The 288,358-nt window shown below is 33.9% G+C and overlaps 11 protein-coding genes and 3 long non-coding RNA genes across 28 annotated transcripts; 8 read left to right on the forward strand and 6 right to left on the reverse strand.

Moving 5' to 3' along the window:
• Positions 1–542: 542 nt before the first annotated feature.
• On the forward strand, positions 543–14,487 carry LOC115450858 (proton-coupled folate transporter). The gene is made up of 9 exons (XM_030178981.2): positions 543–925; positions 2,487–2,681; positions 5,930–6,104; positions 6,628–6,813; positions 9,225–9,515; positions 10,409–10,563; positions 10,925–11,093; positions 11,726–11,885; positions 13,819–14,487. Exons 1-9 carry the CDS (start codon positions 896–898, stop codon positions 13,895–13,897), a joined length of 1,440 nt encoding a protein of 479 aa, XP_030034841.1. The 5' UTR covers positions 543–895; the 3' UTR covers positions 13,898–14,487.
• Positions 14,404–20,724, reverse strand: LOC115450857 (putative serine protease K12H4.7). Of its 2 annotated transcripts, none has more exons than XM_030178979.2 (9): positions 20,325–20,724; positions 19,952–20,139; positions 19,497–19,732; positions 17,782–17,917; positions 17,396–17,543; positions 16,568–16,727; positions 16,335–16,467; positions 15,705–15,874; positions 14,404–15,020 (listed from the first exon to the last, which is right to left on the reverse strand). In XM_030178979.2, the coding sequence occupies exons 1-9, from the start codon at positions 20,517–20,519 to the stop codon at positions 14,911–14,913; spliced, it is 1,476 nt and encodes a 491-aa protein (XP_030034839.1). In that variant the 5' UTR covers positions 20,520–20,724; the 3' UTR covers positions 14,404–14,910. The 2 variants fall into 2 exon arrangements, with proteins under 2 accessions (XP_030034839.1, XP_030034840.1); XM_030178980.2 differs by having other exon boundaries at positions 20,435–20,679.
• A 1,168-nt stretch (positions 20,725–21,892) lies between these two features.
• On the forward strand, positions 21,893–40,568 carry LOC115450854 (probable citrate synthase 2, mitochondrial). Its single transcript, XM_030178975.1, has 9 exons — positions 21,893–21,937; positions 30,104–30,265; positions 31,401–31,630; positions 32,363–32,519; positions 32,655–32,854; positions 35,986–36,118; positions 38,042–38,187; positions 38,413–38,575; positions 39,284–40,568. Exons 1-9 carry the CDS (start codon positions 21,893–21,895, stop codon positions 39,443–39,445), a joined length of 1,398 nt encoding a protein of 465 aa, XP_030034835.1. The 3' UTR covers positions 39,446–40,568.
• A 354-nt stretch (positions 40,569–40,922) lies between these two features.
• LOC115450853 (RUS family member 1) lies at positions 40,923–45,483 on the reverse strand. Its single transcript, XM_030178974.2, has 10 exons — positions 45,206–45,483; positions 45,002–45,113; positions 44,770–44,931; positions 44,133–44,271; positions 43,475–43,632; positions 42,811–42,952; positions 42,486–42,694; positions 42,155–42,411; positions 41,880–42,081; positions 40,923–41,453 (listed from the first exon to the last, which is right to left on the reverse strand). The coding sequence occupies exons 2-10, from the start codon at positions 45,084–45,086 to the stop codon at positions 41,206–41,208; spliced, it is 1,602 nt and encodes a 533-aa protein (XP_030034834.1). The 5' UTR covers positions 45,087–45,113; positions 45,206–45,483; the 3' UTR covers positions 40,923–41,205.
• Positions 45,484–46,049: 566 nt separating this feature from the next.
• On the forward strand, positions 46,050–60,105 carry LOC115450860 (peptidoglycan-recognition protein LC). Of its 2 annotated transcripts, XM_037443960.1 has the most exons (6): positions 46,050–46,751; positions 46,987–47,142; positions 49,898–50,041; positions 50,420–50,571; positions 53,304–53,755; positions 55,064–60,105. In XM_037443960.1, the coding sequence occupies exons 1-5, from the start codon at positions 46,346–46,348 to the stop codon at positions 53,712–53,714; spliced, it is 1,269 nt and encodes a 422-aa protein (XP_037299857.1). In that variant the 5' UTR covers positions 46,050–46,345; the 3' UTR covers positions 53,715–53,755; positions 55,064–60,105. The 2 variants fall into 2 exon arrangements, with proteins under 2 accessions (XP_037299857.1, XP_030034845.2); XM_030178985.2 differs by lacking the exon at positions 49,898–50,041.
• A 3,255-nt stretch (positions 60,106–63,360) lies between these two features.
• On the forward strand, positions 63,361–85,253 carry LOC115450856 (sodium channel protein Nach). Its single transcript, XM_037444149.1, has 8 exons — positions 63,361–63,463; positions 69,764–69,951; positions 79,912–80,076; positions 81,942–82,053; positions 82,131–82,184; positions 83,623–83,764; positions 84,054–84,160; positions 84,745–85,253. The coding sequence occupies exons 1-8, from the start codon at positions 63,361–63,363 to the stop codon at positions 84,984–84,986; spliced, it is 1,113 nt and encodes a 370-aa protein (XP_037300046.1). The 3' UTR covers positions 84,987–85,253.
• A 9,627-nt stretch (positions 85,254–94,880) lies between these two features.
• LOC115450859 (sodium/potassium/calcium exchanger 4) lies at positions 94,881–120,661 on the forward strand. The gene is made up of 10 exons (XM_030178982.2): positions 94,881–95,030; positions 99,289–99,416; positions 99,684–99,899; positions 100,532–100,668; positions 102,050–102,220; positions 102,320–102,545; positions 102,629–102,751; positions 105,220–105,441; positions 106,453–106,554; positions 114,400–120,661. Exons 2-10 carry the CDS (start codon positions 99,329–99,331, stop codon positions 114,738–114,740), a joined length of 1,626 nt encoding a protein of 541 aa, XP_030034842.1. The 5' UTR covers positions 94,881–95,030; positions 99,289–99,328; the 3' UTR covers positions 114,741–120,661.
• Positions 120,662–127,702: 7,041 nt separating this feature from the next.
• On the reverse strand, positions 127,703–151,511 carry LOC115450855 (calcitonin gene-related peptide type 1 receptor). Its single transcript, XM_030178977.2, has 12 exons — positions 151,379–151,511; positions 150,738–150,870; positions 149,601–149,691; positions 148,770–148,861; positions 146,860–146,986; positions 142,915–143,016; positions 137,938–138,056; positions 134,564–134,637; positions 133,721–133,827; positions 133,253–133,360; positions 129,149–129,257; positions 127,703–128,436 (listed from the first exon to the last, which is right to left on the reverse strand). The coding sequence occupies exons 1-12, from the start codon at positions 151,509–151,511 to the stop codon at positions 128,387–128,389; spliced, it is 1,245 nt and encodes a 414-aa protein (XP_030034837.1). The 3' UTR covers positions 127,703–128,386.
• Positions 151,512–173,246: 21,735 nt separating this feature from the next.
• On the forward strand, positions 173,247–211,986 carry LOC115450862 (EF-hand calcium-binding domain-containing protein 1). 9 transcript variants are annotated; one of them, XM_037443848.1, is made up of 8 exons: positions 173,501–173,589; positions 173,756–173,808; positions 175,018–175,075; positions 175,555–175,607; positions 181,800–181,869; positions 183,927–184,107; positions 185,459–185,569; positions 211,731–211,986. In XM_037443848.1, the coding sequence occupies exons 4-8, from the start codon at positions 175,604–175,606 to the stop codon at positions 211,914–211,916; spliced, it is 552 nt and encodes a 183-aa protein (XP_037299745.1). In that variant the 5' UTR covers positions 173,501–173,589; positions 173,756–173,808; positions 175,018–175,075; positions 175,555–175,603; the 3' UTR covers positions 211,917–211,986. The 9 variants fall into 9 exon arrangements, with proteins under 9 accessions (XP_037299742.1, XP_037299743.1, XP_037299745.1 ...); XM_037443850.1 differs by lacking the exon at positions 173,756–173,808 and adding an exon at positions 176,342–176,474; XM_037443847.1 differs by lacking the exon at positions 173,756–173,808.
• On the forward strand, positions 190,296–192,080 carry LOC119190826. Its single transcript, XR_005113166.1, has 2 exons — positions 190,296–190,928; positions 191,020–192,080. It is a non-coding gene; the product is annotated as an uncharacterized LOC119190826 (long non-coding RNA).
• LOC119188544 lies at positions 191,952–196,536 on the reverse strand. 5 transcript variants are annotated; one of them, XM_037443854.1, is made up of 4 exons: positions 193,610–194,237; positions 193,365–193,523; positions 193,085–193,208; positions 191,952–192,728 (listed from the first exon to the last, which is right to left on the reverse strand). In XM_037443854.1, exons 1-4 carry the CDS (start codon positions 193,648–193,650, stop codon positions 192,600–192,602), a joined length of 453 nt encoding a protein of 150 aa, XP_037299751.1. In that variant the 5' UTR covers positions 193,651–194,237; the 3' UTR covers positions 191,952–192,599. The 5 variants fall into 5 exon arrangements, 2 of the variants coding, with proteins under 2 accessions (XP_037299751.1, XP_037299752.1); XR_005113165.1 differs by having other exon boundaries at positions 192,233–192,728; positions 193,285–193,523; positions 193,610–193,889; XM_037443855.1 differs by having other exon boundaries at positions 192,233–192,728; positions 192,967–193,208; positions 193,610–193,882.
• On the forward strand, positions 195,383–196,814 carry LOC119190828. The gene is made up of 2 exons (XR_005113168.1): positions 195,383–196,089; positions 196,529–196,814. It is a non-coding gene; the product is annotated as an uncharacterized LOC119190828 (long non-coding RNA).
• On the reverse strand, positions 196,934–197,875 carry LOC119190827. Its single transcript, XR_005113167.1, has 2 exons — positions 197,630–197,875; positions 196,934–197,180 (listed from the first exon to the last, which is right to left on the reverse strand). It is a non-coding gene; the product is annotated as an uncharacterized LOC119190827 (long non-coding RNA).
• A 57,886-nt stretch (positions 211,987–269,872) lies between the features above and the next one.
• On the reverse strand, positions 269,873–270,307 carry LOC115444921. Its single transcript, XM_030170914.2, has one exon. The coding sequence runs from the start codon at positions 270,305–270,307 to the stop codon at positions 269,873–269,875; it is 435 nt and encodes a 144-aa protein (XP_030026774.2).
• Between the last annotated feature and the right edge of the window lie 18,051 nt (positions 270,308–288,358).

A 288,358-nucleotide genomic window follows, 5' to 3' on the forward strand; every position in this document is an offset into this window, starting at 1 on the left:
TTTCATATTAACTCGGGTTCATAAAGTATATTTTTTGAATTTGTCACCATCTTTTCTGTGCCACGATTCGTTAGCGACACTCCCCTAGTGATACAAACTTAAAACTGTTCATTATTACATCTACTTAGTTTGATAAATGAATAAATAACAAATGTCTTCGTGTAAGCTTAAATAATGTAGGTGATAATAATATATGTTTACAGAAATTTTATATCCTTAGAAAAGATCAAACATTCGCAGGATAAGGTCGGACTTCGTACTAATAACGCTTCTAAATCAATAGAGTAAGGTCCACAAAATCAAGTAATTATCCCGATTTTCTGAAAATTCTATATGTCCTAACCTCATAAGTTATATTTTTGTAAGTGAAGGCAAAAACTGAATTCAAAACTGCAATTTTTGACCCCAAAACACTGCAACAATATTCTAAATTGCAGCCTAACTATTTTTATTATGTTTATGTGTCAAGTCTCCCCAGTTTACTCTTGATACGAGATAACATTCTTAATTTTATCAAAACAACAAGTGATGATCAGGCACATTTATAAAGAACACGACAGAAAACGTTAGACATTGAAAGTTTATATTTCATTCGGAGCAAAAGTATGGACTGTCACGGTTAACACTAAAGCATAGATTATACAGTAGTTAAAAAAATAACAAAATCCATAAAGAATTCTAGGTTAGGGCGGATGTAAATATTCAACGATGGCCTACTCTAGTTTATCGGTCTCTGCGGCCGACCGCCAGTAAGCGGGGTAATGTTAGGTGCTTAGTTTTTTTAGTAGGTAAATCCACATTTTGGTAATGAGTCGAGGGAAAAATTGTAATAAATAAAATAATTTAATTTTTGATGCTGCTATTTTCTTGTAAATGAAGTTTGTGTACAATAATCATGTCGATGAGTCCAGATGAAACTTATATGGTGAGTTTTGTGCACGTTATTATAACTTCAGAACAATTTTACAAAATGATCAGCGTAGTATGTGTGTTTCTTAAATAAACGTAGTGAGAAATTAAACGTTTCACTCATGATATTTTGTAATTGCTATAATAACATCATATTATTAGCACACTTATACAGCAAGGTAGATTGCATGTATGACTGACCAGAATTCTAATATTCTGGTTAAGATGAGACAGTTTATGTAAACAAGAATTGTTTAATTTCCTTCCAGTGCAATGAATATTCAAAACGTAATTATAAATTATAATATTATACTTTACAACACGAGTGTAAACTTTGGTTATGTTTACATGAGTTAAACATGAGTTTCTAGTATTTATTTTACGGTACTTAAATTAATTTTGTACTGTTGTATATCTAATTTCATAAATGCCTTAAATATCATTTTAACATGCAAGAAATAACTTCTTATCTTGACTGTTTGCATAAGAAATATGTAAAAAAAATAAAATAATGATTAAATAAACTGCAGTAGTTAACACTGTCAACTTATCAGAGAACATTTTTAAAGTGGTAGTGTGAGATGCAATATATTTAATTAGTTGAACCACATCATGTCCTACCTTCACAATATTTCTTATTGATATAGGTAATTATTGTTAAATTAGTGAAATAATTACATTAAAAAATCACAGTAGAAAGTATTATGAGCAATATAACTTTTTCAATAAAATAAAATATAAGGATTTATGTAATTGCATTTTTAATTTTGTCTATTGAGCTTTGCTTTATGCCTGGGATTGAGAATCATAATATAATAATTATCAAATAAATTATTACATTTAACACTTCAAGAGAATAACATTGTCTTGTTTCATTGTATTGATTAAATTTGTATATTGATTATAAATTAGATTTTTATCTGATGATTCCATACTATTAACCTAGGATTGCAGTATTAACATTTTTGAGTATGTTAATACTGCAATCGTCCGTTAATATTTACTTCTTTGTATTAATTTGAAAAAAAAAACTTAAACTATTGATAAGATGCAAAAAACACATATAAACCATAATAATTAACTCACACACACCAACACACTGATATTCCTTTTCTTAAATAAGTAAAGTGACATAATGCAATAAAATGTGGGATGACCTTGTTACTTAAATATTGATTTGTTTTTCATAATTCAGAATCAAACTATGATATCAGTTGATTTTAAAATGAGAACTCTACATCCTTATCAAACTTGAAACATATATGGGTATTATCAAAACTTCATACTTTAAATAAATATTGTATTATTAAAAATAATTACAATTTGGACTCTCTTGGATTGCTAATTATATACCGTTAACTTGGGAAGTAAATAAGTATTATTCTTTATACTTATCCTTCATACAATATGTTAAATTCTATTTCACAAATAGGGGTGTTAAAAAGACTAAATAAGAAATCAAAGGCTGAAAAAAATAAATGATCAATTATATATTTAGACTTAACTTAATGTAGCTAATAATATTTATTGCTTAAATAGTGAAATATAAATATTAATAAAATATATTTATCTTTCAGTATGATAAGAAACGACCATGGTACAAATATATAACTGTGGAGCCTTCTATGTTCTTCTACATGATGGCATATATGATAACAAATGTAATTGAACAAACATTTTATGTATATCAAACTTGTAGAGTGAACCATGGCCACAGTTCTGAAATATGTTACAACATCAGTGATTATAAGGAAATCAATCAAGAAGTACAGGTAAATGAAACATTTATCCTTTCTCAAGCACTAGACTACCAAAAGTATGTTATAGAGATTTTTTTTAATTCAAAGATTTCATATTACACGGTGGTGAAGAAATATCAAGTTTGTATTATTAACACAGTGATGTCAAGCATGTTATCCTCATCCTATAGGGAAAACCATAGTTGGTACCATTATCACAAAAATCTTAAATCATTAATTATTTTTAAATAAATAATCTCAAGATACAATAATAACCACAATTTGTTTTAATTTTTTTTTTTCCTGGGGTAATCATTAAAGCTTACTTATTAAATGCAGATAATATGATAACTAGATAATGAAGCTTGAAGAACAATGTGAATAGCATTACATTGTTCCATTGTTTAATGTGTAAATATACTTTGACAATATCAATTACTGTTCACAAAAGTAACACAACTATACATTGTCTGAAGAGTGCCATCATGTTATACATACAAGTTGTATGTCTCAAAAATATTAAATAATTTGTTATTTCTTTCACAATGGTGGTGCAAGTTAGCTCTTAAGTATCAGTCTGTGGTAGGGTTAAAATAAACCGTATGCGTGAGATTGTCGGATTTTTGCATAACCGATGCTTCAAGGAGCTAGAGCACCATCGCCATATTGCTTGATAGTAAAAGAGATCCTTGGATGTACCTTAATATAATAAAAATATTTAATATACATATATAATTTAAGTTAATTTGCGATGTTCACAGAAATCCCTTTAACAAATGTTAAGAAAATCTACAAGCAAGCACATAGTGCCATGCAGGTTTTTTGAATAAATGATGGATCCGCAGCAAAAGCGTAGGGGAATCTGATAAAGCAGATTGCAGAAATGCACAAACCAAACGGTGTCTAAAATGCAAGAAAAGGACGTATATAAAAACGTTGTATCAAAAATGGGTAAATAAAAATGTTTGTAAAGTAACACATTAAATATTGAAAAACAGGGGTAATCACAATCGGGTACCTATTAAAAACGTAATTAAACGGCCGCAGGGCTGAAACAATAACACTAAGTTAGCAATTGTGATAGATGCGCGAAACAAAATTTTGAGAATTCGAAATGTAAAAATACATAGTTATACGAACCCGAGGCTGTCGGCCGTTTATTTCAAAATCGCCAATCCATCAAATTAAATCCTCTGAATTTAGGATCTCAGCAACTAACTGCAAGGAGAACAAATACCGTAATAGGGTACCGGACTCATTTTTGATCTTTACTATTATCAAATATTTACATAATATAAATAATAACACGGAAATTATTAAAATCTGGTAAAAAATCAACAAGTTATAAGTCTTTGAATTTCGGTGGAAGGGGTATTTAACAAGAAACAGAAAAGAGACGAAATACCCAAATGTGACGTCATAGGGAAATACGACGCATGCGAAAGAAAGAGATGAAGCGATATTCCCACATCGCGCCCTCTTCTGCACATTACAATATTTAAAATATGAATTATTCGCTCATTCTTTAACCAATTTTTATGCAGTTTTCACAGGAGTGCTTCTTTTTCGTATTATTAACCATTACATATAGAATAATGTACAAAATCAAGCGTAGGCCGGTCCCCTATTGCACAAACGCGTGTTCACATAACCAACGTTATTTTCAAAATTTTAGAAAACAATTCACTCACCAAAATAATACGGCCACCCTATAAAGGGGTTTGTTTGTTATACATTTTTATGGCATTTTAAGCTAATATTTATAAAAAATCGGGTCTGATGAATTAAGATTTAAACAAGCTCATTGTTGCTTTCGAGCCAAGGGAAGGAAAGTGTCGTTTCAAAAGTAATCCTGCCGAACTGTCATTCGACATTCGAAATCGGCAAAATTGAACAATAAATTAGTATAATCTATAGTAACATAAATCATATGTTACATTACTCAAGTGAACAAGGCAGGAAATAACACTATTCTAGTGTCAAATTGCAAAAACATGATCTACATATCACCACCAGAATCACGGTCTGTCTACTGTCATATTGAGCGCGCTTTCCTCAAATCACTCCATGAAGATGTTTGCTATCACTGGAGCTATGGCAGACCCCCTCGCTACTCCATCCATCTGCTCGTAGTATTCGCAATGTCAATCGAAGAAACTGCTCTTCAGACAATACTCTATGGTACTCATGTACCTACACTACTGTGTAACATGCAGGGTTACCTACGTTACTACGTAGGTAACCCTGCATGATTAATCAAGTCTTCTATTATATGAAGTGTGTCCTCTACCGGTATATTTGTAAACAACGAAGTAACTTCGAAACTGAACCATTTGTTCTTCATCGGCTAGTCTTACATTATCTAACTGTTGGATAAAGTGCGTCGAATCTTTATGTAACTGTTTTTCTAGTGGGAAGTTAAAGTATATCCGACGTACACGTGAAAGTCTTGTAAGTATGCGAGCCTTGATTATAGGTCTCAAGGGTCAGTTGGATTTGTAGATTTTGGGGAAACCATAGATTTTTGGAGAGGTGGGATTTTGCGGATGAAGGCATCTTCTTAGTGCGACATCCGAGCTTGAAAATACCAATTTATCTAAACCGGAAGTCACACGAGCGGCGGGGTTGTAATTAACCCTTTTATAAATATATTCATCCCTTTCCAGCCCTGTGAGCTTCCCTTCATGTGCCGCTGTGTCCTCTATGACAGTAGCGTGGTCCGCAGGTAACTTTTATTATATTGCGTCTGTCATTAACGCGATGATAAATATTGACAATTAATTTTATTATACCGACTAATAACCATTTACACTCGTTAATAATTTAATTGTAGACATGATCCTATTTATTTATCTATATCAAATCTTCTATACTTTATAAGACGATTACAAGCTTTTGCCCAGGGCTCCGTCCGCGTGATAAAGGTTTTCCGGGCTAAAGTTTTCTATTATAAAAGTCACGCTACATATTTTCCCGGGATAGAAATTTGTCAATCTTCTTCCCAGGGTCTCAAACTATCATCATACCAAATTTCATCTAAATCCGTTGGGTACTTTTTGAGTTTAACGTACCACATAGGCAGACAGATGCAGCGGAAGACTTTGTTTTCAGCCACCAGATTACACCGGCCAGTCGCACTAGATGAACACCATTTAATTCTACAACCAAATTGTCAGTACTGACAGACATGCTGTGGCAATTTTAGCATCATGTGTACGGACGTTCTTCACACATCATCAACTTATATCACCAATTTATTGTCACTGATACTTTATTAACAGGCCACAGTATCTACATTCCATCAGTGGAACGGCATAGCGAGTCACGTGGTGCCACTTCTCCTTGCATTTTTCCTGGGCTCTTATAGCGATAAACGAGGTCGAAAGTTTATATTGCTTGCGGGCCTTATTGGCAAACTTTATTTCTCGGTGATGATTACTGTTAATACTATGAATGGTAAGGGTCATTTTATGCTATGAATTGTATTTTATATCACATATTGCTCGAAAAGTAGAAAGTTATGACGAATGATATGTATTCAAATTACTTTTAACAAGTAGTAAGTCTTTCGCTTGGGGCTCTGGTGGGTGTAATTTAAACTCGTGAATTCCTATGAGCCTTGATGTACTGGTTACCAGCACGCGCGGAGTATATTATATTAATATAATTCGTAAAAAATAGTCTCATACAAATATTAAATTCGATAATAGTCTTAAATTTCTTCTCATTATGGTATGTGATGTTGTTTGAAATTTAAATCAGGTTTAAGGATCTTTCATAACAATTGCAGGCTTTGTTTACCATCATGCCTTTTTTATTTCTCTCCACTGTCTTGTAACGATACTTAATCATGAAGGGAGCCGAATACGTTCAACAGAGAACATCCAAAGGCTGAAGAAGGAGAATAATAATTTATTGATTCAATGCGCAATTGATTTTAATAATTCGATAGTACGTATTATGTTATATTCTGTTTTAGAATGGCCAGTGGAGTATGTGATATACACAGCGGTGTTGCCCAGCGCTCTCACCGGCTCCGATTTGGCAATATTCGCCGGTTGTTTCGCCTACATAGCGGATGTTTCTTCTGTTAAAAACAGAACTCTTAGAGTCGGCATCCTTGATGTAGTGTACCTTAGTACCATGCCCTTAGGCGTTGCTATTGGTAAGTGTGTTGTATGTATTAGTAGCGTAATATAATTGTCCCAAACTCTTTGAATGCTACGATGTTAATCACGTTACCACGCTCTTCGGCTCTTGTAATATCTACCTCTGATATCTAAAAACAATAACTATGATGATTGTTTTTGCTTAAATTGGGAAAATCTATAATTTACAATTGATTATTATTTAAACTGATAAATAATTCGTTGTTCAGTATCGTACTTTTTCTATTACCTTAATATGTTGCTTTTACGAAGCTTGGAATCTTGGCATAACTCCTGCAGTAAGTACTTATCCTAAACAAACGAATGTCTTGGTGCATTAGTTTTCTTTCAGGAAATTTGTTGGACTTATTTTACATAAAAAAATGTATGAAGTAGTATTGTAGGTGTAAATTTTGTTATTGGTCCTTTGTTACCTAAATTAAATCAACAAATTAAAAAAAAATGTATATATTTTCTGTCGATATTAATTATCCCCCGGTCTGGTCGGTTCGCTCTGTCAAAATTTCCAAGCTTGCGGAAAAGTGATACGGTATCACTTTTGTTCTTTTGTATTGGTTTTGTTATACTTGTAAAGAGTACTTTATCTATGACACCGTAAGTAGGTACATAACACCGCTGTGCGAAATTATGCTGCTGAGTGCGCTTTATTTTTATACCAAAAGCGATACGCGCTGCTTCGCCCGCGTGTACGTCCTTTCCCGCAACATAAATCTCTAAAACACTGTTGGGATCTATAGTGCAATCTGTACGATTTGCCATCTACTTAAAAATCAGACAAAATATTCAAAATATTTCTCACATGAGCGAATTGAGGTGATAAAATTAGGCGATATATGTATGCGGGTATAAAAAATTGGTTATCTATGTGTCAAATTTCATCCAAATCCGTTAAGCCGTTTCTGAAATATTCATTTTTATAATAATAGTAAGATGAGATAAAATGCTTACATCTTATCTGCTGCGGAAAGTTAAAAGTTTGACGCGTGAAACCTTAGATGTTCATCTACTGGTCAAAGTACAATTATAATCCATTTATCAGATTTTCAACAAAATTTTAAAGATCTTGATAACTTATAATATGGGTAAAATATGGCACGACATACAAATTCCCCACAAACACACACAGATATATTTAAACAGTTTAAAATGCGAAATTTGCAATATAAGAGCGAATCAGAGTTTGTGTTTAAAGGGAAAATGACAACTGTTTTTCTTGTAATTGTTGGTAACTGTTCGTGAATACATACGATTGCTTAATATAGTAATCATTTGCGTCAGATACTGCTCAAAGATATAGCTCCGCGTAAAAGCATTATATTTTTTTTTTCATATAGGTAGTGATATGTGGCCTTTATAAATATTTGAAAATTATTTATGATTTTAAGTTATAACTTATGACGGCCTCTTTGGTATAGATATAGTAGTACATAATACAGCTAGCGAATTGTGGTAACACCTACCCTCTACTAAAAAAGGACGTAATGCTTCCTATGTACGTACAAATAAAATTAGACCTCTTGCTTATTTCGCGTACGAATGTTGATATCAATAGATAAATCGCAAGTATTTACGAGTACCATTACGCCAAAGATTCCTACTCAGAAAAGTAAAACTTGGCATCACATGACGTTTCCCGGAATTTATTTTAACGTAAAACTATACTTTTTCATTTTATTTAATAATTATAATAGACACTTTTAATTCTGGTCCATGTAATTTTACGTATTATAAATTTTTATTTTATATTTTTTAATGTGTTTTTACGAAATACGAACATAACTCTACCACGATAAACGTCAATATACTGTAACAGCGTATTATATTAGGCCTTAGCGACAGGAAAAGCCGCGTAGCCTGGCACATATGTATAATTGGAAGACGCGAATGCGAATTTTGTGGGTGTCATTTTAGCCACATCCTTATTACCTTGAGATGAGTGTAGTAAATATTTACCCTGACAAAGGCGTCAGCGAAAGAAAAAATGTAAAGAACAATGCCAGTCCTATTCTAAATCGCACTTCTCAATGCCTTGCACGTTCTTCACACAGATCTGGATATATTTTATAACAAACCTTGTCATATTGACAATAGTATTAGGTTATTTTTAGAAACGCTTTAAAATGTTCCTTAGTGAGTTAAGTATTGGAAATAATTTTAGTTATTGTGTTACTAGTTTGAATTTTATTTTATTGTTATTGCTGTCTTAATATTGTTAAATTTAGAGTTAGATTATATTGTTAGATGAAGTGTTTTGGCCAAGTGCTGTAAACTTTCATTCAATTTATAAATAAATATATACGCCTACTTCGAAATTACCTAAATTTATTCCAATTAGCTGATGATGCTATTGTATTATATCGGCAATGGTTAGGAAAGTTTTAATAAACTGTCTTATTTTGTATTCCAGGAAATGTATTATACACCAAGGTGTTAAATAGGTCATTTACGGCCATGTTTACTATCAATACAACCTTGATGGTTTTGGCCACGTTACACGCGCTGCTGTTTTTGGAATGGCAAACAAGACCCGAGCAGAAATCGCTGAAAGAAGCCGGCGTGAAAAATCCGATCACGGACTTTTTCGACATAAACAACATCTTTAAAACAGTGAAAACTTTAACGAAAAGGAGATCAAATAACCGAAGACTATTTTTATGGTTCCTATTGATGTCTATGGCGTTTTATACTTTCCAAAGAGGTAATTATATTGATTATGTTGGTATAAATATTATACATAAATGATAATTGCGAAACTAGTCCTTATGACGATTACGCAAGGAATTTGCCGCTATGAAGATACCTAGGGCGTGGTACTGATATCACTGCCCTCGATATCATTATACCTACCTGATTCTAATAATTTGATGCACCATAGTGAAGTTGTAATAAGACGTCATTTAGAAGAAAGTATATATTAATTTAAACAGTATAACGTATACTGTTTAAAATAATATATACTTTCTTTTTGTCTTCATGGCGTTTGAGTAAATAATAGCGTTGTAAGATAGTATCACTCTACTATTGTAGGTTTTTTTATTTCGGGTCATCTCATAAAATAATCAGTCGTATTGTGATACTGTACATGTACTCTGATATTGTATTATAATAATGTTGAAGTGTTATTTTATCTCAATTGTATCACCAAAACTGTGCCGTATAAAGATGTAATCTAACAAAACAATTTTCACCCGAAATCATATTATACAATGTCGCCTTTTAGACAATAAAAAAAAAAAAAAACTTTATTGTGATTTCGTAATAATAAAGCGATTAGAGAATCAAAACATGCAAAACTGCAAAAATATAAATGACACCAATACCCAGTACTGCTATTGTCACGCAAGCGATAATTATTAAGAAATAAGACCCGGTGATAACAATGCCGGTATCACGTGATATACGCACTCAATACGTTGACAAATCGGTTTTAAGTTAGAATAATGCTTTTCAATGAAACAATTCCACTACCAACCAATATTAAGAATCGTCTAAAATACATTTTTATCCAAAAAGTTTGTGTTATTCTTGTACGTAATGAATGAGCATTAAAAAACAGTAATGTATGGCGGTTTAACATATTTTTATTTGCAGACGAACGTCCCGTTATGTATTTGTACACGTCGTCGGTGTTCCAATGGGATGCGACGACGTTCAGTAACTTTCGCACATATCTAAGCACGCTATACGTGCTGGCTATGCTGGTGGGCATCCCTCTCATGACGAAAATTATTCAAATTAGAGACACGGTCAGTAACTGGATTATTAGAAATGAGCTTTGTAATTAATTGTCATTATTTTAACGTTTTGTTATCGTCTGTCTCCGTGGCGTTATTACATTGCGACATGATCTCTGCGCTGAGGTCTTGGGTTAAATACCCATTTTGAGGAAGGTTATATTGGATGTTTCTAGAAATGTGCTCCCGTAAATAGCAAAAGACTGTATCTATATTATATGTGCCTTACCTAGCTAGTGAAAGGCGTGATGTTATTCACATCGTTTCGATGTTGTATACATTAAAATTTATATTAAATAATATATTTTGCTCTTATCAAACTTTTGATAGTAAAATTTACAGTAATGTTGCGCATGTACGTTTGATGTTTTAGCTGATAATGATGCTGGGCGCTACGTCACATATAATCGGCCATGTCATATATGCGCATGTGAGGTTCGACAAGATGATGTATTTAGGGGCTACGGCGGCGGCGCTGGGTCCTTGCGTAGCTCCCTTAATCCGTTCCATGACTTCGAAAATACTGCCAGCCGATGAAAGAGGTACACATATATACATTTTATTTATGCACCTATTGCATGAAATTTTGCAATTCGGCCATTTGATATGGATTTATTTACAACATTATTTAATGTACCATTGCACACACACCGTCACCTTTGTGTAGGAAATACTCTCTGAAAGTAATGATTAGATTCTAAAAATCCGTTTGCTAATACCCTTTCACATTCGTATCGTATTCATAAAAAATATTGGAAATAATATTTGTAAGTACTAGGAAAGCAAGTAGGTATATCTATAATATAAAATTAACTAGCTCGGCCGGTATAGTAACAATTTCCAAAAAAACTGAAGAAGCACTTAATTTTTATTTAAAATATCTCATCCCAAACTCCATCCAGGCACTTTATCTCACAAATTCCCTTACAATTGTCGGTGTTAGCTTACAAGGCATAATAAGTAACCATTATATTGTAAATGCAAAAGTAACCCTGTCTCTGATGCTTTCACGATTCCAATACACAAACTTTGATACGGAGGATGGCTGAACAGGGAAAAGGGACATAAGCAAATTTCACAAACCAAATCCCACTCCGGCGAAGCTGCGAGCAAAAGCTAGTAAAGTACCCAGCACCCAGGTAATCTATTAACTCAAATACATACTTGTGTTAAGGAGTGGCGTACGCGTTCCTGTCGGTGATGGAGAATGCAGTGGGTCTATTCGCTTCGGTGGTGTACGCGCAGGTATACAAGGCCACGCTCGGCACAGACCACATGAATGCTATCTTCTATTTCACTATATCTACGCAAGTCGCCGTGTTCATGTGTGCCTTGTGAGTATAACGCTTGTACTATAGGTACAGTTTTGTATTTCTACTAAAAGCGTGCTGTCGCTCTGAAATGCAGATTTTAGAATGTGGCGTAGCTTTGTGTGTTTGGGCAAAGCTAGCCATCTCCCCAGACGACACTTCAATATGGGCAATGAATGTGGTATTGTTTTTTTAAATATAAACATTTTTAACATCAAATATTCATAACAAATTCATTGAAATTTTAGGAATTAAATAATTGTGAAAATGGGGCGGCAAATTTTTAGTTGGTCCCGGCTGGTAAAAGCACAGTTTGCGCCACTAATTTAAGTTTCAGGTGTTGCTTCCTATTATGAGTACATTATTTCTGGTTAGTTTACGAGGTTTGCTCCAGCCAGTAATTTATGTTGACATGGCACGTTTATTATATAAGGCAGAAAAAGCTCGGCGATAGGCAAAGTAAATGACCAAGCACCTGTACCTATCTATTCGGGGGCTTACCCCGCCAGCAATACCTTATGTAATAGACATAAAAATAGTTAATTGTTCGGGTGATAGTAGTTTTAACGCACTCGTCTTTTTTTCCTGTTATAATATATTTTACACGTTTTAGTTTATTCAGCATTGACGCTCGTGTTTTTCAATCGAAATTTAGTTCAACTAAAAAATATAACAAATATACTTTGTTGAAATCCGTCTTAACGATTTAGAACGTAGACTGGGCCAAATATTTAGAGACATACATATATAAATGTATACTTAAAACCATAGCCATCCGTGAGCAGTTGCAGTACAGCAGCAGAACACAGCAGGGGAAATTAATAGTTTATGAATATTTCGCAAAACTTCAAACTTTCTCGGGGGTATTATAAACACCTAAGCATCAAGATACTTAATATTTTTGTAGCTCAGTAGCTGTATCTCATTTGCAATAAGTTTGATTTAGTTACCTACTACTAGAATTTTATATCTACGTACTTTTGACATGTTGATTAGATTATATCAGTTGTAGACGAAATGTTAGGCATCATTGTGATGTGTTGAGTGTGATTAGATCTCATGTATATAGATCAAAGATATTACTTGTAGCTCTTAAGATTCTAAGAACAATATTTCAAAAGTAATCTTAGTTTATTGCGACATAATATCGTAAAACAATAATAGGTATTTTTCAATAAATAAATGTATCTAATTCACATTTCTTTTTCTATCATTAGTACAAATATTATGAGCTTATAGTTCTTATGATTATCTATTGAATAAGCAGAGTTCATACTAAATTAAAATTAGAAAGATTTACGTTAAAATATTAGTCTGTTACAATATGCGAATTGCACTGTAACTTTTATTTTCTGAAACTACATTATTAGTTAGCTAATAATGCAAAAGTCAAAGGGCTCTTAAAAATGACTAAATTCTTAATCATGGAATGTAATGAATTGTTAGCGAATTTTTTTCCTGGGGTGAAGGTCCAGTGTCCATCTGCTCCAGTGGTAATTAGTCTCAGTTAGATCGTAACAGCAATTAACACTACGCTAACTCAATAATGTCAACTTTACAGGAGAGATGTTTAAAAAAAAATAAGTATTATAATACTAGCGCTTTCTTAATGATTCGTTTTGTGTAATTCAAAATTCTTAATTTTTTATAAAAAAAGTAAATACCATATAAATTAATGGTAAATTTATATTTTGTGAGCTCATAAAAGCAATGATAATTTTTTTTTCATTAAACCGGAAATTTTAGAAAATGTCATCTAAGCGTTGTTGTAATTATTGATGTTAGCGAGTTTATTTTACGCGAGCCATAGAAATATTAGATAACATACAATGAATTTAGACACGACTGCTAATTTACTATTTATTTATCACATATTTGTGTCTCTGGATATGAGTGCTAGATACCACTATTTCAATTATATTTTTTAGTCAATGTTTTAACTCATGATTAATTCCAGTGTAATGGAACTCATGCTTAAGGGGCGGAAACTGGAATCAATCACAACACAGGAACAATCAGAAAAAGAAATATCTTGATTTAACCTTATATTGGTTTATTAATATAAGGTTGTACCTCCATGAGCAGCTTTCAAAAAACAGAATGGAATCGAATAATAGTTTAAGGTGCCTTTCCTATTTCAATTGTGATATTTTAGTAATTTTTTTATTTTAAATATTCTAAAAAAAGTTGTTATGAAGCATTAAATCTCGAATGGTTAGTGTTTCTTACTGAAGATTATAAGCATGTTCTTTATTTTATTTTAACTTGCCCAAACATAATTTAAAAATTCTAACAAATATGCATATGTTTTTAGGGATGTAAACTATAATTCTTAAAATAAATTATTTTATTTTTGTCCAAAATTGAAAAATTTGGATATATTGCTAGAATTTATTTATGAAAAGTTTGTAAGGCAACATTAGGGTGCTAAATCTAGCATCAGCTATTCTCCTGTTAAACTTAATTCCTGTAAGTATTATGTATTGTTTTTATTTCAAAGCAAATGTGATCATACTTTATATGAAATAAGTGATATACAATATTGTTGAAAATGATTTAATGTTAAGTTTTGACAATGTAAAACAGTTTTTAGTATTCAATAAACTCCACTATAATATTACCGTTACATTGGTATAATTTTCTTTTCACATTAAATCACAATAAACTATTACGATATCTAATTAAATAAAAAAAACTAATTACAATATAATACACATTAAGGAATCTGTTAGAACAAAATGCTTACATTATCATACCTCCTTTAATAATCTGAATAAGAAAATAAGGATGCCTACATAATATTACATGCATATAAAGATAATCCAATCACAGAATACGAAACAACACTATGTAAAAGTGTCTTTATTATTTTTCTATTTATATGTTCTGCCATATACTGTGTTGAATATAATTCCACATATGGATTTCATCAAATGAAAATTTGACTATTATAACACTATATTTTTGCATCTTATAATTTCAGTAGAGATTCTTAGTAAATAAATCGGATTTATATAACCGCAGAAGAAATTACGACTTGTAGCAGTAATTACTGCTTCAGCCATTTGGTAAGGAGTTCGTCGATTTTTAAACGAGCTTCCACTAAGTCGATCGAATCTTTTTCACTTGGTGGATACATGTTGGCACAGTGGGCAGTTCCTGAAAATACACACAAAATACATACTAGGTCTACAGAAATAATCTTGTTTACCATCGGCCAGTCAGTACAGATAATAAATCGACATCGCCACACTTAAAGTATGAATGCAAACGTATTTATTTGGTGTAATTTTGTAATCAAAACTTTTTATACTGTATCATATACATCACAAAGTTACAAGGACTATTAACAAATTCTATAATATCGCTTTATGTTCTGGAGCTGGCTGATGATAATATAAAATCTCTATTATAATGATAACATAAAGTATAGTGTTTTGCAGGTCGATCTCTGTTGTGAAAAAGAATGATTTTAAGTATTTTGCATCGTCAAATCATGATATGTTATATTGTTTCTACACAAGGCCAGTGTTAATGTTTTATGAACACTTTGAATTACCTGTCAGGTGTCCAAATAACAGCATATTGCACAACTTATAAATTCATAACATACCAGTAAAAAATATTCCATCATAAATCACTTCACTGAACTATTAAATGTTATAAATTTACATAACAATGTTTTAACTTCAATAAATAATTGTGACTTCTATGTATACATTTTTTTATAAAGTTAACATAAATGCCGCTATTAAAGCAGTTCGACCCACTACTGCGCATACTATTTGGCTGTATTTTAACATATTTCAAGTAACAAGAATCCAGTCTAGTGAGACAACTAACCACGTATGAAGATAGCAGGAGCGTCGTTATTCGTGCTATTAGTGATCCCGAGCGCATGCCAGGGGTCCACCGACCCGTGCACGAACACCACCCTCGACACGGATATATCTAGCGCGCCGTAGTCACTGTTGGTCCACATAGCAGACCTTTGGATGAAATCAGCTCCGTACCTGACAAATTTCAATACTATAATGTCTCTTAATATAGTTAATTAAGTATATAAATGTAAAGCTTACAGTATACTACATTTTGCTCGGAGGTTTAACCGTGTGAGCTATCCAGTAAAAGTTTCGCCATATGCTTTACCGAGATGAAAAGCAGTCTATGGTCTTCTCAAGGTCTCAGTGTGTCTCAATACCAAATTTCATCGACATCAGTTTGGTAGTCTAAGTTTATCGCGTTTAGACAGACGCGCGGATGGGGAATTTAGATATATATTATGTAGTTATTTAATGTCTAGAGATTTATTACTTATTATGTCAAATTACAACCTCATAAGAGATAAATACTCGTATGTCTTTTTAATCACTTATTACAGATGTGATAAAATGTTAATAATATATTTCATTTTATCTATTTTGCACCTGAAATTATAATGCTATAATAGTCTATAATAATGAATTAGATTACTTTTTGCCAAAAATATCCTGGCATTGTTGTATAAAGAACTCAAGTTTAAAGTTGTCCCCAAACACTTCTGTCGCCCCTGACGAAGTCTGGTAAAAACCAAATTCTGTGCACGTCTGGTACATCCACTGACGACCTACAAATTCATATACAGCGTAAGAACGTACAAAATACATATTTTTATATATCTTACGTATATGAAGTTAGTATAATGTCTTAATTTTGAGGGTACCCACCTCCTTCTGATCCCCATGTCATATTTCGGAGATCTTTAATCATATTATCATAAGAGTAATCCAAGCATGTTTGGTTAGATTTTTCTAATATGATGGAATTAAAAACCGCTAACTTTTTATACGCGGGCACATCTCCTTTTGCAGTTAACATGTCACAAACCTGTGGAACATGAAAACAATAACATACAAATATTATAATGATTATATGAGGAAACACTGTATTTACACAACAATATGAAATAATAAAATGTGTATTATACGGAAGCATAATACCATCAATTTACGTATTAAGGAATGTTGGTTTTTAGATGCCACACATGTTTTTGCGTTATTTTTTTTATTTTAGATGAAGACTTATATTGAGCTCACGTGTATTATGAAGTGGAACGAGAAACATCGCTCTGCATCCGCTAGATCGACTGACTTATTCATCTGACACCGGCAAATCGACCAAACAATAAATCAAAACTCGTGGTCGAGTGCTTTGTAGGCACTGGCGGTATATTTGCATATTTGCTGGTGGTAGAGTTTATTATATATCCAGGATAGCGACCAACGCACCCAAGGTGTTAAAACCCTTCATAGTGTCCCACGTGTATCACGTTCCGACTGTCGAGCAGTAATCATATCTCGTCAGAAGCCGTTGTATTGGACTCCACTCTATTTACCATTAGGTGCAGGAGGGCCGCTTTGCCATGCCCATAAAAAAGAACACATTAACTATTGATTCATATATTAGTATACTAATTTGTTTTGTGTTTCAATATTTTGTTTTGACAGAAAGCAAATTTGATAACAAATTATAATAATAAGAATAAAAAATCTTACAGTATTTATTGTTAGATTCGTGTATTTTTTGTTGGCACTTAATCTGTTGTCTTCATTGTACTGCACTACATCAGCAAAATCATCAGCAATTGAGTTGTAGAAATTTTTCATGTCTTTGCTTGATGCTATATTAAATTTTTTACAGACCCTAAAGATAATATAAAATACAATGTTAGGTGAGTTTTAGGCCATTAGGTAAGCATAACTAATCCTGTAGGTATTAAGAACCCTCCGCTATTCTATAAAATAAAGACATAATAATTAGGTTTCAATAAAATTTTACCTACAATAAACATTCTTTAACTATAGACTTAGTACCAGATTAGTTTCAACTACCTCTCATATGCCAGTAATTTCTGACTTACTACTTATTTTAATACACTTACTTAAATTCCTTTTCAATGATTTCAGGTTTACTTTTGATCAACTCATCAATTTGCTTATGAGCTTCTTTTAGTACTAAGACACAATCTTCACTGGAAGTCTTTTCACGCAATGCATTAACCACTACTTGAAAATATTCTGAAAATTATATTAAATTGTAAATGTTTACTGTAACAAGTAAAACAATCAGAATATAAGCTGACTATATGGCTAATAACAATATTTTCTCAATATTCAATTTCTTATCAATATGAAATCTTCACAGATTATTTTATCAGGTACAATCATTAAATTAATTATAATTATTATTAGGTAAGTATAAATTTATATGAAATATCTGGTCCTAATTTAGTAGTTAGTAATGAGTATAAACCACGACAAAGAAAAGAGTGGAAATAGCATGTCACCAATTTACTAAGAAATCCTGTGTCACCGAATTTACTCATTCACATACCATCATCCCTTAATTGTTTGCCCAAATAAGCAATCGCGATAATACTTATAAAACAAAAACTTACATAACTGCTTGAATTTATTTATGATTTTTTAATTTTACTTTGATGTAATACTGCTACACCATGGTGTTTTTCATTTAATTTTCTAATAAGAGCTCTATGTTTATTATTTTAAAAGCATACAATAAGTTACTCAAACCATAGAAGTAAAATAAATAATAGATTACAGTAATTTTAATTTTACACACCCTAATGCCGTTACTACTACTCTAAAAGAATTATTTGTCACAGTGGCAACATCATACTTTGAGTCAGATATACACTTATGCCAACACCATATTCACAAATTCTATTTATTAACATATTGTCAAAAAGTGAATGACTAAATGCTTATTTATTTAATCTTACCAATATTATAAAAGGTGAGTGCAAAAATATATGTAAGTATGTAGCAAATAAAAAACATGCCCTGAATTAACAAATAGTTTCTTCTGGTAGCTTGCTACATTATTTTTGCAATCCAACATTGCACAATAGGGCATTTTAATAATTTTAAATATTTATGCCTTACAAAAAAGCGGCGAAAGCCTAGTTGGTTGTAGAATGGACTTTTGAGTCAAATGTCCGTAGGTTCGAATCCCAAGGGCACACAACTGACTTCTAAAAAATGATGTGTGTATTCTTTGTGAATTATCGCTTGCTTTAATGATGAAGGAAAACATTGTGAGGAAACCTGTTAACCTGAGAAATTCTCTATAGGAAGTTTCGAGGGTGTAGACTTATCCGTGTTGGGCCAGTGTCTCTAAGGCCTAAGCCCTCTCAGTAGTACAGGAGGCCTGTGCCCAACAGTGGGACAGGCTAGTATACAGGGCTGATATTATATTATATATTAATATTATGTTTTGCAACTGAGCCTTGTCAAACTGTGTGTAAGTACTACAGTACACACTTGAGGGATTAGGTTACACTCACTTACTCCTTCCACTCATTTCTTTGTTTCATAATGTAAACAATAAGTTTACTGCAACTTATCAGGAATCAATATTTGTGTCATAAGTGGGTCACATTTAGTATCTAATTTGAATTCAAATATTATTTTTAAAACAAAAGTGTATTGAAAAATCAAATATTTATAACAAGTACCAAATTCTTAGCACCCATTGACTCATTTAAATGAATATTTCCTTAAATGATCCTTGTAGTCCTTACTGCAAATAGAAATAAACATTCCTACCTATTAAAGATGAAAAAATATAAAATACCTGAAAAGTCAACTTTGGCTAACAATGGGCCACTAGATGATACAGCTGCATACACGAGATGTGGATATTTAAGTCGTAGCCAAGCAGCAAGCGAACCTGGGTATGAACCACCAAAAGCTATCCATTTTACATCTTTGTTCAGCTTATATTTAATGTTCATGGCATTAATGAAGTTAGCCAAGTCAGCAAGCGCCTGATAAGACGATAAGTACTGTAAGTTCTTGACACTCAGGTCACTGGAACAGATAACTTGCTGTTACACAGGGCACAAAGATTATTTAGATTGGTTTTGTGCTATTATATAAAGAAAATTATATTAGAAGGAAATCCATTTGAATGATCAAAATAAAATTTTCCCATTTTGGATAACTGAGATAATTTGTTGTTATTTTTAATGTAACTTATAAAAGTAACAATGACAATAGCTTGCAAATAGAAATAAATAGTTATCTTACTTGACAGGATGACTTTCCCCATAATAACGGTGCTCTAGATTAATACAAAGTGCCTTATGTTTCTTAGCATATAGTATCCAGGTGCCTTTTACCATCCAACGTGGATCTGCTGGGCCTTCACCTCCAATCATCAAAAAGACAGGTCCCGGATTATCAAAATCGTAGAAAGTATCATTGACGAAATAACGCTGTAATTAACATAATGCTAACATGAGCACAATACTATATTTTTATAACGATTTCTGTATTAAAATTTCAAAAAAAAATGTTGAAGGTAATCTCTATATAAAAATATCAAACCAATTCCATAAATCACTTTACACTTCATTATCTCCTAGCATGATAGTATATAACAATCTATGGAAACTCTCACTTGTTTCCATGTTCTTAAATCTGATGAAGTGGAGTGATCCAGTTTTTGTATAAACCACTGAGCTGGCGGCAAGTTTTCATTTTTGTAATCTCCCGGCGCACCTAGATTACCTCCTTTACGACGGCCGAGGTGAAAGTTCTTTCCGCCGGAGACCGTGGTTATCAAAGGAATTATTATCAATATTAATAATTGCATTATGAATAACTGTTAAGAGATAATTCAATCACAATCCAAAGCTATGTTAACTTATTCAATACATTACAATAATTATAGAAACACACTATCCAATAAAAGTTGAAGTTGAAAATAGAGTAAATAAGATCAAATAAACATTGACAATTATAACCAGCAGAGACCAATAAACTAGACCAATAAACTAGAATTATGACAATGACAACCAGTGTTGCCAGATGCATGGTAGATCAACTCGGCAAAAAATCGTCACCAATCGTCAGCATCAAGTCCCCAATAGTATAAAAAGTTGAAAGAACAAAAAAAATATATGCAAATACACAAATAATACAAAATGCTTGCTTTATACTTGTTTGATGCAAAAAGCAATATGTAGGCTGGTTGAAGTAGCTGTTCCTTTTTAAGTATCGTGACACATTTTCGTTTAATTAAAAAATCTGTTCAAATCACAACGATTCTTGGGAAATTTTCTCTCCAAAAAGGTCGTTAACGCGACCCTTTCGAAACAGGCTAAATGGCAACTGGTACGTTCATAACATTCAGTGCCAATTCCCTTCAAGGTAAACTACTTCTTCTTTCCTTAGGTTCATTATTCCATCGCTATACTATACCCGTGACTTCGCCATTGTCAAATAATTTTGATTTTATAGCATAACTTTAGACTATTTCAAGGTAACCCAAAAACCGCCTAATCTGACAACACCGACGGCAAAATATATTTTTATTATCGTGGCTCCGGATACTAGTCTATTGAGCTCAATAGCCTCCACTCCCCAGCAGTGCTTCTAGACGCCAGTTTGGTAATAATTCCACAGGCCGAGTTTAAATATCCATTTCTTAGTTTATAATCAGAAAGCACGCTCCGTTTCCCGTACAAAATGGTGTTACCTCATAGACATTCATTTTTTTCTATTGAAATATTATACGTGCAACTCAATTTAATTTATAATATTACAGATTCCTTTATTAATTTAGGTCGAGATTATTATTTGAAATTGCATAAAGAATTCTGTAACGGAATTGATAAACTGAAAAACGAATGCTAGCAATGCCTTGCAAATTTTTTTGAATTGTTGCCATTTTGAGCTCGACGTTATAAAGAATGTTATATCAAATCGGTTATATACATGAGAAGCTACTGGTAATAATATTCCTTCCAATAGGAATTTTCAAAGGTCTTTAAGGGATTTTTCTTATAAAACTTAGGGTAAAACCAAAGTCGTACGTGGAAACACTGGTCGTGCCGTGTGTGTGCTCCAAGTCCTGTGAGTCGTCAAGTCAGCCAACATTGCCAATTTTCCACTTGCGAATGCGATCGATCGCGAGCAAGGTGTGGTGTAGTTGTGTGCGGTAGTTGGCGCTCGGTGGGTTCAAAAATGGCTCTGTTCAGGATCACGTCTGTAAAATTAGCTGAAGTACAGGTAATTATTCAAACTTTCTTTTATAGTCTATTTATATATACAACTTTATGAAGATTCTCCTACAGGAATATTTTTGGTGCATCATTTTATAACCTTGTTATCCACATTTTTAGTTCGAAGTTATGTAATATGAATAAAAACTATTTTAGGTTTTATTATAGCGTTTTGTCATGCAAGAAGATTAAAAATTATATTAACAATACAATTTTAAAAGCATCTTTTAAATTGTTCGTTACTTTTGTTTAAAAAGCCCGGTAATTTTGGTACAGGTATACATTGCTGCCATAATAGACAACTTCATTGTCTAGCCGGATTAACATATTTTTTTTGTAAATTTGTCAAAGCCCACGTGATTTTACGTGTGAAAACTTTGTTACTAGATATATAATTTAGTTTTTGTGCCTTTTTCGTTCGTCGTATTCAATCAAATATTATGTATTTAAACATAATTGAATGGTATTTTATGTTCTTATTTCGCGGCATTTTTAATTGGAGAATTATGAAAAATACAGAATGTAAATTTTTTTGAAAAAAGAATCACAGAAATTAAGATCTAAATTTTTTTTCTGAAATATTGCCTGACAAATACATACATATTTTAAATAAATTTCGTTAATATAATAAGATAGCAGCCATTTCAAATGCAATTTTAGAAATAGTTGTACTTACCTACTTCTAACTTCATATTATGTTATTTTATATTATCACAAATATGAAGTCAAAAGTAACATAACTATTGGTAATAACTAATTACTTAACATGTTAAAGTTCATGGCATATGTTATGACAATCTTGCTGTAGTGTTTTATTTACATAGTAATTTAAATTTGAACTTGTGCAGAATTTTGTAATAAAATTATTAAAAATGGTATTTTAATACAGTTATACTAACTTAATGTTCTGTTACTACATATATAGTAATGGTGCTGACATCACACAAACTAGGTGAGATCTGACAAATTTAGAACTGAAATGAAAAAAAAAACATGAACCTTGTAACTAAAGGGACATCATTTTTTTGTTACTATGGGGTGTGCAGGTTTATTTCCAGAATGTGGTTAACTCAATCTTGCTTGATAAATGATATCGGAAATGTAAAATTAAATATACTTAATATACAGAAATATGGAGAAAAACATGTTTGAATTATTTATAGGAATTGTAAGTATGTAATGTGAAGTAATTTTTTTTAACTAATTTGGATATGGTTAGTAAAAAGGATCCAAACCATATTTCTTTTTATTAGATGATCTTGTATCTTGATGTACTTTTTTGTCAACTGACTGGTTTGTATAGTGTATTTTGGTCTGTTAATTGATTAATTTATTACAATAATCAGTCCCAATATCATAATATTAATATTATTATTAATCATAACTCTGATATAAAATATATTATTATGAATAACTTAATACTATTGTCAGTGTAAACTTACTTCTGTAATCAGATTTTGAAATTATACTTTGCATTAATGGGAAACAATCTGTGTATTAGTATAAAAAGCGATAAGTATCCCAGCTCTCAGGAATTAGGCAAGATTGTAACCAGAATAGTACTTGTTAATAAAGAAGTCATGATTATATATATTTTTTAAAGGTTTAACAAATCTTTTGTAGTATTCTCAATATATTTTGTTGCTAATTTAATAACTATACTATTAGTAGGTAGTTATGAATAATTCCAAAGGATCCATCGTTATACAACTCTAAGCATCTGCTCTGAATTGAAATGCTGACACATTGTCTGTCTCAACTCTGAATTCATAGAATTAGCTCACATATTGTATTAAAGGTAATTGTTTATTTCATTGCTGTAATGTCTAATTATTTATTAAGTATTCAAATTTGGTCTTTGCAATGGCGCATGTCGTTTTGTTTTAATTCTACAGAGTAGAAGTTTGTCTAGGTATATAAAGCACAAATGCTTATTTTAATAATAAATAACAATTTTAACATCGAAAAATATATTTTTGATTGAGATATTTATAATTTAAAGACTTGTTTGCAAAATTAAAATACCTAGAAATTTTTCAAATCTGAAATATTCTGTTGAATTACTGTTTGCCATAATTATAATATAATCTTAATTTATATTTAATAAAATTTATATTTGCAATTTATCATCTCTATACCACCTTTTTATCAATAAAATATGATACTGTTTTTGCTCCTATTCATTACGCAATACGCATGTGCCATAAAATTTATAATAGATTGAATATTTCTGCAGATAAATATAACAAAATGTTAGTTGTGTCTCATCTTATTTTTTTTATTGTCTTAATTAATTCATTCTATATATATATTATACGATACAATTAATGTGCTAAGACAATCAGAAGAAGACTGACATTTTTTTAACAATTATACATATTTGCCTTAACTGCAGGGGTTAAGGATTAAAATATTGAGTATAAAAATCACCATAAGACAATAATCTTTTATATTAATAGTCCCAAGTCAATCACACATAGTGTGATTAACCTTAGAAGACTTCTGTTATTTAAATACACATAATATGCTTTTCATCAGTCATTTGGACTTATACTTATTGAATTCCTTGAATGTACTTATTATGCTTCTTTTTATGTGAGTCAGTAATTTAAATAAATATGGATCAAAAATCAACCAAAGGTGATATTAAAAAAAAATAATTAATGGTCAACAACCAGTCATGTATCCAATTTTAAATAAGATTATTAGTGAAGAGCGGAAATCCTAGAATGGAGTGGTAAAACATAATGATTTGGGTAAAAATATTTTATTTTTAAGTAAAACTTGTACTTTGAGAAAGTAATAGAAAAATAAATATAAATTTGTAAGTATGGCGAAAGTATCAAACAGAAACCTTAAAGAATGGCTTTTTATTAGTCGATATGACTAACATGTAAGTATGTGTTGCTACCCAGATTTCTGTAGATTCGTTAATCTATCTCATTAAATCTTCACCTCTCACCACTAACGGAGAAGACACGAGAAACTAAAGCTACATAAGGAGATGAAAAAATGTGTGCCGTGTTAGTCAAAATGACTACCAAGTATCCCTGTAGGGTAAAAGAAGTCGATATTGCTTAATCTGTTTGTAATACCATGTCATGTGATTACCGTGCGGCAGTGGCTATACCAATGGCCTTGACAAATCTATGTCAGTGTCACGCACGGTGGATGGCGCTTGGCGTGATAACCGGTGCCAGCGCAGCTTGAGCTTCTGCGGGGTGCATTGTTGGTCACGTGTACACGCGAGCTGAGTGTCCGATACATCTTAAAGTTACTTCAGTGTTGTTGCTAATTGCCACCACATTCGGTCATTTAGCTCTTTATAGCTTAGGTATATATTTCTATATCATAACAATATAAATAAGTAATTAGATGCATTCATAAAATTTAAACGAGGTTTTTAAATTGAACGTAAAAATCACATAAATATAGTAATTAGGTATTTACATTAATAGTTTAATAGTGTACGACTTAACTTAATTTTATTAAGTCTGTTTACAGTTTACACCTTGTTTACAGTTTGCGGATAGCACAAAGTAATTAGTATCTATGTGTATCGGTATAGCCCCACAGCCTACTCCATACGTACGTTGCCTTCCAGATTCTACTAACATATTTTGATCAGATTTATTTAATTAGGTATTTTGCCCTAAAGGCAAATACGTTACTCTGCCCCTATGTTTCTTCTTCGACATAGCCATAATAATTTTACAAAAAGGTTCTTTTATCTTTTAACCTTGATGTTGCAGCGGCGCGGTGGTACAAAAACAACGCTTTTTTCTTACTAGTAATCGCATGATTGTGATCAGGCGTGACTTGGCAAAACGGAGCCACAAACATTATAGCGGGTTTTTTCCGTAAAAAATAGCAAAACAAAGATTTTCTTTTCCTATAACGAATTGTAACTAATATAATCCCGGAAAAGCAAGTAGGTACAGCTTGAAAATTAATTCGTCTATGCATCTTATAATGAGATACATAGACGGAAAAAGTAGAGATTATTTATCATGGTACTTATCAATAACATTATTTTATCAGTAAAATACTGTAACTAAGGAATGACATCGATGACATTCACGATGCGTGTCCTCTGCAATGCTCCCACTCTAAAGATAACACAGGTCAACCGACACTCGTCGGGCACACGCCCAAATGTATTCGCTCTGTAATACTACAGGAGTTGAAAAATTACAAAACAATTATTTTACCCGTTCTTAACAATAAACTGTTGAAAAAAATACATAAGTACTTACTTATTCAAAAATAATGGAGTTCTGGTTTGTGACGTAAATGGTCAGGGTCGCCAGCCTCGTCCGGCTATGGCTTCTAATAGTTACTAGGCACTTGCTCGTATTTACACACCTGTTCATAGCGATACTTATGATTTACTCATTCAGAACTCTTCAGATGAATTGGCTTAAAAAATAAAGCAATCAGATTTCACTAATTTTAAATATGATAACGATTTGCTCTTCTTAAATTTTCTTAAAAGATGTAAATGTTAGAAACCGGTTATAACGACGTATCGGTTATAAGACTAAATAGAAATAGATGTAAGTATAGAAAAGAGTATCAGACATAGAGCTCAAATTAGGTGGTCTCTTCAATGTCGATATTCGGTTTTCACTGTTCTTAATATTAAAATCATTTTTTTTTCTTTGTAGGTGCAATCACCTAGACTAATAGCATTATCAAGAACCCGAAAACCTCAAAATAGTTAGGTATCCCATTTACTACAGAAATTATTAAAGTAATGTATGTTTACATACATGATGTAAACGTAACCGTAACTCCCGCAAGTAGAGAATAAATGCATGCAGGCGTATTACGACGCCCCATTACCAGAAATAGTGGCCGTACGAGAGCGAGCGTGACGTCTGTAAATGGGCACTTTAACATACCGAAAACAACATTGCCCTCAACCGCAAGCTCTCAGTAAATTGTGGTGAAACAATCTCTATGATGTTGTGTTTTGTGGTGTCAGTAAACTACAGGAGGTAATCATTAAAATCGTCATTTTACTCCTAAAAGAATCTAGGTGTGTTGCTAACGCACCCTCGGTGCTTTGGCATTATCGGTGTCCATCGATCGCATGACGCGTAGCATAACATGACCCCATTGATCAGTTTTTCGACTTCTTTATTACAGTACGGCCGCCTTGAAGTTTATAACGGGTGGAGTAAAAGCCTTTGTTTCTGGAGTCAAGAGGGTGACGAGTTTTGTGTCTAACTTCAAACCGGTCATAACTTAGCGGTCCTACTCTGTAGGTACGATATGAAGGCACGCCGGGCGACTAATAATGTTTTTTATAATCCTGGAAGTTATGCTCAAATTATATAAAAACCAAAAAGTGTTATCTATACTTATAATAAATCCGTAGAGAGGTCAATTCTGTACATGAAATATATTTCTAAAATATCTAAACTATCAGGGGGTGATTATTATGCAATAAATTAAACATCTTGTTCCGTTATAAATAAAACATAGCTGTTGGGACCTATACACAGTTATTACTTATTCTGATGGGTTGAACTGGATAATAATGTTATTATTGAATACAATGTTTTGATACAGAAACTTAACAATTATTGAATAATTCCGTCATATATACGTTTAATATAAAGTTAATGTGCAAATGGAGAGCTCATCTGAGTGTGCTGTTAACTTGCATATGCGTGATTATGTATAATAGTTTATCTTAACATTTCTTTCTAGAATTACGTTAATCTGTGCCCTTTTGACGTAGTTTAGATGTTTTCGCTTCCATGTTTATTACCGAAGCGGAAATATTCAGTACTTTGTTCCTTTTACACGCAAGTAGTCACGGAATTAATTAAAAATTCCCATTGTACAAACGGGGATTTACGTAAAAGGTGAGTCATGTATGTCGTAGATACCAACACTGGCGTATGGACGTAGCCGGTAAAATATTTTCTCAACTCGCAAGTTTTACAATAAATATTCTAGAACAGTTAATTGAGCGAAACATGTGTAGTGACACGAATGGCTATAACACACATTTTTATTATTACGTTTTCTGATTATTGGGACTTCGCAATAAAAACTATGTATTACGGAATTGTAAGACATGAAGATGAGTGTAGACACTTAACAGTTTTATTCAGTAAATAGTTTAAAAGACCCGTCCCGGCATAAAAGCCTTACTATAATAATAAGTACTTTTACAGTATAAAAGTAGACATGGTCATGGTCTATTAGCAGATCAAATTTCATCCGACTCTGCGATTCATACGAATCCTGCTTTTACTCTCACTGAATGAATATTAGGAAGATGAGATGATAATAAAACAGTGCAATACATAAACAGGACAAAAACTTGAATTTCGTTACTGCGATGGTAGTTTTATTATGATACAATTTTTAATCATATTTATTGAATCCAAAAAAGCATACTTATACATTGTAAATTGCAAATAATATCAATATCAGAATAAAATACTAAGTTAAATAAGTAGAACTTATTGTACAAAAAAGGTAAATTTTTCCTCCCGCAGTTTGGTGAAAAAGTATGTTTATAAATTACAAGGAAACTCGTGATTTTACCGCGTACTTTACATAATTATAGCTGTGACCTTAATTCTAATGGCCTTTGATGGCAAAGAATCGCGTCCTCGCTTGAGGATAAGGACAACACCAGGACCAGCACAGTTTCAAATACAAGTTTTGTTGCTTCAGCCTTTTATTTTACTATAATATGTAGAACCACTCGTAACTCGTAAGATAATTAAAAAACAATGTTTTAGTAATAACTTGGCATTAAGGCATAACAGGCAAGTTAGTTTGATAAGATAGTATTAACGCATTCTTAATTAAGTACTTAATACTTACAAAAAATACTTTTGTTCCAGTAGGAAAGTTCAATTTAAAACGTATTATTTTATGCTAGTAGAACTAATGACACGTAATAATCATTAATTGAATAACGCATACATCAGGTTATTAATATCTATCACAGTAACATAAATACAGTAACAATTCCATTGATGATTTTTACCACAACACATAACAGTTATCATTACAATAAGTTGTTAATAGGTATATTAAAACTCGTGTTCTTTTCGCTCAATAATTAAATGATTTAATGAGTTTTGGGTACAATAAAAATCAATCAATTACATTTTAATAACTTTGTAACAATTTGTTGGCGGCTAGCACAGATATGTACATAGAGTATAAAATGGTAGGTACCTACATATTAGAATCTTCAATAAAAACTTCCATATGCTTAAAACACTGTACGTGTTAATTTCCACACATTTACTATCACCTGATTAGGTACATTTACGTTTCACACATAATCTGGGGCAATATGTTTTCAAAAAGCTGATAGGATGATATAATACACATACCACTATCGGGTATTTACAGTGATGACGTAGGCATCTGACTAATGGAACAGTAAGCCGCATATCTTAGCTATAATATGTAATCATGTACCAAAATTTCATTATTGTGGATATTTAACTTCTTAAAGCGTAATAACTTATAATATATTGAACCCAAAAAATGGGATGCCAGATAGTACAATGTAATATTTGAAACTATTTAAAGTAGTTTGATAATACAAAGCCACATCTGGCATCACATTATTACGAAAGTCACAGGTCCACCTGAAGACATTCCGTGTATGAAACATTATCCTGCAACACAAACCAATCCATTGTATTGGAGTCGCGCAGTACTGCACCCCGTAATAATGCACGGTTTGTCTTAATTATAATTCGCTATAATAATATTAGTTCTTGAAAAAAATCTTGAATATGTACCTATTGTTTGCGTTGAACGTAATTATAATAAACATTACAGACTAATAATATGAATATGTTCATAAATAATACATGTTATACGTATTTGAAACACATATAATATATATACCTATATTTTTTTAAACAAACCAAACTCTCCAGCTCTATTTATTAGAGGAGATTAAAATAAGACCCAGTTATCTTGTATTGATGGTTTAATTTAAAACTGTGCGCCCTTTCCGTTGAATGTGGTTGTTTGTTCGACACAAGTACATACGCGTATTATGTATTGACTTTGATTAGTATTCAAATAAAACAATCACAAAAGCAAGGAGTCAAAGTTAGCTGTCCTATATTATTTTATCAATGCATAGTCCTAATGGCCTGTTTTTTCCTTTGTTTAGAAATTATGTCCGGCGACAACGATTTTATTGAGAAATTTGAGTGCGGAACAAACCAATTTGAAGAGTGTGCTTCAAGAAAAGATCCCCAAGGAACAAGAAAAAATCCGTGAATTCCGCAAAAAGCATGGCTCGACCAAAGTGGGAGAGGTTACCGTCGACATGGTGAGTGGCTCTTTCTTTAAATTTTATTCACTTCGCTTCGTAATTTATACGAAAAAACATTAATATTTCAATATTTGTGTCTTCTAGAATTGAATTGTAACATTTTTTATATCGATTATATGTTTAACCATCAATATACATATTATATTTTTTTAATGTACAAGCGGGGCTTTAGGCTAGAGCTGTGTTCGCTATCCGCAGATGAGAACGTGTTGACCTTGATCTTTGTTCCGAAATTCAATTATGTTTTAATCACATATTGTGCTCTCCATAGTGATATTATTCATTATAAAATAGGGCCTTAGCTTGTTAAACTCCATTCAATTGCTGCATCTTCAAAATAAATAATCACGTTTCGTAATGGGAAATAGTAAATGGAAAACGTTGTTTTTGTTGGATGATGTACTAAGACATGATTGCAAATATATTGCTGTACATTTCTTACACCTTCGCTGCGAAATACATTTATTACAGGCAATTTATTTACACAGGTGATTTTTTCAAGTCTGCTAGTATTGTTAAACCTCGCTATTAACCAAAGTGATTTTCTCGACTACAATTTTATATCGTCTGTAAAGGTTAGTTAGGACCACGCGAGTATTTAAATTTTTACTCAAGTAGGAAGTAGTAATTTTGGTAACTACTAAACTTGTCTGAACACTGAAAATTTAGTCAAATACTGAGCAATAAAAATATTGCTTTTAAAAATACATTACCAAAATGTCCCTGTAGCGTAGAGTTCAATAAACTCAACTTTATGATATCGTGCCGCGTGTTGTTTATACGGCTATACCGACAAATATATCTGTATGCTTGCATTTTAATTCATTCGTATCAATAACCTTTTGTTATGGTTTTAAACACGCATACTTACTATATCTATAATTATATGGTTACTATAAGTTATACCAGTCATACGTGTTCTCGTAGTACCAGGGACGAAAAAATTTTTTTAACAAATAATTTACAATTTAAATATATATATTATTTATTTTTAATTCATATATTATTTTTAAGTAACGAAGAAGCGATTTGTTAAAATACATATCAATAATGTATCAGTTACGTCGATTATTTTTATAGACTAATGTGTCGTAAATATCGGCTACATTGAAAGCATAATATTTTTGTACAGATGTACGGTGGCATGCGTGGCATTAAGGGCCTAGTATGGGAAACGTCTGTGTTGGATGCCGACGAGGGTATCCGATTCCGTGGCTTGTCTATCCCCGAGTGCCAGAAACAACTCCCCAAAGCCAAGGGCGGAGAGGAGCCCCTCCCTGAGGGTCTGTTTTGGCTCCTTGTCACGGGAGATATTCCTACCGATGCTCAAGTCAAAGCCGTTTCAAAAGAATGGGCTCAGAGGTAAGAAACATTATATTTGTTATATGTTGCATTCATTGAAAACACATTAATCTGTATGAGATGATATGTTTATATAAAAAGGAAACAGAACAAGTGCTCACGTGTATAAATAATTTAATGGAGGGCAACACGAGTTACATGGCGTGCGACTGGCGAGTAATCGTTTAAAGCGATGTTAAATGACTCGTTTTAGCTATACGCCTATTATTTTGTAATGAATAAAATATTTTAATGAGGCTGTATAATATTCTTAAGTGATTTGGAAACGTAAATCCACGCGTGATACAATTAGTTTATTGTACCTACTTATAATATAACGCATGTTACGGGAAATTACTAAGCTCCAGATGGTTAATTTCAGATGGTCTCGGAAATTATTTCCAACTACTCGGCATAAGAATAACTAAGCAACCTAGATAGAATAAAGATGGCCAAGCCTATCGATCGTTGTGACCCGTTAGCATAAATAAATAGGTCGGTGAGGAGGCGCGAGTGGGAGGGTATCGCAACTTTCAGTAATTGTTTCGTGGTATTAGGTAACAGGGCTGAAGCAATCGCCGTATTAATGATAAAGGTCCCTTAAACCTACAAAACTATAAGGGCCTTGCCCGTACGCTGAATTTCGTGGGTGTCGAAAAGTTCGTAAAGCTGAAAGGATTTCATCAAATGATATAGGGCTCCTATAGGGCAAAGAACACTACTAGGTAGTGAGGATGAATGTTCTATTTGCAGAGCCGAGCTGCCCGCTCACGTGGTGACAATGTTGAACAATATGCCGAGCAAGTTGCACCCCATGTCACAATTCTCGGCCGCCGTCACCGCCCTCAACAGCGAGTCCCAGTTCGCACAGGCTTACTCTGAGGGAGTACACAAATCCAAATATTGGGAGGTGAGCTGGCTGCAATTTTTATTTTTTGTAAAGCTTTACAGGATCAATAATGAATTTATTATATTCATAAATATTGTAATATTGCTCTTTTTATCCTGTTAACGTTCAATATTGTAGTAAACAATTGTTCTGTAGTACGTGTACGAAGACACAATGAACCTTATCGCCAAACTGCCGGTGATCGCGGCGACCATCTACCGCAACACGTACCGCGACGGCAAAGGCATCGGCGCCATCGACGACAACAAGGACTGGTCCGCCAACTACTGCACGATGTTGGGATACGACAACCCCCAGTTCACGGAACTCATGCGACTTTACCTCACCATCCACAGGTAAGCGTCATTCGTCACAGACTTCGTACAACAAAATTCTTCATTTGTCACGTTTGTAGAATGTTAAGTATATCATTATCAGGTAAGTTTGTAGCGGATAGTATCGGATGTATTTATGCAAAATGCAGTCAACCCACAAGACGGTAGTTTCAAGGTAATTCCCCATAGGAAGGTTTCTTTTATTAAAGATTTTTGTTATTATAAATTTATATACTTGAATCATTTTTAAAAATAATATGCAAAATGTTATTCAACATCGTGCTACATATTTTGCTTCCATAGGCACCAAAGTTGTAAATTTGTTTTCAGTTTCCATATCGACGTTCAATTAGTATCTGCATCAAATTACCGAATAATAACACCGGTGCTTACTAATAATGCTGGAGAATCTCTTCTTGACGTATACTTTATTTTGATTTTATCTTTAATCGTTTGGTATTTAAATTTTGTTGAGCTCATCAGTTTATCCTCGATAAGAGTTGTATTTGGTTAAAATTATATTGTATTGCTTGTGTAAGAACCTAGCTGGTTCATTTTACCATTTTGAATGGTCCTGTGTCGCATTACTCTAAAAACAATACAATTTAAAACATTCAAATATGTACGTAAATACGTCTTGCATTTGTATTGTCTTTCTGTTTCGTACAAGATTGTTAATTAGACCATGGTTAAACGAAACTAGTAATACAATCAGTTCTGAGATGCGCTGAAAGTAATTGTCTTTGCGAATCCGTATTGTCTGTGTGATTGAACTAGTGGGAAGCTGACAAAGGGATATTAGTTGCTGGTTAAACATCATTGTTACTGACGTTCATATTATCATTCTGCTGTTTGCGATTGCTTCATTGTTCTACTAGCAACGCACTCGTGTGGTTGCCGGGGTCTTGGTTCGATTCCTAGAGCCAATAAAACTTTTGTGAGACTTACATTTTGAATAAACACAAATATCGCCAGGTTCGCTACCTATCACGTCATAGGACGGAAATAAGACTAGCACGCCGTGCCTTTTATTCGGCGATAAAAATAATGGATGTTGAGAGCTATAGTCATGATAACCACGTACAAACACATTGAAGCGTTGCGAATGTATGTCTGAATGAACACATATTCATGTCATTGCTGAATGCGAATCATATTATACGTATTGCATGTTTGCTTAGTTTGTGAGCTCTCTCGTCTCGTCTTGTCAACGTTGTTATGTTGGTCTGTACTATATTACTTCTTACAAATCTAGGCTTTAAATAATCCATATAAGTTTCTTGCAGTACTATCATATATGCATAAAATACTTCCTTTATCCACTAAGTATTACTCATTGTTGAACTTTAACCAATACCTAATCACATTACTTGTAGATTAGGTACATTAATGTGTATTTCTTATCATTTTTTATACTTTAACGCACTCTGCATAAGCAACAACTTCTTTTTGCAATTTATGTCAGCCTACAGACTTATGCAGTGGGAATATCTCGCTGTTACTCTCACACGCATACGCTATAACGTTAGTGACGTCACACCCCATTGCACATTATTTCCATAGCTTGAGTGTTACCATATTTCTCTTTTTAATTCCATTTATAAGACTAAAAAAACAATGATTTTTGTTTGTTACATTTTGAGTTAAAACAAACTAGCTAATATATATAATTTATAAAATAAATTTGAATATTATAATCAAACTTTATTATCCAACGAATGAACCCTGGTAGCATATCTGTATACAATGATTCAAATATGGCGTATGCAGAACGAACGAAATTTGACGCAGGATATTCCATTTTTAACTTTAAAGAAACCAAGTGCAAAATTGGACCGGTTGTGTGCGTTTATTGGTCTATATTTGTTTGCTCAGCGAAATGAACACTTGTTAAACTAACATTTTTCATATCATACTGCGCGTTTGTACTACCCACGCGCATTACGTAATGAATAACGTGGTAAAGATGTGACCAATTTTATCATTACCCACACCGTTTACATGAATTGCTGAACTAATAAATTGTGAAATAAGTTCATGCACAATATCATGTGCTAATAATAACTAAAAGTATTTGCTTTAATGAATAGATACAAATATCGTGTGTGACAGTCACTTAAGTAATTGTTTCTAATCAATAAGTTCGTGTATGAATTGCGTGGAATTTTTGTAATAGCGCACGGCACGCAGTCGCGTTTGTTGCTAATACATCTGTCCTCCGTCAGTTATGTAACATATTATCTTAACACTCGCGAATGATATGCCTGTACCACTAACTAAAATGTGTTATCATGTATACACTTTATCAAGTTTGTAATCTTGGAAATGAAGCTACGATTGTATCGACAAGTGGAGGTGATATACAATCTATGAGATAACGTCAATTTTATGTAATATGATCTCTATTGTTTACGACTTGATGCCACGTAAATAGATTATCCACCAAGTTACCGACAATTACGGCGTAGCATATTTGACCTTATCGGCTCTGAACAACTAAGGATCCGGTTCACTACGGTTTAAGGATTTTTGTTCGTACAAAGTTGATTAATGCGGCACTTAATATGTATATCGACATTTCGTTCCATTTGCTGTTCCAAAGATTACACGTAGAACCTCATGAAATATTTATTTTTAATTTACACTGTGTAAACCGATGACGTACTTTGGAAGGTATGCGGTGTTAAATGCTGTGTATTCATTCTCTCGTCACACTGTACGTTACTATTCATTTATTATTTACTGATAAACGGAGGTGATAATCGCTAAGCATTCGTTTTCTCAACAAAGTAGCATAAAAAATTAAAGAAGACGAAATATGTCTTCTTCTGTGTTGTAAGCATTATTAGTATGCACACCGTCTTGCCTTCAACAACATAATAAAACTATTAATCGTAATACTCATCGTTGTTTAATTCCTAGTTTATGATTCTTTGTGTAATTTTAATGCTTTATAAATGTTCATTACCACTCTAACTTTGAATACTACTTTTAAGAATCACAATCGACGACAATGGTTTCATACATGAAACAATATTCTAATTTATTTTATAGCATAAATCTGAAATACCATATATTGTAAATGTTGAGTGCAATTCGCTCGGTGGAAACCACGAACAGTTTGATGAGTATTGCATTGTGATTGTCCGCAGTGACCACGAGGGCGGCAACGTTTCTGCTCACACAACGCATTTGGTGGGATCCGCCCTCAGCGACCCGTACTTGTCCTTCGCCGCCGGCCTCAACGGTCTTGCTGGACCTCTGCACGGCCTGGCCAACCAGGAGGTAAGATTTATTTACATATACATCTATATAATTTTTATGAATAGCGAAAAGAGTACACATTAGTAGGGTATTTGACTCATTTTTGTTTTTCACAAAAAGCCATATTATTCTTACATTTTTCTGTTCCATAATATAGAGTAATGTACAAAATCAAACATAAGAAAATACGCTATTGCGCCTTTGCTTACATCTTCGGGGCGAAAAGGTCTGTGTGTGTGCGTGTGCTTTCATTCGGTTGTAATGCGATTTCGTCCATGTTGCAGCCATATACCAAGCGTCGCTTTCGAAATTTTCTCCATCCAGAATACTAAAAAAACATTCTTTTAATCTCATTTGTATTCAATGTTAGCAAAAGCGTTAACATTTCATTTTATAAAAACTCAGTAGGTACAAGATTTTAAAATTATTTTGATGGTTTAATACTGTTTAAGGAAATATATTAATATTTAATAACCACTATTTCCTGCCCGGCCTCGGTGTGAGGTCAATGTATACACCACGCTATACTAACGACCACGGTTTTGGTCGAATAAAGGCACCGCGGATGACGTCATGCATACAGAAATACGTCTGTATTAACATTATTTGGTTATTATGTTTCTCGTGTACTTACGCATGAACATAAATGTTTTCATAAATACAAACTGCAAAAATATTACGGTATTAGATAAATATGTATAAACCAGTGAAATACACATAGTTAATCCAAATTTTCATTTTATTAATATATCTGAAAAAGAGATGAGCTATTTTATGCCAAATTTATTGGTGGTAACTCTCTCATATGTGAGGGTTCGCCTGAGTAGGTACCATCTCAATGTCTATTTCTGCCGCCAAGCAGCAGTGTGGAGTCACTGTTGTGTTCCTGTTTGAAGAACATTTTAGCCAGTGTGACTACTGCACATAATAAGATTTAACGTCTCATGGCACAGGATGGCGAGCGCAGTGGAATAATAAACAATACTTTGTTATTCAAGGTGTTGCATTTTTCTACTATTTATGGCTGGTCGTATCGCTTACCATCAAGCGAACGGAAAGATCGTTTCGTCATTCAAAGTAATAAAAAAAGATCGAAAGTTAATAAAAGTGCGTATTTTAAATTCTATTGATGAAAAGAAAATATATAAATTCACGCATTTTCATTGACCTACATCGTGATGTAGGTGAAAACTGCAAGTATAACAAACCGACAATGGGTGATTGACGGTGCACAATAACTTGGCCAGATTATGCCAACTGAACACTTTCAACGTGTTATGTATACATGAACGCTCAACATAATACATAGGTAAAGTCTTTTATGGTGTGGAGAAATTAGGCTTACCTAATAATAATGTTAATTTGGGTGTTTGATGATATGGAAAATGTAAAAAAGACTACTTCAATCTTATTGTATAAATGTAAGGTCTAAAAACACAAAATTTATTATATTGACATAGTAACAATACGAAGTATCTTATACGTAATATTGTTGTCTCTTCCCTCATGTTACATTGGCAACGATTCATCAATGTCATGCGGATATATCTAACAAAAAATCCAAAATCCGTCATCCATCACAAAATGATAACTAAAAGATCTTCCATTTTACTTTATCTCTTAACAAAGATGTTATAAACTCAGATGACGTAAAGTTCGTATCTATGCACACAATGTTTAAAACCAACTCCAAATAAATATAGGAGAAATTTTTGTTGCTTCCCGAATAGGTAAAAACGAAAGTTAGGCTTTGAATGGACTACCTGTACAGAAAAGGTGGCACTGGCCTTATATATATATGTATATAAATTAAGTTTATATACTAGTTAGTAGGTCATTTAAACAACAGATTTTAACATGTGAAATGCTATTGTTTGAGGAAACGTATATGATTTTTCGGTATTTATTTACGAATAACATTTTTTTTTCATTTTTTAAACCTAGGTGCTTATCTGGCTAGAGAAGCTCCGCAAGCAGGTCGGCGACAACTTCACCGAGGAACAGTTGAAAGAATTCATCTGGAAGACCCTCAAGTCTGGACAGGTGGTGCCTGGTTACGGACACGCCGTACTGAGAAAGACTGACCCCAGGTGAAACGATTAAAAACTTCTACAATGACGAAGTTATTACTATGATGAACGATTTCATTGAAATTTTTAAAAACGTACAATCAAAGAAAATTTATGTTTAAAATATCACATGACATCAAAATATTAAATAATATCGTAAAAAGTGGATTGCTATAGTAAGCTACTTGGAGTTGATTACTGATCTATCTTTAGTTGTGTATATTTGCTCATGTTGGTTATGTTTAGGTACACATGCCAACGTGAGTTCGCCTTAAAGCACTTGCCCAACGACCCGCTGTTCAAGCTGGTCGCCGCCGTGTACAAGGTGGTGCCCCCGATCCTCACCGAGCTCGGCAAGGTCAAGAACCCGTGGCCCAATGTAGATTCCCACTCTGGCGTTCTCTTGCAGGTAAATATTAAAAAATTAAGTTCAACGTGCTTGCTTTCTTATTATGTTTGTCATAAAACGTCGGAGTTATAGTTATAGTCGTAGTAAATCATTTAAATCGGTGCACAATAAAAAATGCAATTTTTTTATTCTGCCGACGTAATTGTATTGTCCTGCCGGGGATAATCGTGTTTGCCAATTTGTCTACCTGGATGTTACTTTACTTACAATATAGCTTAGTTTAGACTAGCATGTTGTTCCCGCAATTTATTGGGCAAGTGTGTACTTCCAGATATATTAATTAGACTAGCGGCAATATTTCAATAATTCTACACAAATACGACGCGCCGCAAGCCCTGTATGCTTCAAAGCTTGTAAAAGTCAGCTTAACAAATAAGATAACAAAAATATAACTTCATCCATTTTTTTGCGTGTTGATTCACCACTGGTGTGATACACACATCATGTATTTATCCCCGACGGGGCAGGCAGAGGTGCTTTCAGGGCACCCACTTCTCGTTAAATGTGTTTCGGCCCATGATATGATACGGGGCGGGAGTATTACCATATTGGACACAAATTCCAGACTGCAGGCAGTCTGTGAGCAGAAAAACTGCGCGACCCAGAATTCAAAGCCGTCAAAATTCAGATCAGTGGTCGTACCACGCATGCAATACAAGTACGCCTCCAAGGCAGGGCGGTGAGATAACTGGTGTATTCCGTTTCCAGTATTACGGTATGACAGAGATGAACTACTACACGGTGATGTTCGGCGTGTCGCGCGCGCTGGGCGTGCTCGCGCAGATGATCTGGTCGCGCGCGCTCGGCTTCCCCATCGAGCGGCCGAAGTCGCTCAGCACCGACCACCTCATCAAGCAGCTCGGCAAGTAAGCGTCGGCACGCGTCGCCACGCCTCGCCAACATCTACTAGGGCGCCACTCACGGGTACCGAATTCGCTTCGATTAGCCGCACGCGCCTATGCCCTAGTATAGTTTAAACAGTTTGATTCACACAAACACCAATAGTCAATTTTATCAAGTTTATTTTTGTTCATTTATGATCGTGTATTTAAATGTTCCGTAATTGTTTCAGTAGTGTTAAGCCTAGTGAATTTTCTATTTTGTTTTATTATTTTTATAATCATTGTTGTGTAGTTGTATTTATAATCCATTCTATGATTTTTGATTATGTTGCCTTTGTATTAATTATTGTAATTCAATATATTTAGATTATAATAAGGAGGTAAGATACTTGTTAATTATATGAATAAATCTGCCCGAAAAAAACATGTTACAACGATATAAATCACATAAATAGTAAATTGACTAAGTTGGTGGTGTGATTCAACTGCAATTCTCACATAGGTTCTAGAACTGGACAGTAGTTGAAACTGCGTTTCGATTCATTTTAATATTAAAGGTTTTAGCGGAATTTTTAAAGATAGTGATAGTGTGCCGTGCACATTGTCATATTTTAAAAGTAGACCAATAAAGATTGTTTTGTAAAAAGTAATGAACCATGAATTACAAATAGTGTGGTGGGTGGTTAAGTATTTTTCCGTTTATTGTACTTAGCTTCGTGCTAACGGTCTTAATAAGTACTTAGATAAATTATTAGCTCATCAGACAATAACATTTACTGCGACTTGTATAATTAAAACATTCTTTTAGTAATTTATTTTAACAAGTTAAAATATTGCTTTTATTTATTATCAAGTTACCAAAGTGCTTGTATAATTTATTAACTGATACGTATTTGTACGTTTTACTTGTAAAGCAATATTAACAATGCCTAGTGGATGTATTACGTGAAATATAATAAAACCATAATGTAATTGCATTTCTTCTGTGAGTATTGTTGATATCGCGTGTAAATGAATGTTTATTATTATGTCATTTAAACCCATACTTGTTCATTAATTTACCGTTGGCATTAATTTATTACCATCTTTTTGGCATCACCAATAATTTCACAATTTGACAATACTAAAATAAATTGGTATGGTGTAGTAAATATGTGTTTTCTTTACACTTTCTTTTATTCATATATGATTATTTGCGTTAGAGCATCGTATCTTATTTACTAATATAATTAATGTGAATATTTTACTGGGTTATTGGATCATTACAATATACGTTTCTAGGACCTTAAGGTCAATTTATCAAATGATTAAAAAAAATATGGTGAGTAATATTAGAGATAATGTTAGTCTTTTGTTCCATTGAACAAAAATGGTACTATTTAAGTAACAGCTTACAGCCACCCTTTGTATATGGAAAATAGCTTGAGGACTCTCCCATTGCCTACATAGACAGTAATATCAAATCCGTTGCAGTTTGGAATTTTTGTCAAGTTTTCACAACCATGTTGAGTAATGTATCTTTCTTTTATTTGGTAAATATTTAAAAAACAGATACATAGTTACAAGTTGATGTATTATTTATAACAATATACCATTTCAGATTCAAAGTAAATATTTATTTAACAACAAAGTCCAAGTAAATTATGTGTACAAAATATGTTTCATTGGACGGCTTAAATTAAATGATTTGCACTTCATGATTTTCTTTGTATTGCTATTTTGTAGCTTAGCACTTAATAATTGACTTTGGTTTCACTTCTTTATCAAGTATTATCTGATGTGTTAAATCTATGAATTGTTGTCTGCTTTAACTGTGTCTACTTCTGGTTCAATTGTAAACTCACCCCTTCCAGCTTGATCATCTAGGAGCAGTTCATTATCAATGATGTCTCCAAACGAGTCTACCTTCGAACCAGAATCTCTTCTGATTCCATAACTGGTTCCTCTTTCTTCGATGGATATACGCCGGGCTGGTAACTGAGAGCCTGATATGCGCCACTCGTCAACTATGAGTAGCTGTTTGCTTAAATCCCAACCTAATAAAAATGATATTAAGCTTAAAAGTGGCATATGTCTACTTTTTGTGATGTGTGTTTTGTTTCAGTTTATATAGCAGTAGCCCATGTAATGTCATGACATTACGACTTCCAAATCTATTGCCCTAACGATGACAAGCGTAGTGCGCGTTCGAGTGATGTTACTGTTTGTAACTGCTTACAAACATACCGTTGCATACCGTTAGGCGAGGGTATTATTCGTTCCAACATTCAGTTCATAGAGAATAAAATTTTGGAAATAGACCATTTGAATAGTATTTTGTATAACTAGATAAACTTTATATTTTGTTTAACTAACTTCCTGGGAACAACTATTTTATGTACACACTAGAGTTTATTTACTTATTAAGGATTATTAAAAGTGACATTGATAATAATTACTTTCTCGGTCCATTTATTGCTTACCCATGTGTTTCAAAGCAGGATCAATTCTATTCCATTCTTTTTGTACAATTTTATCAACATGTTTCATCAAATCGTAGGAAGGCGCGTATCTCAATCCGCTAGGCAAGGTACCATTTATTTCTTCCCGGCTCCACTCAACTGATTTCAACGTGAAACAAATCTTCGCAAAAGGATTTAGATTTGCAGTTTTTTCCAAAATTGCCTAGAAAATTATACACAGATGTCAAATTTCTTAAAATGTTATAAATAATCATAACTTCCTTTTATTTTATTACCAATGGTTCACCATTTATAGCACAGATGGTAATTGAAAGTAGCACGGCGTGGAAGTATGCACACAATATATCTGCTGAGGTCACATTCTCTCTAAGCAGTACGAACATTACTTTCTGTTGGACATCAGGTAGTAACATATAACTTCTGTCTTCATAAATCTCTTTGACTCGTTTCATGTGTATTGCGTTTGGACTATCCTTTGCGACATCTTTTATCGATTGTCCGAGTTTAATTGTAAATCCACATAACTTCTCATCTGCAGGGAAAATGCTGATCAGAATTTATATTTAATGGTACATAAAAAAAACCTTATTTGTTAAGTCGTTCTACCTAACATATTAGGTCCCATCTGATAAAAGAAGATTGGTTCTTCTCTATTTATATCAGAAACAGAAGCAATTACTTCATTCTTAAGATATACGTCAATTAGTTGCAAAAACCTGGGTTCGTTTAACGTCTTTAAGCACACTGCTCTCACAGCAAAATAATTGAAAATTATATGCAGTATTATCATTAGAATAAAAATGAGAATGGAATCCCTGAAACAAAGGATTTCAATTTGGTGTGGAAATTTACATAAGTTTATTTACAAAGCATTCACAAGAGAATAAAAAATAAGCAAACATAAGCATGGTAAGTAGATAAATGGTCTAACCCAAAAAGAGAGATGATGAAAAGAGCAGTAAATGAAGCGATAAGATTAACAGCGGTTTCCTGTGCTGAATCTTTGGCAGATACATCAGCCAAGTTCCCACGGAGCGCGTGGTGTTGCGTCATCGCAGCTCTAGTGGCTCCACCTGCCAGATACATGCCGCTGTTGAAAACTATTATAGAAATTTTAATCTCCTGATTAGATTATTGTCATATCTTCTTATATGCAATTCACCCACTGCATTACAACACAACTAAGGTAGATTTGATTACAGTTCTGATAGCCACTGATTATGGTACATAAAGAGTTACACAACATTGTCAAGGTTCTGAGCAAATACAATTTATACCCTAAGTAGGGTTTTAGATGCAGTTCCATCAATTGCAGATTATAATAATTTCATGCTGACTATGGGGGAGAAAAACTGCAATTTTATGTTATCTCAATTTTGTTAGCAGATTATGGTGCACAATGTGAAACAAATTAAATCAAATACCCTTGGATTATTCTTATGGAGCGCGTGTTGTTAGTATATTTTATAAATTATTTTCGTCAATAAATAATTTATGCAGTTGAAACATAACTGAAACTATTACTTCTATCACAAAATTATCAATATCTAAAATAGCATAGATTAATGTAATGGATACAAATAAATAATTCATACCTGCTACACCAACAATAGCTTTTAATACAGTACTGGTACATAATATAGCAGTGGTGTGATTTCTAAACAGTGGCAAAGTCAGTTCGATACACATTGCTATATCATTTAAAAAGTCAGCACATAGTCTCCATTTCTTACTGTATGCATCCAGATATGTACTGCAAAACGATTTCTTCTTATATTAACAATTGTTATTAACTATCTCAAAAAATGTATTGTTTTTAGAGGGTGACAACTTAAAAATGGAAATAAAACAAAAAATATTTTATATCCATGAAACTAGATTTATAATAAATACATGCAATATTATATATATCAGAGATCTATGGCCTTTTACTGCTGGGTACAGGCATCCTCTCCTACTGTGAGGATTTAGGTTCTAAATAAAATACTTTTATTCATTTATCACATAGGCAAACAATGTTAACTTATGATATGTCAAAACAATGTATAATAATAATTGTTATTATTTCTAAAAAACTGACATTTTAAATTAGGAATAAAATTTATAATTAATATGAAGTACCTAGTTCACCATACTGGCCTAATATGGGATCATAGATGCACATACCTTTGAAATTCTTATCAAGAACTTTTCAGGTATGCAAGTTTTAGTATGCATAATGTGCTTATATTCATAATATACATATTAACAAACCCATGAGAATATGCAAATAATATTCTGCCCAAATGTCCAAATCCATCCTTAACAACCCATGTTATGGTGGCCGACAGTGGAGTTGCAGTAGTGTCCCCAACACCAACTCCTGTAAGTACTGCTTGGGTTGCAAGAGTACCTTAAAAGTAAATCAGCTTTTAGAGTCAGGTTATAGGCTCCTCCTTTTGTAGGCAATCCTCCATTTGTATCACATTTTCTGTATTAGTTGAACTTGTTTCATTTCTGTAGTTATGGTGTTCAAATTGTTTTATATTATGCTCATTATAATTTAAATAATAGTGCATGTGGATATTTTACAGAATAAATGTGAAAGTATGTAATGTTCAGGTGTTTGTTAGATAAAACAGAAAGTGGCACCTGGATTTTAGGTAAATTTATACCCCTATGCAGACTATGCATTGGATTATTGTATACATTTTATATCAGAAAAGTACAGTGGGAATTTTATCACATGCCCAGGGGTGTGCCAGTCACAATGACTAAAGCCTGTGTCATTAACATGCATTACATCGCTAAACACCACCCATGCGTGGCAGCCAAACTGGTTGATAGCTCATTGTTTTGGCACAGCAGTTAATATTTTAATATTAATTTTATCATTGTATTTTGTAATTACCACTTATGGTACTACAGAATGCCTGAGCCGTGTCCCATATTTGATAAGCTATGTAATCTTCACTGACACTGTCGGGATATCCTTGGGGCAGAAGTATCTTAGTAAACCAACTGGTAACATTATTTGTGTTCTCCTCATCCAAGACTACAATGTTTGCTTGTTCTGTAATTTAGAAAACCATTAGTTCCATCTTCCACATAATGAAAGAATCAAAGATTTGTTTATTACCTACCAGGAGGTTTAATATAATATCTTTCTTTGGCCATTGAGCCATATTTTTCTTTGAGTAGAATTTCTCCTTCGTGTACTATATACATGATTCAATTGGAGTTAATATCTCCACACTACAAAATTTAAATGAAAGCGAATTACAATATAGATATTCAACCAAATTTTTCTTTAGTTTATTAGTTCAGATAAAAAACGTTTAACGAACCAAGGTTGCTTTAAGTTGCTATGGTTTACAGTGAAAAATTTACTCTTCTAATTGTGATTAAATGCACCGTTTTGTAAATTGAAACTTGGAAGTTCTATTATTGATAATAATACGTAAAGTTTCGCTTGTTACAATAATTTGAATATTTGACCAATAGGTGATTAGCTAGCTAATATTTTACACAGTGGGAAAACTTAAAAGTTAAAATAAAACTGAAAACATTGTAAATGTAAGTTATACAAAGTGATGATTTGGCATTTGACAGCCGAGTCAGACAGGGAACTGAGGAATTTGGTAATAAGCGCTTGGGAACACTACAACATGTTTTGTCAAGTAATGGGCTCAATGGAGTTGTTTGCAGAGCCGTAATAAATAAATTATGTGAATTAAGATTCATTCATTACCATTCACTCACGGAAAAATTCAGTGTTTTGTGTAACACCATTATACAATATGGGATCCGAAGCTTTCTAGGTGCAGATCTGAATACAGAAAAGCAACCTCTAGGTGTATGAGCCGAACCTAAATCTGTTGTTCTTTTTATTCCTATTATGGATATCAGTCTAAATGTCTTGTATTTAAATATGTGTTGCCAGCAAAGTAGACTTACATCAAAACTGGATATAGTATAATGGTTCTTAGTTTCCAATCTGAAAAATCATATGCGAAGAAAATCAGAATGTACCTATATGAAGATATTAAAAATAGTATGTGTAGAGTTTGTGTTGTATGGGAGTCAAAACTCTAGCGTACTCAATTGCAAAATCTGAAATTTTTCTATCTATATTATTTAGACGACATTCCGGAGTTAAGTTTGGCGTTTAGTTTGAGGTTTTCAATTGTCTGTCACCAAATTTTAAAGAAACCAATGTCCAGTTTGTACACTTGACGTGAACTGTGTGTATAGTATTCATGCAATTTTCGCCTTTATGTCAAACTGTTACTGCTTCAACTTCTTTGTGTTTAATTTATTATGATATTCATTATATTTGATAAAAACTTTTAGGATGGCCAAGAAAGTAATAATGTAAATAACTAGGTCAATCTACAATTATTCCACACCAAAATATTATTATGTAGTCTTAATAAGAGGTATTGAAACAAAATAGTATGTGTTAACAAAATGTTTGTACCAATGCTATGATGCTAAGAAATCGAAAAATGGCATTAGAAGAAAGTTCAAATCACAGTGGGGACAATCTTGGTATTAAAGTAAAAGGCGATTTAGGTGATTTCCAAATTATTGAGGAGAAAAGTGATAGTGATGGGGAGGAAGTGTTTGAAGATAATAGATCAAGGTCGATGGGTTGTATGTCAAAATTGCCACCAGGATTTATCCACCCTTCAACTTCACCTAAAATTAATAGTGTTATTGTAAAAGATTCTGACAATGTGCAATTTGGAAACAACACTCATTTCCATGGCCCTGTGACTATAAAACAAGTGATACGTAATAGTGAATTCGATAATTCTGCTTATTTAAAGACAGAAACTGAAATTGTGAATCCTGTCTCTCATAAGCAAGACTCAAGTAATGATGTTTCAGGTAAACTACACATCATATTTTATGAGAATATTATAATTAACATAATAACTTGGGAAATAAAAACATTATTTTTTGAAAAGTTTTGTCTTTCAAATAACCTACTAAATATTATTGAGCAGTTTTATATTGTTTAAATTGCATGATAAATTTCATCTTTACAAGACAGAACATTTTTAAATTTCATAAAGTTAACAAGTTTGTAAAGTAAAAATATTTTTTATTTTGCAATCCACAGCATCCAGGAGATTTAAATTCCAAGCTTGGCATAAGATAACATTATCTGCCTTGTGCTTAGCCATAATTGCGGGTATATGTGCAGTTTTATCCATAATACTAAGTGATTCAACAAGAGATGACAAAACTACAACTTATTTCAAAGGTGATGAGACAAGTAAGTTTGGTTATAACATATCTGTTTGGTACTGAGGTTGTAACACAGTTTTAGGTCATTGGGCAGTTTTTTTATAATTTGTTAGTCTACAAAGTACAACAAATTTTAACAAGATTATTAATAGAACCTGCATTTTGATTTACAATCTATATACTATTATTGATAGTGTATATTTTGTTGTGTCAGGAAACTTGCATATCCCAGAATTCTCTGAGGATTTCAAAGACATGTTAAGTCAGCCGAGCTGCATTGAGCCAGTGTGAAAAAAGAAACATTTAAAGCCTTTTAGCTAAATAGATAGTTATACATAGAGGTAATTCCCATAAAATACACATTTATGTTTAATAGATTAGGTGACAAATATATTTATACTAGCTTTTGCCCACGGCTCCGCCCGCGTTATAAAGTTTTTCAGACTAAAGTTTTATGTTATATAAGTAGTAGTTTCCCGGGAGCCTATGTTCTTCCCGGGGTCTCAAACTGTCTCCATACTAAATTTCATCTTAATACGTTGGGTAGTTTTTGAGTTTAACACGTTCAGGCAGACAGATGCAGCGGGGAACTTTGTTTTATAATATATTTTTTAGAACTTTTTAAGTGAAACAATCCCGTCATACATCAATGTTGCATAACTTTAACCGTTTACGCAGCGCAGGCAACGGAAGCGCTCAAAACTCATAATTTTCCCCGTTTAAGCAACATGTTTCATTACTGCTCCGCTCCTATTGGTCATAGCGTGATGATATATAACTTTGAGCACTCCACAACAAAGGACTATTCAACACAAAAATAATTTTTCAGTTCGAATCGGTAGTTCCTGAGATTAGCCATTACTGCTCCGCTCCTACTGAATATAGCGTGATGATATATAGCCTATAGCACTCCACGAACAAAGGGCTATCCAACGCAAAAAGAATTTTTCAGTTTGGACCGGTAGTTCCTGAGATTAGCCATTACTGCTCCGCTCCTATTGGGTATAGCGTGATGATATATAACCTATAGCACTCCACGAACAAAGAGCTATCCAACGCAAAAAGAATTTTTCAGTTTGGACCGGTAGTTCCTGAGATTAGCCATTACTGCCCCGCTCCTATTGGGTATAGCGTGATGATATATAGCCTATAGCACTCCACGAACAAAGGGCTATCCAACGCAAAAAGAATTTTTCAGTTTGGACCGGTAGTTCCTGAGATTAGCCATTACTGCCCCGCTCCTATTGGGTATAGCGTGATGATATATAGCCTATAGCACTCCACGAACAAAGGCCTATCCAACGTAAAAAGAATTTTTCGGTTTGGACCGGTAGTTCCTGAGATTAGCGCGTTCAAACAAACAAACAAACAAACAAACTCTTCAGCTTTATATAATAGTATAGATTGGATGTACATGAATAGTATAATTATTATTACAAGTTGTGTGGACGGAAAAAAAATTATACTACATCTACCACCTTATTTGGCTATGTCCTTTAGACATGAATGTTGTACTTAAAAAACTATCTTATGTTTGGCTATTTGCAGACAAATAATTTTGCAATTAAGATACCCCGTTCAGGATAGCCATCCTTCCCATCAGTGACTGCATTAGAAGGACCACCTTGCACTTCCTGAGGCATTGTGTGGTGTCTCTTGCATCTTACCTATGATAATGCAGCAGAAATATAATAATTTGTGGGACTTGTGATTGGTCAACAATGTTGTTATTATATTCAAGTTATTGATAACATTAGTTTGCACAATATGTCAAATGAGATTTGGGTGTGTGTGACATGCCATTTAAAATTTACAAGCAGATTTTTCATCATAAAAATTTATGAGTAACTTGTAATGAATGGTAAAAATCTGAAAGGAGTTTATTAATTACATAACAGCATCTAAAAGGTTACGAGTTTTTCTATAAAACCCATTGCATCTATACCTCCAATACTACCAGATATTGAAGTAAGTAAGAATAAAAAATAATGAGTAAGAATAATAAATAAGAAATAAGATAACTCTATAAGATGCTATCTTCACACCATTAGCTTGTCCCTGTAATCCCACATCTATTGAGTACTTGAGAGTGTGATAGGATGAGAGATTCAACTTTAAAGATTAGATTCCATTTGTGCAAGCGTTAAACACTCTGTAATAATTACTTAAAAGACCTGGCATTCGCAAAGTCAAAACATGTCAACTCTGTCATAAATATCTTGTAAAATGTTTATTGAATACCATTAACATTATTGATCTTTTAATTGAGTTGTATCAGCTTCAACGGGCCAATAATGTAACTTAAGAAAAAAATCAAAGTTGAGCAACAAATCTGACATCAATTCCAATGATGCTGTACAAATTGTGGTTAAATCCATAGACTAGAGAATCTTGGCTTATTGTGTAAGCCAATTCAGAGAAATTCAGAAGTTACCATTGGCATTTTTACATCCATAAATCTTGTAGCATTTTACCACAGCTCATGACATATTTTTCAGAAAAATATTACAAGACGCTAATATAAAAACAAAGCATAGTGACCAATGCTCTGTTGTAACTTCAGCTATCAATGAATTATATTGTTAATTGTAATTCATCATTGGTGAAGGTGTTAAATGTTGCGTAAATATTAGTACATACTGAGTCACTGTAAATATATTATGAATTCACTTTATTGCACTTGAAGTGACAAACATTAAGATATTTCTTCAATCAATTTTACTTTCTGAATAAGGAATGTGTTTTTGGGTTTGCTTTTTAGGCTTATTTTATTATCATTTCAGAATGCATTCTGGTGGCAGACCCATCATATCATGCAACTCACAAGATAGTCACAATAACAATTTCCCTTTTTATTGTTGTACTGCTAACACACTTTGTAATGCATATCAAGCTATTCAATGCAGATCTGGAAGTTAAAGAGACAGGTACTATAAGATTTTTGCCCAATAAATACTATAGTGCCATAATATGGTGGTAATGGTTGTTGTGTCATAATTTTTTTTTTGCTTCGTGGTGGCAAGTAAATATTTCTTAAATAATTAACTCCGATCAACAAATGCTTTTCGTAAATCTATATCATGAATGGTGCTTATATTGTAATCATTATTAAGAAATATGACTTTGAACATATCCATAGAATAATGGATTTAAGGAGTATGCTCCTGATTTTCCTCAATTTTATGCTGCAGTAACGAATTTAAGATTAGGAAATATAACTTGTTCCATCATTTATATACCCAAAAACTTCAAGAAAATTTATTGTAAGACATTAAATTAGTCTTATTTGTCATTAATTTGTATAGGTGATCCATTGCTGATTGCACAAGACCATTTGCGAATAGTATCAAGGACGGACTGGCTCGCTCAACCTGTTGAGAAAAAATTAGATGACATGAAACATCCAGTGCCTTGGGTCGTAATAACACATACAGCTACAGAAGAATGCTCTAGTCAGGTATAAACTTTGTCAATGTAGATATTTGTATTTTATCTCATAATGTTACTACTTACTTACATTATAGTACTCTTGTACTATAATGTAAGGGATCCTTCCCTGGTACACTTCTCATCGTTTATTACTATCAAGCTGATTTTTCGTGAGTAGCTTCCTTTGGACTAGACGCCCATGTTTTTTATTACAGTAATGTTGGTAAATCGTAGTTTAATAGGGGTAGCAAGGATGAAATATGTTGATTTGACGAATTTTAAAAATTTATTACTAACCGATTTTTTTTTGTTAATTATCGAGATAATTATCTAAATAATGTGGAATAATATTTGTCCTACAAAATATAAGGTTTTGTTAGGAAGTCCCCCCCTCTCCAACATGTATCATAAACAAGGCCATGAAAAATAATTACTAACCAGCTGATTTTTTTTTTATTGGTTAGCTAACATTTGCATAGTTTACTACCCACATTGTCCTACAAATTGTGTGGTACGTTATTCCAGTCCTCCAGTTACATATTTGAAATTCATGAAATCAAAAATAATATTATTTTGTACATTTTGCTATTGGAGCTGAGGCACACTATTATCCTTGCTCACAAACGTATGCACACAGCATTGTTTACTGTGGACTAGGTATTCCATGCTTGCCCATGGTGGTGTCGATCATAACCACGTAAAGTTGTTTTTAGTCAACCTCGTATTTAATTCGTCTTTCGAAAAATAATTTGAATAGTAATCTGTGCTGCGAAATAATAACGGAGTGTTTTTTGGGTAATTTATTATCTGAAACTCTAATTTTCGAGAAAAAAAGAAGAAATAAAAACAATTAATAGAGATATGTGTTTTTCTTGTAAGACTTTTTTATTTGCTCGAAAGCATTATAAACACAAATATTGTGACGCTGTATTGCCTGAAAGTTGGAGGGATTAAATAATAGGTTATCATTCCTCTTGTTACAAGGAATTTAGAGTAAAATCTAAATATTTGTCTTATGAAAGGTACTTAAGTCCATTGATTATTAATTTTTTTTTAAATAAATAAAAAAAAATTTGTAAGTTCATATTTTTACGTAATTATCTGGAAAAAAGGCGTAATATTAATCTGTTTTGCTGTATTCTTTGAATAATAATTATAGAAAGTATATTTTTCATATTTTCTTCAAAAATTTAGTTTATAAAATAAATATAATTGAAAATAGATAAAAATCTATATATTTTATATATTTATAAATATATTTTGCAAAGTAGTAAAATTTTCCACGTGTTTTAAATTTTCTCCATTAACAGTCGGAGAGTTCGGTTATGTTCGGAAATGCTCGATTGTTTTCGAGAATGCCTGTAAATTAAATTATCAATTGCCATTCAATATATTTTATATTGCATAGAAAAATAATTTATGTACTTAATTTCTTTATGATTTAAATTTATATTCTTATATAACTATATTTTACTAAGAATTAATTTAATGTAAGTTCAATTTTCAATCGTTTCATTTCATTTCATTTTGTATACCCAAAAATTACTAATCTTGTAGGACTAATAAAACATACCTTTTTTTGTAGGATATTGTTTTATTTGGACGACAAATATATTAACCTATCATGTGTTACCTTTGTCCTACAGTTACTAATAAAAAAAAAATGTCCTGCGATATTGACAACTTTTGAGCGTAGGACTAATATGACATACCACGCAATTAAGTAAGCTATGCAAGTGTTACATAACCAATAAAAAAAAAATAGCGGGTTAGTAATTATTTTTCATGACCTTGTTTATGATACATGTTGGAGAGAGGGGACTCCCTAACCAAACCTTATATTTTGTAGGACAAATATTTTTTCACGTTATTTAGATAATTATCTCGATAATTAACAAAGAAAAATTCGGTTAGTAATACATTTTTAAAATTCGTCAAATCACATATTTTATCTTTGCTATCTCTATTAAGCTACCACTTACCAACATAACTGTAAGGAAAAACTTGGGCGTCTAGTCCAAAGGAAGCTACTCACGAAAAATCAGCTTGATAGTAATAAACGATGAGAAGTGTACCAGGGATCTTGTACTATTATGTTTATAAAATCCCTAATTTTATTTATTGAACAATAGAACTCATACTTCTCGAATCGAACATTTGTACTTTATTACCATCTTTTTTTTATCTAATATATAGAACTTTGTAAACAATCTACATTTCCCCAATAATACAGTTACATTTAAAATGGAATATATATTTATAATGACGTAATTTAATATGACGAAATTTTAAAGGCAGAAATATCTATGATTATTAATTATTTTTACGTTTTTCTTTCAACTGCGAGAACTAATCACTAACTAGACGTGAATTTAAATTCTTTACTTGCCAATACTTGTTTAGTTACCCAGATTAAAGGTGAAACAAAATGTATGAAAATGGACCTTGAGGTATCGCCTTAAGTAAAAATTTTCATTCGTTAATTTACCTGTCAGGTAGTTGCAGTGGATCTTACAGTATACACTGACTTACTCATAAGCTTCAATGGGGAGGCTGTCTAAATTTCTAATACTGATATCTAAATTTATTGAGGTTGTCTTGTGTTATGACAATCACAGCTGAATGTAATGAGACTTAGTTTGAGGGATCCTGTGTCTATTATTTTGTTGTGAAGTATAAAAGGGGATTGTGCAATTTCAAGTTTCAAGTGATATCAATATCAAGTCATTGATAATAAAAATAACTGTTATTGTGTTACAGAGTGAATGTGTTCTTCGAGTCCGGCTCATTCAAACCTTTCATATTGAATCAAAGCAATGGTTCGACATCGGATATAACTTCTTAGTAGGTGGCGACGGTTCCGCATACTATGGCCGTGGTTGGGATTACGTAGGAGCCCACACTTTGGGATATAATAGCGTTAGCATCGGTATTGCGTTTATTGGGACCTTCAACACCAAACGCCCACCGAAGAAGCAGTTGGAAGCTTGTCAAAAACTAATCAATAGAGGCGTGAAGATGGGTAAACTCGCTAAAGATTATAAGTTGTTCGCTCATCGGCAACTGGCATCGACACTCAGTCCAGGCGATATGTTATACAATATAATCAAAACCTGGCCTCATTTTGCTCAAAACTTTACCGATCCGAAAGAGATGGTCTCAAAAACATAAATCGGTAGTAAGTAAGTAAGAAATTGTTTGTTGGGACGATATACCTAGTCTTGCCATAAATATTGTAATAAAGAAAAAAGAAAATTGTTAACTGCAAATAACATTTATTACTTTTACAGTGTGTCAGTTTAATACATAAATATAAAACAATTAAAAATATAAAAAGCTTATTCGAAGTGGTCTCCATTGGCTGCAATACAGTCCTTTAAACGATGAGGCCAGTTATCAATAGAAGCACGCACTCTTTCCATGGGAAAATTCTTCACTGCCAATCGTATAGATTGTTTTAGGGACTCCAAATTATCATGGCGTTTAGAGCAAGCTGTACTCTCTAAAACTGACCACAAATCATAATCCAGCGGATTAAGATCGGGACTAGACGACGGCCAGTCTTCAGCTCTGATGAAGTCCGAAACGTTCGATTCCAACCAAGACTGCGTGGACCGAGCTTTATGACCCGGCGCCGAGTCTTGCTGGAAGGACCATACTTGGTTATTGAACATGGTGATGTTAAGGGGCTTAACTACCTTCTCAAGAATGGTATCTTGATACACTTGTGCCGATGTTTTGATACCTTTTTCACAAAAATATGGCTCAGTCACTCCTTCATAGCTAACACCCCACCAAACCATCACTGAAGTCGGATAATGTCCACGTTGCACTCTGTCGACTAATTGGGAAGCTTCCTTAGAGCTTTGAGCATAAATACGGTCATTTTGTTTGTTAAAATGTTGCTCAATTGTAAAAATTTTCTCATCCGTAAACAAAATTTTTCTGTGACCTCCCTTTGCGTACCGCTTCAGTAGTTGTTTCGATTTTACCACCCTATTCTTCTTTAAATTATCAGTTAAGAAATGGCCAGTGCGTCTCTTATAGGCTGCAAGTCCTAAGTCATCTTTTAAAATACGCGACATGGTTCTAGGTGCTATCTTCATTTCCCGAGATAAAATCTTTTGCTTTCGGACAGGATTTCTTCGAATTCTTTCCCTTACTGCTTTGACCACCTTTTTCGTACGAACACTACGTGGACGGCCAGATCTTTTCTGTCACAAACAGAGGAGGTCTCATTGTACCTATTAATAGCCCGGTACACAAACATTTTACTAATACCAAGTGTATGGAGAGTTTTAAAAATTGCATTTGGCTCCATACCTACTTTGTGTAATGCTATCACAGCGATTCGGTTCTCTTTATCACCCCACACCATTTTAATATCGCAAAATATTTTACAATGTATTGGCGCCAAAATGAGAAAACACAATGAACAATCGTATAAAAATGACAGATTCGAAATTCAAATGTAATATTTTTTTATAATTAAGTGTAACAGTATTTATGGCCAGACTAAGTATACTTATAGTGCTGTGCGATCTAATGGCCAGTTTCCGAGTTTAAACAACATAATTTAATGTTCCCAAAATCTGTTTATTATAAGTCGATATTATTTAGAGCTGGCGCGCACAACACGTTCACATGTTGCGCGTGTGTAGTGTCACGTCAAACACGTCAGTTGTCATGACAACGCAATGCTGACGCGCTATTTGCCAGAAAATATAGCGTGATGTGTGTCTTGCATCTATCCATCAATTATAATATTATTTTTTATTTTTTTATCACACTGTGAAAGTAGTACCGGTGTGAGTACTATGAACGCGTCACCTTTAATTGAGCGACCTATATACGTAAAAGTAATACGCTTTATTGAATCCAATTACATTACCTATACGCTGTTAGATTAGGGGTGGTTGTAATAGTCATATTTTAATTGTGCTACAAATTAACAGCTACTCTTCACTAATTAATATTTTAAATATAAATTAGGTTTTTTTTAGTATACTGACTGATTTTTCTTGGTATTGTTCATTCTGTTTACACCTATTATTAGTACGACATAGTATTGTTAATAGCCGTTACTATCGCGCTTTAAAATCTGTCTTTACCCGCTAGTCCGTACAAACAATATCTTTGTTGCCGCTGGTGCTTAATATTTTAATATTCAGAATATAGTTTAGGTTATCCGTATATATATAAAAATGAAGCCCTATTTCCCTTGGTTACGCCATCACGCGTGAAGTGCAGGACCGATTTCACTATTTTTTTTGTTTTTGTTATTGTCAGGAGAAGGTTTTTATGAAAGAAAAAAATCAAAAAATTGCGCCGAAAATTAGAAAATTTAAGAAAACTTAACGAAAATATTAATGTTATATAACTGTCAATTGTTTAAAATAACTGTCAGCGATTGACAGAATGCGCGCTGCAAATTCAAGGTTAAGACGGGACAACGTCTGTCGGGTCAGCTACTTCTTTTATGTAAATTAACACATTCATACATTTTTAAATCATTATCAAGATATTATGTGTTTCAAACTTCTAGTAAAATATTGATTTCAAGAGTATCACTGTCTATATATTCTACGTAGAAAAGTACGCGAAGAGATCACGCGTATCAGAAACGCGCGTCTATGCTTCGTGTAAAATGCGCCGTCTCATTAGGCCTTTATAGTTTAAAAATATATATATCGAGAGTAAAAATTATGTGTCACACTTTTTCAAATATCAACCACTACGCTTTTATTATATCTTAAAAAGTGATTGGGGCTAAATACCACAGTACTGCCACTTCATGATTAGGTAAGGTAATTTGTATTATACAGATGGGTGCGTGAGATGGGGCAGCAAGGGCAGCTACCTCAACGGCTGTAGCTAACCTAAAACTTTCTTAGTAGACTGCTCATCATGTTTTGAAGACATTAAGATCTACATTCATAAATGTGTAGGCATGTCCTAATTTGTTAAAAAATTATAGACCGCTTGTTGTCTCATCTGAAAACCCGACTGTATAATATAATTTTTGTATTTTAATGCTTTATGTGTCATTAATGATGGATAAGTAATGTTCTTCGCAATAATTGGAAAATAATTTCTACAACAATTTTACATCCGATATATTTTATGATTTGTATTAAGAAAACGAAAAGTATTTACATGTATGATATGGAATGTAGATGTATTTTTATTTTCCAAAACGAAAAATTGTTTTCAGTTTTTTGTTTTACGGGAAAACAGTATTGGCAAACGATTGTTTGCGAGGTATTACTTCACATACTTACTTTGATTTATTTTTCCTTATTTCTTATTTACTTCGATTTTAGTACTTAACTGGTGAAAAAATACAAACGTATTATTGTTATAAGTCCGTTATTTTTTACATTAAATTATGCAATATTATTGCTATTTAAATTGAATCCCTAAAGTCTTAACTATTTATCACTATACCACATAATGGAAGTATTGGCGATTGCTACTTTATCGAAAATTAACCTGTTATTTGAAGTATTAATATAAAATAACTTTAGTTTATGATCAAAACGTCATTCAATAGTATTTATACAATAAGTAAGTTCACTCTGAGTATTGAGAAACTTAGTTAAGATATGTGCTCACACAAGAAATGAAAGGAACCTCAAATTTCAAGTATTTTTAATAAAAGTGATGTATCGTGTTATTTTACTTGCTGCAATGGCAACATTATATGAATAATGTTTGCATTCTCAATGCATATTATTCCAAAGTAAATTAGCATATATTTTCGTCTTTGTATAACAATGTAAATATCTCTACTTATATACCTTTTTTATATCTTTATATGCATTATTACACATGTCCAGTTTTAAATGCTTCTCTTTTTATCTTTTTGTTTGACTTATTAAGAACGTAACTAGTAAATCATCTCTCTCATAGGATGAGTAAAATTAGGATTGCCAGATGGCTAGGATTCTTCCGTCATTTAACCGGTTCGCTACCTAACCCTTCCCTAAGTCTAAATTCGTGGACTTTCTTAATATTAATTCAATCAATCAATGACTACATACTTGTAGCCAATAAAAAAGTAAGTAAGAAAGTTTAAATTTTTATGTTAGAACTCCAAAATCCCATCATTTTAGAATGTAATCCTGATATAAAAAAAAATCCACCTGGCAACCCTAAGTAAGATAGAAAAAGGTGTGCCTGTACAGCTTATGTGTCCGTGCATAAGTACAAAGAGCTTTAGGCAATACGAACCTATTTTCGTAAATATGTTGGTTATTGGGTAGGTGCTATATGTAATCACATTTATAGGATTAGAAATGAGTATCTCAGTACGATACCAGTAATTACTCGTGAAGACTAAATATATGAACTATAGAGTGAAACAGATGCATTTCCAGAGGATCATAATAAGATCATGAAAAGGCTGTAAATATGTCAAATATTAGTAATAAAATAAGCTATATAAGATTGCACCTCTAATAAATGACAATTGCACAAGATAGCGGTTCATCTTCACAATAAATATGATTAATCAATACAGGGACGATTTCATAAATGCTTAAAGAACCAATAATAGCTGTGTTTTTTGTTCTTATTCATTTAAATATATAGAATTTTATACTTGAAACAATAATGGAAAAAATGTTCACACGAGTGCCTATAGTATACGTTTTTCGTTTGATTTATAATGCTATAGCATATTAGTATTCTATTATGGTGTTATATACGTATAAATAATAAATAAATTATTTTTACTTTTGATCTTCATTGTATTATGTGATATTCGCTCGCTGATTCAAAGGGAATCGAGTAGATTTATACTTAAGACAAATAAAACATTGTCAAATATAACTTGAACTGTATTTCTATTGTGTGCTACTGTAATATAAAAATGCTGCCGTGAAAACAGCTACAAAATAGCAAGAATATTATACTGTAAATACCTGCAAAGTTATTATACCTTTGTTATACGCTGAAGTATTTTTAAAGTTCAATTATACTACAATACTTTTTCATATACTGTGTTACGTTTAAATAAGTTTAATAATATAATATATTGATTAATGCGAATTATGTATATCGAGTAATTGATTTTTCATGTTACTCTACAGAAATGTTTGTTTCTTGTTCTTTATTTTGTGTCATATTTTTGATGATGTAATTTTTTTTTGCTAATGGTGACCTTGGTGTTACCTTAGATTTGTTTAATAAAACAATGTGGAAGTTATAATGATAATTGTTTACCTCTTAATGATGTAATTATGGGCATGATAGATCATTAGTAGGTTAGCAATTATCATTAGTGTACATAATTATTAGTATTGAAAAAGAGATACGTTAATATCTTTGTAACGGCTAGGAAAAATTCTCTGGGCGCGCAAGAAAGTTTTGAATCTATAACCTCAGTACGCGCTCATTCTTGCGCTATGCAATATTTGTAATATGAATTCCTGTCTAAATTGTTTAACTAATATTATTGCAGGTTTCATAAAAATATTATTTTTCTTATTTGCAATTACGTATAGAATAATATAAAATATTTAAAATACAAGACAATATCTATCGACGAGAGATGTTTATCTCTCGCTAGTCGAAACAATTATGCAGTCGATTGTTTGAAGCGACTTCAAAGCGAATTATTAGATTGTTAATACCTGTATAAAACGTTAATCTTCTAGTTTTGTCTATGACACCAAAAAAGTAACATCTAGTTTACAGATATATTTTATTGAGATCTTTATTTGAAAGAGTAAAAATATGATTATTAAATGTTATTCTGAATATTTGCTAGTAGTATGTATATTAATATAAAATATATTTTACCACAGTGGGCCACCTTTCGAAATTTGACCAATCTCCGTAACAGATGTCGCTAGCTTAGTAAAAAGCTCTGCGGATTCTCTGGGCTTACCTATTATGGTAATGTATTTTAATATATTGCTTGTAATCCGGTTTTTAGAATTTAGAAAGCAGTTAGTAGCAAACATGTCTTATAAAGTCAAAGCCGGCCTACAGCCAAATGCTACAGCGGGTTATATTGTGTACAATATAACCCGCTGTAGCCTTTGGCTGGAGGCCAATGGTGTAGACTGTAGTCTACACCATTAATGTAACCTTATATCACAATAATTTTTTTAGAAAGAAATTGCAATTTTTGATGCTGACCTTTTGGACTGTCAGCCGTTCAATAAACGATCCCAATCTCAATTTATAATCCGATTTCGAGAATGAACTAATCAGAATGTCATGGGTAAGCATGTCAAAAATAAAAAAAAATATGTGATTGGCGTTGTTTATTGAAAATGTTGGCTAATCATAATTGTGTATGTAACTAGGTTGCCCACCTTATTTAAAAACATTTTATACGTCTGTAATCTGTAATAGTTATTAAGTGTTTTGTCTTGAATGACATTTAGTGTCAGAAGAAGCGAGGCAACGTTGTAAAATTATCACAATCGTATACAGCGTTTTTAATAAGGCCCATGAGATTATGTTTAAGAAAGTATAAAAGATGCTCAACATGTTTTGGAAGAGATTTTATGATATATTTATACGATAAATAAAATAATGTATGAATTTAGCATGGTAATTTTATTTTTATTTTAGTTTCGTTTCCGCGTGTAATTTTGAGGTGTTCTGGAGAAGGAGGTTGAAATATTGGAAATCTAGTATCATGTAGTTGCCAATTTGTATTCAAATTTTGCCAGCGGTTCCGTCCGCGTGAATATTCTGCGATCATTATTTTCCAAGGATAAAAAGTAGCCTATAGCACTCAGAAGTAATGCAGATTTCTATTAGTAATAAAATTTAAAACCGGTTAAGTAGTTGAGATTAGCGTGTTCAAACAGACAAACTTTACAGCTTATAATATTAGTATACATAGTAAATATATTATACCTACCCACTAGACAAATAATTAGTTTGAACCCTTTTTGTGTACACGCTTAGCGTTATGAATGAATATTTAATATATTTGCCTCGAGCAAGGTTAATTGTTTTAATCGTATCGACACGTGTTTATGGTTTTTTGTTTGATCAGTAGTCTGATAATGACACAAGATATGATCGAGTAGTACATATAAATAAATATAGGTGATTTTGAAAAGTGTCTACAATGTATGAAAACTCATTATCTTGCTTGTTGCCTAAGTTTAATGAAGAAGTAAAGTTGTTGGATCATGAAATGAAAACTTGGACATATGATTCACCACAGTCTAAACTTTTCTGAAACGGGAAAGAAATCCTTAGTTGTAGCCACTTATCAGATTTATTTACTTTTGGTGTAGAAAACGAATATAATTATTTATTGCATAAACTGGAACAATAGCGAGGGTGCTACCAGATATTAAGTGACCCTACATTTGTTTTATTATTTTCGTAATTTTTTTCATGTATTTATCTAGCTTAACTAGCAATTTTAATGACTAATGTTTAATTTTTTAGGCACCGACTCCATAATTGGTTACCAGTATACCTATAGGTAATGTTAAATTATTTTTTGGTTTTTGAAGGCGGTTTAAATGTTTTGTTATTTTTTTTATTTTTTGCTTTTTAATGTTAGTAATAATCATGAGAACAAATGGCAAACGCCCTTTCAAACATAAAAAAAAACTAAATCAGTCGTTGCCTCTAACTCGGGTAACTCCTTTAACTGTTAAGGGGTTGTACCTTCCATCATCAGTTCAGCTATATACCATACGCAAGTACTTAAGTTACTCCATAAAATTTGTGCAAAACGAAGTGTGGGCCTATAAGATTAAGATTTATAACTATTTTCGTTACTGAGTGCTTATAATAATTGTTCTGAGTACTGAACATATTTGTGTCTATTTGGACCAACAGTACCTATTTATATGAAGTCACTTGAGGTACTTGAGGTTTGTCTTCATATGGAAAACTTAGACCACACTACTGCATTAGTTTCAACTAAAACTCCGCGGTGGCCCTCTTCGGCGCATTAGGGACCACTGTGGGCTTCCTCTGACGGAAATGTCTAAGTTTTCGTCCGCAGTCGTCCCTGCGCGATACCGTCTGTTGCGGCCCGTCTCCTAGCGGGGGTCAGTAGCCCCCGCGTAACCGTAGGACGCTCTCGGCGTCAACGGCAGCATGATGCCTACCTTCCACGCTGCCGTCCATCCAGGAGGTCATCACAATGTGCGAGATGTGCACAACGTACACCAAGGGCGGACGGCCCCCAGCCGCCCGCCGACGACCCCCCGATGGCCCCTATTAGTCGCCTGTTACGACAGGCAGGGGTTACCGTGGTGGAATTTCCAAACGCCCCCATTGTACAGGGCGGACTGCAGCGTCCCTACTTGGGTTGTAAACTGTTGCGACTTAGATATTAACGATGGGCGACAAAAGAATTTGGTTTTATTTTTAGATTCAGAAATAAACATCATATTCCGCTGATCACGATATGGACATAGAGCGTTTAACCAGTTTACCATCTAGTGTAGAGCTGGTAATCTGGTTACGTTTCTACATTACTCTTCGGAGATAAACGCGTGAGCTTATATAGTTATGATCAATCTACCGTAGTAGTTGTAGTCGTTTAATAAATAGATATATTGCAGTGTTTAGACGTAAAATTATTCAGACTATAAGATTAGTACTAAGTAAGGATTTTTGGATATTGAAGTATTAAAATGATAAATCCACGGGCACATGATTGGTACTAAGAATATTAAACTACTGTCTTAGAAGCAACTGTTGGCCAAAATATCGAAATAATTAACGAAGCAGCAAATCCGAAGCAAACATGCGAATATTTATGACGATGTAAATAGGTCTGGGCTTAAAGGGCAGTTCTTAATGTATATTATAAATTCCCAGCTCAAAGGTGACATATGCCTGTTGCGCTGCAATTATCTTACAAAATTTAACTATTTTTGTCCATTTAATTTAGAACCATTTAGGCCTCTAATTTTGCTCTGAAGTGTGATATCAGCTGAGTCGCTGTCAAAATAAAATCAGGATCTTAAGGCAGCCCGGGATCTAGGGGGGGGGGGGGGGCAAACCAGGGCCAGTGTCCCGGGCGGCGAATTTAGAGGGCGGAAAATTCAAACTTGGCAGACGAATACACAACTCATCATTAACGCAAATTTGACTACTGAGACATCCAGTATATAACACACATAAATTATTACCCGCGGGGCGCGAAATGATGATGATGATGACAAATGTAAAAAAATTGGTGGTTGGGGGCGGCATTGTCCAGATTTTGCCCCGCCTTCAAAAAATTTAAGATCCGGGGCTGGTCGTCGGCATATAATAAGGAGATATCAAAGTTATCTCAAATGATATTTAAAATTACAGCATATGGCGAATTTTTACCGCTGAGTTTTGTTCATTAAACAATAACGACTTAGCTAAGACCAAACTCTTTAATTGGTAATTAATATGGCCCTTAGTGTACTTCCGTCCATTCTGATACCAATTTAAATGACCATGTTGAGGTTTGATTAGGTCAAGTATTTTATTGAATTTTGAAACATGGTTGGACGTTTCCACCTGGAAATGTCTCCTGGGCTCCCCCTACTCATCCTTTACCCATTCGGTTTTTTTGGTTAATCTGGTGTACGATATCTATACGATATTAAAGTTATGTAAGACTGTTAATGCTGTAATCGTTAGAGTTCTAAATATGTATGTTGTACAAATCATTGTTGTCTCTATATTTATTAATATAGAAACTATACTCGAGTTGGTAGTGTTATCTCTGATAGATCTATGCTTTGTAATTACTGGTTCGTGTCTTGTTGACAAATAATGACCATATTTCACGCTGCGTGGACAGTTCTATCGTATTAGCTTGTTGTGAAAGTACTTAAATATGGTTCTCAATAATGAAGACAAGATTGCTATTAAATCAATGAATTTCACGAACTATAAACAACCAGAAAAGGAAAATATGTCCAAGAAGAGCTTTTGTTGGCGTAAATTTATTGATTTTTGTAAGCGAACTGATTTGCATGGCTTTAAATATATTGTGATGGAAGAACTGAATATCGCTGAAAGGTGCGCTTTAATATATATGCCGATATAAGAGTTTGAACTTTAAAAACTTTAATAAGTCGATAGACAATAAATTTGCCGTTATAAAATTATATTAAAGTAGCGTTATTAGAGTTCGGTCCTCTCTACTTAATAAAACTGTTTGCGATATGCACATAGAATGTAGATACTACAGTTACACTAATATTATATTAGAATTTGTGATGTTTTAAATACCATGTAATATGTTTAGATGTTTGTTGGAAGTTAAGGCATAAACGGCTAAATACGGCTGGATTTACTTACCTATTTACTATTTAACTGCATTTGATTTTAATGCAGTTTTATCGTTTAGCTGTATATTACTTGTATAGTATTATTTATAGAGGTGTATATTTTAGGAGTTGTTGGGGACTAGCCATAGCAGTGAGTATTGTGTGCACTGCATTGTTCATAGTCACCGCCTACAGATGGTATGCTAGGAACCCAATAGTTACTGTGAGTATCTGAATTGAGTCTTGTTATAGTTTTAATAATCTCGTTTTGGCTGAATTTTTACTTATACATTTCGAATCAGCACAAAGTGGCTACACATTGTTTATTAATGTTAGTGCTTTTGTAGCCAACCTATTGAAGTCTACTCTAACTTAAGAAGAATGCTATAAAAAAGAAAAGAATAAGTATATCATGGCTGTAATTTTTTTCTTGGTGCTCGTTCAGATGTCATAATATATTTATATGGGCGCGCTAGGTGACCTCTCTGCTGCTGATAATAAGCTGAGTTGGGACCAGATGGAGTTTCGAGTGACGAGAGATGACTATGCATCGCACGTCAGCACATGTCGCCTTGTTTGAATTAGATATAATAATTGATATAGTTACACCAGTGGCGAAGGGTGAAATTTTTCAAAAGGTATCCCGGTGTAAAAAAAATTGGCATCAGTTAAGATATCGGGGGCAAATTATCAGAAAACAAAAGCTAATACAAAGAATTAGTCTTGATTAGAATTCAACAATCGTTGACATACCTACTAAATTACCTATTATGCGTAAATAATTGAAACATTCGTAAAATCAAACAATAAACGTAGATAATTCTCTTTCCATTTACCACAAATATAATTACCTATTAATTTGTTATAACAAAAACAAAAGTATTAAAACTATATCCCCACTTCCAGCTACCTATAAGTAATCATCAATTTATTTTCTTAATAAAACTGTAAATGTACTTATTTCCCCGTAAAAAAATAGGTATCACGTTCGAAAAACAGACCAACAGTTTAACTGTACCTACTTGATAAACTTATGTAATTATCAATTTAAATGATCAAGAATGGTTATTCGTTAACTTTTGCTTGAATCGTCGTGGTATTTTAAATTCAGGTAAATACATATAATATTTATTTTTGCCTGACAAACATTTTGTGTCTGAAGTCAAAAACTTATAAGATCTACTTCAAATATTTAACCATTTAAATACTAATATGTGAAATCACAGACTAATAATACACTTACGTAAAGGTAGTCATTAAACTTATCACAGGTAGTCATTTCCATTATAATACGCATTTATTTGTAATTTCTAATTAAATAAAGCGCTGGTCAACTAAATATCACAAAACTATCAAAAAATTAAATTAATATGACAATCTACAAGCACCGCAATTTGGTAGCATAATAAATTGTGACGTTTGATCGACACAAAAAGTGACAACAATACATAGTCGGTTAACGTGAAGCCGACTTACTCGGGTTACCTTTGCCCATATCTTCCGCACGATTTCGATGAACACTGGCATAGAAAGTCATAGAATGTGCTGCCATCTAAATAAAAAAAGATACTACGACATTAAGCCGCTTGACAGCGGGTTACCTTGCGCCTGTGGCGTCACAATTTTACTTAGGTAACGGAATTTTTGGGGAAGTAAATACAAGGTGCGCCATCTAACGCTTTTTAAAATAAGTAATCGATATGCATTAAATTAACAAACAACGGGCTAATGGCCGATAGATGTCATTATTAAGTTATCGTTAATTATTAAGTTAAGCTATTATAACTACTGTCCATTGTCTGATATGTTCTAAATTTATAATTTACCTATTAAATATTTTGTTTAGTATCACCGAAAACCTAAAAGGGAAGCCGATGGGAATCGACTTGTATGGACGCTTCGCCACTGATATACACCTTGCTAATCTTGGAAACATTTCTTCAGTTTTCTTCTTGTGTACTGTGGTCGCTATCCGGGCGGGTACTATATTCTACCACCAGCCAAAATCCATAACAGCTTCCATATGGATTCAAGTGTTTTATCTATATTGATAACATTGTTTTGATAGTCATCACATTATTTGTTATTTTATAGGTCATCGAGAGTACCCAAGGTGCTATATGGGACGTGCCCTTTCCAGCTGTGACGATTTGCGATTTAAATGTGGTATCCCGCACGGCAGCGCGGGCTTTCGCTTATAATTTGTTAGTTTATATTTGATAATGTAACGTGCTATGTATTAGTTACTTCCTTTTATATTAACAAATGTATATTCGTTTCAACAGTACGTAGACATAATGACTTAGTCTAAAACGAATGAAATGAAAGTATTAATAGGTTCCACTAATAGCGTACTTTCAGTGCATTAAATAATGATTACTACGTTTTTTTTAAACAATAGGTTCTTGCTTACATATATATTGAATACATATAAATTCAAGAATGAAATGACTTTTCAGAACTCTTCCGGAAAATATAACAAAGGAATTCATTTTCGATACAGTGAAACTGATTCCATTACTACATTCTACCTACGCAGCAGATTATGATCAAAAGCAACGTCTCAATCAATTACAGATTGTGTTGGATCTTAATAACATATCTATCGAAAGCCTGTTTAGACAAGTAAGTGGAAATAGATTTTTGCGTATATAAAATATTGGAAAATTAAGAGCCGCGCCGTTTTTCAAATCTGATTGACCGTGCCGATCCACGTAAAATAGTGCGAAGCTGTAATTTATAAATTTTTCCTAAAGATTGTTTTCATTGATAGAATAGAATTTATAGTTATAAGCATATAAAAATATAATAAGTACTTTTTGTTACACAAAATATTACATAGAATTATTTTGTAGAATGTATTCAATGTTCTGAGATCTATTAATTTACTGGTAATTTGATTTTCAAAATATTGTACACGGATTAAAGTTTTTTTATAAGTGTTAACTTCCCCTTGGCGGGATAAAGGTCTTGATGTGTGTATGTTTTGTATTTTTATAAACTAGGAACATTAAATTTGCGTTATTTAGTTTGAAGTAGTCTTGTAAATTACAGAGAGAAACGAAAGATAAGTCACATTATATTTCAGATTAAATTTATTATCTTCACAAAAGAGTTTAGAGTATGGCTTATAAAAAAAAAATTATGTTCGTTCCACCCATCCGCATTTAATGTATCGGTTATGCAGTTAGGTTGGAGTGTGGCTTGTATGTTAGGATGTGTGGACGCAAAGCTGTTGTTTTGTAGAGCAAAACCCTCTGCGCAAAATGGCGGAACTGTGGAAACTCTAATTTTATTTTTCGCCGTTAGAGTTGAGTGATGGCGCCAACGGCGTCACGGACTGTAGATGCGCTACTGCTATCCGCTACGCGCTACGGACTGTTTCACGTGTCCGTAGAGTGCTTGTTGACAACATAATTATTTTCCCCGATGTTTAATAGATGGCATTGGTTACCCTTTTCAGGTTATCAAAACATTTGTTTCCGTTTGTAACGATTAATACTAAAGTAAACCTTAGAATTGTAAAACTAGTTAAATAAGTCACCATTGTATGTACATACATTAGATATTTTTGATATTTAGCTGTAGATATCTTAAACTTTCAGAACAGACCGGTGGAATACACCTTAAATAGGCGTTTGCAGGACACAAGTTACCTTTGATTATAATCAATTGAAGAAATAAATCTAAACATTTTTGCCTTTGAATATGCCAGCAGACGCGGCACCACAAGCAGTTTCTACATACCCCGCATTATTAAAATTTAATTTTACTCATCTCATCTGGTAGCTTTCAGTTCAACGTAAATATAAATAATTGATTACACGTTGTACATCAAGGAACACGTGTAGGTTTGACATGCTTCCTGTTCGCTCGCTGGTGTAGCATACTAGATAATTTGGTTTAGAAACTATTAAGCGCGCGCGTGCTTCACTTTAGGCGCTGCAAGCCGCGATAATTATAAACAATATTGTAATAGGAAATTAACGAATGGCTCATCGTCTAATATAAAATTTTGTGTAAATCACTAATCGATGGCGGTAATCGATTACCATGGTTCATTTTGTATGTTATCTATACTAGAAAAATACAACTTTTCAAATTATAAACATTGGGTCTGCTTCTAAAAATTAAAGATTTTATATTTTGTTTATCTTTTTACTACCTCCAAATTGCGTTCTTGAGATAGATAAACGAAAACCTTATTACAAATAAAATTCTTCGGAAGAATCCCGTTTACAGATGTATATAAAAATATGTGAATAAAAACGGTATGATTTGCCGGAGCGACCAAAAACTTGTGTAATTAAGTCCCGCAGCACGTTTTGAGCGATATTAACTTTGATAGGATGATACTATACTTATCTTATATTTCAGCTATCGCCAGCAGCCTCATGCAGCAATCTGGTAGAAAGATGTATGTGGAAGAACGCAATATACCGATGCGATCAGCTTTTCCAACAAGTTTTTACATTGATTAATCTCTGCTGTACATTCAATTACTACGCCGTAGAGTCGATCGATAAGTAAGTTAATTAACATAGGTATGATACAGGCTTATAATATAATTATTAACGACTAGCTACATACAACTCCAGTGCGTGAACTTAGATCTATTTGAGTCTGAAATGCTTTTAAGTAAATCGTAAATATCTTAATTTGACGATAAATTTATTTCCCAAATCAGATTTTAATGGAACATCAGTCCATCAGCAAAACCCTCATGAAAATCCGTTCAATAGTTTCGGAAATTTGCGCTAACAAAAAAATAAACAGGCAGATATACAATAATTCTAAAAATCGCCGATTCGTGTTCTGTAACTCTTCTTCAGTCACGTCACTTTATTTTTTAAATCTTTCCTTCCAATGTTTAGTCACACCGAGATCTGCTGCTTTTATTATACTTTAATTACCATGTATAGATTTTACAACATACTTAGTAATTTGACGGTATTGGTATTTTTCAATAAACTTATTGTTCTCTACGTACGCCCTTGATGTAATCGATTCTATATTATATTTATTAAAAAAAACTTTATCTGAATATTTCTATGTGTAAAATACAGTTCCAAACACATTTGCTAGATTTTATTGGTCTGAAGTGTGCAATTCATTGTTAGTGGTAACAGCTGTAATTGGGTTAGTTGCGCCACAGTAGAGTTTACAGAACTAACAGTAACTCACAGTGTCAGTCCTTTCCTGGTTTTTCTTCATTCACTGCAATTACAACATATCCAGTAATGTTTTAAGTTCCCCTTTCGGGGATAAAAGTCGTTATGTGTATGTCTCTTTTAGCACTTTTATTGTATTTTTATAAATAAGAACCATTACAATTTGCGTGATTTAGATTGAATTGAACTCAATTATTATGCATATAACTCAAAATTTTCTTAATTACGGTATAGTCAAAGTAAATTGATAAATAAATATACGGGGTTTTATAAATTCTTTACAAGGTCGACTTAAACATGTAAACCAAACATAATATATAATCCCAAACTAGATATCACATCAAAAACCATCATGAAATTGTTCCTGTTCAAAATGATAGCCTGAAATAAGTACGTACGGCGGCTCTACCCTCAGGCCTCGACGCTTGGCTGTAGTCGAATACTTTCATAAGAGTATAGTGCATACACCCGGCACATTTATAAAATAAATAATATGAACGTTAATATAATAATGATTATATTCAGGAGAATACAAGGCTTATGCGATGGTACATCAGCGTACTTATACATTTCCAGTTACGTATTTAGCTACAAATATTTTATTCTTTCATAAAATTCAATATTGTGTTTAAATATTTATTTAAATATATTATCGTAATTACAGTTTGCATACATCTGAGATTATTAAATGATGTATTACGCACGCGACCATGGCGACAATTTTTCGAGTACATACCAACTTCCTTTTATCATACTAATTTGTAGATATTAATATCTCAATCCAAACCTTGAGTAGAATGTTGGAATGTAATACAACCCATTTATTTATTTGCCTTCAGGAGTAATATAGAAAGTGACGAATGGTTCCATGTGTCGCCACCAAGGCGCGTGACTTCGTGCGGCTATCAGACAGCGCTCACGGTGCTGCTTCGCACTGACCCTGATGACTACTATAGCGCATCAGTCGCGTCGCAGGGCTCAATGGTGAGTTTGTATACACTTTTAGCAGTAATGCCGGATTTGATTAGGGCACAATCGAAGCGCTTGAAGCGTTGGAATTAATACGGTACCCATGTGCGGTCGTTCGGCCTGCCGCAATTTTATTTGACTTAGACTCATAGTGCACGCCAAGTGCAACTCCCTTGAATTTGACTAAAATAGCCTTAAAATACTTTTATTCATCCTCAAGGGACATAATAGCTATGTTGTCTATAATAGTTTACGCCAATGTTATGTATGAAAATAACATATCCTAGCGATAGACTTATGTATTGGAAATTACATTTTCATGCATTTCTCTGCTTTTTATGAGCGATAACGATTGTGGATAGGTATCTTGGCTACGGCCTCCGGTGTTGTTTATGTACTTATACTGAATTTATATTATATGATATTATGCAATCCTTTTATCCAATTGTAATTTATAAATAATTAGACTAATTAGATCCCTGAGACTGCCTCGGTGGCGTAGTTGTATTGCACGTCCGGTACAATAGAGCTCTGAGGTCCTGGGTTCGAATCCCGGGTCGGGCAAAGTGATATTTGGGTTTTTCTGCTCAGTATTAGCCCGGAGTCTGCAATAGTGCCCGATATGGCGATAGGCTCGCCCCCTATCACATCATGGGACGGAACATACTTGGCGAAAAGTGGGTGCCTTGTTGCGCCTCTGCATACCCCTTCGGGGATAAAATGCGTGATGTTATGTATGTATGTATGTCAGTGGCGAAGCGTCCATACAAGCCGATTCCTACCGGGTTACCTTTTGTAAATGAATTAAAATTAATAAAAGAAAAACATCCTATAATTAGAACAATAATAGTATACTCTAACAAGTCATCTTATACTTATTCAATTAAATTAATACTTCAATAATAACGGTACATAGTATAAATTCGTTAAATCTTAACTCGCGCGCAGTGCTCGCGCCTCATTGTGTTCGAAGTGAACCCGGCCGCGCATAGCTTCCCTCGCGATATTGTTGTCTCTTTCACACGCAGCGCGGTGTCTTTGTCTAATCATTTGGAAGTGACGTAAAAATACATGTGTGCGTGCGTGTATGTGTACTTCAGGATAACCCGAGAATTTGCGGCTTCATGTTGAGCCAAAGGCGCGATTTTTTTTAATAATTTAGAATGTATAATTAGTGTTTGTGTATAGTGTGCGTTATTAATTTTTGTTAGACTCTTTTAGGTACCTATGTCCAAAATATGTGTTATTTTTTAAATTTAGAGTTTAGAATTAATGTTTATGTTAGAAGGAAATTATTAAGTATTATGATATTGCACGGACTTTATTTTTATCGTGAAATGTGTATTACATCTGCAGAAAAAAATATTTCTTCGGGTTCCCTTTTGAAAATCTTCACCCTTCGCCACTGATGTATGTAATTAGATCCCCACATTTCTAAAATACATCGAATTGATAATAAACATTTCGAATTTGCTAATAAATATGACGGTAATGAGACATAAATCCTTATGAAAAGTTTTAGAATTTGCTTCATCCGCCTCAGTGCTTCCTGCCGCCATTTGAGCCTTGATTCTGTGTTGCGCACATTATAATTACTTCTTTTATCGACTACTCTTATCAGAATATTTATGCAAATATGAATTTGTACAATACATTTATGATAACAATTTAATTAACTCTAACAAATGATTCTGTAATCTATATGATTACACAAATAGAATGTTATTTAGATAACAAATTAAGTTCCGCATTGATATCTTTCATAACGAGTGGTTCTCGCAAAATTGTTCATGTAAGCTACATCATTTCAGTTTGGTAGCATTTTAACATTATTGAATATATAAATAGGTTCTCAGCTTCGAAAAATATTATACAGTGTCATTGTATTCTAGTAGTACATATGTGTTAGAAAATAGGGGATGATATAGCATATCACTCCGATTGACACACATTTCACACACAACTACTAAGGAGTACAATTGGGTTTACAAAAAATCTGCGTTTCAACACTTGTGAGGTTAAATAAAATTTATCACGCCATTGTAATATAACGTATGACACCCGAAAATACAATGCCAATGAGTGAGCGTTATAATAACACAATCATATTGTGTTTACCTGTTCATTTCATCATCTACGTGAGATGATTAATTAGCGTTCGTAGAAGATGCGAGGTACGATATACACCTACGCTGGTGACATATCAGACCGATTCTAGCTCTAAAGATACGACCACAGTTTTGGCAGCGGATTTCTGTATTTGAGTATAGTGGGGCAAAACGGCGTAGTCGCGCCGAATTTCGCGTTAAGCGCGAAATTGCTAATTAATAATTGCTTGCTAAGTGCCCGGTAGGTCGTCCAATACTTAGGTTTAAAGATAGTGTGAAGCGGGACATGGTATCTTTTAACATGGATCCAACCAACTGGGAGGAAGAGGCGGTGGACCGGGTCAGATGGCGTAAATCTGTAGCTGACGGTGTTTCCGCTCACGATAAGGCCTGGTTTAAGCAGCTAGCCCACCTGTTCATTTATTGTTTACGATAAACACATCCTTACAGACTAGGGTACAAATTTCAAAGCTGGCTCCTTTTTAACCGATTTCAAAAAAAGGGGGAGGTTACCAATTCAACGTGCAAGCTTTTTCTTTTTTTTAGTTACCTCAGAACTTGTTCATTTATGAAGTGATTTGGAAAATACTTTCTTTATTCGGAAGAATATGTGTCCAAGTTTGTCATATTTTAAATTTGTATACATATTTTTCATTGTCATTTTTATACATATTTTTTAAAATAGCTTCAGTAGTTTTTTAAAACTAAAAAAAATTGAATAATTATCTCGTCTAATTTCATGAGAAGGAAGCCAGTGTTAAAACAACTCCAGCTGTTGTTTAACAAAGCACTTTTTGAAGGCATAACACCAGACACATGGAAAAAAAAATGCGGTAGTTATACTTCTACACAAGAAAGGAGATGTCACCAATCTTGGTAACTATCGACCCATTTCGTTGCTCAGCCATGTCTATAAGCTCTTCACTAAGATAATAACGTTGCGAGTTACCACGAGGCTAGACGTCGCACAACCAGTGGAACAGGCAGGATTCAGGAGTGCCTTCTCTACGGTTGACCACATCCACACAGTCCGCCAAATAATGGAAAAGTGTATAGAATACAACCAACCCATCGCAATGGCCTTTATCGACTTCGAAAAGGCCTTTGACACGGTAGAACATTGGGCCGTCATACACTCTCTCCAAAGATGCCAGGTAGACTGCAGATACGTTCAGGCAATCAAAGAGACGTACCAGGCGGCAACCCTTCAAGTAAAATTACATGACCTGACAAAGCCAGTGCCCATCAAGAGGGGAGTGAGACAGGGGGACACTATGTCACCCAAGATGTTCACAGCATGTTTGGAGGACGTATTTAAGCTTATTGATTGGTCGGATAGAGGCGTCAACGTAAACGGGGAATATCTGTCACATCTTCGCTTTGCAGATGACATCATTTTGTTTGCTAACAACAGCGAGAATTTGCAGACCATGATAGAAGAGCTGTACTCCGCATCAATTAGTGTTGGTCTAAAAATAAATATTTCAAAAACCAAAATTATGTGCCCCGATTCCGACACTCAATACCTGGTTGTGGGGGGCCAACGCATAATGAGAGTCGAGGAATACGTCTACTTGGGCCAAACTTTGAGTCTCGAGAAAAATGGACAAGACCGCGAGATCAAGCGTCGCATCCAACTAGGGTGGGGAGCTTTTCGCAAACTGTCCGATGTACTCAAAGCCAAGAAAGTGCCTCTGAACCTCAAACGCCGAATATTCGAACAGTGCGTCCTCCCCGTCATGATATATGGTGCTGAAACCTGGTCGCTCACCAAACAACTGATCCATCGACTTCAAGTTACCCAGAGGGCTATGGAGAGAGCTATGTTGGGTATTTCTCTTCGGGATATGGTGCACAATACCGAGATCCGCAAGAGAACCAGTTTACGAGACGTAGCCGAAGTCATAGCTCGAAGGAAGTGGAAATGGGCAGGCCACATAAGCCGCACATCAGATGGCCGATGGGGAGGAAGGTACTAGAATGGAGGCCAAGAACTGGGCACAGGAACGTGGGGAGGCAGCCGCGAAGATGGACCGACGACATCATTCGGACGGCCGGGAAAGACTGGATGCGGAAAGCCCAAGACCGCGCTAGTTGGCGAAATATGGAAGAGGCCTTTACTCAGCATTGGGTAGATGAAGGCTGAAGAAGAAGAAGAAGAAGAAGAATTTCATGAGAAAACGAAATCGCGAATTTTGCGTTCTTGTGACATTTTTAGTTCTGTTTTTGAATTGGGATTGGTTGAGTGTACTTACGTTCATACTTAATATGTACTTGTGTACACACTTACATACTTATACATACGGCATAACACCATTTCACCTCATCAGTGGTCGGTAGAGGCGTTACATGTGACTTGTTGATTTTGTACGCTGCCATCACATTGTTTTCGTATACTCGTATTTATTTATGTATTTATTTAGCTTAAGTAGTAATTTTAATCAGGCACCGATTCCAAAATTGTTATCCGGTATATAAATGTAATGTGAAATTATTTTTTAGTTTGAGTGGCTTTTGAAGGCATTTTTTAAGAAAATATGCGAGTTATTAAAAATCAAACAGCCGTGGTCAAGCGCGTATCACCCACAAACATAAGGCGCCTGGAAAGGTGACATTACATGCTCAAAGTATACTATATAAAACTCTAATGCAAAAGTAAACGTTAACCATTATAACTGGGCTCGTTACGTATACAAAGCCATGTTGGCCTATAACACTATTGAACACTCTACCACACAATACTCACCATTCGAAGTATTGTTCAGGCACAACAGACTGCGTATTTGACGCATCCAATACTCTCTAACCGGATTAGGCTTAGTATTATAACAATGTATGAAGCTCCATTGCAATAGAGTCATATAATACATTTAAAGATCTAAATCAAATTTAAAAACTAATTACGATTCAAGTCAAGTCAATCTTCGACTACGAAAAGTTTTGAGGCCAGCGTAAAGAATTCCCTTTAACGTTTGTCATAGTGCACGCTAACCACACGTTATCACTACTCATAAATAGGAGACACGTAAAACATCATGTGGACGAAGTTAAACACCCAAGACCCGTCTGACGCAACTTAGTTTAGATACCTTGTTTTGTTTTCTCCCCCCTAGTTGTAGCTTCCTAAAGTACATGTAAGGCTGTAGATCAATTTATGTCAATACTAAAACTCAGTAGCTATATGATTTGATTTACACCGTACTGACCCAAAATCTCCCAGAATTCGTTCGACTAATAAACACGAGTTTCGGAATATATTTTGATCCAATTAGCAAAATCAAAATCAGCGCAAGTTACCTAGACGTAGTGGCTCCATTCGATATTCGTAATAGTCAAAATACGTTTCTCGTGTCATCAAATCCAGATAAAAAATATCAGTTTATTTTATTATTTTTAGAACCACTATAAACTTTAATATATCACGATATGATAATAAAATAAGAGATCCAAACAAAACGCTGTTATAGTAATGAAATGAAGTGATTTATTCGAACCCGTAAAATGTTATACACTATCAGATACCGTCAATATTAACTCTGCCACCAGTTCGGAAAATAGATCTCACCACAGAAGAACGGGCAAGAAATTCTGGTGTTCCTATTTTCAAAATCAGCTTAAGGTATAAACTACAGTACATTATACAGAGAAGAAAATAAAAATTCAATTAGGTTTTATATCGTTATTTAGATCAGTTTATTTATATGCTCGCAAAACATGTAATAAATTGTTTTTTTTCCAGAGAACACACCCCTCTCAGTAGTCAGTCAGTAAGTAGTATATTGAGGACTCTAGATGAGGATAAATCACCAATCATTAATCATAAGATGATCAAAATAATTAAAGAAGACTGGATTCATTAATGCATGAAAATATGCTAGTAACAAGTTCAGTTGTTTTCAAATTTTTATTATTATTAATATTATTACATAAAATAAAACCTAACGAAACCAGCCCCAGTTAAGCTATAGACAATTGCACATTAAACTTAAAAATATAACAACATTATTTTAAAGAAATATTGCTTAAATCTAACATAATTAAGATTGAGCTAAAAAACTATTTAAGATTTAAAAAAATATACATGTCGTCATCGAGTTGATTTTTATGGAAAGCCACGTCATCATATGGCGTTCGACAGAATCTTTGCTACACAGCGCAATGAGGATGTCAGGCGACATCAAGAAGGCCGGAAAGCTAGCAGTCAAAGAGAATGACAACCCTATGAAAAATTTGCAATTCAGCTGCTTTAGATCATTTGATCCAATCCAATAATATTATTGGAGACTAGTACTGTGGGTGCGTGGAGACTGTCTCGCGTTCCATAGTAGTTTGTGTTGTTGGAATTATAATTGTTTTGGGACAAAAACTACAACTACTAAAATTTGAATTCGGCTCTTGTGATCCGACATATGCCCACATACGCCCACGATACTTAAGTAGTAGTAACAAAATATGGAGGACGATAACAAACATATACCATGCCTACCGTTATATAAATAACGCAAGCAAGGGCTCTCATTATTTTTGTGGTTCATATAGTGTATATATTTCTAGTATTTTCACCGGGCAATTATAACGAAAAAATGCGTAGTTTTTCAGTCAGAAGACACAACAAATGTCATCCCATCGGGTAGACATAACATTCGGCACCCGAGTAATTATAACGCGCAATTGTTGACAACTATTATTGTTTACCCGTAGATTGTTATATATTTCTATTGTTATAGTCTAAACAATAACGTACTTTCTTATTTTATGGATAAGTTCCTCCTAGAGAGTATGATTTATTTCATAATATAGTTTAGTGCAGTGCCGCATGCCAAAGTAAACTTTAGTTTTATAATATTGTGCAATAGATACAAAATGATAAGGAACATAAGGTCCGAATATTGTTCTCTAGACTCACTAAAGGAATGTCTTGCGACAAATTTACGAAAAGATATCTGTGACGAGACAATGGTGTTCCCGTCTAGTGCGAATCCTTACTGTGGGAGTGAGATCATATCTATTGTATTATATGTATTCTTTTAAAAACCCTTAAACAAGGAACTGCATAATAGATGCATGTATTACGCAGCCTAATATAATGTTTATTTTTGCCACGGGGAGCGCTGCTCTCCCTTCCTTCTATTACTCTTTGTTATGTGCAACTGTAAGCGTGTAATTTTCCAATATACTTTTATATACGAGATCAACTGTTTTCTCATTGAACCACGTACAAACTGTAATTCTTTCAATGACATCTAATCGCGGATATTTAAATTTTGATAAGCAAATTAGTTGGCAATATATTTTTGGTAATGAGGAAATAGTATCATGGCGCTAATAATTATTATAAATTTTCATAGTAAAGTTGTTCCAGTTAAATAAAATGAAGTAAACACGGAAGTAAAATTACACTGTAGCTTTATAGTGCTGGTAACGGCAACACGTGTAAGTTCGCTATTAATTGGTTTATCGGAAAATTGAAAATAGATCCGAGATCACTGCTGGGAGCTGTTTACTTTTGCCAATTAACTTAATACACTTCTTGGAGCAGACGCAAAAAAACACTAGAAAGAAAGACATAATATTATTGTTTGCTTACCTATTTGTGATCATTAGTAAATACCTTTATAGATATATAAATATTTTTGTAACATAAATACGATGGCATTAAATAAACATTTAGTAAGCTAATATCTTAACTCACTTGCGACACTATATTCAAATTCATTGGAATGATATTCAGAACTATTGTCTGCTCGCGAATTTCCTCGCTTTTATGTATATTATTGGAATAAAAAGCAACTTAGGGCTCTCCACTGTAAACCGTGTTTTTAAAAATTATATATTCTAAATTAACCATACATAATATAGAAAAAAGTAAATATGGAAGTTCTGCAATATCTTCCCCCCGTGACCACGAAGGCTGCAAAGTCTTCGAAACGTTGGGAGAAAACTAAAATATAAAAACCGCGATAAAAATCGAAAAAAGTTTAATTTTAATGTCTAACATTCGCGTAAACATAAGAAATCATTATGTTATTTTTACTTTGGTTGTTTCAAACTTTTTATATGGTGGATTATATTAATAAACTAGCTTTTGCCCGCGGCTCCGCCCGCGTTATAAAGTTTTTCAGGCTAAAGTATAAAAGTAGTAGTTTCCCGGGAGTCTATGTTCTTCCCAGGGTCTCAAACTGTCTCCATACCAAATTTCATCTTAATACGTTGGGTAGTTTTTGAGTTTAACACGTTCAGGCAGACAGATGCAGTGGAGGACTTTGTTTTATAATATATTTTTTAGAACTTTTTAAGAGGAACAATCCCGTCATACATCATTGTTGCATAACTTTAACCGTTTACGCAGCGCACGCAACGGAAGCTCTCAAAACTAATAAATTGTCCCCGTTTTTGCAACATGTTTCATTATTGCTCCGCTCCTATTGGTCATAGCGTGATGATATACAGCCTATAGCACTCCACAAATAAAGGGCTATCCAACACAAAACGAATTTTTCAGTTTAAACTGGTAGTTCCTAAGTTTAGCCATTACTGCTCCGCTCCTATTGGTCATAGCGTGATGATATATAACTTAGAGCACTCTACAAACAAAGAGCTATTCAACACAAAAAGATTTTTCCAGTTCGAATCGGTAGTTCCTGAGATTAGCCATTACTGCTCCGCTTCTATTAGGTACAGCGTGATGATATATAGCATATAGCACTCTACGAACAAAGGGCTATCCAACGCAAAAAGAATTTTTCAGTTTGGACCGGTAGTTCCTGAGATTAGCCATTACTGCTCCGCTCCTATTGGGTATAGCGTGATGATATATAGCCTATAGCACTCCATGAACAAAGGGCTATCCAACGCAAAAAGAATTTTTCAGTTTGGACCGGTAGTTCCTGAGATTAGCCATTACTGCTCCGCTCCTATTGGCTAGCGTGATGATATATAGCTATAATTAATATTATTTCTAAATAACATTAAAATTACTTATATAACTATGAACATTTTTAATTAATGGTAAAATTTATTAGGAACTAGCTGACCCGACAGACGTTGTCCTGTCTTAATTATGTATGCACGCGAGCATTCTGTCGATCACTGACAGTTATTTGAAACCACTGACAGTTATGTAAAATTAATATTATCGTTAAGTTTTCTTAAATTTTCTAATTTTCCGCGCAATTTTTTGTATTTTTTCTTTCATAAGAACTTTCTCCTGACAATAACAAACACAACAAATAAAATAGTGAAATCGGTTCAGCCGTTCCCGCGTGATGGCCTGACCAAGGGAAATAGGGATTTATTTTTATATATAAAGAAGATAGATAACAAAGTACAAACCAAAGTAGCTAGCTCGGGCTAGCAAGTAGAGGGAAATAAAGGGATAACGCATCGCGATCCTCGCCGGCGAGGACATGAGCCCTAGCCTAGCTCACCTACCTTACCTGTTATGATATTTATTATAATACACACCTATGGGGAAATCCGAAACTTTAGAAGAAACAAAGCACTGTCTTAGATACCGTTAGTTATTTTTTGTGATTTGTATCTTAACACTTTGCTAGCGTATTCCCATTATAAAACATAAAAAAGGAAAATTAAAACTGACTATGTTTTTAATACATACCTACTCATTTCATGTATCTCATCTCATGCACTGTTCATCGAACAGGCTGACATAATCGTGGCAATTGGTGGGGCCTAATCTTTTGCCAACCGATATTCTTATTTAGACGCCAATCCATTTACAATCAGAAGCAGTACATTTTACCGTGCCCGTATGAATACCAACGTCGTATCATATGAATTATGATATCAAAAAAGAATATGCTGACGCAGTTTTAGAATGTCATAGTTATATATTGTTTTGTTGTAGGTGTTTATAGACAATGCGTACAACGTGCCTGATCTGGACTCTCCCGTGCGAATGGTCAACCCTTCCACGGAGGTGCTGATAGCGTTGTCCCCGGAGCGTACGTATACCACACCAGGAGTCAAGGCATTCACTCCTGACCAGCGACAATGCTACTATAACGATGAGGTACAATATCATTGTACGGGCTTCAAGCATTATATAAACCTAGTAGTTGCTCGTGACATTGCACTGTTTAGAAGTCCCACCATGTACTTGTCTATCTTATTTTAAATTTATATATTTCATAATATAGACGCACTCATATAGTGTACCAAATTTTATTAAAATCTGTTCTTATAAAATCTTTATAAACTTTCTGATTTACAATAATATAATATTGGCAAGATACTCTCAAACAAATATGATCATAATCTAAATATTTGGACCATTGTCCATTTATAGATGAACAAACCTAACATCATTTCAAACTGTTTAGTTCTTGGCCAAAGTAATCTCAGATTGTTCCTTCATCAGGTGTTAAATCATTTTTCTTTGTATTGTGCGCGCGATAAGATATTTAATACCCAAACATGCAAGTAACTTATAAGAGCCCTTTCATTCTGAGTTAGTAAATATAGCAACAAGGAAAATTCTTCATTCTCTATTGATATTCTTTATTGAAAATCAAGAGGTGTGGGTAACAAATGTGTTTTCTGAGTAATGAGTGGGCCATTTTTCCAAAGGACTAGAAATAATTATATTCCTCCAATGTAACATGATAATTGAGTACGGATATTACGTCTTACTAATTATAATTGCTGATCTAAGAAAATTTGATTATTGTGCATATCTCATTACGAAAATAAAGATTATATTGCGATAGTCATCTTACTACGGCTTTGTTTTCCGATTGACGCAATATATCGTGTGAAATTTAATCACCAAGGTTTTACCAAATGAAACTACATAATATTATCTTGAATCCTTAATTCCTGATACATGGACAGAACTTTACTCGCCATTTTGTTTAAAATTTAGATATTATAATACAATAAGGAGCTATCAATATTTTGTTGTAATGAAATACTAGCTTTTGGTCGCGGCTTGGCCCGCCTGAAAGAGTCTTTCGGGATAAAAGTCTCGCTTCTGCATTGTAAAACATGTATCCGATATAATTATATTTAGGGCTCACTATTCTGGTCATAGTGGCTTCCACATGAAAGGTAGATAGATATATGCTGTCGCGGACTTTTATTTGTATTCAGGAAAAACAATCCTGTATACATTCATCCTCGCAATCTTTCGCATTTATATCAGTATGTACACATATTAGTAGAATTAATGCTTTTACGCAAATTTAACAGTTGTTTAAATTCAGGGCGGCTGATCATCTCAAATTTTGGCGACAAAATATTGCGTTTGACTAAAAAAACACGTGTAGGTAAAATAATTTTGAAAATTCTAGATTCAACAAAAAAATATATAGATTGTTATACGATGTAAGGATTGTAATGGCGTTTTAGTATATTTTTTCTCATTTATAACAATATTTTTTTCTTGGTACTTTACCAACAGTCACATAGAACATGCATAATTTTAACGGCTATTAGCGGCGATAGCCTAGTTGGGTGTGGAATGGACTGCCGAGACGAATGTCCGCAGGTTCAAATCCCAAGGGCACACACCTCTGACTTTTCTAAAAAAATCATGTGTGTATTCTTTGTGAATTTATCGTTCGCTTTACCGGTGAAGGAAAACATCGTAAGGAAACCTGCACATCCGAGAAGTTATCTATAGGACTAAGGCCTAATCCCTCTCAGTAGTAGAGGAGGCCCGTGCTCAGCAGTGGGCAAGCATATAATACAGGGCTGATATTATTATTATTATTATATTATATGGCAGGGACAGATGCACTTCACCGCAATATTTTGTTTACATTTTGCTCACAATGTGACATTTTGAAAATTTTATGGTAGTAAGGGTTTATTGGGCTAATTAACTTATTGTAAGTACATAGGTATCTAAAGATTTAAACACTTATAAAATTTCAGATAAAAATTGCCGATTTTCGTCAATATTCGTTCCATAACTGCATGGCCTATCAGAAAATTGTTGCAATAAAGAACATCTGTGACTGTGTACCATTCTTTTTTGCTGTTAAAGGTAAATGAAGCATGTAAACATATTTAACTAGGTTTATCAACAGAAATAGTTCTGCTAATTAAACAATTGCGTTTCAGAGTATCATCGCACGTGCAACTTCAACGATATGGATTGTTTGGAATTCGTCTTGAGTAAGTTATTCTCGTGGGATATGTTTTGTATCCGAATTTATTGATTAAATATGACAATATGATTACTTAATAAAGTTACTAAGTGGCCGTTCAAGTAATACATAATGGAACTTTCGAAGATTTTTGATTTTCTATAATCCGAAATTTGCAACGCTCGTTTTTTTGAACGCGCTAATTTCAGGTTTCAGGCATTTTTTACTTTGTGTAGCCCATTTATGTAGAATAGGAGCTCCCAATAGGAGCGGAGCAGTAATAAAAAATGTTGCAAAAACGGGGAAATTTAATTACTTTTGACAGCTTCCGTTGCGTGCGCCCAGTAAACGGTTGAAGTTACGCAGCAAATATGTATGACAGAAAGTGTCTAAAAAATATATGTAAAGCGAAGTCCACCGCCGCATCTGTTTGTGCCAAGATTAAAAAAAAATAATGATCTAAAATTTGTCTTTTAATGATCACAAGCTCCATAATTTTCCCACTTTCTTTTTCATAAGTTTCAGGATGGTTGGAATTTGTTCGAAATAAAGAACCAGCGCCCATACAAAAACGCGGACATGTCCTTTGTTCCAAAAAACTTTCATTACTAATTTTACATCTAATTACACAGTTTTCTTGACTTGGCCCCGTTTTTGCATACATTTTTGGCGTCATCCACCATTATTATTTTCATGCATTCTCCTTTTTAAGCATGTTGTACTAATAAATCTTTTAAATAAAATAACATATTATTTTCTTAAGCCTTTGGCGATGCATTTTGAAACGTATATGTAACTGAAATAAAACAGTTTAATCCACATAAAATCGCATTCTTAACAAACAAATGTAAAATAATGAACGAAATGATGAAAAAATTACGCAAAATACAGTCGAGGTATTATTCCCCATAAAACTTAAATGAATAGAGTTGCCAATTTGCGAGAACAAAATAAAAACTACCAATGTTACGTAACTCGTTGTACGAACCCCCTCCTGCCCCTGTAACGCATCGTAAAATGCGCCCAAATTGCGTTACGTAATACTTGAACGGCCCTAACACGTTATTACCAAATATTATATGATGTTTATATTATTGTAAAGTAATACCCAAATTCTACAACATAGGTACACTTATTTACCCTCCCCAGTTGCTTTTTTATAAAATTAAATCAACGCAGTTCTCAGACAACGTTTAAAATATTGGATTGAAACCTACTTTGATATGAATTTATAAAAAATAAACTGAATTATCGGAATTTCGAAGGTGTGTGAAGTCTACCAATCCGCATTAGGCTAGCGTGGTTGACTAGGGCCTGATCCCTCTCAATAGTAGAGGAGGCCAATACCCAATGGTGGACAGTATATGGTACAGGGCTGATATTATAATTATATATTATTGATATTAATATCAGCATACTTTGTTGTTTGTTTTATCACAGTCAGTAATAACAAGTTAATCTTTCAGCACCGGACCCGCAAAAGGAAGACGACAAAATATATTTCGATTCGTTTCAGTGTTTACCTGAGTGTGAACATTACGAATATCCTTTAGAGGTGGCCCTTGGGAAGCTCGCAAACAATATAAAAAGCAGTGAACTACCATTTTTGTGAGTTATACATATATAACAGACTATAGTGCTGAATCTCTGTTTGTCTTACATTTTGTCTTGTTCGTTTGAAACTGTCTATTTATATTTTGACCACACATTTATGCCTGAAGGTCGATCAGTAATTGTTATGTGGCATTTATTAACAATTTAACATGATACACAATTCGAGTATTGAACCGTTTCGCGATCATGTAGTGAAAATAGCTCGCTAGACAGCGTCTACAATAAACCAATAACTTATGATTTCATTACAAAACAAGGAAATAAAGTTTTGATATTTTTTCAGTAAAGACGTCAATTTAGAGAACCGTTCTCTATTGAATGTTTTCTTCAACGACTTAGTATCCACCAGATACAGACGTGATGTTTATTTGAATTGGCAAAATATTTTAGGTACGTACACTGATGATGTATTTATATTGCCCTGTGAGTCATGATCATTCAATACCGATATATTTTGTTTGGATACTTTTAGAAGTGGGAAGGTTGTTTGAGAATACGACTAATAAATACTATTACGGTACTTACATCATTTGGGGAAGGAATTTCTATCAGCCATATAAACACGTCTTTGTATTTTTATATTTTACATAAGCTAAAGTTACACTGAAACGGATCCGTGTCTATGGGCATTTGTTAGGTAATGCTTGAAATATATCTAAAACTAGCTGACGCGACAGACGTTGTCCTGTCTTAACTATGTATGCACGCGCGCATTCTGTCGATCGCTGACAGTTATGTAAAATTAATATTGTCGTTAAGTTTTCTTAAATTTTTTAATTTTGCCGCGCAATTATTTTGAATTTTTTCTTACATATGAACCTTCTCCTGACAATAACAAACACAAAAAAAAATAGTGAAATTGGTCCATCCGTTTACGCGTGATGCGATGACCACGGGATATAGGAATTCATTATATATATATATATATATATATATATATATATATATATTATATATTTTTATTTTGTTTCTAGCGGCTTTCGGCGGTCTGCTCAGCTTGATGCTCGGCTTCACTTTGATATCTGGTTTCGATCTGATACTATTCCTCGTACTTCGTGTGTTATTTGTCACTACCAAAACGCACATGAACAACAAAGTAAAGTCTCGTGGGCCCCAAAAGAAAGAAGCTTGGGTGGATGTGTCTATGAACCATAACTATACTGACAGTATGAAGAAATGGAAGAAGCAGACATATTATTCGCAGTATCGTTATTGAAATATTGATTATTGAAAGTTTATGTTACAAATTATGTCCGTTATTATTTACTTTAACCTTAAAATAAGAGTACATCTTTCATTACCTATATGTGCTACACTTACATTTAATTAAATATCAAAAGAAAAAACCTTAGTGAGATATTTTATTATGCCATTTAAATTCTTGTATATTTTCCTGTTTCTTGTAAGATAAATCTGACAGCAAACATAATAAAACATTTGTCAAAAAACTTTAGTCTTATTCATAAATTTTTGAAAAAGCAAATATTTACCGATTGACCATAACAGCTTCTGTTTTCTCTTCACATATTATTTCCCACGGTGATTGATTCGTTTCGTAGTTTCTTGTATGATCGCTGACAGGGTGTGCGTATTAACGAGAATTTCCCGTCATGGTGTGTTTTAACTGTAGATGTACCACGGAGGGATGTTTTATCCCCTCTCATATTTTCACATTATATTATTTTGATATCCCAACAATTGACTTGTTTGTATCATCTTTATGATGACGGTTTACAAATTTATAAATAGTCCTCGCTAGACCATATGACCCATATGGAGAAATACACACAAAAAATACTGATGTTTAAATACTGTTTTGACATTAACTTTAACTTTATAATTATATTTCAAACTAAAAGTAATATTCGAAGTTTTTCTTGGAAAAAACGCGAAAGACTTAATATTTTTGTATGGGATCGTTTATAATGTTAAACGTCATACGATATAAATAATTCAAATTGAGAGGAAACAAAGTTTGTTGTTTTATAATGCTTCTTAATTTGTAAAAATAATATTGCAAATTAAATAAAAGCTTGTTAAAATAAGTATATCGGTTGAATAGAACAGTCGGGCTCGTTATACATTTATTTTTTTCCTTGCTTTGAAAGGTTTCTGATTCTTAATATAAGAAAACAGCCATTTAAAAAGTCAGCAGTCAAAGGTCTTCCGAGTTAAATACGTCATTGATTTTCGACACAAAATATCACGGATTTATGTGACATAAAATAGATTTAACTGCCAAGTAGAGTAGGATCCAAGTAGTATGTCGATTGGTGAGAGACGATTACCCCTGGCTTATCGACACATTGATACTATGACATTTCACATTATTGAACTCGGACGGATACACTTACGTAGGTCACTGTGGCGGGTTTTGGCACATTGTGTGCGAGAAGGTTAAAGTATCCTACGACTAGCTAGGTATCTGTAGAAAAATAACCCGTAAATAAGTAAAAGCAAATGGGTTCAGCTTCTATAAATATTATTAATTTGGTGCAATGTAAATAAAGATCGTCAAGATATACTTATTACGTTAGATAGGCTCTGGTAATGATTCATGATAATCATATTATTAGTCGATTAATGTTTTTACTGCAGAGTGACGCAAAATATTGTCTTGATTATATTTGATAACGAGGCGATGTCTATACATCGCCCCATTATCAGAAATCTATATTTCTACTGGTCACAGAATCAATTTTAAACAACAATGTCAAGATAAGCTTGTGGCTCGCCTGGTGATAAACTATACGGTGTGGGGCCAACGCCCATAAACAACAGCAGCAGCATTCAGTATTTTAATTTTCAAACCTTAGCATTGCATTGTTAGATTGGCACTGCTATAGTTATTTAAATCACAACACCGTAGATATGTGGCATAAATGGACAATGCGGTGGTACCAAAGTATAGGAGAGACGTACCAACCTATTATAAAACATAACTGTAACTTCCAATACACGTAATTTTTATTACATCCTTAAAATTATTTAATGTTAAATTTTATAGAAATCGACGTTTTCACGAATTAATTACCATTGATAAGAATAAGCGGCTTGTTAATAATTTTTTTAATTAACTTTGTGAGCACTTAATTCCTTTGCGTATATATGTACACATTAGTAGGAAGAATAATGTTGGCAACTTTACTCGGATAAGATGAGGAGATATTAAGTGCACCCATCCCACCCATTGTATCTTTTTTACGTGGAGAATAAACGTGTAATTGCTACCACCAATGCGGGGTGAGTGGAGCGGTTATGTAGGCTTCACCGGTCTTACTGGCCTTGTGTCGTAAACCAACGTCGACACTTGGGAGTATAGCATCATTTATTTTGGGTAGATATACTTACTTAGCAGCATCTGAAAGCAGACGGGGACTTTTGGGCCAGAATTCAATACGATGAGGTATGGTTAAAAGAGTGCTACATTTCTTTTGTACCAAAGTGTGAAATATAAACATAATTATCAAGTTGTAAAATGAGCAATATAAAAATTAAGTTATTTAACATGGATTCAATAATAATCGATTAATAAGACAGAGCTCAATAAATAAATAATGATTACACCAGTTAATTTATTTAAAATAAATTCACGCTTAATAATCGATAAAATAGAATTTATTGAAATTAAACTAATTTTCCGGATTCTATAGCGGTTTTTTGTTTTTTTATTTTTCTCCCGACGTATCTATGGAGTTAGAACACAATAAATCTCTTGCTTTCTTAGATGTTTTAATCATCCGTAATCCTAATTAGACCTTAAGTCATACTGTGTATCGGAAACAGACCCATACTGATAAATATCTGAACGGTGAATTTCATCACCATCCAAAACAGTTAGCTACCGTGGGCAAATCTTTTGTTTCAGAGAGCACAAGGAATCTGTGACGAGAAACACCTGGCCGCTGAGCTGCAACATGTCAAGCAAGTACTGCGAGACAACAAGCTCCAAATTCCACACCGCTGTCACAGAAACCGAGTGAAACCAGCCACAGTTGAACGTGTTCCGGTTGTATTACCATATGTAAGAGGAGTCACCGACAAGATTGGCTACATCCTGAAGCGTGCTTCCATAAAAACTTATTTTAAGCCGCCTAAGAAGATTAGTCAATTTTTACCACCTGTCAAGTGTCATATACCTCTACAAGAACCGGGAGTATACAAAATAGATTGCAACTGTGGCCTCTCTTATATCGGGCAAACAAAAGAAATATAGGGACCCGCGTAAAAGAACATATAGCTGACGTGAAACACCGACGCTCGACGAAGTCTGCAGTCGCTGAACACTCTGAAGGAGGCGCCAATCATTATCTGCGAATAGACAAGCCACAAATCCTCGCCAAAGAACACCGATTCCTGCCCAGGATGATTCGCGAGGCTATTGAAATTAAAAAACATCCTAATTGCAATAGGGAAGATGGTTGGAAGCTTGCACAAGCCTGTGATCCAGTTCTACATTTAATTAAATCGGAACCCAAAAGACCGGTTGCCAGACTTCAAGACACTGTGAGCTCATTCTGCGTAGATCGGACCACCAACAGCTAAAATTTTAAAAAGTTGTATAATTGTAAAATGTAGGTAGATATTGTAACTTTGACTTTGCGGATGAACAACACCTCAGTCCCCCCCGTGACCATGAAGGCTGCAAAGTCTTCGAAACGTCGGGAGAAAAATAAAAAAAACAAAAAACCGCGATAGAATCCGGAAAATTAGTTTAATTTCAATGTCTAATATTCGCGTAAATATAAGAAATCAAATAGAATTTATTGAATCGATTCCGTTCTAATCTGTACTTTTTAATGTATGTATTGACAGGCAACTCGCTAGTCGATGTCAATTCATTCTCTTTTTGAATCATTTTCTGAGCATTTTATCAATCATACTCACCGCAGATTATGTAATTACTAAATATAGATACTTACCAGACTGAAATAAAACTTACGTAACATCAATCATATTCATCCTGGATAATACAGCGGATTTACGGGAGTGAATGAAACAATGAATACTTCATTTTTCCAAAGAGTTATCAGATAAAGTGTCCAATTCGATACATTGACTAAATTATTACCCAGCTGAATAATATAATTAATATCAGTCCTGTATTATATACTATCCCACTGCTGGACACGCGCCAACAATACTACTGAGAGCGTTTAAGCCTTAGTCTACCACGCTAGCCGAGTGCGGATTGACAGACTTCACATATCTTCAAAATTCTTATAGAGAACTTGTCAGGTATGCAGGATTCCTCGTGCTGTTTTTCTTCATCGTTTAAGCAAGCGATAATTCACAAAGAATACACACATAACTTTAGAAAAGTCAGGGACGCGTGGCTTAGCTTTTAAACCTACGGAGATTCGTCTTGGCAGTCCGTTCCACTCGCAACTAGGCTGTCGCCGCAGAATTTTCGTTTATTCCTAATTATAATATAACTAGACATTCAGATTAAGTTTTTAAATTTCGTCAATTATAGTTTCGATATAAAGTTTGGGCCCTGTAATTGCATTTTTATTCTAAACTAGCTGACCCGGCGAAGTTGGTACCGCCTAATAGTCGATTCTTTTTTTTTAATCTTTATTCTGCTGAACGGCTTACCGGGTCAGTTAGTAAGATAAAAAAGAAAAAAGAAAGTTGATAAGTCTACAATTACGTTACGACAAAAATAAAAATTATAAAACACTTAAAATTCTCTCCATCGTATAAATATTGACACTAATATTTATACGATACTAACGTCACTCAGTTGTTTTGCCTTCCCGGAACCCCTTCACTAACACTTAAACTTCATGGTATGGTATTAAAGTTCAGATTGACTTTTAAATATTAATATATTTTTTTTGTATGGGACTATAGAAAAGTGTTGTGTTTAGACTTTTCTAGCCATTTTTAAAATTTTTTTTCCCCATAAGAACCATACACGTACTACAAGGAATAAACTAAAAAAAAATTATCGAAATCGGGTCAGCTGCTCTCGAGAATTGCGCTTAGCAACACATTCAGCGATTTATTTTTAGATTTACTTTAATTATCGTACAGATGTGACAAGTTGTAGTTATCGATAATCTTGAAAAAATTATACTTACTTTTTATGTCAGACTTTGGAAAAACCATACCTTAAAAATGTATGGAGACATCTCATTGCAATGTGCAATTGGATACCTACCGAAAAAGATAATCACATTAAAATTTGTTTGAGGCACTTTTACTTCGAAAGATTAATATGTGTTCAATCAAAATCTGAAACTTATATTATTTTTATCTGAAACTGATTCAGAGGATTTCAACAACGTTATTTTTTAGATTACGTCTTAAGGTAAAATTGTCTTTACCTGACATTTTGATAAATTGTATTCTTTTTGTGTAAAAATTAATGATATAAGTCGTAATTTAATAAGTTGCGATCTGTATCCGAAATATCGTTCTTATTTATATTTTGGAAATCGACCATGTCAAATTAGGTAGGTACTAGAATTAAAAAGTTACGTGAAAATTGGTGACAACCTTGTAAATTTTGAATACATGAATGCTTATGTATCTCTTTCTATCACCCTATCAGCCCCGGATCTTCAATTTTTTTAAGGCGGGGCAAAATCTGGATATTGCCGCCCCTAACCACCTATATTTTTACTTTTGTCATCATCATCATCATCATTTCGCGCGTAATAATTTATATGTGTTATATACTGGATGTCACAGTAGTCAAAGTTGCGTTAATGATGAGATGTGTATTCGTCTGCCAAGTTTGAATTTGCCGCCTGGGGCATGGGCCCTGGTTTGCCACCCCCCCCCCCCCCTAGATCCGGGGCTGCACCCTATCCTAGCCATAAGGTTAGTACCATTATACGTATCAAGTAGCTATTTAAGCATGGCTTCTTTGGCTTTAGTTTTTGTTCTGTGATACAAATATTTAAAAATTTATCATTCGTATCGTTTCACAGACACTATAAGACCCTGTAAAATTTGTCGGCATTGTCCTACTTTGGCAAAATCATCGGCTGACCATGATAGAGCTACAACCTAAAAAAATATTGAAATGAATAATCGTGTTTTGAGTGGATTTCCATGTCTCAAGATAATAAGTATAATTGCGTTGTATTTACGAACATCGACCTTTGCTACCACATCTTACACGGAGATGCTAGTTTACACGTTATACTTTATCTTGTTCCTTCTGTGATCTCTTATATGATCGACCTCTCAATTGGATATTGATACAATGGATATAAAAATATATATTAAAACGATATTTTTATTTTTAAATGATTCATTCGATAAACATACTTATTACTAAAATATTGAGGCTCTTCATAAATTTGGAGTTGAATGTTATATAACCTCGCTTTTAGTAAATATCTTATATCGGCTCTCAGACTGCCAAAAGAGTGAGTATCTAAAATATGGTTTGATAAAATGGTAGCTTTGATTGATACTAATTTCGTTTTTTTAAATCTAGTTTCAACATTGTATGAAAAGTATCACCCTCCGTATGTATATTTTGTAGCAGTAAATGGTTTCTTCTTTCGGCTCTTGTGATTTCCATTCACAATTAATTCAAGATTAAGTCATCATAAAATATTTTGATCGTCAATGATTTCAAAATTAAGCTGTCAAGGGCCGCTTTTTGTTTCCTAGCAGTAGGAATATGCTTCTTTTGAATTTGTATCCGACATTAATTCCTTCCTAATTTCTGAAGTTGTATTAAAAACAAAATCATTAATGACTGTTAAAATTAAAGGATTAATTAAATATCCTTTATAGATTTGGTTTTATCATTATGACGCACGGAACAGTAACACATGTATACTACGTGTGTTACATAATTTTTATACATGTTATGTTTTACGCCCCAATTAGATTGGTTGCGAGATATTTTAAACATTTTAACAATTGTCATAGAAAAGTATATAAAGCACACGATATTTGCTAGCGTGCCTATTCATAAAGTCCAGGGCCCTTATTCTGTATGATAGTGTAAATGCGTAACGCGGCTGTGTCATGTTACCTTCGAGAAATGTGCGTGGAATGGTAGAATACCATTCAGTTCAATCTGTTATTATTGGTTGTTTAAGCTTCATAAGTTACAAATAATTGGGTAAGTATACAAAACAGTAGAAGTAACCTTTTATAACGGAACCTATTCTTCACCGAAAGTTAAGTTTTTGTTGCTATTATAACATCGAACAACGCTAGGTGTTAAATCGATTACTTGGAAAATGTTTCAAAACGTAAAAATGATCAGGTTTCAGATTGTTTCCTTTTTATACACAAAATTACCCAGCTGCTCGCAGATTTCAAATTTTTAGATTATCTGAAAGTGGCTTGGGTTAGATTATGTCAGTCAGTCAGTAATAAAAATTGAGATTTATTAATATATCAATAACCGTGTGACCTGTATTTATGTGATTATTAGGTACTGTAAGGGGTTTTAATAAATAAAACAAATGTCACGTTTGTATGTTTCACTGTAACAGATTTTCGGTTACAATGGCTTTAAAGTCGCTCCTAATGGTTCGTGTAAAATAATTTGCTAAGTTGCTGTTTCTTCACTTCCTTGTTCCTTACTTGACTGCCATGCTGCCGCATATCTGGATGTATAGAATCTCGTGATCCATTTATTAAATAAAACATGCTTTATTCTGCTCCATTCTAAGCAATAAAATTTACTTGTAAATCATAACTACAAAAAATTTTGCGCTATGATGAATTGTGGCTTCGAAGCCCGCCTTTATTATTACAAAACTCGTTCTAGTTGTAAGGCTGCACAGAGGTCAAATCGTCAGTTATGGGTACGAAGGCAGTCTTCATCACTATGTTGGATGTTAAAAATAAAGTAATAAAAAGAAGCTCCAAGTTCGTTTTAAATAAGGGCGTGCAGCATTGTAATATTGGTTGTCGGCATTGGCGTCGAAGCATAGTAAAATTTTACAATTTTTTTTATCGGTTATTTAGGTTGAATTGCGGAGGTTGAGGAAATTGGTCTTACCAATTATCAAGGACAATGACGTTTTACAAATAGACGCGTCATAGACTATTAGTTAAAGTTAAATAGTGTTTACTTATTACTAACGTATAACGTATGAAATGAAACGTTTTTTTATTCACAGTTGGAGTATAATCTGTACATCGTTTAAAAACACAGGAAGGCATGGTATTTATGAAAATACAAAAAGTTTGTAAGCCGACTAGCCGTGACAGTGGTTGGAGTTAGACTAAGTGAATGTCGGGCAATTACCTTGCTTTCGTCTGGCCTTTTAATTTTATAATATTGAGCTCGAACAACGTATCTATGTAATATATACATCTTAGACCATGGACATATAGAACGACACAGTTCTATATTTACGAGAAACATCCGTAATTAGGGATTATAAAACGTAATTTCTTTGGGGTTTTCATCAATAGCAAATGATTGTGTTGCAATCATTTCATCAAGTACGTATTTTTAAAGGCTTTGCTATGTTAGCATGAAGTTAATGACACGGTTTGTAATATTCATTATTATCTAAGTCTTTCACACTGTATTACTCTTTCAGGGGATATTATTTATTCCATATAATTTTACAATTAAGAATATTTTCAATATCTAATCAAAAACCTGTTAAATGTATTAAAGTCGGGACAGAATTGGATTTTGAGTTTGGGTATTATTACCCCACAATAACTTACATAGTTCCAATACAGGGAAAAATTGAATCCAAATCGTAATCAATAGTGTGTCACTTTATGATGACAATATAAACAACACAATTATCGAGGGACATTTATCACAAAACAATAACAAGCGTACAGGGTCTAAAACACTCGAGGTGGATGGCAGTAATGTACTCGGCCAAGGTCAGTGTTTCGGTATTCAATGTAGCAGGCCACTGTGAACTAGCTTCGCCTGTAATTTGATTTTGTATGCCATTACGCCACGCATCCTTATGATGAGCTACTGTTCGTCTTTACCAACAGGTGTATGTACGCCTTTGTTAAATAAAGATAACAATTCCTTATATTATTTTACGTAAATTATGTTGAAAAACAAGATTATTACGTTCGTTACTAGTTTAAATTTGTTTAAAGTGTTTCTTATTCGGGAATACTTTAGTGAATTTAATGGGTTAAGAGAATGTTTAAGACGTAACATTGCTAAAAACTGAACATTGCTACCACCTTGTACTACGTTGTTGTTTATTTGTTCACAGATTACCTGTCGTCATGGACGCGGGAACGGATTTTGATCAGAAAGTAAATAACTAGTAATATAATATTATATTCTAAACATATACAGTCTTATTTATAAACGTATTTTAGCTTTAAGAGGCGATGAAAAATTGATTAAATAATGAGTGTGACTAAAACATTTTTAAACAAACATGGTTTGTAGCGTAATGTCTTCCGTCTTCGTGTACATTATGTTTAAGTTTTTATTTCTTCTTGTCTTTCTATCTTAGCTAACAATTTTAATTAGTAATCCACTCCAAAATTGAGGTAAGTTACAAAGAACAATACAATACGAGTTGAGAAACTCCTTCTTATTTTGAAGTCGGTTAATCACAATTATATTTGTGCATTACTTTGTTTTAGTATGTTATGTGAAAATTTTAAAATTTCATTTATAGTACGCTCTATCTAGTCTTTGTAAAGCTAATAGTTCTAGTTCACTTACATGCAGGTATGGTCCTTAAAGTGCCTTGTGGTTCCCTTAGTGCACAAACTCTGTAATGTCCCAGTCGTAATTAGCACGAAAACTTTATTGTAAATTGCACGTGCACTTAAACATTTTGAATTCATGAAACTCTTTCTCGAATATCTCTCTCGCATCTTATTTATACTTAGCTATAGAACGCTATTTTTGTTAAAACAAAATGTTAAATAAAAATGGACCTTTCATTGATTTCATATAATATTTATTTTAATTTCTCTGATAAATAGTGAGCACGCAGCACAGCTTTGTTTGTGTTCAGGCACACTACAATACTAAATAAATAAAATGCATGCTATTAATGTGGTAGCGTAATAATATTTATACGTAAACGCCTGTATTACTAACGTGCGATGGCATAATTGTATCTACTAATCGCTTCAAAGAAGTTTCTTATCAAATTTGATTATCCACTTAAAAACCCCTGGTATTGATATGTTTTATTCAGTGCTGTGATGGAATTCTTGATGATTGCAGACTAGTAGAGCTGCGGCTGACATCGTGTTTATCCACGAAATGTTTTGTATAAACTAGTTTTTAATATCAATGTGTTAAAGTGCCAGTTGCAACGTAAGTACGCACACTCTTGTTTATCTATTGTCATAATTTATAAATTGTGGTTATTGGTCTACTAGTAGGTATCGAATGTATAACAATAAGTAAGCCAGAACGTCTATGAACGTCTCATTATATCGAACATACCATTCAATATATATTTATAATTTCTCTTTATCCGTTTTAAGTATTTTATATGAAAATATTCTATACTTATAAAGATACATTATAGGTGCGTTGGGGTTCTTACCCCAGGAGGAGAACCCCGTAGGAGGTCATTACATAACTTGCTGTTGTGTTTCAATAATTTTTTTGGACAACATTTCTTGCGGCTTTATCTTTTTTACTAGTTCACGTAAGTGATTCCGATAAATAAGTTATGTGTTTGTGTATTCGCCTGTATTTCGCCGTGGTGAGAAGTAATCAGTTCTCGCCAGTCGACATCCAGCAAGGACCCCACTCTGCTTACTATCAGGTGCAGAGGGCTCAATTGGCCGTGCCCGATAAAAAACTTAGCTTATAAAAATATTTTACTAATTATATTTTACTAATTTACTTCATATTTCTTAATTTGTATAAATTAATTATAGAATTGCTAAAATTGGAATATACTTTGTTATTGGTTTTAGAATCCCCATACTAGGGACCGTTTTAAAGAGTAATCCGAAGAATACCAGTGATAGATAATACACCTTGTATTATCTTTCCGACACATTTCTGAAAATGTTTTAAAACCTCGTAAAACATTATTTATTCTACATTACCTGTTATTTTTAAAGAAATAAAAAAATATACACGTAGCAAGTTATTAATTTTGTTATGAAGATTCCTATACAATTCTGATAAAAAAATAATTAGTTAATACTGTTTAACACCTTCAACGTGCGTCCAATTTTATTCCAAAGCACCTATTTCATCATGTTATAAGCTTAATGAAATTTTTGTAATTGTCGGTGAAGCCAACGTTGCAAAAGCGATATTCATTTCATTGAAAGCCGCGTTCCGCTTATTCGCACCATAAAATGCAATGCGACGTGCGAGGCAACGTTCCATATACAACTGCGCAAGACTGTTTATGGTTCGTGAATTCCTTGCCTGATTGTTGCGTACAGTCGATTGTCGATTTTTGGTGATTATGCGCACCGTGACCACACACGTACCTACTACCTACCACCCACGAAAAATAAATTACCTATATTATATTTGTAAAATTTATAAGTAAAAAATAATTAAAAAAGCCTGAAAATATAAGAACAGTGGAAATAGCCATTTGGTGACTTGCAATGCAATGAAGTACCGTGTTAGGTTTTTTTTTACAATAAAAGCCTCTAGCGTGGCATGGCCTCTGACAAGGTTATCGTTGGACAATGTTTCTTAATAATATTATTATTAAAATAAACTACCATAATATAGTACAATTTAAACACCGGGAATAGTAGGTAGTCCGTTTCAAAATCAGAAGCTCGCAATTTGCCGGCTGAATACGGATGGAATTACTTAAAACATGTACCTAATGTTATATACTTTTGCACTGCATGTTATGTTGAGTTGCAAACGATTGGCACGCGGCGTTATGGTAACTATAACATTTGAATTTTAGCTTTCCAAACCTTATTCGTTAGTCGCCTGAGGTAAAAATGATCAAAAGGGAAGCCGACACTTACGGTTCTATCAGTGTAATTCATAGTATTACACTATTGAATAAGTTTAAGATGGTAAGCCGATAGTTTAATTCACCGTAGATCCAACTTATACAAATCATAATTGTCAGTATATATATGTATGGGCTGGTCCATCCTAGGTTGCAATATTATCTTATCGAAACCAGCACAAGGTAACAGCTTACAATTACGTTTTTTATAGTGCGTAAGAGTTTTGGAGATTAAACCGCCCGTAATTCCTTTCCTTTAAGGTCGATAACGCATCCATGATTCTTCTAGCAATGTAGTTGTACGTGGGCTGTGGAGATCATTTAACATTAGGAAAGCTGCCTGCCCGTTGCCGGCCTACAAGTACAATAAAAAAGGAATCCTACATGACGCTTCGACGTTGTTTTCCGCTGTTGTTAACAAATGTATTAAAGGCTTTAACTTATATGCAAGTTGATACGTAGCCTATCTTAATATATAATAATTGAATAATACTTCATCATTTAATATTGATATGAAGTTTAATTTGGTCCAAGCGTGTGATAAGTAGTTGTGAACTTGTTTATTGCACTTATTATATGATCATATCTGATAGGTTAATAAAATATGGGCTAATAATTATTATAAGATTTTGTAAAAAAGCGATACGGCAGATTTCTTTGGTTTTTATCGTGTAATTTGTGAAACGTTAAACTTTTAAAAATCAATGATTTACAATTTTTTCTTGTAACTTTTAATAAATTTCATCATTCCTTGTTTCCGGGAGGTTTTAATTTGCGAACATAAAAATTGGCCATCAATATTATACAGGACCTCATATTCTAGCGAAGTAACTTGCAACGAACGTCCACTTCTTCTCTGACCTCACATATGCTAAATTGATCTGAATGGGTTATTATAATATAATTTATTGTGAGAAGCAACGAAGAACGAGCAACATAAATATTATAACATGTATTTTACTGGTGGCAAATATTTAGTCTGCATAAATCTTTTGATTATAATTGATAAATAGTATCACGACTTTACTGTAATTCCACATATGCACGTGATATGTAACGTTTGTTATTTCTAGATTAAACATTGGTCGGTGCGTTTAAGCTGTTTTCCAAAAGAAAATTGAAGAAACGTACAATACCTATTGAATATAGATGCACGTGTATAATATCTAGGGCTGCCAGATTTTTTTCCGTCTATAAGGAACAAATGCTTAAATGGGCAAAAAATACGGGACTTCAGTTTTTTACCCGGGACAAATAAGAAACAAAATTATTTTGTGACATTGTTAATTTTTTTAATATTTTTCCGAGAACCGAATCAGTTTTAACATATTTGTAAAAATCAATACTACTATAATCATAATTAGGAACAGGTATCAACCAGCTTTTAATTAAATTTCTTAAAAACCGAGTTGTATTGATATGTATGCGATAATGCGAACGTTGCGTGCGTGAGTGCTTGTCAATCGCGGATCCATAGATTTACGGGACAGAGTATGTCCTGTCGGGGCATTTTAAAATGTGCCAAAAATATGGGATGTCTGGCAACACTAATAATATGCTAAGCCTCGGACTGCTTTTTAATAAATTTTGTGCAAGCATAATAACTTGACATTAGATGACGATCGCAGTGCAATATTGTTGTTATTACTCTTTACGGATACCTAGTCGTGTCGCTTATCGTTAAGTGAGCAATTAATTCATCGCGTCATTGGGTTATACTATAAAATGAAAATAATGATATAAATTACATTTTTCGTGAGAGCATTTAGAACTATGAGTTCCATACATCTGGCTCTTACGGCAATGTTTTCATCCTGAAACTATATACTTTACATTATAACTTTGTATTAGAAATTACTAAGAATTACCATAGTAAATGTCTGCATTTTCATCATTCGTATTTGTGCAATAGTTATTCTGGAGTTTACTATATCCCTTAACTCGGAACAAAACAGTGCTTGTACACACCTGGCAGCAGATATAATTTCTTGGTACATAAATACTTCACAGATTGACCTAATCTGTTACATAATTGATGAGAGATTATATTATCTTTTTGTTTTTTATCTTTTGGTAATTTCACGAAATTATATATTAATTTTTGTTTTAGAAGAAAAACAGACAACGAATCTCTCCGATGGTTCTAAACATAGCTTTGTTATAAAATCCACGAATAAGCTAAAAATAAAACCACATTATTTTGCACTTATAACATTTCGCTATTTCATGTTATAAAAGTGTTATCTAATTAGTATGAAATTACTGAAAGTTTTGATTTCTAATCAAATATTGTATAAAATCATGTTATTTTGATGGTATTTAAATATTTTAGTATAATAATAATAATGTAAATGTTAACAAATATACTATAAAATGTTATTATTTGTAAATGGATAATAATTTATATATATACAGCTATTTGTGTATTCTTATCTAAATTGATCCAATCAATCAATTCCAGTATGCGTCAATTGTATATCTTTAATCACATATTTCAAATATATTTCTTGCCTATTATCATAGAGCTTAATATTATCCAAACGTGAGATCGCGCTGGTAATCCAAATGTTATTTATAAATACTCTATATTATTATACTTCATTTTACCGTAATTTGTTACAGATAATAAAATTAATAAATTGGTTAAAACAACGGATTTGCAATGGCTGCCATGCAATTAAGAACTATAATTGTGAGCATTCTGTCAGTGTTGCACTGTGCATCAGTCACGACTGCCATCGAGGATTTCAGTGAGTATTTTAAATTAAAGGAAAAAATAATTAATAAATGTAAACTGGTTCTACGCTATCCTGTTCCGTCTCTATATGAACAGGGTATCGAAAATGCTATCGAAAATGCGATTGGCTCATCGACGACTATTATCGCTATTGATACTTTCTGATAGACAATGTGATTTAGTGATCGATTTTACACACCATAAGATATGTTCGCTGCGTACCTGTGTTTATTGAATAAGGTCCAAATGAATTTACTTCTAAAAGTATATTATGTTATAGGCGCAGACAACGGCACTGCTTTTCTCTCAGTTAGTAGAAATGGCAAAACTTTATTAATGAAAGAAGCATTGATGTCGAAGCTGGAAGAAGAACAATCGAAATGGCACTGGACCCCGTGGATACGAACCAGAATAGAAGTTCTTGATAACGTTATACGTGAGATCGATTGCTTGGCCAGAGATTCTATAGATAGTTTCCCCGATGGAATATTTACAGGTGAGCGGCAGATAGTCTGTTTATATTTGATTTTAATCGGTTGTGCGTGTCACGTGGTCTTATCTACACAGTGTTTTGATGTAGGCTATTTAATGCATGTTCAGACATAGCATAAAGATAAACATTTTATGGACCACAATTTGCCAAAATTTGCTATATATAAATTCTTATCTAAAGTCGGGTTTTCTATTATAATAAGTATTTAGGTATTTGATGTTACTTCGTTGATAAAGAAAACTAGTATTCTCGATTTCGCAAATTGATATTTGAGCCGAAAATTTATCGGAATGCTTTTCTTTATTGAATTTTTATTTGTATTTTGTCATTCGTATATACGACCGTTAAATGTTCTAACTTCCAGTACATTTTTATACAACAGCTTATAAAATTATTTTGTTTAATAAATTATATTTAATTCTCTAAAAGTCACTTTCCCGAGATGTGTTAACTTATCGCCCAGTAGTTAAAATTATATGTTATCTAAATATCGAGCTTCAGACGTTGTTTGTTTTGAGTCTTTCAGAATAGTTTGGTGCACAGATCAGCACTCGGCTATCATGATATTAAATATATCTGAATAGGCTTTGATGGTGCAAATAATATTTTGATGTTTTAAATTAATGCAATTGCAGACGAACAACTGCGGCGAGGCGCATTCCTCTTATACGTTCTGTTTGGCATCTACGCATTTACATTACTGGCAATAGTTTGTAATGATTACTTCATTCCATGTGTTGAGCTCATTTGCGAAGACTTGAAAATACCACAGGTATGTATATAAATTATATATATATATTTTTTTTCATTCTAATAACGAGACGAAAATGTCCCTTGCTTGATGGTAAGCGATACAACCGCCCATAAACAATAGCAACTCCCTGTAGGACCTTAAATTACAAAGTACTGCGTGGCATTCAACTGCTTTCGTCACCCTAGGACATAAGATGATAAGTCTCGTAATGCCCAGTAAAAACGCTGGCTACAGTGTCTTTCAAACCGAAAAGCAATAAATAGTTCTTGGACACTGTTGATTAGTTGTATATTTAGTATAGAAAGTGTGTAGAAGAGGAATATTTAAACTAAATAGACCGATCAAAGTAATAAAATTATGATAATGGCCGTGTATAATTAATTAAGTTTAATCGTTGTTTATATAAGCTAATTGCGTGACATTAGCTTGGTGTCGATAATAACCTAATAAAGACGTGATAAGCATTCTGTTTTTCACATTTTCTAATATATTTGACTTCAATTTTGTTGTAAATGGTAGTCGATTTATAGTTTAATTATAATATGAAAGGAAGATTCGGTTGAGATTATTCTACACACTCAAAGAAAATAGATGAAGAAATCTGCATGTTATGTAATGTAGATTAGAGGCAGACAACCCAGACAAACCGCAAACAACCACAATGCACATGATTATCATCATCCAAACGATTCCTTTGAAGGCATAAGTACCTAGTAGTTGTTTACGAGCGTCGGTTACCTCTCAGCACACAATGTCTTATTCACTCATTTTACGAATAAAAACATACTATTCCTTATTTACCAACTTAAAAAAAAAACCAATCGTTGTTTTTGACCAATGTCAAACATGGACCAATCAGAGAAAAGATTTTTTGACATGCTTACAAATGATTTATTTTGATTGGTTCATTTTCGCAATCGAATTGACGATTGTGATTGGGATCATTTATTGAAAATAGTTGTTAATCGTGCGATATATTCTATCAATAGAGTAAATAGTTATTTTTTTTATGTTTTCTAGATAATATAATATAAATTAGTGAGGGTCAAGTCTCTTTATCTGATAAAGTTATGTATAAATTATGTATTATTTTTTATTAAAAAAGTTGCTTGTATGTAGAACAACTGGAGAATCTAGTTTAGCCTTAAGGACATATTAAAGGCTATTATTTCCGCAAACTCTATGCACTAACTTACAAACATTCACTGCATAACTACGACGTGCGCCTGCAAACGTTCCTAAAGCGTTAGAGAAGTGCGGCTGCTTCAGCAGCAACCTGAACATTCAATCCAAATAGTGTTTGATCGATTTAGGAGTACACGAATTCCTCTAAACAGCAAATATCAGTACTTAAGTATAATGATTTGTGTTTCTTTCTACAAAATAATATGTTTTTTAGAATGTAGCCGCAGCCACATTCATGTCGGTGGCGACCTCATGCCCCGAATTTTTCGTGAACGTAATCTCAACGTTTTTGACCGAGTCTGACATGGGTATTGGCACTATCGTCGGGTCTGCTCTCTTCAATGCTCTGGGTGTAGCTGCGATCGGAGGCCTTGCCGCTATTGTTGTAAGATAACAAATTCATTTCATATTGTGATATTGTGCGACATATTTTGTACGCTTTGCTAATCGAGATTTAATAAATATAAATTTAATTTAATTTCAGCCGATAAAAATTGATAAGCGGCCTGTCACGAGGGATGTCATTATTTACATGATAAACGTTAGTGTGCTGGTGATATTTGTATGGGATGGTCAAATAGATTGGTACGAGTCAATGGTTTTGGGAATCCTGTATATCGTATACTTCTTTATTATGTTCAATAGTATGAGACTTTTCGCCTTATACGATAAACTCTATGTGCGATGTTGTAAAAAGACGTCATTTGAAAGTAAGTATGAAAAAAAAGTAAAATCAAACTGTCTAGTGATCTTTAAAATATATTATAGCGACAAAATAATTGTTGTATTGCAGACACGATCATTGATAACACGGTATCTGTAGAAGAAGGGATAGATAACAAAGCATTTTCCAAGTCTGGTGCCGTATCAAGTGACAATAACAATTCAGAAAAAGTGTCTGTTGTTGAAAAATCAGGTCAGTGTAATAGTAGTAAAGAACGATTTCTTTGGTCGATACCCATTAGAAGAATAACATTATATCAGTATAATATCAACTTGCGTACTCACTGTACCGTAAACTCCGTAGAGCGTCCTCAAGTTTTGAGCGTAGATATTTGCTTATAACCCGATAATATGCGTATCAGTCATTTTTATAGTGTGTTAGGAGGCAAATTGGTAATTACAGTACTATATTTATGAAAATCTATTGAAAAATAATAAAAATTAAGCAATACACAAAAAAACAACATATGATATTTTCCAGATTCAGAACTGAACAAAATTACTACTTAAAATACTGCGCTATCCATATATAAAAATGAATCCCTATTTCCCTTGGTCACGTCATCACGCGCGAACGGCTGGACCGTTTTTACTATTTTTTGTTGTTGTTATCTTTGTTATTGTCAAGAGAAGGTTCTTATGTAAGAAAAAAGTCAAAAAATTGCGAGGAAAATTTAAGAAACTTAACGAAAATATTAATTTTATATAACTGTCAATTGTTAGAAATAACTGTCAGCGATTGACAGAATGCGCGCTGCAAGTTCATAGTTAAGGCGGGACAACGTCTGTCGGGTCAACTAGTTTAATATAAGTAATAATTGAATCTGACTCCGTCAACGAAACGTATCGTTTTTTTCATGTCTGCCGAAAAGCGTCATCTCAAATTTTCAAATACCAACTTATGATATTTAAAAAATACATAGGAAGAAAGCGTCAAAAGCATCTAAAGCAACTGAAATACATCATTCGAAAGAGGATCGTAATAATTTTAATTCTTCCAAACGAACGAACGCACAGCTGTTGCGTGTTTCCCCGCTAAGAATTAAACTGATAGTATTGTGATGACATCTCGATCTGAACAAAATATTTTTTTTTTGGTAATGATTATTCTATTTCTTGTATTCTAATAATAATAATATCAGCCCTGTATTATATACTTGCCCACTGCTGAGCACGGGCCTCAGCAATTGGGAATTTCCAAAATGTATTAAATAAAATTTCAATATCACAAGATCACTATTTTATAAATGATTAAAGTAAAAAAACATAAATTGTGCCACATGTACGCATGCGGATAAAAATGCATCATCAGTCAGTCAGTGGAACAGTCCCGTCATACGTCATTGTTGCATAACTTTAACCGTTTACGCAGCGCACGCAACGGAAGCTCTCAAAACTAATAATTTTTCCCCGTTTTTGCAACATGTTTCATTACTGCTCCGCTCCTATTGGTCATAGCGTGATGATATATAGCCTATAGCACTCTACGAACAAAGGGCTATCCAACACAAAAAGATTTTTTCAGTTTGGACTGGTAGTTCCTGAGATTAGCGCGTTCAAACAAACAAACTCTTCAGCTTTATATAATAGTACTAGCTTCCGCCCGCAGCTTCGCCCGCGTGGATTTCGGGTTTCAAAAATGGAGAAGGTGCTCAATTTGTCGGGATGTTTTTTTTAATTTATGGTGGTATGCAGGTGGTCCGATTGTCCGGTCAGGGTCTGATGAGTGGATCCTGGTGAAATCGAAGGAACTTTTAACCATTAAGGTTGCACACGAAATGACGGAAGCTTAAAAAATGGAGCAACTTCTCCCGTTTTCCCAACATTTTCCATCACTAATATGCTCCTATTAATTGTAGCGTGATGAAAAGTATACTATAACCAGCTCAGGAGTATGAAAAATAATTGTACCAAGTTAAGTTAAAATCCGTCGAGTAGTTTTTGTTTCTATAACGGTTATACAGACAGACAGACAAAAATTTTACTAATTGCATTTTTGGCATCAGTATCGATCCCTAATCACCCCCAGTTATTTTTGGAAATATATTTCATGTACAGTATTGACCTCTCTACAGATTTATTATAAGTATAGATATGCAAAAGTAGCTCAAAAATTGTCCATAACGAAAACATGCATTTTAAAAGTAAAACAAAAGAAATAATATCGTGAAGCCAACCAAATAACTAATGATATATTAAATTTTGTCACTGTTCAATTTAGTCGGGTCCGCGATATCACTTTTGTTGAGTTTCAGAACGCGACATTACATTATTATATTCTGTGCTCCAACGCACACTGCTTTGATGTTAGGAACACACCTACATTGCTTAGACAACAGTGAATTTTATACAATAGCAATAAAGCTCAAATTGACTCTACGTATTAGTTAGAAAACGTTTGTATGGGAAATAGAAAAATGCTGTTTTGAGGATTTTCCCGGCAATTATTCGAATTTTTCTCACCTTTTAAACCTACCCTAGACCTCCACGAATAATTCAAGACCAAGATAAGATAAATCCGTTCAGCCGTTCTCGAGTTTTAGCGAGACTAACGAACAGCAATTCATTTTTATATATATAGATATAGATTATTCTTCTAATGGGACGAAATAGTTTATAATTTATTGGGTTGAATGTGTTAATTAATATTATTGTTTACAGAACAAGAAGATATACCTAAGAAAAGTATTTGGATATTCCCGAGCCATAAGTCAATTCCTTATAAGATATGGTGGCTGTACGCATGGCCTTTAAGATGTATTCTCGGAAGTACAATTCCATCGCCAATAAAATATAGAAGATTTTATCCATTTGCGTTTTTAATGTGTATTGTTTGGATTGGGGTAAACTCCTATTTCGTTTCTTGGAGTATGACTGTTATTGGTACGTACATTTTTTTTGCTATCGTACAGTTTACTCTATCATAAAATGTTTTCTTCGTCATTCATAACTTCGAGCATAATCTACGTTATTTATGTATGTATAATGGTTATTTGATTGAAAATTTGAATGCAGAGAATAATATCTAAAACGACGAAGCGAACTTTGATGTATAATTAAATTACTAATATAGAAGACTACGTAATATTCCTCAACCCCAGGTGTATACCGCGAACGGACATCAATACGGAAGAATGATATAAAATATTTATACACTAAACAGCCACTTGGCTGCTGCCTTGACATGGCCGATGTCCCTGGTCGATTTTATGCAAACGCCACTTTCATCGGCTGCAAAAAAAAAAAAAAACATGTAATGCATATAACGTTTGATACTTGGGAGTAATTCGCTGGTATTTCTGATATATAAAATTACTACGACCTATGGATCATAATGAATTTCAATCGCTAATTACAAATCGAAGCCAAGAATAGACTAATTTACTAATTATTTGTTAGCTTGTCAAATTTAGTTTACTGTGATCATTCATCAGATCAGTTCACTTTTGCTGTCGTTTGTCAAGTAAAGCGGTTAAGATAGTTTATGGAAAGCGATCATGTATCAAACAGTGTGATAGAATCATGGTGTACGTAGTACATATTAACTTCATGGATAGAATGTAGTTATTCGCGATTCAAAATTAGAAGCTGTCGATTGCATAATTATATTGCGAATCAGATTCATCCTAATCACATTATGAACCAATGCCTGTATTCTTCAACTCATTTGTTCTCGAAGTAGATGGTGCCGCTAGCTCACAGAATCGGAGTTAATTTATGAGTGACATTATCCGGCAAATCGGCCTCGAATTCAAATTTTAGATAACTCTATTATATATTGGTTCGGTTTGGTCTGCAATTTAAATCTTTACCAAACCTTTGAGTTTCTTCACCATCAGAACAAAATAGAGTTTGGTTATTAATTGTTATTATATAATAATGCCATTTTTTCAGGACACACGCTCTTCATACCGGAGTCTGTGATGGGAATGACGTTTTTGGCTTTCGGAGGTTGTTTACCTGAAGCGTGCTCGATATTCATTATGTCTAGGAGAGGTAAGTTTAATTCAATAATAATAGGCATACAGTTCATTTTTGCATTTCACATTGGTCGTAATCATCGCACATCTATAAAGACTTATGTTGATAGTATAAACTTGATCAAAACCCTCGCATCGCAGTTACAAACAATTTGAACACTAATTAAATCTGTTTTCACTTAGTATAATAAGTATACTACTGTTAATTATGATTATTATCAGTAAGCGACTGATTAAGTTGACATTGATTTTATCAACGTATAATTTTATTATTATCTTTACTGTGTGTAAAGTGATAGGCATTACAAATTATTTTAATATGCGAATTCTCAAAAAGAGATGTGACATATGAGTATGTGTTATTGAAATGCTTTGCGATTTATTTTAAATTAATTTATAAATTTTAAGTATGTGATTTGATATAAACATAGCAACCGCGAAATGCAAAGCAACAGGCCCGCGACGCACATCAAGTCAGTTCCTCTTTTTGTTCTAAACTGTATATGTATGATTAAAGGTAGAATTCGTACAAGGAGTTGACATGTTCCCCAAAGTATTTAATACTCGATTAATGCCCAACCTAATAAGTTTACAATTATTTGCTTTTCACGGTTTTTAGTAAGTATTATTTATTAGCTGAGCCAGTATATTTGCGAGGACTTAGACCTATCTCGGCCTATTACTACTCTCCCTGCAGCATAGCACGCGCGACGCGAGTAGCCGGTTCTCTCCCTGTTCCCATCTGTCCTCGATTAATCCTATACATACATTACGTTACATAAATTATGCTTATTATTAATTTGTTATTAGATTGTATATACAATTATTTATTTTGACGTGATATGTCAACGAACATCTGCGGAAACACACTGACAGAAAATTTTTCCCAAAGTACATTTAAGTTGTCTTATTTTACACCTAATATTTGCCTCTTCCAGTTTTTGTTCAAAATATTTTGGTATTCAGACTCAGAAACCCTACGATTTTACTTTCTGTGTAGAGAGATTTATTATCTTGATCTATTCAGCTGGTATAAGTATTGAATAATGACCTGTTCCCATTTTTTAAAATATGTTTTCTTTTGCTTTATTATTTGTGTCAAATTAATAAAAATAAAACAAAACTTATTTTAGTAATTTCAGGTAATTATTGTCAAATACACATGCCATATCAGTAACCTTGTTTCCAGCTCGATCAGTATCTTTTAAGCGATATAAGTTTTCAATCAAATAACATTATCTTGTTAGACTATAATGATATCCTCACCTGAATGGATGTGAGTTTATCCTGAATTACCCATTGTTTATTAATGACTATAGTCATTTTAAGTATTGTTTTTTTTAAATCAAACACTAAGATTTTAAAACATAGGCTTGCAAGTCATTCATTTTATCTGTCTCATACTAAAACAACTTAGATAAACAAATACTATCAGCCTATGCAGCCTATCTGTCACTGCCACTTTTATCAGCTAATAGACTCTCTCTTGTACCAACTATGGAAATATGTGAGTTTGTGGTAATATATAAGACAAACGCGCACAAACACTTGAATAGATTTTCATGAAACATGGCATACAGATAGATCATAATGTAGATTGATTCAATGGCTATTATACAGGGTCATTATGACATTGCGTTACTTAATGAAACCACATACTCGTCTTCACCTTTCTTGACATTGTGCCAAAAATCATCCATTAATAACGAATATTTTCACCAAAAATCCTGGTTATAATTTTTTGTTTTTTTTTTTTGGTCATTTTGTATGTAGTTTATTGTGAACATGGCGTATGACGGTGTGCGTGAGTGTACTTCTGACTGAAAGTATGATGTTGCCGCCGCGACGAATTCTCTTAGAGAAGTAAGTAGTAGTAGTATAGTGGCATTAGGGCGCGTAAAATTAAAATTACTTTTCAATAATATTTATTTTGTTTGAAACTTACACTTTTTTATTTTACATCTACGGCTCAAGAAATGTATTGTAAAGTGTTATTTTCGAGTAGATAAGTCTGTGGTTTCATTTAGTAACGCAATGTTAAAATGACCCTGTATAGTTTGGAAAATTTAATATAAAGTATTTGTAAAGAAAATTGTTTTGATATTAAATATAAAATTAAAAAGGTAGAAGATAAGCTCACATAATTTAATTATGTAAATATTAAATTTGATATTATGTCCACAGGCTTCCCTCCCACTATCTCTTTCATTCTATGAAAATTAAAAATCATACAACTGTCGGTTATAAATAAGTTAATAAAATATTGCTACAAAGTCAGCGATCATATTTTTTTCTTAAAAGTAATGAACAAAGCGTCGATAGCCTAGTTGGTTGTTGGACGGATTGCCGAGACGAATGTCCGCAGGTTCAAATCCCAGGGACATATACCTCTGACTTTTCAAAAAGAATATGTGTGTAGTCTTTGTGAATTATCGGTTGATTTAACGGTGAAGGAAAACTTCGTGAGGTAACCTGCACACGAGAGAACTTCTGTATAGGAATTTCGAAGGTGTAGTCTACCAATCCGCACTAGGCCAGCGTGGAGAACTGAGGCCTAATCCCTCTCAATAGCAGGGATGTTATGGAACTCCGTAACCGTAACCAAAACTATCGGATATCCGAAATAAAAATATATCTATAACCCTAACCGTATCCGTTAAAAAAGTTTCGGATAAGTTACGGATAATATGCTTTCACAGGTTTTTGTTTCACTGCTCACACGACATCTTGTGTATGTAGTTTGTTTGTAATTTTTAGTCATAACATAAACTCATGCATAAATATAAGTGAAGGAATAGTCGTGTGTTGCGTACTAAATTGATTTATTAGGACATAATGCGTCCAAAGTATGTACTTTAATTGGACATTTTTTGATCAAGTTGAAGGTAATTTTGCAAAGCGTACATAAATAGTGTGATAAAAACTTTTCACGGAGAGGAGGTGGCACTGCTTCACTGCAACTTCATCTCAAATTAAAACACAGAGGTTTTCCGAACACCCATATCCCTCGGTTAGTTCATCGATTATAATTCATAATCGACGATGACGACGAACGATAGTAAGTACTCGTTGCCCTACAGTATTACAAAATATTATTATTTTACTTTAATCTAATATCCGTAACCGAAACTATCCGAAACTAACGGATAATCCGAAATAATTACATATCCGTAACAGTGTCCGAAATCGATATAATTTTATTCCTATATCCATATGCGAAATATAATATAAATATCCATAACATCCCTGCTCATTAGTAGAGGAGGCCCGTGCCCAACAGTGGGATGATATATAATACAGGGCTGATATTATCATTTATTTATATAATAAACAAAGCAGCATAAAAAAGTAAAAACATATTGAGTTACTTAAACAATAACTCAACATGTTTTTTTTACTATTTTATAACTTATTAAGAATGCTATAATATAAGTATGTCGGGAAAAATATTACTTTTTGACATAATTTTAAGGGATCTTGAAATTATGAGCCATCAAATATAGCGGGCGTGATGATGCAATTTCAAAAGAAAGTAATGTACACTATTCAGTAGATATACAATTTATTGCAACGAACCAACATAGTGTAGGAAAATAGTCATATCAGAGTCAGAAATTTACCATAGTTATAAAAGTAAAGAAAGTCTTTTCATGGAGACCACAAACTAATCACCGTTAATAATTTATCATTCGCAAAACATCTATTTTCCCGTTCCCAATTAATAAATGACAAAAAAATAAACAAATTGCAAAGTACGTTGCACAGTTCAATTCATGAAAACTGCAGATCAGTCAGTTTCTCTATATTATCTTCAAAAAATCCTATCATAGTCTTTGATCTCTAGCAAAATAATAATAACATAATGCGTTTCCGAGTCTGCCATCAAAACGATGCGAACTCCCTGCCGACATATAAATTATTGATTTCTTTTGGTTTTATTCTTTGTGCTACTTCACAGAGACTATTTTTTTCTAATAACTGTTCTGATTTGTAACTTCAGAAATATAAAATAAATTCCATCTCTTAATTAAATAATCCGCTCCGACTTTGTGATAAATGGCAAAACAAAATTTCCGGCTTCGGAATATTCCGTCTCCGAGTATTTTCTAGCAACGCGAATGCTGGAAAACTCGAGGTGGATGGTGACGTAAATGACATTATGTATCTAGAAGTAGAGCTTGGCGTCTAATTGGCAGAAAATATTTTTTATATGTTTGCCATTTTTTTTAAATATGAATGACGATCATTCATAATATATGCGACTATAGCATTATTTCATATGCGCCCGTGCCAAGCGTATGTGTTTATACTTTTGACAATTTTAAAATAATAGGTAGCTTTTTAACTGGTGGTAGGTCTTTCATTTGTGAGGGAGACCACCTGGGTAGGTACCACCGCAATGTCTATTTTTGCTGCCAAGTAGCAGTGTTAGTCACGATTGTGTTCTGGTTTGAAAGATATAGTGTAACTAACTACTGGACATAATAAGCCTTAACATCTGATGTCTTAGGACGGCGAGCGCAGTGGAATACCAAACAATACATTTTAATTCTCGGAGAATTACTAGTGAGTTCCATAAATATTTCTTACATTGCTGAACCGAATTCAACACACGACTTCCACGCTATTTGCCTTGATGCATAAAAAACCCTCGTACATTTCAATGTTACAGGATGTTTAACAAAAAAAAACACACAAAAATTTATAAAGAGGTTTGATTTGACTCGCAATTAGTGTCAACGCCTCAAGAATAAATAAGGATTTTTATCCACGTCGTCTCCCATTACATCTAAAACAGTTGTGTCGAACAAACACTAATATGCAAATTAACACCTGACTAAGACTGAAAAGCCTGTAATAGTCCTACCGAAATCTTTGTATGATTGTATTTATGTAAAAATGTTGCAATTTCTCTCTATTGATAAAAAATAGATCTTATAGAGCATTATAACGTTACTTCTTGTCCAAATCAATAAACTATGTTTACAATGTTTATCTGTTGGAAAATATAAAAAAATATTACCCTCGTAACGCGAGATCTGAATAGGTAATTAAATACTATCAGAATGTATATAAATCCATTATCGTTGACACTTGCATTGTATTAGTGTGATAAGAAGAGTTATTAACGAGCTATTGTTATTGGCACCATCGAGCTCGTGATCTTACCTACGCGCCACGAGCAGCAGCCGCCTTTGTTAAACATTATTTTTTTGTACCTTTATACTTCGGTAGATAGTGATATTGTATTTAGGAATAAAAATGGAAATATATCCCGCCAGAGACGTCACAGTATAAGTATGATTTTTTGTACTTTTAGCACACTTTCTGGGTATTCAATTTGTGCTATTATTATAATTCATGTGCATCAGTACTGTGATTTTGGATGCAACAGGTGAATAAATTTATTTCAGTTAAACTAGGACAGAAATGTATTAACATGAGGGGATGTATGAAAATGCTATAAATAACAGGATGTTTAGTATTGTGCTTTGCAATGCCATTTAAATCCTAAACAGTTACAAAAAATAACGAATTACTTCGTTCTTTTTATAGTTGGTGTATTTTTGGCGACAGATAAATATATTAATTGTGGTTAAAATAAAGTAATTAGAGTAAAATATCTCTGATTTATTTATTTTACGCTTAAAATTGGGTAAAAAAAGCATTTCCACGTCAAAGAGTTTTTATAAGGCGTTCTAAAAATATGTAAATAAGTAAGAGTGTCATTTCCTCGTCTAAAATATTATTGTGTAAACTACTATGTTATGTTTTTGACAAAGGAGAATACTTCAACGTCAATGTTCAATGTCAGCTCAGGGTTGTCCGATAGGTTTAACTTAGTCAGAGCAGAATTTTATAAAAAATATTATTTGTGATAACTCTTATCCCTGGCTCTAACTAGAGAGGGAGTTCGCCGGGAGTGTGAACAGTTAATGATCTATTATATCATCATCAGCCGCAGGATGTCCACTGCTGAACTAGGGCCTCCCCCAAAGATTTCCAGATCCAGTAACCTCCTTCGACTTTTATGAGGTCATCTGTCTACCTTGTGTGAGGACGTTCGATTTATTATCTATGCTATTATATAAAGATGATTAGTTTGTTTGTTTGTTTAAACGCACTAATCTCAGGAAGTACTGGTTAGAACTGAAAAAATACATTAGTGTTGGATGGCCCGTTGTTCGTGGAGTGCTATAGACTATATATCATCACGCTATGACCAATAGGAGTGGAGCAGTAATGAAAAATGATGTAAAAGCGGGGAAAATTTATTACTTTTGAGAGTTTCCGTTGTATACGCTGCGTAAATGGTTAAAGTTATGCAACAATAATGTATGATGGAATCGTTATTTTTAAGAAGTTCTCAAAAAATATTCTATAACAAAATCCCCCGCCGCATCTGTCTGCCTGTCTGAACGCAATAAACTCTAAAACTATTGAACATCTTGAGAAGAACATCATGCACTTACTATTGCGGGACTTTTGTTTCGGAAAACTTTATCCCATAATGTTTTTATCACGTACGCCGAGCCGCAAGCAAAAGTTAGTTCTATCAAAGTAATTACGTTTTATTTTGTTACAAGATACAGATTTTTTTTGCATAGATGGATAAGTTAAAATAAATAACCTGTAAGCATAGTTACTGCCTTTTATCGTGAGGCGACACTTTAACGCGGTCGAATATAGTAGTAATACACAACAAATATTAAACGCTCTAAGATCTAGTTTGTAAGATATCCTTTAGATTCGGCTTTCTTCGTGAATGAGATTGGAATGAGTGTAACTCACAGAAATATACTCTCCACATTTCTTTTTTTATCATTTAATAAAAGGCATAATAGCCAACACGCACTAGGCTCGCTTAACGGACTAAGGCATCACATTAACATAAAAGACCCGTGCTCGGCAGTGAGCAGTAAATAATATAGGGATTGTATTATTATTATATTTCGTAATTAAGAAAGCCATGCATTCTGTAGCTCATAGATGTCATAAAAAATATTGAATTCGATATCTATAGCCTTCCCCGATAAATGAGCTTGCCAACACTGAAATAATTTTTCAATACGAACCCATAATTCCTGAGATTAGCGCGTTCAAATAAACAAAGAAAAAACGTTTTTTTTTTATATATATATACACACACATAGATATAGTATAGATTCCGGGATAAAAATGCCGCTATATTTTTTCCCGGAGTAGAAATAGCATTACCATAGTATCTACCTACCACCAAACCAAATTTTATCGAAATCCGTTGGGTAGTTTTTGAGTTTATCGCGTTCAGTCAGTCACACAATTGTGGCTGGTGTTTTTGTTTTTAAAATATATTTTTTGGATTTTTTTAAAAAGAGCAATTACGATACTGATATTTCTTGTATAACTTTAATCGTACGTAGCGAACACAACGTTAGCTCTCAAAAGGAATAAATTTTCTATCCTTTTGGAACATTTTTCATTCATGCTTCGCTCCTCTTACTTACTAATGTTATATATTAGACTATAACCTTCCTTGATGAATGGTTTATCCAAAACTGAAATAATAATGCGAACTGAACCAATAGTTCCTGAGATTAGGGCGATCAAACAAACTTTTTAGCTTTATATAACCGTATAGATATTTCTTTATGCATAGATCGAAATTTGAACTAGGAAAAATATGATCGTGTATAACTCATTGATTTATATGAAGTTTATTTTTATTTTTCTGTACCTGGCCATATAATGATTTGGTTTTATATGTACTTTCTTGAATATACATTATACAATATTCATACATACTGCATAAAATTTCTTTGCGCTGCGAATTTGAAGAGATGATAATTATAAATACTGATGAGATATATTCTTGTTTCAGGGGAAGGAGGCATAGGTGTTTCAAACGCGCTTGGAGCTAACTCTCTAGCGATCTTGTTTGCCCTGGGTATACCCTGGCTCATCAAGAGCGTGTCCTTGGAGGTGCAGGGCGCCGAGAACACGGCTGTTTTCATTAACTCAGCTGGAATCGATTTTGTCGTAGCCTCACTCCTTGTAGCGGTAACTTGCCTATGGATTACCTTATTCATAGGCAAATTTACCCTAAGACGAGGAATAGGCGGTGTGTTGATAGTACTCTATGTAATTTTTATTACTTTCGCCATTCTTGTAGAAATGGGCATCATTTTGGACAGGGGAATAGAAGAGTACAATGCGTGTTGACATCAATCTTTCCGTAACTTGTTATCAAGTGTGTAGTTCATTAAGGGAATGTGAAGATTACAACACTGCGTTTATTGCAGTGATAACCGAAATGTCTATAAAGAATACAATATGTGGGTACGCAGAAGATTTTACTTCGAAGGTCTGAAGGCATTTGTAGAGAACTAAAGCGATAGGATAATATATCGTGAATATTAATAACTCGAACATAAACAAACGTAAATAAAAAAAACACACCTTGTATGTCAGAAGCAGCGTTTGTCTTTTTTGTCTCCATGCGTTTGCGCAATGTATCCAAACGGCTGTTGTCCTCAGCATTTGCTCATAAGTTTTATAATTATATACTAATATGTAACATCGGCGTAGAGTACACGCAAGTTGTTATCGGGATATTTGTTCGTCTCCTATGCGCTTGCGCGTCGTTAAGCTTACTATAACCGACTACACCTAGGCAATTTTAAAATCAATTGAATTAAAAATATATATTCATTTGTTTTTGTTTTCTATATTCTAACCGCTGCGTCTTGACGAATTTTGGAAACTTTCATTAACCTAATAAAAGTTCATGTCTGTACCTATTAATGGATTAGATGGTTATTTTAAACCTATTGTACTAAAATAGACGAATACTTTACTACTGTCTTTTATGGACAGCGCAATGTAAATTAATTTCAGATGTATCTTAATTTTGTTTTAATGTTGTGTTATATATGCAAGTATATTATTTAAACAAAGTTTTACATTCGCGTCAGGCTGAAGAAAAGCTCTTTTGGTAGTATAAAATCTATTAATATTACGTAAACAGCATGCTACTTAGTAAATGACATTTTAAATATACTCGTATTTAGTAGTTGATAAAATATTTTAAGGTATTGTGCATGTATTTTAACTTATTTTTCATCCTATGTTTAAAAAATTATTAGACTATATCTAAACAAATTGTTATAACAAATTTTCGTAAACATGTGAAAATAAGTTGACATTTAATACAATAATATACATATTTTTTTTGACAAAATCAATAATTTATTAGATATTGTCTTCGCCGTCGCTATCAAAATGATACAATAAATTATAGTAGGGGAGCCCGGGATGCTAAATCGGGATTTACTCGAGCGTTATAGAGACCTATTGGGTTACGAAGCTTAGATGATAAGAAGAAAAAAATGTCATATGATATATACCTTTTCTTTGATTATAGATTTTTAAAAATGTAAAAAAAACTGTTGCTTGGACATACTCGACCGCGTCAGATATAGAAATCATAGATGTCCAACGTATTTTTAAAAATGTACGTATATTAATCTGATTGTTTCCATGATGGGGATAGTTGTACGTGAGGGTTGAAAATAAAGAAATAAACTTTTCGAGCGCGTCAGATTATTTAAGGCAGTATTAAATGAACCTAAAAAAAGCTCTTGTATAATAATCTGACGATTTGGATGTGACGCAAACTTGCGCCTATTATGAGAATGTGCAAAAAATCGCCATTTTGAAATACTCGAACGCGTCAGATTAAAATATATATGGTTCAACTTTATGCCGTAGACATGATGTTTCATAATCTGACGATTTTCTGGAGGGATTCGCCTAATATGACAATAAAACTTTTTTTCCATTTCATCATTGAACTTATTTAATTGGAAAGCTCAAGAAATAGCATGCAAATAAAAAAGGGTGTAATTTGTTGATATCGAAATTAATTGATATGGTATACTAGTGCCAGCAGTTGGCAACATCAGGAACTAGCTTTCTAATTATATTGTATCTGTTTAAGTCTATGATTTTTTTATTATCTATGTTTTCTTCTTGTTAGTTCTTTTGAGAAATATAGTTACGTATCGTAACGAATCCTTTGCGTTTTAATTAAATAATAATAAGTTATGGGCCTAGTACGTCAATATTTTAGCTAGGAAAAGTCGTAATTTTCAGTTTAGCTTAGTTTTAGCGTAGTTCGCGAGTGATAAATAAAAAAAAATCATGTCGACGAACTACTTGCTGAATGTACCGAAGCTAAAAGGGCGGGAAAATTACACAGAGTGGTGCTTCGCCGCGGAGAATTTTTGATCCTGGAAAACATGGAGAATTGCATAAAACCTGTTGCCGGGAAGATTACAGAAGCCGCTGATGATGCGAGGACCAAGACTAAATTGATTCTCTCAATCGACTCGAGCTTATACGTGCACATAAAAGAAGTCAAAACGTCGTTAGAGCTGTGGAATAAGTTGAGAACCTTATTCGATGATTCCTGTTTTACTAGACGCATAAGTTTATTGAGAAACCTTGTCTCGATTCGTCTCGAAAATTACACTTCTATGACAAATTATGTGACACAGCTAGTGGAGACTGGACAAAAGCTAAGCGGAGTTTAACGGAGAAATATTCGCCGATGATAATGGCGATCGAGCATTCGGGGATCGTCATCACCATCGACGCCATTAAGTCAAAATTGGTGGATTTGGAAGAAAACAATGATGGTGACGCTAGCGGGGCATTTGCAAGTTTTAGAAAAAGCAAGGTTGGCAGCATTGGTCACAGCGGGACCAAATACAACGGATATTCGCAAACGTCAAAGTTAAAGAAAATACCGCGGTGTTATAGATGTAAACAAATCGGGCACTATCGCAATCAATGTACTGTTGATAAGGATTCTTTAAATACCAAATCGAGTGAACGTAAACAAACAAATGCGTCCGTCTTCCTAAATGGCAGTTATTCGAAAAATGATTGGTATGTTGACTCGGGAGCGAGCGCACACTTTACCTCAAAAGAAAATTGGATTAAAAATGTCTCGACCCAACATTCTATTAAAGAAATTATTGTTGCGAGTGAAGAAAAGCTTAGCTAGAAGTGTTCGGGTGACGTGCAAATTGCGACGGTTACTGACATCGGTGAGTATTACGTTATCGTTAAAGGAGTGTTGTGCGTACCAAAGTTAACCACAAACTTATTGTCTGTCAGTCAGTTAGTCAGAAACGGTAACCGAGTGGTGTTTACTACCAGTGGATGCAACATTTACAACAGAAATGAGCAGTTGGTCGCCGTGGCGTCATTGACAAACGGTGTTTACAAGTTGAGGACTCTTGAGAGCACACTGGCTACAACATTTACATCTGTAGATACATGGCATCGCAGATTAGGCCATATAAACAGCATGTTCTTAAACAAGATGACTGATGCAGTGAGTGGCATGGAACTTGAGAAGAAAAGTGACATTTCCCAATTGTCATGTATTGTTTGTTGTGAAGGCAAGCAGTCACGCCTTCCTTTTGGACATGCTGGTTCGAGAAGTGGTGAATTATTCGGTATAGTTCACAGTGATGTATGTGGTACTACATTTTGTTCATTGATAATTACAGTCGAATGACCTACATATACTTCATGAAGCAGAAAAGTGAAGCATTTCAACACTTCCAGGATTATAAGGCCAGAGTAGAGAACCAGTTAAACAGGAAAATTAAAACACTCCGCAATGTTAAGGGGTAGGAATTTTTGATGATTATTTGAGAAAAAGTGGAATTTTGCACCAGAAGTCGAATCCTTACACACCGGAGCAAAATGGCTTGGTAGAGCCTTTTAATCGCACAATCGTTGAGAAGGCAAAATGTTTATTATTTGATGCCAAGCTGGGAAAAGAATTTTGGGCCAAGGCATCAAATACAGCTGTCTACCTACATAACCGTACTGTCCTTCCAGCGGATGTAAGCCAGACATAAGTCACTTGCGAATTTATGACATCCGTGTCATGGTGCATATGGCAAAAGACAAGCGCCAAAAATGGGAAAAGAAGTCAGAGGAGAAGATACTTGTAGGCTATCCAGAATGCATAAAAGGGTATAAAGTTTATTGTCCCATTACTAAGAAGGTCAACACCAGTAGCGACGTTATTATAATGGAAGAAGTGTCTATGCCTATGACAGAAAGCAAAGAATGCAATGAAGAGAGCATAGGTTCAGTGCGGGACACATCTTCAGGTGACTTAGAAGGTAATAGTATCAATCACAGGACAAGTTTGATGCGACATATACTCCGAGTGAGTATGAAGATGCTAAATCGACTGAATCAGGTGAATCTGAGCATAATGAAAGAGCTGTCAGGTTGCGGAAGAAACCAGAACGGTATGGATATTCGAACATGTGTGCTGATTCTGCTATGGAAGCGTGGGACGATGCTGGTGATCTGACTCTGCAATATACATTGGCAGGGTCAGATAAGGAGCAGTGTTTAAGTGCAATTAGAGAGGAACTGGACTGTTTTAGTGAAAATGATGCATGGGAGTTGGTAGATGCTCCAAATACAGGCACGGTAGTGAAGTGCAAGTGGGTTCTTAGAAAGAAATATTGTGACAAACTAGTGAGATATCGTGCACGGTCAGTTTCCAAGGGATTTACGCAAAGACCTTGTGTAGACTATAATGAGACATTCTCTCCTGTTATAAGACATTCAACTTTGCGTTATCTATTTGCATTGAGTGTACAGTTAAATATGGACATAACTCAGCTGGATGTCCCTACGGCATTTCTCAATGGTCAATTAAAAGAAACCATATTTATGCAATTACCTGAATGTTTCTCTATTGTTGATTGTAACAAGGTTCTTAGATTAAAAAAGGCTGTTTATGGCCTAAAACAGGCTTCTCTAGCCTAGTATGATAGAGTCAATGAAACTTTATATAATTTAGGTTATGTCAAGAGTAAAGTTGAGCCTTGTTTTTTATTTTTAAAAGATTGTCATAATGGAAAAAAGGTGATAGTTGGTCTTTATGTCGATGATTTTCTTATCTTTTCAAATGTAAAGTCTGAAACTGATAAATTAATTGAAGCTTTAAGTCCTAAATTTAAAATAAAAAATCTTGGTGATGTCAAACAGTACCTAGGCATGAGAGTTAATGTTGATAGGAAAAACTGAATTGTAACCCTTGATCAGGAGCATTATATAGAGCTGTTAATGAAAAATTTCAACATGTTAGATAGTCACACAGCGGAAACACCTATTGAATGTAAGTTAAATGTTGAAAAATCTAGCATGTGTAAAGATAATATTCCATATCAGAGATAAATAGGATGTTTAATGTATCTTGCAGTGTTGACTAGGCTGGATATAGCATAGTCTGTTAGTTACTTATAACAGTACAATAATTCCTATTCAGATGTTCATTTTACTTATGCTAAACGGGTTCTAAAATACTTGCATAAGACTAAAGATTACAGTTTGAAGTACTCCCAAGGAACAACAGATTTGGCTGGATATGTAGACGCCGAATGAGCAAGTGACGCGTTAGATAGACGGTCATATACTGCTTTTTGTTTTATAAAAAGTGGGTCTGCTGTTTCTTGGGAAAGTAGAAAACAACGTACAGTGGCATTGGCTGTGAAGCAGATTATATGGCTTTATCTGAAGCGTGTCGAGAGGCCATATATTTGCGTAAATTGGAGATAGAAATAGTTGGGTTTTGTAATAAAATAATTTTATTTAATGATAGCCAGAGTGCGTTACAACTTGCCAATAGTCATCAGTCACACATGAGGTCCAAACACATACATGTGCGTTATAATTTTATAAAGGAAGTTATTGATGATGAGATTATTGAAACTTATTATTAACTTATTATTGAAACTTTCCTATGTTGGGCCTTCTTAGATGCCTGCTGATTTATTGACATAAGGTTTGTCCAGGGCAAAACATTATAAATTCTTTGAGACTTTGGCACCCGTTAATTTTTTTTTTTATTTCGATATAGTGGGGGTATAATTTGTTGATATCGAAATTATTTGATATGGCATACTAGTGCCACCAGTTGGCAACATCAGGAACTAGCTTTCTAATTATATTGTATCTGTTTAATTCTATGATTTTTTTTATTATCTATTTTTTCTTCTTGTTAGTTCTTTTGAGAAATATAGCTACGTATTGTAACGAATCCTTTGCGTTTTAATTAAATAATAATAAACGGTATGTTTTTTAAGTAAAGTACTTGTATTTATAAGAAAATAATTTAAATTAAACTATTTTACGGATTTTATCGCGGTTTTAATATTCAATCCCCCCGTGACCATGAAGGCTGCAAAGTCTTCGAAACGTCGGACGTAAAACCGCAATAAAATCCGTAAAATAGTTTAATTTAAATGTCTAACATTCGTGTATACATAAGAAATCATTAAGAAAATAATTACAAAAATTAAAACTTTTGAGTATTTTTTTTTAAATATCATCTTCGTATGTGGTTCGGGATTTTCGGAGAACCGGTTTGCTCCGACGATATTCTAAAACATTGATACATTTTTGTAATGTTTCTAATGTAAATTTAATTGCTATTTGTAAAGTAATTTCATGACAAAACACATACTTTATATTAATATCACTCATAGTCAATATTTATAAACTTTAATTCACATAATTTATATTACAACCACAAAATAAGCAAATGCGTGGTAAAAAATATCATGCGTCGAACGAGTCTGCGTGATCAGCTGTACTGTTATGGCATCATGGTAACAGATACCAGAGTGGTGACGGAGTGATACAGTAATAGGTAGAGATAAAGTGAGAGAGGAATAGAAACGCGGAGAGGGGAATATAGGCATCACGTAGCTGCACGTATTAAACTTTATCGATGAATTTTTGTTACGTCGGCTTATGGAAATCGTCAGATTATATATTTTTCATAATCCTTGAGTTATTCCCATCAAAATAAAAAAAAATTAGCCACGCTCGGGAATGTCGAGATTACTTTTTTTTACAAATTTGTAGCCGTGCCCCTTCTTTACGTCACTCTCAAATTGTCAGATTAGTGAAATATATACGTTCTTACATGTAACTAACTCACCCTACCTTAATCTGACGGGCTTGAGAATTTCTGATGATCATTTTTTTTACTAATCTGATCCTTTATCCTTAACGGGCGGCCATATATGTAGGGCTCATAATGGGTGGAAGTACTTAACTGGGACCAAGGTATCCCCCTGTATATTAACCTGCCGCGCTTTAGTAAATTTCGAAATCCGAGCTTGGGCTCCCCTACTATGTTTGTTATCGTTCAACATTTATGCAATACAAACCAATTTGCTGAAATGTACGCGAAATATTTGCGATATACCGTATTTAGATATAATTCATGATTTTAACGATCAAGCCTTGGTTTATACAATTAATAAAAAATCTGTTATAATAAGATTTGTAACAACTTTATAATAATTTGTAAAAATCTGGTGATCGTAAATCTATAGTATTCAATGCTCACTAGAATACACGCCAAGAATTTAGTTAACGGTACAAACCAATATTGCACAAAGCGTAATGAATTGAAAATTTAATTATGCAAACAACCCAAAAGTAACAGTCGATATATTAGTAGGCGGGTTTTATTCGACTAATGTTAATTAGATTAGATCTGATTGAACTGAATAATTATATCCTGTTACGTGATTGCTGCTGAAAGCATTGCTTGGCGCGGATGCTTTCAGAACACAATAGCTGTTGCATAAAAATACATAGCTTCGGATGTTAAACAGTTTCTAAAATGAATATTCTGTTATTTAATTTCCATATAAATTAAGTTACATTAATTATACATTGACATTTTGTAAAATATAGGGGCTATGTAGTCATTCCATAGATATACTTGAATAAAAATGTATCCGGCATGGCACCTGTATTATTTCGATAGAATTACGTGCAGTTCAAAGACTGCGCATATGAAGATATCATTCTGTATTGTCAAGTCCTGTTCTGTTTTCTATATTAAATTATCTCGTTATTATATTTCCTGTATTAAGACGATAATGTAAAACGTTAATAAAATAAATGTTTCGCTGATTTATTTTTCTTTTAAACCTTACAAAATGGAGGTGGTTCGCAATGATACTTATGGTTTTTGTGAACACATGGTGTACGCTTAATCGAGAATTGCAGACCCATTTCCATGATTCTTATTTTAATTTTAAGTCCTGGATAGGGTAAATGTAGGCAAAGGCTGTAATCGTTTATAATATAATAACTGTAGTACAGCCGTATTCAACCTTTTTTATATAGCTCACAAAGACGTTTTAGTTATGGTGTCTCGGGCCGCAATGTACACACATACATTCATTATCTTATTACAATGTATAAAAAGAACTTAATTATAATTTAATATTTAAATAAAAAGAATTAGCAATGAAACTGTTATGATTTGATTTTAAGTAGGTTAGAATACAGTTTAAGTAATATTGAGTAAAATGTTTCTTTTATTTTAGTAAAATTTTTGTATCAAGTGGTCTACTTGTCAAAGTGCGACGTTGGGAAGCCCGGCGTACTGCTGGTTTAGTGCATCTCGACATATGTCACGAAAAATAATTTATCAGGATGCGGAGAACACTCCTTACCTTACCTTACCCTTGTCTTCACTAATTCTGTAGTCACATCTACATTACAATTCTCTAAAGCCATAATAAGAGGTTCTTACTTCGGTGTGTTACCTCCCAAAAGTATTGCAGCAAAAGACTTATCCTCTATGACTACATTAATATCCGCAAGATCCTGTGCGGTTGACATAACTGCGTTAATGTACAGTTCAATATTTTGAAACTCTGACAGACTCAGCCTGTACAGTTTACGCTCTAAAGCTAATCCTCATCCCATTCCCTTATCCTCAAAAGCTTTTTGCAAACACTTCCATGCTTCAGCTGCAGTTTTCGCACATCTGACATAAGTTATAGCTGCACCGTCTACTGTTAAGCATATTTTTGCCTGAGGTTTTGAGTCATTTCGTATCTTGGTAGAGGCGGAGGTGATTAATATTACTTTAAATAGAAATCAGAAATTTATATAGGTAATGCGAAATAAAATACGTCTAGTCAAGACAAGACATAACAGACCAGAGACTTTTCCAGAGAGCCCGTACATTTTTTTTTATAATAGTATCATTACATATAATTCGACTAATCTATGATTTGACATCCTTCTCAAAACGTAGTCCCATTTCTCGAACATATTCTTGGAATTTAATGCGTGTTGTCGGTTTAGTAAGTATGTCAGCCACCATTGTTTTGGTACCCATGTACATAATTTTTATTTCCTTTTTAGAAACCTTTTCTCACAGAAAATAATATCTTATGTCAATATGTTTGCTGCGGGCACAGTAAGAATTGGTACCTGCAAATTTAATTGTGCTTTGATTATCACAATAAATAATTGACGGCGAAATTCCGACATCCTGTTGTTGACATGATATATTCTTCGTGTCTCCATCTGGGTTTCCACCATTGTTTCCCACAGATCCTCATGCATGCAAGGTAATTGCGCGTCTTAAATTTCAATGTAGAATAACCATCTTTATTCGTCAAACAACAAAATGTAAAAGATAAGCTCGACGAAGGGGAATTTTTCACACTCGAAACATCTCCTGATTCATGTGACATTTTCAGACTATTACAATTTTTTAAGTCACACAAATAATAATTATAACTTTATTTTTATAAATAACGAAACACAGAACTAAGCGTTCGTGCTAATAACGTGTTGTAAGTAATTGGTATATGTTCTGAGTTATTTATAAAATTACGTAAAAAATACGTATTATTGACACGAGTGTTTATTCCTGAGTAAGTATGTAACTTGGCAAACAACAAAACAACAACATGCAAATATTTATAAATATAGAACACATAAAAAATATTACCACAACAAAGGTTACATTCTACAACAGCTTCACCTATAAGCAAAATGACAATCACTGGTGCACTGGTGTAAACGAGCGGTGCCACAAGTTTTAAATGATTTATGAAATGGATTGTTTTTAGTTATTTGTTTCCCAAGTTAAAAAACAAAATTGTTCGTAATTGTTCGATGCTCTTACTTGCAACCCCAAGTTGAAAATAGTAATTTTACTTACTTATTTAAGCCTCAAAATGCCTTCATTTGTTTAAAATCCCTCAGGGTCACCAACCAGTGAGCGCTGGATCACCTTAATGTTCACGTTGAATCTTATAAGTTATTTTAAGCTATTTCCGAAGGTAATAATATTATATTCATATCACCTTTATTTATTTATTTAGTATTTGGGAAACACACCGAACAATTACAAATGAACATACACGAAAAAAATTATAATATCCAGCAAAGTTTCCACCAAAATCTAATACATATGTACCAGAAGAAAGTGAACAGAAACAAATACTAATGAATACAAGATAACAAAAATTTCTTACTGATTACTATTAAATTACAATGAAAGAAAAAAAATTATATATAAAATTTTAAACAATTTTATTAAACTATAAATGAACTCGCATTGCAATCTTTGCCAGATAATCCTTGAAATATAAACAATTGCGCAATTGGTGTAAGAGCACGTTTGTGTAATTTGTTAAGCACCAAACATGCGCTGAGGTCACATGCAGATGTTCTGTATCTTGTATGACTGGAGATACACTTTTAACCGTCTGTTTGTGCATAAGATTCAGACTACACATTCATTATTCATCTACACGACCCGTCTTCGTGCATAGTATGGATCGATATCGGTTCCTGATTCCTAATGCCTTAAGTCAGTTTATTCATTAACTGTAAAAGATAAAATCGAAACAATCGTCATGACACAAATGTCGTTACATAAAAAAATAAGGGTTACGACGGTGAGTAAACCATATTTAGATATAGTTACAGAAGGTTTTATTTTGTACATAAATAAATGAGACGTTAAATTGTCAGAACCATTGGTCAGGACATTTTGCATCGGTTATAGATAAAGTTCGAAATTTTTTTCTAGAAAATAAGTTTAAGTTTTTAGAATAACTGTTTTATTTGTTTGTATTTTGCATTATCGGCTAGTCATGAGTTTTTGATTCTCATTATAAGTATCCCAAGATACAGGTATAGCCTAGTTTTGGGATATCTGACAATTATTGAAATACTTTACTCAGGGCCCTTATTCTGTATGATAGTTTAACGTGTAACGCGGCCGTGTCATGTTATCTTCGAGAAATGTGCGTGGAATGGTATTCTGAAAGCCAAATTCCTATAGTCCTAAACATGATGCGTTGTGTTACGTGCTTATTACGCACTGTTAAAATAACGTGCGGCATAGAGAATAAGGCCCCAGATATGTCAATTATGACTTATGTAATTCTTAATGTTATTATTCCTGTTTTATTTTGTTGCAATACAGTTAAAGTTGTCAAATCTCTTTATTTTAAATGCAATACTCTTAAAGTTATTATTATTATAAACATTTCTCATATCGTTGGTCCTGAAGTCCTTTTGTTTTACTTGCCTCAATCCTTGTTGCTCCGACGACCGTTAGACAGTTCGTCTTGATTTTGTGGCGCAATTTTTTTTTATCTCCAATATTTTCCACTGTTATGGAAATTTGGCACACACTCGCACATTACTGTTACCGCACTCCGTGGCGGTAGGTTCGTTAAGTTCTAGCAATAAAATCATGCTGAAATAGCTTGTCAAAATTTAGATCGAATTGAGAGCTAAATCTTATTGTTGGGACTTTATTTTCGCCCCTGACGATTTTTTTTCCTATGTGCCTAAAGGTTTATTCAAACATATTTAATTTTGTGGTCGTTAATATTCATTCAATACGGTTTATTCTGCTCACTATTCTGCTTGATATTTGTATTACATGCGGTTTACGTGCAGAGGACGTCGCCCGTCATTGCTGTCCGATGAAGTGGTATAGCGTGTATCTAAATAGTGTTTATAATATGACCCTTAAGTAATATATAAAAATCAATATTCTGTTTTTTATTTAGGCATGTTGCTTACACATATAGTGTTCTTAATTTGTTTTTTGCATGTAATATCTTACTGTAATATGATTGGTATGTAAATCATATGATGGCAAATCATATAATCATGGCAAATGCATCAAATTATTCAGACTATTAGAATAAAAGCCTACGAATAAAAACCTTATTTAATGCTTAGGCTATGCTGTTATTAGACAGTAAGGACACAGTTTTTAACTGACTTCAACAACAGTGGTCCTATATTCAACAGTCTGCATGTTGTAAAAAAATATTTTATACATTTTAAGATGAAAAAGAATACTTGTAAAAGCTGTTTCCCTATCCACATATTTTATCTGGCACACTTATTGTCTGTTTAGAGAATGTCGGCAGTAAGCCATCGGCTTATCCTTTGTTATCTCGCCTCGCGATAACACTAGCCTAAGGCGTAGTCAGATACTTTCCTGGCCACTGTAAGGTTGAAAGAGAAAAATTGGAGTTGCAATAAATATAACTAGCAAATAACTTTACTCTAAGATGATTAAGCCTCATGTAGCATGACGCTAGTTTGGCAATAAAATGACAATAATAACTAATGCGAGCGAAGAACATAAGAGGCTAGATCTTGCAAGCAATTGCATTTTTCACAGACTCAGCAGCAACAATACAGCTTTTGCAAATCTTCATATTATTATGACCCTTTCATAAATCTGCACATTGGTATGGCCTTTTTATTCAGCCTGACTTTATATAAGCAGGGTCAAAGTTCGGAGCCGCGATCAAGAATGTGTAATGAATATAGTTTAAGATCTTGTAAATTGTATGTCATGCTAAATCTAATATATGGCAGATCATGAGATATTTGTAGATACTACGTCGTACAGCATGGCGCCGCAACAGTAGTCAGCACTTTGCGTGTTGCAGATCAAAACTAAGCTAAAGTTTTGGTAAGCTGGGGTTGTGAACAGTTGTAATATGTATATATTTATGTGTGTAACCTAACCAGTAAGTAGGACGTTACATGAATTTTGATTTATGTTTTAAAAAAATCATATTTTGTGGACTAGATACTTTATTTATTTAAACACAATACATTATTCTTATTATATCTAATAATACATTCACAATAAGTTTTAAAATTTCAAACATATATCATTTTAAAATTAAATTTTTGACACTAAACAATGTTCTTGAATCTATACTATAATATGAATATAATTTTACTTTAGATAATGTATGCTAAAACTATAACCACTGAGTCTTGGATAGCCGCTCTACATACTACCAGCCCCGGATCTAAGAGGGCAGGGGGAGCTAGCTGGGGCCCATGCCCCGGGCGACTCATCATTAACGCAACTTTGACTACGGAGACATCCTGCACATTCAATACTAAAATTATTTCCCACTGGGTGCGAAATAATATTGATGATAAAAAAAGTAAAAACATAGGTGGGTGGGGGCGGCATTTTTAAAATTTTGCCCCGCCTCGAAAAAATTCAAGATCCGAGGCGTTCTACGACTTTAATTAAATATAATCGTAATGTTAATTACGCAAAATAGACATACAGACACAAAATCTAAAAACTTTGATCTGAATTCTAATTTCAGATTCAAAACACATAGAACTTCAATAACTATAATATTTAATTACTACAATTTAACAACAATAAATAAACATATAAGAAAGATATTTCAAACAGAGCGCTGTGTCATTCTGCCATGGACTTATAAATGTTTGAAATCTGGTGCCAAAATTGTAGTTACATCTTGGTTAAGAACTCACACTAATATAATTTCCGGGACATTTTGATTATTAGGTTAATTATCATACAATAATGTTTACTGTTTGAAGTTGTCTTTATTTGCTAGTCTATTATGAGCAATAAAATGTTTCGTCAGACGTGGATACACCACCTATAGTGTAACGGTTTACAAGATGTTTTCGCGTGTATTCGCCAAGCTGTCACCAACAGTCACACCTGGAATATTATATTTATTAGATCTGACTAAACGCTGATCTAGGAAAAATAAACTAATTATCAAATATCCTGAGATAAACTCAGTTCTTCGTAGCGCATTGTTTACTTTAATTTGAACAACTTGTCAGGTAAACATAGTTGCCAAGTTATTTTAGAGAGTTATATCGGTTTAAACTTTCTAAATTATTGTTTTAAAACTTTACCTGATTAATTAATAAATTTAACCACAGTATTAAAACACAAATTTGATGTCAAATTACATTGATCAACCTACAATTTCTCTAGGCCATGTTTCGGAAACCTACATTAAATAATGTTAAGTTAAATTTGATAGAGCTATTAGATAACAATGAAGTGCAAGAATTGCGATTAGAGCTCAGAGACATGAAGTCTGGCAGCCGGACTATACAAAAATAGCAATTTAATTCGTAAACTAGTTTTATTTCAATGTCTAACATTCGCGTAAATATAAGAAATCATTAATAAAAGATTAATAAATTACCACAGGTTACGACTACTACGCACATGGGGCTAGTGTGTTTATCATAATATAATATAATTCATGACCAAATTATAAGAAAATTTCGGAATAATTTAATACTAGGCTGTTCTTTTTTTTGTTAATTTAAATAAGGCTAAATTTACCTAAATGGTATGGATATAGGATTGTCATCGATAAAAGATAAAATGCACTACATATTAGTGTACATACCAGTTAAGGCGATGATTTCATTGCCCCTCCTGTAGCGCTTGTACCGGTTCCGAATAGCCATCAATACCTCATGGTTGGTGAAGCAGAACAGTATAGCCAGGCTACATCCCTACAACATAAATGTAAATAAAATCAAATTGTAGATAAATTAGTCATTATTATAATATCAATCATATAAATATTTAGACATTTGTGCTAAAAATAATTCGCATAATATATTAGCTATACTGGATGTATTTGTAGGTTTACAAACCGTAACATGTTTTGTGACTAAAAATTACTTTTGATTTAAAATAGAAGTCCAATACTATCAAAACCAATCGTGAACAAAATTGTTAAATGAATGGTCTACATGCAACCATTTAGAATTCATTATCTAGCAATTGTTCTGACGATTGCTGTTGGCAACCTGTATGTGTATAAGTCTAGTAGCCAGCTCAATTTGTTAAATAATCAGCTATTTCGGACACATTAATATTAGATTATATTTCGTTGGTATTATCGTAACCTTGTTTGTACATGTAACAATAATGACTGGCGTTTAAAATTATTTCTTTCTATTTTGAAATATTTCTAATATAAAAAACGCTTTTGACTAGCAAATGTACATGTATATTATAGTAATTGCATCAGCAGGAAGTAATGATTTATATTCTTTGTGGATTCGCGACAAAAGATAGTCGCATTCACAATACACGAGCAAGAGCATGGTAATAAAGTTACAGGGGCTAAAGAACACCTTACTAAATAATTCAAGAAGCATTATGTGAACGAGATTTATAGAATAAAAATGGTGCGTATCGATTGACTTTTGTTAACTGTACCTTTTAATTATTCGGGCAACGCAACAGTTTCATTAAACTGTTGCGTTGTCATATATACCAAGGTTAATGCTTTATCAATATAAACTATTCAACAATTACGCTGCGGGTTATTAGATTGACTTCAATGAATGTAATTATAATATTCATTGTTTGCATTTATTGACTTGTTTTCATTAATCCTATTTCGCTCAGCCTTTTTGATAAAACAAAAACCATCGGTACTTGCCACAATAAATAAAAATCCGTTTATTATCTCATTACAGCTATTAGATATTATAAATCACAGTAAAATTTTATAATTATAAAGGTAAAAGGAAGCGGTCCGGCACTTGCCACTTTTCAGCCGTTCCTAAACTTCCTAAAGTGTTATGCGGAAGGTTTATAGAGGTAACTTATCCAGCGACAAGTAATCTTTTATTTGGATAAGGTCAGAAAAAATAAAAAAATAATAAACATCTTTAAAAAAAACGGAAGAAAAAGTTAACGTCGGAGCTCTAAGGCGTGTGAATGTGTCTAAGTGTGCGCGCGCGCTCGTTTTTGTGTATGTATATGTGTATATAATATGAGTATGTCTCTACCTGAATTATGTTTAGTACATATAATATAATGTGGGTTATTAGTTAAAATAGTTACATAGACTCAAAATTTGGCAGTGGGAATAGTTTAAACTTTCTGCGGCAAGTTCTCTTTTAAGTAAAGCTGTTTGTATTTGATTTTAAAAATAGATGTACTCATCTTTATTCTCAAAAAAGGAGGGAAGTCATTCCAGATTTCAGTTTCAGATTCCTGCTGAAAGTTGAAACACGTTCTGTATTGTGTAGAACTATGCGCTGGAGTAAGAAGAGAATTGTTTGTACCTGAGCGATCACTTTTATGTGTAATATCTGTTACTCAAGAGAGATTTCGAATAGATATTCCGAGTATTTATTCCAAATCACTCTCTGAACTGTGCACACATATAGAAATTCGCTTCTTGCAGACACGTTTAGTATATTTTTTCCTTTTTCTCTTCTGGTAATATTTTAACAAAAATTTATGCAAGCATTTTGAACTCGTTGGATTGTCTTGGTGTTTAACCTGAGTCTGAACACCGAGCTACAATAGTTAAATTGAGACAACACTAGTAACTCAGTTAGCCGGAGATTTTCATTAATGCATGGTCTTATTTTGTATAAAATTTTTAGTTTAAAAAAGGCGTTTCTAACTTCAATGTTCACATGATCTATATATTTGTGTTCTCCATCTATAATAAGATCAATATTTCGTCTCTGTGTGTAGATGTTCAAGTTCTGTGTCATTGGAGTTTTTTGTGGACCAGTTGAAGATATTTGTTGAGTCATTATTGATTTTCCTAATAGCAGTTTCCGTATCTTTACTAGGGAAGTAGTAATATAAAGGCCTGTTCTAACAGGCCTTACCTAACCCTGGGCATAGTTTTAACATTAGTTAGAACTAATTGTTGATGATGTAGCCTCGGCGCATAATATTTATCTTGGGATTAATGTTGCCAATTATCAAATTTATAAACTTTTAAGGAAAATGAATAAAGTCAATAATTATAACTTGGGTGGAGCATACTAGGCTATTATTTATAAGCAACTTTTATTTTTGTGAAGAATGAGGTTTCTGTCAATGACAAGTGATTCTGATGGTACGTCAACGCTCAAAATGAATAAAAAATATTTACATATCGGATTTCGACATTCGTGCTGCGCGCTGCGGTATTTAGCGATATTAACATCAAATGTCAGCAGGAACTTTCTTTCAGGTCTATAAAATTAATAGTTCATTTCAATTTTGCGGATTGTTAAATTTTAGGTTAATTATAATAATGTAAGCCGACAAAGTTCTTGATAACTTATGCTGTTAGTACTTTTTTATACTTACATATAAAGTTTTTGTACCTTAAGTTCTTTATATTGGTATTATAATGGATCGGTAAAATTGATGACTTTATTATAGTTAGGCGACCAACATTATTTGAATTCGAATAAAAACCAACGATATAATTTAATTTGGTATACAACAACTATGTTTTTTCATAGCGATTTAAAAAAAATATATCATACTAGCTTTTGCACGCGGCTTCGCCCGCGTTAAGGAGTTTTCCAGGATAAAAGTCCGGCTATATATTTTCCCGCGATAGTAGCTTATAACCTTTCCAGGGTCTTAAACTATCTCCATACCAAATTTCGTTTTGTTATACAACATTTTATGTCACGTCCCGTTCCCATAGGGACAGGTTAAAAAGTATCCTATGTCCGACTCCTGGTTTCAAGCTACCTTCCTACCAATTTTCAGCCAAATCGGTTCATCCGTTCTTGAGTTATAAATAGTGTAACTAACACAACTTTCTTTTATATATAGATATAACATACATAAGTCCATATTATCGGCCGTAACTTGTGTGACAATTTTAAAATAAAGCAAGTAGCAGCTCGTGTATGAAAAATTCATTGCCGTGCTATACATTCGCGATGCATTCTTTACGTTCAAATTAGCGACTCTTTATTCACTATAACAGTAGCAGGAGAGAAAGTCGAACATATTTGAATCATTTTCTTTGTTTTGGTTACAAAAAATATTATGTGTTATACTAAATTATGAAGTAAATATATAGCATAATTAAATGTCGTTATAAATTATTAAGCATATCAAAATTCTTTCTGAAATCCTTAAATAATAAAGCTGTAGAATAACAATATAAAAACTTTTTGAACTTCAACGATTTGCCCACTGTTACTAATGAGAGTAACAGTAGTGTAGCGCAGCGTTGTTATAATAAAAAATATATTCAGGAATCCCATTTCGTTTTTGGGGGCAAATCCGTCTTTTCACAATTATGGATGTTAAAACTACCAAAGCAGTACTTTGATAAGAACGTCCGTAAATGGTTAAAGACGGATATGGTCCAGTAGACGGAATAGAGCCCTAAAACTATGTTTAAACTAATATGGGTAACACCGAACCGTTATTAAACGTATTCTTCGCATACGCATTTTTACCGTACAAAAGTGCGTTCAAAGGTTCATTCTTCTCTACGCCATAGTTGCTGTCCCGGTAGCAAAGAATACAATGAGAGGTAATTAAAAACTGTTTCAAATATTTGTTGTCGCTAGTATGTGTACAGAATATTATGTTAATTATACAGAGCAGCAGCAAATCATGTATTACGTTATACAGTAAGAACTGTGCTACACATGTTATATTAATAAGTTAATTAGTAATGCGCTGTTGCCGGATTCATGCGGAATATTACCATCAAATATTATAGTGTTACCTGCAAGCTGGTGACAATGGCGGAGATAACGTCGTAAATCTTCTCACCGATGGTGCCTGAAGCCGGGCGCAGGGGCATCATTATGTAGTGCAGGCCGAAAAGGGGAATCTATACAACAAAATTATTGGCGATATATTGTGTTAACAGCATAATGTACTGATGTCTGAAGCTCTTTTTTATCTTAATGTAGGAATTTCACGTATTACATCCGATTCAATATTTTAAATCAAGAACTGAATGCCAAAATGTATATCAAGCACACTAATAAAAAAAACAAAATTGCATAATTTGTGTTTTAATATCATTGGAAATATTACGGTTTTATATAATTAATTGATTTCTGCCTTGTTTATGATGTTGAAAAAAGAGCTGTAAATAAAGTAAATGCTTTATTATTAGCTATATATTACGAGTTCCTACGCGGGTTGCCGCGCGCGTTTGTGTTTTTGTGTATGTGTGTCCTCTTACCAATATCAGGGTAGCTCGAGTTGCCTTTTTAGCGGCAATAGTCGTGCTTCTATTGCATGTTGGGCGTACGTTAGTCAGAAGAACGCGAATGACGTTAATCAGGAACACTAAAATAAAGTAATTCTTTAAATAAAACATTACAGACAAACAGCTAAGCCTATAACAATCATGGACTTACATAAACCTAGGAAAAGGGCCGTTTTTTCTATATTAAAGACAGGCGACCTGGTATTTTATTACTATATTATTATTTTATTTAAGGAGTCGTTACGCAAAACAGTCTTTTTAACTTTGTATAATTCTGTCTCTTATTCCCTCAGCCGCTTGTAATTGCAGGTTAAAGAGTTACACCCACGTTTACAACCCTTAAAGCGTGAGAACGTCTCATGCAAAATTAATTTAACTTAAACATATGCCATATGTTTAACTCATAGTTTCCTTGCAGTCATTTTCGGTTAGTAAACAAACTAATTTACCTTAGGAATGATGAGACGTCAAAAAATAATTGTAATCTAATGGCAATTTTAAAGAATTTTCGATCTTGCCTTTCGTCGTCTCGTCTTTTAAGGCTGATTTTAGCCAAAGTAGCCCCCATGAAGTACTATGTTTTTTTAAGTATATACGATGAGAGTCTGGTTAATTTTTTGATGCACATTAGAACAACGAAATCACCTGTTTAGACTTTTGATTTAAAGTTGAAAATTTAAGTCATAATTCATAAAATGAAATTTTTTCATTTTACACCAAAATTTTTATAATTTCCATTAAAGTTACTTACATACTGGTATATGCGAAAAGACTATTCCCCCAACCTATAAATAATATAAACAATAAATATTTTACCCGTAGACGCGACCAAAGATGTCAATACCGGAGCGCTTATAATCCAGAATATCTCACTGTAATCCATCCAGCAACTGTAAATAAAATTCTTTTTAAGAGCCTGTGCATACAATTTTAACCGTACCGACGATGCGCTTCAAACGCAGCTAGAACGGTTTATTTTCCCTTTTTGAATGATGAGGCGAGCTTGCCGTTCGCCTAATAGTAAGCGATACAACCGCCCATAAATAATAGAAACACTATCCAACACTTTGAATTACAAAATATGGTTTGGTATTCCACCGCGCTCAATCGGCGATAGCCTAGTTGGTTGTGGAACGGGCTGCCGAAACGAATGTTCAAATCCCAAGAACACAAAGTTCTGACTTTTTTTAAAAAAAATGTGTGTATTCTTTGTGAATTATCGCTTGCTTTAATGGTGAAGGAAAAAAACGTGAGGAAACCTGCATACCTGAGAAGTTCTCTATAGGAATTTCGAGGGTGTGTGAAGTCTACCAATCTGAACTAGGCCGGCGTGGTGGACTAAGGCCTATTGCCTCTCAGTAGTAGAGGAGGCCCGTGCCCAACAATAGGTCAGTATATAATACAGGACTGATATTATTATTTTTATTTTTATATATATTCCGCCGCGCTCGCCATTCTGAGACATGAGATATCAAGTCTCATTACGTTCAGTAGTAAAATTGGCTACAGTATCCTTCAAACTGGAACACAACAGTAACTACACACTAGCACCAGCTAGGTGGCAGACATAGACATTGCGGTGTTACTTACCCAGGCGGACTCTCACATATGAGAGACCTACCATCAGTAGAACGTGCTGTAGATGCGTTGCACAAGGAATATGTGAGTCAGGTTTTACGTAAATATTGTATTTGCGCGTGGCGAAACTCGTAGGAAATGCGAGCAAAACTACACTATCTGTAGAACTTTACATTTACAATATAATATTATGATAGCTTATAACATTTCAATTTTATATTCAAATTATGTTGTTATATCATTATAAACAATAGACGCTGTGTTTTTTTTTTTCGAGAATATTCTTGTCAACTTGTTAGAGACCCTTACTTCGTATATTACCTATATTATTATTACCTTTATTATTATTTTTGTTTAATTTTTTATTTTGTCTCTTTATGCTCCCAACGATAATGTATCGGTGATTTTACCAATGCCGAGTTTATTTCATACTTCTTTAGGAGAAAATTCATAACATCACTGAAAAATTTAATTACAGATAAATAAAATACGCTTTGCAATCGGAATTATTTAAATACCTAAGTAATTAAATTGCATTCAAGTAAATTTTGAAGCATAGTTAGTGTGGAATTACCTGGCCTAGCTTTCCGCGCCGGTAGAGATGCGACTTAATTAAGTTGAGGCACTGTCAGATTTCTACCGTTCCTATTATATATTTTTTTGTTATTGATTAACAAAAGTAGGTATGTAATAAGTTTATTAAATATATTACTTTTTCACATAAAACTAGGAAAAAACGCATATTAAATATAAAATGCGTCTTCTCTTCCACTCTTCTTCTTATTGTAAATTTGTGTAAATTATAATGGAACTAGCTGGCCTATATATTATAAACACATTTTTATTGTTTATGTGATTTAATTAAATAATTGCATATTATGATAATTTCCCATTGTGATACCGAACTGATTATTTGGATTACGCTAATTTTAACACCATCTTTAAATTTAATATAAATGCACTAAAACTTTGGTTTTGTTAAAAAATAATTATCGTGGGAATATAATTGAATGGAATTTCATTCATAAAACGGAAAGCACAGTGCGTGAGCAAGATGGAAGAGAAGAAAAAAGCAACAGTGTGTATTCACTATGGTGTTCCGGTTTGGAGGACTTAACATTTCAGGTCTTAGGATGGCGAGCCCAGTGGAATACCGAATAATACTTTGTAATTCAAAGCAATTAACAAAAAAAATTAACATGTTAATAGAACAAAAACATATATTATACAAGCTCCTAAATATTTACATTGTGCTTACTCTCACGTTGTTATTAAAAGAAAATCATTATTTAATCTAAGAGATGAAATTTCTTGAAAATAACTCTGGCTTCTTTTATATATTTTGTGGTTATGATAATACAACGATGACTACACAATTGTGATCGATTTATAGTCACCGTCAGCGTTTTTTTTTGTGACCACTGATGATAATATCTCGTACTGTAATTTGAGACTGTATTCAACTTATAATACGGTTGTCCGCGTATCACCGGTTATTGCTCTGTTTGCGCCATTTCAGTTATTAATAAGGTTTCCTCACAATAGATCTGCCAGTTCACAACAAACAAAAGGTGAGGTTAAAGTGCTTATTGTAAATGTATTTAATCTATTAACATTAAGGTTCTTTAACGATCAAAAAAATTACAAAAATATATACCGACTTCAAAAACCACTAAAAGCGATAAATAATGTAACTCTACTTATATACTGACTATCTAATATTGATAGTTAAGCTAGATAAATACATAAACAAATATACGAAAACAATTTTTAATTTCCAAATTTAAAAAAATCCTTAAAATCGTTTCACCCAGTCAAAAGTTCTGAAATAACAAACATAAGAAAAATACAGTTGAAATAAGATCTTCCTCCTTTTTTGAAGTCGGTTAAAATATGATTTGATATTGGAGGTAGAGGATGCTTTTGATCGCCTGAACCAGAAATTGAACTTGGGCCGTAACCAATGAACAGCAACAAATAAAGTAAACATGATATTTTAGGAGACTTAAAAATATTAAGTGTGTATGTTATTACAACAATAATTCCATTGGATAAATGGTTCACCTATTATTTTAATTTTGTTTTACAGGCAAAAGCGCTACTTCAGTACTTACATATTTTGTAGACAATACCCATATTAAGGCTAACATTTGATTTGCACATTAACTGTGGTTGGCCGTGCGCGATTCCTAACTTCTCAAAAGACTCATTGAAAGAAAAGGACACGCGAGTCCGGTAGTGGTGTGCAAGTTTATATCTACGTAACGTCAAAAAAGTTATTTTCGTAGCTAGAAGTTGGGCGATTCATCGCTGTCGCAAGCGGCTACGCTCGTTGGCAACTAGCACTTTGGCGGCAATAAGGCAACTGGCAAAACCTTTACGTAAGTCTTTTTGTTTCTGTAAGTCACAATTTGCCGTCCATTGGAACAAAAATTACCAAAAAGTACAATAAATGACTGTGATTTCAATTTTTTACCCACATAAAATTTTTAAATCACATTTTTGTAACATTAATAAATATTAATATATAGAAGTGAGCCAACGACTTATTACAAGGTGCAGTAGAATATCTTTATCGTACCATGCCCGTATAAAAATAAAACAATACTTACCGTTCGGTGGCGCCGGGCGTGGTGTATCGTACAGAAGCGTAAATTACCACAATGACGAGCGAAAGACCCCAGCCGATGGTTTTGAACCAGAACAATGCCAGGTCGTCCCTGATAAACACCTAAAATAGATTCCCAATAATTATACTAAATTAGCATTTAATCAGGATAATTCATTGGGCAATTTGTGTTACACCATACTGATTCAATTTGACTAGAAATTAAGAAGTCTCCACAAGGATATATAAAATAATGAGCAAGGTGACATGGTCAGTCGTGCGAAAAAAAAGAAGAAAGAAAAAAGGCGCGATACTGAATCGGCAGGCTATCGCCTTGGCGATACACTTTTGCTTGCATTTCGCTAGCTATGTTTTTAAGTTCTTGCTTTTTTGCTTCTTTGGTATGTAACTAATTTGATTAAAATTGTTGTCATTTAATAAATAAGTCAAGTTTCTGTTATAAGTATGTACTAAATACTATTTTAGTTTTGAGTTAATTGTCAAACAAATAAATGTTAAAAACGCTATATAAACATAAATGTATATATATAATCGACGCTGGAAAGCAAACACGTAGTAAGTGAATATGTATGGTATTTTTTTTATTGCATCATTGGAATCAGAAAATTAAAACACGTCGAATGATTTTTTTCAAGTAAATGCGTACAGTTATTTGAATCTAATTGTAATTAAAAATAGGATTTTTAAAATTTACCTATTTTTTCTTTTTTTGTACCATAAAACACTGTTAGTAACAAAAAAACTGTTAATATTTTTTGTTATGTTATTTAAAATTCATTTTCTATAAAAAAATTAAGCCTATAATTTACATCATCAGTAATTGCATATCTAATGCTGGTTACGACATTTTTGCTGCTCGTAAATTTTGATTATTTGAGTTTACACCATTTAGTGGGCGATATTTTTTAAATGGTAGTGGTTACTACGCTTTACACGGTATTCAGTTTTTATGGTCGAGACCTTTACACTATTCACAAGGATCCAATTTAACAAGTAACTTAGGTTTACAGTACTATTAAAGATTGTAGGCTTAACATATTGCGGATTTACGTCTTATGATCGGCGCCGCCGCAGACATTCCTTTGATTCTTACGCCACGTCTTGGTGCGGGTTGTGAAGTCGAATTATACGGGCGATTTGTAGTGAAAATGTTTGTACTGAGAAATAGTGAGCGAAAAACAGAAATCGATTATAGGTAAAGTAAGTACAATATTATTTTCTTAGAACTTTTATTACTTGTGGAATTTTTGTTATGTAAGCATTATAATTGTTACCGAAAATATTTAAAATGAATTATCACAATAATTATTCTTTCCAAAATCTTGGCTGATAATCTCGCTAAAATATACAAATTACTCTTTTAGATGGCACAGCGAATAAAGTGATGAGAGACCTTACGAGATGTTTTTATATATGAATAAACAAAGAGAAAAATTTAAGATAAATAAATGCTCTCAAAGAAAAGTGTATAATGATAGATCAAAATAGAAAATTAGTAAATACTGCATGATGCTGTATTTTAACCACAAAAAGTCAGGTCTATTCAAAGTATCTCCCCTGACGGATTTGGTTCCATAGAATCAAATGAAATTGAATATAATAGTCCTAATCGGGCGACACTTGAATCATATGAAGTAGAAGTAATTGTTAAACGTAACTTTGAAGCTGAGGTTGGAAATGCTAACGAAAAAATAGTAGTAGCTACTATTTATTACTTAACGTAATCTTATTTTTGGAATCTACGTTTAGAAATAAAGCAGCAGGCAAATATTGAAAAGATATTTAAAGAAATAGAAAATATAGAAGTTATGACAAAGAAAAGACTAAACGGAATGAAAGAAAAATTCTAATGTTTCTAGACACAAACGATGACATATTAAGCCCTGCCTCTGTCTCAGACTTTACTAAATCGGAAGATGAGAAACCTAAAAAACTGTTAATCAACGATAAAAAAAACTAAACTTTGATGAATCTTAACCACATTTAGTTGATGATAACTTTGAAAATATTCAAGTCTGTGATTGAATGGAAAATAATCAACTACTTCTTCAAGTGATCCTGAACAAAACAGTTCAAATAAAGATACTTAATGTAATGAAGTTTCTTTTGATAAGAATATAATTATTTGATTAAACAATTAAGTTCTACGAAGTTTTGTTGTGGAACGTTAGTTTTTTTAATAAAAATAAGAGACCGAAAAAGAAACAGGACAAGAATGTAAAAAAAAGTTCACCAACTGCCATTGGAGAAATCTAAATCAAAGGCTGAAATTATAAAAGAGAATAGCAAAAAGAAAAAGAAAGGAGATTGACATTTTAACGCAAAGGGTGAAACAGTCAAAAATAGTGAGGTAACAACTGCGGTAACGCTTCAGAAGAACGACGTGTTAATATTTTTAATCTTTATTGGGGTTTGAGCAGCTACCAAAGAAGAATAGATTGATTAGCTCAATGTGGTAATAGAAAGTCAGTCAAATGACCAAGTAAAAATGCTGCATTTAATAGAAGTCAAATATAAGAATTTTACATAAATGAAGGCGAAGATAGATGTAAAGCATGCCATTAGTTTCCGATTGCCACGTTAGAAAGTACGTAAAAATTTATGCTTTATACTCTAGATACTATGATCGCCGGTATTAGATTAAGAGAAGATGGATGACTAAGGACTGGAGGTTACAACAAAACATCTGAGGATGTAATTCAAAAAGATAAAAATGTTGTACTAAATGTTGTGCCATCGAATTACTGCCGTAGAGAATATGGAGACAAAATTGCCAATTTGTCAAAAGAAATATACAAATAAAAAAAAAATATTTAGATTTCACGACCAATGCAAAAATTAAAGTTTGCTTTAATCTGATTCTAAGATAGAAAACATTAATATATGCCTGCATTAAATGGTTTTATGTGGTTCCTAAGAGAAACTTAGTTTTTTTTAGTATACAAATGAGCAGTGTTAATTTTGTTAAGTAATATATTACATTGTATAGTTTTAAGTTTTTTTTTCATCAATAAAAACTAAGTGAGTTGTTTTGTCAATGTCAAGTGGTCGAACTGTGGCCCAAATATTAAAAAAAAATTCAAAACAGAACATTTTGGTTGTATTAAATAAACATTTCAAAAGTAGAGTAACCTTTTTTCTTGTATCTTACAGCAGTTTATTTAGCAATTCCAGTTTAAAAGAGTTACCCTTAAAACAATTGACTCTTTCAGGATACGGAAAATAATTCCATTTACTACATACTGATTGCAAAATATTTACAGATTTTAATTATTATAACGTTTTTCTAAGTTATGTTGCTTAAAGCAACGTTGGTTACTACATGTATGCTCTCCCTAAAAAAGTGCGATTTGCATCGTCCCATACATTTACTCTCTTCATTTACTACGTATCAATGGATTGCAAAAATATTTTCAAATGTGGTAACTCGCAAAATATTTTTTTTTAAATAACCTTTAGGTTGATGGCGTTCAATACAACTTATTTAGCATAAAAATATAAATATAATGTCCAAAAACGGCAACTCTAGGATTATAAAAATGCAAGCTATTAAATTTTAAGTTTTTCTGCTCTGGTGAACAAGTTTAGTTTTGCGGGCTACTACGTATTTACTTTCGAGCGTCAATATATGTTAGGCGACATCAAGATGGCCGGAATGCTGGCAGTCAAAGAGAATGACTACTATCACAACTAGCAATTCAGTTGGTTACGATCAATTGTTCGAATAATTTCATTGGAGACTAGTGCTGTGGGTACATCGAGATTGCGCGTACGCGTTCCGTAGTAGTTTGTGTGATAGATTGGAATTATAATTATTTCGTGCCTAAAACTATAACTACTAAATACTGAATTAGTTATTGTGATCCGACACGTCCCCTCATACGCCCACGATACTTAGCTGTAACTAGCTGTGGACAATGATGACGAACATTCCTTGTGCCTTTCACTCCAAGGAAAATGTTTATAAGCGACGGTAAAATGGGAGTTGTGACTCATATTCACTAGTAAATTTTATTTCTATTTTTTGCTATGTCTCAGTGGATTTCATATGAACGTGATTTTATTTTCATAGAACAGCTTTGAAATTAAATCAGTTTGTTTACCGAATGAGTTATTAAACGCAAGTCTCTTCGTACAAAATGTTCATAATATGCAATATTGAATTCAAAGTTGTAGGATCATGTTTTGTTTGTTTTGGAAACGACAGCATCTATTTATGCAACGTTTGTTTTACCTATGGTCTCTATTCTAAATGTTTTTATCAGTCGTTTAAAAACCTCCGCTGTAATCACTGTATATATAGGTATTTTAAAGATTATGTATGGTATCCCACCAAGTATTTATATGTAATTTTAATAAACTGTTAAAAATATACAATTATTATATTGACAGAAGTATAAAAGACAGATTTATAAAAGAAACTTAACAGAAAAGTGTTGCATATTTTAGCATATTATACCCCATTGCAGAGAAATCTATAACAGACCGTCTGCTTCACCTATATATAGAACGAAGACGAGTATGGCCGTATTCATTTGTGGTTCTATATCTAAGTAAATGAATTCGGCGAGACATGGATATAGCGCTTAAGATTTTAGCCAAAAGTATTAACATTTTACACAACAATGGCTTTCCCACAAAAACATTGAACAGTGCGAATATAAATTACTGAAAATGTCAGTGATATTTTTGTTTCTAACTAGAGTTGAGAAATTCTATGTCATTAACAGTGTACCAGATACGCACGTGTTCAATACTTTCGTAGTGCGTATTATCCATTAAAATACGCTTTCGAAAGTATGACTTTAAGATCTATATATTTTATGAATAACAATATTAAGAAAATGTGCCGTTTATTCTTAGATAAGCCATTTAATTTATTTTTTTAAATGAAGGTATTATTTTTCGAGAATGTAAATGTTAAAATGTAGTTATTATATTACGGAAACAATGTACTCACAATGACCAGGGAGAGGTGCAGGTGAAGTCCTTCGCAAAACATCCATATGTAGCTGGCCACCATGAAATAGTGAATAACGATGTGCAGCATCTGACACCAAACCTATTAATAGTGGGATAGGAGTAATATTATACATTCAATACATGCGAATTACAAAAAAATGTGAATAGAGAAGATGCAATATTTTTCTTAAAAATAACACTTTACAGTGTGTTATTCGAATCCAAGATAGAAAATTAATAGTGTATGTTACGAACAAAATAAATAACAATAAAAATACATTGAAATTTATACGCCCTAATTCCACAACTGCTATAAAGGAACTCGTCCAGCGACAAAATTACATTTTCACTCAGGAATAAATTCACGCAAACACCATATTCTCACACAACTACAAAATCATAATAAAATCACAAAAGCAAATCGGGATTTTTGATTAAAATATTCGTTATTCCAAGAGGTAAATACGATTTTATTTATAAACGCAATAATAAACTTCAAATTTGCGACCAGCTGATTACAAAAGTTCACTTCACAGAAATTGATTTTTATATGTAAGTTTGGCGCGTTCCACGGAGAGAAGATATAAAAATATAATAATATACGTTGTCAATTTTAAACGCAATATTTATTTTTTTCAACGGAGATATATGAATTCGTAGAATCTGCAACTACAATTTTCAACATAATATTTGGCTTTTGCAACACACGGTTATATTATATAGTTTCGTTTCGACGAATATGAAACTTTACACTGAAAAAAAAATCCAAGAAAATGTGATTTAAACATATTTTGGAGGTTAAAAATGACTGTAGAAAAATTAGGATTTAATTAACCTTCAGAGGTTTAATTTTATTTCTTTTAGATAAATTGAAATTAAATAAATAAAACAAAAAGTAAGTAATTGTTATTTGAAGTAAAGGTTGCTCTATCTCTGGACCTCCGCTTGACAACTGGTTTCACTGGATTAAGTATAATGTTCAAAATGTTCTATTTAAATAAAAGTTATACGTTATTTCTACTATTTATATCATAACTAGCTTTTGCTTGTGGCTCTGTCCACGTGAAAATGTTTGTCTGAGATAAAAGTCTCGTTTTATATTTTCCCAGGATAAACATGGAGCTTATGTTTTTAGTTAGAGGTCTAAAACTATTATTGTATTACTAGAGTGATTTGTCGGTGGAAATTGCATTAAATTATTTGCAGTAGATTTTGCAAACAATATAATAAACATACATGTTTTGGCTCTTATTAAGACGCCCTAGGTTAGGTTTTCTGCAATATCTATAATGTACAGAGGTCAGGCCGTTACAACTTTATTATACAGATGTCTCAAAAAATAGTGTCAAGCGGAGGTCCAGAGATAGAGCAACCCTTACTTCAAATAACAATTACTTACTTTTTGTTTTATTTATTTAATTTCAATTTATCTAAAAGAAATAAAATTAAACCTCTAAAGGTTAATTAAATCCTAATTTTCCTACAGTCATTTTTAACCTCCAAAATATGTTTAAATCATATTTTCTTGGAGTCATTTTTAATTAGTTAATGAACTAATTATGCTTAAGAATGATGAGATAGCTAAAAATATGTCCTCATCCATTTCTCAAGGCCCAACTTCGACTCAAGTAAAACTTCGGTTGCATGCTGCTCTTCTTGCCAATACGAGTAAGAGAGATAGCAATAGTTCGGTCTCTTATGTTCGGTAAAAGAGTTGCATCCACGTTTACCACCCCCAAATCGCGAGAACGTCTCATGCAAAATTATTTTAACTTAAACATATGCCAAATGTTTAACTCATAGTTTTCTTGCAGCCATTTTCGGTTAGTAAACAAACTAATTAACATTAGGAATGATGAGACGTCAAAAAAAATTGTAATCTAATGGCAAATTTTAATAATTTTCTATCTTGCTGTCTTTTAAGGCTGAATTTATCCAATTTAGCCCCAATGAAGGACTATGTCTTTTTAATGAATATGCAAGTTGAGAGTCTGGAGAATTTTTTGAGCTATCTTAGAACCACAAAGTCACCTGTTTAGAGTTTTAATTTAAAGTAGAAAATTTAAGTCATATTTCATAGAACATAAGTTTTTTACTTTACTTACACTAACATTTTCATAATTTTCATTAAAGTTACGAAGCTGATTATTTTTAGCAAAAAAGTAAAAATATCACGAAGACGTCTTCTTCTTTTTTAAAAAAATAAATATTTAATAGTTCAAATCGAAAAATTCTTAAAATTTCAGAAAAGCTTTTATAGCTACAAAAACCATGAAAAATCGCGGAACATGCATGGAGGTTATTCGGACCCCCAGAGATGCTCAATTTGTGGACTTCCGCTTGACACTGTTCTTTGGGACAGCCTCTATGTAGTACATCAAAGCGAATATAAAAAAAGTATTGAATTCAGAAATGAGCTTCAAAAGATAAGCCATTTGCATTATAATTATCATTGAGAGATATGTGTATATTTGCGTAGCAACATATATGTATAACAGTTCGCTAAGTAAATTAATTATAGCACAAAAGCAATCTATTATGTCCATCAGGCCTTTCGAACCGATTTGCTTACTGTTTTTAAGGAAAGGTATTGATGGACAGATTTGTCATTAAGCATAGGATATGAATAAACCTTTACTCTTCTCTATTTAAGCGCGATTCCCTATTCTTTTTGTCTAAGATAACCGCTGAAACAAGATCCTTCATCAAATCCTTTGCTCACTTAAACTGGTTGGCTTGGATGGAATCTAGGTGCAAATGTCAATTCCAACAATCTTTAGGTACTTTATCTCGTTTCTTTTGTAAATTGTCGTTATACAAAATTATTCTAGCCTACCCGTAAAAAATGATACCAGACAAACACATCCCCTTGCGGCAGATTGTCTGTTTCTATGACAATTAAGTTCAAAATATATTCATGCAAACAGAAACTATGTTATTTTTTTACAAGTGGATTAGATCTCTACATGTTGTCACTATATCAATCGATAACGCTATAAACATAGCTTATTTTTAAATAGTAATATTTACTGAATAACTGCTACATCGCATAATGAATTCAGCAATACATTCAATATGGACACCTTTGTCCGATATATAATATTAAGGTATATTGTTAGAGTATTCCATTTTAATTGAGTCTTTTCTTGGGTATGTCCATAAGTACAATGTCGAGTAAATTAAAACATATTATAACATATTACTGTCCAAAAAACGTTAGTCAAATTGTAAGAAATTATACCGGTCGATTAAAAAAGGAGCCTCAATATTTGACATACACATTACATATCCAGGCTTTTTATATCGGAAAGAGTAAGCTAGGCACAACTAGTGCGTCCATTCTTCGCGATGTGTATTGCCGCCCATAATGTGATAGAGAGCGAGTGTAACATCATATGTATTATAGCTGAATGGCTTGTTTGTTTGAACGCGTTAGTCTCAGGAAATACCCATAATTTTGTAATGTTTTTCCTAATATGAACCTTCATTACTCCTGAGTGCTACAGCTTACTTTTTATACCAGTAAAATATTTATGTCGGGAAACCCTTTTCACGCGGGTAGAGACGCATGAAAAGCCAGTCGAATATTAATTTCGGAATGCGGGCTGATCCTGTGTCGAAATTCCAATATCAATTGAAGGCCAATGTTATGTAGTGTATGGTATGCGTGGCAGTATTCAGTTACCTAGTGTGCATTACTGCACGCTTAAAGGTCATGTAGTGTACAAGTATAATAATTATTGTAGCTTACGATTCCGAAATATTAAATAAGTAATCGAATTATTAAACAATATCGCAGTTGTAGAATTACAAATCGGAAACATGTTACCACTGGAACGTTTCTTTAGGCGGTTTTATAATATGTTTGCTTTATTTATTTTGCATTTTTAAAGCAGTTACGTCATTGTATTTATAGGGGTCCGATATTAGTGTTAATACTTACCAAGTTATTCTGCACCACGTGGACTATCTCCACTACGCGCCGGTACCATATAATCCAAAGTATGTTATTGATAACAAATGATATGAAAAGATGTATATGTATCTTGATTCTTGTACAATGTAGCGACCTTCGAGAAAATAGTAACAAGTTATACATTAATTAAGAGTTAGAATAACAAGGTTAAAATATTTAGATGATCACCAATAAATTTTGCAAGGGTACTTTGTCACATGTTTATCAGGACGTGAAAGATTTATCGCAATTTTGCATCGGTAGTTCGCATGGGTGATTTCTACTCTGAACTTCAGCAAGGCCTGCATAACGTACCTATCCGTATGCAATTTACTTTGTATTAGAACTCTTTGTTTTTAATGTTACAAAAAAAAGAGTGTATGCTTGTCGATGCTCTGAATGGTATAGTCAAGTTTAAAAAGGTATTCATTCTTGTTATAGCTCCTTAAATTATGAGCGATGGTTTCAATCGATTTCAAATAATGTTTAGAAAAAATATCTCGAGTATTTATTAGCACATAAAGACATTGACAGTTTTTAAGTAAGTTTTCGTCTTTTGCTAATAAACCCATACATAATTAATGTTTCGATTTTTTTAAAAAAAGATAATTTTAAATGAAAACGTCATGGATTCTGGAACTGTAAGTATTTTTATTTAACGCTAAAAATATGGTTCTGCGTACTCCGCCACCGAAGATAAAATAAATTATTTAATGTATTTAATTTTTTCTTTAAAACTTTTTAAGATTATAAGTATAATGTTATTTAAACCCTTAAATCTGCGATGCTTTATTCTTTAAAAATGTTTATTATTTTGTAATATCAGCTGACGTTGCAAAGCGTCAACGGATCGTAATAGTAAGTTACGCGAATAATAATAAAGTATATAGATTAGGCAAGTAAAGAACACAGTGCTCCCTGCTGTGATTAATTTAAGCCTTATATACGAGTACTGGCAAAGATTTGTAAACAAGGGCCCAGGCAAGAAAAAAATGCACTCTAGCGAGTATATCCGATGCGAAAAGCATAAAAAAGCTCTCGGATATATCGTTTTTGTAGGTAAGAGGATTTGTTAGTTATTACAGGATGGTAAACTAAAAAAAAGTAATTCAGGTAATTACAAGTCTTCCCTATTTTTTGGTTTACGTTCAGCTCTTTATGGACTACCTTACATTTATTTAACGTTAATACCTGATAGAATGTAGACGAAGAGCATATTATGTTAGTAGGAATAATAAATAATATTACGTTAATGATATAAACAACTAGGTGACACGGCGATCTTCGTACCTACCGCCTAACAGTCTTTAAGAATTTTATTTTAATAATACTTATTCTGCTATTCGAAACACCGGGTCAGTAATATAAATCAACAATTACATTAAGTAAATATATAGTATAGTCACTAAAAAGTCACAATGTATATTACTTAATTGTTTTGCCTCCCGGAACGCCTCCACTAATACTTAAACTTTATGGTATGGTATTAAAGTTCAAACTAACTTTTAAGTATTATTACGAATATTTTGTATGGGAATATAGAAAAGTGTTGTGTTTAGACTTTTCGAGGCAAATTTTAATTATTTTCTCTCCGTAAGACCCGTCCTCGTACTTCAAGGAATATTATAAAAAAAGACAGCGAAATCGGTTCAGCTGCTCTAGAGATTTATGCTAAGCAAGACATTCAGCGATTCATTTTTATATTATAGATATCTTATATAATGAACGTAAAATTCTTTTGTTTCTTGTCTTATATTTAGAATGAAAATTTAATACATTAATTTGTGTTGATCAAAAAAGTTTTATTAAGCCACACAGACTAAAGAAGTGTTTCAATAATATTATTTGTCATTAAAGTCCTTTAATGGGTTTTAAATTAAAAAAATGGAAATACTTACCGAAAATAAAAGAATATTGACAGCGAGAGCAATAGTGTGATTATAGATATTGCGTAGCCCGTGACATAGATGTTACTCACTAAACTCCTGAACTGTAACAAAAGTCAAGGTTTATATAACGTCGGCGTAGCGTTTAAATACTTAGCTTATTGCGGTGGAATTATGTATCATTTTCAGTTTTAATAATTGTTATTTAATCCGAAAATATTCAATAAACAAATAATAAGCATACCAATGAGTCTGTAAAGATAATTTAGTAAAAATAAGGCTACGTTTGATATTAAAGTTTGCGGTACTCAAGAATCATGGGTTTGTATATAGGTACTTTACATTTACATGTTTTAAAAGGCAGTAAATATGGTAGGAATAGAGTGTATGCGGCGGCTGTGTGCAGCGGGCGCGGTACGGGCGGCGCGGTGTGGGCTGGCGCGTTTCGCCTCTCGTCACTCAGTACGTACCGCCTATAACTCTAGTGAAATACAAGTAGTGGCGTATCTGCTCCAACATCGAGAAAATATTCATCCACTTAACACATGTTTTATACACAATCGATACGAGTTTTTAGATATAATGAAAATAAATATTTCTTATAAATATAACAAGTTTTTTTCAATCGCTTCACATTGTAAACGTACGTGCGCGCATTCCAATGTCGTGGATGGTGCGTTCAACTTATCAATCTATATTTTTATTAATGTTAATCCATTACCAGTATTTTTTGCGTATAAGAGTTTTGTTTTATTTTACTCATTTATAGACTATTTCCTGCCATTTAAAACATTAGGGATGGATTTCATTTATATAATTTTAGAGATATAACAATTAACTTACGTTAAGGTCCTCTATATTCACGCACGTGGTGTAATTTGACCAAGGAGTGTCTCCCTGTGGGTGTGTGGCCCAGGTTCCATTCTCGGTGCAACTATAATCAATGAATTTTTATTCAGTCTTATTACGAAATATAAATTTATTTTACTATTTTTTATTTGTATTTTTCAAGCGCTTATGATTGTTATTCTTTTTATACAAATCTATGAAAAATAATTTGAACAATTTTATTATGCATCTTATTATTCTTAAACTTTACTTATATTCAATTAATTTTAAAAACATGACGATTAACGTTTTCAATATTGTGGTAAGTATTTTCGTTAATACCCGCCATTCCAACAATATACAACGAGTTCGAATTAAACTGCGGAACAATGTATAACTTCGCATACTTATCTGTTTTAGTTGCGTGCCAACATATCTGCTAAGCATTGTATACTGTCGTTACTTAGTTCTAATTTAATAACAGATTGAACAGGTGGACCTTATTATCTATGGAAGTAAATACAGTAACTAGAAAAAAAACCTAATAATATTTTTTTATTCACACACCATTTCTGATATGTATAAATATAGAGCAATGAATATCGATCAGCCGCGATCGTTAACCGTTACATAAAACTGGCGTTGTCTTTTGAATAGAAGATATTTTTAAATTACATAGCTGTAGCGTACTGACACTAACTGTTGTAATGGTTTCTGCGGGATTGAAGCCAGGCCCGCGTAAACAAATGCGTTGTACACTCGGATCTCGGAGTGGCTAATAAATTTATTTTTCAAACAAACTTCACGAGCATGATATCGATTATTTTGCTTTTTTTTCCTGATCTCTTTAAGTATTTCATAAAGGTACTTCAATATCTTTATCTAAGTCGTTGTAAATAGTACGAGGTGTTTTTAGGTGTTTAGCGTTGGGATTTATCGCTGACTTTAGTTTTAACAATCTGAATAATTATAATCATTGTTTTCTTGATGTTGATACCTATTCAAAATAGTACTTTAGTTTACTTTACTTAAGAGTGCATTTCTTCACTTCACGTATTATCTAGTATTATTCGTGATGTATTTGATTGAAATCAACTAACGAAAAAAAAAAACAAATTAAGAAGTAATAAATGTTCTGTATAATAGACCTACCTTTTATATGACAGGCGGCGAGAATCGAATCCAATGACAAAGTCTGGGCAATTTTGAAAAGCCATAGCACCGGCAGGTGTCGGATCCCAACAAGACAGTCCATCAAATGTCTTCGGGCACATGATTCCAAAATCTGTGAAATAATTGCTAAATTTTATATCCTTTTAATGTTTTTCTATATCTTACATGTTGTTTTATATTTGCAAATGTAATGAAACATCTTGGAGATTTGCTAGTGGTTTTGTGATAATAACTTCATGAAAGAATTTAACCGATTTCTGTTACATCCGAGTTCCTAGCTCTTTCCTATATCACTAATGTTCTAACCGCTCACGAAAATTAATACTGAAATACCCAGAATAGCAGTTCAATATTGTAAAATTATCATCCATGGAATTCAATCATGTATTTAATATAAGAAATCATTAGCTTTACTACTGTGATACTCTTTTAAAGTGCTATTCTTTACGCTTAAAATATGATAAAAGTTTGTTGAGTATACTAATATAACTACAATATAATATGCGTTTCGTTTATACATCATATGCTATCATGAATCTATTCATTATAAAAAAATGCTCACAAATAGATCTTCAGAGTTGGTACAATCATTGTCGTAAAGTATGTCGTATGCTACTCACCAGTATAATTGGCGCCCAGGACTCGACTGTGGTTGCCGCTGTCAGGCATGAAGCATTCTTTAATTAAATTTCGATATTTTTTATATTCGGTACCCAGAGGAAATGGTCGTTCCGTATTATTTGACAAATCCATCTTGGAAGTATAGTTAGTTTCCATCCTTTAATTTTAAGCCAAAATAATTGATGTTCTTGTTTTGATTTCACAGTTTGGCATCATCTACAATCAGTTAAACAAGTGATTACATACGGCCAGTGTTTGTAGTTACTGTTAGTATTGCCCAAAGGCGTTGTGTTGTAGCAATTGACAACACTTAATTTTTTCAACATCCCCAAATGTTTATATTTTATGAAACTAGACCTAAAAGTATGAGACCCATCAGTGGCGAAGCGTCCATATAAACCGATTCCTATCGGCTTCCCTTTTAAGTTTATTCACGATTATCTTACTTTTTGATTTCTGTTAAATTGGCCGCGATATGTTATCTAAGGCTATATTTTTTTGCCTTGGGTTACCTTTTCAAAAATTTCACCACTGAGACCCATATTTTTTAATTTTAAAAACTCTGATATTTTTATGAATGCTTTTCACTTTGATTTTTTTTGTATTCGAAAACGACGTAAGCACCTTATGACGTCATATATACGGCTCAAGACGTAATGACCTTCGTTTTGAAGTAAAGAAGAAGTAAAGTGACAGTTTTTTTGTTTCTCTGTTTCTTTGAAAGTGACAATTGTGACATTCTTATTGTAATATTGACATATGGCATTACCTACTGACGGTGTCTTAGTTTTTAAATAAATAGTAAGTTCAACCAAGGAACTACCATTCACCCATATGTATGACGTCATCAAATATTTTTCGGTTTTTAATTCTTTATTCGTAAATAACTATGAAATAAATATTAAAAATACATAATCGAATTTAGAGTAGAAAAATTAAGAAACTTTATTTTTGTTTTAGGCACGTTTACATTTGGAAATGTAATTTTTTATGGCTTTTACTCTAGCGATTAGTCTATTTTGGCAATTCTTATGGTTTCTACTGTACCTGTTACTTTTATAGGTTCATGAAGAGGCTGAATGTTAATCTGGTTATGGTATAAGGTACCTTCAATCCATATCTATAATATAAAGCCGGTCATGTAATTTCTTACGTACGGTTCATTTCACACACTACCGCGGATATATCGCGACATTGATGTACAATCAATTTGAAAATTGAATACCGTCGATATTCGTTGCATTTAGTTACATCGTTAAGTTCCACGGTTTCAAAATCTTCCAAACATTAAAGTCGTTCTTCAATTAGTGTTCGGTGAAATAAACTTTTATAAGTACGAAGCAGAAAGCATTTTGTTTAGATTTGCGACCGTCACCTACCGTTGCGAATCCTTTCTCGGGAAATTGTGTTGAAAAACAACACAAATCTTTACCCCAACTATTAGACCACTTGATCCAAAACATTGTTGTCGCCATCAGACCAAGGATGATAAATGATAGTTATATTCAAATTTCGACATTTATATTATGATGTTAAAAAATCCCTAAGCCAAGTATTAAAAAGGCATATCACTAAATTTTCATAGAATAATGTTGAAATCATTACTAAGGGCTTATATAAATAAGTTTATATAATAATAATAAAGTCTGTATGCGGGGCTCTGGAAGTTTTCTGTTCACGCATGCAATAGGGCCCGCGTGCGGTAAGCATTTTTATCAGACGATGGAGTCTGTATGTGGGATGCGGAGCATTTCGGTTTAGACATGCTATAGAGCCCGTATGCGGTAACCATTTTCATTAGTCGTCATACCGTATTCGGGAACATCCTGCATGCGGTATAAACTATAAGTACTGTGCCAATGACCAGTGAAAATGAAGCATAAAATTATAATTTATTATTGCTTTTCTAGAAAACTGTTATTAAGTACATCTGTTTTATTTAAAGGATTTTTTCAAAGGGTGAAATAAATAATCCCCGGGCTCGTTCCGTATGCGCCGAAGAAGGCCACCACGAGTTTTGGTTGGTATGCCGGTGTAGGCAATACAGGGGTTAGGGACTCAGTCCAATGCTCGCTCGGATGATGTTATACCCCCGAGTGTCGGCATTGGGCCGTAAGACCGGTGAAACCAACATAAGCATTCCACTTTTCCTCCCAGTGGTGGTAGCGATAACGTATTTTTTTCACAGTAAAAAAAAGGCAAATAAATAATACATTTGTAATATACAAACGGTATTTATTTGTCCGTATTGAATTATATAGCATAATATGTTATTATTAAGTAGAGCAAAAGACAGACACAGTAACACAGAATATCAATTCTACAGTCTCTTCGTTAATTTATGTATTGATCCCGTTCAAAATTTGTAACTCTGTGAAGAGCGCATGCCGCATGTTAGTGACAAATTGATTTACATTATTCGAAAGATATTAAAACTATAGCACAAATAGTCCGACGAAAACAAAACCTCGTCTTATACAGTTACATCATAAAATAGTCTCTCATTTGTGATTTTCATTTAACAATGCGAAGATAAAGTTATACCCAGGCACCAAGCATGCCATATTGCGAACCCACCATTTTATCAATAATTGTAAAAATACGAGAGAATTAATAGTACTACTAGTTAAAAACTGAATGGTATGTGTAATCATGAAATATGAATTTAATATTGCTATTTTCTTCGTCGCAAAGCATAACTTCCTTGCTAATATTACGTATAATATTATCAACTATGTTATGTTGTTGTAAAGTAGTTAAATTGAGAATTTTGCATACAAAACTCTTTATGAATAACGTAGTTTCACAAAGAAATTATTATTTATTTCATTTCAAGGTAGTTTTTATTATCTGGGATAATATGCCTTGGAATTTTAGAATGTGATTAGTTCTATTTAGATTAAACTCCGATTACGCCCTCAGCAAATAGTGTTGCGTATTTGTGTATTTAAAGCTTAGTTTGTTTTGCTTCAAAAAATAGTAATATATTGGAGTACCACGGTGGCGTAGTTATAATACGTACGCGTTACGAATGCGACTATGGCTTTGAGGTCCTGGGTCGGGCTAAGTATAATTATGACTAGATTGTTCCATATTCAAAAAATTACTCAGCCGCAGCTCGGAGTCAGGAAGTTGGCTGTATGAAACCACTGTGCCTCGGACAGTACGTAAAGCCATTGGTCCTGCGCTTGATTTCTCTCGGGTCATGTCGGATTGCCGTCTCATCGGTCTATGATTATGAAGGACGAGAGAGTGCATCTGTGTATTGCATACACACTTGTGAACTATAATATCGCCTGCGTACCCGGGTGATCTCCGTTGAGATTGGCCGCCGGGCTGAAATTCGACTAGGAGTGATTGAATATATACTCTCATGCTTCCAAGAAGGACGATAACGAGTGCGATAAAAACTTTGGAATCGGTACACGAAACTGCTAAACATTTAGTGAGAAAGCCACACTACATGTGTAAATATTGATGGGTTACAAAATAAATTATTAGAATGATATATTATGATGATGTATGATTATCGTCTTCTTTATGAAGATAATACAAATTATAGAAGTCTATACAATAATTACACAGGGGCATGAGCTAATAATTTATTCTATAACCCATTTGTCTATTTATAGTCCGTTTACCCATAGATATTCGCGGAAATGTAAATTGAAAAGGAGGAGATAATGTATCAGGTTTCAGTCAAGTTTAGTTTACATAGGTGATATGGGTAATAGAATAGTACTGATTGTAAGAGGGCAAAAATAAAAAGTTCGAAAGTACAATGACAAAACTGGTATATATTATAGCAGTAACGAGATCCATAGTATAATAAAAGAAAATATATGTAATGTATTACCTATTTTGTGTGTATAATAAAAAAAAAATGTCTGTGTCATGCGCCATTGTTTGAAAAAAGCAACACTACAGTTTCCAGCCTCTTATTTTCTTGCGAAAACTGTTTTCCAAACTGGTGATAGAGGTAATATTGACGGAATATAAATAATGTATAACATTTTACTGATTTAAAAAACATATTTATATTCATTTTATAGTTTGATATTTTATAAGTATTTTAGTAACAGTTTCAACTATTGGGTTAATCCATGGAATAAGTATTTTGTTTAGGGTTACGATAATTGATAACTACGACAGATAATTTAACATAAACTGTTGTCGAATCATTTTAGTAATTGAAGGATATGGTAACTGGCATAATTTATATATATACGAACGAACAGCTGTTATCTAGCTAAACAGAGGAGGTGAAAATAGATTTTATATGGCTGCCATTATACAAGAGTAGAGAGTGTGGCATGCAAATTTAAAACAAAGGAGGATTATCTTCGGAGATCGTCGGTAAATTTTTAATGACTTGGTAATTTTTTTTGTCTAGATTCTCATGCCTCGCTCGATCAGCCCTTCTTGTTCTTATTGCTATTACAAATATTGAATTTGAATAAAATATCGAACGTGCAGCTAGTCTACCAGGCAGCATACGATGTGACAAAATGTACTGAAATTTATTGGATAAATGATTATTATCCGTCGTCATCGACCTAAGCAAAATTTATCACAGTTCCATAACTGCCTCTCCTAGCAACAATACTGGTACCTCATCATGATTAATAGTTAAAAATCGATTTAGTAGGACCGCCTCTAATCGAACAGTACTTGGAAGAATAAATTATATGAAAAACAGACGCGTAACACAAACATTTCAAATAAACAGGCGGGATTCCTAAACACACTTATCGCTCTATTTTATTTTATTACAAACCGTCCCTACGATACAACAGCCGTTGGTTTGAAGTGAAAAAGGAGATATCATAAAAGAGTATTTTACAATTACACCAATTAAATCAAGTGTTGAAAGTTCATGAATCTGTTTGTTTAGGGGAGTTGAGCTCTGCATGTTATTGTCGGGTTTTATGGAAACTGCGCCAACATTTTTGCAGGACCTATATGTAGCGAGTAGCAAACTGATAGTTGCATCCTGAGGTGGCATTAAAATATGTAAGTGTCGCCATCTAATCCTGCGTACATAGATTAATTTGATTGTCTATTGCGTATCTATTTTGAGCATCTATATAAAAATAAAGTTCAGTCTATTCCAACCACGCCGATGGTTCAATAGGTTATGGGCCAAAGCCCGCCCAAAAATATAATAAACTAGTTGACCCGAAAGACGTCGTCCCGTTTTAACTATGAATTTGCAGCGCGCATTGTGTCGATCGCTGACAGTTATTTCAAACAATTGTCAGTTATATAAAATTAATATTTTCGTTAAGTTTTCTTAAATTTTGTAATTTTCCGCGCAATTTTTTGAATTTTTTCTTTCATAAGAACCTTCTCGTGACAATAACAAATACAACAACAACAAAAAAAATAGCGAAATCGGTCCAGCATTCATTATACGGCACAGTGATGATGGCAGGAAATTATTTATTGAATGTCCCGATGTTAAAGGGTAGAGATAACTACGATGATTGGGCATTTGCAGTTGAAAATATCCTCATCCTTGAAGGCATCGATATCAGCAACAGCAATAATTTAAGCGAGAAAGACGACAGGAAGGCTAAAGCTAGGATGGTGATGACTATTGATCCGTTGTTGTTAGTTCACATAAAAAGTGATACCACAGTGCATAGCTTGTGGACCTAATTAAAAACATTGTTCGACGAGTCTGGTTTCACGCGCCGCATCATTCTACTCCGAAACTTAATTTCCATTCGTCTCGAAACTTCGGACTCCATGGCAGCTTACGTGACATAGCTTGAGGATACAGCACAAAAACTCAAAGGCACAGGTTTCTAAATCAATGACGAGTGGGTCGGGTCGCTTTTGTTATTCGGATTGCCAGATAAGTTCTCGCGAATGATCATGGCAAAAGAACATTCAGGGATGAAAATCAGTGCAAACAGTATAAAGACGAAATTATTGGACACAAGCGCAGACTGAAAATACGAAGTCCGATGGTGATTTTATTGCCAATAACACATATTCAAGGGTACGCCAAGTATGCAAAGAAAAAGCAAATGGCGTCGATTATGCCAATAATAAAATATAAAATACCGATCAAACTTGAAGTCAGAAAGTTTGATAACAACCTCAGAAGTAACAACTTCAGTTACGGTGTGGCATAGAAGATTAAGTCATATAAATAGCAGAGACTTAAATGTAATGAAAAATGGCGCTGTTAAAGGGCTTGAGTACAAAGAAAGAGCAAATATTAGTAAACTCAATTGTACAGTGTGTTGTGAAGGTAGCAATCAAGGTTACCTTTTCCAAATAGTAGAAATAGAAGTGAATGTGTGTTGGACATAGTGCATTCTAAGGTCTCAGGTCCAATGGAGACAAAACCGTTTGGTATGTTCAGGTAATGCTTGCTATATGTAGACGAGAACAACCGTATGTCATTTGTGTATGTTTTAAAAATTATAATGAAGTATTTAAGTATTTTAAAGAATTCAAGTTAATGGTTGAGAAGCTGAAAAATACCAGTTTCAAAGTGATTAGGTCAGAAAATGGGACTGAATTTTGTTGAAACGAATTGACAAATTATTTGAATCAAACGGGTATTGTTCGCCAACGTACAAACCCATACACACTACAACAGAAAGGGCTTTGTGAACGGCTAAATAGGGCAATCGTGGAGAAAGCCAGGGGTTTATTATGCTATGCAAATTTAGACAAGAAATTTTGGGCTGAAGCTGTTCATACAGCTATCTAAGAAATAGGTCATTAGCCGCTGGATTAAACCAAAGAAGTCCATATGAGGTCTGGACGGGAAGTAAACAAGATATAAGTCATATACGTATACTTGGTAAAGTAGTCATGGTTCATGTTCCGAAATGAAAAAGGTTGAAATGGGACCGAAAGACATTTAAGAATTATTTAGTTGGATATTCAGTTAATGTAAAGGGCTATAGGCTATAGGGCTGTACTTAGCTATAAGGAAGAACTAAAATATATTGAAGATTGTGATGCTTGGGAAGTGGTCGATAAACCATCACAAGGCACGGTTGTATAGTGTAAGTGGGTGTTTCTATATTTTCACGGAGACGTCCGGCCCATGGCACTATACGGCAGCTCGGTCTGGGCTGACGAGCTGAGAGAGCGTTCTGCCCCTCTCTTGCAGGGCCTGCAGCACGTAGTGGCGTAGTGGGCGATCAGGGCGTACTGCTCGGTTTCGTTCGAGGTAGCTTGCTTGTTTGCCGGAGTTATCCAGCCCGGAACGAAGAGCGAATCGTTCCTAGATCAGTCGTCAGAGGAGATCTTTTACTGCCGGTCGTGGTCGCTTCCATGGTCGGTAGCCAAAGATCCTGGCAAGTGGTGGCCCAATTTTGTGAGGTAGTCATCTCGCAGAAGGAGATTGCCGAGAGGGTTCGGGAGAGGGTAGATACCTCACGCCACCAGAGGACACGTAGGAGGCGCCGGGCATATGCCTAACCGGCGTCTCCCGCCCTGTGGAATGGGGGCGTTTGGAGAATTCCACCACGGTATCCCCTGCCTGTCGTAAAAGGCGACTAATATGGGCCATCGGGAGGTCGTTACCAGGCGGCTGGGGCCGTCCGCCCTTAGTGTACGTTGTGCACATTTCGCATATTGTGATGACCACCGGAACGGACGGCAGCGTGGAAGGTAGGCCCTACGCCGTTACGCCTGCAGTCGTCGCTAATGCGCTAAAGAGGGCCACCGCGGAGATTTAATTGGTATGCCGTGCGTTGTATGTAGGTTAGGGACTCGGCCAGGCAGTCGCTCAAAGGTCAATATCAAATCCGGGCGGCTCACTGCCAGTTTGTAAGGCACGATGACCCCAAGATAACCCCTCAGTCGCCAAGGCTGGGCGGTAGTCACTAGGCACTTTTACCGCGAAAACAAAAAAAAAGTTACTACATTAAAGGAAAACATCTTATGAGTTGTATGTAATTCTGTACCTATTATGCAAGCATTTATTCGATTTTCCGTTCACTTTAAACGTCTTGTATAACCACATTTGCCTTTAATACTATCACGACTACCCATAGTCAGGACCATAATTGTATTTTGTTATATTCTTACTGCACTATACGCTGCTAGCTTCCTTTGCAGCCTGGTCTCAAATATGCATCCTATATAGGTAATGTGATGATGTACTCACACAATTCAATAACAGTTGTTTAAGTATATTTTTTATCGTAATAACATAAATGTCTCGAATTTAGTTTATTCGAGGCATTGACTGGTTTCAGAAGCAAGAAACTAAGGAAAGCTGTGACCACTTCGATAATTGGCAGGTGTCCGTTTTTAGCCATCGTTGTAAGGCAGTAATGCAATTTAAGGGGATAACCACACACCACTTAATTAAGAACGTGACTGCCACATATTATGTTCATGACATTGTATTATCAATTAGTATAAATTGTTTCAGAATATAATCAACTTATTAACATAATCAACTAAGGAAAAATTATGTAGATTTAATCTTTAAATATAATAAAATTGTAACAGGCACATGTCTGTACAATATAAATATTGAAGTAAAACTAGTATGCGAGTCTCTACCAGAATAATATATATAACGCGGGATTTTTATTCCGGAAAAACCTTTTTAACAGGGCAGAGCCGCGAACAAAACTTAGTTTTCAAAAAATATTACGTTCAAAACTATTTATTTAAAGTGCGACTCAAGTACTTAGCAAATGCGCTTTTAATCATCGAAGATCAAAAGATTCGTGGTAGTACCTACCTATCAGACTGGAGAGTGAGTAAGACTCGCGCCTTGCTGACAGGGATAGCGTCTATTTTGTTCGTGACGCAAAGGAACCTCATAACCAACGACCTTGCTGACTTCGGTAACTTACATACATTGCTTTATTTATTTAGTCCGTATGTTACCTTTTTCCTGTTAAGTCGCCGAGCCACAGATGATGAAATATAATAAAGGAATCGTTTGACACGGATGGACGTACACGAGCTAGCTTTGAACTGTTAAAAAAAGAAGAAAGAAAGGTTATATTATTGGGAAAACGTCAGTATAACATGTATAATAAAGAAGATAAAAAAAAAAACGAAAAATGTAAATAAATATAACACAATTGTACCCATTGTGCGAACAATGGGAACCCTCATTCAGCTTCTCGGTGCAGTACCAGCCTGAGTGAGGTGCGGACGCTCAGTTAGAGAGAAATATAATTTGCGTTATTGTCAAATACAATACATTAAGATAATTTTAAACATAACGTATTAACCCATAAAGAAGAGATAGATAAATACTGTGGTTTTGGGACACGTATTATACATTCGTTTTTCCGCGCCTGATTTTGATACAAATATTTTTTCACTATTTTACGATATTAAAAAATACAAATTTTGTTTTAATTTCTCCTATTGCATGCAATTCGCTTATAATATGAAAAATAAAATTTTATATTTTTCAGTTATCATGTCTATATTTATATATTATAAAAACCAAAGTCAGTACACTATATAGGTTGATAAAAACTAATTGCTGTAAGTTCGTCTTGCTAAAATTCGAGAATGATTGGACCGATTTAGCTAATTTATATTTTGAAACATTTGTGGAAGTTCAGGGAAAGTTTAAATTTTGATAAACATAAACAATAAATAAAATGTTCCTGATGCGAAACTCGAGTGCGAAATTTTAAATGTCTTATATCATTTTAAAAATAAAATTGTTAATTGGTTGTAAAATATTTACAAGTGCATTCAGTATTTTGTCTGTTCCTTATGTGAGGAAACGCAGAACAATAACAAGCAGTCTATTCATAGTTGCAGTATGAGATCTGATATCTTTCATCTGTATTGTTAAAATATAAAATAGTACTACTCTTTATGTTTTAAAATGCCATGGAGAAGACGACCTGACTTAGGTCGGTGAAGTCAATCAAATGTGCGACGAGCTACTCTGAAGAGCTACCTCACGTGTAAACCGCACTGACAACTAGTGAGAAGCATATAATGATAACATTCGTATTGTTATGGCGGGATTGCGTGCCACAGTGAATAATAATGAAGAAGATAGGCTTTGGAACGACTTCGAGTACACCAAACACAACATCGAGCATAAAATGAAATAGAGCAATTCTGCAGACGCTGTGTTCCTGTAAACCTGGAAAAAAATACACATATGTAGTTAAACTTGCCCCATTAATTTGTCGCAATGATAAAGATAATATTTGCTGAGAAATGCTGGTTGAGAGGGCTGAACTCTTGCAGCGAGACTTCCATTAGTAAATTATTTGATTTAAATTATCGCGTAAATATAATAAAATATGAAATACTACCGTTATATCTTTATAAGTTTCACATGGGCTTGTCGATATCTAAAATATTTTGAACTCTCAGGATATATTTTATGATTTTCGTTAACACCAAATGTTATTTACCATATCTGTTCATATATTGGTAAATGTCCAAAATGTTGAGATCATCTTTCAGGACACTCAGTGAATCTTGGTTTTTGACCTAGTAATGTTAATGTCAAATGTAAATACACGCAGTGTGTTAAAACATTTGTCGCAGTAATCCTCGGATGCGTTAAATTTGTGGTACAGCGAACGATCGAGCGACCGAACGAGCGTGGCGCGGCAACGGCCGATGAGCGCCGGAAATAAAAAATCAAACGCAAAACTCCTTTAAGTACATTTTGAGTCTAACATTTTTTGCATTCGTTTTGTTGCAGAAAGTACGTCGGTATATATATATATACCGACGTACACGACCGACGCCGACCGACGACGGTATATATACCGACGTTTTATATTATATATATATATATATATATAAAATAAGAAAATATATATATATAAAAACTTAACTGATAGGTAAATAAAACAGACGACTAAGTATTAAATGCATTGTTCTTCTCTCAAAATTAATATTAACTTCTATCTCTAAAACCTAGCATGAATCAAATTCTTATGATAATAGTCTGCAAAAATATATATCTATATCATTAGATAAAGCAACATGTGGCGAAAACTAGAAAAAATCTTGAGATCACCAAAATAGATTAGATTAGTTATTATGTAGATTGGCGTCATTCTTTGTGTGATTTATGTTATTGAAACAAATCGTTTTTAATGTTGTTATTAGTATTTATTATTAATTTTCTTTTTTTTTATTGGTTTGAATGACGAGTCAAGCTTGGCCTTCGCATGATAGTAAGCGATATGATCACCCATAAACAGAAGACACACCATGCAAAACCTTGAATTGCAAAGTGTTGTTAGGTATTCCACTGCGTTCGCCATCCTGTGACGTGAGATGTTAAGTCTCATTATGTCCAGTAGTTACACTGGCTACAATATCCTTCAAACCAGAACACAACAGTGCCTACACACTGCTGCTAGGCGGCAGAAATAGATAGTGCCGTGACACCTACCCAGGCGGACCACCAATAGGTCTCACTCTCAGTTTGACTGAGACTTAAAGGGCGGACCTATAGGTCCATCACTCGGTAAAGTCATCGAAACGTCGGGAGAACATTAAAATATTAAAACCGCGATAAAATCTGAACAATAGTTGAATTTTAATGTTGTAACTTTTACTCTGATTTATAAAATAAAAAAAAAATATATCAGCCCTGTATTGTATACTTGTCCACTGCTGAGCACGGGCCTCCTCTACTACTGAGAGGGATTAGGCCTTAGTCTACCACGCTGGCCTAGTGCGGATTGGTAGACTTCACACACCTTGAAATTCCTATAGAGAACTTCTCAGATGTGCAGGTTTCCTCACGATGTTTTTCTTCACTATTAAAGCGAACGATAAATTCACAAAGAATATACACATGATTTTTTTTAGAAAAGTCAGAGGTGTGTGCCCTTGGGATTTGAACCTGCGGACATTCGTCTCGGCAGTCCGTTCCACACCCAACTACGATATCGCCGCTATGATTTAAAGATCAAAATTGTGGCAGAGCACAGCAGTCGCAAGTATCTTTTCGTAACATTTGTTTTATTTCGATGTATTCGTTTTTCACTTGTAGCTTAATTACCCATGTTTAAAAGATTGCGTTTCCATAGACATCGGCATTCGGTATCACTTTTCTCGAAGCCATTAACAGCCTTTTGTGCGGTCGATAAGGACACCCTCACTTGATTGGATATTGACGGCTATTCTAGTGCATTATAGTGTATAGGTGTATATAGGCTTGAGAAAAAAAATCTTACTTTTGAAATTAGAATATTAATCAATATCCAATCAAGTGGCGTTTCAACAAGCTTTGTCCCCGCATACTGGTCTATTAATCTGTAGCGTACAGGCAGGTTTACACGTTATGGTGCATCCGAATTAATCAACCGTTTGGCGGACGTCAGTTGATTAGATTGTAATAGGGTTTAGTCTAATTATCTCCGAGGTATATTGGTTAAATGTGCGTAGCTTAGCAAACTCAATTCTATAGGGATAAATTTATGGTCAAAATTACTCAAAATCAAAATTTGAATTGATGATCTTTCAGGAATGTCTTTACTGGTGATAGGCCTCTCATATGTGAGAGTCCGCCTGGGTAAGTACCACCGCAGTGTCTATTTCTACTGCCAAGCAGCAGTGTCTAGTCACTGTTGTGTCCCGGTTTGAAGGACATTGTAGCCAGTGTATTTACTGGATATAATGAGACTTAAAATCTTGCGCAACCAAAGCGATGGTTATAACGGGCAAACTCAAGTACGACCCCCAATCCTCCACATGGGGGGTATTGACATAGAAAAGCAAATTAAGATTTTGGGAGTTACTATAGATAGCAGGTTGATGTTTAATGCTCATATATGGTATATACGGAGGTTTGAAAAATAGCAGTGATGTTCTATAGCAAATTATCACGAGCAGCAAGGCTGCTGTGGAGACTGGGACCAGAGATTATAAAATTGTTATACACGGCTGTGGTGGAGCCAACAATTTTATACGCAGCAAGTATCTGGGCCCTGGCCTCACGAAAGGTGGAAGTAAGGAAAGAGTTCGTGGTAGCGCAGAGAGGCTTCGCGCACAAGCTGACGAAGACTACAGGACGGTCTCACTAAACTCGGTTCTGCTACTCGCCGGAATACTGCCCTTCGATATCCGAGTCAGAGAAAAGGCAACTCTGTACGAGGAGAGAGCTAGAGCACCCGTCATAACGGAGAATGGTCCAATATCGGCGCCTGGAGGATGGTGCAGAAGTGAACCAGATCACTAGCCAGTGCCTCTGTATATATATACAGACGGCAGCAAAATTCAAAGAAACGACGGAGCGGCAATCTCAATTTCGGAAAATGCCGCCGAGACAAAAACAAAAAAAATGAAACTGGAATCATTCTGCAGAAAGGGGATGGAGATCCCCTAGCGTTCAAAATTAGATAAAACATCAGAACGATAGAAGAACGCAACAAAATAATAAAATTATTTTGGATCAAGGCACAGGTAGGGTTGAAGGGAAATGAGCGCACAGACGAACTCGCAAAGGACGCCACACTCAATCTAAAGTGTAAAACCCTGTATAACAGATGCACTGTAACATTCGTCAAGAGGCAGATTAGAATGGAGTCAGTTGACGATTGAATAGACGCTATAAGGAAGGTGAAACAGCGTACACCACGAAGCTCTTCTTCCCGGACGTCATGGAGGCACATCGAATGCTCAGACACGTACCGGTAAATCCGACATTAATGCAGGCATTCACAGGGCACGGCGGATTCTCCGAAAACTTGCACAGATTCATGTGTAAGGAGAGGTCGGCATGCATCTGTGACTCCTCAGAGAACGAGAGTGTCATGCATGTGTTGACCAGGTGCCCAGTGCATCTGCGCAAGAGAACGGACCTAGAAATAAAAAATAGACCTAACTAACGAAGAAACTAAAAGCAAGTTTATAAAATACTATAAAGAAATTGTAAAAGAAGTAAGAAATAGAAACAATTAAAAAACAGTTAAACTAAATAATGTAATATAAGATTACATATCATATTTAGTGACGCAGAGACCAGAAAAATATAAAAGTAAAAGAAAATACAAAAGATAGAGCATTAGATCTTGTTGAATTTTGTAGAAAAAAAGATACAGTAAAGGATATAAAAGTAAAATAGACTCATAGGAGATAGAGTAAGGCTCATTAAAAGTTAAATTTAAAAAGAAGAAAATGGAAAACGAAGAAGAAATTCCCTATTAAGAGTAGGGGAATAAGTTATTTTTTTTAAAAAAAAAAGCTTTTCTCTTCTCAGTATGGCGAGCGCAGTGAAATACCGAACATTACTTTGTATTTCAAGGTTTTGAATGGTGTTTCTACTGTTTATGGACAGTCGTATCGTTTATTATCAGACGACCGGCCAGCTCCTCTCGTCATTCATAGCAAAAAAAAGTTATCAGGTTAGTGGTAGTCATAGAAAAACGCCGGTCCAATGTATCGGGTGGACTGAGCGGCCGCTACAAGCTCATGGGACGCCACCTTGGCAGTGAAGGTCCCTTGGTACCCGAGGTGCTTTTAGCGCCAAACGTCTCTCTGTTTCGGGTACACTTTTTGTTAGTTGAAGTACCTCAGGGCTACCCGAAATAACATATAAGAAAAACTAGCTGACCCGGTGAAATTCGTACCGCTTAACAATCGATTCTTTAATAAAAAAAATTATACTTATTCTGCTATTCGGTACACCGGGTCAGCTAGTAAGATAAAAAAAGAAAGTTGATAAGTCAACAATTACATTATATCAAAAAATAAAATTTTTAAAACACTTAAAATTCTTTCCATCTAACGGCACTCAGCTGCCTTTCCGGAACCCCTCGACTAACACTTTAACTTTATGGTATGGTATTAAAGTTCAAATTGAATTTTTAAATATTATTACGAATCTATACTATTATATAAAGCTGAAGAGTTTGTTTGTTTGTTTGTTTGAACGCGCTAATCTCAGGAACTACCGGTCCAAACTGAAAAATTCTTTTTGCGTTGGATAGCCCTATGTTCGTGGAGTGCTATAGGCTATATATCATCACGCTATACCCAATAGGAGCGGAGCAGTAATGGCTAATCTCAGGAACTACCGGTCCAAACTGAAAAATTCTTTTTTGTGTTGGATAGCCTTTTGTTCGTGGAGTGCTATAGGCTATATATCATCACGCTATACCCAATAGGAGCAGAGCAGTAATGGCTAATCTCAGGAACTACCGGTCCAAACTGAAAAATTCTTTTTGCGTTGGATAGCCCTATGTTCGTGAAGTGCTATAGGCTATATATCATCACGCTATGACCAATAGGAGCAGAGCAGTAATGGCTAATCTCAGAAACTAGGAGTTTGAACTGAATAATTATTTTTGTGTTGGATAGCCCTTTGTTCCTGGAATGCTATAGGCTATATATATATCATCACGCTATGCCCAATAGGAGCGCAGCAGTAATCGCTAATCTCAGGAACTACCGGTTCGAACTGAAAAAATATTTTTGTGTTGGATAGCCCTTTGTTCCTGGAGTGCTATAGGTTATATATCGTCACGCTATGACCAATAGGAGCGGAGCAGTAATGAAACATGATGCAAAAACGGGGACAATTTATTAGTTTTGAGAGCTTCTGTTGCGTGCGCTGCGTAAACGGTTAAAGTTATGCAACAATAATGTATGACGGGATTGTTCCTCTTAAAAAGTTCTACAAAAATATATCATAAAACAAAAGTCCCCCGCTGCATCGGTCTGCCCGAACGTGTAAAACTCAAAAACTACCCAACGTATTAGGATAAAATTTGGTATGGAGACAGTTTGAGACCCTGGGAAGAACATAGGCACCCGGGAAAATATATAGCGTGACTTTTATAACGGAAAACTTTAGCCCGAAAAACTTTATAACGCGGGCGGAGCCGCGGGCAAAAGCTAGTCTTTTATATGGAAATATAGAAAAGTGTTGTTTTTACACTTTTTGAGCCAATTTTTTAAATTTTTCTCTCCAAAGAATCATCCGCGTACTTCAAGGGATATTATAAAAAAAGAAGTAGCGAAATCGGTTCAGCTGCTCTTAGATTTGCGCTTAGCAAGTCATTCAGATTCAAGTCAAGCGATTCATTTTTATATTATAGATTTAATACCTACCTAAAAGACAATTCCCCTTTCGATATTTCGATATACGTTTTAAACCACTGAATTTCCGTATCTAAATCATAAAGAGGACCGGTAGCGACGATTTAGGACGCCTTAGCGTATCTTAAGACAATAGTCTATTCTGTTTCTTTCTTAAGGAATTTAAATTTATGCCCGAAATGGGGATGGACTCGCCACTATCACATCATACGTCGGAACGCACTTGGAAAAACGTGTACAAACGTAAACGTGCATAAACGAGTACCCAGGTTACATCTCCCTACCATTCGGGGATGAAGACTGTTCTTTGTTTCGTTCTGTTTGGTTTCCACTTTTCATTATTTATTTTCCTTCACGATCAGCGACGGCGTTTTTTAGTTAACGCGGCCGTCAGAAGTGGTGGACGCTTTTTTCTTTTTACGGATGAAGCCCATTGGTAGATTAAATTATAAGAAAATAAATTGAACTTTTATATGTATTTTATTTTTCTATTTCGTAATAATTGCATCGTTGAGTTTAAATAGTAATTTACAGGTAGGCCAGAGGTGTCATCACGAGACGGCATTGACTAAAGACGAAATGAGACCATTTGGAACATGGATGGTCAATATGGCCCGTAATCCTGATATATTAAAAAACAAAGTCCCCTCCTGTGTCTGTCTGTCTGCCTGAACGCGATAAACTCAAAATTACCATAAGCATTTTTATGAAGATTTCGGCAAAAATTAGACAGCTTTAATTGAAATCCCTGATTCTTTTAAGATACATCAAAACAATTTATGATGGAATTGTTTTATTTATAAGTCTACAGAAAAGTATGCGACGACTACTTTATCGTAGTAGTTTATAATAAGATTAGTATTTTTCTCAGATAATAGATATATATCAGATTTTTTTCATTAAGTACGTCCTGGTCCAAATTACTAACTATAAATTATAAGGCGTGGATTGACAATGAAGTGGAATCAGTCTAGGTATATTTTTTTACGTGATTTTTTTAAAACATTGTTACAGTAAATTAAATGTGTGGTAAGCGCATCTTGATTAATATTATTTATAAGGCAGCGGAATGATTTTAAATAATAGCAAAACATTAAAAATGTGTGTGTCCGACCCTTCGTACCATAACTAATCATTAATGTATTAAAGAGACACAAGCAAGTACAAGCTCTTGACTTATACTAACACTCAGCGAAACCGAGAGAATTAGAGCCTTTAGCCTCAACTAAGCCATACCGTTTCTACTACATGCGTATAAAAACGAAATTAGGTTGTTACATGTCTTTTTATTAATAATTTTGTTTATCTATAGTAATTATGGAAGAACTTTGCATGATCTATGTCCGAAATGTATTTTGACTTTATTGAAAATATTTGGTATACCTAGAAGTCGTTCAAAAATTAAAAAGGAGCAATAATTATGATGCGCTTTTTTATGTATCTTCTTTCAAAGCAATAACTATTTTACTGTTACAGGCAATTTACTTCTTCATGTTTTCTTTAAATGCTGACTAATTGTATTTGTAATGTTGACTTCGAATAGATTAGAGTTCCCTAAAGGTATATCATACAAATATAGTACTAAAATAAACATTAAATTATATAGGTAGAACAAACAAGATCGCATGAATTTAATTTTTATTATTTTTCGCATTATTATTGTTTTAATACGCTATTCAATAAAACAATTACGCGCAAGTTACCCTCGTAGACTTATGCTGACAATTGTTGAAACAGTTTACCTTTGTTCAAAACAATCTGGTCTCTCACAAGTAGAAAGAAAGAAGAAAGAATAATTTATTGTCCCGGTACACGTGATGTACAAGTTATACATCTACTAACTAGCGTACACCTGTTGATCTTTTGGAAAACACTTCGCAAATATTTCTAAGATGAGTTTGAAAAACTTTAACTGAGGCTTATTAACTAATAGATTTTTTTTTAACAATAACAACTAGAGATGAATTGATGTTGTTAAAAATGTTTCATTATAATATTAAACGTAACGTTGAAAAGCGTTTTGATCAATAACTATTAGAATAATGGCTAAATTGTACACCAAAAAATATGTTTTCGATCGTTTAAGATCTATAGAAAACTCTAATATTGTATGTTAAATACTTTAAGTCTGTAAAAAACTTTTAATTAAATAATAATATTGTTAAATACTTTTACTAGTAATTTTAATAGATAAAAATATCGGTGTATATAAACAATCTACACAATAAATTAAAGTGAAATGCGTGCATCGTATTATATTAATAAATTCTTACCTATTCTCGACGACATATTAATGCAATCTTAGTCGCAGCACTGCAGCAAAACCATTTTAATATTTTAAAATTATTTTCATACGATAATAATATAAAATCGTATAAATACAACAAATAGATATGCACCGTATTATTCGCGAGGCGCCGTGGGCGGTCAGCTACTTTTCGCTAGGGCGGCGGAAAGCGGACTGAGAGCTCTGGCGAGGGTCTCTTATTTATTTATACCCCGACTGAGTACGTGCACTACCATAGTGCGTAGGTGTGACCGTTTGGTTAAATAATGTTTATAAGTAATGAGAAGTAATTTTTACTTTATTGGAATATGAGATTGGACACACGAGAACCTCAAAAGACACTTTGCGGCTGTTTTGGCCGAAAATTAGGTTTCTGTAAAAACTACCGCCTACTGCGACGCATTTCAATGCTGCGCAGTTATCAAGTGGGATGAGCGGGCTGATAGTACCTGCCGTAAGTTAACAGAATTTTGGTAAAAACGAGTTGATATTGTTATATTACTCATATTGTACACAAGTACAAAGATACGAATCTTTTCCTTTAATGTCATGATGAATAAAAGTTTATACATTACATGACACATATCCAAGCATTTTAAGACATATATTATAATTGAAGGTCGAAAATCCTAGCCGATTATACAGACAAAGGTATATATTTGCTACTCGTATATTACTTCCCGATATATACGTGGATGCATAGTTATAATTAAAAGTATGTACATTGTACTTACCCGGTTCGCGGTGAGAGCGCCCCTGCTCATAGAAGATATCCAACCGATGCACCGTGCGGCGCATGTCTGTAAAGTTAAAGGATACTACTGCCTACATGAAAACACGAGCTTGCAAATACATTGATGCTGCGAATGCTATTCTCCCCGAATGATTTAATAAAATCTGATAAGTACTTAATATTTCGGTTATCTTTGAAAATAGATAATTAATAAATATTGTGGCAGTCTACTTAGGTTGTGAACCGTTATGTGTCGTGTTTGATTCTAGATCGGAAAATACCTTCTTTTTATAATTTTCGAACTATTATAACAAACATCTGCATAACTCGGGATTGGAACTAGCGACCGAGACACGACTTTCAATAATCTTGTTTATCATATCATGGGATGGTTACAATCTTGAGAAAAATGTGTACGCGTTAGTTACGACTATGCCTAACTCATCTGGAGTAGAGGCTTAAATACATAATATGAACTCATATTGTGTAAACTTACAAAGTATTATGAATTTATCGATAGAGTTGACTAATTGTTGCGTTTGCATTATGATTTCTTAATATGTTTACGCGAATGTTAGACAGCGAAACAAAATTATTTCTCCGGATTTCATTGCGATTTTTCATATTATAATTTTTTACTGACGTTCCAAAGACTTTGTAGCCTTCATGGCCACTGAGGGGACTGTGGTGTTGGTTATCTGAAAAGTCAAAAACACTTTTAAGTACTTTCGAATTTATAACTCTAGTAAAATAAGATAATAATTATCTTGGTATGTATATGAAGTTCAGCATAATTTCTGTTTCACGAATATTCCATTCATAGGCGGAAAATTCGTTTAATGTTGTACTCACAGTACAAATAATATGTACTATGATATAAAGTTGAAAATTTTGCTAGTTCAAATTTATTAATTGTCCCCGTTTTTATATTTTTTTTTCTTTTTGAGAGCTTCCCTTATGGGCGCTACATAAACGGTTAAAGTTAAAAAAACAGTAATGTGTGAAGGAATTGTTTCCCATAAAAAGTTATCAACAATATATTTTTATATAAAGTCTCCCACTATATGCCTGCCTAATATAGGCAGGCATATATAATCAAACAAAAATTACCCAACGGATTTGGATAAAATTTGTTATGGATTTAGTTTGAGATATTGGGAAGGAATATTAGGAGGACGGGTTACTTTCTATCCCGGAAAAATATATAGCGGGATAGTTATTCCGGAAAATTCTTTCAAGCGAGAGTAGCCCCATGCAAAAGCTAGTATGAAGAATAAAATTAAGATAATCATACTTCCTATTAATATTATAAATGCGAAAGTTTGTGAGGTTGGATGTATGGAGGTATGTACGTTTGTTTGTTCCTCTTTCACGAAAAATCTACTGAACGGATTTGGATGAAACTTTACAGTAATATTTATAATGATTTTGTGTAATTTCTTCATAATGTTACGATATATATAAAGTAAGTCGGAAAAAAATGCTATCTTGGTGTACGCTGCCTTAACCGTTGGAGCTAGACAAAGATGATATACCGTAGGATTGTTTGTCTTAAATATTTCTTAATAAAAGTCCGCGATAACATATATCTACCTTTTATGTGGAAACCACTATGAACAAATAAGTGAGACATAAATATAATTAAATTAGATACTTTTTTTACAATGCTATGCGGGACTCTATCCCGAAAACTCCTTCACGCGGTTGAAGCCGCGAGCTAAAGCTACTACATTATATGTTTTAGCTATGTGAGAACTCACAAGTCAATTAAACAATAAGGAATATCGTTGCTTAGCTAACAACACCGAACCTAGAACCCAATGAATATTCGTGGCCAGTAACGAACACACTCGAATAAGCTGTTTACTCATTCGTGTTCGTGCCTATTCGTCTATTTAGGCAAGTGTCATAACAACATATAACAATGTTGTGTGCGCACACGTATGAATTCTCATATGTGTGCGCACAGGACTTTTTTCGGTTCTCACCTGTAAAATGGCGACTGTATATCTTCATCTTTATATTATTTTGCTTGAGTGCCATAAATCAGTTTTTGTTGTAGAAATATTTTTGAATGTGAGTTTACGATCATTAATGTATTATATTTTTGCAAAGATATTAAACTACATATAAAATTATAGACCGGACTTCAGGACCTAATATTTGCTCCAAAAATTATTACAATTGGTATTAAGCCGCTGTCTTATTTGAAATGCCCGTTTGACGAGATGTCTCAGCGTCCTTAGATTTTACAATATATATATATATATATATATATATATATATATATATATATATATATATTTACAGAAAATATGCTAATATTCGCATTAAAAACGTGCAAATCACGATATGGAAAAATATAAAGTATTTTACATTACTATTTCACCGAAGATTGAGTAACCATCATAAAAACGCAACATTTTTGTATGACGATCTTCCCAATGTCCGCTTTAATCTTAGAACATGCATATATCTCACTATTGTAAATTTCAAATCTGACATGTTCGGCATAAACACAAGATACATACTTACTTACATCTTACTAACTTATTCAAAATAAAGTATATTATTTATCAATAATAGCTACCGAGTATTCTCAGAAAATAAAAATAACTTTTTGTTCATATTTTTTTTTGCGTAAATATAAGTCTCTTACATGGTCTGTTAAGTTTGTTATTATTTTTTTTAACTTTTCATAGCTTTGAGAATTTATATCTTCGATAAAAGACTTCTTATTATGTGTCTCTGGTAAGTACCTACACAATTCTATTTAGAAAATTATAAGTATTTTGTGTTGGCGAGAATGGCCTCTGTAATAGATAAATTTAAAAGAGTGAAAAGTCAAATTGACATTCAACAAGTTATATAAGATTATTGCTCAGAGATTATTGACATAGGCAAAATCATCGTCTGTCAACGATGGAGTCACAATCTAAAAATTGAATTGAATTAGTATCGAAATTATATACCAGAATTATTATTCCGCTATTTTAGGTTTCAACAAGCAAGCATTTTATAACGCAATATGTCTGCATCACTTGATTCCGCTTTAGATCCGATGGAAGAGATCCGCTTCCGTAAAAAACATGGCCAAATATGGATGGAAATTCAGAAAGATACTCATTTTACTTTCGATGAATTAGAACGTGAGTACTCCTGTTCATAAGTTAATTCATGCGGCAGGTCGGTCTGGAAGTCTAGCACCTATGTTCAGCAGTGGGCTTGCTTGATTTTTTTAATACTGAAGATTCTTGATTACTTTTAGTATTTAGTAGTAAGTTCGATGCAGATGAACTGTTATGTTGATCGTAGGTGATAAACAACCGCGACTGGAACATGACAGGAATTTGCAAAATGGGCTGGTGGTAAGTGAGAAAGTGCGTATTATAAAAAAAAATATAAATTCTTAATTATGTCAAGCTTTCGCAGAGTTAGAAAAACAAAATGTTCCTGAAATATAGACCAACTAATGAGATATGATAATATTATGCCGATATTGGTTTCCCTGAACTTAGTTTTATTTGTCAATGTACCACCGTTTTGTGTGTTTTTGCCACTATAGTTCGCTACTGCTTCAGCGCTATAAAAGGACTGTTGCACTTCGATTTGAAGTAGTTTGTGGCTATTGTGGATACTGTGAAATGAATATCTCTGGGCGATAAGCGCAGTAGCCATCAGTGGCGAAGTGCATTTAAGCAGATTATTAACGGCTTCATTTTTGTAATATATTTATATGAGCAAAGTTTTAAAATAAATGATATTTTTTAATAAATAAATAAGAAACATTTATAGCATAGTGTGCCAAAATATAATTATAATTAGTATTAGCACTTACATTTTCACCACCGGTAGGCAACCACTGTTTTGCTTGCAAAAGTTTTAAAAAGCATAGCTATGAATTTGTTTTTGGGTCTCGTCACGCTTTCCATCAGTTGAGCAACTGGTTACGGTATTCATTTGTATATTTTAAAGTATTTGTTGACAATAATAACTAGAGTCATGAGCATGTCGGACTATGATTAACGTGGAGTAAGAATTATATGGCATTGACTACAGACTGAAATATATTATTTGAAAACATACAAAATCATGGCGAGCATTTATTGCTTTTGCCATTTATTCAGAATGTAATTGAGTTTAAATATGCGCAACTTGTAAATCATGTTATTTCTTGAAGAAATGTCAATCTCCGAGCTTACGTTTTGGTTATTTTAATTTCTTTAAAGATCTTAGTCAATAAAAATATTTCAAAATGTTTGCATTAATTTTTATAATTGTTATAGGTGATGAGGATCCTATAGAGAGTTTAGTCACCCGTGTAATAATAATGAAATACTGTGTAACTTTATTTTGTGCTTCATTTCTTTACAATGGGTATAAAATCGGCTTGATCAATTTCCACTCATGTGGAACAACGTATCCCAAAAATAACTATGGCCCATACAGGCGCAAAAGGGGATCTCGAGATGTAGATTCTAAATAAGTAATATACAATTGAATAAATTTTCGTTTGTTTGAACTGCAAATCTTCGGAACTACAGCTTTTATTTTGAAAATCCTTTTGTTTTCAACAGAAACATTGTCCTATTTTACCGGATAGGGACATTCATGTGGACGGAGATGCGACCTAAAGTTAGTCCATTATAATAACCTTATTTTTTTTTGGATCAATTAGAAAACTGTAAATTTGAAAATTTAACACTGGGTATATTATAGTATAGGTTAGTTTATGATTTTTACGTTTGACACCGGGCGCAGTATGGTGTGTTAGTTTCTCTGCATCAGTTAAATTAAAGTTTACTTATTTAATAAGGAGTTTAGTGGAATGTGAAATAATTAAACACGATTAGTCACTAATTTGCTTTAGACCAATCTATTTGTTACGCCAATATTAATAAGGCCCTAGATGAGCATCTGTGCCCGATTGCAATAATAATGAAAGATACATAAAACAAGTATTTATAAGTTTAGTCATGACGAAAAGTTTACAAATATATTTCTAACATTTGGATCAATTACTAATTACATTGCAATCATAGATTATGGAATATGTGTAATTGTTTGGTGAAAAAAAGTAATGCATGTTATTCATGTTACGTATTTAATTACAGATTATTATAAGAACATCTAAAAAAAACAGTACTTTTGCACGTGAAGTAAATGGGTAAGTCATTAAAACCACATGGATATCCTTTCAAGTGTTTGCCAATATGATGGATTAAAGTATTCCTATAAATAAATGTGTCCCGAGGAAAAGCTTCCTTCCCCTTAACACTTGACTGTATGGAGCGAAATGTTAATACTAACCTTAAATAAAGATTTCAAAACTCCCTCAGAGTTCTATTTCGTTACCTCTACCATATTGAGGTATAAAATTCAATGCTGGAATCGGGTAAAGTAATATTGTCTTTTATCGTGCCCGATAAATGTCAATAAATTTCGACCTTATTAACAAGAGACTTAAAGTATATTACGAAATGTGGGTCTGAATGTTTATCTCATCTCTGCCCTCAGAAGTGAAAAGGTGTGATCCTATATATTGTGTATAAGGGAAAAATAGTCGTCAGTTCCCAGTGATAGTAATATGCACTTTGTAGGTACAAGTCAGTTTATTTTGTTACGTTTAATGGTCTTATTGCGTAGCTCTCCCAACATAAAACTACTTAGATTATCGGATAATGGCGGAACGGGTACCGTTGACGTCCAACATTACATTAGTTGGATAATTAACGACGTTTGATTATTATAATTTTTGTAGCGCTTCCTCTGTGTTATCGCGGCGGTTTCGATCTGCTATCACGTGGGTGATGGATTCTATTTTTAAGTCTATATTAAGGGTGGGTTTTTTGTGGCATTCTGCTACAACTTAAATCTTGTAAATGGGACGCACTTTAATAGGTTGCGACCGGCTGGTCGTAAAACTGAGGTGATGAACAGTGTTGTTGTGTCAGCGGAGAAAGGGCAATTATCACTACTGCGTCCAGTGTCAGTAGGAATAGTGTGGATCGGTTGGGGTTACCGGTCTTATGACGTAAGTATTAAGAACCTTATTGTGGAATATGTTGCTATATAGATGAGATATTAGACTTAAATTCTATTAATATATATCTAAATTATTAGGCTTAAGTTTGGCTACGAGATAATTACATTTTGTAGACTCAACATTGTAGAATATCGCGGCGTGGCGTCGCGCAACATTGTTAAGGAGAAAGGCGGCTTGACTCAACGCTGAACATTTAATTGCTCAGGCTGTACTTATAGGGCTTTAGAATAAAATTTTTGCAATATTTTTTATGCAGGTGCAAATCCGAGACGGTACATAGGCCAGGCAGGCAGGTCGGCCGCATTATTGCCTGCGGTCGCATCTGTTTCTATACCGAGATGTACTACAACCACATAGGCCGCGGTTGTTATTACGATATGAATAATATTGTTTCGCTACATTTATTTGACTATAGATTCTATTAAGGTGTGATCGTTCCGCGGTCTGCGTCACCCCAGATGATGTTGTTAGCTGCAGCTGCGCGCCTCTGACTTTTCTAAAATCATGTATGTATGATTATTAGAAAAGTCAGAGGTGTGTGTCTTGGGATTTGAACCTCCGGACATTCGTCTTGGCAGTCCGTTCCACATCCAACTAGGCTATCGCTGCTCAACTCAAATTAAACTATATTCACCGCACATAAACACTAACATTTTAAGTAAAATTGTGAATACTTTGTCGATCATAAAGGAACGAACATTGTATCCTGCTTACTACAAATGGTATCAGTGAAACTGTTTTTATTCAGCCATGTCAGGCTTATTTATTTAAGCCGGGCAAATACTGCGAAAATGGAATAATTATTTATCCTGCGCAACCCAAATTTATTACATTCAGATTAACGGTCGCTGCACACTTGTCGCCTCGGCAACAAATCGCCTCAAACCAAAATATTGAGATATGTACTTTGCTATTTATGACGCTCAGTAGTGCACAATATATTTAATATAGTGCATCCTGCATGGTTATCATTGATTTAACGTATCGGGATGTTGTTTCTAATTTCCTTTTCTTAAAATCGCCAAAGAATTTAAAAAGTAATCCGTGCTCCAGTTTTGAGACTGTTTTACTTAATAGTCTATAGCAACACTTTGCCGATTTAGTGTTATGGCGACAAGTCTGCGGGGTTCTTTAATTCTCTTTAAAATATAATATATCCGATATTTAACTTTAAAAATTCAAAATAATAATTTTCCATTACGCATACAAGCCGATACATCATTTAGTTCTGTTAACGTTACACACAATATTTTATTATATAAATAAGTGTTTAGTCAGAATTGAACTGATCCTTTGCTTCAATCAAAAGAGAAATAACTAAATACGTTCTCGCATGTAATTACAAAATATTTCTATGTCACGTATTTGAAAATACAATTTTCCGTATTCTAATTATTTTGTTTAAAATACAAAGTACGGTCCAGTGTTAGCTAATCTAAACAGAATAGAACTAATCTAGCCCAGCTTATCAATCAGTAAAAGAAGTATACATCTTTGATGTAGACTCGATTTTAAAATGTTGGTACTCACACTAAGATAGTCGCTATTTGGGATTAATCATTGTTTTCTGCAGAATGTATCCTTTAATCAGATTGCTAAATGTTTGTATTTGTATTTAAAATCTTTCACTAACTAACTATAAAATATCTCAGCGTCGGGTATTGTAATTGTTGAGTTTAATGCGTTCAGAAAGATAGACACAAGCGGCGCGGCGGGGGACTTTATTTTATATTATTTTTATTTTTTTAGAACTTCATAAGCGGATCAATTCCGTCATAAATATTTCTTTCATAACTTTAACCGTTTAACTCAGCGCACGCAATGGAAGCTTTCAAAAGGAATAAATTTTCCCCGTCTTTATAACATTTTTTATTAATGCTCCGCTCCTATTGGTTATAGCGTCATGTTGTATACCCTGTAATCTTGGATAAACGGGCTTCCCAACAATAAAATTATTTTTCAATTCGAATGTATAGTTCCTGAGATTAGCGCGTTAAATAAAATAAATAAACAAACAAATTCCTCAGCTTTATACTATATATTCCGTGATAAAAAAAATCCCGGCATAGAAACTAGCCTAAGTTCTTTCCGGGTCTAAAATTATTACCATACCAAATTTTCTAAAAATTCGTTAGATAGTTTATGAGTTTATCGCATTCAGTCAAGCAGACAGATTTGGCACATTATAGCCCACACGGGAGTAGCCGAGGGGGGGGGGGGGGGGGGGTCTTAAAAAAAGTTAAAATATCAACATCAATCATTTTCATCTGTATAAAGAAGCAAAGATGATGCTCGAAGAAAATAGTGGTATACTGCAAATGTGACGTATCGTTGGAACGCAACGGAATTTCTAATCTCTGACTCTAACACCTGTGCGTTAGATATATTCACATATGACAAAATAATTTAAGTCATCGCATTTCTAGAGCACATAATTTAATAATTAATCGAGAGGTTTGCGAAACATCGTTAAGTAGTATTGGCATTATCTGGTGTGTTAGCTTAAAATTTTGCAGCCAGTTTTAATATTGAAGACGCCATTTTTATGTATTCGATAGTGCTACCGTCCTTCGAAGAAGAACAGTGGAAGCGTGGAAAGCAGTTATAGATAATTAACACCTCCCCTCAAAATTTGCTTTGAATTGCTTAGATAATTGCCATCAAAAGTTATATCCAAATAGTTACGCTGTTATAAATGTTGGCTTCCATACCTGTTTCCACTGCAACACCAGAATGGACATTTTGTAGCCTCCAAAAACTTAAAAACTACTTGAGTAACACAACGACTTAAAACAAACTGAACGGCTTGCCTCTCATGAATATTCACTATGAGATAGAAATTGATGCGATTGAAGTAGTGGTTATATTTAAAAAGAAAACAGAAGATTAATTCTGTAGTGCATATGTAATCATAACCTTTTGATTGATGCAAAAATAAAAATCCGTGAGCTTCGACCTACATATTTAGATTTTAATGAGTGTTGATATATTATAAATAAAACAAAATATTAGTTACAGTATTTTTAATTCATAGATATTTAACTTTGTCGTTCCTGTTTGGTCGCTGCTCCCAATCCATCCTCGATACTAATCCATTGTTAGACCTATTCAGTCGCAACTTACCTTTCTCGTTTCAGAAATATACTATACCTTCATTTTGTATTAAAAAAGATAATTTCTAGACTTTTAGGAAATAAATCTTTTTCTTTGCTTCGGAAAGCAAGTAGGTCTTTCTTGTAGATGATGTGATGTACGTCTGTTCTACTGTACTGCACATGAAAAATAAAGTTATAACCACAAAAACGCTAAACAGTATAGTTAGTTATAGACCGGGCATCAGGACCAAAGTGCTCCATAAGTTATTACCAATTGGTAATAAGTAGCGGTCACATTTGACACGTCCTGTGATAAAACGTCCCAATGTTTGTCTTAGATTGTTCTAGAAGATTAAATACATAATAAAAAGTGCGATCTGTTGTCGAAAAGCTTTACTATTTCTGAGTAGGCACTAGTTGTGGGTTTAATTTAATTTAATCAATTTAGGTTACCGATATTTTTTTCTTATGTTACAACGAGGCTACTATTTACATTACATTATATTATTAAGTTTACCTACGGTCATTGTTAAATATCATTCAAAGCAAATTATCGATATTTTTAGAAATGTTTATTGTAAATCCTTAATACAAACTAATTCTATTTATCGTGCAATAGATAAAGCATTGTGTAATTGATTTCACATAGGTGTTTTACTATTTCACGGTACCTTGAGTAACCATCATATGTGCGCAAATTTTTGTATGAAAATCTTCTCAATGTTCGCTCTATATCAATATCTTAGATCTCTTTGCAAAAACATTATAGTAAAACATAACAAAACATACCAAAAAAATATTGGTGGATTATGTTTATCCATATCATACATATTTTAAAATGTGTTTTACTTATAAAACTGTACAACGTTCTAGAAGGAAAAAGACTTCACATATTTGTGCCGTTAAATAATGAAGCATATTATATTAGGAGTATATTTTTGTTTTATTTGCACATTTCTTGTAAAAGTTGACTGGTTTTATGTTTGGAACGCTTCTTTAAGATTTAGATGGTGACAACATAAAATAATAAATTAAAAGATATTTATTGCTAAACACAATAATACCACTACATAAGTAAGTACTTATTTAAGTTTATAAAGTAACAAATACTTACTCTAAAACATGTTATATTTGAATCTTGACTAAAACATGTTCATATTACTTACATAATGAAAGTGACTTGCAGTTTACTGAAATATTTTATACTGCGGCGTAGCAGTAACGTCACAAGAAACGTAAGGAGCGAAAGTGTAAGCTGCGCGAACCGAACGTACTGCGCCCCACACCTCACCACCTAAAGCTTGACTTTCGGTAAAAGACCTCGCCTTAAGATCTTTATATCTTGGCCTCGTAATGAAATCGCTCGCAATTTGCCAGTGTGCCAGGTCTCTTATATCTAAGATTAAAGCTGGGTTCGCTAGCAAGAACCAAAAAAAATTGAAAAATTTTATTGGACTCCAACTCGGTTGAAGCTAGACAAAATTAAAAAATACTTTAAATAATTAAATTATTTCGTACATTTATTTATCCGGACAAAAATGCGTTTGTTTAAAAAGATCCTGTAAAGAAACCACACGAGCTTGGGGAAAAGCTTTGTTTGAAAGCACAGGCATACCTTATTATATTTCATCTAATTAGATAAAGTTAATGCAGTGCAAATTTCCGGAATATGCCACTTGAATATGAGTAGCACATGTTAATAAAGGAATTCCACAAAGTGAAAAATATTTGCAGCGAGTATTTCGAATACTTCGTGAGCTCTGATTACATTGCGTTTTAGAGGTAGTTAATTGGTGCACGCGAGCTCTTAATTACCGTAATAATGTGTGAGAATGCAATTTATATAAAGTGCAGCTTGTAATGAATTACTGGCGGCCTATCAGGTCATCATGAGCTTCTGATAGGGACCATTTTGTAATTTTATATTATTATTATATTTTGTTTGTGATTAAATTTAACAATCGGCTATGCTTGTTTTCTTGGATAACTCACTATATAGTGGCATAGAACTATTAATATTTTTATAAGACCAATAGACTTTTTACAGTGTTTAATTAATTAAACAAATACCTTGCAGTCGACGTAATATTAACTATCTCATTTTTTAAAGATATTATTTTCTAAAGATGGCATTGAGTATAGTTATATTTGATTTTTAGTGTTAGGAATTAACTGACTACCTAAATATATACTGAACATTCCAAAATTATTGTTTCAGAAATAATGGTCATATTTTTTAAAATTCAAAAACGAGACGAAAAACCTGCAGCTTCTGATTTGATATCGAGGTAATTAAATGATGTTTGTATTTCATGATATGAGGCGAGCGTATTGAGGGAATAAATTCCAGACTCTGGTCCTTCATACACCTGGCGAAAAGCTTCCTTAGGCACCTCTTTGGGGATAAAAGTAGTGTATGTGAGTGCGTCTGTCTAATTAAAGCGCAACAGTGTTACTCTAATGGCTTCGATTTACCTTAAATCCACTTAACATCTTTTTAGAGAGTGTACTGCCTCGGTGGCGAGTTGTAATTGTACACAGTATGAGTACGATATCTGCGCTGAGGTCCTGGGTTGGTATCCCGGGTCGGGTCAAAATAATTGTGACTGGGTTTTTCTTTCTTAAAACATTACTCAGTCACAGCTCGGAGTCAGGAAGTTGCAAGTGTGATACACCTGTGCCTCGGAATGCACATAACATCTTTGGTCTTGCACCTTATTCCTCTTCGGTCATGTAGGATTGCCGTCTCACCCAATTATGAAATCTCTATATCTTCGTTGAGATTGGCCACCGTGGCCAAAAATTTGACTGGGTAGATTCAGCTTCAACTATAGCTCAATTGTCCACCGTATTAAATACTTTTTCATGATCTATAAAAAATACTGCTAGAGGATATTTGAATTCTATACACTTTTCTATTACTTATCTTATAGTCGAGAAGCCAGACTTAAAACCAGACTGTTCTACCTAATTTTTATTTGTTGGCCAATGTAATGGCCGTGGTGAATAATTTGTATAATATGTAACTGAGTATTGTGATGGGTCTGTAATTTTATAGCTTGCTGGTTTCGCCATACTTATGTAATAGAAAGACGATTGCATTTTTCCAGGTGGTTGGTGCGACTTTCTCAAACAGTGCTTTATTAAATAAAAGTTGCAGATTCTTTCGCAAAGATCTACCTCCTTGCTGCAGACTTTCATAGGTGATCTTCATCGGGTGACTTTCCAAATTTTATAAGCTTAAGTGCATACTTGGTTGTATATCTGATAACTTAGGTATATCCCGGTCGGGCAAAGTGATTTTTGGGATTTTGTGCTCAGTATCAGCCCGGAGTCTGGAATTTGTGCTTGATATGGCGACATGCTTGCCCCATATCTCATCATGGGACGGAACACACTTGGCGAAAAGGAGGCGCCCTGGTTGTGCTTCTGCATACCCATAGTTGTAATTTAAGGTGTTGGATGGTGCTTCCACATTTTATGGGCGGTCGTATTGTTTAACATCAGCCGAACGGCATGTTCGTCTTTCCAGACAAAGCAATAAAAAAAATATTCTATAGATAAGGTGAGAACTGTAGTTAACATGACTATATTAACATGATGGTCTTACATAAGAGTTTTAATAGTATGCAAATAAAAAAAAAAACATTTGAAGCCTTTATTATTGTCTTGAGGTGAATTTCAACCATGGGACCCAATTGACGAAATAACCTAAATCAACTGCTGACGTTCAAGTACGGCTAAACTGCATACCAACTTGCGTTATACAGTTGAAATTAGTTTACTAATTTACTATTTCATATATTATTCACGTATACATGCAGTGTTACTAATATTATAAACTATATAAATTACTTATGCTGAACGCTGTTTGTAATGGACAAGGTACTCGGAGCATGCACATGGTACTTACATCACTTCAATTTAGGTCTATTTAAGTCTCGGTAAATATCATCATTGCATTTTGAATGAGGTTCGTGTAGTGTAGCTTGACCATAAACTTCACGTCTAATCAATTATTTTCAAAGGTGCAGTCAGTTACAGTGCATGAACGTAATTTGCTCGTTTCTTACTTAAACAGTTCCGCTCAATCTACTTTATTATTTATAAGGCACTATTGGCAGTCGATTCATTGAGGTTTTAAAGGCGTAGATAACGAAGAAACACCTAATGATTCAATGAAATGTTACTACGTTAATATCTAGCTTTATTATTTAAAGCAAGCCCTTTGATTTAGTATGACATACTAACGATAGCTTAATATACTTGTGTTATAGATATGGCCTGTAATTTTAGTCTCTAATACTGTAGCACTTACTTTTAAAATACGTTTGCCATTTTCTAGGGCTCATTTTAGAGATGTTCTACACACTGGACTCGGCATGACAGACTCGTACATGATGGAACGAGTGATGGTGGCCTTGGACCGAGGCACTTCCCCATTCGTCACGATGGCCACTTTCGCCAAGGCCCTGTCCCTGTATTTACGCGGGGACCTTGAAGAGCGAATCTCCTATGCTTTTACAGTAAGTAGAGTAAGAATAATTTATTAAGCATATTAAAAAAAATTCTTTATTTTTTTTTCAACGAGGGTGAATGCACGCTTTATTAACTTCTGTATTATTGATTTTTTTTGGTTATTATTAATATGCGTAAGGCCTTGTTTGGTGAATCAAATAAATAAAAACAATATAAAATCAATGCTTTATAATATAGTCATTAAGTAGTGAAAAAGCAGCTAGACAAACAACAGGCGACTAGGCGATGCTGCCGGAATGAAAATAGTTGTAATATATTGGTTCTTAGCGATTAATTTGTATAAAGCTGTCGCTATCGGGTCCGATTTCACATAGATTCAAACGTTGTGTCACGTTGTCCTCTTACGTCGTCCCTTGTTTAACGAAGCATTATGATGTGATCCAGTGGTGAAGGATAAAATTTTGGCACAGCATCAGGCTCAGAAGATATGAATTAAAGACGTTCTAGAATGAAAATTAGATATTAAATAAATTAACAAAGGTAAGCTGGGGGTAATCCGGTTATATGTACATTTCACCACTGGTGTAATCCAAACAGAAACTATAATTTCTTTCGTGATTTCCAGTGTACTCGAGGAATGTGTATTATTTAGGTAGATTAAGATGGTGGTTACGCCTATTCCGACTAGTTACGAGACAAAGACAGATGAAATAAAATAACGTAATGATTTATTTATGTTTATGCGAATGTTAGACATTAAAATAGTACAGGCTGCAAAGAAAATTATAAAAAAAAACCGCGACACAATTCGCAAAATATTGTTATTTTAATATATCTACATATTTTTGCAGTTAACTTACTACGTTTTATGATGACATTTGGGCTTACTAAAAATATTTATACTACGTCTGCTCTCAGCAAGACATTTCTTTGGCAGTGTCCTATTGAAATGTTCACAAACTATCGAATTTATATTATAAATTTATAAAGTAGCAGAGATTTTAGGTTTGGTTATAAGTTAATTAAATAAAATTATTTATCATATTGTGTTCATACAGCAAATTACTTATTTGCTAACTAACTATTTTTGTTGAAATTAAACTAATTTTCGGATTCTATCGCGGTTAGTATTTTTATTTTTTTCCCGGCGTTTCGAAGACTTTGCAGCCTTCATGGTCACGGGGGGGACTGAGGTGTTGTTCATCCGTAGAGTCAAAGTTACAATATCTACCAACATTTTACTTAGTATTAAATTAATTCGTGTAAGGCAGCAGGATTTTTTAAACTTTTCGACATCAAAGTATACTTAATATAGAGAGATTAAAATTTTTACTTTACACAGGTTCACTTTATGTGTAGACAGAAAGTAGACTTACATTTTTGTTTTATGTTTGTTAGTGTTATGATTTACTCGGAGAGGGCCATTTGAGAAGGGAGACGATGTATCAACTCATGAAGAAGAGTGTCGCTAAAGCGTCCAGAGACGATGATGTAGAGGAGGCAGTGAAGGTAAGTAATCTCAGTAGGCTGCAAGGAAGGACAGCTGCGTCTCTTACAACTTGTATGTAGATACACGCAATTTTGACCGTACTTGTTTTAGAGTTAAAAAATAATAATAAACAATTACACCGAATTTAAAAACCACTAAAACATTACCTATATACTACACTGACGGACACAGAAAGTGCATCAATGTTAAAGACAACTTTAGAATAAAATTTTAGCAAAGTATTCAAACTTTTACACAAATTTAAATTGAAACCTATAGTTTGGTTCGTTAACTTCCTAACAGCGTAGTGAACATATCGTTACGTGTACCTATACGTTTTAAAACTGGAAAGGACAATTTAATTTTGATGGACAAAACCGATCAATAACAAAAATTGGTTTTGGTTGATTTATTAAAAAAATAATTTTACAATAAAAAATTAAGTTAAAGCACAGATTTTTTTCTTTCAATATGGTGTATTGCCTCTACGCGCCCTTATTACAGATTCTAATCGGTTCCGCAAAGATCTGATTAGGGTTATTAAACGGTCTTGCGGAATTTTGCTCAATTCTTGTGAAATCGCTGGTCTTAATGCTGTTACTATTGTGTACACATGATATCTCGCATATACGGGTTTTATTAAACTGTCCCAAACATGTTCAATGTGATTAAGATCTGGGCTGCGTAGGTACTAGCCAATTCTTGTAAGGTACCACATGACCTTCTAATACTTCTGTTATATAGCGTTGTGCGGTCAAACCACCTCCTCTATCGTTTTGACGAACCATGTCGATGAAACACAAGTTCCATTCGCCCAATCATCGAAGTGCTACTATACACGAAGTGCCTCTAGAAGGAACACGCTTCTTAATGCAACTTTGAGCATATCCCTCACCCCGTCGACGATAGACTCTTATGCGACCATCTACACCATTTAAATATGTCCTACACGCATCGGTGATGAATATGGACGCCCTTGCCCTTCAGCCCAACTAAGATGTCCACGCGCAAATCTTAAACGAGTTTGGTTGGCAGTGAGCTGTTTGCTCACAGCTTTGGACAATTTGCCCGTCTAAAAGAGATGATTGCCGCTTCCTTAAGCCTCCTTCTTATGGTTCGGGCACTTACGTTTACTCCACGCATTTCAATGAACTCCGTTTTAATGTTTACTGACGTGAGGTTACGATTTCGTAAAGAAGAAACCATAAATCTGTCGTCACGACGTGTGGTTACTCAAGTTCTACCAGTACCGGGTCTCCTTTTGTAAGAACCTCTCTCTAGAAACCAACGGTATAATCTAGGAAACGTAGACTGATTTAAAATTAAATTTCGAACAATCGTTCGTTGATCCAAGCCTTTCCGCACCAATGCCACAATTTGACCAGCTTGTTTGAACGATGTATTTATATTGATGGTTACAAAACTTTTGTGAGTTTATGAGACTAATATATAATCAATACTATTGGTAACAATAATTAAAATTGCAAAAGAAAAAATCCAAAGAGAATTAATTTCAAACTTTAGTCGAATAACACACGAATTTAAGACTAAGTATAAACTTTATTTTTCCTACCTGACTGACTTGGTGCCTATGAGACCATTTTAGAAATATCCGCTTCCGAACCGAAAAAGAATTTTGAAAATCGGTTTACGATTGACGGAGTAATCGTGTAACAAACACACAAAAAAAAGTAGATACAGTCTAATTGAAAACCTCCTCCTTTTTAAGAAGTCGGTTGAAAATAACTAGGCCACCAACCAAGATGTTGAAACTAAATATAAGAATGTTCTGATTGGCTCGCCTTTAGAGCAGTAGCTCGGAATGAATGTCAGAATATACTTAGCACCTATTTCACAATATTCGGGGAAGTGTAATTCAATAAAAAACCGAATTATAAAGCTAATGCTAATATTGTATACTCATGTGATTATCATTTATTAGAGATCATACTTTAAAACGGCGCGAAAATTACAGATAATTTTTGTTATATTATAATGCATATATTTAGAGTTTAGCTTCTCCATTAGACGTGGTGAAATTAGACGACTAAATTGTAAAGTGGAAGAGCGCCAGCTCGTCCATTTAATCCTTCATTAATGGAATCACTCGGTTATTATTAATCATGTATCGTTTATGCATAATGAGACAGCAACAACCGTGTGGGCATTCGACGAATTGAATTTAACATTTTATATTTTCTCATTTTATTGTGATGTCTCGATAGAGTAATTAATAAATTTATTTAACTTAATTATTTATTGTGAATTAATGTATTGTAATAATATATTTAATGAATTTTAGCAACATGTAAATTATGGCTCATCCAGAATAATTAGCGTTTCTGGCTATAGTAATACTATATGGATTGTCCGGAGATGTAAAAAAATAGTTTAGTAAAAGTATTTAAATACAAAATGCAAAAAACGTAATTTCAAACTAGGTTTTCCAAATAAAATACCTTGTACTTAACTGATTTTAATACTGGTGTTTGTTCAAAGAGTTCATGTTAATCATAATCATTCCCCCGAATGCAAATAGTCATTCAACAGATGCAGAACTTGTAAGCAGGTATTATTATATTTAAGGAGGAGTTCTTTTAAATTTGGATATATATTGTAGTGTTTTCAGATCTAATGTGGTCATCGCCGTGGACCTCAAATTTGTTTAACGCGCAATGTTGTTTATCATATTGTTTTCGGTGACAATGGTGACCACAATAAGGATCATGATCAGTGCGTACATAAATAAACTAATTTTGGATTTTAAGAATGAAAAATTTATTAAAAATGTAACAAAATTATTTTGTTTCTTACAAATAAAAAATATTTATATAATGTATGTTTTTCAAATAAAATACTAAATACATTTTGGAAAAGGTACTAAAAAAGTAAAAATAAAAATAGCTATTTTGCATTTGTATTTAAAATACAATATGTATTTCAAATAATTCACATCTCTGGGATCGTCCTTGTCACGCAAATATTTTCACGGAATTTAATCTATAAAATTACATGAAAATATTGGTTCAAACCACATATTGCCTACTAGTAACAAGATTGGCATATAAGCTACTGGTGCACTCAAGTTATAAATGAAGCTATTTGCATTTTGTAGCATTGTGGCTCATAGCGGAATTGTGACGTGCATAAACAACTTATGCAAAGTTCACGATAGCGTAGTTGAGAATCGCATGGTCTGCCGAGATGAATGTACGGAAATTCATAACCCAAGACACACACCTCTGCTTTTAGGAATTTATGTGTGCAATGTTCATCAATTATTGTTGAAGGTATATTTAAAAATTCTTCACAAGAATATTGACGTCCGCCAACCTGTATTAGGCCAGCGTGTTGGATTAAGCCTAAACTCTCTCAGTACCGTGGAGCAGGCCGGCGGTCGGCAGGAGGCAGGGGCGAGCATATCATATACAATTTCTTGTGTCTACTGGTGTTGCAAAAAACTTTTTAACAAGAAATTATACAACCTTCAAAAACCAGTATAAACAAAACATTATTTAAAAATACCTACTGTTGTTTAATTTTTACTAAGCACCGACTCCCAAAATTGGTAACCCATATATTGTAATAGTGTTAAATAATTATTTGGTTTTTAGTAGTTTTTGAAGGTGGTATAATTTTTTGTTAAAAAGATTTTACTTTTTGCTTTTTTGTAATAGTAAAAATCACTACACGTTGAGGACATCATAGTTGACATCATTTAAAGAGTTTTCTGATATGTCTCCGAAGTCAAGAGTCCAACAACTATGAATTTTGTATGGGACAAAATTGGTGAGCACCAGCTTTGAAATAAAAAATCGGTTAACCCATTCAAAAGTTCTGAGGTAACAAACAAAGAGATATAGTTAAATTGAGAACATCCTCCTTTTTTGAATTTGGTTAACAAGAATAACTAACTTCGTTCGAAGTGCTTTACTTAGAGTCTTGGGATGTTACTTAGAAGTAAATTGCAGAAACGGCTGTATTGCAGGGATTGAGCACTTCCTGGATTCATTGTAATAATAGTAATTTTCTCGTATCTGCAGATGGCGTTGATTATTTAGGAACTTTGGTAGTGGGAAAGGATTTTTACGTGGGCGAAAACTCGAAAGAAGTAAATCAATAAAAGGTTATGTAAATGAAATACAAAAAAAAAAAAATAAAGATTCAGATAATTTTAAAAAGGTTGACACGTTCAGAAATACTAGATGTAAACTAAAATATCCCTGCGAGCTACGAACCTGGATATCAAGTCTCACTTACTGAATCACAAAGCTGCAGTACATCAGTTTCATTCAGATGTGAAGTGAAAGTTGGCTCCACAGTTTGTTGATCTGTTGCCATTACATCATACCTAGGATAATCTTACGTCACAACTCACAACTCTAAATCTGCGTACAATCCACTCCGCATCCCAACACCTATGTAGTATGTATATAATACATCAAGGTTAACAGCTCATCCAGCATTATTTAAGAATAAAATTGTGTGTGAATTGGCTGTGACCGATATCTGGTGACCCGTTTGCCCAGTAAACAAAATACTACATAAAACGATCTTCTTTCGATATAAAAATGGTGAAATACAGTTCGAACGTTAGCTATTAAATACATCTGTCGGAAGAAAAAGTAACATTTCGTTAGAATACGCACTAAACGTTAAGGCGATACCTCAAGGTCCATTTTCATACATTTTGTTTCGGCTTTAATCTGGGTAACTAAACAAGTATTGGCAAGTAAAGAATTTAAATTCACGTCTAGTTAGTGATTAGTTCTCGCAGTTGAAAGAAAAACGTAAAAATAATTAATAATCATGGATATTTCGGCCTTTAAAATTTCATCAAATTTGACAAGTACGTATTGTTAGTGTGAGTGACGGCTGACTGAGTATACCGGCACAAATGAGAACTATATATAAATGATTAACGCTGTCGCAGCAAAATAACCGTGAGATGGCGTTATTTATTCTTTTCAAATTGGATATATCGTAGTAGAATATACATGAATCATTTAAAAACACATCAAATATGATATGCCTTTTAAATAATTTTGTAATGGGAAAAATAGAAAATAGAAATGAGGAGAATCACTAACTTTTTATCACGACAGAGGGCGCACTGTACCTTGGCTTGACAAAACAAACGTCAAATCGTATGACGTATCACTGAGTGTTTATGAATATAATATACTTTTGTTCCAAATGCCTCAATGCAGTGCGTTAAATTGTAAAACAGAGGAATACATTTATTTCCAAAGGAAAGTAAACGTAGAAAGCAATGGGAATCTGCGTTACGTATAAAAAACTTCGAAGCTAGTAGCACAGCACGATTGTGTGTTGCGCATTTTACAGAAAAAGATTATTACGGGAAAATCAATTATACAGGTGAGTCACTATAGAATTTCTATGTGATTTACCTATTTCCATTAATTTTTAATTACTTCGTGCTAATTATTTTTGTTTTTTATGATTTCAGGTTATGAGCTCCTTGCAAAATTTCTTAAAAAGACAGCTGTGCTATCTGTGTTCTTCTTAACGAAGATAAAACCAGAAAATCCAGCTGCTGTGGCACATCAACAACGTATTGAACGAAGAAGTCAGTCGAGTAACAAATGTAGATGATTCACAACCATCAAGTAGCAAAGTTAACCTAATAAGTGACAGAGACAATTTACTGGAAGTTGATCATGAAGAAGCAGTCAAAACAGAAGACAACAGTGCAGTAGGATGTACATATATTATGCATGAATTTATATCTAAGGGCACTCAAGTTGATCAAGAACACAAATATGGGTTTATGAATAGATATAAAGATGATAATGCCACTATTAAGTTTTACACAGGTTTTGAATCATATAAAAATTGAATTTAGTCTACTCAGCTCTTAGTCCAGTGGTTCACAAAATAAAATATTATGGCAGCAATGTGATTATTCTTAGCAGTGATTCTAATTCTAATTTATTAGTTGGTGCAATACCTGGTAGCTTGCTGTTATATTGTTCTCAAGCATTTGCAGGATTGATAAGTGATCAGTAGGCAGTGGAACAAAGTGACCTTTTAGCAAAATGTGAAAGTGGTAGTAGTATACTGACTGACAGAGGATTTATGATACAATATATATTTCATCAGACAAAAATGTGACCATTAGGATTCCCAGTTTCTTAAAAGAAAAATTTCAGTTGCCTGGTCTTAATGTAATAAAAGATAGGGAGCTTGCAAACAAAAAGAGTTCATATAGAAAGAATAATAGGATTAACAAAGACAAACAAAATTTAAAAAATGAATTAGACCATAACTATATCCCAATAGTGAGCAAAATCTTTTTTTATGTTTTATGTGCTAAACATCTACAATTTCAGGAATTATACTATTACTATATTGTGAAAGATATTAGATAAAAAGATGTAATTATTTCAATTTATTTATTAATTGTAAATAGTTCTTATACACATACTTATTTACATTTCTGGTTCTAAATTATGTACATAAAAGTTTAACAAATTTGTCAACATGCCATTAATAAATGAGTCATCTCTATTAATGAATATTATTTTCATATCCTCAAATGTGTAAACAATAAAATTGCAATATTGCGTCCCCCGAACAATAAAGTTGGCCTTGGATTTGGGCATAATATGGATGCTGCTTTTTTAAATGTAATTCTCCATTAAGTATTTTTAAGTAAGGCACAGTCACAGAGGTTATTTTATAATATCTAGCAGCATATGGACACTTAACCTCAACAATAGTATCTTTACCCAATATACCGTCTGGAGAAACAGCCAGAAAAGGATATTCAAATGATATAATGAATCCACTTTTTTTTATTTTTAGTCCATAATCTCTATCATATTTGGCAATGGAAATAGTTTCTTGGATTTTACTATGCACAACTAACATAGTCTGCACAGCTTTAGGGGCCAAAATCATATCGATTACATATATTTTTGGTACTTATATGCTTTACTGTGGCACACTAAATGAAACATACTGGCAGTAATCCTGCATGATCTTTCATGCCACTCAGAGGAATCACTTTGGGCTCTTGTATTCTTCTCACTTCCTGAATTTGTTCAGATATAATATTTTTAATAATAGCTTCTCTAGTAAAATATCTATTGGAGTCCTATCTACATAGGTGTAACGATCCCATTCAATGCCATGTGGATTTGCGGGTTCACATGTCTGTAATAAAGGTATTGAGCTTTCATCATATCCCATTACTAAAATTTTCACATAATCAGCATAACTGTCCATAATATCAGTAAGTATCTTTTAGTGTGTTATAAGTAAAAGATGTCAATCTCTTGTTGGGTAAATTTTGAACTGCAATGGGTGAATTATAAAATACTTTCTTGGGTCTATTGAATGTCATTAATTTTTGAGTACTTGACAGATGCAATTTAATATTTTTTTTGTGTACCATCCAACAATACAGAGACATGTTTGCAACATGCTTGAGTACCACTGCCTGCAGCACAATCGCAATGGCATTCTTCAATTACTCCATCTTTACTTAATTTTATATCCACAAAGTATACCATTTTTTTCATACTGGCTTTACATTGTCCTCGCAAGTGGGTATAAATGCCATCTGTGGAATAGCGGGCAGTCACAAGATGTCGAAATTCGTACAGGAGTTGTCCTTTATGCTGAGTATTATATCTGCAAAAACAATAATGTAGTAAGAAAATATAATATAATGTTATCAAGATATCATGATATATGAGTGTAGGTATACCAATTTAAATACATAAAATTTACACTGTCATCTTTGTAAACAACTGCCTAAGATTATAATCATTACATATGGGTACATAACTTTCAAAATATTCCTGTATTGCTTGTCTCGTAATCATTGGTAAAGAAGTGTCCGCAATTATGTCTCTGAAAGTATCAGTGGCTGGACTCAGATATGCGATCTCCTCTTGGATCTCGCAGTCAACACCAAAATTTTTATTCCGGTCATTAGATTGCAATCTATAACAAAAAAACAAGAACTGAGGTCCGAGAACAAGAAAATAAGGCATATAAGCGAATTATAACCTAAATATTATAGTATTTACCTTTCTATCAAATTAGCCTTTTTTTCCGGCAATTGACGCATTTCTTTTACGAACCTCAACTTTAAGTTGAGGCACAGTCATGAAAGCGTACATATTTTAATGAATTAGCACTTCAAATTTCTTGAAATAGCGTCTTCACTTACGTCAAGAAAAGTAAACAACGGTAAACAAAGTACACTCGTGTACCTCCATTGTTATGAGTATTTGATAGAAGCCTTATTTATGATTTGACATATTACAACCGACGTTGCCGCTCTTCCTATTGACCGTCGTCAAGGTCGTGAAGTGAACCTATGGGACGTTGCCAGCTCAATACCCTGTTGGGTCTAAGGTAAAAAGTAAGTTTCATCACATTACGTTAATGTCACTACTATTGCACGCGGTTTTGCCTGTGCAAAATTTTAGATTTAAAATTATAAATAAGATCGCCTGAGAATTTTACCTGTATTTAATATAATGTAATTTGTAAATGTGACGATCGATAAAAGAATATAATATATAGTTTTTTCAATAAAAGTTATGATTTTGTTTCTATTTATTAACTTCTCCCTCGGGATAGGTGCTTTAAAATCGTATTTTATACAGTAACTTTTCAAATAAAACTATTTACGGATTTTATCGTGGTGATTTATATTATTATTTTCTCCCTAATGCTATATGTACTTATATTGGGAGAAAATAATAATATATATCACCGCGATAAAATACGTAAATAGACAATATTTCAAAGATAAAAAAATAAACAATACATAATAAAAATAACATCTATGGAGCTTTCAATTAAATAAAGAATAATTGGACGACAGGAGTTAACATATCAGCAATTAATTCTGTTGACAGAAGTTTATATAATCATATTACCGATATATTTAATTGTATTTTTCATTTCAGTGTTTGTATCTTCCAGTATTATATATTAGTCTATGTTTGTTTCGATTTTATACAGTAATCATCTATTATTAATAAATATTTCATTTGTAAAAACTTAAATTCCAATCGCCGTAGCGTAACTCAGGAAGATATTTTTTTTTATATAAATACCTCATACCAAAGTCTGTTTTACAACAATAAATCAAATAAAATAAAATTTCACTCGACGGTCGTATTATATACGGCCAAATTGAATAGCCGCTTTTTCATTATAAGAACAGTACATTACAACCACCTCCGTGACTTGTGACGGCCATTGCATTCCAGGCTTTTACAAAAACATGACGTTACTCGCGATTAAAAAACAACCTTATGTGGTGGGTGTGAGGTCGAATTTGTGTTTAGTCCATCAATACTTATGATTTTCTGTTTCATGTTTTGTTTGAATTTATCGACGACGCTAATTTTTGTTATCACATTTGCAAGGAGTTTAGTTCAGCCTTTAGGATTCGATACAAGACAACATAATGGTGGTCTCGGTGTATGTACACCTTTGATGTACACGTATACACGTGCTATACCAAAATATCTGTATGAAGCTCCGTCATGCACCGTCAGTGCTAGCACAACTGAAGCTGCGTTGGAACCAGAACTAACCAATTGATCCCAACCGGATACCGATGCCTATCTACTACCTGTGGAAATGATTTCTAGTAACAACCTGCAATTGGTAATTGGATAACTGATTGTGGACTCGAAGCACGAACTTCAGTGGGCATTTAATGTGCCAAAACATACTCGGGTTATTGTTTCCAAATTCAATATGCCAGTGAAAAACAAAAGGGTTTTCATAGTGTTTCCACATTTTAATGCAGCATGTGTGATGAAATTTGGCACCATTGTTCTGAAAGGGATAACACAAACATAATATGCTTTATGTGGGCAATCATAACAGCTTGCAGATATTACACGCGAGTGGCTCATATGATAATCTTTGTGGACTCGCCAAATATGGCTGGTATTATATTTCTTGCAATTGAAAAACGACAATACATGGGACAAATAATTGACTGCGGAAATAAAGAAACCTGGTGACTAAGATAGATTTATTGCCAGTGTAAAAAGGTATATATTGGATGCTACTCTATATATTACTGTTTATATGTAAGGGGGCTAGTTAAAAAGGTTATATGGTCACAACTTAGATTCATCATTAGGAATGGAAGTTCCATACACAATATAGGAATTATTATTTATTAGATTACTCATGCCTTTACATTAGCATACTATCTCATGACAATTTTCTTTCCAGGCTTGAATTATCAGCAATAACAAAAAAGCCTATTTATTGGTTTCAAAAATAAATACTGTTTCACAATAGGACAATATTATGAATTGAAAAGAATAGATTTAAACAGACCTAGTTGCTGTAAAAAAATTACAGAGCCGTTTACGGCAATGGAATCTAAAATAAAAAATTTCAAGAGTGAAGAAATGCATAGTCTCCATTATTTAAATTTTATTAGAGATGGAGATTCTTCTGTGTTTGCTAATGTGAAAGAAAAAGTACAACATGGGAACTAAATAAAAAATTGACACCAGTGCACAAGGTAATTTATTGTATCCAATATCCATAGACCTTTATCTCCTTGGCATAGTGTTAGTTGTATTATCATGAGGCCGGAGATTCCAAGGTTTTGTTACCATTTATGGGTGATAGGATTTTGAATGCCTCAAATATGATTGGTGTCATAAAATCTCAACTAAATTATTAGTGTAACATTCTTGGTAAAGACTGCTGGTCCCACCACACATTGAAGTAGAATAAAAAAGGAATGTTCAGATACAATTAATGCTTCACATAAATGTTTTGTATTTGTAATCATTAATACCTGGTGGTGTGAACTACTACTATGCTATGCTAATTATCATGATAACTTGCTATATGTCAATATTGTAATTCACCTTTTACTTGGCCGACTAAACATTGAACTTGAATTGATAATGTAATGTGGATAAACATATACTATATTACTACTCACATTTCAGATTTTAGCTAATACAAAGCTTCCACACTATGGATGAAATATTTTGAAACCAAGGTTACTGAAGAACTACTGTGCAATAAATTATTGTACGTAGAGCAATGGTCAGCCTAGTTCCATGGCTGATGATTTTCAGATTCGGCCACCGCATGTATTTGGCAACTATGAGAAGAGGAAAAATTTACTACTCTTTCCATTCGTAATTTATAATATAATTTGTACATAGTGTTACTTTTGTAAAATTAGCCAGACAAATGTGATTTGTTATCTATAATAAAAATATAAAACTATAAACTGGTAAATCATTTGCCATTGTATTCAAATTTAATTAGAGTATGTCATGTTTTAAGTTTGAGAAATCATTTCAGAATTGTGGCATTTTTACTTAAAAACAAATAAAACCAAAAACTTTCTTCCAAATATTGTATTTCAGTAAAATCAATGTCCATATTTTCATGACTGGAGCTGGCTGGACAGTCATCCTGTGATTCTGAAGAACTACTACTGTCATCTTTAAGATTTATTATAATTCTTTCAATGTCCTCTTACAGGGTATGTTCTCTCTTGTAATAGTCATTTTAAATTTTTCTTACATGTTGACATGAGATTTTCCAATCATCTTCGGTTATGTCTTGAAACGCACTCACATATGCTTCCTTTAACAAACAAATAATTACTTTTGATTTGGATAATAAATGAATATTAAATTGTAAATTATTATTAAACCTGTACTTTGAATGAATCATTTCATTATTATAACATTAATATTTTATACAATATGAGCTGCTTCTGTTTTGCTATGCCCCATATAAGCTCAATGAGATTTAAATCACAGTAGTAAGGTGGAACCCTTACCACTCTACCTCTACCTACCTACCTACACTACACCTCAATTAGTAATTACTAATTATTGATGCAAGTATCTCAAGATGACGTGGACAATCTTTAAACTAATTTTGTCATATGAATGTAAACATTACCTACGGGCTTGATAATATATTGCAAGATATAGAAAAATACTTAGTGCAAGTAGTAAAAATCACTCCAGACTCATCAAAACTTATAAAGTACACTTAAATTATTAACAAAATAAACTTCCACTTACCAGATCCGATAGAATTGTTTTTGCTTCTTGTTCAGCTAGACATGGTCGGTAAAAGTATTATATATAATTTCTCTCGCGAACCTTATTATTCGCGGCTTATTCATTTTGTATCGCGAATAGTATCTTCTTGTTCTTATTGCAAAATTTTAATAAAAAGACAACACCGACACTATTTATAAAACTTCACAAACGTCAAAAATGTGATAATGTTGCCAGGTAAAATAAAGGATTAGTTCCATTTCTACACTTTTTGCCAAGCTATAAAATACAGTATTTTAATTTATTTATTCCCAATTTTTCGTCATCCATTATAAATATGCACCAACAAAGATGCGATACGAGAGATTACGTTCAATTTTTCGAGACCTTGAAATATGTTTTCTGCATTAGTACCATCTAGTGGTCCTATATAAAAATTACTTTCGATATGTGTGCGTGCGTATATGTACACGAAATACCGATCTTTCTGCTTCAGCTAACTTAAACGGTACTATTCTCAGATATTCGTTATGATGAAGCAAAATAAATATATAGATAAATTGTAGCATAGTATATACCTCTAGCATATAGCAAAAAATTTTCTAGAAACAAAGTATTTTGGACGTAATTATAAAAAATGTGACTTTTTGTGACTTCAATGCCATCTAGCGAAAAAATTGCGGCGGAGCCATGAACGGATCCGCCTTAAATCACTTCGCGGCGCAGAAAACATCTCTGTCATCTGAAATTTTACTAGATGGCGTTGGCGACCAATTTTCTTTTGTTATTGAAAATAAACATATAATTAAATAATATATTGAAATGTTAATTAGTAAGTTAGCATTATATGGTAAACAGTGCTGAAATGTACATAAACATTTTAATAACAAACCACATTAAAGCCGCACAAAAGCTCAATTGATATACTATGTCATTAATTTTGCGGTTATCAATGCAGCTATAACGTTATAAACACAATACGAAACATAAGCAGCAACTTATTATGCATGCTTAATATTCAGTATACTGCTAACGTGTAGAAACCAGAGGCAAATAAATATATTTATTTATCATAATATAATTTTCGTTACCAGATAGCCTGCGCGAGGTTTGTTCTTGAAACAAATCTTGGACGAATTGTGGTATTTGGCTATGCAACTATTATATTTATATTTAGATACCAAAAATAACCTATAAATTGTCGTAAATTGTATTTCGAGGAAACATGACGTTCTGTTGCCCGAGTAATATAAAGATAATCTAATAAACACAATCGTACTTCTGTTATACACTATCATGTTCAGCTTTTGGAAGTTCGCTGAACATGTGCCTCCCCGAAATATTTTTAAACCAACCTGTTAGACGCGACGTGCATTCAACGATGTCTTTTATCATTAAGGTGGTAGCTCAAGGTCCATTTTCATACATTTTGTTTCGGCTTTAATCTGGGTAACTAAACAAGTATTGGCAAGTAAAGAATTTAAATTCACGTCTAGTTAGTGATTAGTTCTCGCAGTTGAAGAAAAATGTAAAAATAATTAATAATCATGGATATTTCTGCCTTTAAAATTTCGTCATATTAAATTTTAAAGGCCGAAATATCCATGATTATTAATTATTTTACGTTTTTCTTCAGCTCACTAACGAATTTAAATTCTTTACTTGCCAATACTTGTTTAGTTACCCAGATTAAAGCCGAAACAAAATGTATGAAAATGGACCTTGAGCTACCACCTTAATGTCAAAGACATTAAATTATACAGGATGTCCCAAAAAATAGTGTCCTAGTGATAGACGACTCCGTGGGGTATCCGAATCACCCCCATATATATTCCGATTTTTCATAGTTTTCGAGTTAGAAATGTGTTTTTGAATTTTCGATTTGAAGAATTAAATGTTTTTTTTAAACAGAACACTTCTTCATGACTTTTTTGTTGCAACAAAATTTTCATAAGTTATACTTTTTTGCTAAAAACAATCAGCTTCGTAACTTTAATGAAAATTATGAAAATGTTGGTGTAAAGTGAAAAACTTATGTTCTATGAATTATGACTTAAATCTTCTACTTTAAATTATAAATCTGAACAGGTCACTTCGTGGCGCTAAGGTAGGTAAATAAAAACGACTCTCAACTTACATATTCATTAAAAAAAACATAGTCCTTCATGGCGGCTACTCTGGCTATAATCAGCCTTAAAAGACAGCGAGGTAGAAAATTCTTAAAATTTGCAATGAGATTACAATTTTTTTTGACGTCTCATAATTCCTAAGGTTTATTAGTTTATTAACTAATCGAAAATGACTACAAGAAAGCTTTGGTATATTCTTATGTTTGCTTTCAATTAATTTCGTATGATCCGATCTCGTGGTTTAAGGGTTGTAAACGTGGGTGCATTTTTTTTACCTGCAATTAAAATAGGGCGAGGACCCCTTCGTCCTATTATTACCAATTGGTAATAAGTCGCTGTTTTATTTGAAATGTCCGTATGTCAAGATGTCGTAACTCGTAGCGTCCTTATATCAATGGAAAAAGTAATAAATTTACAGAAAATATGCTAATATTTGCATTATAATGTGCAAATTGTATTTTACATCAGTGTTTTGCTATTTCACGGTAGATTGAGTAACCATTGTATAAGCACAATTTTTTTGTAAGACAATCTTTCCAATTTGAAATTTTTCCGAGAATCGATCCAGTTTTAAATATTTTTATTCGTTTTAACATATTTGTAAGAATCAGTACAACTATAATTGCAATTAAAAACAGGTATGGACTAGCTTTTTATTAAATTTATTAAAAACCGAATCGTACTGATATGTGTGCAAAAATGCGAACGTGGCGTACGTGAGTACTTGTCAATCTTAGATCGATCGATTTACGAGGCAAACTCTGTCCCGCCGGGACGTTTTAAACTATGCCTAAAATACGGGACGTCCCGGTATATACGAGACGTTTGGCAACGCTACTGACAACACTTAACCTAAATTGGCGGTTGTTAGGGTGTGAGAAAAAATTATATAAATATATTAAGCGGAATAAAAAAAATAATAATGCTTTCGTAATGAGGATGCGAATTGATCAATTATTGCGCATTATATGCGCAGTTTCTAATTCTTTATAAAAGCTGTCTGAGCCTCAGCAACCATGTCAAGTAGATTTACTGCATCCCGTTCGCCGTAGTGCAATCGTTAAGCCGATGCCCCGAAATTTATTGAGACTAGTTTGCTCCGGGGACAGGGGAATAATGAATAACCAATGCATCCATCTATGATCAAATATTGTCAATCAAATTCATAGTTTGAGTCGCATTATTATCAGGTTAAAAATGGAAGGCAATCTTATTTACCACAAAAGATTTCTCTTTTTATTTTACAATCCGCTAATTACATTTTCTACTGCGCGGCTTATAGAAATTCTCTTTGCCAATGCAAAATGTCCTCAAGAAACCTTCCTTTGTCGACTTTAACTTAATGTACAATGTTACTTTTTTAAAAGTGCCTACATAAACATAAAATGTGTCTCTGCAAATGTGTGCGCTGTGAGTTTTAAATATTGAACGTTTAAAGTAGTTTCGTGGGCTCATGTCAATATACTGATTTTGAAACTACGTATAATGTAAGACGAAATAATAATAAATAATAATAGTAGCCCTGTATAATGTATATATAGTGACTTACTGTTGGGTACAGGCTTCCTCTGTTGGGCACAGGTCCACCACGCTGGCCTAGTGGGGTGGATAGGTAGATTACATACTCCCAATATTCCTATAAAGTTCTTTTTAGGTATGCAGATGTCCTCACAATATTTTTCTTCACCGTTAAAGCAGGCGTTATTACTAAAAGAATACGCTCATAATTGTAGAAAAATCAGAGGTGCTTGCCCTTTGGATTTAAATCTACAGACATTAATCGTGGCAGTCCGTTCCACAACCAAGTAGGTTGTCGTTTAAGACGAATCAGTGGTTAATAATTATGATGTACAGATAAAAATACTTTCCAAAGTTATTTTTAATGGCAGCTTCTATGGCGCATGAAAAAAAAGAACGTACAGCCGTATCGGCTTTACGTATTTTTTTGATAGCCCTGTGCCTGATTTCACTCCGGTCATGTCGGGTCGGCCATCTCACCGGACTATGAGACTGAAGGAACACAGTGTGCACCTGTGTCTTGTGTGCATACTTGTGCACTATAATGTCTCCTGCGAATATCTCTATTGAAATTGGCGGCTGTGCTAAAGTTCAGTTAAGACGAATTTATTCATTTATTCAAATTCAAATACCATAATTGGGCATGTAAAGAATATCTCAAGGCCAAGCGCAGTGCCGCAACATAGTTTGTAATTCGGTGTTTCGGGCAGTGCAATGATAGCAGCCAACAGGTCCTGACTATCAGGCAGAACTAACCAACGAAATTAAACATTGTGTACCTGCACGTTGTCTCGAGCGCTGTTCAGTATTTTGTACGTGATACATTGCTATCACTATAATAAATTAATCCGTATTTATTAGATAAATGCACGCGCTTGCTTTATGATGTTGGGTAGCATTAATGATTGTAACCTAATTGTATGTTTATTTCAAGGACAGGCAACTAATGGAATTATATGAAGACAATCAAATATTCGCGCCTCAATTTCAAACTATATCCTTATATCTATGGAAATAACTTTCATTTCTGTAATTATAGTCACTTGAATGGCATATCAGATTCGGAAAAGAAAAGATAAAATAATATGACCTAGTATTAAAACTAAAATATAGATTATTCGTGAGCTTGTTAATTAGTTATTTAAATATATTTAATTGAATTATAAGTAACCTTTTGCGTGTATTTTTTTCTGAGTCAAAGACAAGCGATTATGTAACTCTCAGACTATTCTCGGCCTACGTGATTACCAAAAAATCATTTAAGTACATCTTTACAGAACTACTCTTCACTATAGTGATAGAAAATATGGAGCCGAGGAGATATTCAAAACTCTTTGACGTGAAAAGAGTTTATGAGTGATATATTTTCCGCAAGTTTACTGCCGGGTGGGGCGTTATTTCGCCCACAGATAATACACACTTTAAGACAAAGTTATTTATGCGGAGAGAATGTTAGGTGGCTTTTTACATCCAACTGCAATCCGAAACAGGATCGATCCATTATTGTAACAAAATAGCATGGCTGGGTCACATTTGGGATGGTAGTCTCGGCATATGCTAACGATTGCAAAGACCTATTGAAGCAAATATACTGCAATGAACAATTAAAATTTACACAGTATTTGTAGAGACTACTGCCTCAAAGAAGATATATAGCGATGACCAAATAATTATTGATATTAAAAAAAGGGTAAGATGGATGGTGTGAAATTGATATCTTATTATTTGATCATATTTTACTAATTACTTTTACATATTACTATCTTTGAAAAATATTCTTTCATAAAAACATGAGGTCTGAGTAAAAATATTGCTATATTATTTAGCACGTTTCTAACACAGCTGCCTCGTTTTCTCAGAAACTTCCGGTTACCACAGCTCTTTACAATTTCCTTTTAGACTCACCAAAGTTATTTCAAAGGGATTGTACCCGGTTACCGTTGTCTATTTTTTAATTATTAAAGCAACATTGTGTCGTGAGATGTTTTGTATCTATAATATAATGTAAGTATTTACTGTAATCAGAATTAATTTCTTCGTACATAGGCGCTGACGGCCTCTAAAAAAAAATTCCTTTACATTCAAAATGCAGAGTAGACTCCAGGTTACTTTCTTCACATGTAAGATTGACTCCGAGTAAAAAGTTATATCCTAACTTCGAGCGAGTAAACTCTGAGTTATTTAATGTTTTCCGCAGAAGCAGACCTCACATGATTAAAAAATAACTTAGTATACTGAACAAGGTATACGCTATTAGTTTCGTTTTTAATAATAATAAATCAGTCTATTGCATTATTACACTAATGATAAAACACACAGATACTATAAAAGTATACTTATACTATAAAAGACAAAAGGAAGCGTTTCAGCTTGTGAAGGCCAGGACAGTAGTTCCGAGCAACGCTGGTTTTCAGTCCATCTTAACTTGCTAGGATGTTATGCGGAAAGTTTATAGCGCTGGCCTTCCAAGCGACAATTAACATTTTATATTTTAGTAAATTGAGCTATGCGAAAAAAAATTATATCAAATGACTAAAAATGATATAAAAAAGAACAATGACTTTACTACGAACGGATCTCTAGTTAGTGTATACTGTTGTTTGTTAGTGTGTGTGTGTGTGTTTGTTTGTGCATAACTAATTGTATAATATGGGTTATAAATTAAAGTAGTCACGTAGAGCGCGAAAATTGTCGGTACGGGTGAATTAAGGTTTCTGCTGCAAGCTGTCTTTAAAATAAAACATATTTGTAGTTCATTTTAAATGTGCGTAATCTCATCTCTTTTCTCAAAGGAGGGGGGAATTAGTTCCAAATTCATGCTGGAGTAAACTTGAAACACAGTCTGTACCATGTGAAGCATCGTGCCATTTTCCGTCTGTACATTGTATATTAAACCTTCTCTCATATATATCGAGGCTCTATGTATTTTTGTAAATTTGTAAATTTCGGTTCATAATAGCAGAGCAAGTTTATTTACGAATCTGTTTCGGTTATAATGGATTTTATTTTAAAAAGATCCGCTTTTAAACCAGCCATAACTCATGGTGTTTTAAACTTTATATTCAAGTATAATATGAACGTACGATTACTTTTGGCATTTGCCAATACTAGACCAGCAAAAGTTGGATACTGTAGCAATTACTACAATACCCAATGTTACTTTCTTCGCTAAATTATTTAGGAAGCTTAGGTATCTACTACTAATTACATTTGCCTTCAATAGCGTATGTTTGCGTGTTGTTTCGCGACGTCATTAGCTCCCGCTTGTGTAGTGTAGGACGTAGAATGCACTCTACATAATAATAGCCTCTAGAATTGCTGACAATTTACCCTTTGAAATTTTTACCCATGTACGTAATTTTACTAATGGGCTACTCTTATATTCAAAATTTACTGAAGTAAGTAATTATTATCAATAAATTCTTGCTAGGATTTTAGAAATGTAAACTAGAACCATATGTTACGTATTTTTTGTTTTTAACTGACTCCAAAAAAAGGAAGAGGCTCTCAGCTTATAGACGACCATTAAAGGGAAGATATTTCACACGAGCGAAGACGCGAATAGGATTTATAATAATGTTAAAAAAATATGTATGTTGGAACTCGGTTTTGAGCGAATTCCTAAGGCCAAATCCGTAAATAAGAATATGCCCCGAAATAAATATAAAATTGTTCTTATTTTCCTTGAAATAAAGTGGACTTTAAGCGCCAGGACTATATTATTAGCTACTTATAGGTATTTTTCTTTTTGTATTTTATTGAGCCTTTTCGGGCCAGTTGTTTAGTACCTACACAGGCTACAAATCGTGAGGATAAAAATTCCAGGTTGTGCTTTTGTTTGTGAAGCTTCACGTTAGTTGTCCATTTTCTTTTTAACCGACTTCAAAAAAAGGGGAAGGTTATCAATTCGATTTGTAAATTTTTTTTTTATTCGAAAGAATGTACCTTCAGATTGGTCCCGAACTAAAATAATTACCCCAAACTAAAAACTCAAACTAAAAAAAAAACAAATTAATTATGTCATCCAAGTGAACGAAATCGCGAATTTTGCTTTCTTGAAACATTTTTAGTTATGTTTTTGCGTTGGCTTTGGTTGTATGTACTTCTCACATACTTATACAAATAGCAATTTTAATTAGGCATCGACTTCAAAATTGGTATCCAGTACATACCTGTTACGTGGAATATTTATTGGGTTTGAGTAGTTTTTGAAGGCGGTTAAATTTTTTGTTATATTTATTTTTATTGCAATAGCTTAATATACCAAACGCACTAAGCAAATATTATGTCCTAAAATATTATGTACCTTTGATCTGCACGATCTAGTTTTGTTGAAATATTCTGAAAAGTGGAAACGACATACGCGTTATCATGTCATAACTGTATTATTTATGTATAATTTTTTGTTTATGAAAATACCTATTAAAAATACATAAATGTCGAAATAACAGATAATAGTTTTGGCTGCAAATTGCTAATTTTAATAATGCATACCGTTTAATAGTGTTGTACATTTTTCTTAGCTTGAAAATATCTTTATGCAAATTTAAATATTTGCGGCTTCGAGGCTATGTAAAAAAGCGATACAATACAAAAAATCGCATTAATGACTATAAAAAATTGTCTTATGTATTCTACTCGTTGTTGATAATGGTGTCGGTGATGCGACCATCCGCAGCCTAGATGTCTTTCTACAATCGCTACCGGTAACTTTATGTACTGACATGTATCTTAGCGACTGACTTATCGTTACGATATGTCAGTAGACATTACTATACATTTTTGTTGTTATTCAATAGCGTTAATGTTTTTAGTAAGGATTATTGACTAAAGCTTTAGTGCGTGTGTAAAGCCGTAATTCGCGATAGTGCGCGACGATAACGAAAGAGACCTAGACGGGTTATTGGCTTAGGTTTCTTTATGTGCGTCATTTTTTCTTTTGCTTTGTAAGCTGAATGACGAGACGAGCATGCTGCTCGCTTGATCGTAAGCGATACGACCGCCAATAATCATACTCAAAATCAGTAGCCACGTTAAACAAACTTTGAAATGCAAAGTACTGCGTCCACTGCAGTCGTCATTCTGAGACAAAAGATGATAGGTCTCATGGTAATTACGTTAGTTATAGTGTTCTTTGCACCGGAACACATCTATCGCTCGTAGTTACAGGAGTCACACAGTTTTCGAAATTAAAGTCCACGATACAAAATTCTGAACACAAGTAACGGTCTGTGCATCCCGTATCTATTGTGGCGCGAACTGCTACTTTTAAGAAAACATGTGAGGGAAACGAGATGAATACGCGTAGTGAGCTGTATCTATTAGGCTAGTTATTATCACTGTGGTAATATGTTAATGTGTCGAAAAACTAGGTAATGTTAGCTCACTAGACATTTGTTATTAACAACCGATCATACGTGCGCTTATTGGAAGATGACCTTGTATATGCATATTTCTTTTTTTTAAGTTGCGTATGATCCGGTCTATAATTCACATCAAATGCATAAGTAACTGCCCCACTGTTGGGCACGGGCCTCCTCTACTACTGAAAGCGATTAGGTATTATTAACAATTATGATCAATATACATATAATACGATAACAGAACTATCTATCATGTATAAATACACATATTAGTTTACGAAATGTTGTACGTCAGTATGTGAATTAATGTATTTTTGGATAATTTTACTATTAGGATTAACATAATGTAGATTTCTGTCACATGCGTAGATTGAAATTGATTAAAGCGACATTATGTATCCGAATTATGCTCGTGCCTTATGCTTCGTATGCAGAGGTAGGATTTCCATTATAATCTATATTGGCGCTCCCATAAATTAGTATCTTCATACGTGGCGCAATTTCCTCCATGTCTCAACCCCTATCCGCCCCACTGATGTTCATTCACCATTTAATTACCTTTTCCATCGCAGCAGCTGCTAATACGTTTTACAAGTACATTCCCTAGTCATTTTGTGCACTAAGCAAAATATTATTTCATTTTAGACTTTGATGTTAATTTAAATACTTTGCCGTTTTCTCTTCTATACTGGTTTAATATTATAAGTCTAAGAGCTGATAGACATTTATGTGGTAAGGTGTTTAAGATGATGTAAAATAATACCTGATTACGGTAATGAAGAACCGAGTGGAGAGTTGCAGGCACTTAAATGAAAAAAAAAAGGAATTTATATTTCAATAAAATGTATTTGAGATGATTTAAATTCTTAATATCTTAGAATTTGGTATTCAAGTTAAAAAATTACATACTTAATCACGGGGCCAATTATGTATTTTTTCCAGCGGGGAAAATACGCGATATCACTACCAGCACTTAGGTGTGAGTGGGACGGCTACGTTGGTTAGTTCATGTTGGTAAAGATTCATCCGAGTATTGGACCGAGTTTCTTACTCCATATACCCTATATCGGCATATCAACCAAAAGGCGCAGTGGCTATTTTCTGCGCATATGAGGCGACCCAGGAGTATCTTGTTGTACTAAGAAAGGCTCCAACTGCTGGCTAGCTATTATTAAAGAATGTAACTTGTTGATTTTTAGGGTTCCGTACAATGACGTTCTACAAATAGACGCATCATACACTAACAAAATTGCACATAAAAACAGCGCAGTATTTACTATAGTCAAAGCCCTGGCGGCTCGCATTGATACGGGCCGAGTGGGCCCGAGTGTGCCCGAATGGACCCGAGCATCGACCGCCTTGTCGTCATGACAGTCGAATAAAATGCATTTATCAGTTAAAAAATAAGTTAAATAGTGTATACTTATTACTAACGTATGAAATGAAACGTTTTTTTCATTCACAGTTGGAGTATAATTTGTACATCGTCTAAAAACACAAGGAGGCATTTTATTTATAATAATACAAAAAGTTAGTAAGCCGACTAGCCGCGACAGTGGTTGGAGGTTGACTAAGTAAATGTCGGGCAATTACCTTGCTTTCGTCTTGCCAGTATTGAGCTAGGATAACGTATCTACATATGTAATATAAACATCTTAGGTTCCGTACTTTAAAAGGGAAAACGGAATCCTTACAGGATCACTTTGTTGTCCGTTCGTCCGTCTGTCAAGATCCTTTTCTCAGAAACGCGTGGAGGTATTAAATTGAAATTTATATCAAATACTCAGGGCTACTGTTGCTTGCAGTTGTAAATAACTTCTAAGCCACCGGAATCAATAGATACAGCCGTTTATGCTCCAAATTTTCAAAACTCGCAAGGGAATCAAAACCTACATTTTGGATCTGGTGCTAAGGTTATTTTCAACAATGTTATAAAATATGGCATTTTATACATAATATTATTTTTTATTAATTCATCATGTAGACGAATATAATGGCACTTATGATATGTCAAGGTACATGAGAATATTTAATTATTATTTTATTTAATTATTTGAATATCTTATATATATTACTAGCTTTTGCTCACGGCTTCGTCCGCGTGACAGCAATTTTCCTACCTGCTTGATAATATATATCGTTATATTATGACCAAATTACACAAAATCAATAAACAAAGCTGAGAAACAGACTTGTTATCACAACAATGCTCTGTCCTTGGATAAATAACGTCTATGAATAAGGAGGTTAATATATAATGTTATACTCCTATATGCTGCATATGTCAATAGGTCGACCATAATTCAACTGATACAAGGGTCCGGTAAATTAGCCAAAAAACAGGTTGTTAGCTTTTTAAATTTTAAGTGTAAAATATATAATATACCAGTTGACCCGGTGAACATCGTATCACCATCAATTTATTTAATTAAAATTTTTCGTCAGAGTTGCGAAACTCAAGTGGCCGTGTGCTGGGCATAAAGCTCGTAGAACTGATGGCCGTTGGGGCGGAAAAGTTCTGGAGTAGCGACCACGAACCGAGAGACGCAGTGTAGGCAGGCCCCTCACGAGATGGACCGATGACTTAGTGAGGGTCGCCGGAGTCCGATGGATGAGGGCGGCCCAGAACCGATCCCTATGAGGTTCATTATTTAGATTTTTCATTTAAAGTTGAAGATTTAAGTCATAAATCCCGGAATGTACTATATTTTTTCACTTTACACCAATATTTTTATAATTTGTATTAAAATTACGAACTTGATTATTTTAAGCACAAAAGTACAGTTCTTGAAAATTCAGTTGCAAAAAAAAATCGAAATATCTTCATGTTTTTATTTACATTGTTGTTCAGATCACAAATTCTTAACAATTTAGGAAAATATCATAACTCAAAAGCTATGAAAATTCTCGGATCAATCACGGGGGTGATTCAGGTACCCCAATACTCTTTTAGACACATTTTTTGTGACAATATAAGAGATATTAATTAGGCACCGGTTGCAAGAAAATATTAAATTACCGTATATTATCAATGTAAATTATTTTAATCGAGTTCACAGAAACGGGAGGTCCTCGATTCGACTTGTATTTTTTATTGCTTGTTACATCAAAACTCACGTCATTAATTGGCCGATTTGGATTTTTTTTTATTTATTTGTAAAGGATATGCTTCCAGATAGGTTCCATAAATATTTAAAAAAATCGGTTCAGTAGTTTAGTTTTTACATTGAAATAATTGGGAAAAATATGTCGTCCAAGTACACGAAATTTGGAAATATACTTTCCCGTAGCCTTCTCAATGTTATTTTCTATGGGTTTTGTTGGGTCGTTTTTTTTTTAATTCATACATACATTCATACGTAGCGTCACGCCTTTTTGCCTTTTCAAGAGTAGTCGAAGGGTAGTACTAAGACGCGGTAGGTGAACCGGGTGCGCAGTACGACTACGCCACCGACCCAGTCTATTTCTTATTTATTATAATAAGACAAAAATATAAAACATTAACAAAAATTAAATCACCTTCAGAAACCATTAAAAACCAAATAATGATTTAACATAACGAATATGAAAATACTGCCTATCAATTTTGGAGTCGGTGACGTCTTGACATAACTGGGTCCAATTAGCCTATCGATTTATTCCTGCTGTAACAACACACCTCTCGCTCACACACTTCTGCTGATTACCAAAATATTTCTAGTATAAAAATGATCTTAACGTTTCGATAGGCTGTAATATTACGTAGTGGTTACTAATAATGACAGCACATTATTACATTTGATAGTTGCAAACACATTTTTCTTATTCTTTGCTAGTACGGGAACGTAGTAGTTGGGATAGCCTGCATTCTATTTCGGGTAATTAATTAATTACAATCGGCAAACGAAATTCGACGGAATAAGCGTAATAAGTTTAGTATTCTATGTAAAGGTAAAATTGCGCGCCACACGGCGCATTTATACGCAGTGAAAGATATTAATATTTGGAAATAATATTAACTGCGGATTATGAAATTCTAGAAATTTTAAAGCTATACTGGTTTTACTGTTCGTTTTGCATCCATGGACTTATTTGTCGTATATAAAATCCCGGAAAATGTATAACTTACTTACGTATGACTGATATTAATATTTATATTAATAACGTTAAAATCACTCAGATTAAGAAGTTTGTAATCATTAACACTGTCAATTTATTTACTTTGAAATATTTTTTTATTACTAAGTCCAAGAACAGTCTAACTTAGTTTCTATTCTACTTTCATTGCATGTGGTGTTTACTTCTACAAAGTCGTGCACGCCGTCCTATTTCTAATGAATAAATTCTGGATTTAGAGTTTAAATCTTATGTTATCGATTAGTTTAGGGGAAATAATAAAAACAACAAAAATGACAAACAAGGTTGATTAGCATCGGCGTGTCGCTGAAGTTCAACATAATACATACATACATAACATCACGCATTTTATCCCCGAAGGGGCATGCAGAGGTGCAACTAGGGCACCCACTTTTCGCCAAGTATGTTTCGTCTCATGATGTGATAGGGGGCGAGCCTATCGCCATATCGGACACAAATTCCAGACTCCAGGCTGATACTGAGCAGAAAAACCCAAATATCACTTTGCCCGACCCGGGATTCGAACCCAGGACCTCAGAGTGCTATTGTATCGGACGTGCAATACAACTACGCCACCGAGGCAGTCCAAGAAGTTCAAGTGGTATATTATCCATGAGTATAATGTATACAATACAGAAAGTCGTGTCGCCCATGTACTTTGATTTCTGAGTGCGTTACAAGATTACCTTATACTATTTGTAAATTCAGCCTATGGTCTATCCGTGTGCCAAATTTCATCGAAATTAGTTTAGCTGTTCGTTTTCTTCTAACAAACAACCAAACATTTGCACAGTCTTTCGCATTTAAAGAAGTAAGGTAGGTACAATAATTAAGGTTACGGACATTTTGATAATTGGCTTTTGGCAATTAAACACAATATATTCCAACTACGATGGGATCTAGCATGATGAAAAGTAACCGCATTGTGTTTAACAGTGACGCGACAGCGATTTACGCGTGTATATGAACAGGCCCTTTGTTTTGTTTTGTTGACAGGAATTAGTGGATATAATGCTGAAGCGGATGGACGCCGATTTAGATGGCGTAATTAATTTTACCGACTTCCATGAATCAGTTGTGAAGACTCCTTCTTTGCTGGAGAGTTTGGGATATTGCCTTCCAGAGAGACCTGCAGTGTACTCGTTCATCGCAACCTGGTGCCCAACATGGGGGAAGATGTAATTCTAATCTAGTCTATCTACTGAAATTTTGAAATTTGCAAACTTTCGTATCAAAGAAATAAATAGTACCATAAAATATTACGTATTCTTTTGGAATATAGATCCTTTGAATTTTAATCAGTTGTAGTAGAGTTCAGTTAAGAGACTGACAAGTGTCATGCGACCACATACCGCAGTTCCTCGTTAGGGGGAGTACAATTTAGACTTTAAATAAACATTAGGAATTAAGGAACACCTCTAGAAGACTGAACCAGGACGAGAAACGACGCCAATTTTTTGTTTTTATTTTATTTTATTTACGCTCTCTACGCTTGTTCTAATTAAAGTTCGAACTAAAGTGACGGTCACTGTTTTCCGGCTCTTTGGTCTCGGTCTTCTCTCTGCGAAGCGCACGTGACGCCACTCCCTAGTGAACCTAATAAAAAATACAGTATAATGCGCATATTGTTAAAGTATAGACACTGCCTTAGGAAAAACACCATTAAGAACTAAATTAACATATTATTGTGTGTTTGCAGTAAGTATATCTTGCTTTATTCATATCTCAATTCCAATATAGCAGTACCAACCATAATATCTCATTATTTAGTCAACCGGAGATATCAATGAAAGCTGCTGGACGCGGTGCGTATTCTATGTGTGTAAAACAAATAAGTATATAATTATTAGTAATATAAATAAGTAGCGTTGTATGTATCAATAAATATGTATGCTAATTCGTGCAAATTAAATAGTTTTTTAGACAAGCTCTTTACAGGCTATTAATGCTTAATGTAAAATTTCTGGTAATCAATTAAAGTATTTTAAAGAAAACATTGCTTTGTAAAGGTATTGTAATATGTGTAATTTCTAGATTTTACGAAACTTTAAGGAAATGTAGAGGTATTATTTTATAATGAATAGTTTCTAATACTGCTAATATATTTATGAATTGCGATGTTTCTCATTGTTGTATTATTTTAATCTAATGAAGTAGTTTGACACGTATTATTATAGAATAATACTTCTAGTTGTTGTTAGCGCAGCGCCTAAGCATTTGCAATATTTATATAAATTATAGTAGAATAATGTTTGTAACGTATTAATATAATTGGCAAATATTTTATTCTTTCTCCTTTAATTTTATTATTGAGTAGACTTTGTTTGTGATTTTGTCTGTGATAAATTCGCACCGGAAAGAAACTGCCCTAAGCATTCAGGGATAATGTCGGCTCTCGGTAATAAAATAATTTTCTAAATCGAAGCAAGATCCTAAAGATAAGCGCTTAAGAAAACAATCTCTTGAGCTGTATACTATATTATTATTTCTACAGAGAATTTTATAAAGGCAGCGTTCATGAAATGCAGTCTTTTATGATATAATCATTTTATAAGGCATGCGCGAATATTAACTGAGGTCTGACAGCCATTAAGAAATTTCATGAAGTCATTATTCACTAGGTATCTATGGTAAAATCACTTTTCAAATCGGGTCGTGCTATTCGAGAATATAATAAATTATAACCATAACCTGCGGATGGTCCACTCGTGAACATGGGCATCCCCCCAAAAGTCACCGATGGGGCACGAAGGTTCTGGAGTAGAGGCCACGAACTGACAAGCGTAGCATCGGACGGACGTCCACCCCCAAGGTGGACAGAAGACCTAATAAAAATTGCAAGAGATAGCTGGATGCTACCAATAGGTCGGTCTAGAAATAGAATAAATAAATCAACAAAATTTAAAACTTAAAAATATCCAAACGCTAATGTGTAATGCACCTAGGGTTACAAGTTGTGTGCCCTGTGACTCAGGGACATCTAAAGATATTCGCCACGGCATTCCTTACCTGTCTTAAGAAGCAACTAATTGGGGCATAGTAAAAGCCGCGGGGCGTACAGCGGGGATTGTTTGCTTGACTACAGGGACTTCAAGTTGGACAACAAAGTTGGTCTCGCGATGTCGCAGACGCCAAAGGCGCTCCACAGCGTACGGGGCGCTTCTTCATAAAATGTTATTTTATATATATTTTCACCACCATGATTTTTTTAGTTTTCTTAGCTGATCTTAAATGATGGTATGAGCATAATAAAACAAAGGGCATCAAAAATGTGCTGAGCGTTGATATACTTAGTATTAGTAGTTTTAAAAAAAATATGTTGAGGATAATGATAGCGGATACTCAGAATGATTGATTTTTAATTTTTTAATAACGTTCTGTTACAGATAATGGCGATTTAGATCGTTTATTATTTAAACAAAACTAATTTTAATTGTAATAATACATTTGTTATTCAAGAGTTATTATAAAAATTAACAACATCGCTGAATAAAACACAAAATCAAGTGATTTTGGTTGAGCCGCTTGAAGTCTTCTCAACGTGAGCTATAGTCTATACCTCTGCGTAGAATAACTCATCCGACCTTTTGAGTTTATTTAGGAAATGCCGCCTCTTTGGGCATAATACTGGCCGTTATGCTCCTATTGTTTGAAATAAGCATACGAATGTCATTACTGCATATTTCTTTACGTCACAAATTTCCATAGCGATTTTCTCCCTCACCGATCGTCGCACCTTATCCTGCCGCATCGCACGTGGACGGCAACTGGAGCATCGCCTCGCATATGGGACTTCCTCTGCAGTGTGCGCCTCGTGACTTTGGATGCAAGATCGGTGAGTAATTTTGCGCATTATTACCTAGTAGCTCTTGCTCTCCTCCTTTGAGGGAGCATCGTAGGTAGTGCCTGCTCGGCCTTGCTTTTCCTTGACCCTCATCTACCCTTTTCCATTTTTTTTCTCATTGGTTGGGCTATTTACACGCCCAGCCAGACTTTTTATCTGATTTCAAAAAAAGGAAGAGGTTCTCAATTCCTATACGTTTCTTTATATTTCTTACCTCGGCACTTTTGACTGATTGAACCGATTTAGATTATATATTTTTTTATTTGATAGCTGGTGCTTTTCGTATGGTATAGTATAAATTTCATTATTGTTGGACCCTGGACATCGGAGATATATCAGAAAACTCTGAAAATGATGTTGTCAACTATGATGTCCTCAACGTATACTTTACCTCAGAACTTTTGACTGGGTAAACCGATTTTGATAATTCTTTTTTTATTCAAAATCTGGTGCTACTTGTGTAGTCCCATATACATTTTATTGTTGTTAAATCCTTCACTTCCGAGATACATAAAAAAAAACTTTTAAAATGTTGTAAAGAATGATTAATAATAACGAATACGAGTCTAAGCTTGTCAAAAACGTTTAAAAGTGCGAGGTCCACTTTTTTATATATATTGCTACAAATCTACTAAGTAGAGGACATAACTGAAAAACAATAATATTCCACACTAAAGATATATTACTATAATCGCGAATGATGTTGTTAGTGACGATTTTTGGAGAACACTATAATACACTTACGTGAGCGATGTAGCACTACGTGTTTTCAGTTTTAACGACTCGGCTACAGAGCTGGTTTGCGTGGTTCATACAGTAAACTCACATATCATAAACCGGACATGACATTAAATATTATCATTACAAACACTTAGGAGACAATAACGAATTTTTGTGACAATTTTTAAATCAAATATCAGAGTTATAAGTTTATTGAACATTATCGTAATATATTTTTAACATAGTTTTATATGTGTTATAATGTTAGTAGCCGTTAATTTTTTTTATGTAATTTTACTAATAATAAAATTAAAACTACAAGAGGTCTGCATTCGGACACGGAAGAGGATGATGAACTACTACCGTCTTATTACAAAAAACGAAATAAACCTTAGCTTAAACCTGTACTAACAAAACCAGGCTTATCTGGGAAACCACGGTTTAAATTTGTCCGTATTACAAAACTCATAAAAACCGTAGACTTCTTAGTACCGCCATTTGAACCATGACCTATATATAAACCACAAATAATGACAAACAACATTCGTTCAATACGACATCATTCAATCGCAACGTTCAATATACCCAAAAAAGAAAACGTTTTCATACAATGTTAATGATTAAATAATATTTAGGAGTATAAAAAATATTCAGACTTGGTTATTTTGCTCCAAGATCAATAATAGTTGTAACTTCGATTGCAATTTTGTTTAGGTTTCAAGTTTTGACTAATGTTGTATTAGCTGGTAATACATCAAAATGCGTGTTACGAAACGTAAGCTTCCCGCGCATTATATGAAACCTTAACATTAAAAGAAAACTATTGCGGTGACTATTGCAAATACCTTTGAAATTTATTATCAGTGTCTTATTGTATAAAACAATTGACTCTTTGTATTATAGTGATGGATCAACGAAAGAAAAAAAAGATCTGAAAATTGGAGTACTGAGTCGAGTCTATTGAGTAGGCGTGGCGTTTCCAGTAGCTCAATGGCTTCAATATCCTCAATATCGACTGAATCTACCACGTTAATATCCATTTTCGATAAAAAATAACACGAGACAACGAAACAGACGCCAATTTCAGAGATAATCTGCCAAATGATTTGAAATTTAATTTGACATTTACGATTTAGACCATCGTCAAACTAGGGGCCGCCGAGGTTTAGGATTAGACCATCAAATAGTCCATGGTTTATCGTTAAACCACTTTTTGTAATACCATTTTTATATAAACCGTAATTTGCATAGGTTTAAACCAGAATTTTTAGTTAAACCTCGTTTTGTAATAAGGCGGCTAGAGTTTAACCCTAGTACTAACCACAAAACTTCAAATTTCAGAGTTAACATAAGCGTCGCTATTGTTTGTAAGATAACGAATTAAAATAGAAATATGGACATAAATTCAGTTGTTTTAATGGATTTGGTAGTGTTGGGAACAAACCAGCGGTTTAATAGATCCCGTAGTCGCGCAAATCCCTTTGAATTAAGTGACGAAGATTTTCGTTATAAATATAGATTCACTAAAAGGTTTACAACTAAAATAGTGGATTTATTATGTAAGGATTTAGTTTACGACCCTCGAGGACACGCTCTTACTCCTAAGTTGCAAGTGGGTTGCGCATTACGGAATTGCGCTCGTCATGAAGTAATTGTACAAATTTGGTAATGTAAATTGCAAATGCTGCTAGGATATCACAAACACTGGTATAAGTACTAAGTTGTTATTGCTTTTTTTTTCACAGATTCAAGATGATACTGGGGATTTACATAGTATATCCCAGCCAGTAATTAGCACAACTTGCAAGAAAATGGCTGAAGCTTTATCTAGTATATTACACCGATTTATAAAGATGCCTGCTACTTTGGTTGAGCAAGAAGAAGGAATGAGAAAATTTCGCACTTTTGCTAATTTTTCAAGGGTAATAGGTGCAATAGACTGTACTCATATTAGAATAAAAAAAAATACGAACTGATGAGGGCAAATTGTGCATTAATAGAAAAGGATATCCATCAATTAAGGCGATACCTCAAGGTTCATTTTCATACATTTTGTTTCACCTTTAATCTGGGTAACTAAACAAGTATTGGCAAGTAAAGAATTTAAATTCACGTCTAGTTAGTGATTAGTTCTCGCAGTTGAAGGAAAACGTAAAATAATTAATAATCATGGATATTTCTGCCTTTAAAATTTCGTCATATTAAATTTTAAAGGCAGAAATATCCATTTTCTTAAACTAATCACTAACTAGATAAAAATACTTAGACTGTAAAATGGACCTTGAGGTATCGCCTTAATGTGCAGGTAACTATGGATGAATGTTAAATAATTATTTTAAATATTACATGAAAACAGACACAAAACTATTTTTCCTTTAATAAATTAGCTATATGCAGGTAATACTTTTGTTATTATGACAATATTAATAAATAAATGATTATTGATATTTCTGGTGGTATGTGATGCAGATCTTAAAATCATGGACATTGTGGCACGATGACGTGGTAGTGTTCATGATTCTAGAATCTAAAGGGAAAGCCGCTTAAAGCAGAGGTTTGAAGCTGGTTGGCATTTTCCGGCTTACTCTTAGCTGAGGCGAGACGAGGTGCACACCATACTTGTTCACTCCATTGCTTAACCCACAAACTGTAGCAGAACAAAGGTACAACAGAAGTCATATTCCGCACCAGAAATACTTTAGAAAGATGCTTTGGTCTGTGGAAACAACGCTTCCGCTGCTTACTAAGAGGGATGTATTGGGATATCGAAACAGCCAGGAAAACTATTGTGGCATGTGCTGTGCTGCACAACATAGCCAGCCATAGATATGAGGGAAAACTTGTTTCTTGGGGATGATCTCAATAATGAGCATCTTCCTAGGGAATCAAATATACCAGTGCAACCTTATATTTCAAATTCAACACGAGGTAATATAAGGAGAAGGCAGTTCACTGAAACTTACTTCACATAACATAAAATATGTATATATATATAACTTTTATTCATATTTTATTCTTCAGATCTGGTATTTCTTTTTGGTTCTTGAGTAAAAGTTCTATTTGGATATTTCAACAGTTGAATTTGCAATTGTATTTTTTCTATTTTTAATTGTGAAATGTATATATTGTATTTGTGCTCCATCTCCAACATTTCTAGTTGTTTCTTCTTAAACTCTACATTGCTATTTATAATAGTCCGATGGACTTGTCCGCTTCTGTAAAAGGAAAATTTACAATTTTATTAATTAAATTGACTATATTGGAGTACTAAGTTTTAATTAAAATTTATTGTATAAAGTGTAACAAGATATTTATTTTAACATAACTTTTTTGGGAAACCTTTTTGTCTTTGTGTCTTTTTGGTGTTATTTTTATTTCTTCAGAACTGAAAGAAAAAAATAAATGATACAAAATATACACTATAGTCCCATAAACTTATCTGGCCCGGTGAGAAAGTCGCTGTTATGTCAGCGAATGGCAGGCAGATTGACTTTTGAAAATGACGTCGTTAGTTCCTCTTTCGGCCACCGGGCCAGAAATTTTGTGGCACTATGTATTAAAATGATTGTGTTTTACCTCAGAACAATGACAAGCATAGAAGTAACATTATGACATTTGAGTGTACTCTGGCTTTGACAGCAAGAAATTTAATTGTGTTGCGATCTCTTCTGACATCTTATCGATATCGATAGATGCTTTGTCTATCGGCTATGGTAAATTCACAGACCTGCTAAAATAAACACTTTTCGGTCAGTCAACTACAAACCGTTGCAAAATGCTATTTTAGATAAAGGTTAAAAAAAGATATCAAAACCCTAATTTGGTATTCAAGTACCAAATGAGGTCTGGGTATATAAAATCACTCGTTAAGAAGCTGTTAAATTACAATAAACTATAGAACTACCGGCTCTCTTCGAGCTAAATTTTATACAATTTTCATTTGCTATTTACAGCAGTTTCCATGCCTTCCGAAACGTCATTCACACAAAAATGGTTTAGCATTTAGATTATTAAATTAAGAAAATCTTAGAAATTTCGGAAGGAATGGAAACCGCTGTAAGTAACAAACAAGAAATCGGCCGGAATTTCGTTTAGGAGAAAGCCAGTACGCCTTCTGTTCTTTTCTGACTTTCTTAGGGATTAAAAGATACCCAAGAGGTGTGATTTGACAGAAGCTACTAAAATGGGACAATAAAATTAAAACACAGCGGTATCATTCATGTCACATATGTTTGATAACTTATTTCAAAGTTAATAAAACTTTGTCGAAATGCATAGAGCAAACACGGTGCTGTTTTTTCCAATGCCAATTGGGACGAGCTATGGCAACGATCCATTTTTGCCTCATAGCATCATCTGTGGGGAATCTACTATGAAAATCAGAAAGTTTCCTCAACCCCCAGCCTTCGCGCACGGTTTCCAAGTGGCTTTTACCACTTCACCACCGTATATTGAAACGCAATTTATGCAAAATAGTCAACTACAATATACTAACATCTATGTTATCGACAGAATATGCAGAACAACACTATTGAACACGACTACGTAAATTGATAAAAATGAAAAATACTTAATAATTACTGTATCGAATGGCCAACAGCAGATTATAATATGACTACAGCATAATAAAGATTAATTAATAATACTTTTTGCACTTATGTACAGGGTTTAAGCAAATATATTAGGTTTTTTGTTTACTCACCGGTGGAAGCTGATGATTTCAGTTTCATTTTCTTTACGACAAGAATGAGATTTACACCCCATAATAACGCAGGCCATTGCTTGTTCGCAGGGCTATATTATACTTAAACAGCACTGTGTATTTATTAGGATTAACAACAAAAATATTACAATACATGCAGCCACTTTTGAAAAGCACGCGCTGAAGTATAACGTAACTAAATTGTGTGGGCGCGTTTGTGACATTGTGTTACGCGCCGCTATCCTAGCCGATGACATCGGGCGTTTCCGGAAGTATTCGGCTGCGCGGTCTGGCTGGCAGAAGAGAAGATATGTCACGCGGCGACTATTCTATTATTATTCTCTCTGGCTGGACGTTGTCAAAAGAATGTCTAAAATTGTATTCTGTAATCATTTTGCTAATATAATGTTTACTGTAAAAAGAGCGTTTTACATTCAGAAGTGGGATTATACAAATGATAATTTGAAGTTACATTGAATTCGAATGTGAAGAGAACTATCGGAATAAATCTGTGATGAATCATTGAATGCCAAAATTAAAATTACCAGATTCTCAGATTTTTAGTTACCATGGCAACGTCTACGTCTGTTGAAGTAAATATGTTGGGAATGCATATGGAATTGATGTCTGCACATTAGTACGATTAACGACATTCATAACAAAAACTTCGTTATGCCTGCTGCTTGGCTCACTGGAGAGGGTGTTTTCTTAGAAACTAAATCATTGGAGACAGGAATGACTGGAGTCATGTGAAGTCAAATTAGTGGCGCAACACTTCAGGCTGACAATGCGAACGTGCGTAACTGTTTATTTTATTTAATCTGATCTGTCTGTGGCCGTGAGCCTTTTGATAATATTCTATCTGCAGCCGTGACCATTTTGATCATATTCTGTCTGTAGCAATGACCATTCTGGTCATATTCTGTCTGTAACCATGAGCATTCTGATCATATTCTGTCTGTAGTCATGAGCATTCTGATCATATTCTGTCTGTGGCCATGAGCCTTCTGATCATATTCTGTCTGTAGCCATGAGCATTCTGATTAGTGTTACTAGGTCCTATTTGTTTGAAATCGGGCAACAGGTAAAACAAATCAGGATTCAGGTTGAAGGTCGAAACACAAAAAAAAAAAATACTGCAAGTCATGCTAATGTTGGTTTTCATTGCAATTTCTGTTTTAACATCGAATCATAGATCACGGTACAGTCGCGTCTCTAAACAACAGAACAAAATAAAACTATACCTACAGGGCTAGTGATGTGATGTGTTGTTTATTTTTTGATAATAATGTCTTTTGATAAATTTATTGGGACAAATCGGGACGCGTCTCCAGAACTCTGATAACCGGGATATTCCGCGCACATCGAGACACCTGGTAACACTACGTCAGAACATACTCTGTCTGATTTGACTGCTTTATTTTACTGATCTGCTTCATTAATTCTGTTTTACTTAATTTCTTTTCTGTTTTTCTAGTTCTGTTTCTGGTTTAGTGTTTATATTTAATTATAAACTATATATAATATCTGTGAATTCATTAATCATACATGGAAAGCTTACAGTCTGACATAAAGAGATTAAGCTACAATATACGGCAGGAGTACAATATTATGTGATTTGTGGTATACGAGGTTCCAAAATCCAGTCAACTGTGTTGATGTATAAATGCAATTTAGGAAAACAGAGTAAAGAAAATAAGACAGAGCAAACGTTGTTGTTTAGAAATGTAATATAATAATATAATATAACATACATATCTTCTGTTCCAGATACCCTCACTGATCTGGTTTGGAGCATGATAAAAAAAACTATTCTGTCTGTACTTGGACTCTGGATAAATTGAAAAGCACTGGCTTATTAATTGAAATGTTTGGTATTCTTACATAGCACTTACGCAATGGCTCTGAACAATTGATGCTCTCTAAGTATACTAATAAGGTACAATATGTGAGCAATATTTCTGCGAATGAATAAGGGTACAATATGGTGACTCTGAAATGGTATACTGGATTGTGTTGCCGTACTAGCTGTAACACTAAGCTTGGTTGGTTAACCTTCGCTCAATTTTTGATAAACAGTGGGAATGGTAATCTGAGATTGCAAAAACATTTGTATTTGTCTTTGAGTATTCTTGCAATTTTGAAGTGTACCATGGTGGTGGTGGTGGTTTATTGTTGGTAATAACATTATGAACAAAAAAAAAAAATATCAGATAAAACCTTACGACTGACATCTATTATACTGCTTATGATAAGTTATTTTCTGTTAACCTGTTGAGTTGTAGAAATATTTTAACCGTGGTTTTATCGAGCAGACATGCACAAGGAATTCATGTCATGATGATACTTCAGAAATGGATGTCTTCTGATTTTAGTGGGTCATTAGAAGCTGATTTTTTATACAAATAGTTAAAAAAAAAAGTATGTTTAGAGTTCAGTTATTGTCATTTTGTATATATGTAATTATATGGCGAGAAATTACAGGTAGTGTTATAATAATAAAAAAAAAAGTTGAAACATATTCGGTAGAAGTAGCGACGGATGTGTGCTTCAGTATCGATACTATTTACGGAGCCCAATATACGGAATGTAAAATTGACATTACCGAAAATTATGTACAAATCCTGGTTCCGATGAATTGCCAACATTGTGTAATGCATATGAAAATTGCTGTAGTTGTTTTTATTCCATGTTGGCCATGTTCTCTCTGTGCTGGTTGTTTATATAAGCGGAACATACACGTGTAGCTAACGCTGTACTTGAGTAGTGTAATTGTAAATCACATGTCTCCACATAGGTTTCGATCGCCAGTGACAGTTTTTTATAAACACTGGGGTAACGGTTAAGTCTGCTGGTTCTCTTAGTTGAATCTGGTCCAGTGTCTTGGTTATGCCTGCGATATAGAACCACTTTAGCGAGGACTTTATAGATATTTGACATCAAGTTGTAGACCTATAGTTATTTATTCAAACTGTTAAGATTTATAGTCTTCTTAGTGTTTCTTATATTTTAAATAATATCCCATTTAGGAAGTGTCTTGACACGCGTGGCTTAACTGACTATTCGACTCATAGTTACGGGGTAGACTGCGCTTTCAATTGGTTTTCTGTTATAACAAACGAAAGTTTTGAAGATCCCGAGATCTCTGTCGTATTTTTAGTTGTTTCGTCCGATTTCATCTTGAATGTTGCTATGCTCTCTGGAGTCCGTCATTCTTCGAACATATTCAGAGATTGGTATGAGAGCCCAGAAGCAGTTTCTGTATCATTTTTCACACGTGAATAACCACTGCCACAGTTTACAAAGCTACGAATCTAGACTTGCTCAATTTAAAATCAGTTTTCTTGAATAAAGACGCGAGATGGCAGATATCATATTTTTTATTTTACAAAAATGGGTTAACGTTGACATTGATAACTCTGTTTTGTTAATGAAACTTAATTTTGCTGATTCTCGTTCTGGCAACCGTCTCCATAACAGAGTGACTTTCAACTTGCCAACACGGCGAATCAATTATAGTCATCACTTGCCTTTGTGGCGAATGTATCAGTCCACAATAATATGCTTCAAGAAATTTGTATTTACCGGTAAAGTACCTCAGATTAAGAAACTTGGAATAATAAATTCTGTCCCTAATTTGTGACTTCAACTAATTCGTTATTACTAATTCAAACACAATGTAACTTGTTTCCTAATTTACTTTTATTGCATGTAGAGTTCACTTCTCGAAAGTCGTGCACCCAGTTCTGTTGCTAATGTATCCGTTCTTAATTTGGAGTCTGTACATCTTATGTTATCGATTAGGTTAGAAGAGCTAGTAATAAAAAATGTTCTTTTCAATCTTCTTGTGTAGTCGTATAATAGTAATTGTTGTCCACTGACTTGAAATTAATTTATTCTTAAGACCTCAGTCAATAACTATGTGAGTGTAGGTGTTAATAATGTCCCTGTTCTCGATGAGAAGTTCATTGCTGATATTCTCTGCACCTGGAGTTTTATTTGACTACTTTTATGTTTCAGAGATTGTCTCCGGTACCGGTTCTTTAATGGTCGGATCTGTTGTTTCTGTAGTATTTCTGCATGTGTATAATTCTTGGATGCATTAAGTAGCTTTGATAGAGACTCTCGTATTGTGGTTTCTATTATGCCGTTTTTATCCTTTATGCTGGGGATCTAATCTCTTTTCGCTGTCTGTATTTTCCCGTCTTTTTTCTTAATGCCTCTGGTCGTTTGAATGCATTTTTTCTGTGTTTATAATCTGGAAGCATGGCAATCTTCCGCATGTTAGTTTTAAATATTTTATTAATTTCAGTTATGACTTTTCTAACGCTTCTTGCCTTTATGCTGTGTTACTCGTAAACCATTTGATTAATTGATTTGATTGAGTTGGTATATGTTGCGTATGCTTATTTATATGTATGAATCGTGTGCTGATAAGTCCTTATTGTGTGTTTTATTATCTTGTGTGTTAACTTCCTTTGCGACTTCTATGGAGTTCTTTAGTTGTGCTTCTCATTCCTTTTCATTTGCTGCTGTCTTACTAATTGGAGGTTTTGCTTTGAAAGGTTTAATTGTTCTGGGTGTTATTTTAAACTTAAGTTTGGTTCTCAGCATTCTATGATTGCTACTAGTATTCAGCATTAACTGTATGTAAACTTGGATAAATAGAATGAAGGTCTTTCGTTGCTGGGAATGAAGTAAGGAAACGGGGTTTAGGTACTAACGAAAAATAAATTATATACACATATAGCGTGAAAGTTAATTGCAAAATGGATAAGTTGTTGGATATTGTGGATACGCAAGACTTGATTGGTTTATTAAAGAGTTAATCGATCAGAAATAGTTAGTGATTTACTGGTAAAAATGTTTAAAATATAAGTATCCGATTCAGTTCTGCTTTCTCAAATTTATTTTTGTGAATACCTTTGGTATTCACTTTGCAGGATGGCCGATGTTACGCGCCGCTATCCTAGCCGATGACATCGGGCGTTTCCGGAAGTATTCGGCTGCGCGGTCTGGCTGGCAGAAGAGAAGATATGTCACGCGGCGACTATTCTATTATTATTCTCTCTGGCTGGACGTTGTCAAAAGAATGTCTAAAATTGTATTCTGTAATCATTTTGCTAATATAATGTTTACTGTAAAAAGAGCGTTTTACAATTGTTTTGAGGTTGGCAAGTTGGAACATTTGACATTTTATTTGCTTTTTAATTCGGCATCATAAAGAGGACCAAAGGTAACCATTTGATAATTTTAAAGTGTACGCAAGCCGACCTTAGCAACATAATATTTGTCTCGTTCTTTTCAACGGTTTTGGCCTATTTGAAAAAAAGGACAAGTATATGAGGGTAATTTAGATTCCTTCTATGCTTGTTCTTGTTCTGAGTGTTTTACTGTCTAAAAACAATTTAGTTTACCCGATTTTTACTTCTTATTTCATTCTATATTATCAACAGTTAATATAGCTAAATCAGTAGCAGAGCTCGGGCCTGCAACTGAATCAAGTGTGGTTGTAATGTGAAAAAAGGAAATAAATCTGACATAGATGTTATATTAAGGTTATAAGAATTCTACTTCAAGATTAGATTAGCCCTGCAAAAGTGTCTGGTATTTGGACAGGGTTTTGTTACATAGTTTGTCCTAGTTATTTCCTGGCATAATAGCTTTTATTTATTATATTATAAAGTAGTGTTGTATCCAAAAAATCATGATGCATATATATCAATTTTAATAATTCTTACCACAATATCACTATCATAATTATTCACATCTATTATTATCATAATCACATTTTATTACACATTTTGCCCTTCCATTCATACAAGCTTATCTGTAAAGGAACGCTGCGTCAATCGCCGAGTGAGTGAATAAATGGATCTCTGTAATTTTTTGCTTATAATCTGTGGTATTAATTAAACCAGGGACTATCTTCGGTACTAAATAATCCTCGGTTGGTCTTGGTTTTGTAATAAGAATGATTTTAGCCCGAGAACTAACGTTAATACCGTAATAAACCCTAGACTTTTTAGTCTTGGTTTAAACCCAGTACTAAGCAATTTTTTTGTAATAAGACGGCAAATATTTATTGAGTAGGTATATATTTTTTTAGGAATGATATGTGACAAAATACATTGAAGCGCCTTTTAATAATATAATAACTATACAGTTATTATATTATTTAGCAAAAAGTGTTTAGTTACAAAAATATTGATACAAGTGTATTTAATGTAAAGGGACATTTTATTTGACGCTTTCTAAGACCTGGGGACATTTGCCTCGGCAGTCTATTCCACAGCCAACTAGGCTATCGCCGCTATTTACATGCTTTATTTTGCCCTTTAATGTTATTTCCTTCTTAAAACAAATTAATTGTTTTCATGACTAGTATCAAAGTCCTTATTTACCATTAAAGTGAGCGATTATAATAATTGACAAAAAATATGCACGTTACTTGGAATAGTCAAGCGGGTCTCTGAACCTGCGGACATTCGTCTTGTTCAGTTTGTTCATTTTCAGTTTGTTCCATTCTCAACTAGGCAATCGGTGTTCTCTTCTATTATTAAAATAAGAAGAATTCCAAATTTATTTTCAATTCCATTGAATTATGTATGTACTAGAGAGGATCAAGAAAATGTAACAAATTATAATATGTGGTTAACTTGTGTGAATAGTTCGGAAAAACATGTTTTAGAAGTAAAAAACAAATACAGATTTGTTGTATAATAGTGTTTGTTGATTCACCGACCTTAATATCCTTTATTATTTGTATAAAAAGTTGGCAATACTAATGATACCTGTGACCGAATGTGGAAGAATATTTTTCCGAGTTTTTACATCTGGTATTTCGTAAAAAAAATTTATGCCCTATAAAGTTTGTCATAACTATAATTATTTTGACGAATTGGAATCCTTGTATCTTTGGTAGGTAATAAGTACACCCTAAGTAGATGCACTTTTTGTCTGTGAAACACGACTTATGTATCATTTAATCTGAACTGATATTTTAATCAAAAGTGAATACAAAGATGTTATATGATCAGGACTTAGTATCACAAAATACATTCGAAATTATAGCTTCTGTTAAACGCTCTTTTTACAGTAAACATTATATTAGCAAAATAATTACAGAATACAATTTTAGACATTTTTCTTGACAATGTCCAACCAGAGAGAATAATAGAATAGTCGCCGCGTGACATATCTTCTCTTCTGCCAGCCTGCGCCCGCAGCCGAAAACTTCCGGAAACGCCCGATGTCATCGGCTAGGATAGCGGCGCGTAACACTTCTCTATAAACCTCTATTAAACATTAAATTTTAAATGTGAAGTATGCAACACAATTATAAATAAAATAGCTTAGAAATATTTTATATTTCTTTAGAAGCCATAAAGTTACAGATTAACCTTTAGGGGTTTATAAATATAAAGACGCAGTATGTTATGTCTCCCAATGCTTAGTATTGTCTTACTAAGCATTGGGAGACATAACACTTTAATTAACTGACCTGTTTGTAGTCACCTGGATTAAATAACAGTGTGTTTATCTTAGGCGACGTAAATAACGAAGGAGGAGCTATATTATAAAAACAATTCTACCTCCACACGATGCAGTTATAAGGAAAGAATAAATTTCATAATATATGCGGCAAATACTTGCACAGGTTTTTATGAAATTTACTTATTATAATTTACAAATATTATAAAGGTGAAATGTTTGTATAGATAAGTGGCATGGATTTTCGAGACGGGTAATAATGGCAACTAACATAATCGCTGTAAATACAGGTAAATTTACTTAGATTCCCTATATTTTTTTAAGATATTAAGATCTGCATTCAGGGATTTCGAAAATAATGTATTAACAGTAAGAAAATTAGACAAAAAAACTTCATATTGCTTGATCTTGGTGCTTTTAAGAATCCAACGACTCTATTGACATATTAGGGTACTGAGTATTTTTAAGGTCAGGGATTGTAAAACTTTATGTTCCGACACGTCACTCGTAACAAATTATTTAAATACATTTCGAATAAACGTATTCTTAAACGCCAATAAATGTTGCTATACAAAAAATACGTAGGGATGTAGTTTACACGACTAGTTTACGAAAGCTATAAGATATTCTGAATATTGTATCGAAATGATATCTTGCCTATATCTCTTTATAAATATATATAACTTTGCGTGAATATAACTGTGTAGTAATCTCATTACGGATCTAGAGTCTAGACCTAAACTTTCATTCATTTTGTAAAAAATAATACAATTGACGGTGCGCCTCATGAAAGTCAACGTTAAGAGTGACACCGTCAGTTACTCTAGCGGAGCGTCGTGTCGACAGTAGCGAGGCCGGCCATCTTTACTCGATTTTTGGTGGTAGGGAACGGCCAGCGCACCACGTTTGCGACGAATCGTTACAAAACGTGTTAATCAGTGTACTGGGCCCTTATTCTGTATGGTAGTGTGAACGCGTAACGCGGCCGTGTCATGTTATCTTCGAGAAATGTGCGTGGAATGGTATTCTGTAAGCCAAATTTCTATAGTACTAAACATGATGCGTTGTGTTACGTGCTTGTTACGCACTGTTATAATAACGTGCGAGATAGAGAATAAGGCCCCTGGGTTATAATGAGTTCAGATAAAGGCCCTATTGCTTTCATACTTTATTATGATGTTTATTTTTTTTTTTCTATATAACTTATAAATTTCGAAAACTTCTAAAAATACTGTTACCGTGCCGTTTTGTTTGGCTTAAATTAAATTAAAGAAACAAACATTTTTGGGAATATCTCTATTTTGTGTCAATCATTGTATTACAAGAATGTCACTGTTAAGTATCAACACTGGTGAAAATGGAATAAAATATAGTTTTATTTAAAAAAATAAACCTTGGGCAATAAAGCTATTAAACGAAGACATGAGTAATTTTGTAAAAAATATTTCCTGAATTATTATGAATACCTTTGATAGGCATGCCTTGTCAATAAGTTAATAATAATCAAAATAACCAATAAGTATAGAATCAAGATCGGCTTATTTAGAGGTAATTGAGAAAACCCAACAAGTGCGAGGTGCGAGGTGGACTCGCTCACCGAGGATTTCGTATTAACTTGTAGGTAAGATAATATCTTATATAGATCCCCGACACTGTTATCATAACTACTAACATTACCTAAAAGTTTGTTCCAGTATATAATGGTTTCTCTTGAGATGGAACACTAAAAATAAAACCTCGCAACGTATTTATATGAATTGAATGTGCAGTAATGTGTAAAATTGTTTTGTAAATTGTGAATATCTAATCTTACAAGGTCATACACTGCTTTTAAAGAATGGGACAGATTTGGGAAATTCTCTTTTCATAATTTATACAAAATTATCACACTTTCACGTCCTCTTTTAGTATCCCCAAAATTAAAGCATAAAATTAAGTTATTAGCAGTTACATTACACAGACTAAAATCTGTGGCATAAACAAATTAAAAGTGAGGCAAACGTTTTTAAATGTTTTGTAATAGTTAAGAGTAGAATGAGCGATCTCGTTACCGATGAATCATAATAGTACTTTGTTAAATAAATTAAAAAAATAACACTCCAAATAATTTTCATAGTATTTACTTTACTAGGAACTAAATGTATATTTAATTAACTCCACGCAGTCATAGAAAGTCTTGCCAAAATAATATCTAGGTTAATGTACTCTATCTTCAAGATCGCACAAAATTTTAGAGGGAAAATAGGTTTGATTTAGGTTGATTTAGCGCTAAGTAGACGAAGGATATTTCCCTTGGGAGGGCACGCACAATGTCTTTAATGATGCAAAGCATAATAACACCCACGTTATGTTACATACTTGTATTAAATTTATTTTGAAAGTAGTGTTTAGTGCAAATATCATACAATTTAATTAAGGCGTTCATTGTATCTGATAGCCTGCTTCGTAAATTTATCCACTGGATTTTAGTTTCCCTTAAATATTATAATAACTGCGACAGAAAATGCGGCGGAAAATGTTAATTATTATATCGGTTGAGCAATGTTACGCAGCATTTACGCGTACTTGCTGGTTTGATTAACTCAATTCATGAGGTACCCACGTTTCGAGCTTTTTTATTTTCGCGATTTACTTCAAGTGGATTACACAATTTTATCACCAAAGCCTGAAGCTAACTTTGAAGTTATTTTTCCAAGGATTCGCTCTAATAATAGCCTTTAAATCTTCATTATCAATTTTGGTCTTTGGCCGTCCAAGGGCTTGTCATGAAGATTAAAGTTTCTAGAACGCAAACGTTGGAATTAAAAAGTACCGCGTTTTCTCTTTCGAGTCCAGCGCCATACACATTTTTAATCCTTTGAGCTGTTTCTGCAGCACTAATGCCACGGTGGAGCTCATATTCGTAAATGTAGCGATTTCAGGTTTTTCGTTATGCGATATGAAAGACGCCAAGAAGTAAAGACCATGCATATATTATATAAAGATAATATAATAGAGTTTGTTTGTTTGAACGCGCTTATCTGAGGAACTACAGGTTCGAATTTGTGGTAAGTCTATTGATATTTATTTCTGTCGCCAAACAGCAGTATGTGTTCACTGTAGTGTTCCAATTTGAAGGCCTTGTCCTTAACATTTCAAGTCTCAGGATGGTGAGCGAAGTGGAATGATAAATAAAAAAAAATAAAAACATATTCTAATGTTCATAAGGTTATTTATTGGGGCGACTGTAAGGTATATAATATCATGCTATGACTAAAAGGAGCGGAGCATTAATATAAAATGTTGTAAAAACGAAGACTAATTCCTCTTGAGAGCTTCCTTTGCGTGCGCTGAGCTTACTCAAGAGGAATTGAATTTAACCGCTTACGGTTAAATTTACATAACAAAAATGTATATGACGGAATTGTTACTTTAAAAAGTTGAAAACAGAAATACTATATAAAAAAAGTCTGCCAATGCATTTGCCAGTACGCGATAAATTAAAATACTACCCAACAAATTTGGATGAAATTTGGTATGGAGATAGTTTGAAACCATGGGAAGAACATTGACTTCTATCCCAGGAAAATATATAGCGTGACTTTTATAACAGAAAACTTTATAACACGGGCGGGGCCGCGGCTAAAATCTAGTAGTAAATAATAATAATAATAGTAATGAATACCAAAAACTATAAAAAATATATCATAAAAGATCCAAACATCCATAATGATAAATCCAGGAAGTGTCACCGTCACCCTGAAACGATTCAACACATTACTGGTGCCTGTCCAACCCTAACACAAACTGATTATACCCACCTACACGACCAAGGAGTTCACATTATACACCAAAAACTTGCAATATAAAACAAACTAATATCTAATAAACTTATACCATATTATCTATACACACCAAAACCAGTGCTAGAGAACACCAACTTCAGGATGTACTTTGATCGCGCTATGTTGATATCGATTGATTTTGACATTGCGTTACTAAATGAAACCTATATATATATATATCTATCTACTTGCAAATAACACTTTACGATAAGTTACTTGAGCCGAAGACATAAAATAAAAAAGTTTGAGTTTCGAACAAAATAAATATAAATAAAAAGAAATTTTAATTTAACGCGCTCTAATGCCACCACTACTAGTACGAGAAAATTCGTCACGGCCGCAACATCATACTTTCAGTCAGAAATACACTCCTGCACACCTTATTCGTATTAAAATATAAAATTACCAAAAAATCAGAAAATTAAAACCAGGATTTTTGGTGAAAATATTCGTTATTAATGAATGATTTTTGGTACAGTGTCAGTAAAGATAAAGATGAGTATGTGGTTTCATTTAGTAACGCAATGTCAAAATGACTCTGTATAATAACAGGCTCATAGATAAAGTTAAGAAAGAAATATATATAACTGACAAAAGACTATTATAGAAAAAATACACAAATATACAGAGATGAAAGAAGAAGTCTATAGAAACTGGAAAATGGATAGAGTTTACATCGTACCGTTGGTGCTCTCTAGCACCGGCGTTATACCAAAATACTTGTTATATTCTCTTAACGTAATAGATCTACCAGAAAATACCTATATCACCATGCAGAAAGCCGCAATATTAAATATATGTTGTATAGTTAGGAAATTCTTACAAGAAGATTCCGCCATCCAAACAAAATCAGAATCTACAGCACATTTGGCCTAGGCCCATGGTTTGTATTGTACCATCGAAGTACCTGCAATGCTTCGAGAATGTTTAAATAAAAACAAAATAATAATACTTAATAAGCCAACTGGGGCGGCTTTGTGGCGAGCCGACGGTGAGTTGCGACATCGCGTTCCCTGTTAGCCCGTGTGGGCTAAATGAGACCCCGGACCCATGGCTTGCCTTAACTGGCCGACTAGGGGTGGTATTCGCAAGAGCTAGGAGCCTCAGCTCCAGGGTGGAAGTGCTCAATCTGCGTAATAGCGAGGAAACCCGCTCCGGGACGCGACAGCGACCCGCAATGGTGAAATCGTTGCACACCTCGCGACACCCTTTAGGCACCCAAACTGGTGTTGCATCCTTGGCGTACGCCACTTATGGGATGCCCATATAGTGGGGGGCAAGTCACCGTCTGCCTTAAATACATAAGATTGAGACATTTTACTCGGCAGGCGTTCCGTTGTCTTAATCAATAGCCCAGCAACCTGTCCAGCTAGATCCCATCCATAAATCCAGTATAATTCCCATCTTTTCTGCAGTAGTCCCTGTACCTTGCAAGCGCTGTCTTTGGCTGTATTTCCATAAGTACAGACAAAGAGAGAGTACTTGCAAGGTGTATAAACCCTAACTAGAGTAATGTAACAAAGGAGCTCTACGTGGGGATCCATGTCCCCACGCAAGCCTTCCAAAAGGACCGGCCTTTATGCCGTGATTTCTCGTAGGAATGATACAACATAGTAATAATATATTTTTTTATTACAGCAATAACATGATCAAACACAGAAATTAAAGATTGTTACATTGTGCGTAAGAATTTGAAACCAAAAGTGTTAATGAATCGCGGTATCCAATAAAGTGCGTGCGTGCGTGTGCGCGTGTGTGAGTGTGTGTGTGTTGTTCATAAAGTTGTTACTTATGTCTAATTCTGCAACCGAGGTAGGGAGAGTATGTTACAGAGCCACTTTACCACGGAACACATAATAGTACTACGTATTTATACTTAACTCATTAGGAAACCCGGATACAATTAATCTCATTGTAAACTGAACATAAATGAACGATGGCAGTTAAAAACATTAACTCCATTTATCGGCGTTGCGTCGATACAGTAGGGACATTAATCCGACTCGAAAATTGTAATGTAAAGTAAATTGACACTGTACACGCGACTGAAGTATCTTCTGTTAGGTGTGAATTTAATATATGACCGATGGTTAATATAATCATCGCGATTGGCGCGGCATTAACTTTGTTGCAGTGAGGCCCTGAGAAACGAGTCCCGACGTAATCCAGTTATGCATGGGAACTGATTCAATTTTTTTTATACCGTGTATTGGCATATCATCTTCTATTATTTAAAATTCTATAAAGGCGCGTGGATTGTGGATTAATTATGTTTTATTTCTTTCGCATGAATATACGCAATACGCATATGGAGGTACGAATTTTGCCTTTCGTTAACTTTTTAGGTTCGCCTAATTGTAACTGTCACGTTATTAGATAGAATTTCAAACCGATGCACTTCTATTTATGATGACAATGATTTTTAGCAGGTAATGTTTTTGTTTTGAACGACTGAATCTCATCTCATCTCATCAGCCTACAACTGTCCACTGCTGAACATAGGCCTCCCCTAGAGCAAGCCACGTTGCTCGGTCCTCCGCTCTCTTCATCCAGCGTCAACCGGCGATCCTGCGAATGTCGCCGGACCACCAGGTTGGAGGTCGTCCTACGCTACGCTTACCGAGACGCGGTCTCCACTTTAGAACTCCTCTGCTCCAGCGGCCATCGGTCCTACAACTAAATAACAGTTAGAAAAGCCTCAGTCATTACCGCATCACAAGTTTACTACTATTCGTATGTCCGTATTAACCAGAACTTCTATACCAAAGCCCTGGTTTAAAACTATAAAAATAAAAGTATGCTGAACTAACGAACCGCCCGGACCGTCGACTAGACAAATTCAGTGCCTTTAACATTCTATAAACTAGTGTTTTGAATACGACAGAATTTTGCAGGGATAAATTTACAAAATGAAGGGGTTGAGTGCACGCTAACGTAACTAAATTTGTGCCGCTGAATTTCCATACGTGAACCTAATGTCAAAGTTGTCTGCTTACCAAAACGGTGCTTATTGAGTCGAACTTTGTAATCATATTAGGTTTGTTTTGCATGAATCAATTAAATGGATTATAATCGGACTAAATGTTAGTCAATTCGTTTTGATTTAATATTTTTTTTTGTTTTAATATATTTTTTAGATTTTTCTATGAGGAACTATTCCGTCACACATTATTGTTGCATTACTTTAACCATTTACGCAGCGCACCCAAAAGAAGCTCTCAAAAGTAGTAAATGTTTCCCATTTTTGCAATATATTCCATAACTGCTCCGCTCTTATTTGTCATACCGTGATGATATATAGCCGTGTTGAAAAAAGATTTGTTATAAAAAATTAAGTTTCTTTCAATTCATAAATATTGTTAAAAATCAATATATCTAAAATGAAATCGTTGCAAACGCCCTACTTTTTTAACATTTTAGTCAGTCGATCTTAGTGAGTAAATGTTTGTAAATACCTTTACCTGCATTACTCTATTGACTTGTCAAGTAAGTAACGATAGAAAACGCATCTAAACGCTTATTTCCAATTAATTATATTTTATGTTTCACAAGTTTAAATTGAGTTATACATCGATGTGACGAGAAACGTTTACTCCGAAGGTGTGGAAAAGTCCCTTATAACAGTAATCTGCGTTAATTTTCATTTGTCGTAATAGCTGTTTAATAATGAGATGATGGTCGCTGAATAACATAAATACCGAAGATTATTCCGCTTAACTTTTGCACATCTTCCCATTAACAAATATGTACTAAAATAAATTCATAAATAAGACCAAGATATTAAATACGTATACATGTGCAGGGAGGAAAGAGATAAACGGTACTTCGCGGGGGAAGCTCGAGAGCGAATCATGTTAACAGTTCGTTCAGTACAAATTTTAAATCGTAGATCGCGAGCACGATATCTAATGTCATCCATTACTATTTACTTAAATTATTTTACGTCAATGTTAATGAAATTTCTAATATCATTTACATACTATTGTTGTTTAATTAAATATGATATTGCATTTCAGTGAAAGTGATTGCGCCTCTCGACGGTTGCTAGAATTATGCGGGTTACCATTTGCGGGAATTCGAAACGCCATTCCATGAAACGAACGACTGAGATGAAAGGCTAGTGGTGAACATTTTCAGAAGTGAATCTGATAGTTCCACTATTTATTTTATAAGGTTAATTGTATATGTACTTGGATATATATTGTATATTATGTATATGATACGTAAATAATTGTAGTCATAGTCGAGACTCGAAGTAAATAATTTCGAAGCACTTGCGGTATTCGATGTGAATTTAATCGTTTACGAACATGGCGTCACATCATATTTGTATCAAATACTTCACATTCCAAAAGTGTAAGTGTTGCTGATGTTCGGGGCCGGTGAAATAAGGAAAACACGTCGGTACCTAGACAATAATTATATGAATATAAAAACATAAATATAAAGAAACTGGTACCTACTACCTATTCCTAACAAAACGCTATAACATGCGACAAATCGCGGGCGCGGATGCGGGAAAGAGCATACAACGAGCGTGTGCGCATTCGTCCGTGTATACCTCGCAACTAAACTGGCGTCATGCGTAACGTGACCATTTATTTTTCGTCTCAAAACGGGACATCGGTTTATTTACGTCAAATATAGGTTCTCAATGGAAAAAAACACAAACAACACACGCTTATTAGAAAATTTGTACTTCGGCGGCCGAGCGATACACGGATGAAAACTCGGAAAATCGCGTTTTTTCGAACAACTATAAAGATAAAATTAAGAAGCAAAACATGATCTAAATACAAAATTTTATACAAATCCGTTCAGCTATTCCTGCGTTTACTTCTGACAAACATACAAAGCATCCAAACCTTTTTATAGACTTTTGCATCTAAAATATTATTAAAATAAGATAAGATTAGATTATTAGATAATTATAAAAGAAAAATATTATGTATGATGCAAATGTTCAGTTTTATTTATATTTGTCTGAAGAACAAATTTGTTTTATTACAGCTGGTTTTTTGTTATATATATTGACTTTAGTTATCAACATCATTTTTAGAACTGGAATCTGTAACTGAGTTTTTTCAGATGTCCGCATTTTCTTCATTAGAGAAAACATTCGTAGGCGTTGTAGTCAAGTAGCAGCTCGGTCGGCTCTTAAATTTTCGCACAGTTTCGAAAACGGGACAATTTTGTGTCCCCGAGTTTTTTGTGGGGACACCGGGACAGATAACCGAAAAAAGGGACAGTCCCGTTCAAAACGGGACGTCTGGTCACGTTAGTCATGCGCCGCGGGCGCACCGCCGCCGCCCGGCAAGGCAACAAGGGGCGCCGAGGGGTGGGGGCACCTCGTTGCACACTTCGACCCGCGTAACGTTTAAAATGGTTGTTCGCCTACAGTAAGCTTACGCCTTAACGGCGATCTTTGAATAATATCGTTATTGTATGTATTCATTTAATAAGTTTCATATTTTAGTACTGTTTAACTCTGGGATGTAAATATGTTGTTTCAAAAACCTTTTTCCATGTTCCTTGTTTTATAAACATGTGGGCACTGCCAACCGAACATATGTAATGTCTCCCTTTTTATAACATTCCATAATATACGATTATTCTGAGCCGGCAATGCGTGGCCCTCAATAGTAATACACCAAGCCATTGAGCTAATAGAGTAAATGGATCGTATTCGTTGCAGCTGAGTCCAGTCGACTGGAGCGCCCTGACGCCATTCTGTATACTTCGGTGTAAGCACTCTCTATAACTTACTCACGATTGCGCTGCTCACTTTTCCTTTTTATTTGCCATGGTTTATAAACGATTAAGTCCACGCTATTCATTTCAAAGTTTGTTCTGGGTAATGCATATTCTGGGTATTGTATTTTTAAAACTGTGCGGTTTTTTTTGGCTGTAAATTGAACATGTTACGACTAATTGGCGTGTTGCAACTACATCTTGTTCACAATCTCGCCTGCGTGAAATTCTTTCTTGTAATAATAGTAAGTACTGTGACTGTCCATAGCCCCTATACAACGCCAGCCCAAAATATCCCAAATTCAATTATTTCCTACAGAAGCACATTAATGAGATAAAAAGTATTTCATTCCACTTCGTTCAGCGGTTTCTGCGTTTACTCTAATTATAATTATACAAACATTTAAACTATAAAAAAGATAATCGTAGAACAATAGGTATTCGTTGATTTAGTTACAATCTGTCAAAATACTTTAACGATATAGCATATTATAAAGAGACATATAAATAAGAATGGAAATAATAGGTATATCGTGATAAAAGACATTTATGTCAATTTTACTTAAGTAATAATTGTGATATGCAGTTAACCGCAAATTACCATTTTGTATAACTTTCCCAATGCAAACATCGTCATATTATATCGATGGGTCCTCCGTATACTGGCGTCATGGTCACTTCAAACTTTTTACAATAATTAGCGCATTAAGTTTATTATACCCTGTTCTTTTTCATGTGTATTTTTTTATTGTAAGTTCCAAAATTTTAAATTAGGCATATAGGCGAATCTGCCTATATTGTATCTAAACAAAGTCGAATGAAGCCATTCGGCAACAAATAAATACGCCGAGGCCGAGGAGAGAGGACGATAGTACCGCTTCGGTCAGTTTACCCAGTTCCGCCCCAAGCGTGTTGGGGTAACTGCGTCGGTGCGTCTCTTTAAACGTAAATATATAGATAAGTGAACAATTTTTAACCAATAATATTTTAAATTATTCAGTTTCGCCTTTTTCTTACATGTGTTAATTTTTTTATAAATAACAATAACATTTGTACATCACACGAATATAGCAAAAAGTGTCACAAAATATTATTTAATGCTCTCACAAAAATATTTTTATGCTAACATTAGAAATATATAAAGAAAAGAATATTTTCAACAAGATTAAGTTTCAATAAATATCATTTTTACACTTATGTTATTAGTGTGATTGAAAATTACTTAGTGGTTGAGCTGCTTGGTGTCTCCTCAACGTAAGCTATAGTCGAGGGTAGGCTATACGTAGAATTACTCATCCGAACTTTTTAGCTTAGTTAGGAGATGTCGCCTTTTTAGACGTCATACTTGCCGTTATGTTCCGATGGTTTTGAAATGGGCATACGAATGTCATAATTACATAAAAAATCTTACGTTACTAATTTTTCCACATTCCAATAATGAACATTATACCTAATTTCATCTTAATTTTCACCTTTCCCTCGCCGATTCGCGCATTTCATCCTACCGCATCGCCCGTGTACGGAAACTGGAGCATCGTCTGGCATTCCGGACCCCCTCTGCGGTTGCACCTCGTGACTTTGGCTGCAATATCGGTGAATTATTTTGCGCATTATTACCTAGTAGCTCTTGTTCTCCTCCCTTAAGGGGACGTCGTAGGTAGAGCCCGCTCGGTTTTGCTTTTTCTTGGCCCTTTCCCTTTTTCATTTCATCTTTACCGTTAGTTGGGCTATTTATACGCCAAACCACTGAGTGTTACATAATACTAATTAGCATATAAAACTAATAAAACTAATTACTATATAAAAGTGCCTAAATTTTATATTTGTTATAAATACAGTTTAGTTGGTTCATAAGTATGTTTTATTTTAAAGTCTTTCTACATTTTTAAAATGTATATACGGTCATTCATCGAATATAGGCGAATGTGTTCAAAATTAAAATATAATAGTGTTAAAAAGCGTTTGTTTTGTGTATATAAACGTTATAAGGTGAAAAAATATGTTTAAAAATAAATATACAATAATATATTGAGACTTTGTCTAGTATAAAGGCAAAAAAGCGCTTACGCCCTTTTAAACTATCCTAAAATTGATAAAACATAAATAAAACTATTATAAAAAGGCGAAAGTGCTAAATATAGTAAAATATAAAAATTATATGTCATTTGCTTATATGAAAAAAAACATTAATATCTTTTAGATATTTAAAAAGTTACACCAACAAACTGTTTTATAAACTTTTAAAGTGCTCTCCTGTAAAATTTGATTTCTTTACTTACGCCAGTTTACGTAGGAGTCAGCGATATAAGCATTGTAAGATATTCTATTTTTAAGTAATCCATGTCGTTGAAGTTGCACGTGCGATGATACTCTGAAACGCAATTGTTTAATTAACATAATTATTTCTATTGATAAACCTAGTTAAATGTGTTTACATGCTTCATGTAGCAACGTCAGAGATGTGTGCCCTTGGGTTTTGAACCTGTGGAAATTCGTCGCGGCAGTCCTCTTATATCTCTAATTACTTACACTAAACAGGGAAGAATTAAATAGCTAAATTAATCGCTTCGTCAGTTAAATGGCATCACGATCCGTGACTCTAGCGAAAGGTTTCTAATGTAATTTCTGCAGGATTAAATCTTATATAAGTGGGGAAAATTAGTTAAAGCCTAAATACCTCACCTACTGACATTGGCTCATTTGTAAAACACCAGATTTAATAAAATTCAGCTTAACGATAATATTAAGCTAATCCAATGTATTTAAGCAGTATAAAGGTAACGTTATATACGTTTTTGGTTTTTAGTGGTTTTTGAGGGCGGTTTAATTTTTTGTTAAAAAGTTTCGCTGACGCGCCGCGCGCGTTTTTGTTACATATGTACGTGTGTAGATTCTGCTTGCGACTTTACATAACAATAGTTTACTATTTTCTTCGCACTAAACTTTGTATATAGCCCTTTTTATTAATAAAGTTTTGTTTTTTAGGGTACTGTTATTTTATATTTGCTTTTCATGCGAAGAAGAAGAGAAATGCAGAAGGATTAGTGGAGGCCGTAATAGCAGACATGATTTTTAATTGGGGTACGCACTGTATCTCTAGTTGTTATAATAAAGGCAAAACTGTACTAAGCTGTGTTGCAATACTACAGTTAGCTACAAAAGTAGCGAAACAATTTTTTTTTTCAGAAAATTAAATTTCATATTTTTTTTCAGAAAGTTAACTTTATTTAAGAAAGAGTAAAACTAATCTATGGTTTAAAATTATTTTATAGAATTTGTTCAGCTACTTTTGTGGCTAACTACATCGCGGCCTCGACTTGGCGCGCGTAGCTCGGTATGAGCTACGCCGCGCCGCGCCGCTCCGTTATTTGTCTCCTATGTGATTAAAAATATTATTTATATGTCGGAGGAAGCTAAGAGTCCGGTCGATTGTTGTTTGAGTGCAATACGCAATTAATTTAATTTTATTCGTTACATTTTTCTATTACTTAAAACCTTACGTCTTAGCTATAATGTAATAAAAGTTTATTTAAAAATTATAATTTACGAAACGACCAATCAGAGCAAGGCACGTGGCTCGAGCGGGGTCGAGGCGCTATCTTTACTATTTAGGTAGGCCATGAGAGCTTTCGACATACATACATTGGAGGATTCATGACTGTGACTGATCGATTTGGATCGTTGAGAATATTTGTTGGTTAAAGTAAGATTGGTGCCCTGAACCCGCTGCTCAGTCTTAATTTTCTATCGTCAATATTGTAAAGTGACAATATATTGTTTAATTTATATTGAAATATAAAAATATCTGTGATCATTGTGTTTTGTGCTCGCATTTTACCCTGATGACGCCAACTAAGTCAACCAATGACGATGTCAACGAGAATAATGCTTCTTCGACATATATAATATTTTTAACATGACGTACCTTGTACCATACTAAATGCTATATTGAACTGGCAGTGGCTGTCTTTAAGTTGTTCTATCTTCGGTTCTTTTCATGTATAACTAGCTTTTGCCCGTGAAATCACCCGCGTGAAAGAGTTTTTACAGAATAAAAATATAGATATATATTTTCTCGACGTAAAAAGTATGTCCGTCCTTCTCATTGTCTCAAACTACCTTCATATCAAATTTCATCGAGATCAATTACGTAGTATTTGAGTTCACCACGTTCAGACAAATGCGCGGGGGTCTTTGTTCTATAAATTATTCAAAGTATACTTACCTCCTGTTGATTTTGGATGTTATTATAAATTCTAAAGATAAAGGCCCTGTATCTTAAAATGAAATTTTATTATTTCGCATTTCTTTTTAACGAACTACATAAAACTTGGTTCCATACATATGTAATATAATATAATTAGTAAACTATTACCAGAAGACCGGGAGGCGTAGCTTAGCTGCAACTATAACGTAGAATTATATCCTCTTTGGTTTATAAAATATATTTTGGCTGTCATTAATTGTTGCATCAAACGGACGTTCACAATCATTTCCCTAGCTTTATTTTTGTGTTCTTAGTTATTTGTTAATTTGATTCAAATTATTCTCTTTTGTAAATTAGTAAAGTTTTTGTCATAAGTAATAATCATTATTTTAGTTCTATGTTAATTTTTCTAGTAAATAAATGTAAAACCTCTAAATATATAATAATAAAAAGAAATGACCCGATTAGGATGGTGTTGGCGTCATTTAATTATATTTATTAGGGAAGATTTTAGTATATATTAGGATCGGATGAATATCTTCGGCGCTAGAAAAAGGAACTCTATAATAAATGCAACAACCACTATAAACAAAAAAAAAACATTTAATTTTAATGCCTAATTTAAACTGTCAGCTAAACTAAGTAACAGTAACGATAACAATGTTTTAGCACTGGCTCTAAATATAAAATGAATATACTTACCTAAGTATAAAGTCTAATATTTTTTCAGTTGTGGTGGCCTTTGAAGTCGAATCTTTAAAATGATTATTATTTTTGAGTAGTGCTCAAAAATAAGCTTTCCTACTTCTTATAGTAGCAAGCAAATTGGGTGCCGCTGTTAAAACACAATTTGCGGTGTCATTGAGGAAAAGGCACAAGAAAGTGAGGTGGTAGTAGAGAGGTTTTGTGCGGGTGAAGTGCTGAGGGTGCGCGCGGGGTGCGGCGGCGGCGACGGTAGCGAAGGCTAGAGGGCGGCGCTCACTATCTCTTCGGTTGGCATCGCGGGCGCTCGCCTCCGAACCGCCAAGTTTCGCGAATCGCCGCGCACCGCGCGCAATGTAGTTACGCTTAACAGTCACATAAAAAGCGTCAAACTGTTTTCAACTATCTCAAAAGTTATTAAAAAAAAGTCCGGTGCCGCGGCCGAAGCTCAAGCCGGAACTTCGGGTAAGTCGTTGGTTTGATGTGTTATCGCCGTATTTGTAGACAGAGCGTAAACGAAGGGCGCGTAAAAGTTTAAGTAAGGCGCGGTGTGTGGCGGGCGCGGCGCCGCAACAGGTAGGGCGATATCGAGCGAGAGATACGCTCACTTTTACTTTTCGGTTAAGCGGTCGTAATCCGGGCCCATCCTACAACCGCCATTTTATCCTGCCGTCACCATCAGCGACATTAGGAAAAAAAATGCTAGCCCAATACCAATAATCGCACTCGTATACTCCCCTGGTACAAATTTTAAATTATTGTCCAAAATATAAAATATTATAAATATGTACAATTCACTTTCAGTCCTTCCGTACTGTTTTTAATTTACAAGGTTACTATCTAAATTTAGTTATAATACATAGAGTTACATATTAGGATTATAAAACAAAATTCTACATAATATTTGCACGCTAAATCAAAAGGAAAACACATTTTCTTTCGCACGTACAAAAGCTTCCAACGGCTGCCGAGTTGTGGCGTAGGTAAGCGCAATTGCTCAATGTTGCAAATTAATATAAATTTATTTTACAGTATAAAGAATTTTCATTTAACAAGCAAATTCAACTTTATAATTCATATTGTATAACTGTTAAACCACAGTCTAAACGGTATGTACAATGTAATTACATTAGACTTAAGCGAAATTTTAAAATCTTGTTGTAATAAAAAGTAACTTTATATACCTTGATGAATATAATAAAATATAGTGAAACTGAGGCTCGGTTATTATTTGCGGAAACGTTTTGAGACGAGTTCTTTGTCTGTGGCGCGGCGGCCGTCGGCGAACTGTTTCATGACTCCGCGAATACGATCCGCGTCTAAATAATTTAGAAAATCAATTAAACATAAAAGACTGTGACTATGCTCACCCCTTAGTAAAAACTCTTGCTTATTTTATTAATTTCTAAGTGCCGTCTACCGGGAGCTATAAACAGTCCGGACAGTGTCTCACGCACCTGAACTGACAAGAGGTTGAAAGTGTTCCACACGGTACTGGCGTTCTCAGCATCCTTTCTAAGGCGTTAAATTAATACCACATAGAAATTGCTATATTATGTCAACTACAACACTAAACTTCTTTGTGTGAGTGAACAGTCAAAAACATATACGATGCTGGCTGTCGTTTAAATATTTCGCGCGCCGAGCTGGACATAAATGAACCATTTTGTAAAGCGACAGCTAATAAAATATTTATCTTTATTTTGGGTAACATGGAGAAGCCGAGCCACATACGTCGCGCCTGTTTTGTGTAACAAAGTAGTAAATAAATTGGAAGGAGTTTAAGACGCTGCGATAGATCTAAGTCCATGCAGAGTACGTTGTAAGCATAGCTGGTTGTTTAAATAAGATACTGTGTATAGTTATTAGTTATATGAGTTATGCAATGCATGCCAACTAGATGTTGACCATGGCTGTATCTCCATACATATATTCAATATTCAGATCGAGTGCGAAAGGCAATTATACAATTTATTTCTTTTGTTTCGGATTGGACATACAAATGAAACAAAAAAGAATGAAGTTGCGGATTAAAATGGAGCGGATAGACAGATGAATGAATAAAAATAAATGTTATTTCGATAGTAAAATTTGGGCCAAAAGTGGACAATGCAACTTTTAAAAGTAAAATAAATGAAATATTTAATTATACGACTTTGATAACATAGACGTGGGTGGTATTACATAAAAACGAGTGTAGTAATGAAGTGAATAATTACTTATTTTAAAATATAGGTAGTAGCCACTAATAGTTGTCAATACGTATGATTGAATTTTATTCAACACTTGATGACCCACTGAGTTTCGTATCATGTGCAATTATACCGGGCCGGTACCGGGCCTCCTCTACTACTGAGAGGGATTAGGCCTTAGTCTGCCACACTGACCTGGTGCGATTGGTACACTTTACATACCTTCAAAATTCTTATGGAGAGCTTGTCAGCTATGCATGTTTAATCACTATGTTAACATTTACTGTTAAAGCAAGCGATATTAAACACATCATTTTAGAAAAGTCTGAGGTGTGTGCCCTTAGAACACTTATATCAGTAGTGAATACATTCCGACAAAATCACCTTCTATCCAGCCGTGAACATATGTAAATGTGTATTGAGCGCAATAAGCGCAATGGACGTATTGAACGGAAGCGGTGGTTTAGAACGAGCCGTGACACATCGCAATGTCAAATAGTTTGTATTGCAAGCGCCGAGGTTAAGTGTTGAGTACAAAGAACCGATACAACTCATTAATCAGATTGGGAGTACCATCCCTCTAAGGATTTAGCCGGCGGCCACTAATTGCTCATTCTAACATCGTATCTATACAGAATTACAGCTAAGATCGTGATTGATATTTCATTGGATATAAACACAAATAATACGTATATTTCAGGAGCGTTATCTCCTATGACAATGTAAATTCGAAACATGCCCGTGTTCAGTTATCTTCGTGAAATCTGTAAGCCAATATCCATTGTCTTAAATGCGACTCGATATGTAACGTAATTACGCGCTGTCAAATTTAGTGTGTGGTATAGAGAATAAGGCACGTTTTAGATGTGTCAAGACGGGTTTGGAAATCTTTTTTAAAATTTCTCTGTTATTTATTGGATGATATAGGCATTCAATATAATTTATTAGGCCACGTTGGTTATATTATATTGTAGATTTGTCCTTCATATAAAACCGTAAAAACTATAAAAGAATGATTGAAATTAAACTATTTTTTGGATTTTATCGCGGTTTAATTATTTAAGTTTTCTCCCGACGTTTCGAAGACTTTGCCGCCTTCATAGTCACGGTGGGGACTGTGGTGTTATTCATCCGTAGTCAAAGTTACAATATCTACCTACATTTTAAAATTATACACGTTTTTAATTATTGTTTTATTTAGCTCTTCGTAGTCCGATCGTAGAATGAGGTCACAGTGTTTTGAAGTCTGGCAGCCGGTCTTTTGGGTTCCGATATATTAAATGTAGAACTGGATTCCAGGCTTGTGCAAGCTTCCAACCATATTCCTAATTGAAATAAGGATGTTTTTAAGTCCTAGGCGGGAATCGGTGTGCTTTGGCAAGGATTTGTGGCTTGTGTAGTCGCAGATAAAATTTGGAGCCTTCTTCAGATGGTTGAGCGACAGCAGACTTCGTAGATCGTCAGTGTTTCACGTCAGCTATATATTATGTTCTTTTACGTGGGTCCCTATATTTCTTTTTATTTGAGCTATATAAGAGAGGCCACAGTTGCATTCTATCATGTATACTCTCGGTTCTTGCAGAGGTATATAGGACTTAACAGGTGCTAAAAATTTACTAATCTTCTTAGGCGGATTAAAATAAGTTTTAATGGAGGCACGCGTCAGGATGTAGCTAATCTTGTCAATGACTCCTCTTACATATGGTAATACAACCGGAACACGTTCGACTGTGGGTGGTTTCAGTCGGTTTCTGTGACAGCGTCGTGGAATTTGGAGCTTGTTATTTCGCAGTACTTGCTTGACATGTTGCAGCTCAACGGCCAGGTGTTTCTCGTCACAGATTCCTTGTGCTCTCTGAAACAAAGATTTGCCCACGGTAGCTAACTGTTTTGGATGGTGATGAGATTCACCGATCAGATATTTATCAGTATGGGTTTGTTTCCGATACACAGTATGACTAAGGTCTGATCAGGATTACGGATGATTAAAACATCTAAGAAAGCAAGAGATTCATTGTGTATTAACTCCATAGTAAATTTGATTTCATTATTGATGGAATTAAGGTCACCTTAACTCCATCAAAAAATAATATTAAACAGTTGTATATTTGTAAAATGTAGGTAGATATTGTAACTTTGACTTTGCGGATGAACAACACCTCAGTCTCCCCCGTGACCATGAAGGCTGCAAAGTCTTCGAAACGTCGGGAGAAAACTATAAGTAAACGCAATAAAATTCTTAAAATAGTTTAATTTAAATGTCTAACATTCGCGTAAACATAAAAAATCAATACATAAAAGAATTAGTATAAAAAAGTGTATTATTTCTGTTTTTTATTACATAAAGTATTACTGGGGGTTTGAAAAGCTGTAGGAACTCGAAGCGTTCTATTATGCTGGTTAAATACATTTAATAAGTTTACTTGGAAACAATGATACATGGTCATATTTGCTTTAACTAAATATGACTGAATATAATTACAAGTTCAGGCGGCACTCAAGTTTTGCCCACCACGCCTCAGTGAGATTAAGATAGCAGGAATCAGCATAACTAAGTAAATAACTTTGACGAAGTTTAAAACAAATAGACCTAATACACACGCACGAAATCGCGATCATACGCGTAATATTCCTGATGCCCAGCGGATTATTTCACATTCGAACGTAAACCTATATTTGTTCCGGAATGTACCATTAAATCCAGGAACTAACGCATGCGATATTTGCTGGCTGCGTTATGCTGAGCATTAGCCAATGTGTGATTTAACTTCGGTATAGTGTACCTACTAGTACAGCTTACATAGCTTACTACCTTGTATAGCTACGCCGTGCTACGCCGTAGTATCGTACTTTGACGAACTCTCCTACAATAAAATAGTGATTAACAGTCGACGCCGGAAACCAACATCCTTAACGTTTATAAATAAAACCTTTCATGGGCCGAACACCGGTTGTAAAACCATTGTAAAATAAAAAGAAAGTATTAAAATTTATGACGAGAATAAATATATTTTTCGTTAACTGCCGGCTGTGGTATCTGGTAGAATTGAATTATTGTTTGTATAAGTAGTTTGGTGCAGGAGCTATTCGTTGCAATGCCATGTTTATTTTATATGTTAATATATTTAATTCCGACCCAATCTCTTTACACGACTATATATCAATGCAAAATGTTTATCGAATACCATAATGGACAGCAGAAACAAGGAAGCTCTTCCAATGCGAAGAATGTAATACTTTTATAGTGTCAATATGTGTAACATCTACGTAACATTAAATAAACTGTCCCCACGCATAACTTTCTGAGCAGTCAGTAGTTTACTTGTATATGCGTAATATGGTACCAAAGTGGTGGTTTAATACCAAAAGTTTGTAGCATGTTTACAAATAACAGAGGTTGAAGTATATTACCAAATGATAAATATGATGTCTATTTTCCTGACTGTGATATACTATTCTGCTTTAGTCTTAGAATATTGGCCAGTGGAGTTAATATATCTCTACGAATATTATAAAGCGAAAGTTTTTGAGTGATTGAACGCGTTAATACCTGGCACTACACTGGACGTCCAAAATCGTAATTGATCGTGTTTTCAATTTTTTTTACTCGATAAAAGTTAGGTCCTCATTGAGTAGTGTAAGTTATTTACTTTAATTCATGTTTCGATTTTTATACAGCCGTAGTTAGAATCGTCTATTATTATATTGCGAATATAATATAATAATAAAAAATATCACATCACTACTGGGCACGAGCCTCCTCTACTACTGAGAGGAATTAGGCCTTAGTCCACCACGCTGGCCTAGTGCGTATAGGTAGACTTCACATACCCTCGAAATTATTATTCTTAAAACTTCTCAGGTATGCAGGTTTCCTCACGATGTTTCCCTTTACCGTTAAAGCGAGCGATAATTTATAAAGAATACCAATATAATTTTAGAAAAGGCAGAGGTGTGTACTCTTTGGTTATGAATCTGCAGACATTCGTCTCGGAAGTCCGTTCAACAACCAACTAGGCTATCGCCGCCTATATTGCGCATATTCCAAGCCATTTATTTCAATTAATAAATAAACATAAATGCGTCGTCGTCGACTGCAAAGAGCTATTTAATACGTTATACGCAAGTAACGAACATTTGGACCAAAGGAACATAGCTTGCCACTTAAGTAACTAAGGTCGCTGTCAGACGTTGTTCTGCGCTAAAAAGAGGATAAAATCCTTGAGCATAAGTACTGCGCCATCTACCGGGTCCAATTGTGAATCTATACAATCTAAGAATCCACTCGAAAACACGTAAAATGATCATCAAAATTGGTCTAACGGTTTAGGAAGAGTTCATTCAAATCAAATCAAATTAAATCTTTATTGTACGATTCTTGGTACAGTAGTTGGTATTATTATAGTTCAGGTCTATAAAAATCGACTCCCACGGGTGTAAATTTACACACACAAAGTGACAAAGAAAGACTACAGAAACAGGCACAAAATAGCTCAATTTTATGTAACACTATATTGTATCTACAACATAATGTTATCATAATGGAATTTTACAGTCATTCATGTCAAATGTAATTAGTATTAATTATTTGGCTTACAATTGTCAACAAGGAATTCGTCAATTGTATAGTAGCACTTGTTGATTAATAAATTATGCAATTGTTTTTTGAATTGTATTATATATTTTTTTTTTATGTTATATGGTAATTTATTATAAATTTTTGGAGCCATGCATAGGACGCTTTTATGGAACAGAGCAATTTTAGACTCTCTTAAAAATTATATTGATAACTTGATCTTGGGCTTACTTGGCGTTGTTCTAATGCTTTTGTAAACATGTTGTTGTTTTTCTTTATAAATAGCGCGGTCTCACATCTCTAAAGTCAAAGTATGGTTTACACGTTTGATATAAGCCTACATATGTAACGAACGCACCCTTTTTGAGCTTTGAAGATGGATTATTTTTCACACGAGTTAGCCTAGATAATAACCCCATAGCGCAGTATTGAGTCAACATACCCACAATAGGTAATAACTATAGCGGCTTTATTGACTACTTTATTAAGTTTGTAAAGAGCGAAAGAAAATTTATTTAGTTTCTTAATTAAGTTTAACGCATAGTCTTTCCAGGTTAATTTGTTGTCTATTATTAAGCCAAGAAATTTTGTACACGAGAGATTATATACTCAGAGCCACATCCTCGATGAAATCACTGAGCTTTTATGCATAAGCACCCTGTGACCGCACCTGATCGAATTTACCTTAACACATAAAACGTTATCGCATTTTGTAAATGATTTCATATTAATCAACGAGAGCGTAAAGTTATAAAAACGGCATGAATCAAAACAATGGTTGAGTAGAACTGATAACACAAATAAACCGTCTTATCTCCCGCTTTGTTTTATCGTCTTATGCTCTTATATTTTCTCTTTAATATTAGAAAAGATGTAGGGGGATACAATAATGAATCCAGTTATAACCCACAAATTATCCAACAAGTTATTAATAATTAACATGCTATTAATTCAAATGTGATACTTTAATGTTCATAAAAATACGAAGATCCATAGTAAGAACTTGCTGCAGTGTTATGTTAGAGACTGCCTACACATGAACATTTGATGAACAAGCTTCAAATGTCAATTAATTGCGCAGTTGGTTTCTTCTCTTTTCTATTTACCCTTAAATTCCTATTCACCCCATTTTATAGTAATTAATCAATAAGTATTTAGGGTAGCTAAATTTAGGACATTCGCGACGATTTTTCTATCGTTTGCCTTACTGATATTATATTACTAATTTTCTAATCTATGGTCCTGTTTGTGTGATATCTCGGGGCTTGGAAAACACGCACAGCTGTTGGACCTGCGCCAAATCTTTCTTCAGCCATGTCGGATTGCCATCTCACCGGACTATGAGAGACAAGGAACAGAGAGTGTATCTAAGTTTTGCGCACATACTTGAGCTTTATAAAATTTCCTACGTATTGGTTGATCTACGTTGAGATTGGCCGCCGTGGACAAAATTCGGCAAGGAAGGGATCTTATAATTTTATTACCATTTATTTGGGAGCATAGATTAGAGTTTGCGTTCTATATTTAGTCGGCTTATACATTTAGGCAATGTGTAGCATATACTCAGAAGTTATGTAATATTAGGCCTTTACTCTTACTAATTTACAAACGCGAAAATTTGTGAAGAATATTTGTGTGCTTGGTTCAGATTTAGAGGAAATTTGACACACGATAGACCAAGTCCCGGTCCAAAATATGCACATAGGCATATTTTAGTCACTGCAAACTTACTTCCGGAGGACATATTCGTGTGGGTTGTATAATAGATGACGCTGGCGTCGATCAAATGCCATTTGATAGCTTCAGTAATAACAAAATAACAAGTAACTAACAGTAATTAAATAACTTTTGTAGCTATAAAGGCTTTTTAGGCGGGCAAATCTGCGTACATAAACCAGGTTTACATTTTATTGTGATTGCCTCCTATAATTGCTTAATTAATTAAATGCACCTTGAACGTTAATATTTTGTCTTCAACTAAACATATTTTATTTTTATTCCCAAAACACTTGTGGCAATTCATAATGGGCTGCTATGTAATAAAACACACAAATGTAATAAATATTAAAATCACGATTTACTGATTTCGAAATGTTCGTTTGTATATTTTTTATAAACCTCTCTGGATCATTGAAAAAACCTCTTTACGATTTTTCAAGGCTGACATAGAATCCAGGTAGTGACTTTTTTACAGTGCACTGAAGACATCCCTTCGCCAATTGGTGAAGCTTCTCTAATATCTCATCAGTTACCCACTACTTGCTATGTGCAAGTGTTCGTATTTCAAATATCCCAGAAAGAACGGTGTTTTCTTAAATTCCCTCCAGAAATATCAAAGCTCCGATGATCAAAGCTGAAACTATAGCAAACTAGTTTTTGCTTGCGGCGCCCTCCGCATCGAAAAGGGATTGTGATCTCAAAACCAATTTTGAAAAAATTTGGTATAGGGATTGATAAGACTATGGAGAAGGTATTTTTATATCGAACATTAAAATGACGATATTCAACATATTAATATGCCGAACAAATCATTTCTTAAAGTAGGGATATAAATATTTAGAATATAATATGTCGGAGTGTAATTATTTATTTGGGTATTTTTTACATGACCGGTAATGTATCACCGGTCTATATTTATTTATTCAGACAGTTATTCAATTATTGAAACACTTATTTACTTCAATAACAATTTACTGATCGGCTCGAGCGTCGAAACAAGACTGCTGAAGACACCACTCACGTCGTTCGGCCGGTCCTTATATTGATAGTTGTCAACCTCCCTCCTTTTCTAATACTTCCTCGATGTAATAATAGATGGCGCCACTACTGCTCCGGAAATTCATCAATTTAACGCTTCTGATAAAGCGGCGATAACCTAGTTGGGTGTGGAACGGACTGCCGAGACGAATGTCCGCAGGTTCAAATCCCAAGGGCACACACCTCTGACTTTTCTAAAAAATCATGTGTGTATTCTTTGTGAATTTATCTTTCGCTTTAACGGTGAAGGAAAACATCGTGAGGAAACCTGCACATCTAAGAAGTTCTCTATAGGAATTTCGAAGGTGTGTGAAGTCTACCAATCCGCACTAGGCCAGCGTGGTGGACTAAGGCCTAATCCCTCTCAGTAGTAGAGGAGGCCCGTGCTCAGCTGTGGGCAAGTATATAATACAGGGCTGATATTATTATTATTATAACGCTTTTGATAACAGTTACATTAGACGATCAAAACAATCACAGAAATCAACTCTGAGCCCAAATCAACTACTGTTATTTTTCATAATGATTTTAATGGTCTATAATCGACTCGTAGAAATTAACCAATTAAGACAACAAGGTGCTGCGGCGACATATACTTCTCATAAGAAATAAAGTATATAATTATCTACGTTTTCGAATAATCAGTAAAATATTCGAATTTCGTTTATTTTTAAGCAATACACATTTGTTATCTGTAATCGTACAATACACATTTGTTGTCTGTAATCGTTTTAAAGAATTAGTAGCAAATATACTCTTTGTTCGTGTTCACCCTACAGTGAACACAAAAAAGCAATTTTCTATTAGGTCAGAATCACAACGATTCGTTTAATTGCGAGAAACAAAAGCGCGGTGAAAGCACTCGCGCCTTTCTATGCTCGGAAATGGGCCGTGTAACGAGACCATTTAAAATATATAAATCTTTTTCACCTTTACTGGGTTCAAACTAATTATGATAAAATGTATCAATTCATATTCTCATATGAGATTTACGTCCAAAGCATAGCTAAAAGACCAGCCGTAGCGTCCATAACGGGCTATTTATGATATACCGTGCCAGTTATTATGTTATCTAAAGATATCAACACAGCTGCGACAACACGCCCACGTCTTTGAGTCTAAATATTCCTAAATACCGCGCCGAGCCCACGAAATGAGATGAGGGTATGAAGACGTATACCAATAAAAACGGGTATAACACTACATTTATTAGATAACCCACTCAGGGGTATATCGGGCAAATGTGTTTTATATACATTTTATAAACCGTCGCCTGGAGCCATTCAATTCTTTACATAATTGATAGCGTTGTGTAATTGTTATTGCGCTATTAAGATAGTTTCTAAATAACATCAGTGTGGAACGTGGCGCAGTTCTATTGAAAATTAATTAACAGGTACATGAGTCAACTAGGTATGCGAGCGTGGCATAACGTTCACATAATTTTGAATATGCACCGGTGCACCGGAGCTACCAGATACACGGGTTTTAAACACATGGTACAGATTTTTACAATACTCACGTGAATACTTTACACGGTTTTTGCCAATTTAGATATGTATACCTTTAAGTTTCGAATTAGAAAACACCTGTTAAAAACGGGATCTAAAAAAGAGTTCCGGTAAAATTGTATACGGGTTTTTCATGTTAGAAATATAACTAATACGTACTCATTAGTACCTATTAGTTATATTTCTAACATGGGCTGGGCTAGCTGGGCTGGTAGCATCATTTGCAAACAAAAATATAACCTATTAAACGGTCGTCGAGACTAAAATCTATAGAGATTTTTCATATTTAACATGATAGCAATAACATTCATCCAATATACATCGTACATAACTGGGACCGTGTAAAGAATTTTCTTCAATTATTATAGCCTTGTATGAATAATAAAACAACAAGCCATTATATAATGGCTGCAGGTGTGCACAATGACCTGAGTTGGTTTCAATGTTATTGTAGTCAGAATAATTACTTTAAATTATTTTTGTTTTAAATAGCTTTTGTTACAGCGGCCATATTAAGTTCATTCTCTGGATAAATAATCCTATAACACGGTAGCATGATAGAGTTCAGGGATGTGTAGTAGGTTCTTTTTGATTAATGTTTTTAGAATCATGTTTGTTGATAGACAGTCATACTGCTTAATTGGATCATCATCTATTTGTTGAAAACAAGAAAAACAAATCTTTGCATTACGCAATAGCATAAATCTAAATTAAGCCGAGAACGTTTAAAAGGACCAATATAAAAGACAAATTGTTTATCATATATTGGATGTATCCAGTTAAAGGTGGCTTATTAATAGTATGAATGCTAAAGAATTATTTTTGTATGTTAGTATGTTTGTTGAAGTAAACAAATTAACAGGTTTCGATGAAATTTAGCATACGGGTAGACTATAAATGCTGGATTAACACTATTGATATTAATGTCTATTGTTTGCATGAATTTTCTTTTAGGTAGGAAGGAAATTTTTGAATATGATTTCTTAGTGTGAGAACCGACGTCGTACAGGTTTCAGTAACTTTTTGTGCGGGAAAGGCTTCTCACGCAAGCGTAGCCGCCATGCACCCCTAGTTGCGAATAAAACGTTTAGTGACTGCCGTGGAAAATAAATAAATGTTCAGTCTCAGGTACTGTAAATTAATTGTAAGAGGGTTCCTACATTATTTTGTATATAACTATATGGGTTTATATTTCTGATAGGAATAATATACGAATAAAAAATACTACCTTTTACAATTTAATCAGTTTTTGTGAGACACAAATTCAGTGCAGCACCTGCATTAGGCTTACATTTTCATATAAATGCAAATATTATTACAACCGCGACCTAACTCGTCACATAAGAGAGATTAAGTCGATGAATATTGAGGTCCCTCATCGATTTTCTCAGTTGGTTAGTTGTTTGTGTCACAAATAAATGAGACATCGTATTATTTAACGTATATACTTAGTATTATTCAACCGACATCAAATAAGTAGGTTATGTATTTGACCTGTATGTATGAAGTTTATGTGTGTTAGAATGTCTGCCACTTTATCCAATTTAAATAGGGACTTCGTTAAGTGTTCAATATAACAGTAAAATACCCTCGAGTTCTGCAATCTTAAATTTATAATACATATATTAACTAACAAATATAGAATCTTTCAAACAAAACGAAACCGACTTCAAAGAACACTACTAAATATTAACAATTATAATCCTTATTTTTTTTCTCTCACACAGTCGTCACAAAAACTTTCCAAGGTGAAAATGTGGGGTAACTATTATTAATTTTAAAATTACAAAACAATTATAAAACAAAAAACAACTTTAAAACATAACACAAAATAAAAGATAAAATTAATAAACACTAATTACATCTGTAACATAGAATATATAGCAAAATCTTTGCTAATTCACTCCACGAGATTATGAGACTTAAAGTAATTGCCAGTTAAGGTAAGTAAATACACGATAATGATGTAAAAATTTTAATCAGACACCGATTCAGAATATAAATTTAACATGCGTATTTATTAAGTAAAACTGAGTAGTGGGTTTTGAGATCAGATTTAGTTTTAGTTAAGCACAAATTATAATTATCTTACTTAATAAGAATGTATTACAAATGCGAAATTTTGTGATTTTGTTTGCGTGTTAGTGTGTTTATTAGATGTAAATGCAGACATAATTAAATGAAATTGACTGATACTCTGCACACAGGTAGGCTATGTCCTAGAATAATACATAGGCTACTTTTTATTTCGGTAATTTGCTCTCATTGGATATAAGAATTTTTTATTTGTTTTCAATAGATAAAGAGAAGGCACTGGTGTCGTACAGCGTTTTACGGAGTAGCGGGAAAAGATCTAGATATAATTTTCACTATGAGTACGATCAAAATATTCGATCAGTCAGTTAACGTCTAATGTCTTTTCCCTCGCTGTTTGTAGCCTGATGGTATCATAACAGGCTTTGGGTATGCAGTGGATTTTATTTATTTTTAACTATTTATTTATTCAATAGTTACACCGTCGGTTTTCAACTATAACCTTACAACTATTATCATGAATTTTCTTATACTAGGTGATAAACCTTTACAGGATTTAATCTCTTTCATCAACTTCTTAATGCGTTGAATAATTTTAATTATTTAATAATCAAGTACTTACTTGCTTATTACTATAACTACTAATAATTATAATTATTGCTACTCAGGTACGATTATGTTCATTGTTAGGATGCCGTCCTTCTCTAGCATTACCTGGGATACCTGGATTACCTGGGATTAACTAATAATTTCCATGAATATTAATATCAGAAGAAATTAAAGAATAAAAATAGACTGCACTTTGACAATAAATCAATAGGAGAGTGAAAATATTCTTAAAAACATATTTTATAAGAGCATATTATATTATAGAGTCGTCTACAGACGAGGTGTACTCAAATATATATAACTAAATATTGAAATTAATATCTGCTCGAAGCAAATGTTTGAAATGTTCGTTAGCATATGTATTTCACTTATCTATCTATCGACTTGCACGTTACCGTTCTAAATCAAGTCTCGTGTTACTATTTCGCTTTAACGCTGAAAATGTTGCCTCGTCATTTGTAATTGCAGTAAGAACGGAATAAAACAAAAATGAAAATGTTAGCGGGTGGAAATCGATTTTTATTTCACAACTGCAGAAATATACGTTCTAATTAAATTCCATTTCGTTCACAAATCGGAATTAGTGTTTAAGGATTTCTGAAAATGAAGGTACCTAACGAAAAGGTTTTTACGAAATATTGTTAGGAAATATTTATAGACTTTATATTTATAAATATGAATATATATTTCTCTTTATTACGTCATAACTTGAGAACGACTTAACCGATTTCATTCATCTTTTTTTCAGATTTTCTCGATTATTTTTTCGATTTCGATGCTCCGTTTATGTCTTTTCGGCTTCCCACCCGAAAATCCATGAACCTAGGTGGTTTAAATTCACAATTGGACCCGATAGGTGGCGCATTACGTTAGGTCTCTTGAACCCAGCTCAACCTACCAGGTAAGTAAAATAAGAAAGAGATAAAATCCTAACTTTATCTTTTTCATAGGAGAGTAAAACGTCTGTGGAGACCCCTAGTAATAATATACAGAATAAATATATTTAATAATATATAGACAAAAAATGAGACGGAAGATTTCGTGGCAATATTTAGTAGAAACCTTTTCGTTACCTATAGTACATTTATACTGAACAATACTCGTTTGATACTTGGTAAGACGTTGTTATTAATATCGTCAAATCTTGTTAACGCCAGTACTAAGTTCGTAAAGATTTTAATCAAAATGAAGGTCAAACTGTTATGAGATAAATAACGGCTTCCAACAAAAAAATGTTTACGCGAATGTTAGACATTGAAATAAAAACTAAAAACTATTTAAACGGATTTTATCGCGGTTTTTTATATTATTATTTTCTCCCGACGTTTCGAAGACTTTGCAGCCTTCATGGTCACGGGGGGGACTGAGGTGTTGTTCATCCGTAAAGTCAAAGTTACAATATCTACCTACATTTTTCAAATATACAACTTTTAAAATTTTATCTGTTGACGGTCCGATCTACGCAGAATGAGCTCACAGTGTCTTGAGGTCTGGCAGCCGGTCTTTTGGGATCCGATTTAATTAAATGTAGAACAGGATCCCAGGCTTGTGCAAGCTTCCAACCATCTTCCCTATTGAAATTTGGGTGTTTTTAATTTCAATAGCCTCGCGAATCATCCTAGGCAGGAATCGGTGTTCTTTGGCAAGGATTTGTGGCTTGTCTAATCGCAAATAATGATTGGAGCCTCCTTCAGAATGTTCAGCGACTGCAGACTTCGTAGAGCGTCGGTGTTTCACGTCAGCTATATGTTCTTTTACGCGGGTCCCTATATTTCTTTTTGTTTGTCCTATATAAGAGAGGCCACAGTTGCAGTCTATCTTGTATACACCCGGTTCTTGCAGAGGTATATGGCACTTGACAGGTGGTAAAAATTGACTAATCTTCTTAGGCGGCTTGAAATAGGTTTTTATTGAAGCACGCTTCAGGATGTAGCCAATCTTGTCGGTGACTCCTCTCACATATGGTAGTACAACCGGAACACGTTCAACTGTGGCTGGTTTCACTCGGTCTCTGTGACGGCGGCGTGGAATTTGGAGCTTGTTGTCTCGCAGTACTTGCTTGACATGTTGTAGCTCAGCGGCCAGGTGTTTCTCGTCACAGATTCCTCGTGCTCTCTGAAACAATGATTTGCCCACGGTAGCTAACTGTTTTGGATGGTGGTGAGATTCACCGTTCAGATATTTATCAGTATGGGTCTGTTTCCGATACACAGTATGACTTAAGGTCTGATCAGGATTACGAATGACTAAAACATCCAAGAAAGCAAGAGATTTGTTGTGTTCTAACTCCATAGTGAATTGGATTTTATTATTAATGGAGTTAAGGTGATTTAAAAATGCAGATACTTTGTGCGATGGTAAAATTGTGAAAGTATCATCTACGTACCGTTTGTAAAACCTTGGAGAGACCGGTGATGTTGTCAGGGCTGTCTCCTCGAAGATTTGAAAACGCTCATGAAGTATATTAAAAGGAGTTCTAATAACTGAATTTGTTGAGGTGAATATTTTTGGATTTCCGTTACTTAGTTATTATTACGCCACGAGGTATGGAGGTCACAATAAAAATATGAAATTCAATTTGATGAATTGTATTACAAGTAATTGTCCTTATTAGGTATTTATTTACTTATTTATAATTAGGACAACCAATAGTTGTTACATCATACATAGCTCCAATAAAATATAACAGTAATGCTAGGTTTTAATGCACAATATTTTAAGGTGTCACAGCATGCATTGCCAAAAAGGAAATAACACCACACATATTAATATTAACTAGAAATACATCATTAATACGTACTATTTTACAAATTTTACAAGGTATGTATACATTGTAATAATATAGTGGCGAAAGGAGAAATTTCCTGCAAGGCAACCCGACAATATATTATTATAGATAGTACTAATATACACGAACGCGGTTTCTCAATTGTTTTAATGATAATTAGATTTTACATAAATTAATAAAGGGAAGGCGGCAGGTATTGGTTATATGGACCCTTCGCTTCTGATAATATTATTCATTAGTAAAATAGTGCTATGAATACGTACTCTATTGAGAAACATCTAATTTCATTATTGGTCATAAATCAGCCATCTTTACTTCTACATGTAATTCACTGTCCTAAATTAGTAGACTTCACTTTTTAGGGCACCCTTTGGCTAATATCCACTATACGCTTGATAACATTAGAAGATATCTTATTTCTTACTACTAATATAAATACGAGTTTGTGAAAGATTCTTTGAAGTAAATATCAAAACACATAATTGAATATGAATGAAATTTGGTATATATTGGTATTCTTGGTCTTATTCTGTGTAACAGTGTAAAATTGTATCACGGCCTTGTTATGTTATCTTCGTGAAATTACCGTGGCATGGTATTTAAGATTAATTAATATTGTGTTAACGCGACGCAGTGTGTTACGTGCTTGTTACGCACTGTCAGACTAACATGTGGCATAGAGAATAAGGCCATAGGTAGGTTAAATCCAGTCTATTATTATGTGGTAAGTGTCTCGTGCACCCTTGTTCGTGTAGGTATAACATACCTATTACAGAATTGTATATTGCTGCCGATAATTAGCAATGTGCAAGCAGTGTTTAAGTTTTAAGGTTTCATATTTTTAATACGGAAATTGCAAGGCAATTGAAAAATTTCAGAACAATTAATGACTATTTTAACTTCGCCTATTTGATCAATGCGAATATAGCAGATTTTAGATAAAAATAATACAATATTTTTAATTATTCTATACATAGGTATGTAATTCTTTATCCTTTTTATTACACCACAACGTTCTAATACATCTTTAAAGGTATGTAGTAGAAAATCAGTAATTAAGTATCTGATTTGAAAATCAACATTAAATTCTTTGAACTATTTTATACTATTTTTATTTAATAAGATACACTTATTATGTATAGTTATGACACAAAGATTTTTATTAATTTATATTTATTTAAGCAGGTCAAGAAATTTCTCCGCACCAGGTATAAAGTGAAGTGAAGCTCAAGTTTTAGTAATCCGATAACCTAGGTAGTGTAGATTGAGTATAGAAAATAGCAGCAATAACCATCTTGAACACCCGTATAAAATCGCTGGCATATTTTATTATAGATAACTATTACATTCTCTAACTATATCTAAAGCTATTCTCTGAATTATATTTTTATAAATAACTGTTTGATTATCATTTTGCCCATAATAATGCTAATAACATTACGTAGGTAGATAAATATCATCGCGCTATTCCTTTTCAGTTGTAGGCAATGTGACACACATTTCGACAGCTTTATTGGGTCATATGTAATATAAGGCGAGCCTGCTGACATCTTCAGGCAAAGCAAATTAACGTTAAATATTATAGTCTAGAAAGTAATCAGACGGAATGAAATTAAGGAATTTATATTGCAGATAGCGGTGGACGCTTCCAGAGAGGCGTGACCGCTTAACTTTATTTTTTATTTATTACTCATTACTTGTTCTAAAGAATCATGACGGAGAATTAAAATTGCACTTTCCTAAGATTTAACAAGATGGCACTAGTGATGCTAAGTTTTAATGAGCAATATTTATTTAGTCATCACATCTTTAAAGCTGAAAAGTATGGTCAATGTTTATTTTATTACTATAGTTTCCATATACCAATAGGCGAATTCTATCAACGAACAGGTATGTATTAAGAATAATGTTATATGAATAATGGTGCTTCACTTCAGTATTTTTGCTGCTTATATTATTTGATTGTAATAATAACATGGAATTTATTTATTTATATTATGATATACATCCAGTAGTTATTACATAATAGATAGTTCCAATAATTTGTAACAATAATTATTTATTTATTATTAAATACGTTATATACATATAACACCATAACAATAAAGTACAATTAAATTTAAATGCACAAAATTTTAAAACGTCACAGCATCCATTAAAAATTATAACACGAGTATTAATATTCACAAATAACATGCAATTTACGAAAGAAAAGTAGCAACTACATTAAATATACATTACATAAAAAAAATATGAAAATATAATGTTTAAAATAATTAGTAAAATATAAGTATAATTAATTATAGTTAAAAAAGTTTTATAAAAAAATCAGAAAACATGTAAAATGACCTATGTACAAATCTCAATGTCTAAAAATTGTTTTCTTAAAGGACAATGCCCAAAACCAGGCTATCTTTGCGTCAGTCATGCGTCTTAACCAAATATCCACGACAAATCATCATTTTAATTATTACTTCATTTGTATTTATTTCCTTCAAAAGCGAATGGGGGTTTAAAAGATATGAAAAAAAAGTTGTTTAATTGTTACAAATGAAACACCGGATAATTTACTGCCAATATGGCGAATTGATACCAATTCATAACAAATTCCCTTTTTAAATGGAATAAAAAACTACATATTATGTACAATAAATGTGCTCGTATTTGAATCTATAATATATGTATTAAATACATTATTCATCTTAAATATATTGTAATAAAATAATATATTTTATTTAATAATTATGACCAAACTCCAAATTAGGGGAGGCCTATGTTCAGCAGTGGACAGCTGTAGGCTGATGATGATGATGAAACTCCAAATAGCTGGTAAAAAAAGAGAAAATATTAATTGTTCCAAAAACAAACAAATAGCGACTTGTACTTGCATTAACAAAAATACAATGGTCAGCTAAAACATGTCTGGAATTTATTTTTAATTAATGAATATATGGGTACAGATTTTTATTATACTGGCAACTGAAATTAATGACATTTTGACACTTCAATATTGTTTGAATGTTAAATCATTAAAATATTTTAATATATTTTATCTTATATTATATCTTCAAGATCGGAGTGTTTTTCTTATGTATTTTAATGTTGAGTTGAAAAATCCTATGTTAAAAACAACGTATATAATGTGCGTTTCGAACTTTGAGACGGAAGGTTTTTAGTAAGCAGCACAATGTCGTCTAGAGCCTAGACCCAGGACAGTTAATCGAGACCGCATATCCCGGCGGTGTATTGACTGCACCTTTGCGGCGCCTCAGCAACAACAAGTATATTTCTTGGACGAGCTGTCCAGTTTATAAGTTATGTAGATTATTATTAACATACCCACAATGTGGGAAATATTTTGCCAAAGTTAAAGAAAACAGTTTAACAATAAAAATAATCTGAACATCTTTACTCAACTTCTACATTATATTTTAGGTTTCAAGGCTGGAATGAGTTTATGCTGCCTGCTGGAGATCAGCTAATAGAGAGGTTCACAGACAACAACAACATGACATGACCCGATCAGCGCTGCAAGAAGTCATTCATTCACTTCAGGAGTATATATAAAAGTGCTGCAGCTATATTAAATTCTTGTTTTTATTTTGGGATGCCAAAAATATATACCTCTATTAAAAATATACATCTATATAACAATATGCATCGGATTTCGTATTTCTGGTTTTATTTTTCTTTCCCTATGATAAATAACTATTGCCTAATCAGGCTGTGAAGTGAGTACCTGGGTTCAATTTCCAGGTCAAGCAACATTTTATCTCGGTATTTTTAACATGAGTTACCTGGGATCGGAATCCTCCAAATAGGGTTGGCGTCAGGCATACGGCCGGTCATAAAAACTAAGCTGAATCTATTCTACAATATGTGTTGACGCCATATTGGGGTGAGATAATAGTAGGTGGAAATAAAGATTAATCCATGTAATAGAATAAGTCGTAAGTCAGAAAAACATATACACAAAAGGTCAGGTAACATATGTATGCTCCGAAAAAAAACTAATATTCCGCCATACTATGTTAAAAGTTTTATTGGAGTTTCGTCTTATCAGATATATTAGTACCTATGAGTTTCTTATGAGGGCAATTAACGCTAGGTGAAAAGACCGTCCACTAATCGCTTATAGCAATAACAAGTAGGTACTGCAATATTGAACTTAATCAGGCACGTAGGTACTTTCTACCTTACATTATTTCAGTCCATACTTAACCTCAAAATAACCGCGCTATAAAAATTCTGAATACTCCGAACTCCCATCGAATATCTAATTGTTTTCATTTTGTATAAAAATTAGGATATATTCCCTATAGTTTTGTGAAGGTTTTGTACAGACGCAAGCGTAGCCCAACTCTCATACAAAAATGGGCATTCTCCTTTGGAAATTGGTATATAGCAATTTCGAATTAAATAAAATAATATATACCGATGTTCAATCAATGAATGTTAAGTTGTGGTTTGTTTCACAGTATTTTATATTTCATTTAGATATAGACGAGGGAGACATCGCTGTCATAACAAATGCTTTATGTGCGAGCACTTCGTAGTATGGCATTCGTATGTAATCTATTCATCGTGTTTCGACTCATGCATGGTGTAGCATTTGTTATATTGAATTCCTTGGGTAACTATATCCTGGCTCGGTTTGTTCGTAATGTTCAGCATGTATTTTAAATATAAAATACATAACTTACATTATGCATACGTAAAAGAAAGCGATTGAAATTAATTAGAGCTTAGCTTTTGTAGTCAAGTAACAGTCAAAGCACAGAGGTAGAAGGCATGAGTTGCCACCACAGAAACATTAGAATTCAGGTAACAGATGTCTTTGACTCTGGCGGTAATGAAGAAACTAGCCGCAAGATTTCGCTAAGAAATTTAGCTCTTTGCTTAATATGTGCACGGCAGTGTCCCACTTGAACTATTGTTGAACTGAGTAAGATTCAGAACGATAGAATGTCAAATGACGAAAGATTAGTTAGTTGATGTTATAGCAGCTTCTTTACTTGTTTTAAAAATCAATAAATCAAGGCAATAAACAGTTACCATGTCAGAAACAGCGTTTGAGATACCTAAATGCTTTTAGGGGCCGGGCAACTTTACTAATAAGATTTTTTTGGGGTAGGCAGTGTTATATTAGCAACTAAATATCTAATCATATAAACTAAATTAGTGCCTTTGTTTTTTATAACAAATGAATAGGTACATCACTCGAAAAACAGATCATAACATTGAGTTTAAACAATACTGTCATAAATACTTATTATAAAACTTATTATATTATATTTATCTCTTTAACTTATTTATTCAATAGTCACCCGCAAAAAAGTTTGTTTTTTCGCTTTGCAATTTTTCATCATAAAGTATTGTAATGGTAATTCAGAATTTTTCCATCTCATTTTCAGATTAATCAAAACTATTATCTGTTACGTTTGTTAAACAGTAATGAAAATCGTTTTGCAAACATAGGTTTGCAATATCGGTATAATTAATACTTGCTTTATAACCGAGCGTTTACGGACATTAACCAGCAGTCGAGATTAATACCTGGACAATAACTAACAATTTAATTGCATCGTGTTGAGACTACTGGACCATTATATTATTAAGATAATCTTTCCAACTCATCCTGCGAATAATGGAACGCATTTTATACATAGGATGCCGCGACAATCAGTCTTCCTCTCTACTTCTGTTGTACATATTATTTCAAAGAACCGACGTCACTTTTAACAATGGCAATAGAACACCTGACATATTACCTTAGTTATATGAATTATGAAAACAACCAACCTTAGATGTTAGTTTGCATATTTTATGTATTTATTGTATTATTTACGAAAATGTGAATTGTCTTCTTGCCTACGCCTATTACGCCTTTTTTTTTTTTTTTGGTTTCGCGGAGAAAGTCCCTTATTACTACCGCCCAGCCTTCGTGGGGGGCGACTGAGCGGTTATGCTGGGGTAACCGTGCCTTACGGCCCGGCGTTGAGCCGCCCGGATTTGATGGTGACCTTCGGGCGACCGCCGGGCCGAGTCCCTAACCCTATATACAACTTAACCTATGCACGGCCTACCAGCTAAAACTCCGCGGTGGCCCTCTTCGGCGCATTAGGGACGGCCGCGGGCTTCCTCTGACGTTGAAGTGTCTAGTCTGCGACCGCAGCCGCCCCTGCGCGGTGCCGCCTTGCGGCCCGTCTCCTATGAGGGGGGGGGGGGGCTCAGAAGCCCCCCCCACCGAAGGACGCCCTCGGCGTCTACGGCAGTGTGAGGCCAACAGCACACTGCCGTCCATCCCGGGGGTCAACCGAAAGATGTGCAAAAATGCACAAAAATGCACTAGGGCGGACAGCCCCCTGCTGCCCGCCGACGACCCCCTTCGTGGCCCCTATTAGTCGCCTCTTACGACAGGCAGGGGATACCGTGGTGGAATTCTCCAAATGCCCCCATTCCAAGCCATTCTTGCTTACGAAACCGTTACCATTCTAAATGTAGGTATTTAGTGAACATATAGGAATATGTTAATTGTAATTTGTTTATAGAACCTTCGTCCAATAAAGATTACTTAATATATAATATACCAAATATTACTTAATAATATACTACTCAACAAAGTCTAGGGAACAAGAAAAATAGTGTTTATTTAAAATTCAATATTATTTTGTCTTAGATGTTATAAGCTTACATCAACAGAAGCGTAATTTAATATTTATTTTACTTTGTAACTTAATAAAAGGTTTGTAAGTGAAAAAATGCAAATTTAAGAAAAATGCTTTTTGATTATATTTTCTTTAAATTTCTAACATTCATTTAATGCACTTTCTACCTGCATTTTAAAATTTTAGTGACCAATACTTTATTTTAAAGAGGGTTCATAATTCAGTTGATATACTTAACTTGTTCTCTAGACTTTATTGAGGAGTGTATATTCATCCTCATATTATAAGCTTCATTAGATAAATCGTTGTGGAGCTGAGGAAATAGAATAATGTTGCCACATGTTTACGTAAACAGGCTGCCAGAATCACAAACTTATTTTGGCCATCCCGTAGTAAGTTAAAAACACACTGTTGCGTCAAGAAATAGAACACAATCCTTTGTCAATGTAGTGACTAAGCAAAATTCAATTTTAGTTGTCATTGCTTCACTTGTTGAGCGGGTCGGCGCAGCGCCGTGGAATGGGCGGGTAGAAATTGGGAACTTCCTATACATACATACGTGCACGTATAGTCATTCGTACACTGTGAATAATCGCCCCCACGGAATAAACTGGTAACTGCTGAACTGGCATAACGCTGCAGAAATTGGTACTGCCGAGCGTTTTGGGTGTCTTTGTATTGAATAATAGTATTGAATTCCTTTGAGACGAGCGGATTGTAAGCGATGACATCTAAAATCCTTTGTAAAATTATAAGTGAACTGCTTAAGATAGTTGTTACTAGTATCCATATTGTAATATATGAAACATCCTGACAATTCCACTCAATTTATTCACGACCCTATATAAAGCCTTAAGACTGTTTAATTCGCATATGTCTTCTCTATAGAATTAATAAAACTTTTTGATAATATTGATGTATTTAAATCACTGAGCCATACTTTATGGGTAATATAATAAAATTTTAATTATTCCACTTCCATAATTTAATTTTTGTTTCTATTATTTAATGTATCATAGGTACTTTAACTAATATTTAATAGTCAAAGCTTCCATCATTCACATAGCCATAAGCAGCTACTTACAAACGTACTTGTGGCTTTGGCACGCCGTCCTGGGTAGAACGGTCGGGTCAAAGTGAAACGAAATGTTTAAATTGATTTTTGGGCATGGCTCGGGTGTGCCTCGGAGCCCCGAATCTACGCCGAGCCGTGTCCCCACCCTAGCCGTAATTTGCCCAAGTCGGAGAGACGGAATGTATAGATCCACTTGTTAACATTAACGTTTTTTTTAACTGTGGAATATAATGCATTCACAATCGATTACACATGATAAGTATGTGACGTATGATGTGCTTAGGATTTAAATAGTTTTGATTCTAGTTTAACTCAGGTCTAATGATAAAATAAGTTTCAATTTCAATCAATTTCAAATATGTATAAATAATAGTGGTGAAATGTAACATTTTTCAAAAGGTAACCCGAGGCAAACGAAAATGCCTTAGTTAACATATCGCAGCCAATTTAACAGAAAACAAAAACTAAGACGAACGTAAATAATCCTAAAAGGGAAGCCGGTAGGAATCGGGTTGCATGGACGCTTCGCCACTGATAAATAAATAAATATTTTTATTATGTTTATTTGTTCTTATATAATACATTTCTACATATGATTTAAAAATAAAAGACCGAAAACAGTTAAATGTGTCCAACCAATAATAATAAAAAAGTTGTATAATAATATTGACAATAAATCTATATATGTACTTAATTATAATGTTTTTTTTTATTTCTTTCAATGACGAGTGACATGACTTTGCGTGAATAGACATTGCAATGGTACCTACCCTCTCAAATGGACACTCACATTTGTAAGACCTCCCACCAGTAAATATGTTATAATAATACGCACCCACATTTAATAAGATGTAAGATTGAAGCTAGCTTGCACGACTCGCGAAATTTTATGAATCTGTATATATATAATATAATATATATAATATAAGTGAATCCCTATTTCCCTTGGTCACGCCATCACGCGAGAACGGCTGGACCGATTTCACAATTATGTTTTTGTTGTTTTTTTTATTGTCAGGAGAAGGTTCTTATGAAAGAAAAAATTCAAAAAATTACGCGGATTATTAGAAAAATTTATAAAACTTAACGGAAATATTAATTTTATATAACTGTCAATTGTTTGAAATAACTGTCAACGATTGACAGAATGCGCGCTGCAAATTCATAGTTAAGACGGGACAATGTCTGTCGGGTCAGCTAGTGCTAAATAAATATTTCCATCATAGTGCTGCTTTCGTCAGCTCCTAATGGATAACAGTGACAGGACGAGGTTTCAAAACTGTTTAGCGCTTCACATGGTTAGTATATCATTGTGCTAGTCTTAAATCTTTTATTTCCTACCTTTTTATACAATACATATATGGAATAGTATTACATAAAATATTTCATTAACAATACTGACATTTGATTGTTGATTTATAGGAATCGGCCCATATTAATATAGATTCATTTTGGCACCGCATGCAAACATCATTTCCATTTTACGTAATGTCAATTCGGTTCAGTGGTTACGAAGCGGAGGCTATTAATATTTTATAAATTGATGTACATATTATCAATCATGATACACCAAGCGTAGCAATTTTGATCCTTCGAGATTTTCATACAGTGCGTGGTAAGTAGTGTTGCCCAAATGCAAGAACAAGACGAGACTTAGCCAGTCTTGGTCTTGGTCTTGCGCCAATACACCTGATCTTGGTCTTGGTCTTGGTCTTGCGCTCCCAGTCTTGGTCTTGGTCTTGGTCTTGCAGCAAGAGTCTTGCAAGTCTTGCAATTACCTATTAGTCTATTACTATTTATTAAAGTTTACTTTAAATCTTAGAAAAACGTATTAGAATTGGAACATTGTGAGCTTGAATTAACATAGCCATAGTAAAGATCAAGCAGATTAATAAATAACTGAAGATTTGATAAGAAATTCGTAAAATCAACTGACCTATATGTCGTTTTCCATGGAAGTAACTGTTTCTTAATAAACATTTATGATTTATAAGCTTACATTTGCTAAAACATGTAAAAAAACAAATTAAATACAATAACTTGACTGTATTTTAAAGAACAATACTTATCTGTCTAGAAAGAGATTGAACCTTCAACTTATAAGAAATTTAATAAAAGAGTTTTACGATTTATCATTGTATCCCAAAGTAAAAATGAAAAATTATTATTAATATTTCCCAATTGGGACCCGAGTGGGGCCAAAGTGGGAAATCCCAAAGTAAAAAATGAAAAATTATTGTTAACATTTCCTAATTGGGGCTTGAGTGGGATTTAAGTGGGAAATCCCAACGTTGAAATAGTAAATTATTGCTAATAGTTCCGCTTGAATAAATCTAACTAAGATAAACGAAAAACAGAAACAAATATTAAACATTTAACCGCAATATTAGTAATATCATCTAGTTGATTCGATGTACATCAAATAAAGCGACGAATGTAATATTCCCGCTTGGACCAGTGGTAACGTGAACGACTGATGATCAAGAGGACCCGAGTTCGAGCCCAACTGACGACAAGGATGCATTCAACCAATAGTTCACTTTCTAATCGAAATATAAAGTTATAGTACCATCAGAGTCCGTAATTCAAAATTATTTTTGATTTTTTGAAATTTTAGATTTTTTATAAATTTAGATTGGGATCTGATGGGGATTTCCCAATTGGGCCCCATTTGGGATTTCCCAATGGGGGCCCATTTGGGATTTCCCAATGGGGGCCCAAGAGGGTTTTGCGTGACATCCCAAAGTGGGCCCCAAGAGGGAAGCCCAAGAGGAGCCCCATTGGTCGCACTTTTAAATTTCTAGTCGGGCTATCCTTACCATTTTATCCCAATCATAATACTACTTGCGTGATCAGTATAATGTATTCATTTTCATTCTAAGCACTCTGAAACTTATTTATTCTTTGGAACACCTGTAGGTACTCTTAAAATTCGAAATTATTTTGCATGAGTATACCTACGCCCTATGGCGGCAATCAAATAGTGTCAAATGTTATGATTTCGGCGTGGCGGCAACGATTGTTTTAGATTTCAAAAGAAGCCGCCGGCGCGTGTATCATAACCATGTACTTCCGAAAAGCGGCAAATTTCTTTGAGAAGTAAGTACAAAACCTTTGATGCCGCATTATCAAAGTGCCGATGATTAAAACATAGCTATGCATGCACTCAGTTTGATTTTAATAGATATTTTTTTATTCGCTATGTTTATGGTATTAGTCGTAATGCGCATAGGTCCAGTTTTTCATATTCTTTGATACAGTTTTTTGCGTCTCATAGAATTCCTAAGCGTACCTACCTATACACCGAACTGTTACACCTAACTACTCAGTGAAATAGCGCTAAGTCCTAGCTGCAAGACGCAAGAGTCTTGCAGGCTATGTCTTGTTCTTGCTCAAGTCTTGCACGGTCAGTCTTGGTCTTGGTCTTGCTAAAAATACGCGGTCTTGTTCTTGGTCTTGGTCTTGCAAAAACGCAAGAACAAGACCAAGACTGCAAGACCAAGACTGAATTTGGGCAACACTAGTGGTAAGTAATCCCCACGCACACACACGCCTTTTATCTGTTGAAAGACCCTTTATATCACTTCATCATCATCATCATCAGCCTACAGCTGTCCACTGCTGAACATAGGCCTCACCTAAAGCGCGCCACGCTGCTCGGTCCTCCGCTCTCCTCATCCAGCGTCACATTCCACAATGCTCGAAGACTTTCGTCTTCAAGCATTGTGGAATCGCCGACGTAAAGACCTGACGAAACCTGCCAAAAGCTGCCCAGCCCAACCGAATCCTCCTATCAGCCTCCCTCTCAAAGTTGTGCCGACATAATTGGGTACTCTGGCCAAGGTAGACGTAATCCTGCACAACCTCGAGGGGGATGTCGTCGACAGATATCAGCCCCGGCACGACATGTTCATTGAACATGACCTTGGTTTTGTCCAGGTTCATGCCGAGACCGACCCGCCGAGAGGACCCATCTAGGTCGTTCAGCATACCGCTAAGCTCTTCCAGCGTTACTGCAAAGATTACTACATCTTCTGCGAAACGAAGATGTGAGATGCGCTCTCCATTGACGTTGACGCTTCGTGCAGTCCAGTCCAGAGCCTTGAAGTCGTCCTCCATTGCGTTAGTGAACAGTTTTGGAGATATTACATCTCCCTGTCTCACCCCGCGACGGAGTGGAATTGGTTCTCTGGTCCTGAACTTGCACGGTCACGTTCGTAACGTTTTTTATATCACTTAATACTAGATAAAGATAATGAACCTATAAATACAAAATCAACATTCAAAAATATCAAAGATTTCTAAAAGCGCAACTTGTTCGTTTCTGTGACTTGTTCCGTATACTAGATTCATTGGCTTTACGTACAAAAACAGCGAGTCAAAGGCTTTGCGTAGTAAAGATTTATCGACAAGAATATGTTATTCGCGTTAATGTTCGCATATATTTCTTTGTTTTGTTAATACCGTTAACTATTGTAGGAAAGCAACTTGGCTACGTCCATATATCTATATTAGTTCGCACGAAATTGTCATCTATAACAATATACCTGGAATTTAATCAAGAGTACTTCAAAGACATGTTTTAATAAATAGTTTACACGGAAATTTTTAGTATTGGAATATTGTGAGAACGGTTTTAAGTACTTAGGTTCTACGGCGTAACACCAAGAAGATATTTGGCGGTTTATAGATTCTCAAATATTCTGTCGTGATATAGCGTAGCAGGATATATTCGTCCATATTCAATTTTACCTTAGAGATTTACACTTATTAAATATCTTATTAAAATCATAATAACTACTGATTCTGGTAAATAACGAAGCATTACCTATAAAGTCAAATGTTCTAATCAATGACAAAGGTTCCATTGTAATACGTCCATAATCATAATATTATTGTTATACGATACCCTACCGGCCTAATTTCTCGATCTCGTTAGAATTGTGTGCATTGTTATTCTCGGTAACTCGGTAAAAGTTATATTAGCTCAATGTTGCTCATTGAACCAAAAAAATAGCCAGACGATGTTTAAATAGGTTGAGTAAATAATCGTGGAATAATTCAAAGTGGCATTATTTCACAATAGCGGACAATCACAGATAGGACACGTGATAGATGTGGCTAATAGATGTACCTATTTAAAGCAAAACTATTATCCGAATAGGCTTGTTCAGCCGTTCTATATTGGGATGACATAAATCCGACGAAATATAGTAAAGGTCACAGTAAAAACATTTCGACAACATTTATATTCCCAGAAATTTGATTCAAAAAAAACAACAGCTAATTTTGTAAAGCCTTTAGATAAGCATGCTATCATTTATGTATATTGTAATAAGAGATGATAACGTGTAGTGCACATCGTGATTTAAGGGGAAAACAAAGTTAGCGCCACGGAGTAAAGCAACTTCACTGCAACACCTACAACTTTGTGGTACTATAAACTTTAAAGGGGCTTGTAAACGATTCACATTATCTCTGCAACTTGCGGTCGACAAATACGGCATAGCGAGATAGCCAGTATCGTAGCAATACTCCGGCAATTATACGCAGAATATTTTTGAAAATGTCCTATGTAATATTTGATTCTCACATTGGCTTCTGGTAGACCATGCAGGAGCAATGACCGAATTATTTTTTATTTCATGCGGTATGATCATGCAACACTTATGAAGTGAACAAGACTGTAAATAATATTTTATGTGTTAACTAGTTTTTAGACAAAGCTGCGTCCGTGAAAAAGAAAATTCTGGTAATAATATTTTCGCGGAATAAAAAATTACATATATGGCATAGTAATACATCTACCTACCTTCCTATTAGTGAAAATATCGATTTAGTAGTTCCTGGAATTAGTACGTTAATTAATGCCTTAAAGCATAAATTCAGGACATTTTACAAAATTAATAAATTTATATTTCATATTTCCACGTACATGAGTAATTAAGTTTATTTTGTATAGAACACATTGGTCTTGAATTAATTTTCATTCACTAGAATTTGTTTACGACGGAAGCTAATACATAATCGTATAACGCTAAAATTGTTTTCGCATTCACCACAGCTAGAGGTTTAATTATCCACCACCTAATTGTAAGTAATTGTGAATAGTAGCTATACACGTATCTCGTAGACACGTGAAAGCAAAATTCTAATTTGCCCATCGTCGTAAAAGGTTTATCTGACTACGTCGCCGCGTCGCGTCGGTGGGAGATCGTTAAAAATAGGGAAATTAGTTTTAGTTGGTTAGCGCGCCGCGCCGTGATAACGGATGTAACAGGTTAGGTACTCACTTTGATGGAGTTGGCTTAACTAGTTTTGCCTAACTAAATATAAAAGTTACCGGTAAACATTCTAGAAAATGTTACGTTTTTATCAAAATTACATTTACCCAAACAGTTCTAAGCTGATATTCAGTGGAGACTGTTAAGATTTTTATTCAAAATTTTGCGCTCGAGCGATGGTTACACGAGCTACCGTTAAATAACATAAATTTACTATACACATTAAAACTAACTATACTCTTTGATATCTTAACATTCAAACAGATCGATTCTAAATTTCGTTTAGCTATAAGAATAAAATGGTGATACTTCGACGTTTGAAAGGCACTGCAAATGATATACTGGGTATGCATTATAAGAATGAAATCAATGCACTTGGTCCCATTATGTGATTATGCGCGATACAGTGTAAACAGAGGGACACTCGACACCAATGTAATGTCATTTTATTAACTTAAACTGACCCTTCGTGATTACTAATTTCTTTTTACTTTTATGCTTTATTTTACGTGATTTTGTGCTCGTTATTGCGATATGTTTTATAACGCGATACGCTCGACCCTCATCATATCATGGAGCGAAAAAAGCGTGGTGAAAGTTAAATTCCGTACTAAGTAGATTAGTAGTCTTTGGTTCCATATTTATTTCTGTTATTTTACTTCCATACTTATTGCTGGCTAAGTAACGTTTTTATAAATCGATTTGGTTACTCGCATAAAGTTTTGTAAAAGTGTAAGTCAAAACAATTATGGTTAAGCATTGGACTGAGTCCCTAACCCCTGTATACCCTACACCAGCATACCAACCAAAACCCGCGGTGGCCTTCTTCGGTGCATACGGGACGGCCCCGGGGTATATTGTTGCACTAAGATAGCTGCTCGAGACCATCCCTACCCAATATCGCATTGCGGCACCTCTCTTTTTGAAGAGGCTAAGATGCCCCCACATGCTAAATGACTCCTTTGGAGTCTACGTAGTCTCTAACTGTCTGTACCTGCGGCGGCGTCGTATGTCGGGTCGGCCACTTCCCTACAATAGCCCGATGGCTGGCACATGCGTCATACTCGTGAACGGGTGCTGCTTGTGTGGACTGTTCTGCCCATTTCGCTTACTATTTGAACTGTGTCCTAGCGGCCGTCACCAAAGTAGTGGCACACGGCGGACACCTCTCTTCGATCCGACACAGTAACGAGCCAAAACACCCTTGGCCCGTCAGCATCTGTGTCAGACGGAATGTCGCGCAACGTGGCGCCTGTCACGCCAGCTTAGGAAGACAGGTCGCTCGGCCGCGACACTCCTCAAGCCCGCACTCGGACTCTCCAGCCTGGTATGCCACTCCTCCACGGCGGCATTGCGGATGGAAGCCAATTGGTCTGTAACCTCTCTCGGGGCTAGTCTCCGCCCGAGACGGGATGCCTCCTTATGCCAGAAGAATACTGACGAGAGGTATTTGGCTTGATGCAAATTTGATGATTTGGTTTTCATCTCGTTAAATTCGTTAGCAGACTGTATTATATTGATTTTTTAACAAATATTCCACGGAACCATATCAACGGGATATAAGTAATCTATATTTTAATAAAAAACACGTCTATCCGTGTGCCAAATATCATCTGAATCCGTTCAGCAATTACTGCGTTTACTTTTAACGAATATCCAAACATTTTCACAAACATTCGACTTGATAATAGTAATAAGTAACATACATAGAGTTACACAATACAGAACGTGGGAAATAAACAATTTAATAGAGCTAACATAATTGCATTCCCTTCTCTTATTCGTCGAAGCGAGTACGATTCGCGGGGGATAGTAATGAGTAGTCAATACCACGTCTCATCTTGCCGCTCCCAGCGTAAATGTTACCTATTCGTCAGCGCTAAAATTTGCGCGCGCTAACCACTCTTTTATCGTTCATCAGCTCCTAAACTTCACCAACTTATTTAATTTCTAAAATTCAATAATTTAGAAATACAACGCAGGATTCCAACAACTAGAAAAACCTGCGTTATGCAGTTAACCTTTAAGTCCAATATCCTCATATTTCTGACGTCATCTACTCTTCCTTTAATGTCTCATCTATACTACTTTGGAATACGCTCCCTTAAGAAATCAGGACAACCACTAACAGATTCACATTCAAATCTAAAGTTCCGATGCTTATCGCTAATAGCGTACCACATGCACCAACACAAAATCTCTGGAAATTAATATATTTTTATATTAACTCTATATTTTATAGAATAAGTATATCTGTATTTATGTAATGTATGTTTTATATATGTATTGTCTCATTTATGTTTTATATACTACACATTATCTCATCTCTGCGTCACAAAAGATAGGGCTGCCATCACCTAAATTGCCAACGCCGGATAGACACGGCAATAATCTCGGACAGTTGGGCGAAATATGGGTTTTTCCCCAGACACCTCAGAAAAAATATTATTTGCAACAAAAATAAAACCATGGTTATATATTTTTTTATTTTTATTCATTTATACAGCTTGTTATTAATGTTTTTACGAAGATTTATTTCAATTTAACGCTTATCTATAAAAAAAATGGATTTCCCCTGATAACAAAAGTGTTCGAGTTTCACCCACTTTTTAAAAAGCCTTGCCGGACGGCCCTCGCATGCCATTCAAACTTAGACAAATTCGGGAAATTCTGGATGGATGGCAGCCCAACCTAAAGATTAACTGTTAGAAATTCCTACGGCATTAAGTCCACATGTATTTAAAACTAAGTAAAAGATACATTCAGAATAAAAACTCAAACAAAACTATACAAGAAGACAAAATACATCTTTTTTAAAAAATGTTTCATGGTTGCTCTATTAGTTATAAAATACTTCTTTGAACCCAGCGCGACTGAATGCCTTTAGTAAAATTAATACACGTACAAAAGAATTCGTTTAGCATTCCTTTGTTTCGATTGTAGGTATCCAAGCTTCACTGACATGCGCATTAACAAGCATTTTTATTTTCCGTTATATAAATGAACAGCCGTATCCGCGTACCGTCAGCAAAAGTATAAACAAAAAAAATAAATAGATATAAAAAAAAATAACTTGAGTAATATTTTCATGGTACCTATAAGTAACTAATACAATAAGTTTTTACCTAACATTTTTGCCAACTAAACGTTGAAAGAATATTCTTTATTTGAAATTTGAAATTTTATTCTTATAATAATAATATTATTCTCCTCCTCGCTCTCCTCCTCGTCTCGCTCTCCTCTCGCCTCCTCCACCTTCATTAATTTTTTCATGCATTCCCACCGGTTTCGGGTAGTTTTGACCTGGTCTTTACTGAGAATGTCAGATATCTGACATTCGAAGGTTCGATGCCTTCGACCCCTACCGGCTCTTCCATCCACAGTCGTCTTATAAACCCTCTTTGTCAGTCTTTTATCATCCATCCTCTCCAAATGCCCAAACCACCTTAGCATAAAAAAGCTTATAAAACGATAGCCAGAAGTTAAAATGGTTTTAGTGTTAAAATGAATTTTTAATAACGTTAGTACCAAAATGACACGCTACCACACGCCGGACATGAGGTTTTGTGCACTTGAGTTATATCCGTGTTCACTCACACAAGCATAGTTTAACTCAAACTCGTACCACGCATCGACGTGTATTCTACCGATAGACACGAACGTCCATATAAACTATTTGTTCAAAATCTGAAGTTAGGACTAAAGTTCGCTGCAGCGCCAAAATATCAATTGTAGTCTAACCAAACTTTTTCAAAAACATGTGCTAAAACACTATAAATAGAGAATAAGTAAAACGCTACATGCATTCTAGATTGTACACCGCAAAACACTGACACAGTATTTGTACCTAAATATATTCATACTCTATTTAGAAGTGAAATAAGTAAAAATGGCAAAATAAAATGAATGGATATGCGATTAATTTACCTCAAATCAAATATGTTTACAGAAAACAAATAATTAATAACAAATGTATATTTTAAACAAAAATCGTCATAACCAAATCACACTTTTACTATATTTTAATGAAATCTTTTCTGTTCTCTAAGTTTAGGTGAAAAAAGGTCAATGAAAAAAAAATGATTACAATCCGATTAGCAGTTTCGGAGATATGTTTTGACAAACATACTATGAATTTTTGTATATTTCTATGGAAGCTTTACTAGATTATTAATATAATTATTTTGCAGTTTCGATAATATTACATAGATACGACGAGATTTTTAATAGAATCGATAACTTCTTTTTTAAGTCGGTTAATAATATCGAACTGGTTAAAATATTAAATAAATTAAAACCCTCCTAAAAACACCACGTTAAATCTGTTTTCAGGCGCATATTTTACCTACGACCAGTTTCATAATGGAACATCTGCATGTTTTAGTCTTTAATTGTCAACGGCATTATGTTGAAATATAAACATATTTTTTTATATTACAGTATTATAACTTACTTGACTAACAATTTTTATTCACATCCAAGTTTACACTTAGACTAGAGTATTTAGTATAATATATGCGCAGCTCCGTCCATTACCACAACCTGTCAATAATGACACTATACTAAAGTCGTTTTGAATGGATTGCAGTTTAATTCAGTTGAGCACAGTGCATGTTCTGAACACCAAATATGTATATCGATGGTGTCACGGCACTCTTGTCGCGTTAATTACAATTGATTGTGACAGATTTACACATGATTTTGACAAAGATGAGTTTAGCTGAGCTCAATATTGGTGTATATCTGTTAATTAATTTGGCTAATTATATTGATCATTATCGAAACTGATATACGGTTTTGTGCTAGTGTCGAGCACTACTGGCTGTCTTAATTAGTATCCTATTATTTGAATCTTACTTTGATAGGCAATCAATAAGACATTAGTTCCAAGTAAACATCGAAAATACATTACACATGTTGTATGTTTTTTTTAAAAATGTTATCCTTTCCCTATGAAGGTGAAACAAATGTATTAGAAAACACTATATTATTATTATCTATGTTTCCTGCGGGAAATTATGGCATAAAGGCCATCCTTCCTTGGCCTCCTTTCGGAAGGCTTGCGTGAGGACATGGACCCACACGTAGAGGCCTCTTTAAGACACATTACTCCAGTTAGGGTTTATACACCTTGCAAGTACTCTGTCTGTACGTATGGAGAAAATACTATTATTATTATTTCATAGTTAGTTATACAGTCATAAATGGGATAATTCCTTAAAGGGGTTTAAATATACGGAAATTTTGAACTTTATTTTATATATCTTAATGGCAACAATAACCGTCACTTCACCTCCTTGTATAATTAACTAACTTTTGCTTACGGCTCCCCTGCGTGAAATATTTTTTTACGGGATAAAATTACTGCTTTATATTAACTGGGACAAAAGTAGCCTCAACATCCGGAGGTTATGTGGCTTCCTATTAGTGAAAAATAAAATAAAAATCGGTTTAAAAGGTTCTAAGATTAGCGCGTTCACAGAAACTCCTCAGCTTTATATATTTGTATTAACGGACGCAACGGAAGCTTGTAAAAGGAATAAATGTTCCTCGTGTTTGCAATACTTTTTATTGATGCTCCGCTCCTATTAGTCATAGCGTGATGCTTTATAGCCTAAAGCTTTCCTCGGTAAATGAGTTTTCCAATATTAAAAGAATTTTTCAATTCGAACCAGTAGTATCACTTTAAGGGACGGAACTTACACGGTGGAAAGTGGATGCACCAGTTGCGCTTCTGCCTACCCTCTTAGTGATATATGGCCTGAGTGTGTGTAAATAATTTAGTAGTTTGCGTATTAATAAAATTAGTTTACTATAGATGTTGAGATATAAGTAGAATAAAAATCGCATAGATAAGCTCACCGGCGCAGACATCAATTAATTAATTAGCTTCCGACCTTAATCCGCGAACGTTAAAGTCCTTATTGTCATCGGCGATATTTCTATTGAATAAATACTAATTAATTACGTGTTATTAGCCGACTCTGTGAACGAATAATTTATTATTATTATAATTTATTTAACATTTCATACACAAATGTATACAGACGGACTTAATACTATAGGCATTCTCTATTAGCCAAATTATAGATTACATGGTATAAATGTCTGTGTTAATAAAATTCGTGGAGAATATCGTTTATAATAATTATATTGAACATAAAGGAGTTTACTTCAATATGTATACATTTATGAGAGTCGATAAAGGTAGGAAAGGGAACCTCATGACGAAACCTACATGACGGAAAATTATTTATATTGTAAATATTAAACCATCCATGTGACTTGTCATGTTTACTTCTATCTATATCTATACTATTATATAAAGCTGAAGATATTATTTTTGTTTGTTTGTCTGAACGCGGCAATCCTAGAAACAACTGGTTCGAATTGAGAAATTCTTATAGTATTATGGTGGATATGAATGAATTGATAGCTTTTATTAGGAAGATTATAGGCTATATGACATCACGCTATGTACCAATAGGCGCGGAGCAACATCGAAAAATGTTGCAAATACGTGGAAAATTGATTCCGTTTGTGAGCTTTTGTTGCATGCGCTGTGTAAACGGATAAGGTTATGCATTCATCATATACTACGAAATTGATCCTATTAAAACAATCATATAAAAATATATTTTAAAACTAAGTCACTCACTGCATATGTCCTAACTCGATAAACTCAAAAACTACCGAACGGATTTCGATGAAATTTGGTATGAAAATAGTTTATGACATAAGATACTTTTACTCCGGGAATTTTACCCAGGAAAATTTGAAATATGTATCTAATATAATGTGAATTTATTTTTTGTTTTCTTTTAACCATAATATTGTTATACAGATCACTTTTATGCTTTCGTTACTAATCGATAACATATATTAAATAATATTTAAGGAATCTTCCTCTATTCTAGATTGTTTTAAGCATGTCGTAAAAATTTTATTTCACGCTTAAAATTATAATCAATATGTTCGTTTTGGAAAGGATTGATGTTTTTGTTTTTCTCAGAAAAACTAGATCAATTGTACCTCCCTGGAAATATTCAACCAGTGTGTTATATTTTGTATTACACTACGTGAGATTAGTAAATTACTTGTTGGCAAGTGCCACAATTAATAACTATAATATGTTTATAACAACATCATTCCCAATTTTTATATTATTATTCCAGGCAAAGAACTGCTCATACTCCTAAAACAAGTATTGTTTCATAATACACAGTAATTACGCTGACTGCAAATTCGTTCTAAATTCAAACTACAATACAATAGTGTTCGCATTACGGCGTGCTGATAGATGACAATAACAAATTGAACGGTAGTCATATCTAAAATGCTGATTTACACGTACAAAACACAAAACTTTTAATTAGCAAATCATGAATGGTCAATTAGGGCCTGTTTGACAAGTTTCAAGAAAATGTTATTCAACATTTTTCGTATTAAACAGCTAACGTAGATAGCATTTGTTTTATATATATAACATTTTTTCAATAAAATTAAGCCTAACAAACTATTTCAACAAAATTGCTGTAGCGGTTTTATTGTCTACATTCGTTTTATTTTCACCTTCCAATTTCATGTCATGTTTTCACCAACAAAAACTGAATTTAGAAAATACAAAACATTTTTGGTTCATTTTATAAATTCTATATAGGTATGCGAACTAAAAGTCGCATGTTTTGATTTAAAAGGCTTCGTCTAAAAATACGTAGCTACGAAAACTGAAGGTAATACGAGCGCTTAGCTCGCTTGTAGCTCTGTACCGTCGATGACGTATATCCAGTATAACATTTTTGCGCTATTTTGTGCAAGTGTAACTGCGATTTTTCCTAATAATTCAAATTTGATGTCTTTTACCTCGAGTATTTTATAGTGCTAGATATTTTTGATATAGTAGAAAAAGCTGGCTATTAATTCACAAATGTTAAAAATATTTTGCAATATCATTTTTTTTATTAAAGCCTACTATTTATAATGTAGAACCATTAACAAATAATAAATAACGAAAAGAGTTAATAACCATAAAACATCAGTGTGGAAACAAGTTCTGGAGTCATGTTAAGACATTAAAAAAAATGTAATTATATTTTGAACACAAGATTAGAAATCGTATCGTTAAATCGAGTAAGTATTAAATATTATTTTCGTTGGATACAAGAAAATTTTATAACGTAGGCTGGTACATTGGGATATTGCGAGCAAATTGTTATTCCGACAAGAAAACATTATAGAGCGTCTACTTCGAAAAACGAAATCCATAGCTTCGGATGACGGATCGCACGTTTTGTAGCTACGAAATGTTACGGATCCGATGACGGATTCGAGGACGAATCCGATCCGTTCATCGCAATATTTCAGACATGGAATTTGTAAGAACTTATAGAGTTTCCCGTCGGTTTTTAAAACCATCTGTGAGGATAAAGTTCCACTGCTTTCACAAAAAAATACTGGAAATGGATCCTACCACTAATGTAAGCTACGGAACTGTGACGTATCCGAAGTAATTTGGTAGTAGTAGTGGTAATAGATTTAAATCCGAAGTTCGTCGTATTTCCGTTTCGGATCGAAGTTTCGGCGTTCGTTTTTCGAAGTAGATCCTAAGTTTTTTTTATTTCGAAGATACGGAAAACAAAAGATTAAAAAATAAAATTCTCTTTCTAATGTATAATGTATATGTGTGTTCTATGCATATAATAATGCTAAAAAAATATCTTTTAATAACGCTAATGTCGACGTAAACGTCGTAACGAAACTACAGTTGTGTTTCAGTAAATCACTTCGCACATAGAAAGCTACATTGTCCTGTGCTATTTTTTAAACCAGGAAAGGTCTTTCAGGCATGCGGAACCGCAAGCAAAATACTTTACGTGGGTATGGTGTATTAAACAAGGTGCTTGCGGTTTGAATACATTGGAACTAAACTGTGTGGGTTAAATCAAAAATAAATATTAAATGCAGCCCGGCGTTGAGCCGCCCGGATTTGATGTTGGCCTCCGGGCGACAATCGGGCCGAGTCCCTAACACTATATACATCCTACTCACAGCCTACCAATTAAAACTTCGCGGTGGTCCTCTTCGCCGTATTTGGGACGGCAACGAGCTTGCTGCCTGATGCCAGAATCGTGCATAGTGGCAATCCAGTCTCTGCCTACCCCTGTGGGATAAAGACGTGATACTATGTAGGTACGTAGTATCACGCTTATCCACATTAGCTGTTTGATATACATACCTATACGCATAGATATTCATTTTATTGCCATTTATTTGGAAGACTTGAGTGTGACTTTTGTATTTGGCCGACTTATACATTTATGTGACGAGAAGCATACATACTTAAACCTCAGTACAAACTTAGTCATTGTGAAACAGGCCATAAACCAATAAAAATAACGCATATTCTGTAAGCATGTCAACAAGATTTATGCTTCATTTTCGCCGTGGTTTCAATGGTGGCAATTAAGATTGTCTATAAGAATCGACCATTAGTGTTCGAGACACTGTCTTCCCGTCAAGTAAGGTGTTCTTTTTACATAAATGTCACTACCACTAGTTTGCCTTCGTCCGTCCTTTTTATATTTCAAAGTAATTGATTGTATTATCTTGAACGATCGCAAAAATGGAATATATAATTAAAATATACAACCTACGTAACCTTAAACACACCTTTTATTGCCGAAGCGGTAGGCAGATTCGCAACTAGTGCGCCCACATTTCGCTGTGTCCCGCCGTAGCAGCTGGCATATTAATATAAAAGAAGTTTATTATGGTGCTGTTAAATATTTTACTATAATCTGTTTTTTCTCAAAACAACGCCGTTTTTATGTAGCACGTGTCACGGTGGAAAACTGTAAAACCGTGTAAAACTGTCCGTTTTCACTGGTATTCACTTACTTTTCACGGTTTCAAAATACTTGTTTCATAAAACCCCTGCCCTAACCAACAACAAACTGTTGAAAACTCAAAGTATGAGGGTCCATTTCCCACACGCTACGACTAAACATCATGTACGTACATATTATGTGGAGTCGATTAAAAATACCAGTTTCGACAATAATATTAACCCAAGATAGTATTATTCCATTAGTGACAATCGATCTTTTTTAAAACAATTTTAGATTTATCATGCTGCCCTTTACATATTATGTGGTTCGTACAATTTAACATACGGTTCTTAAGAGAACTAGGAATACGTTTTTTGACTTAATTTGTATCCTCCTTGACCTATAACGTAACGTAACAACATTTAACTAATAAATAATAATCTATACTATTATATAAATCTGAAGAGTTTGTTTGTTTGTCTGTTTGAACGCGCTAATCTCAGGAACTACCAGTTCAAACCGAAAAAATCTTTTTGCGTTGGATAGCCCTTTGTTCGTGGAGTGCTATAGGCTATATATCATCACGCTATACCCAATAGGAGCGGAGCAGTAATGGCTAATCTCAGGAAATACCGGTCCAAACTGAAAAATCTTTTTGCGTTGGATAGCCCTTTGTTCGTGGAGTGCTATAGATTATATACCATCACGCTATACCCAATAGGAGCGGAGCAGTAATGGCTAATCTCAGGAAATACCGGTTTGAACTGAAAAAATCTTTTTGTGTTGGATAGCCCTTTGTTCCTGGAGTGCTATAGGCTATATATCATCACGCTATGACCAATAGGAGCGGAGCAGTAATGAAACATGTTGCAAAAACGGGGAAAATTATAAGTTTTGAGAGCTTCCGTTGCCTGCGCTGCGTAAACGGTTAAAGTTATGCAACAATGATGTATGACGGGATTGTTCCTCTTAAAAGTTCTAAAAAATATATTATAAAACAAAGTCCCCCGCTGCATCTGTCTGCCTGAACGTGTTAAACTCAAAAACTACCCAACGTATTAAGATGAAATTTGGTATGGAGACAGTTTGAGACCCTGGGAAGAACATAGGGTCCCGGGAAACTACTACTTTTATAACGGAAAACTTTAGCCTGAAAAACTTTACAACGCGGGCGGAGCCGCGGGCAAAAGCTAGTAAATAATAAATTTATTTGTACTGGAACATCATTGAATTAAAACTAGTTTTATTTAGATGTACATGATGTTACATTCGCGTATATATAAGAAATGTTTAGTACCTGTTCTGGAATCAGGGTTAAAACATTTGGCACATAATATCAATGCTTTTAGTAAAAAAAATATAAATTTCTCTTTACCACAGATCAAAACACCGGATCGGACCGCACCAGACCAGATCCTGTTTCATTCACGAAGCGGATCACTCACGGCATGGCGGGTATAATATCTAAACTGAAGAGTGGGGTGATCAACAATGCCCCTTCCCCCCTGGAGAGTAATCCCATCATGCAATACTTTGAGGTGCGGCAGGAGTGCACCACGGCCGGACCTGGACTAGTCTGGAGAGTACATGATGCCTACAGAAAGAGTGATGGCAAGGTAAGTCTTTTGATCCCAAATCCTTTCTTTTAACAGCTGCCATAATACTTCCGACGTTTTCGATTACCATTTTAAACAACAACAAAAAAGTACTCGCTTTTGGTCTAAGTGAAATACGACCTACCGAAAAAACATGGTTCTCAAATTTAGTAGTCAAAATTAGTAGAAAAGCCTGCGTAAACCTATTTATAGAGTAAATAGGATGACTCAATACGTTATTTTGAGCTTAAAATATTTAATATCACGAGTAACATATTTGTAGTAAAATCCTCAAGGTGACCTCCTAGATAATATTTATCAATGTCTACGTAACCGATGCGATATTATAAAATGTAGGAAAGGAACTTAAAGCTTTAAATAAAAATAACGTCCATTTAATCTCTGTCTCTCAAGTTTCTGGAAAGATGCTAAAAGTATGAGCTTAATGATAATTTTTTTTCTACTAAATTATTCTCTCATTGTAAGGAGTCGGGTCAGCCTACACTACTCTTGTAGCAACTGATATTGAACAATTTATCTTATCACAGGAGTTATTCCAACTTTTAATAATTTAGTTTCGTTATTTTAGCGCTGGTGTTTCTTGGTTTGCTAGCTTGTAGTCACAATAATATAAATGTTTTCTATCTTATTAATAGGATAGTTACCTACATATGTTTGATTTTACATTATTCTATGGGCAAATATTATGAAACAAGCCCTTCTATGAAAATTGTATTAAAGTGGCTTAGAAATTGAGCAGTAAATACGCTTAAAAATGCAATGCGTAGGAATGCGCTCGTACTAATAACTCGCGCCAACTTTTTCTTTCGTGTCGTCACTTGTTTCCATTACAACTTGTTTTTTGTTTCTTGACATTTACCTCTTCAAATGATTATAACTTGTTGATTTTATCGAATTTTAATCATTTTTTTTAATATTTTATAAGACAAACATATTTCATAACAATATAACAAAAAAGCAAGGGGAGTAGATACCTACTCCTCTATAAATTGATACCACCGAGTATTGTTTTAATGTACACAAGATATTTTATTTTTTCTTAACTTCACAATCAAAGTGTTTACGTGCTTTGAATTGTTTAAGTAAATATATATAAAAATTAAATAAAACAACTAAGATTATGGAGTAGATATTAGTGTTAAAACTACGTTACAAAACTAATAAGCGTTAGTCTATAATATTATATTATAATGAGTATATAATGACTGCGTTTAATCCTGCATGGCATGATTCAGCGAATATTTAATGCTAACACATCGTAACGTGATATTTCTAACCAACTTCAAAAAAGAAGAGTCTGTATTGAACCCTTTTATACGTATGGGATCTGATTTGGACGGGCTTCTCGTTATATCACATTATACGATTTGGAGAAAAGTTTATTCACATTTCATAGGAAAACTCAATATATCTTTTTTCAAAGTTTATGGCTATATCATTACAGTATATATGTACATGTACCATTTTGATTGATGCCACCTTTTAGGAAGTGCCATGATCCCGTTGCAGTAGAAGTTTTGGGACTTCTGATGAAAAAAAACACTACAATTAGTTTTGACAGTCCTAAAAGTAAAGAATTCTGAAGAGACCGAACAGTTTGAAAATCTGAAGCTGCAAGGTCAGGGGCCTATGGTGGATACATTAATAGCTCCCAGCCAAACTCTTAATTTTTACTGAGTGGCTGAAACATGTGTGTGGTTTAGCTTTATGGCAATGAAAGACCACACCCTTTCTATTGATCAATTTCGATTGCTTTCCCTTAACTTCTCGCTCTAGTCTCATTAGTTGATGGCGGCTCATAATTAACGTGTCAATGTAGTGTATATTTTATATGCCTGTGTAATATATGTATTGATATGTTTTTGTGTATGTATATATTTTTCACATTAACTTTATTCGTACAGTGTACACCGTACAACTGCTCTTTCTTTTCAATGTCAATACCATAGAATGTCTGTAAGATAATGCCTCGAGTGATAAGACTATCAATTGTGCTCTATTTATAAGTGGATGTACTATGTCTTTTTTCCTCTTGTACATGTGTACAATAAAAAATTAATTAAATAATAATAAATTAATGTTCCTCCAATCCCACCATACACTCAGAGATCACCTTATAGCAAGTTAATCCACGTTTTGCCGCCGTCTGTGAAGCCTGACCATTGACCACGACATTCTTTATAGCGCTCTTGATATGCGTGATCTACTTTTCATTTGCAGTTATCAATCTCTTCAAAATGGCTGGGTTTTATTACTTCTCAATAAATAATAGCAAATGAGTACACGGTTCATTAGGTTGACAAGGCGATCTTGACGTTCACCTGATGATAAGCGATATGACGAATATACAGTACAAACACCATTCATGATCCAACAACATGAACTACAAAATATTGTTTGGTATTCTACTGCGCTCGCCATCCTGAGACATAAGACGTTAAGTTTTATTATGTCAAGTTACACTGGCTACACTGTTCTTAAAACCGGGATACAAGAGTGACTGCACACTGCTGCCTGGAGGCAGAAATAAAAATTGCAGTGGTACCTACCCAGGCCCATACTGCCGTGCTAAGCTTAAAAACGGTATCTGAAAAAAGAAATTTGAATTTATGTCGTCAGATAACATAAAGAAACCAATGAACTTACCTAAATAACGGTATCTTGTTTACCACTTGTTTAAAAAAAACCTTAAAAGAATTTCTCCATCTCAGATTTACATACAAATCTATAAAACTATATTTACAAAACTTTATTTTATACTTTAACGATTATGTTGAAATAAGGTTTCCCTGACATATCGATTTTGCGCTCAGCACGGCAGAATAATTTGGTCTCTTATTCCCTTGGCCCATTGTAATTGCAAGTATAAGAGTTGCACCAACGTTTACAACCCTTAAATCGCGAGAACGAATGATTCAAGATTAATTCGACTTAAATGAAATATAAAAATATGCCAATTGTGTAACTCATAGCTTTCTTGCAGTCATTATAGTTGCAGTAACATTAAAAATGATGAATGGCAAAAAAAATTTAATCTAATGGCAAATTTTAAAAACTTTCCTACTTTCTGTCTTTTAAGGCTAATTTTATCCAAAGTAGCCCTCATGAAGGACTATGTTTTTTTTAATGAATATGTAAGTTGATCCAGCCATCTTTTAGTCGCAACAGTTATTGTGCACCATATAATTAACTACTTTAATTACACTTCCTGAATCGTTCGCTCCCTCATAATGAACTGAATTCCTTTCCGAGCGCTATCTATTTCGATAAACCCCTAACAAATGGAATGTCCATGAAGTTGAATATTTTAAACGGTTCAATTAGTTTATGGATTTATATAAGGCGACTGCGTAGTATGAAATATATAGTAATTTTGTGCAGTTAGGTATATGAAATTATAGACAGGTATCCATTTCTTTTTTGATAATGTAATGCTTTTCAACCATTAGATACAAGTTACAATCTTTTAGTATTATTGTTACTGAGTGGTATATTATGAATGACCCATTTAACCTTCTTACTAGAAAAACAATGACTTGATCCCATTGTCTGGGTACATACTATCTCCAGCTTATACTTATACATATATATAATAATAAAATCAGCCCGGTATTATATACAGTTCCACTGCTAGGCTCGGGATCCCTGTACTACTGAGAGGGATTAGGCCTTAGTCCACCAGGCTGGCCTAGTGCCTTGTTCCACCCTGTGAATTGGGGGCGTTTGGAGAATTCCACCATGGTATCTCCTGCCTGTCGTAAGAGGCGACTAATAGGGGCCATCAGGGGGTCGTCAGCGGGCAGCAGGGGGCTATCCGCCCTTAATGTATATCATGCGCTTTTGCACATTCGGGTCATCCTGAGATGGAGGGCAGCGTGGAAGGTAGGCCTCATGCTGCCGTTGAGGCCGACTGCGTCTTTCGGTGCGCTTCTGGGCCCCCCAAGAAGACGGGCTGCACTAGGCGGCAGCCGTCTCAAATGCGCCAAAGTGGGCCACTGCGGAATTTTAGTTGGTAGGCCGTGCTTATTATGCATATAGTGTAAGGGACTCGGCCTAGCGGTCGCCCGAAGGCCAACATTAAATCCGGGCGGCTCAACGCCAGACGGTAAGGTACGGTTACACCAACATAACCGCTCAGTCGCCCCCCAAAGGTACTTTCTCCGCGAAACAAAAAAAAGGCTGGCCTAGTGCGGGTTAGCAGTCTTCACATACCCTTAAAAGTCGTATAAAGAAATTCTCACCTAAGCAATTTTTTTAACAACGTTTTCCTTCACTGTTAAAGCAAGCGATAATTCACAAAGAATACACACATAAATTTAAAAGTCAAAGGTGCATTCATCTCGGGAGTTGTTGCATCGACTCCCAACTAGGCTAACATGGCTCAAGCAATTTCTCTTCTTAACGTTTGAAATACAAGTTACGTAACGAATGATTGACTGATAT

This window comes from Manduca sexta, chromosome 27, assembly GCF_014839805.1.
Source record: "Manduca sexta isolate Smith_Timp_Sample1 chromosome 27, JHU_Msex_v1.0, whole genome shotgun sequence".
NCBI lineage: Eukaryota > Metazoa > Arthropoda > Insecta > Lepidoptera > Sphingidae > Manduca > Manduca sexta.

What these genes read in the sequence shown, in the direction of transcription:
- LOC119188544 (XM_037443854.1), bottom strand. Translation starts at nt 193,650, where the DNA reads ATGCGTCAATTGCCGGAAAAAAAGGCTAATTTGATAGAAAG. An exon ending in ATACAGGAATATTTTGAAAG is followed by an intron (nt 193,209 to 193,364) that starts TTATGTACCCAT and finishes TTGTTTTTGCAG; the next exon opens with ATATAATACTCAGCATAAAG. An exon ending in AAGCCAGTATGAAAAAAATG is followed by an intron (nt 192,729 to 193,084) that starts GTATACTTTGTG and finishes CCTTTATTACAG; the next exon opens with ACATGTGAACCCGCAAATCC.
- LOC115450854 (XM_030178975.1), top strand. Translation starts at nt 21,893, where the DNA reads ATGGCTCTGTTCAGGATCACGTCTGTAAAATTAGCTGAAGTACAG. An exon ending in ACAAATCCAAATATTGGGAG is followed by an intron (nt 32,520 to 32,654) that starts GTGAGCTGGCTG and finishes ATTGTTCTGTAG; the next exon opens with TACGTGTACGAAGACACAAT. An exon ending in ACTCTGGCGTTCTCTTGCAG is followed by an intron (nt 38,576 to 39,283) that starts GTAAATATTAAA and finishes TTCCGTTTCCAG; the next exon opens with TATTACGGTATGACAGAGAT.
- LOC115450860 (XM_037443960.1), top strand. Translation starts at nt 46,346, where the DNA reads ATGATGCTAAGAAATCGAAAAATGGCATTAGAAGAAAGTTCAAATCAC. An exon ending in TCTGGAAGTTAAAGAGACAG is followed by an intron (nt 50,042 to 50,419) that starts GTACTATAAGAT and finishes TAATTTGTATAG; the next exon opens with GTGATCCATTGCTGATTGCA. An exon ending in CAGAAGAATGCTCTAGTCAG is followed by an intron (nt 50,572 to 53,303) that starts GTATAAACTTTG and finishes ATTGTGTTACAG; the next exon opens with AGTGAATGTGTTCTTCGAGT.
- LOC115450859 (XM_030178982.2), top strand. Translation starts at nt 99,329, where the DNA reads ATGGCTGCCATGCAATTAAGAACTATAATTGTGAGCATTCTGTCAGTG. An exon ending in GAGGCCTTGCCGCTATTGTT is followed by an intron (nt 102,221 to 102,319) that starts GTAAGATAACAA and finishes ATTTAATTTCAG; the next exon opens with CCGATAAAAATTGATAAGCG. An exon ending in GTCTGTTGTTGAAAAATCAG is followed by an intron (nt 102,752 to 105,219) that starts GTCAGTGTAATA and finishes TATTGTTTACAG; the next exon opens with AACAAGAAGATATACCTAAG.
- LOC115450862 (XM_037443845.1), top strand. Translation starts at nt 173,469, where the DNA reads ATGTCTGCATCACTTGATTCCGCTTTAGATCCGATGGAAGAGATCCGC. An exon ending in TACTTTCGATGAATTAGAAC is followed by an intron (nt 173,590 to 181,799) that starts GTGAGTACTCCT and finishes TTATTGTTTCAG; the next exon opens with AAATAATGGTCATATTTTTT. An exon ending in GAATCTCCTATGCTTTTACA is followed by an intron (nt 184,108 to 185,458) that starts GTAAGTAGAGTA and finishes TATGTTTGTTAG; the next exon opens with TGTTATGATTTACTCGGAGA.
- LOC115444921 (XM_030170914.2), bottom strand. Translation starts at nt 270,307, where the DNA reads ATGGAGGACGACTTCAAGGCTCTGGACTGGACTGCACGAAGCGTCAAC.
- LOC115450858 (XM_030178981.2), top strand. Translation starts at nt 896, where the DNA reads ATGTCGATGAGTCCAGATGAAACTTATATG. An exon ending in TACTGTTAATACTATGAATG is followed by an intron (nt 6,105 to 6,627) that starts GTAAGGGTCATT and finishes ATTCTGTTTTAG; the next exon opens with AATGGCCAGTGGAGTATGTG. An exon ending in GTTTTATACTTTCCAAAGAG is followed by an intron (nt 9,516 to 10,408) that starts GTAATTATATTG and finishes TTTTATTTGCAG; the next exon opens with ACGAACGTCCCGTTATGTAT.
- LOC115450855 (XM_030178977.2), bottom strand. Translation starts at nt 151,511, where the DNA reads ATGGATTTGTCAAATAATACGGAACGACCATTTCCTCTGGGTACCGAA. An exon ending in TGAATATAGAGGACCTTAAC is followed by an intron (nt 148,862 to 149,600) that starts GTAAGTTAATTG and finishes CTTTTGTTACAG; the next exon opens with TTCAGGAGTTTAGTGAGTAA. An exon ending in TCAATATTCTTTTATTTTCG is followed by an intron (nt 146,987 to 148,769) that starts GTAAGTATTTCC and finishes ATTTTCTCGAAG; the next exon opens with GTCGCTACATTGTACAAGAA.
- LOC115450856 (XM_037444149.1), top strand. Translation starts at nt 63,361, where the DNA reads ATGGTTCTCAATAATGAAGACAAGATTGCTATTAAATCAATGAATTTC. An exon ending in AATGCTACTATAACGATGAG is followed by an intron (nt 80,077 to 81,941) that starts GTACAATATCAT and finishes ATAAAATTTCAG; the next exon opens with ATAAAAATTGCCGATTTTCG. An exon ending in TTGTTTGGAATTCGTCTTGA is followed by an intron (nt 82,185 to 83,622) that starts GTAAGTTATTCT and finishes TTAATCTTTCAG; the next exon opens with CACCGGACCCGCAAAAGGAA.
- LOC115450857 (XM_030178979.2), bottom strand. Translation starts at nt 20,519, where the DNA reads ATGCAATTATTAATATTGATAATAATTCCTTTGATAACCACGGTCTCC. An exon ending in GGGGAAAGTCATCCTGTCAA is followed by an intron (nt 19,733 to 19,951) that starts GTAAGATAACTA and finishes TATCTGTTCCAG; the next exon opens with TGACCTGAGTGTCAAGAACT. An exon ending in CAGGATATTTTTGGCAAAAA is followed by an intron (nt 15,875 to 16,334) that starts GTAATCTAATTC and finishes GAAATTTGTCAG; the next exon opens with GTACGGAGCTGATTTCATCC.
- LOC115450853 (XM_030178974.2), bottom strand. Translation starts at nt 45,086, where the DNA reads ATGTATATAGTACACGAAGGAGAAATTCTACTCAAAGAAAAATATGGC. An exon ending in AGCTATTGTTGGTGTAGCAG is followed by an intron (nt 42,953 to 43,474) that starts GTATGAATTATT and finishes TGTATCTGGCAG; the next exon opens with GTGGAGCCACTAGAGCTGCG. An exon ending in CTATAAATGGTGAACCATTG is followed by an intron (nt 42,082 to 42,154) that starts GTAATAAAATAA and finishes ATAATTTTCTAG; the next exon opens with GCAATTTTGGAAAAAACTGC.